The 288358-nt window shown below is 44.2% G+C and overlaps 7 protein-coding genes across 10 annotated transcripts in view; 4 read left to right on the forward strand and 3 right to left on the reverse strand.

The window, feature by feature from the left end:
• The first annotated feature begins 1657 nt into the window (after positions 1–1657).
• On the forward strand, positions 1658–53957 carry kmt2a (lysine (K)-specific methyltransferase 2A). The gene is given in 35 exon segments (XM_038961615.1): positions 1658–1907; positions 13496–13575; positions 15356–18721; positions 19457–19634; positions 19885–20119; positions 20241–20305; positions 20392–20955; positions 21179–21255; positions 23322–23561; positions 24327–24473; positions 25197–25292; positions 25527–25647; positions 26806–26919; positions 27271–27455; positions 29339–29512; positions 29869–29979; positions 31598–31671; positions 36711–36913; positions 37106–37206; positions 37301–37438; positions 40026–40184; positions 40494–40611; positions 41087–41165; positions 41258–41418; positions 41639–41806; positions 41915–45145; positions 45191–46526; positions 46659–46735; positions 46779–46991; positions 47207–47281; positions 47447–47621; positions 48164–48268; positions 48499–48582; positions 48763–48892; positions 49229–53957. Coding segments are annotated over 35 exon segments (12906 nt in total). The 3' UTR covers positions 49505–53957.
• Positions 53958–65965: 12008 nt separating this feature from the next.
• LOC120018830 (complement C1q tumor necrosis factor-related protein 5-like) lies at positions 65966–69694 on the forward strand. The gene is made up of 3 exons (XM_038962045.1): positions 65966–66121; positions 68190–68416; positions 68569–69694. The coding sequence occupies exons 2-3, from the start codon at positions 68197–68199 to the stop codon at positions 69102–69104; spliced, it is 756 nt and encodes a 251-aa protein (XP_038817973.1). The 5' UTR covers positions 65966–66121; positions 68190–68196; the 3' UTR covers positions 69105–69694.
• A 33069-nt stretch (positions 69695–102763) lies between these two features.
• On the reverse strand, positions 102764–103972 carry LOC120018681 (E3 ubiquitin-protein ligase RNF26-like). The gene has a single exon (XM_038961881.1). The coding sequence runs from the start codon at positions 103970–103972 to the stop codon at positions 102764–102766; it is 1209 nt and encodes a 402-aa protein (XP_038817809.1).
• Positions 103973–120106: 16134 nt separating this feature from the next.
• LOC120018424 (cell surface glycoprotein MUC18-like) lies at positions 120107–162454 on the forward strand. 4 transcript variants are annotated; one of them, XM_038961618.1, is made up of 17 exons: positions 120107–120244; positions 147602–147729; positions 148121–148352; positions 148501–148571; positions 148825–148912; positions 149430–149609; positions 149957–150084; positions 150365–150500; positions 150856–150971; positions 156242–156383; positions 156459–156589; positions 156939–157077; positions 157323–157358; positions 158558–158647; positions 159707–159833; positions 160249–160354; positions 160686–162454. In XM_038961618.1, exons 1-17 carry the CDS (start codon positions 120181–120183, stop codon positions 160686–160688), a joined length of 1917 nt encoding a protein of 638 aa, XP_038817546.1. In that variant the 5' UTR covers positions 120107–120180; the 3' UTR covers positions 160689–162454. The 4 variants fall into 4 exon arrangements, with proteins under 4 accessions (XP_038817546.1, XP_038817544.1, XP_038817545.1 ...); XM_038961616.1 differs by having other exon boundaries at positions 160691–162454; XM_038961617.1 differs by having other exon boundaries at positions 147605–147729; positions 160691–162454.
• Positions 162455–167340: 4886 nt separating this feature from the next.
• On the reverse strand, positions 167341–219490 carry LOC120018426 (E3 ubiquitin-protein ligase CBL-like). Its single transcript, XM_038961620.1, has 16 exons — positions 218696–219490; positions 201222–201469; positions 188417–188563; positions 187700–187856; positions 177203–177324; positions 176103–176240; positions 175152–175239; positions 174671–174802; positions 174289–174501; positions 173507–173638; positions 172862–173239; positions 172592–172686; positions 172204–172374; positions 171877–171965; positions 171323–171547; positions 167341–170864 (listed from the first exon to the last, which is right to left on the reverse strand). The coding sequence occupies exons 1-16, from the start codon at positions 218837–218839 to the stop codon at positions 170572–170574; spliced, it is 2772 nt and encodes a 923-aa protein (XP_038817548.1). The 5' UTR covers positions 218840–219490; the 3' UTR covers positions 167341–170571.
• Positions 219491–242819: 23329 nt separating this feature from the next.
• ccdc153 (coiled-coil domain containing 153) lies at positions 242820–249649 on the forward strand. The gene is made up of 7 exons (XM_038961882.1): positions 242820–242911; positions 242962–243083; positions 246393–246461; positions 246930–247049; positions 248280–248372; positions 248599–248729; positions 249096–249649. The coding sequence occupies exons 1-7, from the start codon at positions 242820–242822 to the stop codon at positions 249222–249224; spliced, it is 756 nt and encodes a 251-aa protein (XP_038817810.1). The 3' UTR covers positions 249225–249649.
• A 23468-nt stretch (positions 249650–273117) lies between these two features.
• grik4 (glutamate receptor, ionotropic, kainate 4) overlaps positions 273118–288358 on the reverse strand; it is a 175696-nt gene continuing 160455 nt past the window's right edge. The window contains exons 13-19 of the mRNA XM_038961883.1: positions 282144–282253; positions 280879–281052; positions 277083–277248; positions 276325–276550; positions 275202–275330; positions 274769–274887; positions 273118–273519 (exon numbers count right to left, since the gene is read on the reverse strand). Coding sequence (XP_038817811.1) covers positions 273118–273519; positions 274769–274887; positions 275202–275330; positions 276325–276550; positions 277083–277248; positions 280879–281052; positions 282144–282253 — 1326 coding nt within the window. The remainder of the gene's footprint in view (positions 273520–274768; positions 274888–275201; positions 275331–276324; positions 276551–277082; positions 277249–280878; positions 281053–282143; positions 282254–288358) is intronic.

Raw genomic sequence — 288358 nt, forward strand, 5'->3', positions numbered from 1 at the left:
CTCTATTGCACTCCACACTTCCCTTTCACACCTGGACAAAAGGAACACCAACGTGAGAATGCTATTCATTGACTACAGCTCAGCATTCAACACCATAGTACCCTCAAAGCTCATCACTAAGCTAAGGACCCTGGGAAGAAACACCTCCCTCTGCAACTGGATCCTGGACTTCCTGACGGGCCACCCCCAGGTGGTAAGGGTAGGTAACAACACATCCGCCACGCTGATCCTCAACACGGGGGCCCCTCAGGGGTGTGTGCTCAGTCCTCTCTTGTACTCCCTGTTCACTCATGACTGCACGGCCAGGCAAGACTCCAACACCATTCAGTTTGCTGATGACACAACAGTGGTAGGCCTGATCACCGACAACAATGAGGCAGCCTATAAGGAGGAAGTCAGAGACCTAACCGTGTGGTGCAAGGACAACAACCTCTCTCTCAATGTGATCAAGACAAAGGAGATGATTGTGGACCACAGGAAAAATAGGACCGAGCACGCCCCCATTCTCATTGACGGGGCTGTAGTGGAGCAGGTTGAGAGCTTCAAGTACCTTGGCGTCCACATCACCAACAAACTAACATAGTCCAAGCACACCAAGACAGTCGTGAAGAGGGCACGACAAAACCTATTCCCTAACTGCTATTCCCTAACTGTTATACAAATAAATAATAAATTAACTATCATTAAATTAAGACTGTAAATTAAGTATTTCAGAATGTCGTGTTTCAGGTACAATTGCAGGTGCAATTTTAACACTTCCAATTGTAATTAAAAGTTTAATAGCAGACCAAAAACAGTGTTAGTGACTGTCTTGTACAATTGTGTTGTAGGATTTGTGAAAGTAAGCAATTTATGCTTTGCGTTTTCATGATTTTGGCACCAATCCCGATCGATGTCTGACCCATATATGACCACGTTCCTTCTGCTCATATCAGGTTGTTTATGGCGCAATATAAAAAAATTACTTAGCCTAGCTACTTCCTGATAGAAATTCAACCAAGTGTATGTGTATTCGCAGTTATATTTTTTATTATGTCAAATACCTAGCTAGTTGTTTCAATCATTGTTTAATTAAGAAAACGTATCTATTTTTTTGGCAGTCTACACTTTCGAACTGACGTTACGTTGTAAGACACGGTCTAGCTAGCTAACGTTAGATACTTTAATTTCCAGTCTGCCATTTGGGATTTGTCGACTATCTGTAATTTATGTATCTATTGGCATAGTTGTGAAGATCAACGTTAGCTAGCTATTAGCTGTTCGTTAGCTAGCTACGACTTCTCTGCTCTGTTTGACTGCGAGTTCGTGGCTTTCTAGTTAGCTGGCAGCTACACATCTTTCATGTGGGCTAACGTTGGATGGATCATATAATTAGGAATTTAATCGGATCTCTGAGATGGCTCAAGCATCAGTAGCTAAAGACTGTTAGGTGTTTTTCCGGACACGGCCCTGGAACCTGTTTAGCTAAGCTATGGCTATACTCTTTTTGACTAGGAACATTGAATAAATGCATATTCGGGGCCACTTTATCTCCACCCCGCAACATGGATACGGATGTTTTTCACCGTGGTGAAGGGTGCGGGGGTTATGTGAAACGCTGGTTTAGGGCTACGCCCACTGAGCTCTCTGATCTTAGGGCAGACAGGCAGAGTGTAAAATGGCGCACAGCTGTCGGTGGCGGTTCCCCGCTCGGCCCGGAGGGAGCAGCAACTTAGGCACCGGGAGGAGAGCGGGCCGAATCCGGGTCACTGCCTCCCTTCGAAGTAGCACAGGGACCCACCCGAACACGGCTGGGCTCGGACCCGGCTTTGATGCTGCGTTACAGGTCTCATCTGCTATCGGTTGCAACCTGCAGAAATTTCGGGATGTTTTGGGAGAGTCGAGTGGTTCAAGCAGCGGGGAGGTAAGTGAAAGACCAACTTGATTGTGGTTGGTTGTTAGCTAGCTTGCTAGCGTGAAATAGCTGCAACGAGAAGTGTAACATGAAGTGCCGAACACACGCTAGCAATGGTATAGTACCAAGGAGTTATATGTTGCTGCCTCCGTATTCGGTGTTAGGAGTGTGACTCAACTTGTCATCGCAGAGTAGTTAACTTTTTGTTTGGCCTTGATCTCCACACTGGGTATCAATCTCATCAACATGCTTCAATCCATGTGCTGTTACTAACGTTACGTTATCCCTTTCACAGTGATTCACCACACAAATCACAACAAGGAAGCCCGTTTAGGATCAGTAGCTAGCTGAGTAGCACCAACGGTGCTGATGTTGTGAATAGTTAAAAGTAGCCTGGTGACTTTCTAGACAAAATTTGGCCAAAGTGAATTAATTATTGTCTGTCTAGTTGTCCAACATTGCCACAGAGGCGAAAATAGAGGGATGTGATATAAATCTACAGTATCTGGTTAGCGGCCATTGTTGGCTTAGTTGTGGAGTGGTGACTTGTAGGGATAGAGCCTCATCATATCTCACCATCAACTCCTCTCCAGAGTTCAGGATTAGGTCCTACGAGCCAGTGTGATACAGTAACTAACCAGCGTGCTAACTTTAGCTAACGTTGGCTCAGTTTTTGGTACATTTCTGTGATGCTAGTGTTACATTGATTAACACTGTAGCATGGGACCTCCCGGTTAGCGAGCGAGGTTCCTGTTTGAAAACAAAACATGTCAACTTGGGGAGGACAAGTAACCTGAACTTCATGTTTTTGATTCTTGTTAAAGCATCTAGTTACCTAACGTTAATTATACTCAACTATTTTGAATTGCCATAACCTAGTAACGTTAGACACTTTTTTGCAAACATTGACTAGCTTAGCATTAAACGCCTATAGTATATTGAAGAGTTCAAGAAGCTGTCGTTATCCATAGCTTGCTGCGAGGTGTCAGTTCAATGCTAACCATCGAACGAGGCTATTTACCTTGCCTAAATTATCAGCTAGCTACTATTCGTCTTTCTGCCTTGATCCACGCTTCTTAAGTTGCTAGGTAGACGCTACAATAGTTAGAAACAACATTGTCGAATTAGATATTTGGGTATGGCTAATGGTCGGGGTAGCTTGCTAAGTGATGGATTTAGCTTTGTAGTAAGACTCGCACATTTGGCTAAGTGTTTAGCTCATGAACCTAACGTTACCATGCTACGCACTACGCCACGGTAGCTAGCTATTGCTGATACATAGGAAAATGGGAGGTGGACATGTTTTTCCCCGTCTTCACACAGTGCGTAGTACCAAAATAATGTCGGCATTGTGGACATCTGATGAAGTGCTAGCGAACTACAATTTTTGTTGGGCTGAGAATGGTTCGCCAGTGTCATGTGTGTTTGATGTGTGTTCCTCCGAATTCCATCTTTCTAGTACTGACGGTAGGCTAGCGAGCTACAATAACGAGCCTTTTTTGTCGGACCTTGTGATGTGGGGGTGTGTTCGGGTTTAGCGAACTACCATCTTTATTTTTTCATGACGAGCACGCGTTCAATGCAGTGGGAGTAGACCCTAGTGTTGTAGTAGAATCGGACATGGCGGGTAACTCAACACTTTATCAACGTTGTAAGATGTACTGTTATAGTAGAGTACTTATTGGGGTAATTCAGGTTTGATGTTTAGAAAATATATTTTGAGGGTTCTCCAGTCCCTTACTCCCTCGTGTGTGATTTTCAATAAGCCCCTTACCCCAATAGTTCTTATGATATCTGGAAACACTGATTCTGTCCTGTGTGTGTATACACGTCTCCTACCCATCACTAGTAGATTAGCCGAAAGGTTAATATAATCTACTTTGATGTTGGCCAGTGCTATGGAAATGAGTCCCTCTGTCTGGGCTAACACATTTTTTTAAATAGGAAGGCAGATCAACATGTCCCCCTCTATCCCAAGACACACAAAGAGGGGGAAAACACGCTGGGATGCGGTGGGGACATACGGCCAAAATCCCAGTGTAACTTGCCACTCATGGAAGTTGCAGACACAGCATTGTGATTTCATTCAGTGGCTGTTGCGCCTGGGCAGGATTGTTCTGGCTCATCGCAGCCTGCTGAGCTCACAGAGCAGCCGGACACTGAGCCCCGCCTTCCAAGCAGACCCAAATCCACTTCAGCCACACAGGGGCTGTCTGAGCTCAACTTTTCTTCTGACAGCTGCCACTTTGGAATAGATTAGCAAAGCCTTTTGGGTTCCCCCAAAAGAGGGCTTGTAGACCATTGTTGTTCAAATTGCAGCATTTGTAGGCTATTGAATTGGGTGTTTAAATGTTTATTGATCCAGCCAAATGATGGTTGTCTATTTAAGCGCCCATCTGCCAAAGGTGTCTTTTTGGGGACATTTGTTTGGCCTTTAACAAAAATCAGACTCACTTTTGTTTTGTCTTTAGAATCAAACCCCTCTCTTGCTTGACTCCGATTTAAGACCAATGTCAATCCCTCACACAAGTGCAGCTGAATAGATGTTAGCAGACTGAATGCTTTGCCTCACTGGTCTTTGCTAAGTGTTGTGTTTGGGCGGAAGGGGTCCAGCAGGTGTTTGCCCTATTTATATGACGGAGCTCCCGTCCCTGAGACAGTGTGTGGATCCAAGCAGGAAGCTTTGTCTGCTTTTATTCCAGCTTTCATGAAGTGCAGACGGCTGAAAGAGCACAGGCACGGATATCAAAGGGTGAAGAGCGAAGCTTCCTCCCCCAGGGACAACGCTGGGAGGAGAATTAGTCACACGCCCTCCCATCCACTGCTTTATTCTGCTCTAGCGGTCAAAGGGTTTTCACCTCTGCTTTCAGGGCTGTGAGAAAGCCATCAATTGTGTGTGGGGTTGGTCCCCCATACTTTATGCCCCCTATTACACCTCGCAGGAGGCGTCTTCAGCTTTGTTTTGATTAGGGTGCTGGTTGGAGCTGCCTCTCTCTGCCACTGTGGGTGTGAGGTGTTGGGAACATGAGCCATCAATTCTAGCAGTATCTGTTTTTTTACCCAGTATTTTGGCACCCGAGAGAGACGAATATCAATCTTTAGTGGGACACTTAGAATTCCCTTTTTAAATTTTTATTGAATTCTTCCGAGACTCCCGAATGGCGTAGCGGTCTAAGGCACTGTATCTCAGTGCTAGAGCCATCACTACAGACACCCTGGTTCGAATCCAGGCTGTATCACAACCACAATTGGCCCGAGTTTGGCTGGTGTAGGCAGTCATTGTAAATAAGAATTTGTTCTTAACTGACTTGCCTAGTTAAATAAAATAAAAAAATCAGTCATTGGCCAGAGCAATCTGACCAGAATTCCCCAGTGGCCTTTTATTAGGAATGTGCCACCGGAAGGGCATGTACATACAGTATGATCTCCTCCCCAATTGAAATTCAAAGGCGGTGAGGAGTATCCATAGTAAATCGGAGTGAAGCCTCTAGCTCTCCATTCGGCTGCTCAGAGGTATCAGTGTGGATTTAGAGGGACGGCTGCTCCAAATTACTATCATGAGAATACGATCAGGAGGCCCATTTGTCTGTACCCAGCTCTAGACCTTTTCCGGGTTTTGGTTGGTTTTTATTCTTGTAGCCCACATTGAATAATACAGTTGCGTCGTACAAAATATCATGCCGTTTTATCCTGCCCCTCCATTCATTGCATCAATCGCAATTGTTAAATAAACACAGATTGAGTTCTCCCTGTGCTCGTAATCTTATTCCCTGACCACGTTCAGAATTTTCAAACTGCAAAGCAAGTTTCTTGGCATATGTTTTTTTTTCTTTCTGACACCTCTCGATATTCACTTGGGGTTCAGCGCAGTGATGTACAAGGACTGTCTGAAACTTCGAAAGGCAGATGTCTCGACAGATAATTATACAGTATGAAATTATTTAGAATTCTGGGGGAAGTGTCAAAGTTAACTTTTAACAATGCTAGTAATTAAAGGGGGACTTAAGGTTCTCTAGGCATTTAGATAGCTCCAAACTTCCAAGTTGAATTCTACAGCTTTCAAATATGCCAGGGCTGAGAGTTAATGATCAGTTGCACTACATGATGTGGATATATGGGGTTACAGGGATGGCAGGCAGCCACGTGTGTGTGTGGCGCATCAGCAGTCCTGAAGAGCAGAGCGGAGCAGCCCTCAGTGACTCTTATTTACCTTGCGTTTTAAAGGGAGCTACTGCTGGGACTTTTCTGCCTGGTGTTTAAAATGACAGTAAATGTTGAAAGTAGACGAATACATTTTATAAAGCGTCAGCTGAATATTGCTAACTAGTGTTCTCTTCTGATTAAAGAAGAGTCATTTTGAGCTTCTCACCTCGCCCACATACACCCACTTGCTAGTGATGCAAAACCGAATACCGCAAACCACTTTTACATCCGCTCTGATAGTTATGTGCTCGCAAGGGACAGGCCCAACTAGCAGACCTGAACATGAACATCTCCGCATTGAATTGGACTTGTTGCTCTGTTTGAACTAATCTATGAGGAAAGACTAGGCAATTCATGATGTAGGTTCAAATTAGCATGTTGTGGATGGAGAACAAACACAAGCAGGAGTAAGAAAGTGTGAGGTCTGAGTAGACGACAAAAGCTTTCGTCACCCTCTTCTAACAAGAGCCTTCCGACTAGGCGGTGAGGAGTATCCATAGTAAATCGGAGTTTAGCCTCTAGCTCTTCATTCGGCTGCTCAGAGGTATCAGTGTGGATTTAGAGGGACGGCTGCCTATGCATGCTGCCTTTCATCCCCTTTCTCCCTGACTGTACATTCTACATTTTTATTCATTTAGTAGACACTCTTATCTAGAGAGATTTACAGGAGCAATTATGGCCTTGCTCAAGAGCACAGACAGTTTATTTTTTTTTTTTTTCCCATTTTTTTTTTCTTTCTCTCACCTAGTCGGCTCGGGGATTCGAGCCAGCGACCTTTCGGTTACTGTCACAATGTTCTTAACCGCTAGGCTACCTGCCGTAGCATGTTGCTCCCTGTCCTGCAAGCGAGCCCATAAGCCTTTATGGTTTCGCAGCATGCTGCGCTCCCCGGGTTGCCTGTGGGCGCGGAGTGCGTGTGTGCCTCTCTAGCGCATGGCTGGCTGCACGGGGAGTGGGAGGCTTTTAGTGTGTGGGAGGCTTGTTTAGATTGGGATTTAGCTTGCTTCTGTGCAAGCGTGTTCAACCCCAACCCCTTTTCATCCTCACAGTCCCCCTGGGGACATGCACAGGCTCAGTTGCTGTACCAGGTGGTCAAGATGCTGCCCCCCACCTCCCCCTTTTACTTACACACACACACATCCTTCTCTTCTGCCCATCCCCCTTTCCTCTTCCTCCCCTCGTGTTTTGGCTCTGTTTACATCTTGCGGTGTGGTTCACGCGAAGGGAGGACGAGTGTTTGTGTGAGTGCCAGAGAGGCAGAGCCGTGATGTCATCGAGCTACTCGCGTTTGTCGCTTTCCGGCCCCCTTAGTTCCCTGCAACCAACCAACAGCTATAGCAGGCTGCCTGAGAAGATGCTGAGAAACACTGCCTGTATGAACTGCAGCTCAGTGTCAGAGTTGAAGTGAGAGATGGATCGATGTAAAAATTCAGGTATCAGTGGGCAACATGATTTAAAAATTAATGAATTTAAAAAGGAAAAGCTGGTCATTTGAGGCTGCTATTATATTGTAAATGATCAACACTTGTCGTCATAACCAAAAATTTGGCTATATGCCAAATTAAATTGCAGCTGACCGAATGTGGCCTAATCACTATATTAATAGTAAATGTGATGTTAACAAGTTGGCTGTGCTATTCAGGTTGGAGTTAAAACTGTAGTGTGGACTCCTAGACAGCAGCTGCTCTACAAACTGGGCCGAAGGGACTTAAACTGCAGCCCCACATGCTGCTATAAATAAAGATTATGAAATGACACACCCCCACTCCTCCGACACGGAGTGACACAAAAGACTTCCAAAGGAACTTTGAGATATTAATCTCACCAGCCCTAGGGTTGGATGGCTGGGGATGATCTGTGGACTGTGGCTAGTGGGGGTAAGGCCTAGCTATGGTGGGATGCAAAGATGGGCATCTGAGGCCTTTTGTGTTTTCTGACATGCATGTATGAGTTTTCTTTGGCCTCTCAACTTGCCCAGTTGTCCAAGTCTAATGGTCAGTACTGCTGACTGTCATAAACAACAATACTTGTGATAGTTAAGCTGACCAGATAATATAAGTGTGCTGTTAAATTCACAGGCGTTTTGCAGTTCGTGAGCTGAGTCCCACCTTGGTGTTGGAGGACATTGAGTCCGTCTGTCTCCTGTTTTATCTACTTCATCTATAATTACTGTTACACACTCATCCTGTGGCCCAGACATAATTACAAATGGAGGGTCCTGGAGACTGAGTAATATTCCATTTCTGTCCAATTCCAAGTGAGCGGAGCGGCTCTTTAATTGAATCAATCCAAGGACACACTTCCTGGTGCTGTGATTGTGACTCGTTTTATATCCTGATTATAAAGTATCCCACACTCCGCCGTAGAGACTGCACTGATTAGGTTCACCATCGTCATGTACAGTTGTAGACGAGGGTTGTGTCCCATATGACACCCTATTCCCTGTCTAGCGTGCAACTTTTGACCCCGGGCCCAAAATTAGTGTTCTAAACAGGCATTTGAGACGCAGCCTAGTCAACTGAGAGATCACTATTAGTCATGTGTAACATGCTGTTTGGGTTGCTTTGGAATGATTGCATTCCGGGAACTCCTACAGATGGCCTCGTTCACTGTGCCTTACCTCAACATTTTAGAAGAGAGAAACATTTAAGAGGAAAGTAAAATAAGTACCCCAATAAGTGAATGTGTGTGTTATGTCAGGAGATGAGTTGTCCAATCAGGCCCTCTCAAAGATTACCTGACTGAGTGGGTGACATCACAGCTGATGTTAGGCAGCCTAGCAACCACTGCTGCTATGGATACCCGTTTGCTTTGATGGTACTTCCTGGAAGTGAAGAGAAACAAATGTAATTCTCAACGGTGCAGTAGATATCATTTAAATACATCTGTGTAGCCTGTGACCATCAAATGCTGTATGAAATGTTTCCCCAGAGATTTTAGAACTAAACCAAGGTAGGCTACAGCTTGTCGTTTCAAATGGGAACAAATGAGCCATAGTGGGCAGAGCCAAGGACGAGCTAGATCCGATGGCGCGTTCTAGCATACATTAGCATATTTCTGTTGGGGAATGTCTGCTCTGAAGTGCGCATGTGCAGTAACTCAATTCGCCTTTGCATTCCTGATTAAACAATGCCATTTTTTGCAACTTTGTCAAAGGCTAAGATCTACAAAACCTAGTCCACTCTGTTGGTAACAGATTCTAGTTTTGGGAACAGAACTGTATTGAGATCAAATGTTTCATCGATAAGTACATTTGCAGAATGTCGGCACAAATCCATCTTCTCCCACTGCCGGCCACTGGGATTCCTCTCACTACCATATTTGGTAGTGAGTAGAAACGCCAACCAGATGCTTCACATTTTATACATCTGATGAAATATCTATTTGTAGCTTCTCTATCTAGCTATGCTACTAGGCTTATTCAGCAATTTTCCTTTTGAGGTATAGGCTACTAAAAATCCTTAGTTCACAGGGGTCCTGTTAACGCAGAATTCTGTGTTTTTCACACAGCAAAAAAGTGAATGCCTAAGAAATATCTTGCTGCTTTTGTTAACGCATCTTAAATGCTTCTTATTAGGGATGTAAGATATATCGTAATCGGCCGATATTAGCTAAAAATGCCAACACCGGTATCGGCCCCATGTCTAGTTTTAACGCAGATGATAACCTCTCTTGGTGCATGAACCGCTAGCGGGACACCTATGACAACATCCAGTGAAATTGCAGAGCGTGAAAATCAAATGACAAAAATCGTAATATTAAACATTCATGAAAATACAAGTGTCATACATAGTTTAAAAGCTTAACTTCTTGTTAATCCAACCGCGTTGTCAGATTTCAAAAAGGCTTTACGGCGAAAGCATACCATGCGATTTATCTGAGGATAGCGCCCCCACACCAAAATACTTTTTCAACTAGCACAGGTGTCACAAAATCACAAATGGCGATTAAATAAATCACTTAACTTTGAAGATCTTTCTCTGTGTGCAATCCAAAGGGTCCCAGCTACACAATGAATGGTCGTTTTGTTCGTTAAAGTCCTTCTTTATATCCAAAAAGTCAGTTTAGTTGGCGCAAATGATCTCAGTAATCCACTCGTTCAACATGCATACAAACAAATCCAAAAAGTTACCAGTTAAGTTCGTCCAAACAAGTCAAACAATGTTTCTAATTAATCCTCAGGTACTCTATCTAAATAAATTATAATATTTAAGACGAAGAATAGTATGTTCAATAGGGAAGATAAATAATGAAGAGCGAGCACCTCATTCACGCGCCAACAAGGTTACTTTTCTAATGAGACACCTTGTAGTTCTTCCAACTACTTGCTCATTTTTCGAAAAAACAAGCCTGAAATCATTTTTAAAGACTGACATCTAGTGGAAGCCATAGGAACTGCAATCTGGGTCCTATCTATTTGTATTTCCCTTAGGCTAGCACTGAAATGGCCTGTGACCTCCCCAAAAAATCTGGATGCATTTTCCTCTGGTTTTGCCTGCCATATCAGTTCTGTTATACTCACAGACATTATTTTAACAGTTTTAGAAACTTTAGAGTTTTCTATCCAATGCTACCAAGTATATGCATATCCTAGCTTCTGGGCCTGAGTAACAGGCAGTTTACTTTGGTCACGTCAGTCATCTGAAATTCTGAACAAAAACCAGTCTCCAGAACAGGTTTTATAAACCGATGTGAAAGCTACCGTGCATACCTATATAATGTAGGTACATGACCTAATAACGGCACGTAAATTTGCGCTACACGTGCAACACAGCCCTCCTAACCTAGCCCACAATGTCTGCTGTGTGGATCGAGCAGTCATTTGAAAGAGTAAGACATTTTCAGCGAGACAACTCAGGCGAAATTCATTAAAGCCAAGATAATGGAATTCATTGCCCTTGACAATCAACCGTTCTCGGTCGTGGGTGATGTTGGCTTTCGCCGACTGGTCGAGCACCCGGTACACACTACCAAGTGCGCTATTTTTTTCCAGATGTTGCCCTACCGGAGTTACACAGTAATAGCTTCACAACATACATACTATGGAACGCCGTTTGGGTCTTTGCGTGTCAAAAAAGATAGTAGCACTGTCAAAGCTGTATTGTAAACACTGTGCGTGGCCGGTGTTTACAATACCGCATTGGTAATAAAGCATAATTTGTTTGAATGCAACTGCTGGGGTAGCTAGCTTTAGCTTGGTACCTAGCTAGCACCAAAGTAACCAACCTGAAAACATTCACCAGTAGAACCTGCAGTCATTTTCATTATTCTTAGCAATGATTTAGGGATCCTTGTGAGTAAGTATTAGCTAGGTTGCCACTTGTTGTTCGCCTATTGAAATTGAACTTTAGTTCATGAAAATAAATAGCTAGCCAGCTGCTTAACCCTGTTTCCCAAGCTAACATTATAAGCAGCCAGCTAGCTTCATCTGTCTAGTAATGCTTGACCGGACCGGGTTATGTGTTGTGAATCTAGCCACAATAAGTATTAGGTACAATAGTGGAATTTGCGGTTTGACTTAAAAATAAAAGTATGTAATTGACAGTGATGCAAATGAATAGATATAGTAGCATTATGCCATACTTTTATTTTGAAGGCTAACCGCAGATTCCACTATTTTACCTAATCCTTATTGTGGCTAGCTTCACATAGATGGGTCCGACCACCAAATAAGAACTGTCTTATAAATGAGGGTTATTTTAGATGACGCCTAGCTATGTAGTTAGCTAGCTAACTATAGCTACTGAAACATGTGTTATTTGACACGTCAAATAGTGTTAGTATCTTTTTTGACACACAAAGACCCAACCGGCATTCCATAGAAATCCTAGTTGAGAATGAAACGACTGAACAAATGAACAACAACAACATTACAGCATGTGAGTGAAATAAATACGTTTTGGTTATGTTTTACTAGTAATGGGGACCTACTGGGTAACCTGTGTGACCTTTTATTTAACTAGGCAAGTCAGTTAACACATTCTTATTTACAATGACGGTCCGGATGACGCTGGGCCAATTTGTGCGCCGCCCTATAGGACTCCCAATCACTGCCGGATGTGATACAGCCTGGTTTCGAACCAGGGACTGTAGTGATGCCTCTTGCACTGAGATGCAGTGCCTTAGACCGCTGCGTCCATGTGTGTGTGTGTTAGCTATTTAACTGTACTAGAATGCTTAAAAGGCCGCAAAAATTGTAAATATCGGTTAATGTTTGGACAATATAGGATATCGGTATCGGCCAAAAATATCATATCGGTGCATCACTACTTCTTATTGTAACTTCTGCTCGACATCAGACACATTTTGTGTTTCAGTTGCTCTTCTCCAGGATGGGAATTCAATAACAGGCATTATATCAGCAGACTGCGCTCTGACTGATGTGTAGCTACATTTCTCTGCTACTTTTCTCACTGTAGCCTACTTTTCTCAGGTAAAATGCAAGATTAACTTCAAGCCAAACAGAAAATGTAGCTGGATACATTGTTTCTATGATAGACATTAGAAATATCATGGCCATGGATCGTTTTTGCACAAAGTACCTTGCTTTTTTATTGTAAGCTAATTTACTTGTGTGGCTCCTAGCCAAATAGCGTGGCACTTCTGTTGTCATCTGATGAAAATGAAGATATTTTCTGCTGAATTATGTTTTGCGCTAATGTATTTTCTGTGAAGGGAAAAGTATATTTGCACTCCCCTGATGACCTGAGCACGCCCCTGAATACTTGGCTTTCAGTATAAAACGCAGGTGAAATGGTTGAAAATGCAGATTTATTTTATTTTATGGTCTGCGTTTGAAGATTTCAATTTCTGAACTCTAACGTGACCCCTACTTCAATTGCTCTTCATGGCTTTTTGCCCCTGGCCTCTTTTTCAGATATTTTAGACGGTGAGACTGTTTTTCCTGAGCGTGTCCTAATCAGCTTAGCATTTACCTAAAACAGGAAAATACTCGACTGACTTGTGGTTTTGGAATTACTGTGTTACTCAGCTCCGAGTTGGACATTTTCAAATTGAGAATGTCTAGCGTTCTGACTGAACCTTCTCCAGCGGGTTTAGGCACCTAATCCGGAAAGCATAGGGAAACGGAATGACTGGAACCTGACTAGAGGGAGTCAGCAGCCCGGTGAAAGTGAGATTGTACTACCGTCATTTTTAAGGGGAATAAACTCTATTTTCGTTATGGGTGATTTCAGTACAGGGATGACTGAAGTGCACAGCTAGGCCTGAAATATTGTGGCTTTGATTTCTGAATCAGTTTATTCATTCATCACTTTGACCTTTAAAAAAAACAACAACACATTAATCATGCTGCTATTCTATTGAAGTATTTTGGCAAACGTGTTAACATTTTGGTCAGATTTCATGTTTCTTGTCTTTTCCCGCCATAGGAAGGAGCATTTGGAGGCTTTGGTACAGTCAGTGAACACCGAAGAATGCAGAGTCAGCCAAGGACGTTGGCAGGTGAGGTACTTTTGGTCATGTAGTGTACATAAATAAAAACATGTGGACGCCTGCTCGTCCAACATCTCATTCCAAAATCAATGGAATTAATATGGAGTTGGTCTCCCTTTGCTGCGCCACTCTTCTGGGAAGGCTTTCCGCTAGATGCTGGAACATTGCTGCAAGGACTTGCTTCCATTCAGTCACGAGAGCATTAGTGAGGTCGGGCACTGATGTTGTGCGATTAGGCCTGGCTCACAGTTGACATTCCAATTCATCCCAAAGGTGTTCGATGGAGTTGAGGTCAGGTCAGTCAAGTTCTTCCGCACCGATCTTGACAAACAAATTCTGTATGGACTTCGCTTTGTTTTCGGTGGCATTGTCATGCTGAATCAGGAAAGGGCCTTCCCAAAACTGGTGCCACAAAGTTGGAAGCACAGAATCGTCTAGAATGTCATTGTATGCTGTACCGTTTAGGGGCCTAGCCCAAACCATGGAAAAACAGTCCCAGACCAATATCCCTCCTCCACTAAACTGTACAGTTGGCACTATTTTTTATTTTATTTAAAGTCAGTTAAGAACAAATTCTTATTTACAATGACGACCTACCAAAAGGCTTCCTGCGGGGACGAGGGCTGGGATTAGAATAAAAATAGAGGTCATAACACACATCACGACAAGAGACAACACTACATAAATATACCTAAGATGACAACACAGCATGGCAGCAACACATGACAACAGCACATGGTACAAACATTATTGGGCACGGACAACAGCACAAAGGGCAAGAAGGTAGAGACAACAATATATCATGCAATGCACCCACAACTGTCAGTGTCTACATTAGGGCAGGTAGCGTTCTCCTCGCATCCGCCGAACCCAGATTTGTCCGTTGGACTACCAGATGGTGAAGTGGGATTCATCACTCCAGAGAACGCATTTCCACTGCTCCAGAGTCCAATGGCGGCGAGCTTTACACCACTCCAGCCGACGCTTTGCATTGCACATGGTGATCTAAGGCTTGTGTGTGGCTGCTCGGCCATGGAAAACCATTTCATGAAGCTTTCGACGAACAGTTCTTGTGCAGATGTTGCTTCCAGAAGCAGTTTGTGAGTGTTGCAACCGAAAACAGTTGATTTTTGCACGCTTCAGCACTTGGCAGTCCCATTCTGTAAGCTTGTGTGGCCTACCATTTCGTGGCTGAGCCATTGTTGCCGAATCCACTAATTTGAAGCGGTGTCCACATACTTTTGTGTGTGTATACACAGTGCATTCGGAAAATATAAAGACCCCTTTACTTTTTCAAAATTTTCTTACGTTACAGCCTTATTCTAAAATGTATATATTTTTAAAAAATCCTTGGGAATTTACACAATACCCCATAATGATGAAGCGAAACAGGTTTTTAGACATTTTTGCACATTTCATAAAAATAATAACTGAAATACCACATTTACACATGTATTCAGACCCTTTACTCTGTACTTTGAAGCTCCTTTTGGCAGCGATTACAGCCCCGAGTCTTCTTGGGTATGACGCTACAAACTTGGCACACCTGTATTTGGGGAGTTTCTCCCATTCTTCTCTGCAGATCCTCTCAACCTCTGTCAGGTTGAATAGAGAAATTCGCTGAGCAGAACCTCTTATAATGCCCAAGATATTGGAATCAGATGTTTGACAAGTAGGTGTCCAAATACTTTTAGTTGTGTGTGTGTATATCTATCTCTCTGCTCTCTCAAAAGTAGTAGAAGTAGCCCCACTTATTTGAAACCCATTATTTTTGTTTGTTTTGTACCAGTTACTCCCACGCAGGAGAAGAAGCCCAGAGGCCGACCCCCGCGGGCCATGACTGCACAGAAAGGGCCCGCAGGCGCCGGCCCTTCCCCCTCGCCTGCCTCGGGGAAACCCGAGGGCCAGGAGTGGCCTGTGGAGAAGGCCAAGCGGCTGCCCGGGAGGCCGCCTGGCTCTGGAGAGAAGAGGAGAGGCCGTCCTCCGGCCTCTGGCACCCAGAGGAGTTTGCAGGCCGGCAGCCATACAGACAATGACAGCGGGCAGGTGGGGCAGGAGCACAGCTCCACAACTGCACACCGCAAGGACCGTGACGAGGAGAGGAAAGCCACAAAGAGAACGCCCCTGGGCTCCGTGCAGCAGCACGACACAGAGGCCAAGCCTCCCAAAGCGAGCCGCGAGTCCAAGGTGACCAAACTGAAGCGGCTGCGGGAGGTCAAACTGAGCCCACTCAAGGCCATCGCCAGGAAGTGTGTGCCGGTGCCTGGCGTGCCCCGGCGCAGACGAGGACGGCCTCCCTCTGCCGAGCGCCTCAAAGCCGAGGCTGCTGCTGCCCAGGCCTCTGGTTCAGAGGAAACCAAACAAAAGTCCTTCGGCGTCCGCCGGGACAGAGATACGGACCCCCACACTCCTCAACAGCAGTCTAAGCTCAGGGTGTCCCACTTTACTGAGGAGGACGACAGCCCCGACGTCCACAGCTCCTCAAGCCCGCTCCCCTCGTCCTCTCCCTCCAAGCTGGGCAGGCCACTGAACCTGAGAACCAGCCCTCGCCACATCAAGCCCGTGCGAATCGTTCCCCCCTCCAAACGCACTGACGCCTCAATCGCCAAGCAGCTGCTGCAGCGCGCCAAGAAAGGTGCGCAGAAAAAGAAACTGTTAGAGAAGGAGGTGGTTGCCATAGGAGGCCAAGGGGCGGCAGCCATGGAGGCAGGCATCCGGAGGAGGAGGAGAACGCAGCTGAAGAACATCAGGCAGTTCATCATGCCCGTGGTGAGCACCGTCTCGCTGCGCATCATCAAAACCCCAAAGCGCTTCATCGAGGACGAAGGCACCTTCGGCGCCTCTCACCCCCACATGAAGGTGGCACGGTTAGATGCTGTCCCGCCCCCCGTCGCTGCCCCCCAGCCCGCCTCGGCCTCCTCCCCCATGCGGGCGTCCACAGCTGCAGTCACCGCCGCCGCTGCTAAAGCCGTGACCGCAACTCCGGTCGACACCATCCCTCCCCCGCCTCCCACTGTCACACCCAGCAGGGCCACGGCCGTGGCGGCCAGCCTGCTCAACAACAGCTGCAACAACAGCACCAGCAATGGGCGCTTCAGCAGCAGCGTCGCCTCGTGTGGCTCCAGCGCTGTGTCCCTGCACTCCTCCCAGCTCTCGTCGGGTGAGTCGTCCCGATCCAGCAGCCCCAGCCTGGACGACTCGTCGTGCGACTCCCAGGCTTCGGAGGGCACTCAGGCCCTGTCCGAGCCTGACGACGAGCATGATGACGAGCGAGACCACTCCCCGTCCTCCCAGGGAGAGAGGGAGGGGGACATGCTGCACTCCTCCAGGCATCCGTCAGAGCCCGAGCCGGAGCAGCGGGTTCTGATTGAGCGGGGCCGGAGGGGCCGCAGAGGGCAGGGTGTGGGCAGGGGCAGTCTTGGGGCGAGGGGAAGAGGCAGCCTGGCCACCGGAGGGAAGAAGGCTATCATCAGCCCGGCCACGGGAGTTTTGATGTCCAACTCTCAACAGGCTGCCTCCGCCGCCGCCTCGTCTTCGTCCCCCCCGCCCCCCCCTCTCCTTAGCTCCCCGCAGCAGGCTCAGTCAGGCTCCAACACAGCGGAGCATCACCCCCACTCCCCTTGGATCCTTCCCCACCCGTTTCTCCAGGGCCAGTCATTGGTGCTCTCCAGCCTGCAGGACAAGCGCAGGTCCATCCTGAGAGAGCCCACCTTCCGCTGGACATCTCGGTCTCGCACCGATCAGCAGTACTTCTCCTCCGCTAAGTATGCCAAGGAGGGCCTTATCCGCAAGCCTATCTTCGACAACTTCCGCCCTCCACCTCTCACGGCTCAAGACGTGGGTCTAATGCCCCATGGCGCTGGTGCCGGGGGGGTTGCTCCAGTGGGTTACCCTGCGCCAGGCGGTGGGACCGCGGCGGGCACCCGCCTGTTCTCTCCACTGCATCACCACCACCACCACCAGCAGCAGCACCCCTCGTCCCGCTTCGAGTCGCCACTCCAGAAGCGCAGCCCCCTGCTGCGTGCCCCGCGCTTCACTCCCAGCGAGGCGCACTCGCGCATCTTTGAGTCGGTCACCCTGCAGTCGTCATCGGGGAGCAGCCCGGGATCGCTGTCTCCCCTCCAGTCCTCCCCCAAGTCGGGCCGGTCGGTGAGACGTAAGAAGAGGACGACCCCGGGACCCCTGCGAGGTCAACCCCGGTCCCCCTCACACTCCATGACCACGCGGAGCAGCCAGCCAGGTGCCCCGCCTGGAAAAGGTCCCTCTGAACTGTCTGTGCTGACAGGCTCCATCTCCACTGGTGCCAGCAGCACCAGTAATTCCTCCAGCTCTCTGCCCGCTAGTGCCTTAACGCCTGCCCCTTTCAGCACCTTCTCACCGGGCCCCCTGGGCCTCTCCACACACGGACCTTCCTCCTCCGACGGACATAGAGCAGCCGGGAGCCTTGGTGGTGGTGCGGGTGGAAACTCCGCTTCTTGCTCCTCTTCCCAACTCTTCTCTCTCTTCACTTCCAGCCCCCAGGAGACGGGCCGCGGTGCCGGGAAAGGGGGGAAAGAGAGGAGCGCCTCGGCTTCCCGGGACTCGGCTCCTGTCAAGGAGAAGGAAAGGGAGACCGAGAAAAGCAGAGAGCGTGAGAAAGAGAACAAAAGGGAGGGCAGAAAAGATTGGGAGAGGAGAGGCAAGGCGTCCACTCCAGACACCTCTCCCAATAGGACACCCAGCCTGTTTGCTGGGGAGGGGAGGGAAGGGGAGGAGTCTCTGACCTCCCTCGCTCCTAAAAAGACACCTGGCAGGAAGAAGTCTGTTCCTGTGGACTCGGGTACAGAGGCAGCACCTGTAGACAGGGCTGCAGTCCACTCCTCTATTCCCCTTATCTTGACCAAGGGCCGCCTATCCAAAAAGACCCGTCCTTCGGAGAGGGGGCCAGAGGCTGAGCTTGGGGAGAAGGAGAAAACATGTGCCCCTGCCCAGCAGACAGGCCTTCCCCCAGGGCAGACCGGCAGCAAGAAGCCCCCGGCGGTCCCATCCTTGGGTTCCATGCTGGCGCACGCCGAGAAGCAGCCTGTGGCCGACAAGCGGGTGGCAGGCCTGCTGAAGAAGGCCAAAGCGCAGTTGTTCAAAATCGAGAAGAGCAAGTCGCTGAAATCCCCAGACCATCCTAAAGTTCAGGTTAGTTCCCCTCTTCCTCCCCCGCAGCCTCTTCTCCGCTGACTAGGCTATTTCTGTTGGTGTACTTGATATGTTTCATTGCTATGTCCTCACAACCACAATGAAATCATCTGACATGATTCTGAGAGTGTTTGCTGCCATCAATAGCATTGTGAGTGTTTTGAACACAGACTGAAACCTGATAGCAGGAATGTCCCTGACAGGGTTTTTTTCAAGGGGAATTCTGCCAAACCACTTTGTGCATTATGCAGACAGAAGTGCACAAATATATTCTCCTTTAGAACCCCCCCCCCCCCCCCCCCCCCCCCCAAAATATGTTTATCTTAATAAGAGGACTGTCAACTGGTAAGAGAGCCTTGAGAATGATGGTTTCCAGATTAGAGCTGTCACGATACCAGTATGGTGATGCTTGATTTTCCACCAAACAAAAAGAACTTGAAGCAGACTGAACTCTACGCCCCTTTAAAACTTTGCTGTATGTAAAATATTGTATGGGAGTCTGTAGCTTGGAAAATAAACAAATGTGACTGCGATAACAGGCTGTGTGTCTGCAATATAACTCTTTTCCTCAAGAAATGTAAATCTGCTTCATGCTTTGTTTCCTTTCCACGAATCTGCAGAGTTTCGCGATACTGGTATTGGGACAACCCTATTAGAGTAGCCCCTTCAGAGACTAATTTAACAAATATTTAAACACAGTCCCAGAATTGATTTTTTTGGGCTTTACTCCACCAGAGTCACGAGAGCGACTCTTCGGAGACGTCGGTGCGCGGGCCGCGCATCAAGCACGTGTGTCGGCGCGCCGCTGTGGCCCTGGGCCGCAACCGGGCCGTGTTCCCCGACGACATGCCCACTCTCAGTGCCTTGCCGTGGGAGGAGAGGGAGAAGATCCTGTCGTCCATGGGGAATGATGGTGAGATCCGTGTTAAACGGGCACGCCCCCTTTTGAAAATGTGTAATGAAGTATGACCCGCTCGCACACTCAAATGCTTCTCCAACAAATCAATGAAGTCATGGCGTTTGAGGGTCAGGGCCGTATCTTATTCTGTTTCATATGTTCCTGGCCTGGCACCCTATTACAAGAGTGATTTACCTATTTCCATTTGGGACCTTTTTTGATTCGTCACCATATTATGCTGCGAATGTCCCCGTCCCCACCCCAGACAAATCTTCAGTGGCGGGCTCGGAAGAGGCGGAGCCCCAGTCCCCTCCCATCAAGCCAGTGATGCGGCACACCAAGATCATCCAGGAGGGAGGGGCGGCGCCCAGGAAGGGGCGGCGGTCGCGGCGCTGCAGGCAGTGTCCCGGCTGCCAGGTCCCCGACGACTGCGGAGTCTGCACCAACTGCCTGGACAAGCCCAAGTTCGGAGGCCGCAATATCAAGAAGCAGTGTTGCAAGTGAGTATGAGAAATTGTGAATCTTGTTATGTTGACTTGAGTTGAGCGATTATCCCAGTCACTCATTTCACGCCACAATGTTTGAATATGTGACTGACTGTATGCTTGTATGTTGTTGCAGGGTCCGAAAGTGTCAGAACTTGCAGTGGATGCCTTCCAAGATTTTTCTCAAGAAGCAAGTGAAAGGTCTGTGTCTGCATAAAGCCACAATGTCTTTGTCATTCACAGTTCTCAGTGTAATTGATGGGAATCTATAATTTTTGTATTTTTAGGCAAAAAATACAAGAAGAAGAACAAACTGTCTGAAAAAAAGGAGGCATTACACCCCGTCAAGGGCCCAACAAGCACTGAGCCCAGTCTCAAACAGGTCCCGCCCCCTTTGAAGGAGGAGCCCCCTCGCAAAAAGAGTGTAACCCCTCCCCCGAAGCCAGGTGAGGAGAAGCAAAAACAGTCACCGCCACAGTTGCAGTCCCCTCCAGCCGACAACCCTACCCCCCCAAACGACCAGGCCCCCAGCTGCACCACCGCCCCTGGGCAAGACCAGAAACATCCTGCAACGGCACCCACGGGTGCTGCTAGTAGGAAGGAACGTAAGCCCCAGCAGCCCACCCCTCCCTCCTCCCCTTCCTCCTTCTCTTCCTCATCGTCCTCCTCACTCCAGAGCTCCCCCTCCCCACCAACACCCCAGCCCCAGCAGCCACCACAGCAGCATCAGAGGCCACAGCCCACCCAGGGGACTGCAAAAAAGGAGGGCGCAGGGGCTTCCAAGTCTCCGCCCACAGAAGCCAAGAGGAAGCCCCAGCAGCAGAGCTTAGCCACGCCCATCACAGACACAGGTAGGAGGAGCCATAGCATGAAATCTCCAATTGTAATGGTTATGATTACCCCTTGCTGAAATGGCTAGAATATAGCTGTTTTCCCTTGCACGTTAGTATATGCAACTGTTAATGCTATTAAATAATATAATTAAGTTTCTCTCTTGATGCGGTCTAAAGCACTGATTTGCTCTAAATGGGATAGTAACTTATGTGGGTACTGTTATAACCTGTGTCCCCTCAGCACCCGAAGGGAAACAAATGAAGAAACAGGCATCTCGCTCTGTCCCACCACCTAAACCCACCAAACCAAAAGAGAAGGTATGTTCTGCACTAGGGCTGTTGCGGTGACTGTACACACCGGCAGTCATGAGTCATGACAGCAGTAAAATTCCATGTGAGTCACGGTAATCTCCTCTTATGCACTCAGGACATGCGTTGGTAGTACCCAACTCGCTAACAACCATCAGGTCGCTAATGGCCTGATACTCAGGGCTCTATTGTCCATCGAACCACTTTGACATCAATGCAAATGCATTCAAAAATCACAAACACTTATCATCAAAACAGTATCATGCTTTTAAAACTCACCTCACTGGGGAATATAAATTTGAAGGATGAAGTTCAACAGCCGATTGAAACTGAGTGAAAACACACACACACACACACACACACAGTACCAGTCAAAAGTTTGGACACAACTGCTCATTCTTTATTTTTACTATTTTCTACGTTGTAGAAGAATAATAGTGACGATTTCAAAACTATGAAATAACACATATGGAATCATGTAGTAACCAAAAAAGTGTTAAATGTCTTTTATATTTTGATTTGTTCAAGTCTCTTTTTTTTTTTTTTGGTTACTAGCTGCAGAATACTGTGGTAGCCATGCTGGTTAAGTGTTCCTTGAATTCTAAATAAATGACTGACAGTGTCATCAGCAAAGCCCCCACACACCATCACACCTCCTCCTCCATGCTTCACGGTGGGAACCACACATGCGGAAATCATTCGTTCCCCTACTCTGCATCTCACAAAGACATGGAGGTTGGAAGCAAAAATCTCAAATTTGGACTCCAGACCTAAGGACATATTCCACCGGTCTAATGTCCATTGCTCATGTTTCTTGGCCCAAGCAAGTCTCTTCTTATTGGTATCCTTCAGTAGTGGTTTCTTTTCAGCAATTCAACCATGAAGGCCTGGTTCACGCAGTCTCCTCTGAACAGTTGATGTTGAGATGTAGCTGTTACTTGAACTCTGAAGCATTTATTTGTGCTGCAATTTCTGAGGCTGGCAACTCTAATGAACTTAACTTTTATGGTTACTACATGATTCCATATGTGTTATTTCATAGTTTTGATGTCTTCACTATTATTCTACAATGTAGAAAATAGTAAAAATAATGAAACCCTTGAATGAGTAGGTGTTCTAAAACTTTTGACCAGGTAGGTAGGTATGAGAACCGGCAGAAAAGCGTCCTAAATTTGCTTTTCGAGTACATACGGATGACATGTCTTCCCCTGCTCATTTGATAATGGGTCATTCAAAACCAATTTGACATATTAGTAAAGACAAGATTAAATTGAGAATAGTGTGATTGTTGAAATTGTGATCACTTGACGAGAGAACAGCACGTGCAACCTGTCATTCACAACTAAAGGTGCCAAATAACTCTAAATCTAGCATATAGGACCTGGTTTTTAAGTGATTACTTTTACGCTCAACACAGCCACTTCATATGCACACTTGCTCTGGAGTGGAAAAAATGTCCTTTTTATTTTATTCAGCCAAGTTCAATTAAATAGTTCTTACTATACAATCATATAAAATAATGACACAGGACTTATAAGCATATCTTGTCTGCTAAATGAACAAGCTTACAACCTATGGCATGGTGCGTAGCCAGATAACATACAGTAGGCCAACTCATCTTCTTCTGAAATACATTTTCTTCATATCATAATGGTTCTTTAGACCTGCCTAAAAAAATGTATGGATTCATTGTCATGGTGTACATTTTTAAATAGATTTTATTAGACTTTCTTCAATGTTGATGTTCCAAAGATGTGCATCAGCTGCTTGTATGTGGCTTGTAGCCTATCCGTGGAGCCCTGGAAATGTTAGATGTGTTTCTGTTTGTTAACGGTCAGTTACCGTGAGACCGGCAGTCTTTTGCATGACAAGAACCGGCTGACCAAATTCCATGACCGCCACAGCCCTATTCTGCAGTTCCCTTTTATGACGTGACGTTTTTGTAAGGCGATGCCAAAGGCAAATAAATGTCCATCTTTGGATGGGCAATAAAGTGATATACAAATATATTCCATAAGTCTCATGCATGCCCCTTGGCCTTCATCCCTGACCCCTCTCCTCTACCTCCCCAGCAGCAGAAGCCGTTGGCCACCAAACCTGAGAGCAGTACTTTAAACTTGCTGAGCACTCCCTCGACTGGAGGCACCGCCAAGCAGAAAGTGCCCTGCGACGGAGTGCACAGAATCAGAGTTGATTTTAAGAAGGACCATGACGTGGAGAACGTGTGGGCCATGGGCGGCCTCGGCCTCCTCACCTCCGTGCCAATCACCCCGCGGGTCGTCTGCTTCCTCTGTGCCAGCAGTGGCAACGTCGAGGTGAGTCACGGGTGCCTCTTGCAAGCTCTCTACCCAGGTGAGGACCGGCTGGCCCCACTCTCAAAATGAGGGAAAGGGAGAGCTTCTTTGTATTTCAACAGAAGAATTTAATAAAGTGAGCTACTCATCTAACATAACATGGTGGTACACCCCCTGGACAGGATGCTAGTCTATCACAGGGTTCTACCAGACAGCACCAGCGGGCCCACTATGACATATTAAAGGCTACAAATGGGTTTGGACGGTATCCAGATTTACATACAGTTTCTGTACAGTATACGGTATTACCAAAACAATTTAGGCAACGAGGGGATTGATTGTCTCTGCTGTAACCAAGAAGCTTGATCTTGCCATCTAACCACTTAGCTAGCAAGTTGGCTAACCAAATGCCTACCTGGAGCCCTGAGCTGGATAGAATTTATTTGGCACATCTTAGATAGTTAACTTATTGTTAGTTATAAGCAGTGGTGTAGAACGCCCCCGTGAGGGTATTGATAATCATACCGTCAGAATATCTAAATACCCTAGTATACTGTATAGTATACAGCAACAAACACTCAGCTAGCACACAGATCACATGGTTTAGACCCTTAGTGGTAGTCTTCAGGCAGTTCAAAGTGTCTGAATAATACCTCTCTCACACACAGCCTTTTATATCCACATATCCCACTTTAGTACCCATTTCTATTAATTTGATCCGACTGAAAACTCCCCGCTGACTGTGTACTGCACCGGCACGCCTCCCTCCCTCTCCTTCCCCTCCAGTTTGTCTTCTGCCAGGTGTGCTGCGAGCCCTTCCATCTCTTCTGCTTGGGGGAGACTGAGCGCCCTCTGGAGGAGCAGTGGGAGAACTGGTGTTGCCGCCGCTGCCGCTTCTGCCACACCTGTGGCCTACAGCACCAGAAGACTAAAGTAAGGCTCTCCCTTTCGAATGATTTGAGTGTGTAACGAAGGCTATTTAGTGGTTTGGGACTTTGAGAATGTGTATTTGTTTGTGGTCATTTCTAGAAGTAGACCAGTAGCGTCAGTCGACGTGTCTTCTACTGCTTGTGGAAAGAAACACACGCATGTTAATCCACAAAGTTAAAGCAAAACAAATTCTTTTGAAATCTCATAATGACACACGCCCTCATTTTCCTGAGTTATCAGATTGGAAGGGGATTTTCCAATATGCCACGGGGATTTTTCAGAAAATATTCATTACAGAACCAGTTACTGTATCATGCTGTTTACTCCTCTTTGTCATTCTAATCAGGGTTTTGATCCAGACAAATAACAATGTATGTGTCCCAAATTGTTCCCTGTTTAGTGCACTACTTTTGACCAGACCAGGTCAAAAGGAGTGCTCTAAATGTTGACTACGGTGTCATTTGGGACTCGTACCTTAACAATATCATGATGAAGGCCTTTTGGTATGCACTATTGGGAGGAAAACTTCCCACCGCTTGTCTAGCCTATGCTATATCATTATCCCTGTAATGTCTGGCTCTTTTCAATGTCTTCCACAAAGAGGTAGAGAGAGATTTAAATTTCAATGGTACTTAGAGCTTCAATGTTTGTCTAATTACAAAGTCTGAGGCAAGATGGCAGTTAGGTTGCTAACTTGCTACTCTCCACCTTTTCTTCCCCAAGCAGCAACTTCTGGAGTGTGAGAAGTGCCGAAACAGCTATCACCCCGAGTGCCTGGGACCCAACCATCCCACCAGACCCACCAAGAAGAAACGGGTCTGGGTATGCATCACGCCATTCTTCTCCTACTCCCTCCTCCAAGCAGTACAATGTGTTTTGTTTTGTTAGTGTATATCTGGCCAGCAGACCCAAAGGTTAGGGCTAGGCATAGAGATCGAAGTTGGAGAAGTTTAGGGTAAGGTTTGGACGGGTTAACTGCCTGCCTTTTTTGTTTAACCATTAATTGTCATTGAATGAATTTGTCATGAATTCTCCCTCTGTCCTCGTTGTGTCCAGATCTGCACCAAGTGTGTTCGCTGTAAGAGTTGTGGGGCCACAAAACCCGGGAAGGCCTGGGACGCCCAGTGGTCACATGACTTCTCCCTATGTCATGACTGTGCCAAACTCTTCGCTAAAGGTGAGTCACAAGCAGGACTATAAATAATCATTTTATGTTGGTGACTCTGGTGCTCCCAACTTAAAATTAGGAGGAACACATGGAATTTAGGAGCACCCAGAATCTTTTTTACACAATTGATAGAGATTCAGCCTGTATTGGGCCTATATAAATTCTAGATACTTTTTGAAGCACATATTTTTTTGCCCTAGAAACGAATATGTAACACTCTAAATACACGTTTTGTTTATTATAAAAGCTTAAACGTTGATACGAATACCTGTCATAGAAATTAGTCTTTTGTGGAATATTAGGTTTCCACATTGTGTAAAATAACTATTTTCCTATTGTGATACATTACGTTGAAAATGGTACATAGTCTCTTCAAAACATCAGGTTTGTGATGACGACATGCAAGAGATCTGTCAATCATTGACGTCCTGAAGAAGCCATCCCTTTTCCTTTCTGTGCCACCAACCAGGTTGTTAGCCAGTCAATGAGGTAACATGACTGAACAAAGTGTAAACAAATGGTTAACAACGTCCACCCGTGAGTACTTTTAGAACTGCCCAACACGTAGTTTATGAATGTATAATGCGGTCTCGGCGAGCTGCTATAGGAATATTAAAAATGTTGCACCATTAATATGGGTCAGCTCTTGACCTGGTTGGGCTAGAGGCAAGCCGTTTTCGCTGTAGTAGTGGCGCAACCATGACGCTAACGAATATGCACTCGCTAGTTTCTCTAGGGCACTTGGAAACAACGATACATGGACTATTTTTCTGGGAGATAACAATAAGTCACACAGTACTCCCAAAGTAAAACATGGTCGCACAGCAAATATTTTGTCACACGTGACCAAATTGAGACCTCTGGTCTCAAGTAATGTAGAATGATGTAGCTCTACAGTACTCGGGCTATTGTCTCACTGTCTACATCTGTAATTGACTAAGGAAAATGTCAAAAGCATTCATTAGGGGGCACACCGATATATAAAATGTTTTGCTACAGAAAACAATGTTTCTAGTTGGCAAAGTCCAGGTAGTCCCTTCTGGTTTCAGTCAGTTTTGTCCCTAAAGAACATGACCCTGGCATCTGTCTCCTCAGTACTATGAGAAGGGTTGAGTAGGGTCTGGGGAGAGATTATTTTTCTATGACCCAACGACTTGTGTTTCCCAGGTAACTTCTGCCCCCTTTGCGATAAGTGCTATGACGAAGACGACTACGACAGCAAGATGATGCAGTGTGGGAGGTGCGACCACTGGGTCCACTCCAAGTGTGAGAACCTCACAGGTTAGCGGGCGCTCTTGTTTCACACCTCGACTCACGGGAAACAATGCCATCTTTCAGTCTGTCTGTTTTTCAACACCTCTCCCGTTATGATGTGATACAGATTTGAACTCGGCACCGTTCTCCTTTTGGCTGCTATATGTTCACTACTTAGGGGTATTATATTTAAATGTGTTGATATCAATTTCAACTTCTGTTGATATGCCCAAAAACACTTGTAAAATGCCTTTCCGTAGTCATATACTCGGCATGGATCTGTTGTCAACACTTTTGATACGGAGAATTGACCAACCAACTGATAAATGAGTGTAAAAAGTTAACCTCCCTCTCTGCTCCCTTGTCTCCCACTACCAGACGAGATGTACGAGCTGCTGTCCAATCTGCCAGAGAGCGTGGCCTACACCTGCACAAACTGTACGAAGCGCCAGCCGGCCGAGTGGAGGACGGCCTTGGAGAAGGAGCTGCAGGGCTTGGTGCGCCAGGTCCTCACCGCACTGCTCAACTCCCGCACCTCTACGCACCTGCTCCGCTACAGACAGGTGAGGAGAGAAGGGGATATCGGGTTGCATGTTTTGGGCCAGGAGTTTTTCCTGACCATGTAACTTCACCAGGGAAAGACTTAAAGCTCTGGTTGTGGGGTGTAACCTGGCCAACTTTTTCCTGCTGATGTGACAGGGTCAGGAAAAACTCTGGGCCCTGGATTGTTGGCTATAACTAGGGCCTAGAGTTTGGTCACATGACCAGGAAAAACACCTGGCCCAACAGATTAAACTGTGGCAAAAAGTATGTCAACCCTTTGGAATTACCTGGACTTCTGCATAAATTGGCCATACATTTTCAGTCACCACAATAGACAAATACAGTCTGCTTAAACAATGAACACAAACAATTATACGTTTTCATGTCTTTATTGAACACACCGTGTAAACATTCACAGTGCAGGGTGGAAAAAGTATGTGAACCCTTGGATTTAATAACTGGTTGACCCTCCTTTGGCAGCAATAACCTCAACCAAACGTTTTCTGTAGTTGCGGATCAGACCTGCACAACAGTCAGGAGGTATTTTGGACTATTCCTCTTTACAAAACTGCTTCAGTTCAGAAATATTCTTGGGATGTCTGGTGTGAACCTCTCTCTTGAGGTCATGCCACATCTTCTCAATCAGGTTGAGGTCAGGACTCTGACTGGGCCACTCCAGGAGTCGTATTTTATTCTGTTGTTGATTTACTTCTGTGTTTTGGGTCATTGTCCTGTTGCATCACCCAACTTCTGTTGAGCTTCAATTGGAGGACAGATAGCCTTACATTCTCCTGCAAAATGTCTTGATAAACTTTGGAATTCATTTTTTGTCGATGATGGCAAGGTGAGGCAGCAAAGCAGCCCCAAACCATGATGCACCCTCCACCATAGTTTACAGTTGGGATGAGGTTTTGATGTTGCTGTGCCTTTTTCTCCACACAGTGTGTTTTCCTTCCAAACAACTCAACTTTAGTTTCATCTGTCCACAGAATATTTTGCCAGATTCTCTTTGCGAACTTCAGACGTGCAGCAATGTTTTTTTGGACAGCAGTGGCTTCTTCCGTGGTGTCCTCCCATGAACACCATTCTTGTATAGTGTTTTACGTAACGTAGACTCGTCAACAGAGATTTTAGCATGTTCCAGAGATTTCTGTAAGTCTTTAGCTGACACTCTAGGATTCTTCTTAATCTCATTGAGCATTCTGCGCTGTGCTCTTGCAGTCATCTTTGCAGGATGGCCACTCCTAGGTAGAGTAGCAACAGTGCTGAACTTTCTCCATTTATAGACAATTTGTCTTACCGTGGACTGATGAACATCAAGGCTTTTATAGTAACTTTTGTAACCCTTTCCAGCTTTATGCAAGTCCACAATTCTTAATCTTTGGTCTTCTGAGATCTTTTGTTTGAGACATGGTTCACATCAGGCAATGCTTCTTGTGCATAGCAAACTTAAATGTTGTGTTTTTTTGTTTTTATAGGGCAGGGCAGCTCTAACCAACATCTCCGATCTCGGCTCAAGGATTGGACTCCAGGTTAGCTGACTCCAATCAGCTTTTGGAGATGTCATTAGCCTAGGGGGTTCACATGCTTTTCCCAACCTACACTGTGAATGTTTAAATGATGTAGAATCAATATAGACAAGAAAAATTAAATAATTTGTGTGTTTTTAGTTTAAGCAGACTGTCTATTGTTGTGACTTAGATGACGATCAGATCAAATTTTATGACCCAATTTATGCAGAAATCCAGATCATTGTAAAGGGTTCACATACTTTGTCTTGCCACTGTACATATTTTCTTTGTATGTCTGTGACATGTTAGGAGAGCAAATGGATCAGATGTGTTTTGTAATTTGACTGTCTCCCCCCCCTCCCCGCTATATCTCCATCTCTCGCTCTCTTTAGGCTGTGATGAAGCCGCCTGAGTTGAATCCCGAGACGGAGGAGAGTTTACCCACACGTCGCTCCCCCGAGGGGCCCGACCCCCCGGTCCTGACCGAGGTCAAGCCCCCCAACGACTCCCCCCTCGACCTGGAGTCGGTGGAGAAGAAGTTGGCCACCGGGCGCTACAAGTCTGTGGTGAGTCTAAAATCACATTCCACTCATGTGATCTCACAACCTTGCACTTTGAAAACGCATTCAATCAACTGCCCCGCAAAAGCATTTGTTTTTATATTTGCAGACTGTTGTCTCAGTCCATTTCAATCCTTTCATCCTATCAGCATCCACCCAGCATTGTGTGAGAACAGGAGCTATGTTTGTGTGAGTGCAGAGCCACATCATCCACAGACACCTGAGTAGTGGCATGAATGCTCATCCCCGGGGGAGCTCTCTTCGCTCCGAGTTCAAACGCAGTTCACGGTCAGAGAGAGGGATGAGATGGAGGGCAGTGTGTCACTCACTCAGTGTGGTGTTTTCTCTCTTCTCTCTTTCAGCTTGAGTTCAGTGACGACGTAGTGAAGATCATCCAGATGGCCATCAACTCAGACGGCGGGCAGCCAGAGAACAGGAAAGCCAATAGCATGGTCAAGTCCTTCTTTATCCGGGTGAGGAGATCCAACGGGAATGAACCTACAGAGAGCTCGCTCAGCCTCCGCTTCAGTAGTATGCTGAAGAAATATATAAACGCAACAATTTAAGATTTTACTGAGTTAGTTCATTTTTAGATTTGTGTTTTTATTGAACCTTTATTTAACCCCTAAGGAAATCAGTCAATTTAAATAAATTCATTAGGCCCTAATCTATACATTTCACATAACTGGGAATACAGATATGCATCTGTTGGTCAGAGATACTTAAAAAAAGAAAAGAAAATTAAGTTAGGGCTTGGATCAGAAAACCAGTCAGTATATGGTGTGACCACCATTTGCCTCATGCAGTGCGACACATCTCCTTCACAGAGTTGATCAGGCTGTTGATTGTGGCACGACAATGGGCCACGGTATCTCTGTGCATTCAAATTGCCATCGATAAAACGCAATTGTGTTCGTTGTCCGTAGTTTATGCCTGCTCTTACCATAACCTCACCGCCACCATGAGGCACTCTGTTCACAACGCTGACATCAGCAAACCGCTCGACCACATGACGCCATACACCTGCTCTGCGGTTGTGAGGCCGGTTGGATGTACTGCCAAATTTTCTAAACGACGTTTGAGTCGGTAGAGAAACATTCCATTCTCTGGCAACGGCTCTGGTGGACATTCCTGCAGTTGGCATGCCGATTGCGCACTCCCTCAACTTGAGACATCTGTGGCATTGTGTTGTGACACAATTGCACATTTTAGAATGGCCTTTTTTATTGTCCCCAAGCACAAGGTGCACCTGTGTAATGATCATGCTCTTTAATCAGCTTCTTGATATGCCACACCTGTCAGGTAGATGGATTATCTTGGAAAATTAGATGCTCATTAACAGGGATATAAACAAATTTGTGCACAATTTGAGAGAATTAAGCTTTTTGTGCATATGGAATATTTCTGGGATCTTTTTAATTTCAGCTCATGAAACATGGGACCAACACTTTACATGTTCCATTTATATTTTTGTTCAGTACGCTAGTATTCACCCTGATTTGACTCCACTGGTAGACGGGCTGCTTCTCAAATGGTAGGGTAATACTTTTGACCAGGAGCAATGGGGCTCTCGTCAAAAGTAGTGCACTATTTAGGGCGTCCCAGACTGTACCTTTTTTTTAAGGGCCCAATGTATCTGTTTTTATCTCCATATCAAATCATATCTGTGTAACAATTTAAGTACCTTACTGTGTTTTTCAATTAAAATGGTAAAAAAAAAGAAACAGAAAAAGCTTCTTAGCCAAGGGCAATTTCTTAAGCAAGAATTTGGCTAGGAATGTCAGCGGTCTGAGTGGGGAAGGGAAAACTGAAAATGAGCTGTTATTGGCAGAGAGGTTTGGAACTCTTATTGGTCTATGAACTAATTTACCGCATGGCGACGTCACCATGGAAGGCCAAAACTCCATCCCACCAAAACAGGCTGACATGTCAGGTGGTCTTTTCAAACCGCTCTTACACTAAAAGGGCATTTTCATAATTTTCACAGTATTACTACAACCTCATAGTGTAGAAATGTATATACAACACATGCAACTCAGGTTTTTGACTGCAGTGGGCCTTTAACGTCTATTTTCCCCGTCTCTGTTGCAGCAAATGGAGCGCGTATTCCCTTGGTTCAAAGTCAAGGAGTCCAGATTCTGGGAAACGCACAAATTCTCCCCCAAGTGAGTGTTAACAGCAACATATCAATGAGATTACACAAGAGACTAATAGATTGGTACACATGCTGCCTGTCGCATTAATGATTCATATTGAAATGACAAACTGAATTATTGTTACAGTAGATTATGACTCAAGATATAGCTTATATCTTAAGTGAACTTAACTTTTCAATGTACTCTCTGATCCTCTCATGCGTTGTAGGCCTCTATGTATCTGTGTAAACACTGACAGACCCGCTCGAGGAGCCAAGTCCCATCTGAATGTTTAGATCTCTTCTTGCCATAGATCATGAATTGTGCATGCTCCCGCTTCCATTGTGAGAAGGGGGGCCAGCCCGTGTCCCTTTTGACATAATGAGCTTTGATCACTCCTCTGTGGTCGCCCTGCGGTTTTAGCAGCGCCGATTTTAGTCCTGCCTGTCAACCCCATTTGTTGATTGAAATATTTAAAGTGCGTGTAGCAGCTATTTCTCAATGCCAGAAACGCATATAGTAACTTGGAACACCCCTAAGAGAACATTCCCAAATCAAAAACGTATCTTGATTTTTATAATACTGTAATATTGTTCTAGAAGTTTGGTTTGAGGTTTCCTCCAAATCAGCTCTAACTACGGAAAACAATCCGACAAAGCCCCGTGGTCAGCATTGCACAGTGAGGAATCAAAAAGCCATGCTCACCCTTCATATACGTAAATAATATAAAAATTATTTACGAAACAAGTTGTGGCTTAGTAGTATGGAGCTAGCTAGCAATTGCATAGGAAGTATTGCTGCACCCTACCACACAAAGCTTGGCCATCTTAAATAAAAATCAAGTGCCAGTGTGCCTCTATAGCAACGCAAATTAAACACTTTGGCAAAAGTGCGATACGTTTGTAAGAATGAGGCGTACAAATTGGGCGTCTACTCGTCAATCTGCGGGGCACAACGATGGAAGGGGGGCTTCAGCGAAGCATTGCTTTTGAAAGTGGATGCTGTCCCTACCAACAACGTGGCTTATAAAGTATTACAACAGCCAGCAGAGAGAGCATTATTCAAGGATTCACCGTGTAAGTGAAAGAGCTAGCTTATTACAACCAACTAATTCCAGCATGACCGCAAAAATGGAAGAGCCAAGTGGAAGGGGGAGAAAGTAAGGAACTTGTCTGTCAGCCCTGCATTAAAGGCAAAAATTGGCTAAAGAAAATGGTGATAAATAAAGTGTACCAGTTTCATTTAAGGACCCAAAAATTGACAGCTGCTCCATACAGGTTGCAGAAGCCTTTAAGAGATTTTCGATGTACCGATTCCATGGCACATGGTTTATGAACTGATACACAAAACAATGCTGGATTCAAAACTTAATTTTTCAAATTGAATTATTATACAAAATTCTTGCAGTAATGATAAATGGGATATAACCTTCCCAGATCTGCAGATTTTTCTATGATGAGACTGAATCATTAGGTCATTTGTTTTGGTACTGTCTGTATGTAGCTTCTTTTTGGTCGCAGGTCCAGGAATGGCTGAAGAATTGCAATGTTTACCTGGAACTAACTGCAAAAAGCACTGCTGGGTAATTAAGTCAGTCAATCGATGAATAATACTCTTATCAAAAATGTTGCTTTATTTTACAAAATGTAGAATCTATGAGAATAGAAAGGTTCAGAACTTTTGTGAAACAGCACAGTTGAAAAAAGGATGGGACTAAAATCGAACACAACATAACTATTGTAAATGGTACTGCATCTGTAAAATGTATATAATATGTATAAGCTGGAAGTAGAAGCCTAAGTGTTGTCCATTAGTTTACTCCAATTAGGCGAGGGATCAAATCGAATCAAATTGTATTTTATCTGCGCTGAATACAACAACCTTAGAATGAAATGCTTACTTAACCAACAATGCAGTTTTAAGAAAAAGAAGTTCCGCTAGCGGAACCCCTCGCGAACAGCCAATGAAATAGCAGGGCGCCAAATACAAATCTCATTAATCAAATTTCTCAAACATACAAGTATTAGGCACCATTTTAAAGATTACAATTCTTGTTAATCCAGCCACAGTGTCTGATTTCAAAAATGCTTTACAGCGAAAGCTTCACAAACGATTATGTTAGGTCACCACCAAGTCACAGAAAAACCGAGCCATTTTTCCCGCCAAAGAGAGGAGTCACAAAAAGCACAAATAGAGATAAAATTAATCACTAACTAATCACTAATCACTATCTTCATCAGATGACACTCATAGGACTTAATGTTACACAATACATATATTTATATCCAAAAATCTTATTTTACATTGGCGTGTTACGTTCAGTAGTTGCAAAACATGCAGTGATATTGCAGAGAGCCACATGAATTCACAGAAATACTCATAATAAATGTTGATGAAAATACATGTGTTATACATGGAACTTTAGATACACTTCTCCTTAATGCAACCGCTGTGTCAGATTATGCTTTTTCCGTCTTTTTTTATTTATTTTTTATTTTTTTTAAATCTGAGAACGGCGCTCAGAGCCCAAACCAGCCAGAGAAATATCCGCCATGTTGGGTAGTCAACATTATTCATAAATAGCATTATAAATATTCACTTACCTTTGATGATCTTCATCAGAATGCACTCCCAGGAATCGCAGTTCCACAATAAATGCTTGTTTTGTTTGATAATGTCCATAATTTATGTCCAATAGCTTCTTTTGTTAGGGCGTTTGGTAAACAAATCCAAAAGCGCGATCTGGTCCATTCGGACGAAACGTTCAAAAAGTTATATTACAGGTTGAAGAAACTTGTCAAACTAAGTATAGAATCAATCTTTAGGATGTTTTTATCATAAAAGTTCAATAATGTTCCAACCGGAGAATTCCATTGTCTGTAGAAAACCAATGGAACGAGAGCTACCTCAAGTGAAAGCGCGTGACTGAGAACGAGGCTGTAGAAAGACCCCTTAGTCAAACAGCTCCCATCCGGCCCCCCTTCACATGAGCAGCCTGAAACAACGTTCTAAAGACGGTTGACATCTAGTGGAAGCCTTAGGAAGTGAAAATTAACCCATATCCCACTGTGTATTCGATAGGGGTGAGTTCAAAAACTACAAACCTCAGATTTCCCACTTCCTGTTTGGATTCTTTCTCAGGGTTTTGCCTGCCATATGAGTTCTGTTATACTCAGACATCATTCAAGCAGTTTTAGAAACCTCAGAGTGTTTTCTATCCAATACTAAAAATAATATGCATATATTAGCATCTGGGACTGAGAAGGAGGCAGTTCACTCTGGGCACGCTATTCATCCAAAAGTGAAAATGCTTCCCCCTATCCCAAACAAGTTAAGTAAAAAAGAGTAAAATAACAATAGTGAGGCTATATACAGGGGGTACCGGTACAGAGTCAATGTGCGGGGGCTCAGGTTAGTCGAGGTAATATGTAGGTAGCGAACCAGAGAGTAGCAGCAGTGGTAAAAGAGGCGGCGGGGGGACAATGCAAATAGTCCAGGTAGCCATTTGGTTAGCTGTTCAGGAGTCTTATGGCTTGCGGGTAGAAGTTAAGACTTGACGCTCCGGTACAGCTTGCCGTGCTGTAGCAGAGAGAACAGTCTTTGACTAAGGTGGCTGGAGTCTTTGACCATTTTTAGGGCCTTCCTCTGACACAGCCTGGTATAGAGGTCCTGGATGGCAGGAAGCTTGGCCCCAGTGATGTACTGGGCCTACGTATTACCCTCTGTAGTGCTTTGCGGTCAGAGTCCGAGCAGTTGCCATACCAGGTGGTGATGCAACCAGCCAGGATGCTCTCTGGTGCAGTTGTAGAACTTTTTGAGGCTCTGAGGACCCATGCCAAATCTTTTCAGTCTCCTGAGGGGGAATAGGCTTTGTCGTGCCCTCTTCACGACTGTCTTGGTGTGTTTGGACCATGATAGTTTGTTGGTGATGTGGACACCAAGGAACTTGAAGCTCTCAACCAGCTCCACTACAGCCCTGTTGATGGGAATTGGGGCGTGTCCGGTCCTCCTCCTCCTGTAGTCCACAATCATCTCCTTTGTCTTGATCACTTGGAGGTAGATGTTGCTATCCTGGCACCACACGGCCACGGTCTCTGACCTTCTCCCTATAGGCTGTTTCATCGTTCTCGGGGATCAGGCCTACCGCTGGTTTGTCGTCGGCAAACTTAATTATGGTGTTGGAGTCATGCCTGGCCATGCTGTCATGGGTTAACGGAGTACAGGAGGACTGAGCACACACCCCGGAGGGGCCCCCGTGTTGAGGATCAGCGTGGCAGATGTTGTTGCCTACCCTTACCACCTGGGGGCGGCCCGTCAGGAATTCCAGGATCCAGTTGCAGAGGGAGGTGTTTAGTCCCAGGGTCCTTAGCTTAGTGAGGAGCTTTGAAGGCACTACGGTGTTGAACGCTGAGCTGTTGTCAATAAATAGCGTTCTCACATAAGTGTTCCTTTTGTCCAGGTGGGAAAGGACAGTGTGGAGCGCTACTAAAGGCACTTCAACAAAGTACTGAGTGAAGGGTCTGAATATTTCTGTAATATTTAAGTGTTTTTTTATGGGTTGTTGTGTGTAGACTGAAGGGAAAAAACTATTTTAATCAGTTTTAGAATAAGGCTGTAACTGAATACTTACTGAATGCACTGTATATTAGTTACTAAACAGAACCAACTACATAAATATCTGATGGGGTCCATTATCTGCTACCGTGGCCTTTTTTGTGTTTTTGCTAATTAAAGTTGTAAACCCAATTTAGTGAGTCGTTCAGAAGGTTATAAGCGGTTAGATTATAATTTACATTTTGGTTTGTCTGCGCTCTTGAAAATGTACCAAATGCACTGCTTTGAGGTATAACAGTTTGAGAATTATTGCAATCTGTGTTAGACCCTGTTCATATGTTGTTGCTGTACTTGAACTACTGTGTTCACTGATCTAAATTGACATAATTGGTGAAATCAATGCAGTGGAAAAACTTGCTTTCACCAATTCAATGTTAACACTTCAAGAGTGGAAGGATGCGTTTATAAAGGTTTCAAACCGGGTCTGAGTCTCTACCTGTCTGTTTCTCTTGCAGCAGTGGCCTCCTCCCCAACGCCGTGCTGCCCCCCTCCCTGGACCACAACTACGCCCAGTGGCAGGAGCGCGAGGAGATCGCCCGCGCCGGGCAGCCCCTTAGGAAGAAGATCATCCCGGCCCCTTGCCCCAAGACCCCCGGAGAGCCCTACTCCCCCCCTCCGCCCCGGCCTCTACTTCCTCAAACACCCCCTATGCTCCACGGTGAGTCTGCTCAACACAACTATAGGGCAACACCTAGGAACAAAAGTAGTGCACCTTTTCCTATATACTGTATAGGGAATATGGTGCCATTTAGGTTACACACCTACACTAAGTATTTAATGATACACTTTTTGATACTGTTTCAGTTGCAGGAAATTATGTGTTTGTGGCTTGCTTTCTTCTCTCTCTCAGACCTGAGCTGTGAAGACAGTCCTGAGCTGCTCCCACCCCCTGGCGTCAGCGACAACCGCCAGTGTGTGCTGTGTCTCAAGTACGGAGATGATAACACCAACGTAAGTCAAAGTTGTGCTTAACACCACCTTAGCAGTCGCGATTAGTCGTGGTACAGCTCTTGATCGTGTTCTTTGTGCTTGTGTCTGGTTTCAGGAGGGCGGCAGGCTGCTGTACATCGGGCAGAACGAGTGGACCCACGTGAACTGTGCCCTGTGGTCAGCCGAGGTGTTCGAGGATGATGATGGCTCTCTGAAAAACGTCCACATGGCCGTCATCCGAGGGAAACAGTTGGTAAGACTAATAAACCAAAATACCTATTTGTACGAGATGTACAGTGCTTTCGGAAAATATTCAGACCCCTTGGCTTTTTCCGTATTTCTTTTACTTTACAGCCTGCAATCTACACACAATACCCCATAATGACAAAGCGAAAACAGGTTATTAGAGATTTTTGCTAAATTTATTATAAAATGAACTTATTTAGATAAGTATTCAGACCCTTTGCTATGAGACTCAATTGAGCTAAGGTGCATCCTGTTTGCACCAAGACTCTTCCCAGAGTAGGCCACCTGGCCAAAATCGGGGGAGAAGGGACCAAGAACCCTATGGTCAGTCTGACAGAGTTCCTTTGTGGAGATGGGAGAACCTTCCAGAAGGACAACCATCTCTGTAGCACTCCACTAATCAGGCCTTTATGGTAGAGTGGCCAGACGGAAGCCACTCCTCAGTAAAAGGCACATGACAGCCCACTTGGAGTTTGCCAAAGGGCACCTAAAGGAATCTCAGACCATGAGAAACAAGATTCTCTGGTCTGATGAAACCAAGATTGAGCTCTTTGACCTGAATGCCAAGCGTCACGTCTGGAGGAAACCTGGCCCCATCCCTAAGGGTGACGCATGGTGGTGGCAGTATCGTGCTGTGGGGATGTTTTTCAGCAGCAGGGACTGGGAGACTAGTCAGGATCACAGCGACATGTAGAGATCCTTGATGAAGGATTTTGGGCTCCCGAGTAGCGCAGCGGTCTAAAAAACTGTAACTCTGTGCAAGAGGCATCACTATAGTACCTGGTTCGAATCCAGGCTGTATCACATCCGGCCGTGATTGGGAGTCCCATAGGGCGGCGCACAAATGGCCCAGTGTCGTCCGGGTTTGGATGGAGTAGGCAGTCATTGTATATAAGAATTTGTTCTTAACTGACTTGCCTAGTTTATTTAATAAAGGTTAAATAAAATAAAACATTTAAATGTTTAATGAAAACCTGCTCCAGAGCGCTCAGGACCTCAGACTGGGGCAAAGGTACACCTTCCAACAGGACAATGAGCCTAAGTACACAGCCAAGACAACGCAGGAGTAGCTTCGGTACATGTCTCTGAATGTCCTTGAGTGGCCCAGCCGGAGCCCGGACTTGAACCCGATCAAACATCTCTGGAGAGACCTGAAAATAGCTGTGCTTCAATGCTCCCCATCCAACCTGACAGAGCTTGAGATGATCTGCAGATTAGAATGGTACTAACTCCCCAAATACAGGTGTGCCAAGCTTGTAGCGTCATACTCAAGAAGACTCGAGGCTGGAATCGCTGCCAAAGGTGCTTCAACAAAGTACTGAGTAAGGGTCTTAATACTTTTGTAAATGTGATATTTCTAAACCTATTTTTTCTTTGTCGTAATGGGAGTGTTGTGTGTAGATTGGGGGGGGGGAACATTTTTTTTAATACATTTTAGAATAACGCTTTATCGTACATTTTGGGGGGGGAAAGTCAAGGGGTCTGAATACTTTGCGAAAGCAATGTTTATTCTTAGTAAATGGAGATTCTTACTTTTGTATGTATAGTCTATATTAATTTAGTACACCCCTTAAAATTTGTGGATTCGGCTGTTTCAGCCACGTGTTGCTGACAGGTGTGTAAAATTGAAAGCAAAGCCATGCAATCCCCATAGACAAACATTGGCTGTAGAATGGCCTTACTGAAGAGCTCAGTGACTTTCAACGTGGCACCGTCATAGGATGCCACCTTTCATCAGTTCGTCAGTTGGAGCAGTGGAAATGCGTTCTCTGGAGTGATGAATCGTGCTTCACCATCTGACAGTCCAACGCACAAATCTGGGTTTGGCGGATGCCAGGAGAACGCAACCTTCCCAATGCATAGTGCCAACTGTAAAGTTTGGTGGAGGAATGGTTCATGGTTAGGCCCCTTAGGTCCGGTGAAGGGAGATCTTAACGCTACAGCATACAATGATATTGTAGACGATTCTGTGCTTCCAACTTTTGGGAAGGCCCTTTTCCTGTTTCAACATGACAATGCCCCTGTGCACCAAGCGAGGTCCATACAGAAATGGTTTGTTGAGATCGGTCTGGGAGAACATGACTGGGCTGCACAGAGCCCTGAACTCAACCACATCAAGCACTTTTTGGGATGAATTGGAACACCGGCTGCGAGCCAGGCCTAATCGCCCAACATCAGTGCCCGACCTCACTATTGCTCTTGTGGCTAAATGGAAGCAAGTCCCCGCAGCAATGTTCCAACATTTAGTGGGAAACCTTCCCAGAAGAGTGGAGGCTGGTATAGCAGTGAAGGGGGGACCAACTCCATATTAATGCCCATGATTTTGGAATAAGAGGTTTGACAAGCAGGTGTCCACATACTTTTGGTCATGTAGTGTGTGTTTCACTTGAAAACGCATGTTGCCATTACTTGATTCTGTGCATCATTTGCATTGTGTCTTCTATTATGCAAGCTCTTGATACTAAATATATGAAAGTGTCTTTCTTTAAAAAAAATCGTATTTATTATTACTCAAATGACCTGGAGTCGGTGTTGTTGAGTATCTATCTATGTCTAATGGCAGTGTCCTGTGATGTTTGTTTTCCTCCCGGCAGCGCTGCGAGAACTGCCAACGTCCCGGCGCAACAGTGGGCTGCTGCTTGACCTCCTGCACCAGAAACTACCACTTCATGTGTGCCCGGCAGCGCCACTGTGTCTTCCTGGAGGACAAGAAGGTCTACTGCCAGCGCCACCGGGACCTCATCAAAGGAGAGGTGAGATGCAAAGCAGAACTCCTTCCTTATCTTCTCCAGCCCACCTCCCTTACCCACCTGCAGCATCACACACAAAGAAACATCTAGAACATACCAAAACTTTACAGATAAAAATGTTGATTCAATGTCTTTTTAAAAAAAAATTTTTTTTTAAAGCTCTGGCTTACTGGTAAAAGGTAAAAACAACATGCATGCAATTAGCCCGTATCTATCGAAATCATACTGCAGCATGGGTCAAACTGAGGTCATGGTGAGGAGAAGGGCGCACTTGTAGGTACTTTGTTTGAAATGCATGACTTCCTTGCCCAGGTGGTGTCCGAGTCTGGCTTCGAGGTCACGCGGAGGATCCTGGTGGACCTGGAGGGGATCAGCCTGCGGAGGAAGTTCCTGACCGGTCTTCAGCCGGAGAACATCCACATGATGATAGGTGTGTGTGTTCATATTATCCCCCTCCACAGCCATGTATAGAGACCTCTATGGACTAGTCCCAAACGGCACCCTATTTCCTATTTATGGCATTACTTTTGACCAGGACCCATAGGGCTCTGGTCAAAAGTAGTGTACTATATAGAGGATAGGGTGCCGTTTGGGATACACACTACATATGGCTCTGCTTACTCTGTCTGTAACCTCTCCCTGGGAACCCCAGTCGTTATCTGATCATATTTGATCTATTCCAGAGCTATGCAGCACGCCTGATTTTATCAAATGGTCAACTGATCATCAAGTCCTTGAGTTAGGTGAATAAGCTGTGCTATTTCAGAGCTTTCCCAAAGTAGTGAAACGGCCAGGGGCGTTCGCGGAGTTTTGAGACACTAGCTGGCCCAACAAACATTTTTCTGAATGGCCTCCTTGGATTGGGGGTTCTACCTTTTTTTGTTTTTTGTTTTTTTTCATCGCAGGCTCCATGACCATCGATTGCCTTGGAATACTGACCGAGCTCTCGGATTGCGAGCGCAAACTCTTCCCCATCGGCTACCAGTAAGTACACACAGTGCCGCGGCTGTCTTTTTTAATGTGAAGCGGTCAGTGCAACAGAAGACTGATCAATTTGCTGGTTTCTGTCACCACAGGTGTTCCAGGGTGTACTGGAGCACTCTAGACGCCCGGAAGCGGTGTGTCTACACCTGCAGGATCCTGGTGTGTCGTCCCACCGTGGTGGAGCCGGACCTAAAGAGTGCTCTTCCAGAGGAGAACCGCACCATCTCCCACAGCCCTTTTACGCCCATCTTAGGTGTGTGTGTGAGCCAGAATGCTGCATCGCTACATTATTCATTGCGGCACTGCATTTGGTCTAGTTCGTAGCCGGCGTGTAAACGCATTCAATACGTTTATTTTATCACGTGCACAGGGTACCGCAGGCGCAAACGGTACAGTGAAATGCTTACTTGCAAGCTCTTCCTCCAAAATGCAGCATTCTGAAGAATTGATTGCATTAAACCTTTCGTTGACAGATAAAGTCCTGTCTCCGGTGCCCGGCCCTTTTGACTCTCTGAAGCCCTCCAACCGTCTGTCCCTGCTGCCCTCCAGCCCCAATCCTCCTAAAGTTTACACACGGAACAGGCACCCAAGCTACCCCCCGTGCCAGCGCTCCCCTGGCTCCAGACCACTTCCATCCCCAGGTATCTTCCAACTCTTTACCCCATTTACCTCAAACTGTCATTGTAAACTCCCATTCACACGTGGAGACATGCAGTATGGTGAAATGTGTTTATGTCCATGTTTTGCAGGCGGATCCTTTCAGTCGGCCCATGAGATTGTGACGGTAGGGGACCCCCTTCTGAGTTCCGGCCTAAGGAGCATCGGCTCCCGGCGCCACAGCACCTCTTCCCTCTCCCCCCAGCCCAGACAGAAGGTAGTCTCCCCTCCACGGGCCGGGGTGGCTGCCGCCATGAACCAATTAGCCCTGGTCTCTTCTTCCACCCCACCCCCTGTGGTCTCCTCTGCCTCCAGAGACCTGGGCCTAAGGGATACGGGGAAGCCGCCCGCCAGCGGAGTCCGAACGCAGAGCCGCGAGACTAGCTCACTCAGCCCTGGAGGTCAACACAGACACCACCACAGCATCTCTGAGATGAAGACAGACGGTGGGAAAGAAAGTGCGCCTGGCAAGCAGGCTGTGGGAGAGAACCCCAAACTTTCCCCAATGGCCCCAGGGATGGCAGGAGCGAGCCAGGCCTCCCCACCACCAGGTACAGGTGTCCTGACAGGGCACCAAAGGGCCAGCAACAGCAAATCCCAGGCGGAGAAGGGGAAGCAGGGCGGGAAGGTCCCAGACCTGTCGGCTGGCGTCACGCTCCTCTCCCGCCACTGTGTCACCACGACCCTGTCCAAGGACAGAGGTGGTGGTGGTAGTAGTAGCAACCCGGCCAAGGAGGGAAGTGTGACCTTGGCGCAAGCCTCTAAAGATTCTGGGAAATTGGGGTCTCCCCAGCCCCTGTTTCACAAAAGCGTTGGAAGGAAGTCCCAGGACTATCTGTCGGGGCCAGCCCCTGCCGCCGCCATGAAGCCCCTGTGGTCTTCGGGGGCTGAGGATGATTTCATCAAACGGAGCTCCCAAGCCACCCCGGCTGTTCCCTCCAGCCACTCGGCCGCCACCACCAAAGACAAGCACTCCAAAGTCCGAACAATCGACAGCCGAGAGGCATCTAAAGAGAGGGAGAAGACCCCTCAGAACAGCAACAAGAACCCCACGCTCAACAACAACAATTCTAAGGACACTGGTGGAACCACTAACTCTCCAACCCCGACCTCTCAGAACTGCAACAGCAAGGCTGCAACCCTCAGCAACAACACCAAAGCCATTGGCAAGCAGGAGGTGGAAAAGCTGGAGAATCAGGGAAGAGGACGATCTTCAAAGAGCAGGGAGAGATTCTCCAGTCCTGAGAAGAACAGCTCCAGCCTAGAGGCCATCAAGCAGCCCAGGTTAGCCTCGGAGAGAAGCATGAGGGCTTCACAGGTTCAAGCAAGAGTAACAGCCAACGAAGTCGCGGCTGCTAGAGACAAAAAGCGGGCTATAGTCAAGGCGTCCCTGACGCCGCTGAAGACCGACCCGAACGGGACTAACACCGTGAGCACTTCCTCTGACTCCTGCACCACCACTTCCATCTGTCCAGTGGGCCTGGAGGGACCCCCCCACCGCAGGTCTTCCTGCTCCGTGCTCTTCTCCCCGTCGGCCTGCTCGGAGAGCTCAGAGTCGACCAGCCCGCCACTGCACCCGGAGGACCGCGAGGAGAAGCGCCTCCTGGCTCACTGCACCAAGGACGAGGGGACCAGCGACAGGGATGACCACGCCTTGCTGGAGGAGGAAGGCGGCGACGGGGACAAACGCCACGAGGACGACAGTGACTGCTCGGGCTCGGCCAAGCGACGTTACCCAAGGCGCAGCGCCAGGGCCCGCTCCAACATGTTCTTCGGCCTGACTCCTTTCTACGGGGTGCGCTCCTATGGAGAGGAGGATATCCCTTTCTACAGCAGCAGCGGGGACGGGCCTGGGAAGAGGAAGGCCGGGGGCAGTAGGCGCTCGGCCGAAGGCCAAGTGGACGGGGCAGACGATAGGAGTAACTCCTCCTCAGGGGACAGCGGAGAAGAAGAGGAAGGGGGATTCAGCCAGTGTTCCAACAAGGATCCATACTATTACAACTTCACCCGCACCATCATCAACCCCGGCCCTGTGATGCCCTCAATCGAGGGGATTGACCAGTGCCTGGGGAGGGGCTCTCAGCTGCAGCGCTTCCTGAAGGATGATGAGGAGGAGGAGAGGGTCGTTGCTGCTGTGGATGGAGTTCCCACCCGGAGCCTCCTGAGCCACCAGCAGATTGGCCAGCTGGACGGCATTGATGACAGCTCAGAGAGTGACGCCAGCGCGAGCACCACCAACACCACCACCACGGCCACCGCAGCGTCCTCTTCCCACAAGAGCACAGGAAAGAGGAAGGGCAGAGAGAGGCACATGGAGAAGCTGGAGAACGACTCTGGGAAGGAGGCGGACAACAGCAGCGGAGGGGGTGGGAGCAGCGGTAGCAGTAGCAACAACAGCCGAGAAGGCAGGAAGAGCCAGAAGGACAGCTCTCTCCCTCTGGGTGGGGTGAAGTCGTCCCAGAGACAGGACCCTCTGGAGACCCAGCTCTCACTTAGCACTGACCTGCTCAAGTCAGACTCGGACAACAACAACAGTGACGACTGCGGCAACATCCTGCCATCGGACATCATGGAGTTTGTCCTCAACACGCCCTCCATGCAGGCCCTCGGGCAGCAGCCTGAGGCCTCCTCCTCCGAGCTCCTCTCCCTGGACGAGGGCTATGGGGTGGGCGTCAACCGCCGCAAAGACATCCTCTTCGAGGACTTCCCTCGGCCGCTGGCCAGTGCTGAGCCCGCGGAGAGTGGGGTGAGCACGTCCATCTCGGTCGAAGAGCCATATGGTCTGCCTCTGGAGCTGCCCTCTGACCTCTCTGTCCTGACCACTCGCAGCCCCACGGTCAACAACCAGAACCATGGCGGCCTCATCTCAGAGGGCTCAGAACGCACCATACTGTCCCTGGCAGCCTCTGACGATGCCATCGCAGAGAAAGGAGGCGAGGACAAGCAGCAGAGAGGAGGGGCCGGTGTGTCCCCTGAGAGCCAGCAGGAAGGAAGTGGAGGTAGCCGAGAATCTCAGGTAAGAGAAGGCCACATGACCCCGGAGCAGTTTGAGCATATCACTAGTCCCTCCCTGGGCCAGGTGGTCGAAGCAGATAACCAGGATCTGACCAGGAGCTCTGGGACCCCAGTCCTACCCAGCTCCCCCACCCTGCCTCTCCAGGGACAGAAGTACATCACTGCTGCATCTTCAGTCAGCCCCGGACCCTCCCAGGTGGCCAGCATGGCTGTCCAGACCACCTCTCATTTAAAACCAGGCCCGGAAAAACTCATAGTGGTCAACCAGCATCTGCAACCCCTCTACGTCCTACAGACTCTCCCCAATGGTGTCACTCAGAAGATCCAGATCAGGCCATCGGTCAGCGCAACAGGAGTGATGGATACCATGACTCTAACCACAGGGCTCACCACTGGGATAACCACCTCCCAGCCCATCTTTCCTGCTGGGGGTAAAGTGTTGGGCACCATGTCCCATCACCCTCAGATCCATACTTTCACCGGCACCACCCAGGCGGGCTTCCAGCCTGGCATTCCCAGCACCCCCTCCGGCCTCCTGATCGGGGTGCCCTCCCATGAGCCCCAGATCCTGGTGACCGAGGCCGGACGGAGGCACGACCTGGCCCCCAACGTGACCATCGTGTCCAGCGCTGCCTCCATCTCCACGTCCTCGGCAGTGCTCGCGTCTGGACACGGCAAGAAGCGACCCATTTCCCGTCTCCAGCCGCGGAAGACCAAGAAACTAGCCCGCTCCAGGAGCCAGCCCACCCTGGCCCCGTCTGAGGTGAGACCCAACATGACTCTGATCAACCTGTCCTCGCCACATATAGCCCAGTCCGGACTGGTCGAGCTGGGCACCCTGACCACGGCCGCCACCACTTCTCACCGCAATGTCCCCAACATTATCAAGAGACCCAAATCGGGAGTCATGTACTTTGAGCCCATCCAGCAGAGGAGGCCTCTTCCCAGTGGGCAGCCTGGCATCCTGGGCCACGACTCTTCCACCCACCTGCTGCCCTGCACTATCTCAGGGCTCAACCCCAACCAGTCAGCAGTGCTGAACATGGTGTCCATGGCTCAGCCCAGTGGGCCCGGAGGCCTCATTGCGCCAGGCTCTGTCTCTCTCAGCACCCCGGTGCTCAGCTCCGCTGAAATCACGGGACCCATCAGCAGCCTCCTCTTCAAAGCCACCCCGCACAACCTGGGCCTTCCGGAGCAACAGATGCTCCTCCAGTCTGGAGCACCTTTGATGTCTCAGCTGTGCAGCCCTGCCCAGACCTCCATCGCCAGCAGCATCTGCGTGATTCCCTCCCATCAGACCATCAGCATGTCCGTCAGCCAACAGGTGGACCCGGAAAGCGGCACTTTCCAGCGGCAGCAACACCCGCCAAATGCTAGTGGACAACCTGTGGCTCTGGCCCCCAGCCCGGTCTCACAAGACTCCGGCAAGGGACATCCGGTTGGAGTGTTCTCCCAGAGTTCCCGCTCTCAAAGCTCAAGCGCCATGCCTATATCCAGGCCCTCATCAGAGCAGAAACAAGAGCTGAAGTGTAGCTCTGCAGCAACGGCATTTACGGGCTCTGGGAAAGGGAAGCAGAAAGCCAAGCGGACGAGGCAGAGTCCAGACAAGGCCAGCGGGAAGAAACACAAGGGTTGGCAGACAGAGCCTCCTCGGGAGACGCAGGGAGACCGGGCACCTTCCACTCCTGGGTAAGATTCTCACATAAAAGATAACTCATGAAATAATCAACTAGGACTATACTGAGTTCACTAAACGTGTGTTATGATACTATGGTTTCCACCTGCAACATATCCATATTTGAATTCCCTCTACCACTGCAGCTCTAGAGAGCCAGTCTCTCCCGAGTCCATGGACACAGGCAAGCCCAGAGACAGGGGCACCTGCAAAAGGTAAGTAATGCAAGCTTGTCACCCATTTCCATTTTTCTATACTATTAATATGTCCAATGGGTAATGTTTCTCCTGCTCTAACCAGTAAAACCAGTGAGTTCCCTGAGGAGAAAGGCGAGACCACCGCTGGCTCTCTACTGGTGGCCACCCCTGACCAGGAGGGTTGCCGCAGGGACTCTTCTATGGACAGCAAGCCCAAGAAGGGACTCATCTTTGAGATCTGCAGCGACGATGGCTTCCAGATCCGCTGCGAGAGTATCGAAGGTATCCGAAGTCCTGACCGTATGCTCTGTGTTTCCATGCAGCATGGTTATGACGCTCAATGGTAGAAAATAGCTCTAAAGTTATTGAAGTGAATGTGTAACAGTCAAGGTCTCTAATTTCCAAATCCTCGTACAGATTAAGAACTAAATGTGTACTTTAATACTAACACTGTTATGAGATACTAAGCTGACCTGTCTTCTCCCTCTGACCCACAGAGGCCTGGAAATCCCTGACAGATAAAGTCCAGGAGGCCCGCTCCAACGCCAGACTCAAAGAGCTCTCCTTTGAAGGTAAAGTACCACTTATCAGATTTTATTTTGTTTGTGCCGGTTCATTTCTTTTGAAGAATGAAACGGTCACTCATCAAACTTTTTTTTCCCCTCTGTACCCCTCGACTCCTTCCTTTGTTCTGTCTATCATTCTTTCTCTCAATCTTTTTTTTTTTTTCCTCTCAGGAGTGAACGGTCTGCGGATGCTGGGGGTCCTCCACGATGCTGTGGTGTTCCTGCTGGAGCAGCTGTATGGTTCCAGGCACTGTCGCAGCTACCGCTTCCGCTTCCACAAGCCCGAGGAGGCCGACAAGCCCCCGATCAACCCCCACGGCTCGGCCCGCGCCGAGCTCCACCACAGGTACAGCCCTCTTCCAACACTTAAAGGCATAGGATTGGATTAGTATCCAGACAAATGTACCGTCTTTTCTTCTATGTATTATTATAACGAGGTCCCTTCTCCTGCCTGGACCAGCGTCCATGTGCATCCTGCCGTCATCCTTTCCTTAAAGTCATCACTGAGTCATGACTGGACAGGTGAAGACCATGTGGCAGAGACCTTGCGTTCACCTGATGAATCATGTCGAATCATTGATTAGTTCAGGAAGGATGCACTTCTAAAGTGTATTTTTTATGTAGCTGGACCCAGGTCTCTTAGTTTTCGTTTGATTGTTGAAGAAATTCAGATCTATGCATTCTACTTCAGCAATTAATATGTAGTGAGCCGTTTGTACGCTGGCTCTCTTAACGGATGTTTTGGAGCGGATAACTGCATCTTCCTTAACAGATCTCAAGTCACTATTTGGGAGAGGTCCTTCCTAGGGTTAAGAGAGTCTGCGTCATTGAGTTGTGTTTTCTTGCGCCATCTGACCTGTGTGTCTGCTCCGTCTGCCTTCGCCGCAGGAGGTCTGTGTTTGACATGTTCAACTTCCTGGCCTCCAAGCACCGCCAGCCTCCCGAGTACAACCCCCACGAGGAGGACGAGGAGGTGCAGCTCAAGTCTGCTCGGTGAGTCACGCCGCCCTGTTACACAATTCCTGTTTTTAGTTTATTTTTTACTTCAGAAAATCACGATGGACTATTTCTTCATTGTCCGTATCATCATTACAATGGACTTGTAGTCTGTCGTCTTGGTTTTCTGTTCACGTCCCTGTATCCACCTGTTGGAGCCTCACGGTGGTAGTAGACCATCCTTCCTTCGTTGGAACTCGTAACACACTGCTACTGTTGTTTTTCAGCCGGGCCACCAGCATGGACCTTCCCATGCCCATGAGGTTCCGACACCTGAAGAAAACGTCCAAGGAGGCGGTGGGGGTGTTCAGGTTAGGAAGACGTTTTTTACGTGATACAAATCCAAATTCAGTGGAATGGTTTTAACGAGAAGAGGAACTACTACCGCAGCTTTGCTGTAGCTACGTCCTTGTTCCAGAGAGTGGGGTTTAAAAGCGGGAAACCCTTTGTTGACCCAGTTGTCACTGAGCCCCTGTGTCCTCCCCTCACAGGTCAGCCATACACGGCCGAGGGCTGTTCTGCAAGAGGAGCATCGACGCGGGGGAGATGGTGATCGAGTACTCGGGCAACGTCATCCGCTCTGTCCTCACCGACAAACGGGAGAAGTACTACGACGGCAAGGTGAGAAGAGAAGCCGGGCGTCAATGGGGCACAGTCCTCTGTGCTCATTCGCTTTGAGTCTGAACAAGGGTCACTTTCGTTAGGCAAACGTTGTGGAACGTTGCCGATAGAAATGTCACGAAAAGAACTTCCGTGAGTCCTTATTCTACTTGTCAGAGAGAGACGTTCTGCATAATAAAGGTATTTCTATCTGAATGTTCTATAATGTTGGGCCCTGCTGAATGTGGTTTTCATGTGTCAACAGCATTAACCAGTCAGGATCTTTTAGTCATTTGATAATGCAATCCTCAGCCAATGGCGTCTCACTCTCTTCTCCTCCTGTCCCTCCCTCTGCAGGGCGTTGGTTGTTACATGTTCCGCATCGACGACTACGAAGTGGTGGACGCCACCGTGCACGGAAACGCCGCCCGCTTCATCAACCACTCGTGCGAGCCCAATTGCTACTCGCGTGTCATCAACGTGGACGGGCAGAAGCACATCGTCATATTTGCCACGCGCAAGATCTACCGCAGCGAGGAGCTCACCTACGACTACAAATTCCCCATCGAGGAACCGGGCAATAAGCTTCCATGCAACTGTGGAACCAAGAAGTGCCGCAAGTTCCTCAACTAGCCCCCCACTCTGCCGTGCGATGGTAGTGGCGTTAGCGGTCCTTCTCCCACTCTGCCGAAGCAGTCGCCTCGACTAGCGTGGCGCCATCCCTGCAATGCCAGGTCTTAGAGTGATGCTTCCAGTACTGCCCTCCCTTTTTGCTGTACGGCTTGTGCAGAAAGAGGCGCGTTACAGACCGGGTTAAGTTCGAGACGAGCTCTGTTTTTGAAAGAGAACAAATTATTATTGTGCCTCTGGTTGTTTTTGTTTACTTTTCAGACTCTGAGAAGTCAAAGGAAATGGTAACTGTGTAAGATTAGCAATGTTCAACGTTTTCTGTCTCTGAATGATTCAAAAAGATTTTAAATTGCCCATTTTGTTCTGAATTTTAACATCACCTCACATTATTTTTCTAGAGATGATATCTCAATTCTGTGTGAGCATAGAATCCATTGATTATGTGCACACAGAAAAAATGAAAAAAGAATTGCCACCTTGTAAGTTCCATTTTACACACCAAAGTGCAATTTGTGGAAGGGAATTTTCTCTGCATTTTAGAAATAGAACGAGGACGTATTAGAACTGATCAGACGACGCTTTTCTCTTGGCCTCATCTGTTTATACACATCTGCCTGTCGGAATGTGCGTCCTGTGCAGCCTTCGGAGTAGCCGCAATAACATAAAGCTTTGCTTGGGCTGCTTCGCTGTGTATTCAAAGACACTGTAAATAGTTCTTATGCCTGTCCAGAGCAACAAGTCGCAAGATGTGTTAGGAAGAGAAACACTAGAGGGAGCCGGGGTCGAAACGACAGAGGGAAAGAAAGAAGCCTGTAGATTTATTTATTTTAAATGTGTATATTATTGTTAAGCGCGACTGTACTTGTACAGAGTCATTGTCAGACACGTAGTCGGGTGGCGGTCATTACATTGTCGTGGCCGTGACTAGCAAGCTAGACTGAGATTCTGGTGGACTGACAGTTGAGGGACTAACTTTTATTTCGTTTTTTTTGCTGTAGTAAATGTTATTGTTGGTTTTGTGTAGGAAAAATGATAGACTGAGCCATCTATTTGTATTGCAGGTATGCACTCGTTATGTCTTTATTTGAAATTTGGTTAGAACAGAGTCCGGAATTACAGCGATGAGAACCAAACGTCATCCCCCTAAATCTGATTTCCCCTTAAGCCCATTTGAAGTTTGAAATGATGGCCTATTTCATGAATTACTGTTGCAAAGGAATTGTTTTTTAAATTTTATTTTCGAATCGGGTCATTTGAAGTCTTGTCTCTTCTGGTCCTTTTTTGTTATGGGCAGAAAAATATCATGCTTGCTTTGAGAATGTAAATAATATATATATTTTTCTATACAAACGACTAAAAAGCACTCACTAGTGAATAGCACTTAATGTTATAAATAGTATTTATATTTTTAAGAAATCGTATTTATTTTATTGCCATTTTTGTAGGAAATAGAGGTTTACAAACACTAATGCTTGGTCTCTACATTTTTATTGAGCTGCCTTTTTTCAAAGCTGTTTTTTTGTTGCCGTTTTAATTTTATTTGTAGCCTGAATGTTTCTTTTTGGATTCCAAAGACTGAAGCTGTCGCTCCCCGCTGAGCCCAGTCCACCAGTAGCTCTATTTGTCAATCAAGGACATTTCCATTGACTGCATGTTAGCAGCATGGCATTATTTTATGCCCTTGATGGAGTCTGTTAGTGCTCATCTTTTGGAATAGCTGTCTGATATCTCCTTTTTTCCAGCCTTAATTCCACACACCACGCGGAGGCGCCATTCAGACCTGGGCCGTCTCACCGTGCGCAATTTGTTCACGTTCAGCTTTTTTTTAAAAATTAAATTTAAAAAAAAAAAAAAAATGTCTCTACAAATTTCAACGTCTCCCTTTTGGGATCAAACGCGCTCCAAAATCGGCTAACTGTAAGGACATAACACGGCTTAACGCCCATAGCCACATCAGCGCTCCAAGATTCCCCAAATGGAAGTGTTGCCTTCATGTTAATACTGTCAATGTTTTGTCGTGTTTCTACTCGACTCCCTCGTGAAGTCCGGCGTTTGTTTCGTGGCGTTTACATGAGACAGGCTACACATGGAAAGCTTTTTAGAAGCTCGGTAGAAGCTGATGACGTTAGGAAAGGTTAGAAGAGGCTAACCGTTACCATTGGCCACAATTCAACCTCTGTTAAGAGTTCATCAACTCGATCTCTTGCTTTGCATTTGTTGTAACTGAGCACGCTTCGTTTGGCGAACTCTGTGACTTGTAACAGTAGTAGATTGACAGAAGTAGTCCCGGTTTTGGTGAGAATTGGGACATTGGGTACAGAAAGTGGATAGGTTGATGACAGGCATATATTTCCTCGAACGAAGCTCACCAAATTGCTGCTTTGTGCAACTCTGGCTCCAGTTGTCCTATAGCGAGCCACTTCAGGCCAGTGACTTTTTGTTATGTTTTTGGTTTGTCATCCGTTTTTCCTCGTAGTCTGTTGACTTTATATCTTGTAAGGCCGTCGCAGAATCTCTCCAACCCATACCCTGCCCAGGCTGTGAAGTGAAACCATAACTTTGCCAACACATTGCACTTGTGACAGGCACTGACTTAACATGGGAAATGACTTTCTACTCATTGTAAACACAATGGGTTCCTAATGTTTTTAAAAACCACAAGCACAGGTACTGTTTGTAAGCTCCCTTAGGAATTGTGGCCCCCAGGAAAGTGCACTTCTGCTCGACCTTCTCCCAAGTGTGTAAGGGACGTTCAGAGTGCAGGGACCACTCTGGAGGCCAACAGTGAACACTCCTCCACCTTGCAGCCTGGGTTTTGCCAGCTAATTCAGGGATACAGTTTTGGTTCAGCTCTCGCTGTCCTCCCATCCTGGCTAGCCTTAGGGTGAGGCACAGGGTCATGCTGAATTCTGCTGCTAGGTCTTTAATGAATGTATATACAAAAACTGAATTGTGGTGATTTCTAGTATCAACCACGGTTTGTTTTTGAGTTAAAAAGAACCCACAAAAAGACTGGGAAAATGAGCTCACAGGACAGTTTGTTTGTTTCATTTCAGGGGGAAAAAGATTGAGGGACGGCATTCTAGTTTAACGTCAAAAGGTCACACTGAATAAACGAAGACTTCAAAGATAGCTTTGGTAATCCTTTTACTAATCCCAAAGGCTCCGTCTCTGACTCCTCTACAGATCCATAGCAGTAAAGTGTGATGTTTCAGTACTTGGTGAACAACAACCCATTAGTCAAGTGTTTTTAAATGGCAGATAGATTCCGTTGTTTCTTGGACTTCATAATACCATGCCACACCAGTGGCCCTCTTCCTTCACTTGTAATTATGCTATATATACATAAAAACATATACCGAAATAGTAACATGTACTTCAGTATCTATACAATATACGGAATGAACAGACAAACTTAGTTACAGTAGCAAACAGCAGGTTTATAATGGTTAATAGCAATGTTCAATGTACTCTATAATGGTTTTGTGTTACAGTATCAGTTTAGAATAACTAACGTACATCATCTTCTGTATATTGATGTCCAATACCAGTTTCCCTGTGCCTGTGTATGCTCCATTGGCAGGAGCATTGCAGTTTCTTTCATTTTTTTTTTCCTTCCCGAAAAGAAACAGTATTTATGTAATAAGATGTATAACGTGGTTGTGAACTTCTTGAAGTCGGCCATTTTGTTTTAGTGTTTGGTTGCTGTCGTGAATGTTTTTATTCTTTGTAAATTCTTAACAGGGATTTTAGACTGCTTACTTGATGGTGGTATAATTGAGTTGAGTTTGTGGAGACCAGGAAAAAAAACGAATCCCACCAATGTTATTTTACAGTCTTCCTTGTCTCCCTTACCACCCCTCTCTCTTTGGAAGCTTTGGTTGTACTTATCATGTATTGTTTTATAGAACGTGATGATGATGATGCGTTTTTATTTATTTATTTTGTGTATTGGAACATCCATGAATTTACAGGTCACGGTAGTTGCCGGAACCTGCTTGAAAGAAGTTGGGAAAAATACTTAACTGTATTTGTAATTTTATAATTGTTCCTTGTGTATAGAACGTATCAGCCTGAGATGGGACGTGGCATCAAGGGGAGTTGGCGGTAGGACTTGGAAACGGTTAAACGGCTCTTCTTATGCCTTGAATATACCTTTGTCTTATTAACACTTCCTCCTGAACTCCATGAGAATAATGATGATGATGATGATGATGATGATGATAATAATATTTTTCCCTATTAGTTGTACATCAGTGTTCTCTCATCTGTCACAGAAATGAAGGAAAGTTAAACCACAATAGTAAACCACAAACTACTTAAGGTTGAATGTATAATTAGGAAACACAATTGTACATAACTGTAAAAAGAAAAGTTTCTAATCATGTTTATTTTCTATGCACTTTTTTTATTTAAGTGATAGTTTAAATAATAAACATGTCTCGTTTACTCTTTCTTAAGGCTCCGTCTCCGTTTCTGTAACTTGTTCTCTGTCAACCTAGAATATAGTCCACATATTGGTATGTGTTAGTGATAACATGCAGGGCTAGGTTTCCCGATAGCGATGCAACGTAGGCTTACAAATGTTTTTAACCGTGCATTGTTCCTACAACGGGCGAAGACGTAACACGCGTTTTCCAAAACACCACGCAGAAAGCGCGTTCGCTAAGTGTCGTTTGGAGCATGTAGATACTGATGGGATCGAAAGAAAGGCAGTGCTGCTCTCTGATCAGATTTCGCCATTCAAATCTTAACGTTAACGTTGTAATTATTTTACAATACTGATGACGGATCGGCTCCTAGAGAGATCACCTTATGACTACAACTATTGAGGCGGCTTATTCGAATGCTTACTCTGAGGCACTAAATCGCATTCATTTGGCACATTGCGCACTTTACACATGATGAAAAAAATTCTGGCAAAATATAGACCGAGCACCCTACAAATTACTAAATTGACTGAACATGAAGTTGATTTCTATCTTTGAAATGCACTGTGCAAAACAATAACACCTTCCTAACATTGAGTTTCCCCACCACCTTTTGCCTTCAGAAAATCCTCAATTTGTCAGGGTATAGATTACAAACTGTCAATCGTTCCACAGGGATGCTGGCCCATGTTGACTAATACTTCCCACAGTTGTGTCAAGTTGGCTGGATGTCCTTTGGGTGATGGAACGTTCTTGATACACACGGGAAACTGTTGAGCGTGAAAAACCCAGCAGCGTTGCAGTTCTTGACACAAACCGGTGCACCTGGCACCTACTGCCATACCCCGTTCAAAGGCAGTTAAATATTTTGTCTTGCCATTCACCCTCAATGGTGCGCACACAATCCCGTTCTCAAGGCTTAAAAATCTATCTCCCCTTCATCTACACTGATTGAAGTGGATTTTACAAGTGAGAATAAGGGATCATAGCTTTTACCTAGATTCACCTGGTCACTGTCATGGAAAGAACAGGTGTTCATAATGTTTTGTGTGCTCAGTGCCTATAGGACAATTTTTTTTTAAACATCTTTTTAACCTTCGCTTGTTCAGTTGCAAAGACAATGGCAACTGTATTTGTAGTCAACTTCGTTCTGAAGTTATCGGTCACAGAGAGGCAGATAGAATAGAGCTGTTTATGTTTGGCGGAGATCTGTGTATAAAGTGACGAGATAGGGAAAGAACACATCTAACAATGCACTTAGCCGTTTTATGAGGCAGTCGGTAAATATCGAGAGTTGAAGTGCACTTTTAGTAACTATGGTTTTTGGAAACAGCTCGGAGATCGAACAATGCTCCTACAACGGTTCTAATGATGCATTTAGCCTTAAGATGCGTTTGGGAAACCGTGGCCAGATCTGTGTCACTCCTTGTTCAGTTCTCAATTTCTATGTTTATGAACCCCATAGTACCCTATTGTAAAAAGTGTATCCCACTGATATAAAGTGTGACGTATTAAGTTTATCTAGTTTGTTAACTCAATTTGATTTCCTCAGTTCACATAACCTATTTTGAAGGCAGCAGGGTAACCCAAACTATAACAAAGCCAAAATTAATTTGTCAATTCGGAATACAAATCTAGGTCATAAATACTTCCATTGTAATGCAAGTTCCAAATGTGTAGTAGCAGATAACCATATTTGGTCAACTGAGAAGCAGTTTGTGTTATAGAAATAATAGGCAGTGTTTTGGGTTTAGTGCTCCAGGACACAACAGGTGGCACCTCAGATATATTCCTGCTAGCAGCTCTCTTATTGAGCAGATCACATTTCACTAGATATTCTTCTCCCAGACCTGGGATTCCTCAGATCAGCTAACCAGATCACCCCACTGATACTAGCGTGCCTCTACCTTTAAAGCTTAATTCACATTCTCATTGCTTTTCCAGTCAACTCCTCAGATGGAGCGAGAGAGCTGGAGGAAAGAAATGGAGAGAGAGAGTTAAGGAGAGTGTGGATGCAGAGATGAAAGACTGTAAAAGTTCTCTATGGACTGCTGGAGAAAATCCAGGAGGGAGAGAAGATCGAAATACAAGAGGTGTTGGAGGAAATTAAGAGGGAAGGGGAGATTGAGAGGAAAGAGGAGGCAATGCAGAGAAGGACAAACAGAGGGTGAGGAAGGAGGACAATGAAGTGGAGAAGAAGCGGGAGGAGGTCGTTATGAAAGACAAGGGTCTGGATAGACAGAAAGAGGAACTGGAGAAAAGTTGGAGTCGGACAGGGAGAAAGAGAAGTTGAAGAGGAATAAAATAGTGGAAAGGTTGACTGTGGATGAGAGATGGAGGAAAATGACAAGAACAGGAGAAATTATTAAAAAGAAAGAAAAGGAGATGGTCAGAATGAAAACCGCTGTGGAAGAGAAGGTGGAGGTGAAGAAAGGAGTTGGAGGGATAGAAGATGAGAGGCAAAAGAGAGGGAGAAAAGAAGAGAGAACAAAGTGGAGATACGGAGTAGTTTGAGAAATGGAATGACGAGGTGGAGTGTGTGAAGCTGGATATGGAGGAGAAGATGTAAGTAGAGAGGGTGAGGATAAGAAAGAGAAAGAATTGGAGCTTTTTAAACTGGAGGTTGAGAGAGAGGAGGGAAATGAAGGAGAAGGAGGTGAAGCGGATAAAGGTGGGGTTGAAAGAGAAGTGGAAGATGAATCGGTTCAGCCACTGGGTCTTCTCCATGCATCGCGCCGACAGAGATAAACACCTCTCTGGGAAAAGGAAGGGCGGAGGTGTATGCTTTATGATTAACGACTCATAGTGTAATCATAACAGCATACAGGAACTCAAGTCCTTCTGCTCACCCGATCTAGAATTCCTTACAATCAAGTGCCGGCCATTTTACCAACCAAGAGAATTCACCTCAGTTATAGTCACAGCTGTGTACATTCCCCCTCAAGCAGACACCAAGACGGCCATCAAGGAACTTCACTGGACTATATGCAAACTGGAAACCATACATCCTGCGGTTGCATTTATTGTAGCTGGGGATTTTAACAAAGCAAATTTGAGAACAAGTGTACCTAAATTCTTCCAGCATATTGTTTGCGCTACGCGCATGTGCAAAACCCTCGACCACTGCTACTCTAACTTCCATGATGCATACAAAGCCCTCCCCGCCCTCCCAAATCCGACCACGATGCCATCTTGCTCCTTCCGTCTTATAGGCAAAAACTCAAACAGGATGTACCAGTGACGAGAACCATTCAACGCTGGTCCGACCAATTGGAAGCCACGCTTTAAGATTGTTTTGAACACGCGGACTGGAATATGTTTCCGGTCAGCCTCCGAGAACAACATCAACCTATACGCTGACTCGGTGAGTGCGTTTATAAAGAAGAGCATTGGAGATGTTGTACCCACTGTGACTATTAAAACCTACCCTAACAAGAAACCGTGGATGGATGACGGCATTCGCGCAAAACTGAAAGCGCGATCCACCGCATTTAACCATGGAAAGAGGTCTGGGAATATGTCTGAATATAAACAGTGTAGTTATTCCCTCCGCAAGGTAATCAAACAAGCGAATGCCAGTACAGGGACAAGGTGGAGTCGCAATTCAATGGCTCAGACACGAGACGTATGCAGGCAGGGTCTACAGGAAATCACGGACTACAAAAAGAAATCCAGCCACGTCACGAATACTGACGTCACGCTTCCAGACAAACTAAACACCTTCTTTGCCCGCTTTGAGGATAATACAGTGCCACCGTCGCGGCCCGCTAACATTGCCTGCGCCCCCCCCCCTCTCCTTCTCCATGGCTGACGTGAGTAAAACATTTAAACGTGTTAACCCTTGCAAGGCTGCTGGCCCAGACGGCATCCTTAGCCGCGTCCTCAGAGCATGTGCAGACCAGCTGGCTGGTGTGTTTACGGAAATATTCAATCGCTCCCTATCCCAGTCTGTTGTCCCCACATGCTTCAAGATGGCTACCATTGTTCCTGTACCCAAGAAGGAAAAGATAACTGAACTAAATGACTACTGTACCCTAGCACTCACTTCTGACATCATGAAGTGCTTCGAGAGACTAGTCAAGGATCATATCACCTCCACCTTACCGGCCATCCACTTCAGTTTGCATACCGCCCCAACAGGTCCACAGACGACGCAATCGCCATCACACTGCACACTGCCCTATCCCATCTGGATTAAAGGAATACCTATGCAAGAATGCTGTTCATTGACTACAGCTCCGCATTCAACACCATAGTACCCTCCAAGCTCATCATCAAGCTGGAGGCCGGGTCTCGACCCCGCCCTAGGCAATTGGGTCCTGGACTTTCTGACGGGCCTCCCCAGGTGGTGAAGGTAGGAAGCAACATCTCCACTTCGCTGACCCTCAACATTGGGGCCCCACAAGGGTGTGTACTCAGCCCCCTCCTGTTCTCCCTGTTCATCCATGATTGCGTGGCCATGCACGCCTCCAACTCAATCATCAAGTTTGCAGACGACACAACAATAATGGGCTTGATTACCAACAACAATGAGACAGCCTACAGGGAGGAGGTGAGGGCACTCGGAGTGTGGTGTCAGGAAAACAACATCTCACTCAAAGTCAACAAAACAAAGGAGATGATCGTTGACTTCAGGAAACAGCAGAGGGAGCACCCCCCTATCCACATCGAAGGGACAGCAGTGGAGAAGGTGGAAAGTATTAAGTTCCTCGGCGTACACATCACAGACAAACTGAAATGGTCCACTCACACAGACAGTGTGGTGAAGAAGGCGCAACTTCGCCTCTTCAACCTCAGGAGGCTGAAGAAATTTGGCTTGTCACCCAAAACCCTGACAAACATTTACAGATTCACAAATGAGAGCATCCTCTCAGGCTGTATTACAGCCTGGCACGGCAACTGCACCGCCCTCAACCGCAAGGCACTCCAGAGGGTGGTGCAGTCTGAACAACGCATCACCAGGAGCAAACTACCTGCCCTCCATGACATCTACAGTACCCGATTTCACAGGAAGGCCAAAAAGATCATCAACGACATCAACCACCCGAACGACTGCCTGTTCACACCGCTACCATCCAGAAGGCGAGGTCAGTACAGGGGCATCAAAGCTGGGACCGAGAGACTGAAAAACAGCTTCTGTCTCAAGGCCATCAGACTGCTAAACAGCAATCACTAACTCAGAGAGGCTGCTGCCTACATTGAGACCCAATCACTGGCCACTTTAATAAATGGATCACTAGTCACTTTATACATTGCACTCTAAATAATGGCACTTTAATAATGTTTACATATCTTACATTACTCATATCAAATGTACAGTTGAAGTTGGAAGTTTACATACACTTAGGTTGGAGTCATTAAAACTCATTTTTCAACCACTCCACAAATTTCTTGTTAACAAACTATAGTTTTTGTAAGTCGGTTAGGACATCTACTTTGTGCATGACACAAGTAATTTTTCCAACAATTGTTTACAGACAGATTATTTCACTTATAATTCACTGTATCACAATTCCAGTGGGTCAAAAGTTTACATACACTAAGTTGACTGTGCCTTTAAACAGCTTGAAAAATTCCATAAAATTATGTAATGGCTTTAGAAGCTTCTGATAGGCTAATTGACATCATTTGAGTCAATTGGAGGTGTACCTGGGGATGTATTTCAAGGCCTACCTTCAAACTCAGTGCCTCTTTGCTTGACATCATGGGAAAATATAAAGAAATCAGCCAAGACCTCTACAAGTCTGGTTCATCCTTGGGAGCAATTTCCAAACGCCTGAAGGTATCACGTTCATCTGTACAAACAATAGTATGCAAGTATAAACACCATGGGACCACACAACCGTCATACAGCTCAGGAAGGAGGCTCGTTCTGTCTCCTAGAGATGAACGTACTTTGGTGCGAAAAGTGCAAATCAATCCCAGAACAACAGCAAAGGACCTCGTGAAGATGCTGGAGGAAACAGGTACAAAATTATCTATATCCACAGTAAAACGAGTCCTATATTGACATAACCTGAAAGGCCACTCAGCAAGGAAGAAGCAACTGCTCCAAAACCGCCATTAAAAAAGCCAGACTACAGTTTGCAACTGCACATGGGGACAAAGATTGTACTTTTTGGAGAAATGTCCTCTGGTCTGATGAAACAAAAATAGAACTGTTGGCCATAATGAACATTGTTATGTTTGGAGGAAAAAGAGGGAGGCTTGCAAGCCGAAGAACACCATCCCAACCGTGAAGCGTGGGGGTGCTTTGCTGCAGGAGGGACTGGTGCACTCACAAAATAGATGGCATCATGAGGTAGGAAAATTATGTGGATATATTGAAGCAACATCTCAGATATCAGTCAGGAAGTTAAAACTTGGTCGCAAATGGGTCTTCCAAATGAACAATGACCCCAAGCATACTTCCAAAGTTGTGACAAAATGGCTTAAGGACAACAAAGTCAAGGAATTGGAGTGGCCATCACAAAGCCCTAACCTCAATCCTATAGAAAATTTGTGGGCAGAACTGAAAAAGTGTGTGCGAGCAAGGAGGCCTACAAACCTGACTCAGTTACACCAGCTCTGTCAGGAGGAATGGGCCAAAATTCACCCAATTTATAGTGGGAAGCTTGTGGAAGGCTACCCGAAACGTTTGACCCAAGTTAAACAATTTAAAGGCAATGCTACCAAATACTAATTGAGTGTATGTAAACTTCTGACCCACTGGGAATGTGATGAAAGAAATAAAATAATTCTCTCTACTATTATTCTGACATTTCACATTCTAAAAATAAAGTGGTGATCCTAAGTGACCTAAAACAGGGAACTTTTACCTGGATTAAATGTCAGGAATTGTGAAAAACTGAGTTTAAATGTATTTGGCTAAGTGTATGTAAACCAACATCAACTCCGGCCATCCTACAATCTAAGCTTGATGCCCTCAATCTCACACAAATTATCAATGAACCTACCAGGTACAACTCCAAATCCGTAAACACGGGCACCCTCATAGATGTCATCCTAACTAACTCGCCCTCCAAATACACCTCTGCTGTTTTCAATCAAGATCTCAGCGATCACTGCCTCATTACCTGCATCCGTAATGGGTCTGCGACCAAACGACCACCCCTCATCACTGTCAAACGCTCCATAAAACACTTCAGCGAGCAGGCCTTTCTAATCGACCTGGCCGGGGTATCCTGGAATGACATTGACCTCATCCCGTCAGTAGATGATGCCTGGCTATTCTTTAAAAGTGCCTTCCTCACCATCTTAAATAAGCATGCCCCATTCAAAAAATGTAGAACTAGGAATAGATATAGTCCTTGGTTCACTCCAGACCTGACTGCCCTTGACCAGCACAAAAACATCCTGTGGCGTTCTGCATTAGCATCGAATAGCCCCCGTGATATGCAACTTTTCAGGGAAGTTAGGAACAAATATACACAGGCAGTTAGAAAAGCTAAGGCTAGCTTTTTCAAACAGAAATTTGCATCCTGTAGTACAAACTCAAAAATGTTCTGGGACACTGTAAAGTCAATGGAGAATAAGAGCATCTCCTCCCAGCTGCCCACTGCTCTGAGGCTAGATTGAGAATTTCAATAAGCATTTCTCTACGGCTGGCCATGCTTTCCACCTGGCTACCCCTTCCCCGGTCAACTGCCCGGCACCCTCCACAGCAACCCGCCAAAGCCCCCACCATTTCTCCTTCACCCAAATCCAGATAGCTGATGTTCTGAAAGAGCTGCAAAATCTGGACCCCTACAAATCAGCCGGGCTAGACAATCTGGACCCTCTCTTTCTAAAATTATCTGCCGAAATTGTTGCAACCCCTATTACTAGCCTGTTCAACCTCTCTTTCATATCGTCTGAGATTCCCAAAGATTGGAAAGCTGCCGCGGTCATCCCCTCTTCAAAGGGGGTGACACTCTAGACCCAAACTGCTACAGACCTATATCTATCCTACCCTGTCTTTCTAAGGTCTTCGAAAGCCAAGTTAACAAACAGATTACCAACCATTTCGAATCCCACCGTACCTTCTCCGCTATGCAATCTGGTTTCAGAGCTCGTCATGAGCTCAGCCATGCTCAAGGTCCTAAACGACATCATAACCGCCATCGATAAGAGACATTACTGTGCAGCCGTATTCATCGACCTGGCCAAGGCTTTCGACTCTGTCAATCACCACATTCTTACTGGCAGACTCGACAGCCTTGGTTTCTCAAAAGATTGCCTTGCCTGGTTCACCAACTACTTCTCTGATAGAGTTCAGTGTGTCAAATCGGAGGGCCTGTTGTCCGGACCTCTGGCAGTCTCTATGGGGTGCCACAGGGTTCAATCCTCGGGCCGACTCTCTTCTCTGTATACATCAATGATGTTGCTCTTGCTGCTGGTGATACTCTGATACACCTCTATGCAGACGACACCATTCTGTATACTTCTGGCCCCTCTTTGGACACTGTGTTAACTAACCTCCAGACGAGCTTCAATGCCATACAACTCTCCCTCCGTGGCCTCCAACTGCTCTTAAACACAAGTAAAACTAAATGCATGCTATTCAACCGATCACTGCCCGCACCTGCTCGCCCGTCCAGCATCACTACTCTGGACGGCTCTGACTAAGAATACGTGGACAACTACAAATACCTAGGGGTCTGGTTAGACTGTAAACTCTCCTTCCAGACTCACATTAAGCATCTCCAATCCAAAATTAAATCCTATATCGCAACAAAGCATCCTTCACTCATGCTGCCTAACATACCCTTGTAAAACTGACCATCCTATCGATCCTCGACTTCGGTGACGTCATCTATAAAATAGCCTCCAACACTCTACTCAACAAATTGCATGCAGTCTATCACAGTGCCATCCGTTTAGTCACCAAAGTCCCATACACTACCCACCATTGCGACCTGTACGCTCTCGTTGGTTGGCCCTCGCTTCATACTCGTCGCCAAACCCACTGGCTACAGGTTATCTACAAGTCTCTGCTAGGTAAAGTCCCGCCTTATCTCAGCTCGCTGGTCACCATAGCAGCACCCACCTGTAGCACGCGCTCCAGCAGGTATATCTCACTGGTCACCCCCAAAGCCAATTCCTCCTTTGGTCGTCTTTCCTTGCAGTTCTCTGCTCCCAATGACTGGAACGAACTGCAAAAATCTCTGAAGCTGGAAACACTTATCTCCCTCACTAGCTTTAAGCACCAGCTGTCAGAGCAGCTCACAGATTACTGCACCTGTACATAGCCCATCTATAATTTAGCCCAAACAACTACCTCTTCCCCTACTGTATTTATTTATTTATTTTGCTCCTTTGCACCCCATTATTTCTATCTCTACTTCGCACATTCTTCCACTGCAAATCTACCATTCCAGTGTTTTACTTGCTATATTGTATTTACTTCGCCACCATGGCCTTTTTTGCCTTTTTCCCTTATCTCACCTCATTTCCTCACATTGTATATAGACTTATTATTCTACTGTATTATTGACTGTATGTTTTGTTTATTCTATGTGTAACTCTGTGTTGTTGTATGTGTCGAATTTCTTCTCAAATGAATTTCTTCTCAAATGATAAATAAAGGCAAAGTGGTTATTTATTGGTCCTTGGTGTACTAGAACCCTATGAAATGACAATTGAACAGCAAGACATCTTACCTGACCTTGGCCTTTAACACGCTCAAGAGCATGGTTTATTTTATTACCGGCAAGTGCCAATATGTTGGTATGGTGATTGACTAGAGAGAATGAGAGACGGGTTGATTCAAATACTTGATCTGTACGCTATTTAATTTGCCTGGTAGTACAATGGAAACATTGGAATTGTCACAAATAGCAAACTAAGAGGAATCAAGCACACTATAATGAACAAAAATATAAATGCAACATGCAACAATGTCTAAGATTTGACTGAGTTACAGTCCCCATATGAGGAAATCAGTCAACTGACAAATTCATTAGGCCCTAATCTATGGATTTCACATGACAGGGAATACAGATATGCATCTGTTGGTCAGAAATATTTTTTATAAAATGGTTTTATTGTCCCCAGCACAAGGTGCACCTGTGTAATGATCATACTGTTTAATCAGCTTCTTGATATGCCACACCTGTCAAGTGGATGGATTATCTTGGCAAAGGAGATATGCTCACTAACAGGGATGTAAACACATTTGTGCTCAAAATATGAGCTTAATAAGCTTTTTGTGTGTATGGACAATTTCTGGGCCATTTATTTCAGCTCATGAAACTATTTGTGTTCAGTATACCTTCATTTGACATGTATTATACCCAGGTGGTCTTGTGAAATAATGACAGCATAAAACAGTTGCGCTATTGACAAAGGGCAAAATATATTCAGTGCAGAATTGACAACATTGAAATGTTATAGTTCCATGACATTTGCGAGTCTTTCATGCCACTCGCTTAGGGCCTCTGAAAGGCTGCGGTCAGCCCTGGTTCAGTTTGTCATGATTACTTTAATTATTACTTTTGCTGTAGAAATGAAAGGAACATCTAGGGCAGGGATCATCAACTAGTTTCAGCCGCCGGAATATTTTTTATTGAGCAGATCAGGAGGGGGGCCTGAAGATAATTACAAATCATTGGTAGACTGCAAATTGACTCTAAGAAGCCCAAACAGATGTACTATTTGACCAAAACATTTCAAACCTTGCTTACATTTGTAAACGATCACATACTGTAAATCTCTCTATTATGCGTGGGAATACTTTGGAACAGATTCACAAAATTAAAATCCGTTTCTTCTGTTCTTTATTTGCAATAAAAAAATGAAAATACAATTATGTGGCTCGAGGGCCAGTTGGGGAACCTTTAGGAACCTAGGGACATAAAAAAAAGAAGACTTGTTGGAACTTACAAAATCATTGCTGTATCTGAAAGTGCCTCTGTAATAGTTTGCCATTTTAACAGGCCGTTATTGAGCAGGGGGCAAAATATGCTTATATTTCTAATGGTAATTGAAACCATGTATAAATCTGCTCCACCTCAGTGCAGTTATGGCTACTGAGCTCAACATGAGGCTTGTGAAGTCCTCTGTGAAACAGTTTAATTGCCTAAAGAGTGAAAAGGAAAAGTCAAGGTTTCGGATTTCAAAGAGCCATTGCCAACCCCTTCTTGGCCAATGTCCCATAAAACAGTGCTGTAATGTAAAATACCAAACCAAACCTATGTGTAGAAACATGGAGGTTCCACCCTAAATGTGACCAAGCCTCAACAGTCCCGACAATGTAGTCTGTACCTGTAGCAGTGTCATCAGTGACATACTACTAACTTAAGGTGGTGTCTTGGTAAATGCTGGAGCAGAATGTAGGGATACATGCATGGAGAGACAGCAATCAAAGTGAGTGTTAGTTCAGTAAAATAGGTCACATCCTCTTTAAGAGTGGCTGCAAATGGTTAAGTGAGATGTGGGATGTTTATTTCACATTCAATCAGCTCAAAACTGACACGAGGAGACGATTCCAGCCCGAAGTCTCTATTGTTTCAATTTCGGGAGAAAATCGGAAGAAATAAAAACATAGCATAACTTCACGTGTCTCCCTGTATCGTTACTCTCACGAAACGGATCAACTGTCTCAGCGTTGAGGCTAATAATGAAGAATCCTCCGACTCGAAGGCCTTACGGCTTTTTTGAGGAGTTCACAATACGACGCGTAGGCTGTAACAGCAGTCAACAGTATTGCTCGAGTTTTCCAGGACTTTGACTCAGTGTATCGTGGATACATATCCCTGACCAGTGACCACAACCCCTTGATCTTCTCCCACTGTTTATGTTTGGGAAAGAAATTCCTCCAGCCTCAGATCTTTCAATCGTATGTAATCTGCCAACCTTTGTTATCCTCACTGCACCGCCTTTTCCCCACTCCCTCGCTTTCCTGATTTCTCAACATCTCTCTTGTTTTGATCCTGATCTTGTGGTTTGACTTATTGAAGACTAATTTTCCTCTTTATTATTTGTGCTGGGGAGACTTCAAATATTTCCCTCCTACTCTCACTATATTTTCCTCTCTGTCTCCCTCCCTCTCTCCCACCCTCCCTCTTTCTAATTTGCTTTCATTACCATTTCCTTTCAAGGCTGAGAGTTCTCCTCTTTTCCCAGGCTCTTTGGCTGAAGCAGCAAAGATAACTTTGACTTCAGCACAAGGCAACGACTGCTGCTCCTAAGGACTTTTGGACGTTGACTGGTAAACTTTCTTTTCATATAATACCTGATTGAAAATTGTTGTATATGTTTGCTGTCTGTTGTGAGTTCAACATGATCTACAATAAGGAAAATAATCTATTTTACATTGAGAATCTTTTGCTGCCACGCAAACAGTCAGCAAAGGAATGGAGGAGTGTATGTTTCATAGGCAACTCATTTTGTTTTGCAAATGTGTTGATGAATTCCTATATAATTGGAATATAAATGTCTTATTGAAGTAACAAATAACGTAGCCTATTCGTCACACTGGCTATCATATTCAAATAGCATACATTTTTTCTAACCAGTGATAAAACTGCTGCTATCCTTATCAGAAACGTGTTATACTGGGATTCTTTGTGATACTGCTAACATCCCCTGTATATTATTGGATGGTTAGTTGCTCAGAAAGTTGCAACAATACATACCGACGTATTACTGTACGTTGCATATCGTACTCCCACACAAAAAAAGTGTGTTTGTGGTCATTATAGGGGATAGGGATACAGAGGTCTGCAGCTTCTCAGATTCCAGTGTTTATCCTGTCTGTCTGTTCTTCCTCAGAATGCTGACACAGGTTTTGGCTAGTTTCTCCACAGGCCAGCCCTCTCTGCTCTGCACAGGTCTTTAAATGCTGCCATAAAGAATACAGCAGCTGAGGCTGAAAAATATAACATGACTCATGATGGTGGCAGTGAGCTGAAAATAACCTGGAAGACAGTGCATTGAGGATTTCATTTTTTATCAAAGGTCTTAAAGTAATATTTGCTCGTAGTGAGCACACTACACGCTGGAAGTCCTTATTCGACGATTGTTCTATGGTATGTCTAAAACGGATGTTTGAATATGGGCATATCCTGTGGTAGTGATTTAAAATGTTCAACGTGAGCATAATGTTGTGTGATCAAGTTGCACAGCTCTCTACCACAGGGTCCACTCTTGCTATCAGCAAATTGATTGGGAGGTTCTCTGGAGACATGCCCTGTCGTTCCCAGTGTCTGTATGTTCAGGCCTTGTGAGGCTTGTCCTGTTCTGCAGTCCCATGGTAGCCAACAGTGTTAGTCTGTAGACATGCTGTCAATCAGTCTCTCACAGCTGGCTCCTCTCTTTCCCAGCACTGCTAAAGGAGGGAGACACTCTCTTCCTCAATTCAACACGCTCAGGCTTACACACGCACGCACGCACGCACGCACGGGACGGGACGGACGAGATGATCCTGAACTCGCGCCAAAGGAAAACAGGGATTAACACTGAGCTTTTGTTTTGAACTGTGTAAATAATGATTGCTTCCATTCTGGCACTGCTGCTCTCTTTAACATTTAATGTGAAACAGCTGTTTTAAAAACGGAGAAAACAAGTATACTGAAGTGCAGGTTACTGATGCCAACAGCTACAAGCAGATATAGGGTATGGTCATAATCCGATTGCCCTCATAGCCTTTTAAAGGTGTAATGCCTGTTGGCCATAGGTGTACGCTCTCATTAAATGTACTGGGGCCCTATACTCCCAATGCTTTGGCTCCGTGGTATGAGGCGTCTTCTGTTATTTTTTTAGATGGTTACTCCCTCTCTCCAGTTGCATGCTTTCCCCCGATCATCTGACCCCTCCTCTTAGACGTGTCCAGCTGAGTGAGAGTCCAAGACCTGTGACCAACGGGAAAGGAGTTGGACGTCTGTATTCACAATACATGAATCTGTCAACGAGAAAAGCTGATTCAATCTCTACTATATGACAGCTGTTACACTGTTATTACATGTTCTTTTTCTGCTCTCGTTTCATATCATCCTTCTTTGAAGGATATTTCCACTGATTTCAGCACATAGCATTTACGGGTTCAAGTGTTTGTGTTCTTAGATTTCCTTGTGATTTATGTAACCTTTTGCAGTATGGTGCTTCTGATATCATCTGCAGAACAAATCAATGAACTCCATATCTATTTATAAACTCACGGATGGAACACTATGTGGATCCCCTTGAGAAGTCAGTTCTAGAGAAAAGAGTATCAAGTAGAACATGTATTTTCCATTCCATTATGTTGACAGAGAATGTTTCTCTCCTCTACATCGTAGCATTGAAATGAAATCACTCCAGATTCTACTCCTCCCCGTTCTACTGGTCAACTTCTCCAACCAATTAGAAGACAACAAGATACCGCCCAGTCTGTGTACGGGACACCCAGGTATCCCAGGCACCCCTGGGTTGCACGGAGGTGCTGGCCAACCAGGAAGAGATGGGAGGGACGGGCGTGATTCTGCCCCAGGGGAGAAGGGAGAGAAGGGAGTCGGGGGAGAGCCAGGTACAGTCACATCAGGGCACCATACTTTCTACAACATACTGTGGACTATAATGATCCATGAGTCTTCCCTTGGTTCAATTGGTTTACTGTTGGTTCAAGTGTTATTGAATGAACAGTAGTAACAGCATTGTGTCTTTGCCCTATTCTTAAAGGTGACGCAGGCTTTAGGGGCCTCACTGGAGACCAGGGGAACCCTGGAGATAAAGGAGACATGGGGCAGTCGGGGGAATGCGCCATCGCTCCCAAATCAGCCTTCAGCGCCAAGTTGTCCGAGGGTCGCACCAAGCCCGTGGCGGCGGAAGACGCTGTGCGCTTTGACAAGGTAATACTCAACGAGCAGGGCGACTACGACATGGAAACAGGACGTTTCACCTGCAAAGTGCCCGGCGTCTACTACTTTGCGGTCCACGCCACCGTCTACCGGGCCAGCCTGCAGTTTGACCTGATGAAAAACGGTCACACGATGGCGTCGTATTTCCAGTTCTATGGGAACTGGCCCAAGCCAGCGTCTTTGTCCGGGGGCTCGCTGCTGCACCTCATCCCGGGCGACCAGGTGTGGGTACAGATGGCGTTGGGAGAGTACAGTGGCTTCTACTCCAGCTCTAAGACTGACAGCACCTTCACTGGCTTCTTGGTGTACTCGGACTGGAAAAACTCTGCTGTCTTCGCCAAGGGCGAAGGGGTGTAGACATGTGGGGGACCAAGTTTAGTGTGGGGGCTGGGGGGACCTCCCTCAGAAAATATTTGAAAATTTTAAACAAATTTACTGCCATTCTACATGACTCGTGGCTTCTTTAGGAGGTTATTCGAAAACTCTGGTCTTTGCATAAACACATTAAGCAGTAGGCTATGGCACATACCATACTGATGAGTTATGATGAGGAATCAGGTGAACTGTCGTGCTTTCAGCTGTGCTTCAGGTTAGCCTTTCGACTGCCGCTGTGTGATGGTGAATCGTTTTAACGGACGACCTGACGGTGGCCCTGTACAGTTTTTGATCTACATGCATCAGTTGGTAGGAATTAGCAACATCAGAAGGTTATATATCCAGTTTAGTGGTGGAGAGGTAAAGAGGATTCAAGAAGGCGTCATACAGGTATGTGAGCTGTTTAGGGCTTCCAACTGTGACATCACTGACTGATGTCATGGTACTTAGTATTTTGTTCCAAAAAAATGAGTTGGAAAGTATTCAAACGAAAGCCCTAAAATAGGCTTTTCACAATCGTTTAACTTATCTGTCTGTGCAACCCTCAGTTATGTCACCAATAAAATTGTCAACTTTCATGACTGGCTTTAATACCTAAGACTGTGGCCAGGTAAGTACATCTATGGCAACACAACAAACAAGACCCACAAGAGAGAGGACATCAGGTACTATGTGCTCAACAAGGACAATATGCCTGGTTCCATGTTACATATTAATGATTATGATTTAATGACAAGCTGACCGCTTGCCTGCCAGTGTAATGGCGCTGTATTCTTTTCTCTTTCTAAGATTATAATGTTTGTTATCCAAGAAGACCCCAAAAACGTGAAAAGAGAGTATCAGCGTGGATTTCTTTTCCACTGAGGCCCCTGTTTACTTCAGTCTAATGACGTCACCAAACATGGGCTCCTCTCTCTTGAAGCAGAACTCACAGTAGGCGGAACTAGTGCCACAGCCGCCCCACCAGCATTGTTATTGTCGTTGTTTTCAAGGTGAGGAGATGTCGCACAGCATGATGAAAAAAATGGCATCATATATTGTGCTCTTCTATTGTGCGCGCAATGATGTCTGAGGGGGGAAAACAGTGTGCTTTGATTTCAGTAACTTCTTTGTTGTACTATTGCACATGGAGGTGGCTGTTTCACCATTGGGGATCTAAAGTTTAAAGTACATTGACAGACTCTTAGCTACAGGCAGACACTGTTTACCTTGCGCTGCCAAAACCAGTGGAATGCTTCTCTGACTGTTAAATGTTCTCACTTTGAGACAATGAACTCATATTTTCCCCTTTGCCTCAAACTCTTGGGCAAAATGATGTTCCCAAAATACACTTTAATAGTTTTTGCCCTGAAAAAACGAGGGAACGGAGAGTTAATCAATCTTCCTCTCACTATTCACGTCACTCTTTTCCATTAGTTCAGGCCCTGTAAATCTCTCCCTCTCTCTGTCTGACAACAAGACTGCCAAAGAGTGGTGAATGAGACAGTGATGTCATTCATTGACATAGCAAGCATGGGTGAGTGACTAGAGGAGGAAAGTCAGAGAACAAGATAAAAAATACAACGATACTGTATCACAACACATTCAGATCTTGTGTCTTAAAAACCTTTATGAAGCTGAATCTATTGCCTGCCTGGAGTTACTGATATAGAGTGGTAAGAGTAACTTGCTCATTGTTCCTATGGTGAGAAGGAGAGCCACTTTGTCCACATGATGGCAGAGTTGTATCACCACAGCACAGCAGTGCCTCATTCAAAACGATTTTTTCCCATTGGTTACTGGAGGGAACATGGAGGGAACATCTGTTACCAAGTGCCTCAAATATAAGAATTCACAAGTAATTTGTGAGCCAATTTGTCTTGGTAGAATATGTAAGATAACAGTCTTTAGGGGTTGAAGTGCCCTGCTGGTTATAACAACAGTAGCTAAATGTTTAAATGACATTTACAAAGACATGAACTTATGGCCCACTTCCATTTTCCTCATCCGGCCCAGCTCCAGCCCATAAACTCTCCTCTCATCGCCTTATTCATGAACAAATGTTTATGCAATGCATCCTTTCCTAGATCCTTACTCTACTTTTAATCCATCACAAAGTGAAGGGTGATCTTGGAGTTTGAAGCAGTCCATGGCCCTACTGTGTGGGCGTGAGCATTGAGAGAGCTTTTTAAATAGTTCCCATTGGCTCAGGAACTATGGAATGTGTGTGCTGCATAACGGTAAGATAAACTGAAGCAGAGATAGGCCTACACTTCCTTTTAGAACTAGGCCCCGGGCCAACTGTGAATGCCTGTCTCCGGTGTGATTAAGATGAACACTTAGGACAGGTCATGTCCATTGATGCTGCACTCAGAAACGGGAATGAGAAGGGAACTATTCTATGAGATTGAAATATTTATATATAAAATTGTGTGCACCCGCCTTAAAATTCTCTATCACTTAGTCTGTCGCTGAACTCTGGACATTGTATGTCATTGCCAAATAGCACCATCCCATTGATGATAACTACGATTTGTTTGCCATTATGATCGACGAATCTTGTTCTCAGATATGCCTTTGCTCTTTGCTGGCAGTATCTATGCATATCCCTCTGTCAAGAAACAGTGGAATTAGTATGTTTCCTTTGGTGATGTGATGGTGCCTTCTATAGATTGTCACTGGAGTCAAAAACCTACCCTCGCCAAAGACTTGGCCGATGTCTTCAACACTGAACACTGGTCCGATGTGGTCCTACAATCATCAAAACATCATTGATTATTCCACACACATCAAAATCTATCTCGTAACGTGCTCATCTTTGATAATATTTTGTTTTACAGAATTGACAGTATAGCACTTCTACTGGTATGTACTATTAAAGGAATAGTAGAACTCACGTCTGAGGCGTAAAATCAGCATAAAACACGCTCTTCTTCCAGTCCTGGTCATTGAGGAGGAAGATGTCTAGAATGGTAGCTGGCAGGCTAAAGATCCAAGGCCACCGAGCCTTCAGGTAGGACGTCCACTTCCTCTGTAGGGTCCTCTGGCCACCCATGTCCCCATACACACCAACCAACCAACCACATAGAGGTAGACATGCTTGGTGTCAGTGGAGCCAACACATTTATATCAGATGATGACGTTAGAGCATATTATACAACTGTACCTTGCAGACCTGTGCCACTCGAGAAACCTGGAGCTGGTTTGGCAGGTCAAACTCCATGGCCTCCTCGCTAAAAAAACAGACTTCATTGTCATCCCCGCTAAGGCTGTTAATGCTCTCGGGGACAACGTCCAAGTGTACCAAGGAGGGTTCTGAAATAAGACACAGTTCAGTTTTCTCAAGGAGATTGAAAACACAGAAATAATGCCACTTGGGTTTCATTATTTAAGGCATATTGAATAAAGAAAACATTCAATTCAAAACGGCAATATTTCTCTGTGGAGGTGTCTTTTAGCTATACAATAAGGGCAGGATTCAATCTGATCGTGCATTGTCGACAACGCGCCTTTTAAAGGGAATGTTCCCACGCTGGAGATCATATTCACAGCAAATGCTGCGTATGTCGGCTGAATAGAAAATGACCTCTATATATCAAGCACGCCACAACGCATGATCGGATTGAATCCTGGCCTAAGACATGTTTGGACACACTGTCATAGTATCCTGTAGTACTGAGTTAATAGAGGCGGTAGAGCTAACTCTTAAAGGGTAATTCCAGAAGTGTTTCAACTTCACATTCATCATCTCCGGCATCACCCCAACATCAACACAGTGAAAATGGCGTGTGTTTCTGTTTTGTAGTAAAAAAGATAGAGGAAGATAAGTGTGTCCAATGACATCATCCCTGCGTATCATGTGATTTTAACCAATTATGAGTAGGCATTGTCTACTAGCTGGTTGATGATGTTATTGGAAACACTTATCTTCCTCTATCTTTTTCCCCACATAATGTTGATGTTGGGGTGGTGCTGGAGATTATGAATATGTAGTTGAAAATGTTGGACATTTCTCTTCAAGCCAGGACTGTCTGTATTCAGTCCTGATAGCCGGGGAGGAGTGAAATTGGAACACCTGCTCAGTGCCCAGGAAGATGACTGCTGTGGCTGAATAAAAGGTCTGTCCCTGATAGATGAGGAACAATAACAATCATCAGAACTAGAAACGACGAATCTCAAAAGAATGTAAAGAAGTCTATCAGTGATGTATTTTAGATCACAAGCACAACTTTCGGTGTCGGTGCACTAGTCTAACACTCTGTCCCTGTGTGGAGGTACTGTAGAGATCATAACGTAACAGTACTCACCAACCATGACGAGGTTGATCTCGGGGAAGGAGTCAAATTCAACTTTCCCTCTTCCCTTCTAGGGTCAACTTTTCGTTTGAGTAGGCATGTTGGAGATCACAATCCATGTTTGGTTGCGATGTAGAGGTGTACATTATTGCTGTTATCTTGAACCACTTTGAAAGGTAGTGGAGCCCCTCACAGACAAACAGAGGGAAGGTGTGTGATGTGTGTGTGTGCAGTTAGTTCAGTGTTAATATCCAGAGTATGACAACTGCTTGAAGTCACATGACAGTGTCAAACAAGAATAGAGATGTTCTGTCCTGGCTAGGTTATATATGTGATATTGTAGGCGTGGGTCCCACAAACAAACATCCAAATTGTCCAGAGTCTTAAGGGTCTTGATATAGTTTCAGCATTCCAACTGGAATAGGATAAGGCTTGTATAACTTTGTGGTTTGTTTCTGAAACATCTATCAGTATATTGCTTCAGAGTTGTCTGTGAGGAGAGATGCTGCATCATAGAATCCACTTGCTTCTGATTTTTCCCCCCCTTGGTCTTGCATTCCTTTTACTGCCGCTCTGAGACCTGCCAGTAGACCTGCAGCAACAGACAGCTTCACATCTACACACAGTAGGAGCGCTCTGGAGAGCAGAAAATACCATGTACAGGTAACTGCCAAAAATACAAGAAACACCAACATAAAGAGTCTTAATAGGGCGTTGGGACTGCACGAGCCGCCAGAACAGCTTCAATATGCCTTGGCCTAAATTCAACAAATGTCTGGAACTCTATTGGAGGGATGCGACACCATCATTTGGTGTTTTGTTGATGGTGGTGGAAAACTCTATCTCAGGCGCCACTCCAGAATCTCCCATAAGTTCTCAATTGGCTTGGAATCTGATGACATAGACAGCCATAGCATATGGTTTACATCCTTTTCATGCTCATCAAACCATTCAGTGACCACTCGTGCCCTGTGGATTGGGGGCATTGTCATCCTGGAGGAGACCACTCCGATCAGGATAGAAATGATTCCCCATGCAGTGTAGTTTGGTGAGGTCAATATCCTTCCAGGATACCCCGGCCAGGTCGATTAGAAAGGCCTGCTCGCTGAAGTGTTTTAGGGAGCGTTTGACAGTGATGAGGGGTGGTCATTTGACCGCAGACCCATTACGGATGCAGGCAATGAGGCAGTGATCGCTGAGATCTTGGTTGAAAACAGCAGAGGTGTATTTGGAGGGCAAGTTGGTTAGGATGATATCTATGAGGGTGCCCGTGTTTACGGATTTGGGGTTGTACCTGGTAGGTTCATTGATAATTTGTGTGAGATTGAGGGCATCAAGCTTATATTGTAGGATGGCCGGGGTGTTAAGCATGTCCCAGTTTAGGTCACCTAGCAGCACGAGCTCTGAAGATAGATCGGGGGCAATCAATTCACATATGGTGTCCAGGGCACAGCTGGGGGCCGAGTGTGGTCTATAGCAAGCATTAACGGTGAGAGACTTGTTTCTGGAAAGGTGGATTTTTAAAAGTAGAAGCTCGAATTGTTTGGGTACAGACCTGGATAGTAAGACAGAACTCTGCAGGCTATCTCTGCAGTAGATTGCAACACCGCCCCCTTTGACAGTCTGCGGCTGTCAATGCTCAATACAACACAGTGCACTTCAAAGCAACTTGCTGGTTCCAAAATCAAAACACTTATCCAAGATGGTGTCACTCGTGTGGGGGAAATTCTAACCAAGTGAGAGAGACTTTGTCATTTCTTCAAACAATCATCTTTATGTAACATTGATTAATTATTGCAATAATGATACCATCGACCCCACACTCCGAAGTATGTGTTGCCGAGAGCTTAACTGATAATGGAAAAACTGAGATCTTATATAGGAGACCTAAAAATGCTTAGTCTGGGCTGGTTCCACCCTTCGCATGCTGATCGGGGGGCATCATAAAGCCACCTTGGTTCATGTCCTTGTTATCTACACAGGATGTTGTTTTACCAACCCGGCTTAGTTTCCCAGATGCCAGGATGATGAGACAGTGAGGGATTGTTCTAAACTCTTCCAGGCTATCTCTATCTCGGGTCACACACACCATATCTTATCTATGGAATGCTGGCTGTAGGTTTTTTATCACAAAGTCATTGTCAGCTCAAGCTATCTCTAGCAAAACCCCTTTCCTTGACCATCTGCCCCGACTAACTGCAGGAAGCTAGAGTGGAAACTATCCCTTTACAGGAACACAGCATTTAACAGAACAGAAATGTCTTACTATTTGTTAAGTATATAATCGTTAACTATTAATATCAAACAAATCAGGAATATACGTAATTTTCTCTCATACTCGTGATCACAAGAAATGGATCCAACGGTATCTCCAGTGTCTCTACACAGCAGCCACTTGTGTTAGACTGCGGTTTATATAGGTTTGATGCCATAATACGGATCATGACATGCTGTTTATGACATCAAACTGTACACTGTAGTGGATGATGCAATGGAAACAGTTAGAGCATTAAAAAACTGTACTGGGATCGCACTGTTTTCCTTTTTTATTGTCTCAACTAGATCATGCTCATAAACACAAAATTGTGAAATGTGCCGAACTGGGCACAGATGTCAATTCAACATGTAGTTTTGATTTACATTTGGTTGAGTTGTCAACTAATGTGAATTCAACGTAAAAATTTTAAAATTCAAAAAGTTGGGTGAAAATAAATGACTAAATGCCAGTACGTTGATGACTTTGTTGATTCAACGCCTTCGCATAGATTTTGGGGGGCTTGAAATGACGTGGAAACAAGGTTGAATCAACCAGTTTTTAACCAGTAGGGCTGGTCAGATTGACCAAAGCTTTTGGATTCTATTGAAATGATAAAGGTGCGATAGAATTTCCAGGAGTTGAGTTGGATCACACATTCTAATTCTGGTAACAACACAACAAAAGCCGCTCTACATGTCAAGCCAATGCTAGTGAAGTGTCATCGTCCTTGAACCATTGTGAGACTACTTGCGCTCTCTGTGATCTTGTCCCTTAATTACCTCGCTGTTTTCCCTACATGGAAGCCAGCCCCTAAATCAGGCACTATTTCTGACACAGGAGCCCTGACAACATTGTGCTCCGTGAAAATGAAACATGTAATGCTTATGTATGCGGTCATCAGGCCTTTCCTGGAGTTCACTTGTTTGGCGGTTCTGTTTGGGCGGTTCTCCCCCCAAGGACTTGGGGGTGCTGCGGTATCATGGAGGCTCTAACGACAGTTATGTGGCAAAAGCCTGATCATAAAAACCTAATGCCATGTGTAACAAAGGTGGTTTGGAACTACACTGGTGTCATGAGTAACATTGGCTTATGCCTTCAATTGCTTTAGTTTAGTCTCCTGATGAACAATACCACTATGACAGATGTAATGTTTAATCAATGTCTGTACTCTCTATTCATTGGTACCATGAACTGTGTTACTCTGTTCTCACACTGAACAAAAATATAACTGCAAAATGCAACAATTTCAAAGATTTTACTGAGTTACAGTTCATATAAGGAAAACAGTCCATTGAAATAAATGAATTAGGACCTAATCGATGGATTTCACATGACGGGGAATACAGATATGCATCTGTTGGTCATACCTTAAAAAAGAGTAGGGGCGTGGATCAGAAAACTACTCAGTATCTGGTGTGACCACCATTTGCCTCATGCAGCGCAACACATCTCCTTTGCATAGAGTTGATCAGGCTGTTGATTGTGGCCTGTGGAATGATGTCCCACTTCTCTTCAATGGCTGTGTAAAGTTGCTGGATATTGGCGGGAACTGGAACACGCTGTCGTACACGTCAATCCAGAGCATCCCAAACATGCTCAATGGGTGACATGTGTGGTGAGTATGCAGGCCATGGAAGAACTGGAACATTTTCAGCTTCCAGGAATTGTGTCCAGATCCTTGAGACATCCTTGGGGCGTGCATTATCATGCTGAAACATGGGGCGGATGAATGTCACGATAATGAGCCTGCATTTAACACATTTACCAACATCGTTGTTTCTTTTTCCTCGCTCAACTTTTTCACCCTGGATGCTTTATCTGGACATGGTTCTACAGGACCTACACCAGACAAAAGTTAAGTAGTAACATTAACATTATGCCATCTAACTGCAGTCGCTGTACTCATAATATACAGGAGAACTCTCACCTTATGGTGAGGATAGCGATGTTGCAAGCCCAGCTTCAGATGCAATCGTTAGGCAAGGGCAATTTAAGTGAAGGAAAGGATGAAACAGCATCTGTGCCAGCAGTAAGTACAGATAATAGTATACATCCCCCCTGTACAGTCCCCGTAGCCAGACAACTTTCTTAAGACTTCTGGAAAGAAATGCTGTCAGCATGCGCAACCAGTGTCGCTCATTCAGCCGACAGAAACTTTCAACCGGTTCTCTCCATTAAGCAACCAGTCGGAGCCTTCTCAGATCTCTCCTCCACCCGTCACGGGGTCTAAGCCGAATAGCCACCGAAGCCTCCCTAGCTCTGACAAATTAAAAACTGTAGTCATTGGCGACTCCATTACTCGCAATATTAGACTTAAAAATAATCATCCAGTGATCATACACGGTTTACCAGAGGGCAGGGCTACCGACGTAAAGGCTAATCTGAAGAGGTTGTTGGCTACAACTGACGAGTATAGAGATATTGTTATTCACCAACAATGTTAGGATGAAACAGTCATAGGTCACCTACCGCAACAAAGCTTCAGTGTGTAAATTAGCTAGAAAGATGTGTCGGCATTGAGTAATTGTCTCTGGCCCCCTCCCAGTTAGGGGGAGTGATGAGCTCTACAACAGTCTCACAACTAAATCTTTGGTTGAAAATGGTTTTCTGCCCCTCCCAAAAGATAGCATTTGTGGATAATTGTCCCTTTTTCTGGGACAAACAGGACCAAGCCATGCCTGCTGAGGAGTGACGGACTCCATCCTAGCTGGAGAGGTGTCCTCATCTTATCTATCAACTCCTCTAGCTCCACAATGAGATAGGGTGCAGGCCAGGCAGCAGGCTCAGCTATCCCCATTTAGGCTGTGTCTGTGCCTCGATCTAGGTTGGGCAAAACTTAACATGGCGGTGTTCGTCTTTGCAATCTCGCTGGAATAAAGATCTCCTCCAGTCCTGTCATTATTGAAAAAGATTGTGATATCTCACATCTCAAAATAGGGCTACTTAATGTTAGATCCCTCACTTCCAAGGCAGTCATAGTCAATGAACTAATCACTGATCATAATCTTGATGTGATTGGCCTGACTGAAACATTGTTCAAGCCTGATCAATTTACTGTGTTAAATGAGGCCTCTCCTCCTGGTTACACTAGTGACCATATCCCCCAAGCATCCCACAAAGGCGGAGGTGTTGCAAACATTTATGACAGCAAATGTCAATTTACACATAAAAAATTACTGCATTTTCGTTGTTTGAGCTTCTAGTCATGAAATCTATGCAGCCTACTCAATCACTTTTTATAGCTACTGTTTACAGGCCTCCTGGGTCATATACAGCGTTATTCACTGAGTTCCCTGAATTCCTATTGGACCTTGTAGTCATGGGAGATAATATTCACATTTTTGGTGACTTCAATATTCACATGGAAAAGTCCACAGACTTGGCTTCAACTCAGTGTGTTTTGTCCAACATGTCTCCAGACCTACTCATTGCCAGAGTCATACCGTGGATCTAGTTTAACCTTGTGTAATACCCTAGATGCAGTTGCACCCCTAAAAACCAAAAACAAGAAATTTGCTCCCTGGTATACAGAAAATACCCGAGCCCCGAAGCAAGCTCTCAGACAATTGGAAAGGAAATGGCGCTCCACCAAACTGGAAGTCTTCTGACAAGCTTGGAAAGACAGTACCTTGCAATATCGAAGAGCCCTCAATGCTGCTCGATCATCCTATTTTTCCAACCTAATTGAGGAGAATCTTGTTGCAAAGCTAACTAAAAAGCAGCATTCCTCAAGAGAGGATGGCTTTCACTTCATCAGTGACAAATTCATGAACTTCTTAGACGAAAAGCAAATTACGGACTCCTCTGAATCTGCGTATTTCTCCAAAGCCCAGTTGTTCCGGGTCTGCACAGAACTGCTAGGACCTAGGATCAGTGGATACGAACACGTTTTTGAATCCTTTATCTCTTGACACATTCATGAAAATAGTCGTGGCCTCTAAACCTTGAGGCTGCATACTGCACCCTATTTCAACTAAACTACTGAAAGAGCTACTTCCTGTGCTTGGCCCTCCTATGTTGAACATAATAAATGGCTCCCTATCATCCAGATGTGTAACAGACTCACTAAAAGTGGCAGTAATAAAGCCTCTCTTGAAAAAGCCAAACCTTGACCCGGAAAATGTAAAAAACTATCGGCCTATATCGAATCCCCCTCCCCCCCAGAAAAAGCTGTTGCGCAACTACTCACTGCCTTTCTGAAGACAAATAATGTATATGAAATGCTTCAGTCTGGTTTTAGACCCCATCATAGCACTAAGACTGCACTCGTGAAGGTAGTAAATTACATGTTAATGGCGTCAGACCAAGGCTCTGCATCTGTCCTTGTGCTCCTAGAACCGTGGTCGGCAAACCTTTTGGCTCAGGGGCCACATTGAGTTTTTGAAACCAAGTGAAGGGACACATACTATATGTGTGAAGCCTTTATTCATTTTCACATTGACACGCAACTACTAGTGTACTGTAGGTGTACATATCCTTGCAGAACAATTCTACCCTTGTGCCAACCCTACCCTTATTTTTTGTGAACATTCTTTTCACAAAATGTATATAATTTAGAACACAGTCACAGACACAGTCAAACACACACACAGATCCTGCATCTCTATCCTTGTAAAGTACAATCAAACTTACAGTCACAATATGCAAACTTAAAAATAGATAAATATTATATGACTGGAGACATGCAAAATGATGTGTAAAAAAAACAAATCAAAAATTTGAGTGAAACATATGAATGGTCTGTTTTTGAAAGCATATTAAGGAACAATTATCATCTCCATTGTGGGCCATATTTACAGTTATCCAATCACCTTAGCCCAAATCGGACTGAATACGTGTTCATAGTCAGATGCATGGGGACAAATTACCTGTATCCAAGTGCATTGCTCACTGCATAACCATCACCATGAAAAAGCATAATCCTTGCCTACTCCAGTCACGGTTATTCGAGTCTTAATGTGAACAATGGGTCTGCTCACCTCTCTTGGCAAGGGCATCGAAGTCTGGTGTCATCTTTGATGTAGAGATTCTCAGAACAGCTGACAAGTGGTAATTTGTTAAATTTGACCTGTGACAGGATTTGTTGTAATTCATGACTGAGAACGTTTGTTCACGCACATATGTGGACCCGAATAATACAAACATCCTTTGTGTGTGCTTTTTAATGTTTGGAAACTTTGTTTCATTCAGTGAGCCATAGAACTGTTCTATTGTTGCTGTTTTGTACTTCTCCTTCAAAGCACTGTCACATTGGATGTCGATGAGCTCCAATTGTGTGTCTGGTGGTGCTTTCTCACTGTCGAAAGACAGGGGGCATGATACAAGCTCCAGCTCGGTCTCAATCTTGGTGAAGTCTGAGAAGCGGTGGGAAAACTCAGCATACAGGTCGATCAAAGTGCTACTGTATGCGATGTGGGCGCATTCAGTGTAGCCAGTGTCAGAATATGAGCGAGAGACTGGCTGCTCATTTCTCTGGAGAACAACATAAGTTTGACCTTGAATCCTTTCAAGTTGGAATACAGTTCATGCGCAAAAACACCATTTGCCTGCAGTTTCACATTTAGATCCTTCAGATGCCCCAATATGTCCACACCGAGTGCAAAGTTGCCCAGCCAGTTTGTGTCTTTCAACTCTGAGAAGTTCTCAGCTTTACCAACCGTATCAAGGAACATACCTCCTCTCTCAGTTCCCACACATGGCGAAATACTTTCCCCAGGCTTAGCCAGCACACATTTGAATGGTACAACAAGTCCTGGTGTTCTGCCTCTGTGTCATTGAGCAGCTGAATGAACTAAGCCCCCTTGCCTGTATAAAGTTGACAACCACTTTTACAACATTTTCCAGCTTTAACACACTTTTACAAAGGGCTTCCTGATGAATAATACGGTGAAGAAATAAATTCTTCCGAGTTAGGGCTTTCTTCTTTTACTTTGTCTTGTAATCTTTTTAGTAGGCCAATGTTTTTACCGGTTAGATATGGTGATCCATCTGTTGTGACGTTTGTCAGTTTGCTCCGTGGTAGATTCATTTTTTTCCAAGCAGGCAGACACCCTGTCATATAAGTCAGAGCCCCTGGTTGTTCCCATCATTGATTAAATCAGAAGAAGTTCCTATGGTATTTCAAAGTAATTTTAGGCCAAAAATCGTAACTCAAATATAATCATATTTAACACATTAAAAAAATGTCTCGCGGGACGGATTTAAGTGCCAGGGGGTGGTACTTTGCCCCCCCTTGTCCTAGACCTTAGTGCTGCTTTTGACACCATTAATCATCACATTCTTTTGGAGAGATTGGAAACCCTAATTGGTCTACACAGACAAGTTCTTGCCTGGTTTAGGTCTTATCTGTCGGGAAATATATCAGTTAGTCTCTGTGGATGGTTTGTCCACTGACAAATCAATTGTAAGTTTCGTTGTTCCTCAAGGTTCCGTTTTAGGACCACTATTGTTTTCACTATATATTCTACCTCTTGATGATGTCATTCAGAAACACAATGTCAACTTTCACAGCTATGCTAAGTTTCCCAGAAAAGATGGCGGACTGAGCATAGCAGTGTAGATCACCTCAAGATAAAAACGTAATATTCAATATCGGTAAGTTAGACTAAATATTAGCACTTCACAAACTGGTGAGCTATAACCTTCAATCTGGATAACAACACAAAACAAATAAGGCTAGAGAAATGTATCGACAAATACAAAAACAAGCAACCCCCAAACATGATGATCTTTTCACCACCGGGAACGGTAAAGGTGGAAACTGATCTTTTAAAATCAATGGGCATACTTGAATTAGGCAGTAAGGATATACAGGAGTTGAAGGCGAGCCTCGAGATGAGTGACGAAAAAGCTGCGACATTGGAGAAAGAAACAAACAAGCTAAAAGGGACATTCAATAAGATTGAAACCGATGTTAATGAATTTAAAAAGGAGAACATCTTTCTGAGAGAAGCCTTACTTGACATACAGACTAGATCCATGAAAGAAAATCTGGTACTTACTGGTATCCAAGAGAAAGAAGGAGAAGTTCCTGAGGGTGTAGTTGGGAGTTCCTACAAGAAGCTGTCGACAAAATCCAACTCGAACGTGTACACCGTTTCGGACAGAGAGGGCAGAGGTATAAACGTCCAATCATTGCCAAATGTGCTTTCTTTAAAGATAAAATAATGGTTAAAAGCCTGGGGAAAAGACTTGCTGGCACGAAAATAGGCATGAATGATCAGTTCCCGAAGGAAATTGCAGAACGGTGCAAAGTTCTGTATCCAATCTTCAAGGAAAATAGATTGAAAGGGAAACGCGTAGCTCTCATAGTCGATAAACTGTATATTGATAACCAAATTTTCAGAGACACAAAGACTACTCCATGGCTATTCTAAGTATTGCAAAGTTCCCAAAGAGTCGTTGAATATTGGAACACACACTACTAGACATTGTAGGGATTGTAATAAAAAATATATATTGAAAAGCAATAAAATACAACAATTGTTAAAGAAATAAACTACAACTACACTATACCATTCTAGATAGGGAATGTTGGAAAATAATTTGTTTAAGACATTCCATTTACACTATTTCATAAATTGACAAGACAGCATTAGAAGAAAGGATAATTAGCGAAATAATACATCTTCAAATATAAGGAACTGGAACACAAAAGTACTCGATCAACATGGTAGAGATAAAACACAGAGGACATAGAAGGCACAGTATGTGGGTATGTGTGCATGTATTGTGATGGAAGGTAGGGTGTGAGTTTTTGTGTTTGGAAAAGTATGGAGTTGAGTGAGTGAAAAAGGATACGGGTTGCAAATCTCAGAGCCCATGTGTATTTGTGAGCAGGGGTTATGAGAGAGAGCATTCAATTTTGTGCAGATATGGGATATACATTTTAAAATAAATGATTGTTTATTTATTTACTGTCCTATCATGATAACCCTATACCCTAGACACCCACCTGAGAGACCCATACACTAAGGAGAAGTCCTTATCTGTTTAATGGGCCTACTGTAAGTAGCCTATACGCAGCCAAATCAGAAAGATGAATGTGGTCAGAGACCTAATAAAGCAGCACCGCTCCCTCAAGATTCTGAGCCTGCCTGGCAGGGTTGGTCCTACAAAGCCAGAGCCCCCTGATGGGAGAGCATAATATACAAGGAAATTCTCAAAGCTGCTAATGAGAACCTTGATGTCCTTGTACCTAGTCGGTGGGGATTCCGGTGGGGTGCCCCCCACCCAGGCAGTGGCAGTGCTGGCTAACACTAACTGCAGTAACCCATGGGGAGGGGGTCACATTCAGACATTCAGAGAGGGGGCATATTATTGTGGCCCTTGTGGCATAAAATCATCAAAGGTCTGACTGCACAGAGATGCTTTGGAATATGGTCACAGCGGGGGATTGCTTGTGGGTGTTTCAGGTGAAGGGGGTATATCTGATCTCCATCAACTAGGATGTGACACCATTAATCAAATCTCCACATTTTTGCCAATTTTTGCTAAAATTTGCATGCCTTCTCATATGACTGCAAATGTATATGCATTCGTAAATCAAGGCCTTTCTTGAGTTGGGCTCTGGGATGGAACAACTGTTGAGCATCTGAGTATATGGTTGTTTGTGGGGAAAGGGTGTGTATGAGTGTTTGTGTGTGTGTATGTGTGTGTATTTATCCTGTTGCTAGGGAGTAAAGATGTTAGGGACAATATAGGATGAATCACAAGAATTGTTTGCTAAAATAATAATTGCTTGCCAAAATGTAATTTTTGTAATGGCAAAACTGGTAAGAGGTAACAATCCTACATTATTACAAATATTAATTGTTAATTATGGAAATTAAGATAAGCAGGATTTTTTTGGGCGCCTGATCTGCTTCTGTTCTGTGGGTGGAATAGTGGGGGCCAATTGGAGGTTTACTTAGTAGCAATGCAAATATCATGGTATAGTTATATGGACACTTTTTAATGGTGAGTTGTCGTGGAAATTCAGAACTGAGAGAGATTGTCATTTCTTCAAACAATCATCTTTATTTAATATCGATTAATTATTGCAATAATGAGGCTGGTCGACCCCCCCACTCTTGAGTGTTGGACCGAGTAACCTGACCTTTACACAGATGCAGAGTACTATATATAGCTGACACTAACAATGCTCAGTCATGGTTGGTTCAGCCCCTCCCATGCAGAACAAGGACCATCATAAGTCACTCTGGGTTCATCCTGTCGTTATCTGCACGTGGGTGTTGTCTTAACCTCTCCGTTATGTCTAGTGTGCATTGGGTTTTGTACCCATTTATTGATTGTTCTGTTTTCCGGTGGGTTTTTATTATTAAACTGCGCCATTGGAAACACAGTTTTTGCTCTCCTGCGTCTGACTCTGCCGCCCGTACGCACCCCTTACACATGTGTTGGGTTCTGAGAATATAAAATATAGTTATTCATGTCACTGATGGAGTGCTGAGGTTTAGAGGGTCTGCAGCAGAAGTTAATGGTTATAGGAGGAAGGTATATAGTGTGTGCAATTCAGCTTGGAATGTGTTGAGTGCAGGGAAGTGATTACATGTGGCAGGCCTTGATAAGGGGAGAAAGCCATGGATTGGTGATGGAGTGGGGTTGAGGTCAGGTCAGGTCACCTTACGAGAGAAACAAAAGTTTATTGCCCGTATCACTAGTGTCCTGCCTAGCAGTTAAGAACAATGTTTGTGCAGATGGGTAGGTCGAGACTCAGCCTATGAGGAACGGTTAAATATCAGTGCTTGTGTGACAATGTTTTTGTCTGAATGCAGCTGTATTGACCCTCTGGGAAGAATTAAACTTGGTTAAGCTTTCATAAATGTCCATTGAGTTTTTTACTCTGAGAATTAGAACCTAACAGATGGCGCTGCGAGCAGTGTTCACCACGATTTGCAGTCTAACTAGAGATTCCAAATCAGTGACACAGGAGCCGGCACCAGAAACAAGGTAGGCACAGTTCCTACACCTGTTATCACTAATTCTGACATCTTGGGGAGATGAGAGTCGTAGGCTGAACCAATTTTAAGATATGGACCTCGAAAGCCTGAGTTTATTCAGTAAGCCCATTGTGTTACGACCGGTCGTAGCTTTGTGGTATATGCTAGTACCATAAAGCTTAGAGTAAGTCCTGAGCAGAATAGATCTGTGGAGGGTAAATCTCCTAAGTCCCGAGCAGGATAGCTCCTGTGGAGGGTAACATTTCATAGAGTAAGTCCCGAGCAGAATAGATCTGTGGAGGGTAAATTTCATAAAGTCCCGAGCAGAATAGATCTGTGGAGGGTAAATCTGATAAAGTCCTGAGCAGAAAGCCTGTGGAGGGTGAATTCTAATAGAGAGAGGGGAAGTCCTGAACAGGGTGGTCCTGTGGAGGGTAAACCCTAGTGTAGTAGTGTAGTGGCCAGACCCGTAAGAAGGGTGGAATCCCAGTCGCAGTGGCCGTGAGAGCGTAGGGTGTGTGTGTGGGTGTGTATGAAGGTTTGAACAAGCTCTATTATAGGGGTTCGGTTCCGCTATTAAAAGGTTTGAGGCCTCTGTTTTTGTGCTAGAAGAGGTTTGAGTCCTCAAAAGGGGTTAGCAGTAAAGAGAGGTTGGTTTTATGCCCTGTTGGGGTGGAAATAGGAAGACAAGTGTGAATAATTTTGGTGATGTGGGTTATCAACAACAGTGATATTTGAGGCGCCATACTGGAATAAGACATTAAGTCATCCGTATTCTCCAATAATACATTTGCAGACGCTATAGTATAGGTTCTAATACAAGGTATTAAGTGCCGTAACCAATTAATAGGTACAAATACTATAACTATTATCCGGGGAATTGGGTAGCGCTACCTTGGAAAATAGTTAATACAAGGTGTATATTATAGACGGGAGTGAAGAAATCTAAAATACCCTGAACATAAAAGGAGTTCCCAGATAAGTAAGGCCTGTTGATGTGTGTTTTTGACCTACGGTTTACCACATACACACCAGCACGTACACACAACTTACCGGTTATGAATATGGGTTAGTGGTGTTGATACCAGAGGATTTATTTACTGGGGTCTTTCCAATTTGGTTTTAAATTGGGTATTCAGAAGGATGGAAATGTTTGAAATGTTTAAAGGGTTTCTGAAGGACAGGGAAAGAAAAGGGAGAGGAAATATTTAATGGTGTCGAATGCCCTGTATGATGACTTTCTGGTGAGGCCTGATCAATCTCACTAGAAATGATCGAAACAGGTGGGATTTAATTATAAAATGAATGAGAAACATCAGACTCTATTCTATTTCACCATTACTTTATGAGATACTATTATTTTCTTATGGAGTTATCAAGAGTTGTAACTCTAAGTTGATTGGTTATTTGAATTAGTTTATTTTTGATTTAACATGTTGTTTTTGAAACACGATGTGAATCATGTGTTCGAAGGGAAAATGACCAGTTCCCTGGGGTCCTGGTCCTTGGGTAAATATACAAGTATATTTTGTTCAGTCAGAAAAAATAAATGTTAAAAAGGGATGACAGTTACTCCAAATGGATGGTTATATGTGCATTGCTGATTTCATTTTTGTTTTTGTTTCAATACAAATTTCACCAGATTGGGTCTACTGGATTGTGAGATTCCCCAATGGGTTAGGGGGCTAACTTCCTAATCTGGTAACTCTTCCAAGAGGTCGCCAGTAAAATACGGGAGTATGAATTACATTTTAAAATGGTTTCAACAGTAACAGTAAGTTGTTATGCTCTTTGACGTTTGTCATAGAGATAATGTTATTAAGGAAATTGGGAATGTAATAATTGGTCATATAGTCAATACTTGTCTAGATTTCCTGAAACAGAAATTAGTTGAACTAAACTGTTGTTCTGATCTGTCCTCTCTTGAGGTTATCATGGAAGGTGAAGGCAGATGATGTCTTAATGCATGGTATGAATAATTTCACCACAAACAATGTGTGTGAACCTCAAAACCCTCCCTAACCGGCTGAAGAAAGAGCGACAAAGGCGTTCAATGCGACTGTGACTTTTAACTTCTTAGTGATCCTGTTAACGGGTTTGTGTCAGATTTCAAAAAGGCTTTACGACGAAAGCAGACCATGCGATTATCTGAGGACAGCGCCCCGCATAGAATCACATGAAAATCAGATTTCAACCAGGCAGGTGCGTGACAAAAGTCAGAAATAGCGATATAATTAATGCCTTACCTTTGAAGATCTTCTTCTGTTGGCACTCCAAAATGTCCCAGAAACATCACAAATGGTCCTTTTGTACGATAATGTCCTTCTTTATGTCCCAAGAATGTCCATTTATTTGGCGCGTTTGATTCAGAAATACACCGGTTCCAACTCGCCCAACATGCCTACAAAGTATCTAATAAATTACCTGTAAACTTGGTCCAAACATTTCAAACAACATTCCTAATCCAACCTTACGTATCCTAAAACGTAAATAATCGATAAAATTTAAGACGGAATATACTGTGTTCAATACCGGATAAATACAAGGTGAAGCGCGTTTCAGTTCACGCGCCACAAACAGAAGAGTCCACTTGGCTTGACACTCACAAAGAACAGCCCTACTTCCTCATTTCTCAAAAGAAAAACATCAACCAATTTCTAAAGACTGTTGACATCTAGTGGAAGCCATAGGAACTGCAACCAGGTTCCTATTAAATAGAGCCTCCCATAGAAAACCAATTGAAAACACAGTGAGCTCAAATTCTTTTCCCCTGGATGGTTTGTCCTCGGGGTTTCGCCTGCCAAATCAGTTCTGTTATACTCACAGACATTATTTTAACAGTTTTAGAAACTTTAGAGTGTTTTCTATCTAAGCATATTCTAAGCATATCCTAGCTTCTGGGCCTGAGTAACAGGCAGTTTACTTTGGGCACGCTTTTCATCCGGATGTGAAAATAATGCCCCCTATCCCTAAGAAGTTTTAAACACTCCAATCTGAGTCTGAGTCAAACCTGGGTACAGGCGGCAGGAATGCTGAGACTCCACATGTGGAGTGAGCACGGAGAGATATAACGTTAACATTTCTCTCATGTTCCTGGGGTGCTGGTGGGAGAAACGAACCAGACATAACTGCTTGGTAGCGGATCAGGTGGGAGACTCGTGTACGTGGGAAAAACGGATGTATCTATTTGGATATTGAAATCGGGACATTATCAAGGGCCATCAAATGTGACAGGCGAGAGTTACATGTGCCGTTGGGAAGGTGAATTGTAACGCTATCTGAAGACACTCTAGAATGATAAGTGCCGGGAGGGGGGGGGGGGGGGGGGGGCGTGTTATTGAGGAAGGTCTACACACACTGCGAACACCAGGCCACTCGCGTCAGGAAAACAGGGACAAAGGGGGGCTGTAATGAGAAGAGTTATCACCGGCAATAAAAGGTCCCGTTTATAAATGTTCTATCCGTGATGATGTGTGCTAGGTTGAGAAGCTTGAATTCGAGTCATAGACTCAAAGTAAAGACCTTAGGACGGTCATTCTATATTTGGGTTGGATAATGTTTAATTTATGTTAAATGTTTTAGTTATGATTCGGATACAGCGAGAGAGAGTTGCTTTCAAACTGGAGGGGTGGGGGCACTGCTCAAATGTATTAGGCCTAGGGAGGCTCTAGAAACCTTAGCAACCATGAAGGTTATTTTTCTTCTTTTGTCTTACCATGTCATCAGAATTTTAATGTTGAATCGCATCAATACATATAGATTGCTGGATGATAAAGACCAGCATCACATGGGCATAGAACGTAACAGATGGGCGGTTCTGTCCCCAGTTTTAGTCACATCAAGGGTGGTGTGAAATTATTAAACGTGCACTTGTTCTCTTTCCTTTTTAAGTCAATATGTTTTAAGGTGCCATGGAACATAAGAGTGATCATTGTTCCAGAGGAGGGACTGATGTTTATTGACTAATTGATTTAGGAATGTTTTAGTATGTTTTATAACTGTAGAAGTGCATTAGGAGTAGTGACTAGTGTGTTATGGGTTAGATGGAAAGATATATGTGCACATGTATCTGTAGCAGGAGGCGAGGTACACATGAGGCCTGTGTGAGATAGAATGTTTACATCCGACTGTTAAGTGGGATGGAATGTGATCGGGGTGATAGAGGGGTATCATCCCCAGAGACTATGGATATTGTTACAGGAGATCGTATAGAGACATGAGGGTTGCCATAATTAAGCTTCGGGGGGGCTGAGTGCAGGGAAAGCAACACATGTAGCAGTATTGATAAGGGGAGGAACCATTCAAGGCCCATATCACTCAGCTCCCTTCCTAGCAATAATGATACAATGTTTAGTGATAAGGAGGAGATTCCACCCAAAGTGGGGTCTGTATACTACCACGGGGGAAACCATGTTTTTGTCTAATGTAGCTGTATTGATCCTCTGGGAAGAATAAACTTGGTTAAGCTTTCATAGTGTCCGAAGAGTTTTTTACTCTGAGAATTAGAACCTAACACTCCTTACTAGAAGACAATGTTTACATGTTTACAATATTACTCTATATTTTAATACCAACCTCTGCTTCACTCTCATTAAACATCTGTTATTTTAAGATGAACTTGTAATGCCCAAATGTATAAAATACCTCAGCCAATTCTTAAGGAAAAAACACATTCGGGTGTGCACAATACTACAGCCTCTTACCATCCAAAACTTCAATCCATTGCTGTTGTAGCCTTGTTTCATCATGATCATGGTCACAGCTTTATCGCAATTGCATATCCTCTATTATTAGAATTAATTAGATTTAGGCAACTGTCTCTTCTGAGTAGGCTACAAGTAAGAAAACAAACACTTGCAATTGTTTACAAGCATATATTCAGTGATTTAAATACGACTCCATTCTCACTAGGTTATTCCAGCAGAGCATTTAGACCACACAGCGTTTTAACCTGGAAATCGCCTCGCTATTTATGTTGAATAAATTAGCCTTTCTATTGGAACTAAGCAAGCTTTTAAAATGTTCAGTTTGCATCTTAAAACAAACACTGGCTGCTATATCTAAGAACAAACATGGCAATAGTTTTAAATTATAGTCAAAACAAACATAACTTCTGTTCACGGGTTTTACGCCAATAATAGATTCACTACATAGTGTATCAACACAGAACCCTCAAATCTACACCCTTTAGCGATTGTTTAAATGCGGCGTGAAGCAAAGTTTGACTATTCGTAACATCATTCGTGCTCTTGCCCATATGTACTGCTCATTTTAATATGTTACCTAATATCCACTGTCCTTGATTCTCACACGGATTATTCAACCCCAAAATCTGCCAAGGAGCAGGGTTGATCCAAGCTCTCTGACCTCACAAAATATAATACGTTTCTTGCCCCACACCCAAGCTAACTGGCTAAAGTTGGCTAGCTTGCTAGCCAACGCTACTTCAAGAAATAAGCAAGATAATACATCGTCACTCTCCATTCTACTTGCCTAGCAGAGCTGGTTAGGCTTTTTCATGTTTATTCAAAAGTTGGTGACAAACTGTGCTGCTGGCAATAGTTCCAATTATGTTATTTCCCTAATGTTTACTGACACCGGATATATTCAACCCGGCGTTGAGCATCTGTGTACATTCAAACCAGTGCTCTGAAATTCGAATGAAATAGCCAGAGCGAATTTCCAGCACCCAATTTAACAATGTCCATTGAGAACGCACAACAGCTATACCATTTAGCTAAGCATGACGTGAATAGTCAATATACTAGCAAGTTCGATGCAATGACATGCTATGCGGTTCATATTGATAGCGCAACCAACAAATTTCTCATAATTAGTTAAAACAAAGAATTTGTATCTTAAGACCAATAAGCATACTACATACTCAAATTACTTCACAAAAAGTACAATTACGCAAATAGAACGCTAACATCAATACGCTGGTGTATTGAACTAATGATTCTTCTTTTATGTCATTGTGCCAAGTCACAATTACATCCCTGAATTCTCTAAGATTGGAATTTTCCTTTCAGCAGGGCCGAATTTTATCCATGATTAGATTTTATTCCCATATTTCAGCCGAATTGGTAGAATGCTCACGCGCTTCTTTTAGTATCTTTATGGCTTTGCTTTAGTGTACCTCTTCTATGATGTTTATTTCTGCTCCTCTCTCCTCGCGGTTTTAATATATTGATGAAAAACCCTAAATTACGCTTTGTACTACAGTGGCTTGCGAAAGTATTCACCCCCTTGGCATTTTTCCTATTTTGTTGCCTTACATCGTGGAATTAAAATGGATTTTTGGGGGGTTTGTATCATTTGTATCATTTGATTTACACAACATGTCTACCACTTTGAAGATGCAAAATATTTTTTTATTGTGAAACAAGCAAGAAATAAGACAAAAAACTGAAAACTTGAGCGTGCATAACTATTCACCCCCCTAAAGTCAATACCTTTTGCAGCAATTACAGCTGCAAGTCTATTGGGGTATGTCTCTATAAGCTTGGCACATCTAGCCACTGGGATTTTTGCCTCTTCTTCAAGGCAAAAATGCACCTGCTCCTTCAAGTTGGATGGGTTCCGCTGGTGTACAGCAATCTTTAAATCATACCACAGATTCTCAATTGGATTGAGGTCTGGGCTTTGACTAGGCCATTCCAAGACATTACATTTTCCCCCTTAAACCACTAGAGTGTTGATTTAGCAGTATGCTTAGGGTCATTGTCCTGCTGGAAGGTGAACCTCCGTCCTAGTCTCAAATCTCTGGAAGACTGAAACAGGTTTCCCTCAAGAATTTCCCTGTATTTAGCACCATCCATCATTCCTTCAATTCTGACCAGTTTCAGAGGTCCCTGCTGATGAAAAACATCCCCACAGCATAATGCTACCACCACCATGCTTCACTGTGGGGGTGGTGTTCTCGGTGTGATGAGAGGTGTTGGGTTTGCGCCAGACATAGCGTTTTCCTTGATGGCCAAAATGCTAAATATTTGTTTCATCTGACCAGAGTACCTTCTTCCATATGTTTGTGGAGTCTCCCACATGCCTTTTGGCAAACACCAAATGTGTTTGCTTAATTCTTTCTTGAAGCAATGGCTTTTTTCTGTCCACTCTTCCGTAAAGCCCAGTTCTGTGGAGTGTACGGCTTAAAGTGGTCCTATGGACAGATACTCCACTGTGGAGCTTTGCAGCTCCTTCAGGCTTATCTCTGGTCTCTTTGTTGCCTCTCTGATTAATGCCCTCCTTGCCTGGTCCGTGAGTTTTGGTGGGCAGCCCTCACTTGGCAGGTTTGTTGTGGTGCCATATTCTTTCCATTTTTTTATTATGTATTTAATGGTGCTCCGTGGGATGTTCAAAGTTTCTGATATTTCTTTATAACCCAACCCTGATATGTACTTCTCCACAACTTTGTCCCTGACCTGTTTGGAGAGATCCTTGGTCTTCATGGTGCCGCTTGCTTGGTGGTGCCCCTTGCTTAGTGGTGTTGCAGACTCTGGGGCCTTTCAGAATAGGTGTATACATACTGAGATCATGTGACAGATCATGTGAGACTTAGATTGCACACAGGTGGACTTTATTTAACTAATTATGTGACTTCTGAAGGTAATTGGTTGCACCAGATCTTATTTAGGGGCTTCATATCACACACCACTTTTCCGTTTTGAATTTTTTTGAATTTATTGAAACAAGTAATTTTTTTCATTTCACTTCACCAATTTGGACTATTTTGTGTATGTCCATTACATGAAATCCAAATAAAAATCCATGCAAATTACAGGTTGTAATGCAATAAAAGAGGAAAAATGCCAAGGGGATAAATACTTTTGCAAGGCACTGTACGTTATAAGTTACGTCAAAATTCCACCATATTTCGCTCTAACTCATCTCTTACTGCGAAAAACTAATTTTCAGGCCTTTCAGTTTTCTCTAAATGTATTACCCTGACAGAAAAAATCACTGTCATATGACTGTCTAAAAAGTATTTAGACAGTCATATGATGCTTTTACACCTGCATTGCTTGCTGTTTGGGGTTTTAGGCTGGGTTTCTGTACAGCACTTCTAGATATTAGCTGAGGTACGAAGGGCTATATAAAATAAACTTGATTGATTGATGCTTTTAACCTTATCTCTATCAAATGATCCATAAAGAGACCACTCTGAACCTACGTCTACGTATGGGTTGTTTAAGTTGCATCGAGAGCATCCTGACTGGTTGCATCACTGCCTAGTATGGCAACGGCTTGGCCTCCGACCACGAGGCACTATAGAGGGTAGTGCGAACAGCCCAGTACATTACTGGGGCCAAGCTTCCTGCCATCCAGGACCTCTATACCAGGCGGTGTCAGAGGAAGGCCCTAAAAATTGACAAAGACTCCAGCCACCCTAGTAATAGACTGTTCTCTCTGCTACCACACGGCAAGCGGTACCGGAGCGCCAAGTCTAGGTCCAAGAGGCTTCTAAACAGCTTCTACCCCCAAGCCATAAGACTCCTGAACATCTAGTCAAATGGCTACCCAGACTATTCACATTGCCCCCACCCTCCCGTCTCCACACCACTGCCACTCTCTGTTGTCATCTATGCATAGTCACTTTAATTAACTCTACCTACATGTACATACTACCTCAACTAACCGGTGCTCCCGCACATTGACTCTGTACCGGCACCCACCTGTATATACTGTTATTTTTTTACTGCTCCTCTTTAATGACTTGTTACTTTTACTTCTTATTCTTATCCGTATTTTTTGAAACTGCACTGTCGGTTAGGGGCTTGTTCTATTTGGCGCATGTGACTAAAATGTTTAGATTTGATTTGACCTCATTATATTCCCAGTATAACTTCATCAAATCTCTAGTAAACGATTATACACACGTACAATTTCTCATTCATTTCCCCCCCCATATCTTCACAGAATCAATACATAAACGTAGGAAATCTTAGGTACTCATGAATGAATCACCCTGTTTCCAACTACTCTTCATCCATACACTCACAGAGGAACCCAAAAGCGTTAGTTTCTCAACGGTTCTCTAGTCTTAAAGAAATTATAGACTAACATCTAGCACTTAATAATACCTCTCCGTGACATTCTATGATAGGCAGGGTTGAACGGAACCCCAAGATAACGCTACATATCTTATTCTCCAAATGTAAGATTAACACTTATTTCTACCCTCACACACACTCTCATTCACATTCCCACAGTACTGTTCCCAAAACATACTTCCCTCACACACTCTCATTCACATAAAATACAAACAAAAAACACAGAGGGGAATGAGACAGACAAGGAAAACTGGTTAGCTCTGTTTTTAGATTTCAAAACCCTGTCTATATAAACAGGGAAACCCATACCATTATTAAAATATTGCCTAATTAGTGGTCCCACAACAGGTGTTGTATCCACACTGGGATATTGCCTACTGCGATTACTATGGTATAGATTATCTTACATCTATCCAAATGTCCTATCTAAGTTTGTAACACAGTCCCAAAAATCTAATTTTACCTCAAATGTTCTAAGTATCAGGAACATCAAAACACGCACAATAACACCTAACCATAGTAACACAGGGCATGATCAATTACATACATGTTAAAATTGGAACTTCCAGTCAGATGGCCTCGCAAGGCGTCACCTGCACTATAGTCCCTCATTCAATGAGCTTCACCAAGCTGAGTTTTCTCGCAATATTACCCATGCTCTAGTCCTTCACTCTACATTAACCTCACCAATCCTACTGTGATCAACTCAGTACCACGGATCTGGACATTTGGTTGCCCGCAACTGGCTAATGAACAATTATGCCCAAGGATACCTCACTTAAGAACACTCTAATCAACTCATCTCAGTGCTGCTAGTTACCTCAGCTGTGACCCTCTTAAGGAAGACCGCTCTCAGTGTACCCTCAACAGGGGCTTTTATGTTTTTACTGTTTTCATTTTTTATTATCTTTTAAAAAACACATATTAAGAGATTGTCCAAGCCTACCTCTCACAGTACTACAGTTGAAGTCGGAAGTTTCCATACACCTTAGCCAAATACATTTAAACTCTGTTTTTCACAATTCCTGACATTTAATCCTAGTAAAAATTCCCTGTTTTAGGTCAGTTAGGATCACCACTTTATTTTAAGATGTGAAATGTCAGAATAATAGTAGAGAGAATGATTTATTTCAGCTTTTATTTCTTTCACCACATTCCCAGTGGGTCAGAAGTGTACATACACTCAATTAGTATTTGGTAACATTGCCTTTAACTTGGGTCAAACATGTCAGGTAGCCTTCCACTGTAACGCTCGTCATCAGTGGAAGGAAGAGTGGACCAAAGCGCAGCGTGGAAAGTGTTCATGATATTTATTTACAAGAAACACCCAAACAAAAATAACAAATCCAAAAACGAAAGCGAACAGTTCCGTCAGGCACAGACACTAAACAGAAAATAACACCCCACAAAACCCAAACGGAAAATCACAACTTATAAATGATTGGGAACCACACTCAGCAAAACAACAAAGAAATAGAAAACATAGATTTTCCCACCCGAGTCACACCCTGACCCAACCAAACATAGAGAATAAAAAGGATCTCTAAGGTCAGGGCGTGACATCCACAAGCTTGGGTGAACAATAAGTTGGGTGAATTTTGGCCCATTCCTCCTGACAGTGTTGGGTGATTTTTGGCCCATTCCTTCTCAGTGTAACTGAGTCAGGTTTGTAGGCCTCCTTGCTCGCACACGCTTTTTCAGTTCTGCCCACAAATTTTCTACAGGATTGACGTCAGGGCTTTGTGATGGCCACTCCAATACATTGACTTTGTTGTCCTTAAGCCATTTTGTCACATTTTTGGAAGTATACTTGAGGTCATTGTCCATTTGGAAGACCCATTTGCGACCAAGCTTTAACTTCCTGACTGATGTCTTGAGATGTTTGTTCAATATATCGACATAATTTTCCTGCCTCATGATGCCATCCATTTTGTGAAGTGCACCAGTCCCTCCTGCAGCAAAGCATCCCCACAACATGATGCTGCCACCCCCGTGCTTCACGGTTGGGATGGTGTTCTTCGGCTTGCAAGCCTCCCCCTTTTTCCTCCAAACAAAACTATGGTCATTATGGCCAAACAGTTCTATTTTTGTTTCATCAGAGCAGAGGACTTTTCTCAAAAAAGTACGATCTTTGTCCCAATGTGCAGTTGCAAACCGTAGTCTGGCTTTTTTATAGCGGTTTTGGAGCAGTGGCTTCTTCCTTGCTGAGCGGCCTTTCAGGTTATGTCGAAATAGGACTCGTTTTACTGTGGATACAGATACTTTTGTACCTGTTTCCTCCAGCATCTTCACAAGGTCCTTTGCTGTTGTTCTGGGATTGATTTGCACTTATCGCACAAAAGTACGTTCATCTCTAGGAGACAGAACGTGTCTCCTTCCTGAGCGGTATGACGGCTGCGTGGTCCCATGGTGTTTATACTTGCGTACTATTGTTTGTACAGATGAACGTGGTTCCTTCAGGCATTTGGAAATTGCTCCCAAGGATGAACCAGACTTTTGGAGGTCTACAATTTTTTTTCTGAGGTCTTTTTCTGAGGTCTGATTTCTTTTGATTTTCCCATGATGTCAAGCAAAGAGGCAGTGAGTTTGAGGGTAGGCCTTGAAATACATCCACAGGTACACCTCCAATTGACTCAAAGGATGTCAATTAGCCTATCAGAAGCTTCTAAAGCCATGACATCATTTTCTGGAATTTTCCAAGCTGTTTAAAGGCACAGTCAAGTTAGTGTATGCAAACTTCTGACCCACTGGAATTGTGATACAGTGAAATATAAGTGAAATAATCTGTCTGTAAACAATTGTTGGAAAAAATACTTGTGTCATGCACAAAGTAGATGTCCTAACTGACTTGCCAAAACAATAGTTTGTTAACAAGAAATTTGTGGAGTGGTTGAAAAACGAGTTTTAATGACTCCAACCTAAGCGTATGTAAACTTCCGACTTCAACTGTACATGCTGTCTGCCATCTGCCCAGGACAGTTGAAACCGGGATTCATTTGTAAAGAGCACACTTGTACAGTGTGCCAGTGGCCTTTGAAGGTGAGCTTTTGCCCACAGGGTCTTAACCTGCAGTTAAGTCAAGACCCTGGTGAGGACGACGAGCACTCAGATGAGCTTCCGTGAGACAGTTTCTGACAGTTTGTGCAGAAATTATTTTGTTGTGCAAACCCACAGTTTCATCAGCTGGTGTGATTACACATGGTCTGCGGTTGTGAGGCTGGTTGGAAGTTCTGCCAAATTCTCCAAAATGATGTTGGAGGTGGCTTATGGTCGAGAAATTAACATAAAATTATCTGGCAACAGCTCTGGTGGACATTCCTGCCGTCAGCATGCCAATTGTACGCTCCCTCAAAACTTGAGAAATCTACGGCAGACGATCTCTTTCGTATCGTCTGAGATCCCCAAAGATTGGAAAGCTGCCACGATCATCCCCCACTTCAAAGGGAGACACTCTAGACACAAACTGTTATAGACCTATATCCATCTTGCCCTGCCTTTCTAAAATTTTCGAAAGCCAAGTTAATAAATCACCAACCATTTTGAATCCCACCGTACCTTCTCCGCTATGCAGTCTGGTTTCCGTCATAGGTGCACCTCAGCCACGCTCAAGGTCCTAAACGATATCATAACCGCTGATAAAAGACAGTACTGTGCAGCCGTCTTCATCGACCTGGCCAAGGCTTTCGACTGTCAATCACCGCATTCTTATCGGCAGACTCAATAGCCGTGGCTTCTCAAATGACTGCCTTGCCTGGTTCACCAACTACTTCTCAGAGAGAGTTCAGTGTGTCAAATCGGAGGGCCTGTTGTTCGGACCTCTGGCAGTCTCTATGGGGGTGCCACAGGGTTCAATTCTCGGGCCGACTCTTTTCTCTGTATACATCAATGATGTCGCTCTTGCTGCTGGTGATTCTCTGATCCACCTCTACGCAGACGACATCATTCTGTATACATCTGGCCCTTCTTTGGACACTGTGCTAACAAACCTCCAAACAAGCTTCAATGCCATACAACACTCCTTCCGTGGCCTCCAACTGATTTTTAATGCTAGTAAAACTAAGTGCACGCTTTTCAACCGATTGCTGCCCACACCCTCCCGCCCGACTAGCATCACTACTCTGGACGGTTCGGACTTAGAATATGTGGACAACTACAAATACCTAGGTGTCTGGTTAGACTGTAAACTCTCCTTCCAGACTCACATTAAGCATCTCCAATCCAAAATTAAATCTAGAATCGGCTTCCTATTTCGCAACATTGCCTCTTTCACTCATGCCGCAAAACATACCCTCGTAAAACTGACTATCCTATCGATCCTTGACTTCGGCGATGTCATTTACAAAATAGCCCCCAACACTCTACTCAGCAAACTGGATGTAGTCTATCACAGTGCCATCCGTTTTTATCACCAAAGCCCCATATACTACCCACCACTGCGACCTGTATGCTCTTGTTGGCTGGCCCTCACTACATACACGTCGCCAAACCCATTGGCTACAGGTCAGCTATAAGTCTTTGCTAGGTAAAGCCCTGCCTTATCTCAGTTCACTGGTCACCATAGCAACACCCACCCGTAGCACGCGCTCCAGCAGGTATATTGCACTGGTCATCCCCAAAGCCAACACTTTCTTTGGCCGCCTTTCCTTCCAGTTCTCTGCTGCCAATCTCTGAAGCTGGAGTCTTATATCTCCCTCTCTAACTTTAAGCATCAGCTGTCAGAGCAGCTTACCGATCACTGTAGCTTACAGATCACTGCCAATCTGTAAATAGCACACCCGACTACCTCATGCCCATATTATTACTTACCCTCTAGCTCTTTTGTACATCTCTACTTCCACATCATCATCTGCACATTTATCACTCCAGTATTAATGCTAATTTGTAATTATTTCCGCCTCTATGGCCTATTTATTGCCTACCTCCCTACTCTTCTACATTTGCACACACTGTACATAGATTTTTCTTTTCTTTTGTGTTATTGACTGTACGTTTGTTTATGTGTAACTGTGTTGTTGTTTTTGTCGTACTGCTTTGCTTTATCTTGGCCAGGTCGCAGTTGAATATGAGAACTTGTTTTTAACTGGCCTACCTGGTTAAATAAAGGTGAAAAACACAAGGTGCACGTGTATAATGATCATGCTGTTTAATCACCTTCTTGATATGTCACACCGTTTAGGCGGATGGATTATCTTGGCAAAGGAGGAATGCTCACTAACAGGGATGTAAACAAATGTAAGCATACACATTTTTTTAAATAAGATTTTTGTGCTTATTTTTCTGGGATCTTTATTTCAGCTCATGAAACATGGAACCAACACTTTACATGTCACAGATGGGATATATTTTAAGGGACTTTGGGAATTAAGTCCCAGAAGTTATAAACCACAAAACTCTAGTGAATAACTAGTTCCTGGAGGAAGTGGTCCCCGATGTCCAGTAGAGCCCCCTTTCCTGACCCCTTCCTACACCCATCACCCCCAGCTGCTGCTCTTCACTGGTTCCCTCTCTTCACAGCTGGGGAAGTCTGGTGCAGGGGATGGCTACTTTCTCACATTCAGAGATACTAGCATCAGGGTTAGCATAATGGCTACATTTATATGGAATCTTCAACATCACCATCCTACTTGGTTTTCAAGAAAATCAGCAGTTTTAGTGAACTTCAGAGTGTTGGATCAAAATAGAAATCTTGGCAATGGTGGCACAGCAATGATAGGAAATATGGGTTTTAACTAATCCAAGTTCAAAATGTATGTTGGAAACATTGCCCTATCATTTCGGAGTTTGACTCAAGACATTACCAATGTCTGGTGCGTGTAATGTGAAACACTTATTTGGGGATTCATTGGTCAAGAGGACCGGAATCAATTATACATTAAACATTGTTTTATCAACAAGGAAATAATAGCCTTGATTATCTCAAAGATGCTGATGCATCTAGTGCTGATATGATCTATTATGATGAGCAAAGCATCCTGTGAAACAGAACTGGCTGTGGTGCTGTTCTCTTTCTGATGGATTGTATCAAACCTAGGTTTGCTCACACAAGTTGGTAAACCCAATCTGTAACAAAAACCCAGTCTATTGACTGCTCTGAACAGGGATGCGAAGTAAATAGTGAAAGTGCATCAAATACATTTTTTTCACAACAGAAAAACAGTACCGAAAGATTGTTCGTTTATTGTCTCACAGACATTTGTCATTCTCATTCGTGAGCATGTCCACATTCATAAACCTTTATAAAACAAAATAAATGTGTACATAAGTCATATAGCAGACACTCTTAACCAGAGACCTATAGGATAAATTAGGGTTAAGATTTTTCAACTAGTCAGGGATTCAAACCAGCAACCTTTCAGTTACTGGCCCAACACTCTTAACCACTAGGCTACCTGCTACCCCATTCATGGCTTATTGCAACGTCCATAACTTTGTGCCATGGCTCCCGGATACACAGGTCAGTCTTCCTAGACAAAATAAGCCATGTGAATGGCAACATGTGTGGTCTGTGATAAGAGTCCACTGTATATGTAGACAGGAATGTCACACAACAATTAAAGGGCTTTGGGGAAAAGAGGTAAACTCAGAATATAACCTAGGATTTACTCTGGACATCAAAAATATAATATGCCTAATCTTTTTTCATACATTTGTATCAATATAATGTCAAGTCAGATAATTCATGGGCCTAACCTTTTCTCTCCAGATTTTTAGCAATATGTCACATCATAGACCATTGTTGGTTTCATAGTTATTATATTTTTTACATGGGGTGTTAAGAAAATGGTAGGCCTTTGGAAAATGTTGGTTTGGCACTAGATAAAAGGGATAAAGGGCAAAGTATTGAATGAGTGATTACAGCATCTGTTGAAATACCTGACAAATGTTAAGACTTCTGATTGGAACAAAGACAGTGGGAAATGATTATAGGCTACACAATGTCAATGAGACTAAGACAACCATAGGACATCAGTGACACTGTGGTTCACATTCTGGCTCCTCTGTCACAATATTGAAGTCACTCCATCGTGTTTGACCCCAAAATATATTACAGGCAAAGCCTATCCAACATTTATGAAACATTGGCCCAAAAAAGGCATATCAAATATGACTCACCAGCCTTTTGCTTTTATTGTCACTTAACAGGCCTTTCTCCAACACTTTCAATCTAATTCAATAACCATTGCAGTTTGTGCTGTAAATCTTCAACATGGCATTTCCCAGAGCTTTGATCAATACTTATTTTGAGCAAAGAGACAAAATTGAAACAAGGAATTATGAACCCATTACTGACTAATGGTGGTCACTGTGAACATGTCAATGTTTGATCACAAGATAAAAACATTTGAATAACTATAAAGATGAATAAACCTTGTGTGAAGCATACATTAGGTAGTGTTCATATATCAGCATAGTGGAAAGAATTGGCTATAGTGATACAAGTGATGGAATAACAATTTGAACAAAACCCCCAAAAAATTGGTTCATATGACAAGACAGATCTGGTTAATAATTTCTGACACTGATATTTTTAGACAACCATAGCTTATGAAATTAACCTTTTCTCACAATACAAAACCATTTCACACTTTTTACAGGTCTCTGGATGTGAACTGCTTGGAACAATATTGGCTATTGGCAAATTGCATTTGAGAGGTTGTCACCATTTAAACCTATACATAAGCTACAAAATGTGTTTTTACGACAGCATTTAGTACGGTATTGTCTCCAGTGTTTTAAACTGCCAATGGAATGCTTTCAAACTGAACCTATGCTGAATAAAGTCAATTAACTGCTACACAGCAAACATTCCTTATTAGGTTCACACACCACATACAGTTTGGAACGACATGAAGTGTACAGCACATGAAGTGAAGTGTTCAGTAATATGAACAAACAAGTATAAACATTTTGGCAAGCACTGTCATGGTGGTCTGAACAAAATACAGGCATAATTTATGACATCAGCCACGGACGACAAGCAATTTCAGCAGTGCACTGGACTTGGATAGCGTGCGTCTGAGCTGCAATGTACTGCAGGTGTAGATGTAGCCTATAGTCTCTGCACATCCTAAACCTGAGATTCAACATGTTAACAAGGCAGCACTCTGGGTAACGCCCCTCAGAGATACACATCCATGGTATTAAGGATCATATGGCGGCAGAGCGGACAGTTCTGCTGGTAGACGGGCTGGCGCAGCAGTATGTGAGTACAGTCCCGACACAGACACAGGTGGCGGCAGGGCAGCAGCACCACTGTCTTGGTGCTGTCCTGGCAGATGACGCACTTCTTCCTCTCCTCCTGCTCCTTGAGCAGAGTCAGTAGGCTGTCGGCCGGGGGACCCTTGGAGCTGCAGCACTCCTCCCCCGAGGAGAGTTTCTGTAAAGGCCTGTCTGTGCTGCTGGAGCTGGGGAACGCTAGGTCCCACAGGTCATCCATTAGCTGGCCGGGCCGGGCAGCATGTTCAGCGGGTGGTGCTGCGTCTCCTTCCCTACTGTCCGTAAGAGATCCCTGCTCTCTGTCACTGGGCTCAGATTGCCTGGCGTGGCCGTCACCCCTCACTCTGATGTTCCTGTAGACTGGTGTTATCGTTTGGTGTAGGCGGCTGGCCTGCCGCTGAAGCCTCTGCCACACGCCCCTCTCCAGCACGTAGAGGCGATGGAGCGCCCTCTGTATGAGATGCAGGGTGGGGACAGAGTTGACAAAACCGAAGGCGCGCCGGACTCCAAGACTGGTCAGCTCAGGGTTCATGTAGACTGTAGCGGTGACAACAATGGTCGCTGTGAGAATGAGGCCATAGATGTTCAGGAGGAAGACGCTGACAAAGATGTGTCCGAGCGAGCCCAGGAACTCCAGGGCCAGCCTGATGGGAGTCCAGAGAACGACTGAGGTGCCAACCAGGCTGCTGTACAGAAAGGTGAAGAGTGTGAGGGTGAGCTCCACAGCCTTCTGCAGGGGGCAGGAGACCGCCTCCCACATGCTGACTACAACAGAGTAGACGTTCTGTGTCCCGATGAGCAGCAGGTTGACCACCGTGTTGACCAGGTAGAACACCAGGCTGACCACAATGCCACAGCCCTCCCATACCTGCTGCAGCAAGCAGTGGCCACACAGCAGCCCACGGTGGAACAGATCCCTGACACGCAGGAGAACATGTGAGGACAAGTAGCACACCATTTTGAAACTCTCCAGAACACCTCCCAAAAGGTGCACCCAGCGCCCTAACATGTTGACTGTGCCCTGGGCCAAAAGTGTTATGCTGTCCATCATGGCGACCATGCAGAACACAGTGAAGTTCCAGCACTTCACAATTGAGTTGGTCAGTAACATGGGTAGGTTATTCACAAAGGTGATACATGCCGCCAGGAGACGTATCACTGAATGGACTATTAAGAAATGTAGGTCCAGGAGTAAAGATATGAAATTGAAACATTTCCCAATGGTGCAAAAGACAAGGTTCACCAGACCCATGACAAAGCTCTTACTCGAGTTGCTTCACTGTCTTGATAAAATCACTTTTTTTGTCTGGCCAGCAAAGGTTACATATAGCTAGCTAGATAAGGTTGGCAGATGCGTTGTCCACTTCTCGTTCGGTACAATTAGCCAGCTAGCTAAACTAGTTAGCGATCTAGCATAACAATGCTAGCTCTATTAACTAGCTAGCATAGCTACCTGCCAAACCCTTCGGTAGGGCACATTCCACTTGCAATTTCAAACAAACAGCTGTGCAACCGCGTTTGTTTTGGCTAAAGTGCAAACTTATGCACGCACTGTAATCAGCGGACGTTAACTTCCAAACTCGAGCTGGCTAGTACCAGTAACGAGCTAGCTCGTCGGTTAGCCGACTAACTAGCATAAACTTTTCTTGCTAAATACATTTCCGTCTTAGGCTCACACAATGTTACATTTACTCATGACCCGTCGTCAATAACGTATCTCTCAACTCCCTGTTAAAAGTCCACCATAATCATAACCATATTTACACGCTGGCCACCATAACGGTTTCGGTTTGGTCACATGATCTTCTCCTCCAATGAATCACGTCGGCGAGCTTTTTGCGCATGTCCGCATCACATACGTATGTATGTAAATTCGACCGGTTTAAAATTAATTTCCTTAATTGAAGTCGATGCAGTTGGAAAAAATCTTTGATGAAACTACATTCAATACATTTAATTTACAGTTACATTTTCATCAGAACTTTATATTTCATTTATTAAATTAAAGTACATTTAGTGGGCTATGTCTTTGACTAGGCAACTTATCTGTAGTTTTCTTTTTTCACTGGGCTTTAATCATACACTTCAGCCATCGTTTCATTCACGCTGTAAGGGTGACTCAAATTCCCTTACCACTCTGTGTGTTGAGCTTCCCATTACCTCAGCTGATATAGGATGACAATAAAAACTCTGTTTTTCTGAACAATAACTTCAACCAAGTTTCCTTCCTTGTCTGATGATCATCCTCTCCAGCTGGGGGTATGGAAGTGTGGAAGGAGAGCAGATGCCAAAAAGGAACTGATATGATCATGGGAAACAGATTGAATCATTGGAACCAACAAAGACACCATTTGTTTAAGTAATTCATGTTACAGTATGGAGGAAGAGCAGTTGCATGAGTTCAGTTACTTGTTTAGCCTATTAAGAGTCCGGTGTGTTTCTTTGTACTCTATGCCTTTTATGGTAACAGTTTGTCTGGGGGCAGGACTCAGCTTCCCATGTTTGTTTTACTGCTGGACCAAATGCTTCATTTGCAGTGCCATCAGTAACATTAAATTGTATAACTGTTGAGAGGCAGTGGGATATCGAATCATAATTTTGCGGGGGTGCATGTGCATACTATAGGATACCTGGCGAGATTTGATTCTGGGTTGCCGAGATTACAATGCGACCACCAAACTATGTCAGATGAAGATTAGGCCTACATGTCATGCAATTTTGCCTAACTTTGATCATTATTTCCACAAAATTCTAAGTAATAAACCAGTAATAAACCAGTAAAAACCCATCAACGAGGTGATAAAAAAAAAAAGAGCTGAATTTTATGATGGCCTCAGCACACTTATAAATTAATCTCTAAAATTATTGTTTAGATTTTACACAGTAGATACACCCCTCCAGCAAGCTCACATCTGGGATTCATTCCACTAGGGATAATAAGTGTGACACTCAATCACAACCCCAAGGCACAGGGCTACTTACTTCAGCTCCAAAGGGGCATTCCCAATAAGGAGGAGTGTATGGTTCTAGATATTCATTTTAACCAAGAAAAATATGTTTTCTTTTTCATACAAACCCCCCCCCCCCCCCCCCCCCACACACACACACACACACACATTGAACATTTGTCAGTGACGACAGGCCCACAATCTACAACCTCATGCTCCAGGGCAGGGATGGCCAACTTTGATGGAGGTGGGGGCCACAAAAAAACACAACTTATCATGCAGGGCCGTAGTGGCACATGGGTCTGCGTACCTACATCCGGGCCGCCAGTTGCCCATCCCTGCTCTTGGGCCAAAATGGAAACGGTCTCGTCAGAGGCCCTGGGTAAAATAAACAAACAATATTGACATGTGTCCCAGATTGGAGAACAACAGAAGCCAGCAGGATGGGTCCCAGGGTATAATAAGCAAACCGCTTGACACGTTTCCTACAAGGCGAGGGGACACGCCAAGGACGCATTTTCTACAATTGATTTTCCCGCCCCCCGGGTCATTTCCATGCTATAGAGAATGTGACCGGCTGACCCGCCCTTGCATCCTTGTACATGATCGGAAGGCCTAATTGTAGTGTGGGTGTAACGGATGTGAAATGGCTAGCTAGTTAGCGGGTACGCGCTACTAGCATTTCAATCAGTTACGTCACTTGCTCTGAAACCTAGAAGTAGTGTTGCACCTTGCTCTGCAAGGGCCGTGGCCTTTGTGGAGCGATGGGTAACGATGCTTCGTGGGCGACCGTTGTTGATGTGTGCAGAGGGTCCCTGGTTCGCGCCCGTGTCGGGGCGAGGGGACGTACTAAAGTTATACTGTTACATTGGTGCCGTGACCCGGATCACTGGTTGCTGCGGAAAAGGAGGAGGTTGAAAGGGGGGTGAGTGTAACGGATGTGAAATGGCTAGCTACTTAGCGGGTACGCGCTACTAGCATTTCAATCAGTTACGTCACTTGCTCTGAAACCTAGAAGTAGTGTTGCACCTTGCTCTGCAAGGGCCGTGGCCTTTGTGGAGCGATGGGTAACGATGCTTCGTGGGCGACCGTTGTTGATGTGTGCAGAGGGTCCCTGGTTCACGCCCGTGTCGGGGCGAGGGGACGTACTAAAGTTATACTGTTACATGGGCTGTAAAAAAAGAGGGTCACCCCTTTTAACACAGGAAGTGATCTGATGGGTGGCGTCCCCTGGTCTGCGTTAAATGGCTGTTTAACAACTGGGTGTTGTGATGATCTTGTCAACTCTTTGTTTCTCCAAGCAGGGAAAAGATAACTAGAATGAATAGTAATTTATTCATATTTCACTGTCCACTGTCTGCAATCCACTGTCTGCAAAGCTTGAACTATTTTCAATAACTCATAAGAATTAAGTAATATATCACTTTTATATTTCTCATGTGGCAAACCACTATAGTTTCATGACATAATGTGAAAGGAAAGGAAATCAGTTAAACCCCAAATACTTTATTTAACTTTCCTCTTTTGACCTTTAGGCATCTCTATCTCTGAGATGTGTGGCAGGATTTTTTTCATTTAGGACTTTATGGTTAGTTTTCGGGTAGCTTTGTATTGCGACCATCTAATCCTCTGTTGACTTTGGCAGCCTGCCAGTGTAACTGGAGGAGAGTACTATTAATATTCACAGACTGGGAGAGGGTGTGACAGCAAGCAGGGGGTAATCAGCAGACCAGAAGCTTCTATGGGAAAACACAAACTCCAAACAGAAGAAATCACTGGCGAGCAGACTGGTCACAACCCAGGCTAAGACCCTGCATACCACAGCAGCCCACAGGGGTAAGAAAGAGCCATACATGTGCAGAGAGAGAGAGAGCGAGAGAGAGAGAGAGAGAGAGAGAGAGAGAGAGAGAGAGAGAAACAGAGTGGGGGGGGGGGGGGGGGGTGGACTGAGGCACTGACTGACTGAGAAAGAGGAAGATCAGAAAAAGTAAGACTACTGTTGAATGTGGAAGTCCCCCAGGACGACATTCTTGGTCTGTGAAAGTTCTCCTTCCCAGGACCATTGGGATGGCTCTACTTGGTCGACATGGTCTTCACTTGTTAGCTCAATTTAATTTATAATGTTAGAATGCTCAATGTTATGCTTCTTTTAACATTTTAGGAATGAGTCCAGAGATGTGCAAATTTTGACATTCCAAAAATAGGCATCACACATGTGATAAACTGAAACTGGATGGACTTTGGATAAAGAACAGCCTAAATCACTCTCTCACTCTTCAAGGCGTTGGGTAGGACTGGACATACCCTGAAACACTGTTCGTGGGATGTTTAATGGTTAATAGCCTATAATTACATGTAATCACCATGGAGACAGGGATTTGCAAAAGCTTGCATCTCTTATCAAAGTGTCCCTTTGTCACAATCCAAGTTATAGTGACAGAGTTTAGCAGAAAAAAAGGACTCCTGCGCACACTCCGTGCTCCCACCCTTGTGCGCATTGGACAATGACCCTCTCTCATTCGAGCAGATAACCACAAAACAACTTGCTCTTGGGCCTGGCCTGGAAAGAATGACTTCTTTCCCTCTTTCCTTCCTCTAGGCTCTCCTTAGATCATGAGCTATAGAGTCTCTTTCCACCACAGAGAGCGAGCGCGATAACAAACAGTTCTGTCCAATCATCAATCACACTCATGCAGGGACCAGGGTACTCTGGGTTATATGCTAAGGGTGCTAGGCTAGAGAATACGCCAAAGGGGAAATGACAGTGCAACCGGATTCAAGGACAACATTTAAGTGTGTTTATTCCCAACAGATGTAGATTGCGATTGTCATGGGTCTAAAGTTTAATGTAAAGGGACACAAAGACAACCATCAAGAAAACACTTCCAAAACATCACCTAAAATACTCAAAGTAAATAAGATATGCAGATCTCAAGTTGTGAGGATCCTGAATGAAAAAGCAGGACGTTTGTTTGGAACACCCTATGTTTTGTTTTTCTGTGTCCCCTCACAAAATTCGAGAATACCCTGACTTTCTGTCCCTCTCTGTCAGCCAGGTCAAAAGGTTACTCTCTTGGGTCTCCTAGGGTCTTCGCAGTCCCTGGGAACTGCAAGGGGGAGAGGCATCCAGGCACTTTTTTTTGCGTTGTCTTTTCCTTACTCAGTCCCAGTCCATTTTATTTTCCAAACTGAATGCTCCCAATCTTCCCAAACCCTCTGCCTAGAACGTACCATATTACAGGTAAAGAGCACTCATAAGATTTATCTTGATGAAAAAGATAACACCGGCATCTTCTCTGTTTATACTGTACATCACAAATATACAGCAAATCTTCTGACTATTTTACTTGTAATCATTTGCATTTTTACATCATTTTAAAATGAATGGTCAAGGGAAGAGCTGATGACAGCTATAATGCAAGCATAAACTGACTTACCATCAATAACCTCGGAGGAATAAGGCTAACTCAACCTATCATAACAAAGTGGTAGAGACGGTAAGACTATTGTTCCAAAACCCACAACATGGCAGTCATTTACTATATCGCAGCAACGCTGGTCTTAACTGCATTCATCATGACTTCCATGTGCTAAATGAGTATGCTTATCAAGGCACAAGGCGAGACCCAAATGCAGACACAGGAGGCAGAGTGTTTATTAATAATCCAAAGGGACAGGCAAAAGGTCAAAACCAGATCAGAGTCCAGGAGGTACAGTGGCAGACAGGCTCTTAGTCAAGGCAGGCAGAATGGTCAGGCAGGCGGGTACAAAGTCCAGAAACAGGCAAAGGTCAAAACCGGGAGGACTAGAAAAAGGAGAATGCAAAAAGCAGGAGAATGGAAAAACCGCTGGTTGACTTGGAAACATACAAGACGAACTGTCACAGAGAGACAGGAAACACAGGGATAAATACACTGGGGAAAATAAGCGACACCTGGAGGGGGTGGAGACAATAATGAGGACAGGTGAAACTGATCAGGGTGTGACAATGCTATGACATATCGTTTCAATATAAGTCTCTTCTCTTCTAGGTATTTCAGGAATGGTCACATGTACAGTAAACATATGTCACATGACCTAGTAGTAAAACAATGAGTGATTGGCGGAAACGTTTGGATGTTTTTCCATTTTCTTCTCTACATGTCAACTATAAAACTCCACCCTTCCTCATGTGCGCAAGCTCTGACACAATGATGAGAATTGTCCATCCACCCACTGACTGTGAAACCTAACCTACCATAGCCTACACACCACAGCTAGACTAGTCTGTGCTGGGCTGAAAGAAGTGCAGGAACAAATCCCCAGGCTAATCACATTATTGACAGCTGTGTCTTAGGTTGGCCTCTCACCTCACTACTACCAGACTGTCCATTGACCATACGGCTCAACTGTATTTAGATCAATTCATTTGTCTCACAAGAATACTGCACATTGTATTCTATCATGTGAAAGCCAACGAGGCAAGGCATGGTCCACTGTTGCTTCACTCTGTCGTAGCAAAATAAGTACCCATATTCAGGGGTTGAAAAGGAGAACAAAATCTGTCTGGGGATACACCCATGTAAAATCCACAGAATCAGTTTTACAAAATACAAGCTCCGTTTTACAAAAGATGACAATTTATTTCACATCCCCCCCTGCCTGTATTCATGGCTGTTGTTTGCATACATTACATTGTGGATACAATGGATACATTCATAACAGAACAATCTAATATGATACATTCGGTTGACATCAGAATTGTTACTTTGCCTAAACTGAATGTGTGTTACATTTCACTGGTTCGTCTGGAAACAGGGGCCCCTTCATCTGCTAACCTATCACTACACAGTGTAAGGATTCTGCCAAGCCATACAGGAAGTGGAAGCATCAACAGCCTCTTTGTTTACGTCCCCTTTTCATCCAGAGGTGTCGTGATCTCCCTGTTTGACTTCTGGTAAACTTCTGAAGGTCATCCACACACCAGCCACCACTCCGTTGGCCTCTGTCTTACCTAAGGTCGCAGCACTATTATTCCTATAATAAAGTATACATTTTCACACACAAAAACTGAACAAAGATACTCTAGAATCTACATTAAAGTTTCACCTGCAACATGAAGAAATATGTTGTATGCAGCCTTTTCAAATAATGTCAAACATATTTATGTATTGTGTGGTGATTAGCATTGCTCAGAGACAGACGTGTATTCCCTCCCTAGGAGTACTCTATGAGTGAGTGTTGTGGATTGGAGCTTTAACCAAACCAGAGAAAATGGATTTGCTGTAAACACAGATGGAGGGAGGAGGAGGAGGAGGAAGAGGAGGAGGCAGTTGTCGTCATTTATCTGCGTTTAACGTATGTTTCCATCAAAACAGAGCAACGTCTCCACAAACAGATCGTCGTCTGATATCATGGGGAAAGAAAAACAGAGAGCAATGAAGTCTACTGAGCATAAAAGGAGTTGTCTGGTCTGTTGAATGGCCTTCATTACGGTTTTAGAAAGCTTGATCCCCCAGATGGCAACACACCTGCCCTGCACAGGACTACACAGAAGATAATGGGAAGCAACGATGAAAGACTAAAAGCCTTTGTCTCAAAGGAAGCGTGAACACCTCTTCCACCTTTAATCATGGCATTATTATTGATGCCCCCTGCATGTACTGTACCTCACCTCAAGGGCTTTTAAGTTCACAGTATTCTGATCTGGGGAGGCTTGGCAGCTAACTGAGAAAGTGCAGCTAGCTGAGAAAATAGCTCCACAGAGGCCTCTCCCACAGCCTCCAGTAGGTCACTACAACATAAATAAATAAAATACATATCTTAAAGAACACAGGCTTGAAATAGAGCCTATGAACGGCAGACTAAGGAATATTAAAAACAAAGCCATAAATCTATACAAACTAAAATGATGAAATATTGAAATCTTAACAATGATAGTTCCTCATAAAATATCATATCCCAATTACATTTTTACTTAGTCATTGTATAACTTATTATAATATATAAAGAGTTTCATTCCAAAATCCTATACACTGAGTGTACAAAACCTTAGGAACACCTTCCTAATAGTTGCACCCCCTTTTTCCCTCAGAACAGCCTCAATTCATCGGGGCATTGACTCTACAAGGTTTATAACGCGTTCTACAGGGATGCTGGCCCATGTTATCTCCCATGCTTCCCACAGTTGTGTCAAGTTGGCTGGATGTTCTTTGGTTGGTGGACCATTCTCGATACACATGGGAAACTGTTGAGTGTGAAAAACCCAGCAGCGTTGCAGTTCTTCACACATTCAAATAGGTGCACCTGGCACCTACTACCATACCCCGTTCAAAGGCACTTCAATATTTTGTCTTGCCCATTCACCCTCTGAATGGCACACATACACAACCCATGTCTCAATTGTGCCAAGGCTTTAAAGTCCTTCTTTAAAATGTCTCCTCCCATTCATCTACACTGATTGAAGTGGATTTAACATCAATAAGGGATCATAGCTTTCACCTGGATTCACCTGGTGAGTCTATGTCATGGTAAGAGCAGGTGTTCCTAATGTTTTGTACACTCCGCGTACTACATTTTCAGAAATCTTGGCAAATAGTTTTTATTGTTTAAAGAAATTATAAAAGAGGTTGGTGTGTTTTTCATTATCTAATCATGGCATGGTTGTTGAATGACAGACATGCATTTGTTTAAAATCTGTCACTTGATGGTTTTATTTCAGAGACAAATAATCATGGTAATGTTTTTTGTTGTTGCTAAATGCTATATATCCGCCTCACTCGCAGATAAATTAGTACTGCTAGGTTTAACACAGTCAAATGTAACAAATAACTACATTTTTAATAAAGAACTGTACAAATTGCCTCCCAAATGGCACAGTGGTCCAAGGCAGTGTTTGAGGGGTCACTACAGACCCGGGTTTGATCCCAGGCTGTGTCACAACCGGCTGTGACCGGGAGTCCCATTGGACGGTGCACAATTGGCCCAGCATTGTTTACTTGGCTCCTGGCGCTCTAGTGTCTTCTTGTGGTGGGCCCGGGGCCTGCAGGCTGACTTCAGTCGTCAGTTGAACAGTGTTTCCTCCGACACATTGGTGCGGCTGGCTTCTGGGTTAAGTGGGTAGGTGTAAAGGACCGCGGTTTGGCGGGTCATGTTTCAGAGGACGCATTACTCAACCTTCATTTGTGACATGAATATTTAGTGAATGAAATGACATTTAAGTCAATTATCAGATGCTCTTATCCAGAGCGACTTATAATAGCTAGGTGAGACAACCACATATCACAGCCACACATACTGTGTACGAACACGCCATTCCAGCTGAACAATGGATATATAGCGTTTAGCAAAAAAAATACATTTTCATACACATCTAAAAATCTATGAATAAAAATCAGAGAACAGTAATATTTTACCCATTAAGCAAATCATTTCTCATGAAAAAACACACATCTGAAAAATTGGTGTATATTGCATTTTGGAAATAAACTCTTCATATCTCATTGAAACCTCAGTGCTACTATGTCCATTCAATTCCCCTGACACAGAAAGAGAAAGCAGGAGGAGGAGAGAGAGGGGGGGGGAGTAGACAGACAGACAGATAGACAAAGAGCAATCTGATCAAATAAATCAAATCTTAGTTCATAACAATCCACTTCCCTTCAAAGGAGTAGTTCAGTTCGACTCAAAGTCCCACAAATGCAGAGGAGCCAAAATGCCTGTCTATTGCATGTTCCTACTGCTGCCAGTGCCTAATGGTCAGAAGGAACCTTTTATTACTCGACAGCAGTGACGTGTGTGTGCTCTCCCACAGGTGTACAAACAGTCAGCGGCTTTGTATGCAAACACAGTGTATATTGAGACTGTCGACTCGGATACACTTGGTCTCACACCACAGGAGGAGCTCCAATGCCGACGATAAAACTCCTGGCTCGAGTGCAGCGAGCACACTGTGCTTTTTGTACTGGAGCTAGCCTGTTTTTTTCAGACTACCTAAAAAGACTTCTGTCTACCTGTACCAGATGTTTTCTTTCAGCACAGAGTAGTATTTCCTTCTTCTTGATTTTTCAAGTTCTTTATCATGTGGCAAATGTATTGGGGCTTGTAGTTGAATCCATGATTTCCGAAGGCCCAGATATAGTACAGTTTGAGTACAGAGGAATAAGCAGAGCAATCTAAGCTTTCTAATAGGCTTTGATTTATCAATTAGAACAGCTGTTGGTCAAGCAATTGAATGCTCGGGAATGCTCTGGAACCAAATGAAATGTAATTCAATGCCATGTATGCTTTACGAATCCGGCAAGAGAACAGGCCCATGTATCATTTCAACACAATTACAATTTTAAGGGACCCTCAGTCCGATCATACACTATATATACAAAAGTATGTGGACACCCATTCAAATGAGTGGATTCAGCTATTTCAGCCCCACTCGTTACTGACAGGTGTATAAAATCGAGCACACAGCTATGCAATCTCTATAAACAAATATTGGCAGAAGAATGGCCTTACTGAAGAGCTCAGTAGTGAATTTCAACGTGTCACTGTCATAGGATGCCACCTTTCCAACAAGTCAGTTCGTCAAAATTCTGCCCTGCTAAAGCTGCAAGTGTAAGTGTAAGTGTTGTTATTGTGAAGTGGAAACGTTTAGGAGCAGCAACGGCTCAGCCGCTCACAGAACAGGACCGCCGAGTGCTGAAGCGTGTAACGCGTAAAAATCGTCTGTCCTCAGTTGCAACACTCACTACCTAGTTCCAAACTGCCTCTGGAAGCAACGTCAGCACAATAACTGTTGGGAGCTTCATGAAATGGGTTTCCATGGCTGAGCAGCCGCACAAAAGCCTAAGACCACCTTGCGCAATGCCAAGCGCCGGTTGGAGTGGTGTAAAGCTCACCACCATTGGGCTCTGGAGCAGTGGAAACGCGTTCTCTGGAGTGATGAATCCCACTTCACCATCCGACAGTCCGACGGACAAATCTGGGTTTGGCGGATGCAAGGTGAACGCTACCTGCCCGAATGCATAGTGCCAATTGTAAAGTTTATTGGAGGAGGAATAATGGTCTGGGGCTGTTTTTAATGGTTTGGGCTAGGCCCCTTAGTTCCAGTAAAGGGAAATCTTAACGCTACAGCATGCAATGACGTTCTAGACGATTCTGTGCTTCCATCTTTGTGGCAACAGTTTGGGGAAGGCCCTTTCCTGTTTCAGCATGACAATGCCACCGAGCACAAAGTGAGGTCCATCAGAATTCGTTTGTCAAGATCGGTGCGGAAGAACTTGACTGGCCTGCACAGAGCCCTGACCTCAACCCGATCGAACACCTTTGGGATGAATTGGAGCGCAGACTGCAAGCCAGGCCTAATCGCCCAACATCAGTGCCCGATCTCACTAATGCTCTTGTGGCTGAATGGAAGCAAGTCCCCGCAGCAATGTTCCAACATCTAGTGGAAAGCCTTCCCAGAAGAGGCTGTTATAGCAGCAAAGGGGGACCAACTCCATATTAACGCCCATGATTTTGGAATGAGATGTTCGACGAGCGGGTGTCCACATACTTTTGGTAATGTAGCGTATTTTTCACTCATACACGTCAAATGGTTTTTCCCACTATTTAAATGTTATGTAAGTCCTGAGATCTGATAGGACAGCCATGACTGCAGAGGCCCCTGGAGGCTCCTAGGGCCCCACAAACCAAGAGCTGCTGGCAAGGCTGAAAAATGCAGATCAATAAATAACTCCATTGGTGATTGTCTTCTCACAGCTTTCCAATATTTATGTAATGCTTTTCATAAAGCACATACCATGTCCATGTGTCTATGCTTATCCTACAAGAGCTAATATTCAATGTACAGCTACATTTTCAGTCATCAGTCATGGTTAGAAAATAAATAGTTGATTTCAAACACAAACCATCAATGAGCCTACATAGCAAGAGGCCTTATAGCAAGATGTGATTCGCATAATTGGCAATTACTCAAATAATTCACATTTCAGACGAAGACAATGAAGATATTTAGGGGTTCACAGTGAAGCTATGAAACCTATTGTTATTTTCTGAATTTGTATTAGTATTATTTTTCCTTGACTTGGTCAAATAACTCAAGCACTGAGTAACTTGATAAAAAAGAATGGCACCGATTGGACTATTATAAGCAGTTATAAGCAGTCTCAGTTATAAGCAGCCTAGAGACTTGAAACTTTGTATGTAGGTATCTTTCCTCCTGCTGAACACATTTGCCTCAAGGGTCCACCAGGATAGATTTTCCTCCATCTTGGACATTTTTTTAAACTTTAGAAAAATATATTTTTCATGAACCATAAATCAAAATAACAAAATTGGATTAAGAGATGGCTGAATTATTGATAAATAAGGAAATCTGATTTTACGTGTCCATTTAAATCCCTTGTAAATCCACTCCACAATGGCCTATCAACTTTAGGGTCATCAAATACATTACCATGATGAACCATATTAAGTTTGGCATATCTTTAAAAAATAATGAAACTATTAACAATTCACTTTCTTGACTATGTAACGCTAATACTTAAAATAATAATAACATTCAGATTCACTCCAAATTTGGTCTTTGAACTAATCACAATAATCCATAAAGAGTTTGAGAAAATAAAGTTGATGCATTCAAAGATGGCCACCAGTAGAATCATGTCAGCACATATTATGCTAAATTATGCTAAAATTGCTTTAAAAATATTTTTATCTTGAACCATAGGACCAAATGACACCACATTTGGAATGTAGGCCCATGGTACATGTCTTAACTAGAAAAAAGCTTAAAAGCTAAGGCATTGGTCAAAAGATGGCTGAGTTATTGACAAATAAAAAAATTGCTTTTACGTGTCCATTTAAACCACAGTGGCCTATCAATTTGAAACTTGTCATTGCTATCATGGACGTCCCAAAGATGACCCACATTGAATTTGGTATTGAAACAAAGAAACTATTAACAACGCATTATTTGCATATGCAATGTTTATGCTCAAAATCATCTGCTATCATCTTCTCATCATGAACCATACTTCAGATTCACTACAGATTTGGTATTTTGACTCATTACATCATTCTTTAATGGTTTTGAGAAAAGATTGTTGCTGCGTTCAAATATGGCTGTACTGTACCTATAGATGCACATGAGCACATATGCTACTGTTGAAAATACTTGAAAAATCTTCTTCTCGTGAACCATAAATCAGATTGACTCCAGATTTGGCATATAGACTCAATGAATTTGCCTCTGATGAATTTGAGAATGATTAGTTGCTGCATTCAAATTCAGTCATGCTACACCACTAGACGGCACCACGAGGAGCTCGCGATTGGCGCAGCGGTCTAAGGCACTGCTTCTCAGTGCAAGAGGAGACACTACAGATGCTGGTTTGATTCCAGACTGTATCACAACCGGCCGTGATTGGGAGTCCCATAGGGCGGCGCACAACTGGCCCAGCATCATCCGGGTTAGGGTTTGGCTGGGGTAGGCCGTCATTGTAAATAAGGATTTGTTTTTAACTGTCTTGCCTAGTTAAATATAGGTTCAATAAAACATCACACCAGGGCTATAAGAATTGAACCGATGGCCATGACATGTGTAAATGTAAACCATATGTACTATCTAGAACCTAAAAGGGTTCTACCTGAGACAGCCGAAGAACCCTTTTTTCTAAGAGTGTATACGTCCTTAGAAGCTGTGTGAATATAAAGTCACCGCAACATCAGATGGATGCACCAGACTAGTTGTGAAAGTATTTCTGCATAAATTGGTCATCAAATGTGATCGGATCTTCATCTAAGTCACAACAATAGACAAACATAGGGTGCTTAAACTAATAACACACAAATTATTGTATTTTTCTTGTCTATATTGAATAAATCATTTAAACATTCACAGTGTAGGTAGGACAAAGTATGTGAACCCCTAGGCTAATGACTTCTCCAAAAGATAATTGGAGTCAGGAGTCAGCTAACCTGGAGTCCAATCAATGAGATGTTGGTTAGAGCTGCCTTGCCCTATAAAAAACACTCACAAAATTTGAGTTTGCTATTCACAAGAAGCATTGTCTGATGTGAACCACGCCTCGAACAAAAGAGATCTCAGAAGACCTAAGATTAAGAAATGTTGACTTGCATAAAGCTGGAAAGGGTTACAAAAGTATCTCTAAAAGCCTTGATGTTCATCAGTCCTCAGAAAGACAAATTGTCTATAAATGGATAAAGTTCAGCACTGTTGCTACTCTCCCTAGGAGTGGCCGTCCTGCAAAGATGACTGCAAGAGCACAGTGCAGAATGCTCAATGAGGTTAAGAAGAATCCTAGAGTGTCAGCTAAAGACTTACAGAAATCTCTGGAACATGCTAACATCTCTGTTGACGAGTCTACGTTACGTAAAACACTATACAAGAATGGTGTTCATGGGAGGACACCACGGAAGAAGCCACTGCATTGCTACACGTCTGAAGTTCACAAAAGAACTAAGAGCTGCTTTGCTGCCTCACCTTGCCATCATCGACAAAAAATGAATTCCAAAGTTTATCAAGACATTTTGCAGGAGAATGTAAGGTTATCTGTCCTCCAATTGAAGCTCAACAGAAGTTGGGTGATGCAACAGGACAATGACCCAAAACACAGAAGTAAATCAACAACAGAATAAAATACGACTTCTGGAGTGGCCCAGTCAGAGTCCTGACCTCAACCTGATTGAGAAGATGTCGCATGACCTCAAGAGATAGGTTCACACCAGACATCCCAATAATATTTCTGAACTGAAGCAGTTTTGTAAAGAGGAATAGTCCAAAATACCTCCTGACTGTTGTGCAGGTCTGATCCGCAACTACAGAAAACGTTTGGTTGAGGTTATTGCTGCCAAAGGGGGGTCAACCGGTTATTAAATCCAAGGGTTCACATACTTTCCCCACCATGCACTGTGAATGTTTACACAGTGTGTTCAATAAAGACATGAAAATGTGTAATTGTTTGTGTTATTAGTTTAAATAGATTGTGTTTGTCTATTGTTGTGACCCAGATGACGGTCAGATCAAATTTCATGACCAATTTATGCAGAAATCCAGGTATTTCCAAAGGGTTCACATACCTTTTCTTGCCACTGTAGATATAATTGGCACCAGTGGCACCATAAGATACTAAAGCATTAACTATTGAACAAGTGGACTTTGTCTCTTGCAAATGAATGTCAGATTTAAATTGTGCAGACGAATAATGTGAAAAATTGTGATTATTATATCTGTATATTCACATATTTTTGCCCTACTATGTGGTCTGAATGTAGTGAAAAGTGGATCTTTTAGAAACCGGAAGTCCTGCCGCTTGCGCAGTCAGCGTATTACAGCTGTGAGAGTGTATTGAAGTACTTTGGAATGCTAAAATGGCGTGTACTTAGTGGGATTTAAATCATTTACACAAACAGATTTCAACAAAATAAAGTCCCAGATTACAAAGATGACGGCAATATACAAATAAACTAACGCTGAAAATATTTCAGAAATCTTAACATTAGTCAAATTGACCCGAGAATTGGTATATAAATTCAACAGTGTTGGGGAGAAGTGAACTACACGTAGTTCAACTTGTTATTTAACTACATTTTGCAGTAGCTTGGTCATAGTTTAACTAACTATAAATCTAGGTATTGTTTTCAGTAGTTAATTAACTTTTTGCCATTTAGTGGTCTAGCTAACTACTGAAACTACACAAACCTTTTTTGCAAACAGAAAATAAAATTCCTAATTCTCACTTGAAACATAGTTTTTGTGTTGAATATGCTAAATTACACATTCTGTTGACATCTTATTTCAGAGTGATTTGTTCTTGCAATTTCAAGTCTATGACATTTTATATTTAGATATGATAATTTATGAAGTAGTTTGGATGTAGTGAACTACTTTTTCAAAGTAACTTTAGTTAAGTAACTATATTTATCTTAAGGCTAACTTTAGTTTAGCTTAACTTCTTCCAGTGTGAAGTAATTGGTACCTTGGTAAACTAGATTTCTAGAGTAGCTTCCCCATCACTGAAACTCAATGCATTAAGTAATGAGTGCTTGCTTTGTTATCCAACTGATCTTGCGTACCCCGTTCATTGCTGCTCGCAGCTATATTTTATATTCTATTATATTCCATTCTAAACTAACAAGGAACCCTTGTACCAAACCATGTTATCATTAAGGCTGCCTGTTCAGAAAGATTAGGCTACTGACTGTACTGAGCTCTCTCCCCTACAAGTTCCTCCCACCAACTGCACTGTCCCTCTCGACCATATCTGCACCCAGATCTCTTGCCTCTCTCGCACCCTGCGTCTGTCTCGCAGTTTTCCAGCATCGTCCAGCCGTCACACTCACTCTCAGGACGACACTGGGCAGAAGCAACAACATGGCTTTACGAATGAAGGCTTCCATGTTCGTGGGACTTTTCCTGCTTTCTCTGGCCTGGAAAGGTATGTGACCTAATACAGATCAGTTTTGTGACTACTGTACTGTACATTGGAAACTTTGCGGGGTTGCTTGTCAACTGAAGTCTGGCTTCTTGATGGAACGCTTCTCTGCTCCGCTCCGAATAAGGCTGCGTAGACCCAGCAAACTGCAAATATGTGATGTTGCTACCTTTATTCGGTCGTTTTTCTGGTCAATTGTTTAAGAAAGCTGAAAAGCAAATGGAAGCTTATTTTCACAAATGATGAATATAGCTGCCTAGGATGTTTAAAGCATATCACTTTTCTACTATCAGTTAAAGATAAATGATACTGTAGGTTACCTAGTTACAATAATTCAAGTAATAGAAGTATTTGAGATTTACACATGTGCATGTCTAATGTGTATAAAGTAGTTATTTATTTGTCATCATATAAATAGGAGTAGTAAGTGGACAGAGTAAGTGGATTGAATTAGTCACCCCTATACAGCAAATTCTGTCTTGAAAGATGGTCATTAGATTGTGTCACTTAGCCTATGCATATGAACAAAAAGGTAAGCTCTTCTTTCATGTTGTATGCATGCCCTCACTATTACTGTATATGAGTCATTATTTTGTTTTGACTGAATACCCAAATACTGTAATTTTAGGTATGTATGACTCTTGAGGAATGCAATCTGTAACTGGCTATGAAAAATATGAAAGTTGTCGCAAAGAGACCACTTTTCTAGTCTGTTCTATAGCTTACTTTTTTTTAGATCAAAAACGATTTATTCACATAACTGCAATTGTGAAAAGCATTCCACTGATGCGATTGTATTTTTGTCCATAATGAAATAGCTCAATTACTTCTGATTTTATGGAGCCTACTCTAAGGTCTATGAATGTTTGTGCAGTAAGCCCATCGAATACAGCTATGTTTTTGTTATATGCTTCGCAGATACTGGTTGTTACAAATGTTTTTTTTGGTCATTTGGTCGAATATGTTGTTGAGAAGGGAAAAGGAGCTGCCTAGCTGCTTACTGTCAGGTCATGTCTTCCTACCAGGGTTAATCTTGGTCAGTCATGTTCTGACGCCATTTAGCAGACATTCTTATCCAGAGCGACATCCAGTACAGTAGTAAGTGCATACATTTTCATACTAAGTCAAATATGATCACCGTATGATGGATGCAGTATGCATGCTCTTACCAAATCTACACAGAACTCAATCTGTGATACACAAGGAGCACCAGTGTCATTAAAACCTCTACGGGATTGGTGTCCCCGCCATGGGACGGTTGAGCTAACGTGCGCTAATGTGATTAGCATGATGTTTTAAGTAACAAGAACATTTCCTAGGACATAGACATATCTGATATGGGCAGAAAGCTTAAATTGTTGTTAATCTAACAGCAATGTCCAATTTACAGTAGCTACTTGAAAATGTATTAATAAACCAATTAGGCACATTTGGGCAGTCTTGACACAACATTGTGAACAGAAATGCAATGGTTCATTGGATCAGTCTAAACCTTTGCACATACACTGCTGCCATCTAGTGGCCAAAATCTAAATTGCGCCTAAGCTGAAATAATACATTGTGGCCTTTCTCTTGCATTTCAAAGATGATGGAACAAAATAAATACAAAAAAACTCATGTTTTTTCCTTGTATTATCTTTTACCAGATCTAATGTGTTATATTCTCCTACATTAATTTCACATTTACACAAACGTCAAAGTGTTTCCTTTCAAATGGTATCAAGAATATGCATATCCTTGCATCAGGTCTTGAGATACAGGCAGTTAGATTTGGGTATGTCATTTAAGGCGAAGATTGAAAAAAATGGAATGTGAAATGATGGCTTATAAGTATTTTAGGGTGTGCTGCCTGGGTGGGGTGGGAGGATGAGGGGAGGAGCATGTTGTAGGAAGCGTGCTGCAGCCTGGTGGTGGGTATAATATCCTATTTTACAGCTCAGTCATTTCAAAGCATTTTTTCAGCATATTTGTCTGTTTCTGTTTATTTAGACAGATGTCTCCAGTCTTTCCCTTATAACCCGTCCTTTGCGTATCTGACTTCCCTTCCCTCTTACCCCTTTACATCCCTGGTCGCCTTCTCTCCCCTCCTGTTTGGACCCTCGTCTCGCTAACTCCCTCTCTTTATTGTACTTGTCCCCTGTTTTAGCTCACGCTCGGCTATTGTTCCTAATATCATCCTTTCCTTGACCTCCCTGCTTCCGGTGAGCTTACTTCCTAAACCCCTGCCTTACTTCTTGGCCTCGGAGGACCAATTGTGGTGTTTTCCCACCGCCCCTCTTATCCCACACTCCTTGTTTCTCAGGAAGTAGATGCTAGTTTTGGACTACGGTGGGAATGCCATAGCTATCATGTTGAACATACATATAGCAGAGGTCGATAGAGCAGGTTACATCATATGACTTTATAGGCTACGTCCTCAGTCTTTACTGTTGGTCATGTTCTTGATTTCTTACTATGGGTTTGTCTGATGTTCATATGTTGTCTATCTGGTCTGTTCTTTGATGGGCATCCTTCACCTTCACATTTGACAGCCACATAAAACTTTTTTTCATTCTGAAAAAAAAACAGGTCAAGTCTGGTCTTGCTGTGTTGGATTTCATATTAGCCTCAATTGATTACTATGCCAGAGTGATCAGAAGGGTTTGCCTTCATCTGGTTGCTATCGAGGCCAGGTGTCATATTGGACACAGCCTTCAAAGATATCTTTGTGCCAGAATGCCAGCATGCCAGCTTGTTATTGACCACAAGGCCCCAGCAAATACATTTACCCTCAAAGGAGCAACCTCACTTTAATAACTTATCTAAATACATGAATCAAGCTGCTTACAGTAATACCTAAATAAACCTTCACAATAGTGAAGGCATCAAAAGAGTGATGGCATCATCAGGGATTCCATAACGACCCTTTGATAATGAGAGAATGTACTTCCTGTAACACCGGCCAAAAGCAGGGGAAAACAGCATGCTCATCACAAAGACATCTCCCATTAAAAGGACATCTTTTCTTTTCTTTTTTTGTTGTTGGGGAATGCTGGTGATGGGCTGGGTGTTGAGAGGGGCTGCCAGTCAATGTACACAATAAAAGTCCTTGTGCACCATCTCAGAGCTTCGATAAAATGAAGTGTAGATCTGGGCAGCAAATCAGCAGAGAGCTGTGATTGAAACGGAAGTCCCTAAATTCGGGCCTCTGGCAAAGGGGATAGAGTGCCGGAATGCCACTGTTTCACTTCCAAGCCCCACTTAAATTTTCACGGTGACAGAGTTCTTACATTGCAAAGCCTTGTTCATCTTAGCCTTCTGATAAGAGCAACCAGTTACAGCCAGTGGCACACATTCTCCATCCTCATCCTGTTAATGTAACAATTAAGTTTTTAGGTAGAATCCTCCTACAGTCAAATGTATCCAGGAATTCAAAGTAGTAGCCTGGGACGTGATCCTGAATAGTTCATATCTTTCTTCACACTGGTTGGAATCCTTGTGAATGAAGCCTCACCACAGACACTTGCTTGATGCCTTTAATTACCACCGTACTGTCAGATATCGTGGTTGGGGAGCGTAAACTGTATGTAGCTAGGTGGAATAATTAACATTTAGTGATAGATCAGTGGACGCCATCATAAATGTTTCATAAAATCTCAATATTCCACATATTTATCGTTACCTCTTTTATAAATCATTAATGCATGTGTAATGACAACATGTACGTCGTCAATCAAATGTGTGATGTAACAAATGTAACCGATCTCATTACATCATTTGGAAGACGTTAGGAATGTGTCATATTATGTTTATGTTATGCAGGTCTAACCCTATACAAATGCTTTATCATTTTACATTTGAAAGCAAGCCATAACCAATGCTTTTGAGAACAGTGTGGTAGGTTTATGTGTTTGATGAATAGCAGCTGGTTAGCCACCCTGCTCAGAAATGTAGCTGTGTTTTTTTATTTTTTATGCCGTAATGTCCTGTGCTGTACACAGATTAGGCCACATTGCCCCTTATCATCATAGTCCAGAAATAAACTTTAGCTCAGCTCTCCAAACATTGTTTACATATTCCCATTCAACACAAAGTCCTTGTGACAAAGTCAAGAAACAAGCCACCTCCGCTTTTTGATATTGTTCGGTCGTTACTGTGAACCATCCATCAGAAATGCTTGCGTAATGTAAATTCATTCTTCACACAATGGTCATTCATCGGTTTTAGACCTGTGTGAAAATGTCCAGATCTCTGTGCGGAATCAACAGGAAAAGTTATAAACTCAAAGGATAAGCCTTTCCGATGTGTGCCTGAAGAGGAAGTTAGTATCACACCCCAGGCAATGCTATACATTTAAATCAAATTGGCAAATACAAGGTCCTGTGAAATTGTTTTTATAGAAATATAAAAAATAAACACACATTCCTCGTAAACTGCATACATCTTGTAAAGCAAAATAATTTCTAAGAATTAGCAGGCTGGTACAGGAAGATGGAAGGAGGTCAGGAACAGAAACATGAATGATCTTCTTTTTCAGCATTTAGCATCTTGCACCATCTTGGATCCTACTTGGAATCTCAAAAAGAGGACAGTGAGGCTGAGTTGTGACGATGTTGCTTGGTTACTGGTATGGTGCTCTGAAGTCTGAAGACACATCAAAGCTAACTGGGAAACTACCTGATTGATCAGATAGTCACAATGTTGTAAAAACATGCTGTCCTCAGCTCTAAACGGCTAGAGGCCGTTGTCAGGGGTCTGGTTTTGAGGGAAGTTATGGGTCGTTAAGGAAACTTTGGGGCTTTTCCAAATCAACCCTATGATTGAATTAGGTTAGAACAACAACCAGAGACAGTTAAGGATCTGCTAGCGTAATATTAGTTTAATTGAACCCCAAAGGATCTCTCCTGCAACTGGATTTCTGCTGTATCTGGCAAGCTAGAAAGGAGCACACTTTCTTTATCTCTATAAAAGCTATTGAACAAAGCCAGGCTTCCTGAATGAAGTACCCTCTCTCAGTAGTCTGCAGCCACACTGGTGTACGGATTCAGGAAAGTTTCACAAGCTTAGTGATTATAAATAGAATTTGAAAAAGAATCAATCTTCCAAACCATTAACTTTTATTGTCGCTCGCTCTTACTCTCTCCATTAAGTTGTAGAGGACACCATCTGAAGTGCGAAACAAGTTAGAGAGTATAGCAGTGGCTACCAGGGCATTATGTTTGCTGTGTTGTCAGGATGAAATGGCCTAATGGTTTTAGGCTGTAGGGAATGACTTTCAATACTAGAGATGGCACGAGTAGAGACAACAATGGACAGAAGCCAGGAAGGGAAATGTCCTGTGTAAAGTACAGATCGGAGGGTATGAATCTGCCCCCACAGACAGGCATTACCACAATCAATACATGGTGTGCTGGATCAGACTGGAGAAATGAAAGGAGCAGTCCATTGAGTTGTTTGTTTGTGTGGAGGCTCCCTCCCAGGCCCCTCCACTGTTGACGTCAGGGCATTGTTGACACGTTGTTAGCACTGGCTATCTCGCTTAAGCTAATTGGTAGCACACAACCACTGCTCGATCAATTAAGCAGCCAGGCTCTTGGAATGAAATCTCTGTCGTCAACTAATGTTTTAAACAGCCATACAAATGTTTTATGATAAAGAAAGACAATTCTTGTGTCTTTTTTGTATTATTTCCAGGTGTAAAGGATCTGGTTCCGATCTGGTTTTGATTTTGATTGGATCAATGCTGCGTTCAGTAGTGCATTTACAGATTGGCTTGATGTGAAATTGCCATTACAGTCTTTCAATGTCTCCAGATTGAGGCAGGCCGTATGTAAGACACCTGCCACATGTTGCATTAATATGTGTTCTCCATCGGGGCTGTCGCACAGTCCACTGAGCCATGAATGTTTAGTGTGTTTGAAATCACTTCAGGTGTTGCTAGAAATGCCACCACTATCTTGCCATCAGTTCAACGGAAATCAAAAGCCACTATCTTGCCCTTATACCTTAGCTCTTTTGATTCCCGTGGAACTGATCTCTAGACAGATGCACACACAGCTGCATACACCAGGCGCCAAAACTGTCTGAGAGAACCCAGGCGGAGGTTCAGGTTACTGAAGTCTTCATTATCCAGTAGCCTGTCTGTCCGCGTCCCCCTGGGGTCATGTCTCAAGCACTGCTGCTACTTGATTCCTCTGAAGTCCTGCAGCCTCTGGAATCCTCCTTTATTGGCCACCCACTCTCACACCTCCTTCTACCTCATTTCACTACACTCGCAATAACATCTGCCAACCATGTGTATGCGACCAATACGATTTGATTTGATCTCTTGTCGTTTGCTTCGATTACAGACCAAGTGTTCTGTCATTGTAGCCCGAATAAGTGTCAGACTGGTGTCATTGACATAATGCTTGACCGCATTGGATGTAATTACCTGCCAATTACCTACCTTACATTTATCTAGCCCAGAGGAGGCTGGTGGGAGGAGCTATAGGAGGACGGGCTCATTGTAATGGATGGAATGGAATTAATAGAACAGAGTCAAACATGTGGTTTCCATATGTGTGATGTGTTTCATACCGTTCCATTCATTCAATAGCAGCCATTACAATGAGCCCATCCTCCTACAGCTCCTCCCAACGGCCTCCTCTGATCTAGCCTAACAATTTAGCGGAAAATGCAAAATATATTACTGCGAGAATTGCTGCGCTGCCCACACATGTTACAGACTTGGGCCTTCTTGGTTCTGTCTATTGTGCCTGTTGATGCTGTGATCTCGCCATCACAACAACAGTCATGTAAAGCCCCCTTCATCAAACTCTCAGAACAAGAGATTACAGAGACATTTGATTCACTGTTTCAAATCACTGAACGTTGTGTCGTCTTGGAGGTTTTAACTGTAGGAATAACAAATAGCTAGCCTGCTTCGTAAGAGAGGGGGGAAATCTATCAGGGTACAAATCCTTTGATTGGTTATTAGTAGCTTTTCACACATAATACACGTTTACCCTGAGAAATTGTCTGGGTGGTCCGCATCACGTTTAAATTCATCATCAACACTCTGATTGCCTGTTGCTGCAGTGCTCTTGAACAGTGTAAACAAAGCCGTCTCCATTCAACTCCTCCCCAGCTTTACCAGAGCACTTTCGCATTGTGTTTATCTCAATGGAGACTGCCCCCACTGAGGCACCGTAGGGCTTCCCATGGAGGAGCTAATATGGACATTAAGGGACTAACCACCTCTTCACCTCTTGCTGTTCTTCTCCTGTCGCTGTGGGGCGTTGGCTAGTTGATCTCAATCATTCGCTTTCCCTCCACACACAAAAAAAATAACCCCTCAGTGACTTGCTGCCGTGTCATCAACACTTTAATATGAGTCTTCTCCTGAGATCCTGAGAAGAAACCTAGTTCTTAGGAAGTGTTCCTTTTGGTGGCTGTGGTAGCTAGGTGTTTCTGTTATGAGGTCAGAAAAAGTGTTATCGCAGTAGAGTCATTTTACTCTCCTGAATAGCTTGTGTGATTGCTAAGCCAGTCTTGGGGGTTAAAGCAACAAACCAAACCAAGTGAAACTCTGTAGGAAAAGTCATTTTTCTTTGACAAATCGAGAGCTCTCTTCCTGGCCAAAAACATCAGCGGTCACTTAAAATGTTGCTCTGCTCTTGCAAAATACGTAATATTGGTGAACTGAAGTTGGTCATTATTAAACAGGAGTTTGATCAAGGTCTGAAATAAAAATCGGAGAACTGAATTTCTGTTCAATTTCTTTCATATCAGTTAAACTTAGCTCTACAGTTGTGGCAGTAAGTATCCAAAGTTGGTTTTGGATTGTTGGTGTTGTCCTCTAGTAAACCTTGATTCTCAAAACGAGTAATTAGTGAGAATGTTTGACTATGCAAAACATTTTTTCACTTTTATGGGCCTTGTGAAAAACTAGTGCCCATATTTAAGCAATAAGTCAGGAGGGGGTGTGGTATATGTCCAATATACAATGACTAAGGGATGTTCAAATGCATGACGCAACGTGGAGTGCCTGGATATAGCCCTTAGCCGTGATATTTTGGAAATATACCACAAACCCCAGAGGTGTCTTATTGCTATTATAAACTGGTTACCAATGTAATTAGAGCAGTAAAAATACATGTTTTGTCATACCCGGGGTAACTGTAAAGTTTGGTGGTGGAGGAATAATGGTCCGGGGCTGTTTTCCATGGTTCGGACTAGACCCTTAGTTCCAGTGAAGGGAAATCTTAATGCGACAGCATACAATGACATTCTAGACGATTCTGTCCTTCCAACATTGTGGCAACAGTTTGAGGAAGGCCCTTTCCTGTTTCAGCAACCCTGTGCACAAAGCGAGGTCCATACAGAAATGGTTTGTTGAGATCGGTGTGGAAGAACTTGACTGGCCTGCACAGAGCCCTGACCTCAACCCCATCGAACATCTTTGGGATGAATTGGAATGCAGACTGCGAGCCAGGCCTAATCGCACAACAGCAGTGCCCGACCCCACTAATGCTCTTGTGGCTGAATGGAAGCAAGAACCCGCAGCAATGTTCCAACATCTGGTGGAAAGCCTTCCCAGAAGAGTGGAGGCTGTTATGGAAGCAGACGGTGGACCAACTCCATATTAATCCTCATGAATATGGAACGAGATTTTCATGCAGGTGTCCACATACTTTTGGTCATGTAGTGTACCACGGCTAAGGGCAGGAACCCGGGTACTCCGCTTTGTGTCATTGGCCATATACCACACCCCCACTGGCATCCAGGACTACCCTGTTTATAATTAAGCAATAAGGCCCGAGGAAGTGTGGTATATGGCCAATAACCACGGCTAAGGGCTGTTTCACACGACACAATGCGGAGTGCTTGGATACAGCCCTTAGCCGTGGTATATTGGCCATATATCACAAACCCCAGAGGTGCCTTATTGCTATTATAAACTGTTTATCAACATAATTAGAGCAGTAAAAATAAGTTTTGTCATACCCGTAGTATACGGTATGATATACCATGGCTGTCAGCCAATCAGCATTCAGGGATCTAACCACCCAGTTTATAATTACAAATATGACACACTAGCCTGTTATGACTGCACCTTCATCAGACTCTCTACCTGTATCAGTCTGATTTTATTTCCCACTTACACAATTAGCTGTGACTCTCAGTTTGTTTTGCTGTCTGGCGTTTTCTCAGAGGACAAGGCATGATACCATAGAAGGACATTATTTAATGCTTGAATGCTTTTGGATACAATAACCAAAACAAATGTTTCGGGACAAAGCCCAGTCGGCATGTAAACAGTTGCTTTAACACTCGACTCATCACCTGGTTGTGAAAGATTATTGTTGTTTTCTCCAGATTTCTCATTTATTAAGTTGTTATACGTGCCAATTCTTGCTGTCTCTGCCTATTTTAGGAATAAAATGTTGGGAGACAAAATGCTGAGAGCTAAATTAAATCAGGCTAGCTTTTATTTCCTCTTTGCCCCTCAGGAGCAGTTGAGGTCATTTGTTTCAGCAATTGGCATATTTTGTGGCTAAGCACCTCTCAATGTGTTCATGTGGTTATTAGATAACATAGCTCTACTCGTTACAGTAGTGTGATAATAACGGATCGGACAGAGTCAGGCATGACAGCTGTGCTGTGTGAGTCTGTGTGAACCAAAGGAGTGACATTTGTTTCAACCTTTCACCCCCTGACAACACACAGACAGACACACGTGCAGACAGAAGCAGAAAGGCGAGCATGCACACACACTTTGATCTTATAGACAACTAAATTGCATTTGTAAACATTCCACGCAACTGTCCAAACCTATGAACTAGTTTGTGCACCTTTTTGATCGTAGATAGAGAGACAGCAAGCCTTATATCAAGTGCTAACATACCTGAGGTAGCTCTAACAGCCTGCTTGTGCCATGAATGAAAGAGGCCTGTTCTGCTCTGTGTTCTTCGCTGCCCAGTGTCCACTGTCACATGAATTGTCACACTGCCACTTCTAAAGCCCGGAGCTCATTACGCGATTTGCTGGAATCTGAGGCCACTCAACGGCTTTGTGTTTGGTTAAATGGTCCTTCTGCACCGTCTCTGTCTAAGCATTAAGCTCCTGGTGCCAGGTCAAATAGAATGATGCTCTTACATAAAACTGGACACATGAATGTTCTTGCAACATCCCATGAACATTAATGCTGTATACTCTGAGAACATTGTAACCACATTCTAGATAAGTGCTGCTTGACATTACGGGAACGTTCTCCTAACTTTAACACCAAAAGGTTCTCAGAAGGTTTGCTAACGTAGATAGAATGTTTCCCTAAAAAAAGGCATTGTGCTTCTGATTTGCGAGGTAAAACAAACCACAGCATCTCAATGTTTGAGGCAGAAAATGACTTTAGACCATGTGAGTTTTGTAACGCTCTGGGTGTCGGGGGGGTGTGAAGTCAGACGCAGGAACAACAGAGCTTCAATACGGTGCTTTCTTTTTAATGCACCACCGGCAAATCAATGTCCAATACGGACTTACTGGGTGTCATAAACAAACGTCCCAACACGGAAGACAAAACCCAGTCCACAATACATACATCCACTCCCGAATCCAAAAGTACAACTGAACAATCCCGCACAAGGAAGCGTACGGGCTGGCTGACTAATAAAGCCACACTAATTAACAATCACCTAAACACAGGTGTAACAAATAAACACATAAGGAGGGGGAGGAAAAAGAGTCAGTGGCAGCTAGTAGGCCGGTGACGACGACCGCCGAGCGCCACCCGAACGGGAAGGAGAGCCTGCCTCGGTTGAAGTCGTGACAGTACCCCCCCTCTGACGCGCGGCTCCCGCAGCGCGCCGACACCGGCCTCGAGGTCGACCCGGAGGACGAGGCGCAGGGCGATCCGGATGGAGGCGATGGAAATCCCTTAACATAGATGGATCCAAAATGTCCTCCACCGGTACCCAGCACCTCTCCTCCGGACCGTACCCCTCCCAGTCCACGAGGTACTGCAGGCCCCTCACCCGGCGTCTCGAGTCCAGAATGGCCCGTATCGTGTACGCCGGGGACCCCTCGATGTCCAGAGGGGGAGGAGGGACCTCCGGCACCTCACCGTCCTGCAGGGGACCAGCTACCACCGGCCTGACGAGAGACACATGAAACGAGGGGTTAATACGATAATAGGAAGGGAGTTTTAATCGATAACACACCTCGTTTATTCTCCTCAGGACTTTGAAGGGCCCTACACACTGCGGCCCCAGCTTCCGGCAGGGCAAGCGGAGGGGCAGGTTTCGGGTCGAGAGCCAGACCCTTTCCCCCGGTACAAACACGGGGGCCTCACTGCGGTGGCGGTCAGCGCTCCTCTTCTGCCTTCTAGTAGCTTGTTGTAGGGACTCCTGGACGGCCCTCCAGGTCTCCTTGGAGCGCTGTACCCACTCCTCCACCGCAGGAGCCTCGGTCTGGCTCGGATGCCATGGTGCCAGGACCGGCTGGTACCCCAACACACACTGAAAGGGGGACACATTAGTAGAGGAGTGGCGTAGTGAGTTCTGGGCCATCTCGGCCCAGGGAATGTATCTCGCCCACTCCCCTGGCCGGTCCTGGCAATACGACCGCAGAAACCTACCCACCTCCTGGTTCACTCTTTCCACCTGCCCATTACTTTCGGGGTGATAACCGGAAGTCAGGCTGACCGTGACCCCCAGACGCTCCATGAACGCCCTCCATACTCGGGACGTGAACTGGGGGCCCCGATCAGAAACGATGTCCTCCGGCACCCCGTAGTGCCGGAAGACGTGGGTGAATAAGGCCTCCGCAGTCTGTAGGGCAGTAGGGATACCGGGCAACGGGAGGAGACGGCAGGACTTAGAAAACCGATCCACAATTACCAGAACCGTAGTGTTTCCCTGAGACGGGGGAAGATCGGTCAGGAAGTCTACGGACAGATGAGACCATGGCCGTTGTGGAACGGGGAGGGGTTGCAACTTCCCTCTAGGAAGGTGCCTAGGAGCCTTACTCTGAGCGCATACCGAACAGGAGGAGACATAAACCCTAACGTCCCGAGCTAAGGTAGGCCACCAATACCTCCCCCGAAGGCTCCCCACTGTCCTCGTCACCCCAGGGTGACCCGAGGAGGGTAGGACATGAGCCCACCGAATCAGTTGGTCCCGAACACCAAGCGGCACGTACTTACGCCCCGCCGGACACTGAGGAGGCGCGGGTTCCGCCCGTAGCGCCCGCTCGATGTCCGAGTCTACCTCCCATACCACTGGCGCTATCAGCCTCGAGGCGGGGAGGATGGGAGTGGGTTCGGTGGACCTATCCTCCGTGTCGTAAAGGCGGGACAGTGCGTCAGCCTTTACGTTTTGGGAGCCTGGTCTATAGGATAACGTGAACCGAAACCGGGTGAAAAACATGGCCCACCTTGCCTGACGTGGGTTCAGTCTCCGAGCTGCCCGAATATACTCCAGATTCTGGTGGTCGGTCCAGATGAGAAAGGGGTGCTTAGCCCCCTCAAGCCAGTGTCTCCACACCTTCAGAGCCCTGACCACCGCTAACAACTCCCGGTCCCCCACATCATAGTTACGCTCCGCTGGGCTGAGCTTCCTAGAGAAGAAAGCGCAGGGGCGGAGTTTTGGTGGCGTACCCGAGCGCTGTGATAGCACGGCACCCACCCCAGCCTCGGACGCGTCCACCTCCACTATGAATGCTAAAGAGGGGTCCGGATGCGCCAACACGGGCGCATCCGTGAACAGAGCCTTCAACCTGTTGAAAGCTCCGTCCGCCGCTGCTGACCACCGCAACCGCACCGGGCCCCCCTTTAGCAGTGAGGTAATGGGAGCCGCTACCTGACCAAAACCCCGGATAAATCTCCGGTAGTAGTTGGCAAAACCCAAAAACCGCTGCACCTCTTTTACCGTGGTTGGAGTCGGCCAATTACGCACGGCCTTAATGCGGTCACTCTCCACCACCACCCCCGAGGTGGAAATGCGATAACCCAGGAAGGAGACGGCTTGTTTGGAGAACACACACTTCTCAGCCTTGACGTATAGGTCATGCTCCAGCAGTCTGCCAAGCACTTTGCGTACCAGAGATACATGCGCGGCGTGAGTAGCTGAGTAGATCAGAATGTCATCGATATACACAACCACCCCCTGCACGTGCAGGTCCCTGAGAATCTCGTCTACAAAGGATTGGAAAACGGCTGGAGCATTCTTTAACCCATACGGCATGACGCAGTACTCATAGTGGCCCGATGTGGTACTAAATACGGTTTTCCACTCGTCTCCTTTCCGAATACGCACCAGACTGTACGCGCTCCTGAGGTCCAGTTTTGTAAAGAACTGCGCTCCGTGAAATGATTCCACCGCCGAAGCGATGAGAGGTAGTGGGTAACTAAACCCCACTGTGATGGCATTTAGACCTCTATAATCAATACACGGACGCAAACCTCCCTCCTTTTTCTTCACAAAAAAGAAACTCGAGGAGACGGGTGAGATGGAGGGCCGAATGTACCCCTGTCCCAGAGACTCCGCGACATATGTCTCCATAGCCAACGTCTCCTCTTGGGACAAAGGGTACATGTGACTCTTGGGAAGCGCAGCGTTAACCTGGAGATCTATCGCACAATCCCTTCCCGGTCGATGGGGTGGTAATTTCGTCGCTTTCTTTTTACAGAAAGCGATTGCCAAATCGGCATACTCGGGGGGAATGCGCACCGTGGAACCCTGGTCTGGACTCTCCACCGACGTGGCACCAATGGAAACTCCCAGACACCTTCCAGAACACTCCTCTGACCACCCCTGGAGAACCCCCTGTCTCCACGAAATATTGGGATTGTGCCGGGCCAACCAGGGAATTCCCAGCACCACTGGAAACGCAGGCGAATCAATAATATAGAGACTGATACGTTCCCTATGATTCCCCTGCGTCACCATGTCCAGGGGAACTGTGGCCTCCCTGACCACCCCTGACCCTAATGGCCGGCTATCTAGGGAGTGCACGGGAAAGGGAGAATCTATCGGCACAAGCGGAACGCCCAACTTACGGGCGAGTCCGCGATCCATAAAGTTCCCAGCTGCACCTGAATCGACTAGTGCCCTATGCTGGGAAGAGGGGAAAAAATAAAGGAAAAAAATTGAGACAAACATGTGACCAACAGGGGGTTCTGAGTGAGTTTGGTGCTGACTCACCTGGGGTGATCGCCTGCCATCTCGACTCCCAGACAGACCCCCCCAGCACCGATCGGCCGTGTGTCCTCTCCGACCACAGCTGGTGCAGGGGGGGCCTCCTCCTCCGATACCCCTAGGTGCGGCCCCTCCCAACTCCATCGGAATGGGAGCCGGGGTGCTGGGTGGTGGAACGCACAGGACCCTCTCCGAACGCCCGCGGGCAGCCAGCAGATTATCCAGTCGGATGGACATGTCAATAAGCTCATCAAGAGAAAGAGCGGTGTCCCGACACGCTAGCTCCCTGCGGACGTCCTCCCGGAGACTACACCGGTAGTGGTCAATAAGGGCCCTGTCGTTCCACCCTGATCCCGCGGCCAAGGTCCGGAACTCCAGCGCGTAATCCTGTGCGCTCCTCTTCTCCTGCCTGAGATGGAATAGTCTCTCACCCGCCGCTCGGCCCTCTGGGGGGTGGTCAAACACGGCACGAAAACGACGGGTAAACTCTGGGTAGTGCTCCTTCGCTGAGTCTGGGCCATTCCAGACTGCGTTGGCCCACTCCAGAGCACGACCCGTTAGGCAGGAGACGAGGACACTCACCCTCTCCGCTCCCGAGGGAGTGGGGCGAACGGTGGCCAGGTATAGCTCCAGCTGGAGTAAGAACCCCTGACACCCCGCCGCCGCTCCATCATAATCCCTCGGGAGCGTAAGACGGAGCGCGCTGGAGCCGGGGGATGGAGAGTCCTGAGGGGGGGGAGCCGAAGGTGGAGAGAGGAGCCCACTCCTCTCCCATCGCTCCATTCTCTCCATCATTTGGTCCATGGCTGATCCGATCCGATGGAGGACGGTGGTGTGGTGGAGAACCCGTTCCTCCATCGATGGGAGAGGGTTGGCTGCTGCTCCTGCTGACTCCATTTCGTAGGTGCGGGATTCTGTAACGCTCTGGGTGTCGGGGGGGTGTGAAGTCAGACGCAGGAACAACAGAGCTTCAATACGGTGCTTTCTTTTTAATGCACAACCGGCAAATCAATGTCCAATACGGACTTACTGGGTGTCATAAACAAACGTCCCAACACGGAAGACAAAACCCAGTCCACAATACATACATCCACTCCCGAATCCAAAAGTACAACTGAACAATCCCGCACAAGGAAGCGTACGGGCTGGCTGACTAATAAAGCCACACTAATTAACAATCACCTAAACACAGGTGTAACAAATAAACACATAAGGAGGGGGAGGAAAAAGAGTCAGTGGCAGCTAGTAGGCCGGTGACGACGACCGCCGAGCGCCACCCGAACGGGAAGGAGAGCCTGCCTCGGTTGAAGTCGTGACAAGTTTAGAAGGCTGTTTTGTTTCTAGAACATATATTCTAGTGAAGATGTTCTTTTCCAGGAAGAAGCTAAGATATACTCTTTGTGTGGATTTTCATCATTGTGTGGAGAATCTGTTGAATCTTCTATGTGGAGAATATTGTAGATCGGTAATATGAAGTATATCATGAACTTACTGTGTACTACAGAAAGCTACCAGAAAGCTAACTGTTACTACTCTTATTGAACTGTGGTTTTTCATGTCATGCCATTGGTCATTGCTATAGCGTTCTCGCTCTAGCTAGGCCGATTGTGATTGTGGTTCTCAACCCCTTGACTTCTGCCCTGGGGTCAAACGCACACTGCTCTCTGTTCCTGTGGTGAGGGTTAATGACCTGAGAGAAAACACTCAACACCAGCCAGTCACCATCGAGCAGTAGAGGAGGAGTAGGATAAGGAAGAGGAGGCCCTTCCTGGTACTACCACTCCTTATGCTTTCTCCTTGACTCCTATAGACACGGTGGCCAATCGCTGTGGAGTGCTCGCCCATGTCTCACTGTCAAGTAGCTAGACACTTCTGGACAGTGGTCCGTTAACTGGGTTCGGTACTGTGAGTTTTCTGAGAGAGTGTTTGTGTGCGTGCGTGCATGTGTGTGTGCACATGTGGTTGGGCCCTTCCAATAACCAAGGCAGCCATGATGGACTGAGATGCCGAGCATTCCTCAGACATTTCTCCCCCTGCCTGCCTGCTTCTCTCTTCTCTTCTGTTCCCCCGCCAGGTTCAGGGGCAGAGGGCCTCCGATCCCTCAGACCAGCCCTGGATTCCTGCCATGGTTCTCAATTCAAGCCAATCAGAATGAGTTTTCCCCCACAAAAGGGCTTTATTACAGATATATATTGTAAATACTCCTCGGTTTCATCAGCTGTCAAGGTGGCTGGTCTCAGACGATCCCTCAAGTGAAGAAGCCAGATGCAGAGGTCATGGGTTGGCATGGTTACATGACCCGGTTGGACGTACTGCCAAATTCTCTAAAACGACATTGGAGGCGGCTTATGGTAGAGAAATGAACATTCAATTCTGTGGTAACAGCTCTGGTGGATATTCCTGCAGTCAGCATCCCAATTGCACGCTCCCTCAAACCATGAGACATCTGTGGCATTGTGTTGTGTGACAAAACGGCCCATATTAGAGTGGCCTTTTATTGTACCCAGCACAAGGTGCACCTGTGTAATGATCATGTTGTTTAATCAACTTCTCGATATGCCACACCTGTCAGGTGGATTAATTATTTTGGCAAAGGAGAACTGCTCACTAATGTAAACAAGTTTGTGCACAAAATTTGAGAGAAATAAGCTTTTTGTGCATATGGAAAATTTCGGGGATCTTTTATTTCAGTTCATGAAACTTGGTGCCAACACTTTACATGTTGCGTTTATATTTTTGTTTGGTATATTTGATTCAGCAGATGTGATTGAATGCCGCTATAGATCAACCACAGAGCCAGACTAGCCAGACAAGGAGAGAAGTTCAATTTCTGTAGTTGCTGGTGAACATGACACACATTGAATTTGACAGTTACACCAAGTTCCATATTTAGACATAAGAGGGCTACATTTGAGATAAATCAGATGTACAGTAGTTACTGTATTATATCAAACAACCGTATATGTTTTCTCTCTCTGGGAGATAAGACTCATATGGTAGGCCTGCTAAACTGGCGCTGGCTGTGAGAGATGTAAAGGGCTGATGGGACAGCAGTGTCAAATATGGTGTTTGGCCTCAGCCACGTCCGTTTGCATCTCGGATCTCGGATCAAAAGTGAGGGAACACCGGAGTCCCTCTTGCAGAGCCTCAAAGAGCCCTGCTTTTAGCTGACGGCCTGTATAGGTATTGGAGAGTACTGGAGTGGCCCTCGGGGGTGCTCATTTGATTGGTTGAAATGTGGGAGCGGGGGAGATCGCTCAGCCCGTGTCAGAAGCAGTGTCTCATCCACTGCCATCAGTACACACTGCTGCTTAATAATGAATGCTGTTTTCTGAAACATCAAACGTCTCTCAGCTCATCTAAAGCACATTAGGCATTTTAACCCTAATGCAGAACACACTACTGACTCCCTTACTGTGTTTGTGCGTGCACGTGTGCGTGCATGTGCGCGTGTGTTTGTGCTGTTTCATGGAACATACAGTAGAGCACTCTGGTAGTGTCTGTTTACATTCCAGACAATGTTCTTCTCGCTGGCCTTACTGTACAGTAGCCATTAGCTACTGTACAAGATCCTATCGCCATTATATGTTGTATGGCTCCTCCATATAGAGTTGTATTATTGGGTGAGGTAATTTACATCTTAACATCTTTCATGAAGAAGCACATGAAATAATACGCAGTGGACACTACATTATTTTATTCTATCTAAGACACTTTCAAGTGTAAAATGTTGAATCTTTCCGAGTCTGTTGTTGAACCCATGCGTCAATCAAAGCAACATAATACCAAAAATCCCCATCAAAATCCGTCAGCTTAAGCTTGCATGGGCTGCATCTCAATCCACCGCATCCGTCTATGTGGGCCTTCCGCATCTGCGGTGGAAGGTGGCCGAGCTACAGCCGTTTTTGTCAGACCATGAGACCCCCACTAATGTCAGACTAATGGAAGTATGGAGGTAGTTTTGTGCCAACAAAATATAGGGTTAAATATGTGTAAAAATATATATACACTGCTCAAAAAAATAAAGGGAACACTTAAACAACACAATGTAACTCCAAGTCAATCACACTTCTGTGAAATCAAACTGTCCACTTAGGAAGCAACACTGATTGACTATAAATTTCACATGCTGTTGTGCAAATGGAATAGACAAAAGGTGGAAATTATAGGCAATTAGCAAGACACCCCCAATAAAGGAGTGATTCTGCAGGTGGTGACCACAGACCACTTCTCAGTTCCTATGCTTCCTGGCTGATGTTTTGGTCACTTTTGAATGCTGGCGGTGCTCTCACTCTAGTGGTAGCATGAGACGGAGTCTACAACCCACACAAGTGGCTCAGGTAGTGCAGCTCATCCAGGATGGCACATCAATGCGAGCTGTGGCAAGAAGGTTTGCTGTGTCTGTCAGCGTAGTGTCCAGAGCATGGAGGCGCTACCAGGAGACAGGCCAGTACATCAAGAGACGTGGAGGAGGCCGTAGGAGGGCAACAACCCAGCAGCAGGACCGCTACCTCCGCCTTTGAGCAGGAGGAGCACTGCCAGAGCCCTGCAAAATGACCTCCAGCAGGCCACAAATGTGCATCAAAATTAAAATCACTTGGAGCTGATTTCCCTGTGTTTTTACAATCTTTTATGACCAACAATGTAATATATTAATAAAGTTGGGGGGAGAATAAAACCACCCACTGGCCACCTGTTGGGAAAACCTGCTTTAAAATTTTCTGTGTCTCAAAGGGTGAATGGCTGCTTCTCTGGCACACTCAACCCCTTGTATAGTACTTTGTACTACCTGGCATTGATTCATGCCACTTTTAGGGTACACCAAAAAAGGAGAGAGCCGCTCTCGAATACTTCCAAAGGTGGCTATCTTTAGAATTGCCACTGAGAGAGAGACAATGCGAGAGAGAGAGAGTTCCAGCATACATCTCATATTTCTGAAGGCATGTCATGCGGTTTGCTCTGTCGTCACAGTCAATGCGGCACGAAAATAATATTGTCCCTAATGGCCTTTCCCATACTTTTGTGCTTCAGTGTTATTTTTGCCTTTTCCTGAGTACACAAATCCTTTTGAAGGCCACTTTTTCTCTGAAATGTGGGAAAGAGGATGGAAGGGGAAATTTTTACCACCATGGGATACGGCAAAAGGCGGGAACCCTCTGAGTCTGCAGTTAAAATGCAGCTGTGAGATAGTGTCCATTTTGTTATGATTTCACTTGTATTTTTTGGGGGTGGGAGTCAGAGCTGGACATGGGAAGCTGACCGCATCCCACATAATGTCAGAAGTCATGTGCAACACATACTTCTATGCAGAGGTTATCCAAACAGTGAGTGTTGGAGAGCGTGTGTGGAAGAGAGCAATATGTTGCCAAGTTATCAAAGCAGGAGAACACAGTGAACTCTCTTTTGGTGTTCATCTTTTGAGACAATGCCAAACAAATAACAAATATTTCAAGAGCGATGAGCCAGTGAACCTGCTGAATCTGCAGGAGTAGTCTTCAGTCTCTTCATAGTGGGAGCCGGAGAATGTTCTAGACTGGGTCGTGTTCATTAGGGTACATCGTATAAAAACAGTGCAACAGAAAACCAAAAACCTGTAACCTCATTGGACAGGTTCAGGTAGTACCTCCCTGTTTCACAACCTTTTCTCCCTATGGGAACATGTAATTCAAGACAACATCCAGATGGACCAATAGAAGAGGAGTGTTAAGTCTTTAAAAAATCCGCCCCTGAGGTGATTTTAGGAACAGGTGTGCTGCTGAAAGAGTAAGAAGGGATCGGATTCACTGAGAAAAAAATTGGATGACATTCTTTTCTGTTGCGTGTGTGGTCCCATTTATCCATCTTATGTTTACTTTCTGCTCATCCTCCTACTCCTCTCTCTTATACATCATTGGACTGTAACGGTATGTTGACTGGCCCCCAGAGTAGGCATTAGACGACGGCCCAGGGGAAAGCATTTGGGTCATGGTGACCAAACAGCACACCTGTTCCTAAAATCACCTCTTCTATTGGTCCATCTGGATGTTGTCTTGAATTTTGGCACGGAAATGTGCCTATTGTAGCTGCCCATGTCAGTACTATCTCTCAGCATGTAACGTATCAGCTGAGTCACAGCTTCTTGCAGCGCAAGATAGCTACTGTAGCTAACTCAGCGCAGTGAAGTTGGAGTTAGCCTTACTAATGCTAACTGGCTAGCAGCTAACTCAGCACAGTGAAGTTGGAGTTAGCCTTTCTAATGCTAACTGGCTAGCAGCTAACTCAGCACAGTGAAGTTGGAGTTAGCCTTTCTAATGCTAACTGGCTAGCAGCTAACTCAGCACAGTGAAGTTGGAGTTAGCCTTTCTAAAGCTTAATGGCTAGCAGCTAACCACAGCACAGTGAAGTTGGAACCATAGCAGGTGTGGTGAGTTGAAGCTCCGCCATAACACCAGCTCTATCCCAAGGTTACGCCACTACCGTAGCTAGCACAGTGTCATTAAATGATGGCTGGAATTGGGACCAGTACACATTGTTATTAGGTCTCGAGAGATTTCAGAATATACCCAATGTTACTGTGATGGCATAGAAAAACAGTTCTGTGATCTCTGTGTCTCTCTGTAATGTTTTTATTCCTTAAAGGTTTCTGCCGGTGTTTATTCTGTAGACACTGTGTATCAAATACCAAGTTTGGTGAGAAAACATGTCTTATTCATGGTCCTTTATATTGAGTGCATTACGCCCAAGGCCAAGGGCTTTGCCTGTTCGCCATTCCTATTCAGACAGGGGCTACTCTATTGTTGAACACATCATTTAACACTTTTGTTCTAAGTTGTTCGGAATTTAATGCAAAGGACAGACATTTACAGAACTACTGCCATGACAATAATTGTTCACGTGGTAGTTCAGTTTTGATATGTCACAATCTACAGTAACGTAATGTGAACGTGCATTTCGTGCACCGGTGCTGATTTATTTTGTTTGTTTTTTTTACAATAAAAGTAGCATGTTATACGGTACTGCATATGTATCAAAGGGAGCCCATGCAGTCATCCCACCAGTGAAATGTGGGTTGTTGTTCTTCGCCCCAGTGCCAACGATATACAGTATGTGTGTGTTTTTAAGTTCCCGATAGCAGGGTTTTCCAAACTCGGTCCTGCCCAAGGATCAGCTACCCCTCCCCCAATCCTACCTAATCTTACCAATTAGTGGGAAAAATCCCAAATTGACTCAAGACCGGTGTCTAGGGGGCAACTTCACTCTGCGCCTAATAAAACATACTCCCAAAAGAGGATATTGAAAGTTAATGAGCCAGGCAATAATTAGGGGACGGCCAGAGTCCTAGTGTCTGATGCTTCATAAGGGGGCCTCTTCTCATTCGCTCTGAAGTATGCACACCTGTGATCACTTTTCCATTCTCTTTGAAGGTCTAGTCCCAAAGCATATTTGATGATTTGACTTTTAACATGTTCTGTGTATGCAGACATGCTTGACTGATTGCGAATTGTACGCCTGCGCAGCGTAACCTGTGAGGATCAGTGTTTTTGACAGATAAAAGAGCATTTGATGGTTCTGATGATTAAAGGGGAGCTCTTTCTTTGGTGCCTGTTAGAACAGACAGAGGGTACAGCAGCAGAACTAATTTTATTGACGAGCTCTTGACAAGGTCCTCATATTTGCATCTTTGGGAATGCCTCTGAGAGAGACCTACTCTCTTAAGGATTTTAAGACCTCTAGGTAACAAGGGAAACTAGTGGTACAAGAAGGCAGTTCTGTGTTGGGTTGACACGGTCTTGAACTTTGTTGCCCTCTCAGGAGGTTACTCCACCGCTTGCCATCCAGTATATTTCTCCTGTTGAAGGATTACCCCTAAATGTAAGAATCTAGGCTACAGCACCACTCTGTGCCAACTCTCAATGCCAAGTCCAGTGCCAACTCTCTCCTAGTCTAGAGCCAGACAGGCCAAACAAACCCAGCCATGTTGTTCCTAGGTTCTCACGAACACTGGCACGGCACTAAAGTAGGGGGTCTATTTATGACGCTTAGGGGGTCAACGCATTGTACAGTGTCTACCGTATCGTGTAAGCAAACACACATGATATGGTATTGTTATTCTTAGAGGTGACAGAGATGTCATTGAACTGTCATTATGAACAATGAGTGGAGTATATGAGTATGTATGGAAACATATACAGTGCATTCGGAAAGTATTCAGACCCCTTCACTTTTCCACATTCTGTTATGTTACAGCCTTATCCTAAAAATGGATTAAATAAATAAAAATCCTCATCAATCGACACACAATACCCCATAATGACAAAGCAAAATCAGTTTTTTAGAAATGATTGAAATATATTTTTTAAAATGCCTTATTTACTTAAGTATTCAGACCCTTTGCTATGAGACTCGAAATTGAGCTTAGGTGCATCCTGTTTCTGTTTAAGGCTGTAAAGTAACAAAATGTGGACAAAGTGAAGAGGTCTGAAGACTTTCCAAATGCACTGTATCGTGCAGTGATCAAATTCTATAACAAACATCTATGGGGAAAATGATGAGAAAGCATGGAATAGCTGCTTTCTGTCCTCCTGGTTCCTAAACTGTACTGTTCATCCTAACTAATCTTTTTAGCTTTGTGAAATTTCAGTTTACCGAAGACCAGGGTAAAGTCCACTATAAATAAAGAATGGATTTATTTTTAGTGGGGAGAATCCACAGCTTATATCTAAATATTATAAAGAATATTTAGATGTAGCCCTAGTCTTGTTTAGAATAGATTCATCTAGCGTGCCAGACTTTACAGCTACACAGAGACACACTCACCTGACTGGAAGATCAATCAGAGTAGATGAAATACATTGTAGGCATTATATATATAAAAAAATTGTGGTACTATATGCAGTTTATATGAAGAGTTTTCAAATACAAATGATTCTCTTCACAACTGCCTCGAGAGAGTAATACTCAATCACTTATTGAAACATAAACAGACGTAAAGTCATGGGAAGAATGACTCTCCAATGGATGTGCAGAAAGATTCCTTACCGTGTATATATGTACTATAATGTGGTGTGTGTGTGTAGATGTGTGTCGATCTCAAATGCTGTAAATCTGGCAGGTTGCCTTTAACGTGTGTAGTCTGTTTACTGGTGGAATCATGTCTTCAGGTCAAGTTCACGGGCCCCCAGAGCATAAACTTGCTTAAGTTGAATGTTTCACGTTCGATTGGTAAGGTGAAGCTTTATTTAGGGGTGGAGGGTGGTTGTTTGGGGAGTCTCAGTGTAACAGTATAGCTTCCGTCCCTCTCGCCCAGACCCGGGCGCGAACCAGGGACCCTCTGCACACATCAACCACAGTCACTCACGAAGCATCGTTACCCTTCGCGCCACAAAAGCCGCGGACCTTGCAGAGCAAGGGGAACAACTACTTCTAGGTCTCAGAGCGAGTGACGTCGCCGATTGAAACACTATTAGCGCGCACCACCGCTAACTAGCTAGCCATTTCACATCGGCCACATCAGCACAGATCTGAATCCACCGCCACACCCTCCTCCTCACAGGGATTTGTACCACTCCATAGCCCCCCCCAAGACAGATGATAGGGATGAGCAGTCTCGTCAGATGACAGGTCTCTCAGTTAGGAAATCACAAGGACATCCTCCATAATAATTGATTTAAAATCAGCATTAACCTCAGTGGCAACATTAATTGAATCCCAAAGATGACTGCTGAGACTCTGATGGTATGTAATTAACAATGCAGGTCTTTGGCTAGTGTGGTTGAAACCCAGATATCCTGTCAAGGTCCAATGCTAGTTGAAAGGTGAGACCTTGAAGCGGATTAGATGGGGAGATACAGTATATGAAGAGATAAGAGGTGGTGTGAGTGCCCCATACCTGCTCCCCTAAAGCCAGGCTAGCTAGACAGACAGACAGAGGGAGGGAGGCGGGTAGGGCGTGTCTCTCCATGCATACCTTTGAGTCAAACACATTCCAGGCTTTGAAAAGCCAGTGCTGTGTCTCATCAACCTGTCTGTGGCTTCTGCTTTTTTGCACTTGCAGGTTAGGGGAAGAAAAAAAAAGAAAGCTTTATAGTATGTGAAATCTCGAAAATATTACTCCGAATGCATGATCTAGTGCGTGATTGCGTTGACTCCCGCCATAGTTCATTTAAGTACAGCGCGTCAATTATCAGCTGTTGTCAAACACGTGACTTGGAAAAGACGAGTGAACGCCGAAATGAGTATGCCGTTTGTACGTAGTACGCTAGAATGGGTATTCGGACATGACCGTGCGCACGAGCGTGCGTGCGTATTGTTTGTGGGGATGTGTGGGTGCTTGCATATGCGTATGTGGGTGCTTTCGTGTGTGTGTGTGCTTTCGTGTGTGTTTGAGTGTGTATGTGTAGAGCAGCTGGTGGGCTGATTGGGTTCAGCTGGGCCAGAGAGAGAGAGAGAGAGAGAAAGAGGGGAACATTGTCATGGTGTAAACATTAAACGCACAACAAATAATACAACAATTAATACAAGTCCCATGATGGTAGTGACTACCCATTACAGCTTATTACTTATTAACCCTCATTTATTCACTTTACTTTATTAAACATTTCAGTTGTGTATCTTTGTTTTATGTTTTATTTTAATTATCTGTTATTTTACCAGGTAAGTTGACTGAGAACACGTTCTCATTTACAGCAACGACCTGGGGAATAGTTACAGGGGAGAGGAGGGGGATGAATGAGCCAATTGTAAACTGGGGATTCTTAGGTTTGATGACTATTGTTTCATTCCAAGTCATCATCTCATCTCTATAGAGCTGATGCCTATGCTGTCTGACAAAATCACACCCAAAAAAGATATATACACAGACCGACAAATGATGCGCAATGGATTATGGTCATTGTTGTTAATTGCCACGTTTTATGCGCTAAACTATGTAGAATATTGGCATGTTGGAAACTACAACTCCGGACTATAGGTTGGATGTGATTTATCTCTAGAGAAACTGTACGATGTGCGCATTGCGGTTACAGAAAAAACCCGAGCCAACTGGAATTCAAATAATTGAACTTATGTCATCAATTAGTTGTTTAAAAACCGAGAAATAACCTACATTTCAGATAATCGCCCAGCACTAGGTGTTTGCAGGCAGGAGTTACGTCTACAAATACATCAAAGTCCGGTGTGCAGATATGCAAAATATTTGATATAATATGGCCTGAAAAAGAGGGCTCCGCCTTTACATGTCTTTGAAAGCAGTAACAATAATGAAGAGTTAACCTGAAAATGCTTGTTTCTGTTACCTGGTGTAATTATGCCACGCTTTGTTGGCAAGCCCACTGATTGAGCATGGACAGCTGGAACACTTCCGGTTCCTCACTTGAACTATCAACAGTGACTCCATTGCTAGTGCACTGTAATGACAACTCTTTTAATCTCTCGTCTTCTGTCAGAGAGCATGTCAACACCTAGAAATGACCAGAGTTGTCAGCCCGCTCCAGACGTGTCTGAAGACTCGTTTGTCGTAATTAGACTCAATTATGATGTTCAAGGTGGTTGATTCTTAGGTATGCAGACAACTGCCTCCAGCTAGAGTCTGACTGCAGGGAACAATGCTGTGTTTGAAGCCACGTATTTTCACTGAAACCCTTTTTAAGACATTCTTAATGTGTCCAGTCTAGTCTACTAGGTTATCACATTTAAAAAACCTGCAAAGCATTTCATGTCATAATGATGAAAGGATGTTTTCAACTGCTGGTATCAAGCATTTTGTTTCTTTGCAAGATAATGCTATACCATGTGGTAATTTTTTTGGTTACTACATATGTTTTATTTCATAGTTTTGATGTCTTCACTATTATTCTACAATGTAGAAAATAGTAGAAATAAAGAAAAACCCTGGGATGAGTAGGAGCGTCCAAACTTTTGAATGGTACTGTAGATCTTGTAAATACGGAGGCCAATGTGTAGACCTCCTCCCCCCCCCCCCCTGCGCCTTAATATAAAATGAGTACCAGCACCTATTTCAGTCCAACACAAGCCTGTTCAGAGTGAGTCAGCATTGGCCTGTTGTTACGTTGCTAATGCACAGGAAATGTTTTTGTGGGGATACCTAATTGAATCACTGTAATAAGACAACATCCTTCTTCCTCCATTAGCCTCTGGTGTGTGTGTGTTGTGGGTTTACTGCTGGTGCAGGACATGGCGGAGAGATAATAACCTGGCTGTCACTGTGTTGTTGAGGTCAAACTTGCTCAGTGAGTATTAATGTGCCCTCCGTGTGAACGGTCTCACCTGTTCAAGTGAAAAGGAAGACACGCACACGTACATACAGTACATGTACGTAGACCATGCATCCAATGACACACTGTCCCCCCCCCCCCCCCCCCCCCACACACACACACACACACACAATGTCCACATCAACAAACCACACGTGATTGAGTTGCCATCTTTCTTAACTCTTAACTCACAGCATGCTACTGAAAGTGGCTAATTAACGCTGGATCTGGCCAGAAAAGTCTATAGGCACAGCAAGTGGTCATTGCCAACCTAGAGGCTATAGGAAGGAGTCTGCTTTCATATTGTGTGTAAAGTGCACAATGGCCCTTATGGCCTGTGTGTCGTCCTAGACACGCTTGGAGGGAAAAACCACTCATTCCTCTGTGAGAGAGCCGAACACTGGCTCACTATGCTGTCTGTAAATTGAGTCTTTCTTCCCTCCTAAACGGTGACACACTGGAATGCAGAACATTAATATGGACATGGGTGGGCTTCCAGAATTCCTGTCATTGCTTCTTTTTTCTTTGACCATCATGAGCTTTTTGTTGCTTTTTTTCAGGCCAGGCAGATGTGTGTGTGTGTGATTGTGCAATGCGTGTCTGTGTGTGTGTGTGTGTGTGTGTGTGTGTGTGTGTGTGTGTGTGTGTGTGTGTGTGTGTTAATGGTGAAATAGCAATGTCCGTTTGTGATATTGCAACAACAAAGAAGTTACTGCAAACAACAAACACCGTTTTTTCATTGATAGAAGGCGGTGGTGGGGCGGCCATCGGTGCTGTTTCCCCCTACTGCGGATTCCATCTTTAATGTTGGTACAGAAATGATTACTAAATATGATCAAAACTACAAACCTTCACATCATCGTGAAAAGGGTCTTTAAACGTGACTGATTCTGCACACTCTGCCTGCTGTAAATGATCTCAAACATGTGGCTTGTTTCTCTGTGTCTCTACAGCAGCCTGGGCCAAGGTGCAGGTGAACATGGAGGACAGAGTGGAGGTGTTTCTGGGGGACACGGCCCAGATCACATGCATGTTCACGGTCTCAGACAGCCCCGACAACGTCATTATCCAGTGGTACATGGTGAGTAGTCCCACACACAAACACATGAACATGGACACACGTGTGCACACACACGCACATTAGCCTGGTTGCAAAATTTGTTAGTGCTTTAGCTAACTCTGTTAGCAGTTGGCTAAAGGACCAACAGATCTGACAACCAGGCTAACACATCCCTTCCATCTCAGATCCCTGTTTCACAAATTAACACATGCTCTCTTAGCTCTCTGGGCTGATTCCTAACCTACATCTGTACATTTATTCATCAGCTAACATTGATGTAAATGGGAGATTTACATGGGCACAAGTATTTACTTGTGCCCATGTAAACACCCATGGATCTCAAGGATTCATCCCTCTGTCTCTGCCCTGTTTTCCAATTGACTTTGACAATGATCTTCGACTTGGATCGTAGATCACAAAGACCAATGTCCGCTTGAGGATCTACTACGGAAACAGCACCATGCAGGTAGTCGACCGGGGCGGGCAGTTCACAGACAAGATCAGTGTGAACGGGATGGGGAATAGCAGCGAGGTGGTGCTGACCATCAGGGACGTGAAGCTGGAGGATGAGCTAGAGTTCATCTGCCACGTCAACGGGATGTCAGTCGGTAGCAAAGAGGGACGCACTATGCTCAGGGTGTTCGGTAAGAGTGTGATGCACCCATTCCTAGGGCCAGTTTCCTGGACCCAGATTTAGCCTAGTCCTGGACTAAAAAGCATGTGGCATGCTTATAAATCCTCAGTATTCTAGCTATTGCTCTCTATTTGATGTCATCCATTGTTCCTCTCTAGCGTCACCTGATCGTCCAATCATCACAGGGGAGGAATCTGGGATCTCTGTCAGCAATGAGAACCCATCAAAGGTAAAAACGAACAAACAATAACCACATTGTTAGCGATAGACAGTGAGGACTTCAGGTTATAGCATGGGGATAAGGTAAGGGCCTGTAAACTTTTGAGGGCTTGTAACACTGACATTTAGCAAAATGCAAAGTATGTCGGTTTTATGGTAAAAAAAACAAAAAAAACATTGAGCTTTTTATCCCCGAAATCGAGCACATGGTTTTCAGGAGAAAAGGGTTTACACTGACCGTGTAACGTCATTTTTCTCCACAGATGGGGAGCTGTGAGGCTAAGAACGGCTACCCCAGGCCCAACATCACTTGGTACCGTGACCAGAGCTCACTGCAGAACACGCCAGGCGGTGAGTACTACTAAGGCTTGGACCACAGTGTCCATAGACACATTAGTATCTACGCTATGTGAAACAGAGTTGATGATAACAGCTATCAATTCCACATCTGCTTCATGCTCTTCCTGCTTTTTGTGCTGGCAACGTGACAATACTAAACACGTTTAGAATGTTGTAAACATGCCTCGGATCTCACAAGGAATAACAAGCATATTTTTTGGGGTTATCAAAGATGAAAAGCAGATTGACGCCAGTCAGGAATTTGACAGTGAAATTGAAGAACAATGATCAGTGATTAGCATGACACAGATCATGCCTGTTGGAAAAATAGGTGTCTGTTTCATGTGCCTGAATATGAGATGTGGCTGTGGAAAATAGAAAAAATAGAAAACAAAAGTAAATGATAGTAAACCACCCCGTGTATTCTCTCCCCAACCTGGCCATTGGGGATACATCAACATGTGCAAGCAGCTACACTTCTACAGTAACTCATGTTCTCTGTTTTCCATATGTGCTGCATGTCTCACAGAGGTCAGTGTGGTGACCCTGGTCACCAAGGTGTCCAGTGGTCTGTACACTGTCCAGAGTGACCTTCACCTGAATGTGGTCAAGGAAGACAAGGATTCGTTCTTCTACTGCGAAGTCAGCTACCTCGTCCCTGGTGGAACCAAGATGACTGAAAGCAACAAGATCAACATTACTGTCTACTGTGAGTCTACTGTGCACCCTCTTAATGTGTCCCCCCTCATATGGAGACAGTAGAAAACTATACACATGCACAGTCACAGATGTACACAAGTACAGTGCCATCTCAAATCGTGTTCAGTCTCAACGAGAAGCATGAATCATAAATACAAGTAACTATGCTACAGTGCAACGTTTTTATTTTCTGATTGTTTGTGCTGTCGCCACATGTTTCTGTCTAGTTTCTCTTGTCCTGTACTTTACGTGGCCATACTTGCCACTTTCCAGGTCATATTTGTGAACGAGAATTAGAATCTTGTTGACTTGCCTGGATAAAGGAAGGTTAAATCAAAGGATGTAACATCTCTGCAGATCCAACCACTTCTCTTGATGTGTGGGTGGAGTCACCAAAGGGTAGTGTCAAAGAAGGAGACACAGTTGAGGTTCATTGCCGTGCCGATGGGAATCCTCAACCACCCTTTACATTCATGCACAATATGGTAAGAAACCCTTGCCTATCTCCTAGTCCCTTGTAAAAATGTTAAATAAAATGTGTCCTGTGTCTCCAACTATAATCAGAACCATATACATTCGTGTGTGTGTGTGTGTGTGTGTGTGTGTGTGTGTGTGTGTGTGTGTGTGTGTGTGTGTGTGTGTGTGTGTGTGTGTGTGTGTGTGTGTGTGTGTGTGTGTGTGTGTGTGTGTGTGTGTGTGTGTGTGTGTCTTTGGTCATACACAACACTGTTGATGTATGTTATAAATGCCACTGTCTCTCTTTAGGAGGAGCTGAAATCTGAGCCGAACGTATTGGTCCTGAAAGACGTGACGCGGCAAAGCAACGGCAACATCACGTGTACAGCACTGGACCTGGACACGTATGAAGAAACCCTAGGGCAAACAGAGCTCTTCGTCGACTGTGAGTGAGACATTACTCTGGTGCAACTGTCCTGTACTTCCCGGACATTTCTGGGACGTTAGTCATTGTTAGTAGCACCAGGAGTTGTGACATGACCGGGAAAAACTTAGGGCCCTCTTTGTGGTCTTATTAGTAGCACCAGGAATTATTCCCTGGCTCCGGAAAAACTCCTGGCCTAATTATTGCAGTAGTAGTGAAATGTAGTGTAATGTAGTGCACTGGTCCTCAAACTGTGGGTCGCGAATGTGAAACTGAATGTGAACAATGTATACCATTGCCCCTTTGATCTGGTTACTAACATTGGCCTACTGTATATGTAGCAGTGTTCATAACATTGGATGTTGTGTGTCCATAGATCTGGACCCGGCTGTGTTGATTCCCAAAGACACCCATGTCATGGCCCAGGGAGAGGAGCTGATGGCCACATGCAATGCTCTGTCCTCCCTGCCCACACACACTGTATGGTTCAAGGTAAATTACAGTAGCCCACTGAGTCAAACGCTATACTCCTACACAGTTATATTAGACTATGTTACTGTATATTTCATCTTTAGAGGCGATCGAGCTATGCTGATATTTAGTAATTATTAGGATCCCCATACTCTTCCTAGGGTCAACACAGGATTAAATCAATTACCTTACAACAAAACACAACAACAGCCTACATCTTCAATTAAACAGTAAATCATCCAATATATTATTACATTATTACTCTCTTAATACAAATGTACAATATAAAATACACAATACCTCAACATTAAAATGTGTGTTTGTGTGTAGAGTGTGTTTTAGAGTGTGTGTGTGTGTGTATGCGTGTGTGCGTCTGTTTGTGTGTGTGTCTCTTCACATTCCATGTTGTGCCATGAGGTGTTGTTTTATACATTTTTTAAATCAGATTTTACTGCTTGCTTGAGTTACTTGATGTGGAAGAGAGTTCCATGTAGTCATGGCTATATGTAGTACTGTGCGTTTCCCATAGTCTGTTCTGGACTTTGGGACTGTGAAGAGACCCCTGGTGGCATGTCTTGTGGGGAATGTATGGGTGTCAGAGCGGTGTATTAGCTACTTTCAACATGGCAATACCTCTCACAAAGACAAGTAGTGATGCAGTCAATTAGCCTATGTTCTTCTTTGTGGCATTGACTATATAACTGTGCAGTAGTTCATCTGTGATAAAAACTAAGGCCTGTAGGACTTGTTTTGTTGATTGTGATGTCAAGAAATCAGACCGATGCTTTATCACGGACAGACCTCTTCCCATCTTAGCTACCGTTGCATCAATATGTTGTGACCATGTCAGTTTACAATCTAGGGTTACACCAAGCAGATCCTTAACTTGCTCAATTGCCACATTATTCATTACAATATTAGGTTTAGGCTAATGTTTGGTCACAAATACAAAGCTTTTAGTTTTTGATATATTTAGGACTAGCTTATTACTTGCCACCCATTCTAGAACTGACTGCAGCTCTTGGTTCAGTGTTGCAGTGATTTCACTTGCTGTGGTAGCTGATGTGTATAATGTTGAGTCATCAACATACATAGACACACAGGCTTTACTCAATACTGGTGGTAGGTCAAAAGACAGCTATCTAGACGTATACCAAACTCTAGCTGGTTTATGATAGAGGGGCTTCCATTAAATAACTCCCGTTGTGTTCTGTTAGATAGGTAACTCAATCCACGATATGGCAGAGAAAGGAAAGCCATGTTTTTTTCAGCAGACGACAATGATCGATAATGTCTAACTAAACAGCTCCCACAACCCCCTGATATCTGTCTCAAGTATGTCTTTCGAATCTCCCTGGGTCTTTCGAATCTCCCTGTGTCTTTCGAATCTCCCTGTGTCATTCGAATCTCTGTGTGTCTTTCGAATCTCCCTGTGTCATTCGAATCTCCCTGTGTCTTTCGAATCTCCCTGTGTCTTTCGACTCTCCTAAAAGAGGTGTAGCTGTGCTTGATTGGCGCCGGAGGGGATGGCTGCCGTTTTACGGGCTCCTAACCAACTGTGCTATTTTGTTCATTTTTTCGCATTAATTGTAACTTGTTTTTTTAAACTTATTTTGTACATAATGTTGCTGCTACCGTCTCTTATGACCGAAAATAACTTCTGGACATCAGAAAAGCGATTACTCACCTCGAACTGGACAAAGATTTTTTCTTTAACGAGTCCGACGCGAAGGATGTACTGCTTTCTTCACGCAAATTCCCGTAATTTGCGTGAAGAAGACAGAGAAAAAGGGGGCGGCGATCGGGCTGCCTTCTGAGAATTTGAGTGAGTAAACCTCCACTACCATCCGTTCAATTGGCTAACGTGCAATCATAGGAAAACAAAACGGATGATATAAGATCAAGACTATCCTACCAACGGGACATTAAAAACTGTAATATCTTATGTTTCACTGAGTTGTGGCTGAACGACGACACAGATAATATAGAGCTGGTGGGATTTTCCATGCATCGGCAGGACAGAGAAGCTACGTCTGGTAAGACGAGGGGCTGGGGTGTGTGTCTATTTGTCAATAGCAGCTGGTGCGCAATGTCTAATATCAAAGAAGTCTCAAGGTATTGCTCGCCTGAGGTAGAGTACCTTATGATAAGCTGTAGACCACACTATCTACCAAGAGAGTTCTCATCTATATTATTTGTAACCGTCTATTTATCACCAGAAACCGATACTGGCACTATGACCGCACTCAACCAGCTGTATAAGGCCATAAGCAAACAAGAAAATACTCATCCAGAAGCAGCACTCCTAGTGGCTGGGGACTTTAATGCAGGCAAACTTAAATCCGTTTTACCTCATTTCTACCAGCATGTCACATGTGCAACCAGAGGGAAAAAAACTCTAGACCACCTTTACTCCACACACAGAGACACATACAAAGCTCTCCCTTACCCTCCATTTGGCAAATCTGACCACAATTCTATCCTCCTGATTCCTGTTTACAAGCAAAAACTAAAGCAGGAAGTACCAGGGACTTGCTCAACACGGAAGTGGTCAGATGACGCAGATGCTATGCTACAGGACAGTTTTGCTAGCACAGACTGGAATATGTTCCGTGCTTCATCCAATGGCATTGAGGAGTATACCACCTCAGTCATCGGCTTCATCAATAAGTGCATTGACGACGTCGCCCAACCGTGACCGTACGTACATATCCCAACCAGAAGCCATGGATTACAGGCAACATCCGCATCGAGCTAAAGGCTAGAGCTGCCGCTTTCAAGGAGTGGGACACTAATTCGGACGCTTATAAGAAATCCCGCTACGAACCATCAAACAGGCAAAGAGTCAATACAGGATTAAGATTGAATCCTACTACACCGACTCTGACGCTCGTCAGATGTGGCAGGACTTGAAAACTATTACGGACTACAAAGGCAAATCCAGCTGCGACCTGCCCAGTGACGTGAGCGTACCAGATGATCTAAATGTCTTTTATGCTCGCTTCGAGGCAAGCAACACTGAAGCATGCAGGAGAGCACCAGCTGTTCCGGACGACTGTGTGATAACGCCCTTAGTAGCCGATGTGAGCAAGCCCTTTAAACAGGTCAACAGTCACAAAGCCGCGTAGGCCAGACCGATTACCAGGACATGTACTCAGAGCATGCGCGGACCAACTGGCAAGTTTCTTCACTGACATTTTCAACCTCTCCCTGACCGAGTTTGTAATACCTACATGTTTCAAGCAGCACCATAGTCCCTGTGCCCAAGGAAGCGAAGGTAACCTGCCTAAATTATTACTGCCCTGTAGCACTCACGTCGGTAACCATGAAGTGCTTTGAAAGGCTGGTCATGGCTCACATCAACAGCATCATCCCGGATATCGTAGACCCACTCCAATTTGCATACCGCCCCAACAGATCCATAGATGACGCAATCTCAATCGCACTCCACACTGCCCTTTCCCACCTAGTCCCCTCCTGTACTCCCTGTTCACCCACGACTGCGTGGCCAAACACGACTCCAACACCATCATTAAGTTTGCTGACGACACAACAGTGGTAGGCCTGATTACCGACAACGATGAGACAGCCTATAGGGAGGAGGTCAGAGACCTGGCAGTGTGGTGCCAGGACAACAACCTCTCCCTCAATGTGCGCAAGACAAAAGAGCAGATTGTGGTGGGCCGAACAGGCCCCCATTAACATCGACGGGGCTGTTGTGGAGCGGGTCGAGAGTTTCAAGTTCCTTGGTGTCCACATCACCAACGAGCTACCATGGTCCAAACACACCAAGACAGCCGTGAAGAGGGCACGACAACACCTATTCCCCCCCAGGAGACTGAAATGATTTGGCATGGGTCCCCAGATCCTCAGAAAGTTCTACAGCTGCACCATCGAGAACATCCTGACCGGTTGCATCAACGCCTGGAATGGCAACTGCTCGGCATCTGACCATAAGGCGCTACAGAGGGTAGTGCGTACGGCCCAGTACATCACTGGGACCAAGCTTCCTGACATGAAGGACCTATATACCAGGCGGTGTCAGAGGAATGCCCAAAAAATTGTCATAGACTCCAGTCACCCAAGTCATAGACTGTTCTCTCTGCTAGACCACGATTTGCAACTGCACATTGGGACAAAGATCGTACTTTTTGGAGAAAAGTCCTCTGGTCTGATGAAACAAAAATAGAACTGTTTGGCCATAATGACCATTGTTTTGTTTGGAGGAAAAATGGGGATGCTTGCAAGCCGAAGAACACCATCCCAACCGTGAAGCACGGGGTGGCAACATCATGTTGTGGGGGTGCTTTGCTGCAGGAGGGACTGGTGCAATTCACAAAATAGATGGCATCATGAGGCAGGAAAATTATGTGGATATATTGAAGATATCAGTCAGGAAGTTAAAGCTTGGTAGCAAATGGGTCTTCCAAATGGACAATGACCCCAAGCATACTTCCAAAGTTGTGGCAAATGGCTTAAGGACAACAAAGTCAAGGTATTGGAGTGGCCATCACAAAGTCCTGACCTCAATCCTATAGAAAATCTGTGGGCAGAACGGAAAAAGTGTGTGCGAGCAAGGAGGACTACAAACCTGACTCAGTTACACCAGCTCTGTCAGGAGGAATGGGCCAAAATTCACCCAACTTATTGTGGGAAGCTTGTGGAAGGCTACCCGACATGTTTGACCCAAGTGAAACAATTTAAAGGCAATGCTACCAAATACTAATTGCGAGTATGTAAACTTCTGACCTACTGGGAATGTGATGAAAGTAATAAAAGCTGAAATAAATCATTCTCTCTACTATTATTCTGACATTTCACATTCTTAAAATAAAGTGGTGATCCTAACTGACCTAGGACAGGACATTTTTACTCTGATTAAATGTCAGGAATTGTGAAAAACTGAGTTTAAATGTCTTTGGCTAAGTTCTATGTAAACTTCCGACTTCAATTGTACATTGACCCCCCCATTTGTTTTTACACTGCTGGTACTCGCTATTTTTTATATATGCATAGTCACGTTACCCCTACCTACATGTACAAATTACCTCGACTAACCCGTACCCCCGCACATTGACTCGGTACCGGTACCCCCTGTATATAGCCTCGTTATTGTTATTTTATTGTGTTACTTTTTATTTTTATTTACTTCAGTTTATTTCTTGAGCTAAATTGTTGGTTAAGGGCTTGTAAGTAATTATTTCATTGCGCATGTGACAAATAAAGTTTGATTTTATTTAGACGTGTCTGTGTGTGTGTGTGTGTGTGTGTGTGTGTGTGTGTGTGTCTAGAAAGGAAAAAAAGTTGCAGAGGGCCACACACTGACCCTGAAGGACGCTGTGTTTGACATGGCGGGGACGTACGTGTGTGTGGTGAAGGTGCCTTCACTGGAAGGACTGGAGACCACTGGCTCTTTACGTGTCTTCGTACAGGGTGAGCCCACAAACACAAACACACACACACATATACACACACACACACAACTAACCCTCCTCCTCTCCCATGCAGGACGGCCAGAGATCAAGAAGTCAGCAGACCCAGTCCAGGAGGTGAGCCCAGAGAAGACCCAGAAGCTGAGCTGCCACGCTAGAGGATACCCAACCCCTGTTATCACCTGGAGCTCCTCTGACAAATCACAGGTAGACAGACAGACAGACAGACCAGCAGGAAAAGAGGGCTTCTCTGGGTCAGCTCATACAGACAATGTTTGACTAGCTTTTGATCTATGTATGCACAGATCTGTTCCAATCCTGGCTACCTGGGTCATTTCCTGTAACAATGTTAATAGACAAAGCAACTCACGTTCAACATTCCTTTCTTAACTGACATCTCTACATTTGTCAATAATGTTTATTGTTCGTCCCAAATGACCGTCTTTTCCCATTGTAGTGCACTACTTTTGACCCGGGGCCCATAGGATGACATTTGGGACACACCCGCTGTTCGGTTTCTGGTCTTATCTGTGCTTTATTTCCCTGTTTGTGCTAGGTCCTGAAGTTGTCCCAAAGAGAGACAGAGGACGAGGTTCTCAGTGTGGTGAGCGTCAAGGTGACCTCTGACATCACAGCCTACTGCAACGCCTCCAACGAGCATGGCACAGTCTCCGTCTCCTTCAGCCTCAAAGCCAGTAAGTTTTGTCTGTCCACTTTCTTATTTGTCATATCGTGTATATTTTATGTCAACATGTCCGGTTTGACTGTTAAGAGAAAATCAACAGGCAGAATATACTAACGACCGAAGGATTTAATTCATGGAAACATAACAGAAAACTTGAACCTGAGCTTCAAATCATCTTTAGTAAAGCGTCTCTTAGTTTCCCTCAAACTCAGTGTGCTAACAGTAGTGTCACTCTCCCTTTTTGCCTGTTTTCAGTTGTCCAAACGACCTCGTCAGCTCTCAGTACTACAGGTAAGCGTACCACTCTTTTAGTAGATAACACTCACTGTCATCACTGCTGTGGCATTGGTTGAGTTCCACGTTTTCTTTATTGCGGTCGGGCTGCACCTTCCAGAAGATCACTATACTATATCACATCAATGGGGTGTTTAACATTTGCCAAGCGTTGTGAGATCTGATCACCTGTGCAGCGTGAATGTAATAAAAATGACCGTGGTGTTGGAACAAGCAACTTCATTTATCAATCAAGCGCACAGCCTGTGCTCAATCATATTTCCCCAATATTGTGTTTGAGCGGTCTATGGTCTAGTTTAGCTTTCTATGTGAGTCAGGCAGAATTCTTTTTAAATAAAAGAAAAAAACGCGACAGGTGCTTTTAGAAATGACCAAAATCTGAAATAAAACTCATAATTAAATGGTCTCATGGTCGAGAAACCTTTTATGGACTAGTTGGTGTGCGAGAGCTGTTTATTTTCCATATGTTGCTCCGTCATCTAATACGAACATATCCGGATCTGTTCTTTGATAACTATCATAATTAGATGTTCGATTAAATTAAATCTTTATGGCCCGGCTTCCCAGACACGGATAGATTAAGCCTTGTCCTGAGCTGGACTAAAAATCTATTTCATTGGAGATTCTGGGCTATCATTGAGCATGCTTTTTAGTCCAGGATTAGGCTAAATCTGGGTCCAGGAAACCAGCCATAGAACTCTTACTACGCTGTCATCCTATTTTGGCTATGTTCACTAACTGGCTGCGTATCGCCCTATTGCATAAAGATAGCCTATAGCTGTCTTGTTTGCACACAGATCAGGATCGAGGCTGAAACTGTAGCCGTGCACTGATGGTAAAGGGCCCTCAACACAGTCTCCTGACTCCCATTACCTCAGCGGACCGCTCACGTCATGCCAGGAAATCTTTGCCTACGTCCCTCTGAGGGAAAATCCTGTTGTTTTATTTGCAGACAAAATTGGATTAAATAGCCAGCGCTGCTGCTCATGGAAATGATTAGGACATTTTTGGGGGGAGTGCAGACTGCAGAGCCTTTCCTGGTTCATGTCTCCTGCCTATCTGTGTTTGTAACACGGAGCTAAGTGATTAGGGCCATGCTAAGTAGACAAGGCGGTTGTTGCACAATGGTTAACAGTGTTAGGTTGCCATAGAGCTGCTGTATTATCATGATAACTGTGTCCATGTGGTTTGTCCAGTAACGACTCCATTAGTTCCAGTAACAGTGGTAGCTCCAGTGACAGTAACAACAGTAACCCCAGTAACTCCTCCGAAGAGAGTCAAGAAAGGTTTGTGACTTCTGGTACTGGGTGTTGATGCTGCCACCCACCTAACACGCTTAGAAGGCTGCCCTGCCCACCCCTCGCTCCACCCAGCTCACACTGCCTAGACTGAACCCCCCACCACCATCACCCTCCACAACCTGCACACTCTCACTTTCTCAACACAGGACCCTCGTTCTCTATGCAGGGGAGGGCTTTGTACTCACTACTCAGGAGGCAACACCTGTGACATATGGAATAATTCATAATTGAATAGGATCTCTCTGTTTGTGACTTTGTAATACTGTATGAAAATGTACCGTATTTATCTATGTGGAGAGATACTTATAAATGATAAAGTGGAATATTATGAAATCTAGATAAAAAAAACAACATTTTTTATCATCATACATTGTTAGTTACAATGTTATCATTTGTATATTTTCTCTGTATGATGCTTCATGAATCATCGGAAACATAATCAGAAAAAACTAAGTTAAACCAGGCTGAAAAGTTCAATTTGCACATTGAGCATTTTGAGTACAACCCCCCTCCTGAGAGAATGGAGTGGTATCACCCATTCTCTCCCTTGATGGAAATGGATCCATCCATCTACATCTGCATTCTTCCTCCAGGGGAGGTCCATCCCCAAGTGCACCCATCCGCCTCTTTACCTTCCTTCACTCTTTCTCTCTCCCTTTGTCATGCTACCTCCTACTGTAGTTCTGGTTGGTATTCTCTGACAGAGAAACCAAGCAGCCCAACTCTGGAAAGTGTTCCTTCAGACTGATCTTTAGTTCTCAATGAAGAACTTCTTCCATGATGAACAACCTGGTTCAGAGACTGTACACCTGTTCATCACCATCACCACCTGTTCATGCTGTTGTCTCTGAATGATGCGCGCGCGCGCGCACACACACACACACACACACACACACACACACACACACACACACACACACACACACACACACACACACACACACACACACACACACACACACACACAGAGGACGATGTTATCATAAAGCAATTACCGGACAGGAAATGACCCATGGTTCTGCCTCCTCTTCTTTGTCCCACAAGAGGGCAGCGGTGTGGTCATAGCTGTCATCATCATCTGTATTCTCCTGCTGGCTATCCTTGGCAGTGTGCTGTACTTCCTGTACAAGAAGGGCAAGCTCCCATGTGGGCGTTCGGGCAAGCAGGATCTGTAAGTGTGTTTTCCATTTTTTATTTTTTATTTAAGGTTTGCAAAATTCCAGAAGCATTCTCAAAATTCCCAGGTTTTCCAGGAATCCTCCAACCAGGATTGCTGGAAGAGCTGTGCATTTTGGAGAAAGTTTTTTTTATCAGAGCGCTTAATTTGTTGGATATGCCTCAGACGATATCTCTACAATAGCTCATTGTTTTTTTCTCTCCATGATTTAACCTGATGTGTCATTATAGTTGCTATCAGATACCCTTTTCACACTATCGCGCTAACCCGAACTGTACTGTGCTGGCTGGGATAGTTTCTTGTCCTTTTTAGTATCGCAACTATGGTGGAGGCATAAACAGGCCAGCTCGTAGTAGTGTGAAAAGGGTACTATATTGGTCATGCTGGTGATTACGAGCTGTCCTTCTAGTACCAAACCGAATAAGGGCGGCATAGTGGTGGAGATGAAGAGTGACAACACAGAGGAGGCCGTGCTTTTAAGTGTCAACGGAGACAAGAAACCTCCTAGTGACCAGGTAACTATGGACACTGGCTATTTTTTACCATCCTTATAAATTGTACAACTACTCATCAAAATGATATTTAAAATGGTATTTTTTAGTATCTGAACTTTAGTGGTTAATACAATGCAATGTTGTGTTGGTGTTGAATGTTCCTTACCAGCTGTCCTATGATACAGTCCATTAGCACATTTACACATTGTGTGTGTGTGTGTGTGTGTGTGTGTGTGTGTGTGTGTGTGTGTGTGTGTGTGTGTGTGTGTGTGTGTGTGTGTGTGTGTGTGTGTGTGTGTGTGTGTGTGTGTGTGTGTGTGTGTGTGTGTGTCCCCTCGTGTCCCCTCTGGAGTAAAGGGTGATAAGTATATGTACGTGCAGAAGTGAGCGTAGGTGTGTGAGGGGGCGACTGCTGCAGCTGCTCCCAGTCCAGTTCACTCTCTCAGGGTGGGATGGATCCTTTGATGCCTCATAGCCTACAACTCCCAGGAGAACTCATCTGATATGTGCTGCAGTTCTCTAACCTGATCCCAGATTCGTAGTTCTTTAGCACGGCAGTGGCTAACAAAGGTCGTGGCTATGTTCTCTTATTAAGTCATGCTATTTCATACTTTATCATGTTTTTCCTATGCATAACGAAGAACATGACAGAGATGCTGGCCTAAGCACATACAGATCTGGGATCAGCCTAGCAATTTTTATGAATGTGGTTATTCTTTGCACCCATAAAATCCAGTTAGAGCATAAAATAAGAGGGACTGTTTGTTATATATTTTCCTTAATCCAAATGCCAACTCGGGGCAACCAATCACTGAAGAACAGCCTGGAACTGCTCTTCATGAAGAGTATTATATTCTGTATATATTTCTTTATTTAAAACACCCTGAGACAAACCTTTTAAAAAGACATGGCTAGGAGTTGTTTTGGGTTTGTTGCTTTTTGATGGAGGGACGTCTGTGTAGGCTTTGCGCTAGCTCTTGTCCAGGGTGTTAGTGCGCGTTCCTCGGCAGCATAGTGGAGGAACGTGAACTAACGCCCTGGACCAGAGCTAGCTTTACTCTTAGAGGTCCACCTGCTGTTGCTCTGCGTGTGATTGGCTGCATTCCCTTCCTACTTTGCTAAAGTCCGTACACTGAAACCATGGGTGCATAATGACGGTCTTACCAACCATGTCTACATGTATACAGCCTGCTTCATCTACCCATGTAAACCAACATCCAACCTTTAGAGCTATGTTCTCAAAATGGACTCCAGTATGGGTCATGATTCCGTTTTAGTTTAGTCTGTATATTTTTTGTTGTTGTAGCTTTTACTTACCACTGAAACTAATCTTAGACGTGTTTCCCCTTTGTGAATGGCTTTGTGAATGAACATGTAAGGCCTTGTCTCATCCTTTTGTTATCTTATGAGAGACGGGCCCTGTTTGAATATGTTGGAATACATCCTTGCTTCTTTCCTTCATTGGAGTAATCAACGAGCTGACATGACTCGGATAGGTGAAGGCCTATCCAATCAGGTCAAATCAGTGATTTCTTCATGGAAGGAAGGATATGTGGTGAAATATCCATGGATTAGAGGTCCCCATTCCTATCTGTTCAGGATTGGGTTATTTTGTACGACAATAGCCAATAGCAGAGCTCCGATGAAGCCAAAGTGTCATTGGTTACTTTTTCTTCTTCCACAGTTCTTGTATTCTTTGTAAATAAGAGGTTAGAATCACGCTGATATGTTTCCAGTTTCTGTCCGTAAACTTCTGTCTGCCTTATACATTCAGCCTCTTATTCTACAAATCACAGCTAGCAGTATAGCTTACTTTCTTTCACACTTGTTTTATTGTTATTCGTGAGAATGTCCAGTGCACTGATTTTGTTTTGTTTGTTAGGATTTTTTTGTCATGTTTGGTCTGTGAATCTCTGGTTTAAGTTGGGTGAAGGAGTGTTTGCGCGTGTAATGTGAGTGAAATGTCAGCTAGTTTTTTATGAAAGTGAAGGTAAAATGGCTCTTTGATGTGGGGAGAGGGGAAAGTTGAGCCACCCTTGTTTCTAGGAAACCCTTCACAAAATTAATAATTTGACCAAATATTTAGGAAGAGGTCATCATTTCATGAAGTCTGTGAAGGAAGAAACCACATGGAAAAAGTGGTAAGCAAGTTAGGTCCAAAAAACAGATTTTCACCAAGTCAAATTAATTTATTGTGTTAAAGGTTTCATGATGCTTGTATCTAAACCAAAGTAGATCATTGTAAGCTTGTTCTATACATTGGTTGGGGTCTCTATAAGCTTCAATAGGAATTCCTAAACACACCATGAAAGTGCATCCTTGTAGCTGTGTGGGCTAATAAAGTCAAAATGTTGGCCATGGGGTAAGTTGAGGAAATGCCAAGTTAAGTGTTTTCTTCCCAGGCATAATGCAAGGCATTATCACTGGGATATGAGGTAACAACAGGATAAAGATAGATATGGTTTTTAAAAAGGTAGTGGTCATATTTAATTCAGTAAAGAAATTTGTAGGTGGCTCAACTTGTAAGTTGTGTCAAGACACCACTTTTTTTTGGACAAGCTATGTTTTCAAAACTAACATTTTATATGAATTCTGATTATTTCCAGGGATACACAACATCCTGACATATGTAGATATCTTTGTTCGAAAGAATACTATATTTCCCTTGATGGCGTGATGCTGAAAGTAAAACATCTCAAATGTACTCTACTCTCCCCTATGGCAAATATAAACTATATGAAAGTCATCTGAACAGGGACTAAAATGTTAATCTCTGATAGTGTTTTACACAGAACTCCTCTGCTAATGCTTATATGTGTATACTGTATATATGTATATACACATACCTAGTGGTTTTCATTCTACAAACAAAATGGCAAGAATTCATTTGATCTGTTGGTCAGACTGCCTACCATTTCTACAGGAGAGAATGACTTTAACAATACACTCCTTAGTTTGAGCTTCCTTAATTTAATCACAAGTAAGATCCGAAGAGCTCATGGCCATATTAAAACACAAACCCCAGAATGTCCTCTCATTACACTACAGGTTAAAAGCTGGTTTGCTTAAGTGAGCGCCAAACTTAAGTCTGCATCAATCATTAGGGCCACCAGTTGATTTTTTTATTCATTTTTACTCATGGTCCTCCCAATCATATGTTACGGTCAGAGGAGAAAAGAATGACAATCATCAATCAATCTTTGATAGTATGAGGTAAAATGTATGTTTGGTTATTTTTTTACTTACACCCTTCAATATCTCCCCCTAAAGAATGTTTTGTTAATATTTTGGACAAGAACTATCAGTGTTAATTTTGATTATTTAAAAAAAAAATGTAATATCTATGAGTTGCAAAGACAGATTAACAGATTCCTTTTGTTTGCAATTTATTTTTATTAAGTAAAATGCCAAATAAAAATGACTGTTCAATGAAAAACGTGTCTTTAAGCCTGAAAAAGATTGTACATCATCTTGACGACCTTCCACTTTCCGTTTTTTGACAGGACTAGCCATCCATTGATATAAAGAATACTGTATAGTATATAATCCAAATATAAACACCGGTGGAAGAGAAGACCACTTTTGGCTTGTGAAGACAGCGTTTGTCATCTACCATGTTTCCCACGTTGCTTCCCAAGAGTACTAAAATATATTTCGATAATTATCCCATTTTTAATTGATACCAAGATGAGGGGAACAGGAGTGAGTTGGTTGTACTGGGTCTATATTCATAAAGGATCTTAGACCTTCCTTAAGAACACTAAAATGGTGATAACAATTCTTACCAAGGAGTTTACCTTAAGACTCAGACAAAGGCACAAACGACAAGTAAGCAAATAAGACCTCGATCGTCCCCTAGTGATCACTGCAGAGATGATTGTTGTAGTTGGACAGGAAGGCGGACTGGCAGAGCATCCGCTTATTACTGGGAGATTAACTGGAGGACAAGCGCACCCCAATGTGGATAATTGAATCATGTTCAAGTTCACTGGAGAAGCTAAAGTCCAAGGTTCCGATTTTCCAACTTTCTCCCAAAGCGTGCATGTGCACAGTGCACACTACCCATCATGGATTTAAATGCATTGAGTGTAAGCGTTTGAGGTCGTTTCCACCATTGTTAAATCCACGACTGCATGTTTCTGGACTCGGGAGAAGGGTGGAGAATCAGGACATAACCCTAGTTGGGCTTTCTGGGTCTTTTCTTTGTGATTCAAGTGACAAGACAGGATTGCATCAAATTGATGAATGTCTATGATAATGGATAAATAGCAGAAATAAACAAACAGGATTAATGATCATGGACAAAATAAATGCAGCATAGCAATGTATATATATGTTTTTTTCAAGACATGAAAAATGCTTCAAATTCCAGAAAAACATGATTTTATGAAGTTCTGGAGGAGCAGTAAAGCATTAAATGACTAAATATGTTTATAATGGAACATGCATAACGAAGAACAATGGACTCTGAAAGGCCCCCGTTATCAGCCCATCCACATGCATCGACTTACAGACAGATGTTTTAAACCAAAGTGGACGTGGCGGCACTGATGGCAGTTCACACTTGGTAGTGAGAAAAGCTGAAGCAGTAAGGCAACGAGAGAGAGGGGTGGACACTTCCCCAATCCCAAATCCACCCATAACCCCTATGCACTTACGGAGGTCTCAGGACCAATTACCATATTACTTCTAAAGGTGCATAGGGTCAAGGGCTTGATTTGGGATTGGACATTTACTCCTGAGGTGCCGACTTGCTGCACCCCCGACAACTACTGTGATTATTATTATTTGACCATGCTGGTCATTTATGAACATCTTGGCCATGTTCTGTTATAATCTCCACCCGACACAGCCGCCACCCCTCATAGCCTGGTTCCTCTCTAGGTTTCTTCCTAGGTTTTGGCCTTTCTAAGGAGTTTTTCCTAGCCATCGTGCTTCTAGACCTGCATTGCTTGCTGTTTGGGGTTTTAGGCTGGGTTTCTGTACAGCACTTTGAGATATCAGCTGATGTACGAAGGGCTATATAAATACATTTGATTTGATAAGCGTCTTCCAAAAGCCCAAGCCTGGGGCACAATCAGCAGTCAATAACACGTTATGTATAAAACATGGGTTTTTAAAAACTAGATGAAGAAAATATTCTGCTGTGGCACAGGTGTGAACCAGAGTAGAGAGCTGAACACAGCCCTTGAGCATTGCATAAGTACCGCTAAACAGAGACCGAGACAAGACATCTTACTATTCATTTAATAAACAGCACTGTGCATACTTCCAAAGTGATATGAGCATTAAAAAACATCAAAAAGTTAAAACGCCTTGACTGTTGAAAGAAACATGGCAATGTGGACAGACAGCTCCCTCTTCTGGTAAAAAGTTGAACAATTCCAACTGAGAAAAGGAGTTTGGTGTGTAACGTGGTGACGCCATCCAATAGGCAGAGAGGGCATATAGGTACTGTAAGGAGAACACTGGACTATCCGAGACCAAAGGGTTGAAACCATGTTCTCCTGTCAGACGATGCCTTAGTCAGCAGTAGGACATTACCGACACTTCTAAACATATGGCACTGCTCACAGAATTATTCACAAAAGTCAACAACAAAAAAATTGGGGGGAAAAATACAAAATAGAATTCTGACATATACAGGAATGCTGAATAAAATACAACATAGCAATTTCCGCACATTATTTTAAATCAGTCAGTATACACTTCATTTTTTAAGTGACAGTATCGTAGCACAAATTGGTATAGTATGCAGAAAAAGTCAATATACACTTACAGTACCTTCAGAAAGTTCACACCATTTGACTTTATCCACATATTGTTGCTGTGTTACAGCCTGAAGCTCATGTCGATTGTCACTGGCCTACATACAATACCCCATAATGTCAAAGTGGAAAATATTTTTTCTACATTTTTACAAATTCATAAAACATGAAAAGTTGAAATGTCTTGAGTCAATAAGTATTCGACCCTTTTGTTATGGCAAGACTAAATAAGTTCAGGAGTAAAAATGTACTTAACAAATCAAGTCAAATTCTGTGTGCAATAAGTGTTTAACATGATTTCTGAATGACTACCTCATCTCTGTACCCCAGACATACAATTATCTGCAAGGTCCCTAAGTTGAGCAGTGAATTTCAAAAGACAGATTCAACCACAAAGACCAGGAAGGTTTTCCAATGAAGGGCACCTATTGGTAGATGGGTAAAAATAAAAGCTGACATTGAACTTCCCTTTGAGCATGGTGAAGTTATAAATTACATTTTGGATGGTGTATCCATACACCCAGTCATTACAAAGATACAGGTGTCCTTCCTAACTCAGTTGACGGAGAGGAAGGAACCCGCTCAGTGATTTCACCGTGAGGCCAATGGTGACTTTAAAACAGTTTGAGAGTTTAATGGCTGTGATAGGAGAAACTGAGGATGGATCAACAACATTGTAGTTACTCCACAATACTAAGTGTTATATTTGGGGCAAATCCTGTACAACACATTACTGAGTACAACTCTCCATATTTTCAAGCATAGTGGTGGCTGCATCATGTTAATGGTATGCTTGTATTCATTGGGGAGTTTTCAGGATAAAAAAAATAAATGTAACGGAGCTAAGCACAGGCAAAATCCTAGAGGAAAACCTGGTTTAGTTTGCTTTCCGCCAGACACCGGGAGATTAATTCACTTTTCAGCAGAACCATAACCTAAAACACAAGGCCAAATCTACAACTGGAGTTGCTTACCAAGAAGACAGTGAATGTTCCTGAGTAGCCGAGTTACAGTTTTGACTTAAATCTGCTTGAAAATCTATGGCAAGACCTGAAAATGGTTGTCTAGTAATGATTTAACAGAGCTTGAAGAATAAAAACGGGGAAAAAAGAATGTGCAAATATTGTACAATCCAGGAATGCAAAGCTCTTAGAGACTTACCCAGAAAGACTCACAGCTGTAATCACTGCCAAAGGCAATTCTAACATGTATTGACTCAGGGGTGTGAATTCTTATGTAAATTAGATATTTCTGCATTTCATTTTCAATACATTTGCAAACATTTTTAAGCACTTTCACTTTGCCATTATGGGGTATAGTGTGTAGATGGGTGAGAAACAAATATGTAATCCATTTAGAATTCAGGCTGCAACAAGTCAAGGGGTATGAATACTTTCTGAAGGCACTGTACATACATGTTCATACATAGACAAGAATCAGTACAGTAAATCAAGATGAAAGGATAAGTGATTCCATTCTGAAACCTCACAATCCCTATTGAACGTGGTGCATTCGGAAGTTACTTCACCCTTTCCCTCAAGGCAACTAGGAACAGAAGAAAAAGAAACAAAAAGACACCACACAAACCTCTTCCAGTCCGGAGACCGTGAGATACAGTTGAGAAGCTAGCCTACACGGTGATTCTACAGCCCATGGCGGCAATCCCATTAACAGAGCTTCTCCACCTTTAGGGGTGAAGCCAATGTACCTCAATAGTACCGGTCCTGGAGAGAAAACATCTAGGAATGTGAGTCAGTGAGATTTTTTACATTTTAACCAACAATGTCATAGAAGTCAGCACAAAATGATGACAATTAGTAATAGGCTTCTTTTGTAAATTCAATACGTGTGGATATTCGGATATTCATCGGTATGGACTCCCTAAAAATAGGGGTTTGTGGATTGCGTTCAAACTCCGAAGGCCCTATAACCACTGAATCTGAAAACGCAGGAAAACTCAAAGTGAATGAAGACCTACCATGTAGACATACAGGAACAAGATGCACCCTACTGTAATTCAATGAGTGCATTGGTTAGTTTAACAATTCGTTGCCAACTCAGAGTCAAGCCGAGTCGGAACAGTCCATGTGAAGTCACTTGTCTGGCTAGGGTACATACGGTATTCTTGAGTTACAGATAGGATTGCAACATTTTTCCTGGAATCGGGAGGTAAAAGCAGGGAATCCTCCAACTGGGAATTCTGGGAAATTTGGGAACGTTTCAGTAACTTTGCAACCCTAGTTACAGAGGAAGATGTGTTAGTCCTCCTTCAACCAGGGAGTGTTTAACAATCGAAAACAGAGATAAAAAATGGCCACATTCCCAACTGGTCCACAAACCCTGCTGTTGCGTTGACCCAAACACTGGTTGTAATATCTCTATAGGAAAAAGTCATACTCTTTAGAACCCCGTCATTGTGTGACCGAAAAGGTTTACGAAAATAAATAAAGAGTTTTATAGAATGTGCAACTTTCCCCCCCACCCCCCTTTTCCTTTTTTTGGGGCTGCAACTCGTCAATGTTTTGGGTGTGCGTCTCAACATGTTCTTGTTCACTAAGCTACTGGGCTTTTTGCAGCTGTGCAATTAAGTCGATCCTTAAATGACAAAGCTCGCACAATTGTAATCTAGATTAGATTAGACTCCCCTTGAAAAGTGGGAGGCATCTACCATACAGATTCCTGAATGAGTTATGACACGGTTACTTTTCGTCAATCACATTGTTTGTTTTGCTGGTGCTACCACGTAGGTCAATATGCTGACAGCGCCGTTTACGACGTCATCGTAATTCCTCTAAACGCTATCCAGTCAAACACTATCCTAAAAATGGGAAAACAACTGAAGTCAGCTTGAATTGCACAACCCAAGCTGCTTGCATTTTCAAGTATGCTACATCACCAAATAAAGAATACAAATGAGATACTGTCACTTTAAAAAAAAAAAAAAAAAGACAGGTTAAACAATATTCACAAATGTACATTTAAGGCTTAATTGTATAGCACTAACAATAGTAGCAGCAGTAAAGCACTTCTGAATTAATAATAACAATAATGATCATAATAATAATATATTATTAAAGTAATCGATGACACATTATTTTGTTTCACAACGCTGAACAGCTTCGGTGTACATCTCTGACGAAGCTCTCCTCATGTCTGAGCGGTTTTCAATGTATCATAGAATCTTGGCCCGGGTACTGGGCCTTTATTAGAATCCATCAATCCTTTTTCTCTCACCATTAAGTTTCAGTACACTTTGCCTCTCCCATTCAGACTCTCCCATTCAGACTCTTGTTAAGAGAGCACTACATTTGAGGAAGAACAAAAAACGTCTGAGCAATATATTAATTCCACATTCATTTTGCACACGAATAGAAGAGGGATTGGGACATGGGCCAACCGGAACCTCGCAGATGGCTTCGATTGATTAGCTCTGACAGCAGAGCCAGGACTGCCTCTTAAAAAACGTCTTACTGAAAAAAAAAAAAAAACACAGGCTTCCCAGTCTGGTCATGGAAATCACTGACGAGATGATTAGGGGTGGTTAGACGTAGGAAACAATGCCACCCACAGTAGAAAATGATGCACATAGATAACAACATAGTCAAACACAGCTTTGCTTTTCACCGGGGTTTTAAGTCATATGGTCAACCAGTGAGCTAGGTCAGCCATCACATGTCCCAACCCTACTAGCCAAGTCATTGGCCCGACACACACACACACACACACACACACACACACACACACCCTCAGCTGAAGACAACAGTCTAGACATCTCACACTAACATCATGCTACTTTGAGGCAAACCACACACACACATTCATTTCCCCCCCAAAGAAGTACCGAAGCAATATTAATAAAGGCCATATTTGACATGTTGCCAAATGTTCTGCTGTGAGTCTAGGAAACGCCTGCTTCTGAATACTAAACGAAGACCGCCGCTCTCTTCAAAGTGAGGGCTGGGGACTATAGAAGGGTGCTCTCTCCCAAAGAATCACCATCTTTGTCCTCTGCAATCTATCCTTAACATGAAGAAAAAAACAGACCTTCGAAGCGGAACTCATTGGAAATATATATGTATACATTATACACATTTAATATATATTTAGTTATATATTAAATTCTTAGATAGACACACATACATGTTTTTTGGGGGGGAGGTGTCGATTACATTTCGGTAGAGGCCTGGAGAGGACGTGAAAACGACCGTCGAAGCGCCGGTTGTGCGATGAGCCACCATCATCATCATCATCATCATCACTTCACCCCATGGGATCTGGAGAGTGGCCCTGCAGCACATTACAAAAGGCGTCCGGACACTCTTAAAAAAGCGAGTGAAGCGCAGGGCTCGGAGTGAGCTAGTTTTGAGAGGGCGCCGGACAGGAGACTGCAGGGGCTCCAGTTAGCACTGAAGCGCTAGTACTGCAGGCGATGGGCTTTGGGCTGAGCTGGGCAGGGCTGGAGCAGAGGTACTATGTAAGAATGTGAGCTGTGGAGGGAATGGAGACAAACTCGCGCAAGATATTCTTGGCCATCTCCATATTGTTCTGTGCAATCATCAAGGCTTTCTGGATGTCCTGGTAGGTGTAGCCTTGCCTCATGAGATGCTCGATCTCACTGGTGATCTGGGGGTTGGCTACTCCTCCACCTCCTCCTCCACCACCGCCTAATCCAGGAGGTATGGGGCTGGGCCGGGGCTCGGAGTTGATGCGGCGGGGGAGGGGCTTGGGCGGCCGCTCTGGGGCGTCGCTGGAATCTGAGAAGGCTAGAAGGACAGGGAGGAAAATAAAACGGCATTCACATCCCAAACCACAGAACAAGCAGCATCCACATTTACAATCCAGTACTGCTGCCCAAATATGTAAATCGCAATCGGAAGTCTTGAAGACGCCGTAAGGGTGCTCTGAGATTAAATAGTATAAATATAGGAATACAACACTAGGGACTACCTTGTTAAATAAACAGGGTTGTTTAACCGTTCGAGACACATAGGGCCAGAAGTTTCTCCTCAACATGACTGGGCTGGAAAAACTCTGGGCTCTAGTAACAGAATTTGTTATTTATTTAACTCAAATCTGGTGCACCGTTTTGTCGTACATGGTCTCTATCAAATAAACTACCTAGGGCCCAGTGTTCCCTGGTCAGATCAGGTCAGGAAAAACTCCCTGCCCTACAAATTAACTATAGGGGTCCGAAACAGGTGGCTCTGAAGCGGACCCTTACAGGCGGATGCTCCGGGCTCGCTGTCCATGGAGAGACGGCTGATGGCGGCGCTGGAAGTGGCCCCCAGCTCGGACAGGGTGCGTCGGGCAGGGGCCATGGGCAACACTGGTTTGGGGATGTCGTAGCCGTTTTCCTCCACTACCTCCTCAGGGGGCTCCCGGACCGGGCAGGGGATCTCCCAGATGGGACAATTGGTACTGGCCAAGGGGGGCAGCTCAGAGTAATCTGGGGAACGGAGGGATTCACAGTGGGGTCAGAGGGGTGAAATGAAACAATGGCATTTTAATCTCTTTGAATAGAATGGAATTGAATACAGTGGGATAGAATAGAATACAGTGGGATGGAATACAGTGGGATAGATCAGTGGGCTAAAATGAGAATAGAGCTGGAGTGCTGAACTAGCAAAGATGGGGTATACTGCATGTGTGTTTATAATAAGCAGAAGTAGATGGGGTTTAGTAACAGAGAGTTGCCAAAAAGTACTGGTCAATAGTGAACTATGTAGTGAAAATGGTGCCATTTGGCACACAGACAGTGTTGCGGTAGGGCAGTACCCGAGTCTCTGGCCAGGTGAGCCTGGGCCTGGACGTTATACGTGGCTTCATACATTTGAGGTCCTTCATCCAGGTCATTCAGCATGGGCCTACCAAACACAGGAAGGGGAGGGAGACTAATAGGACATGACATCATATGGCCAAATAAGTTAAAAAAATAAAAAATAATAATAATTGTGTTTTTCGCTATTGACGTGCAATCAAATGTCAGAATAAGAATATACATAACAGAAGATGTACACAGTACCCCTACAATATCATCAACGAACTTACAGTGAAGTGTTTTTCAATGAGAGGATATGCTGACTTAGAGCAGAGGGTGCTTACCATGAGTTGAGAGAGGTAGGCTGGGGAGGTTTGGGGACTGGGGTCTCTGCCACCACAAGGGGAGCTGCCATGGGGGCCAGGACGGGCCGAGAGGTGGGGATCATGTAGTCGGACTCCTCGTCACTCTCGTAGGCCTCCTCCCCAGCCACTGGCTTCAGACCTGGATGGGATCTGACAACGCACAGAGAGAGAGAGGGGGACACTTCATATAACCAAGGCCAGGAGATTTTGGGACCTGATCAGGGAAAACTCTAGGTTCCGAGTATAGGCAAAACCTAGGACAGAGTTTTTCATGGGTAAAGTCACTTGGCCAGGAAAAACTCCTGGCCCTATACATCATACAACACATTCACACAGCAGGGAGAGGAGTGTGTGTCCTTCACTGCACCTTGTTGACAGAGCATAGATGGCATTGGCCGAGACTGACGGCTTCACTTTGGGGTTGTCATACGCCTGACTGCCAGACGCCGTGCCTCCAAAACTCTGGGGAGGAACAGAGAAGACAGACAAGACACACAGTCAGACACAGCTAAAGTCCTATTTCTGTAAATACCAATTTGTGATCCCCATACAAATTGTACACAGTCTTGGTATAGGTTAAATCCATGTCTGTGAAACCACATTTAACCAACTGCTCTAACAGAAGCTAGTATTATACCTGGGCTCCCTTCTCCAGCTGATGGTCCAGACTGAGCGAGCTGTTGTTCCGCTGTCCGTCTGTGCATCCGTCTAGCGCTGAGGGTAGGGCCAGGGGGAGCGAGTGTCTGTTGGAGAGCTCCCGGACCCCCCGCGTGTCTCCCACAGCGGGTGGCTGTCCGGGGGCCTTGGGCACTGGCCTGGGGTTCCAGTCAGCCAGGTTGCGGTTGGGCGGGGCCGGGGGCAGCTTGGGCTCCCCCAGGGGGGTGCAGGGTAGGGGACGTCTGCCGAGCCACCCGTCAGGCCCGGCAGAGAGAGGTCTGTCTGGGGGAGGAGGGGGTGGCAGGTCCCTCAGGGCTGGGGGCAGGGGGAGAGGCTTGTCCTTGTGGTGGGAGGACGCCTAGGGGAAAGGAGAGCACAATTACAGACCGTGAGGACAATCAATTGAATCTGTTTTCAAAGGAGGAAGTAGCCTTTGTCAACTTATTTGTCAACTTATTATTATTAACAGCTGTCATGCCTTTGTTTTTTTTAAGAAAGTTGTTTGAGGTTTTTGGTTTAATTATTATTTTGTCCTCAAACAGTGGCTAAATAGGCCCCTCTCTCACACATTTCAACTTGTGACATTCCCATTTGTCTATTGCTGTTTGATGAGCAGAGAGCTTGCCTTGGATGTGGCCCCTGGGCTGGATGCTCCTGGGGGGTTAGGTGGTCGGTGCTGCAGGAGGTCAAGGCGGGGGGGCACGGGGGGCAGGGAGGACTGGGGCGCCAGGGACATGGGCGAGGGGGGACGCTCCACCTGCAACGCACCAACATCACCACCCCACAGCTCAGGAAGAGAGTTATGGATACTTTTCACTGCACTTACTCTTCAAAACCAGGGGGAAACTTTCCCCATCACGTCAAAGCTGTGTGTGTAGTCTCACTCTCAAAGTATTCGTCTATTCAAGCTTACTCCACTGGCTGAGTTCTGACGTGTTACAGACAGACAGCTGAGAGATGCCGGCTCACAAGAGGAGAAAAAGAAAGGGCCCTCCACATCAAATACCTGGAAGAAGCAAAGCTAACCCTGACCTTAGAAGTCAAAGATGAAAGCGATGTGATCTTACACTCTGAAGGTGCGAGAAAGAGAGAGGGGAAGAGTTTCTCAGAACAGTTCAGTTCACAGCAGGGGTGCTCAACTATAGTCCCCAAGGATTACAGTAGGCTATATGCCCAGATTCAGCAAGCAAACTTTGAGAAAGAAACGTATTATTTGTGACTGAATTTATCTGAACGTTCCACAGTGTTGCACCTTGCTGAACGTGGCCCAGGGATAGAGGAAGAGTCATGTATTAAGATTGGGGGGGCAGGGAAGATGATCCTAGACCTGTCACCTAGAGAAAACTTCACTCCGGAGCTATAGAGGGCTCCATAATCAGCTTTAGGCCCCAGCTAGACCGCGCTCACCTTGGAACAGGCCAGCTTGCTCATCATGAGGTGGGGGTCGTCCAGCCGGTCGTCGTCGTCATCATCGTAGCTGGGCGAGGGGGCGCCCTCTGCCCCGAACAGGCCCCTACAGGAGCCACCTATGGGGTCCTTGGGGTCAAAGGGGTCAACCACGATGGGCTCCGTGCCCTTGATCTCACAGCGGCAGAATGGGCAGCCCTGACCCTCCGACTCCTAAAGGAGAAGAAAAGAAGAGAGAGAGAGAGGGAGGAGGGATTAGGGAAATTCATGTCGATATGAGGACGCACATGCATGCACCCACATACACACTTCCGCCCACTGACCCACTGATCCACCCACCCGCCCAACTCAGCAAGTGTGAAAGAGACTAGGGGTACAGTACCTGCCAGGCGGTGAGACAGGAGGTACACATGAGGTGACCGCAGGGCTCGATCTTCACGTCCTTGTCGTTCTCCGCACAGATCTTACACAGCTGGAAGGTGGAGCCCATCTCACAGTAGAGCTCATATTGCTCCTGAGGACATACACACAGAGATACACACAGAGATACACAGACAGCCATGGGATTTCAGCAAACCTCCCTGAGCACAGGGTAACACATTCATACAAATAGAGCACATTAAAGCACCCTTAGTTGAGTTTGGTTCGTACCGTATACGGCAACTAAAAAGAGCCAGGGTCATGTTCAGGAGGACACAGCGCGGCAAAACATTTTGAAACAGAAAACTAATGAGAATTTTCGACTGGACACGTTCATATGCGTTTCACTCAGTTTCAAAAACTTTTCCCCTACTAAACAGGACCCAAGATTCAGGAAGTGCAGTATGTACTGAGAGAGAATGAGAGAGCGAGAGGAGACCCACCTGTGTGACTTTGATATGGTCTTGTGGCGAGGGCTCACACAGTCCTGTGAGGTCTGGGTTCTGGGTGCGCCCGTCGGGGAACAGGTAGCTGGGCAGAGGAGGTGGAACTCTGGTCACTCACAAGGGTAAAGCAACACACATAGGTTGTCTCAAATGACACCCTATTCCCCTTATGAAGTACACTACTACGGACTAGAGCCACACAGGGCTGCCACATAGGATCAAAAGCATGGCACACTATGGGGAATAGGGTGCAATTTGAGTCGCAGCCATACTGCGTGCTTCTGACTATATCTTTCATGTAGAGGCCTAAGTGATACTTTCATAGTGGCTTTATAGACTAGGGGTATGCATCAGGCTCTTTGCAAAGCAAACCTTTCCACAGACTAATTCAGCATTTGATTACAGGTTTATACCACAGCGTTTATGAAAACAAAACAGAAGTTTGAACACCGGCATACTCGAGGACAGTGGTTCCCAACTCCGGTCCTCGAGTACCCCCCCCAATAGCACACCTTTCTGTTGAAACCCCAGACAAACACACCTCAATTCAACTTGTCAAGGGGTTGATGATTAGTTGACGAGTAGAATCAGGTGTGCTTGTCCGGGGCCACAACAGAAAGGTGTACTGTTGGGGTTTACTCGAGGACCAGAGTCCGGAACCACTGCTGTAGGAGACGATATCATATCCACTATCCCCCCCTAACTACTGCACATTGCAAATCAAACTCTCCTGCTGCTTATGAAAACAGAAGAGGCAGACGCAACATGAGACGTGTTGGTTTGAGTTCAGTGGCATAGGGACTTTGAGACGTAGCCACATTGTTTATATGGGCGGGGGGGGGGGGGGGGGGGGGGGGGAAACACAGGCGAGACAGAAAGACCGACAGTGAGACAGGCGAGAGAAGGAGAGAGAGACCGACACACAGAGAGAGAGGTTAGGGAACTCACAATCCTTCCCGGAAGCCGTCGATGAGAGCCTGGAAGAGGGGCTTGTTGTGGGGGATGGTCTGCAGGATGTTCCCATCTGCAGTGACGTAGCCGATGGCCCACTGGCCCAGCCGCGTGCAGCTCAGCCTGAAGATATAGCTGTGGAACACACACATCAAGGACTAATGACAACAAAATAAAATGCCCAATCCCAGCTCATCCCCACCCTAAACAAACTCCTGGTGAGCTTCCCTGTCCTGAGTTCAATACTAAAAGGACATATTTTCCTTAACAAGCCTTTTATAAAGCAATCGTGGGCATTACAAGCTTAGTAAACAATATACGGTACGCTTATAAATTGTACTGCTTATAGTGTGAGTGTGTGCGCACACACCCACCCACCGCTTACAATGCAGTATATATGCTTACAATGCTTGTAAATGTTTGTACATCACAGAAACCTCAAGTATTATTAGTATGAATATACACTATCCATAAATAGCTAAGCAAAGCTTATGCTTTAAAATCATTAGAAATTTGTCAACTAGGCCTAAGAGGTGAATGAAGGCTAAATACTTGCTGCGTTGTGTCACACACTTGCTCTCTGTTGGAGCGAGTATTGACATCAGCCCAGTCTCTACAATACGTCCTATTGATGCTAGGTACCACGCCGTTCCATGTGCCACAGGGGGCACGTGAGACCGGGGGGTGGGGCGGACTGGCGCCTTCTGTGTCTTTCTGTAAGTGTGTGTTAGGTTGGTGGTGCAAGGTTGGGTTTGTTAGTGGTGTGTAAGCTCATGTCAGACAGACTGTGTATGAACGCAGTGTGCTTAACAGTTGTCTAAGTAGCTGTATTGGAGCGTGAGAGTCAGTGAGTTGATTATTTATAGATTTTTTTGAATATGCAGAGTAATGGTTATAATGAGTTTGTAACGTGAATGAAAGTGCATAATAAACAGCAGCATCTGTCACTGTGTTTGTGCTTTGACATTAGCGGAGAAAGTGTATTTAGCTGAGGTGTGTGTGTGTGCTCCGGTCAGTGTGCATACGCTATGTGTGTGTGTTGACGTGCGCGTGTCAGTGTTGCATGCGTCTGTGTACGTATGTAGTCTCACACTGACCTGCCAGGTTTGTGGATGAACTTCTGCAGCCGGGCCTTGACCTCATCGTAGGTGAGGAAGGCCATGTAGCCCGAATGAGTCACCGCCAGGCTGTTCCAGTTCCTCAGCAGAGATGACCAAGGCTGTACACACACACACGCGCGCACACAGAGCGGAGGGTGAATCCCGTCGTCTCAGAGTGGTACAACACGTTGAGTAAAGCAAGAAATCATGACTGACTCTTAAAAGCTCCCTTTACTTTCTCCAGAGATGCAACCCTATCTTCATATCAGATCTGCCCCCCGGGGAATGGTAATGTGGTAACGATAGTGAGAAGCTACGAAGGTACTGTACTAAGAGTCAATCACCCTGCGCTGCACGACGCCTGCCTGCTTGACTCAAATTAGAGTGTTACTCCACCGGGAAGAGGAGGAGGAGGGACGGACGAATTCACAGAGTACACTGACACACCGTGAGGAACCATTTTTCAGCTGGCTGGTCTTAAAAATGTATGCGAGGTGACAAGAGGAACGAGGAAATAGAGTTAGGCCAGTGATTGTGAAAGTTATACTGCTAGCGATGGATGCTAATGCGCTATAAACCTCTTTAAAAATGTACTTAGCAATTAGCTAGCTTACATAGCGGCACAAAGGGGGATCCACACCAGTGAGTTTATGAGGTCCTTGGACACGTCAAAAACTGTGAAAGAAATTGTGAAGTGAATTCATGCTGATGGTTTAGAGGAAACACAACACGTAAAAAATAAAGTGGAAACACAATGGCCAAAGACCTAGCCTTGTTCAACACAGTTAACCAATGGGTTATGCATGTATGGTGACCCAACAGACCCCAAATGGCATCCTGTCACTTCAGATGTCATAAAAAAAAAATTGTGGCTGTAACTGTGAAAGCATTTATATTAGGGCACTTTTCTAAGCCCAATGTACACAACCCTAGGACACAGTCCTAGATTCAAGGCTATATCAGTCAGTTGTTTCAGCTTTGACTTCAGCTTCAGTCACTATATGACCAGAAAGAAAGCTACGTGTTCATCTTTACCTCAACCACTACCAGGTGCTAAGTGTCATGCACGCAGCATCACCAATATGAGCCATTAGCAAACCTACTACTTGTCATGACTCTCCTGGTCGAGGATCCAAGACTAGAGGTCGACCGATTCATCGGAATGGCCGCTTAATTAGGGCCGATTTCAAGTTTTCATAACAGTCGGTAATCGGCATTTTTGGACGCCGATCATGGCCGATTACATTGCACTCCACGAGGAGACTGCGTGGCAGGCTGACCACATGTTACGCGAGTGCAGCAAGGAGCCAATGTAAGGTGCTAGCTAGCATTAAACATATTTTATAAAAAACTATCAATCTTAACATAATCACTAGTTAACTACACATGGTTGATGATATTAATAGGTTAACTAGCTTGTCCTGCGTTGCATATAATCGATGCGGTGCCTGTTAATTTATCATTGAACCACGGCCTACTTCGCCAAACGGGTGATTTAACAAGCGCATTCGCGAAAAAAGCACTGTCGTTGCACCAATGTGTACCTAACCATAAACATCAACGCCTTTCTTAAAATCAATAAACAAGTATATATTTATAAACCTGCATATTTCGTTAATATTGCCGCCTACTAACATTAATTTCTTTTAACTAGGGAAATTGCGTCACTTCTCTTGCGTTCTGTGCAACAGAGTCAGGGTATATGCAGCAGTTTGGGCCGCCTGGCTCGTTGCGAACTGTGTGAAGACTATTTCTTCCTAACAAAGACAGCCAACTTCGCCAAACGGGGGATGATGTAACAAAAGCGCATTTGCGAAAAAAGCATAATCATTGCACGAATGTACCTAACCATAAACAGCAATGCCTTTCTTAAAATCAATACACAGAAGTATATTTTTTTTTAAACCTGCATATTTAGTTAAGAAATTCATGTTTGCAGGCAATATTAAACTAGGGAAATTGTGTCACTTCTCTTGCGTTCATTGCACGCATTCAGGGTATATGCAACAGTTGGGCAGCCTGGCTCGTTGCGAACTAATTTGCCAGAATGTTATGTAATTATGACATAACATTGAAGGTTGTGCAATGTAACAGCAATATTTAGACTTAGGGATGCCACCCGCTAGATAAAATACGGAACGGTTCCGTATTTCACTGAAAGAATAAACATTTTGTTTTTGAAATGATAGTTTCCGAATTTGACCATATTAATGACCTAATGCTCGTATTTCTGTGTGTTATTATGTTATAATTAAGTCTATGATTTGATAGAGCAGTCTGACTGAGCGGTGGTAGGCAGCAGCAGGCTCGTAAGCATTCATTCAAACAGCACTTTACTGCTCTTCGCAATGTTTCAAGCGTGGCGCTGTTTATGACTTCAAGCCTATCAACTCCCGAGATTAGGCTGGCAATACTAAAGTACCTATTAGAACATCCAATAGTCAAAGGTATGTGAAATACAAATGGTATGGAGAGAAATAGTGCTATAATAACTACAACCTAAAACTTCTTACCTGGGAATATTGAAGACTCGTGTTAAATGAACCACCAGCTTTCATATGTTCTCATGTTCTGAGCAAGGAACTTAAACGTTAGCTTTTTTACATGGCGCATATTGCACTTTTACTTTCTTCTCCAACACTTTGTTTTTGCATTATTTAAACCAAATTGAACATGTTTCATTATTTATTTGAGACCAAATAGATTTTATTGATGTATTATATTAAGTTAAAATAAAAGTGTTCATTGTTCATTCAGTATTGTTGTAATTGTCATTATTACAAATATATATATAAATAAAATAAATCGGCCGACTAATCGGTATCGGCTTTTTTTGGTCCTCCAATAATCGGTATCGGCGTTGAAAAATCAAAATCGGTCGACCTCTATGCAAGACCTCAGATCAGCTTGGCAAAAGGCTGACAGATAGCCATTTTAACCTGGGCAGGTTTTATGACACCTCACACCAATCGTAAATCTTATGCAGCAGAGAACCCTCTCTTGCTCTTTAGTATTACTAAAGGAATGCCTTTGTCCCCAATGAAGACTTTTGCAGCCAAAACTATAACACCCAAAGAGTGAACTTTGGAACAATATTTCTAAGATAGGAATGTTAAGATTGGTCAGTGGGGATCTAATAAATAATCATGTCATATTGCTTTTCATTTTGTGTTATTAACTGTATGAACCAAATACTGTAACTTATGAAGGAAACCAACTTTAGCTGTTAAGTTTCCATCCAATATGATGTTAATACAATACAAAGAAACTATTTTTGTTAACTTCTCTGGGATAGGTGGCAGTATTTTCATGTTCGGATGAAAAGCGTGTCTAAAGTAAACTGCCTGCTACTCAGGCCCAGAAGCTAAGATATGCATATTATTAGTAGATTTGGATAGAAAACACTCTGAAGTTTCTAAAACTGTTTGAATCATGTCTGTGTATAACAGAACTTATTTGGCAGGCGAAACCCCGGGAACAAACCACTCAGAATTCTTTTTTTTTTGAGGTCACTCTCTTTTCAATGGGTTTTCATTGGGAATCCAGATTTCTAAGGGACCTTCTTTCAGTTCCTATCGCTTCCACTGGATGTCAACAGTCTTTAGAAATTGGTTGAGGTTTTTCCTTTGAGAAATTAAGAAGTAGCATTGTTCAGAATGAGGCTCGAGGGAAGTGTACTCTTTGTTAGAGGCGCGTGACCTGAAAGCTAGCTACACTTTGTTTTCCTCCGGTATTGAAAACAGATCATCCCGTCTTAACTTTGATCGATTATTCACGTTAAAAAATACCTAAAGTTGTATTACAAAAGTAGTTTGAAATGTTTGGACAAAGCTTACGGGTAACTTATGAGATATTTTTTAGTCACGTTGCGCAAGTTGGAACCAGTGTTTTTCTGGATCAAACGCGCCAAATAAATGGACATTTTAGATATATATCGACAGAATTAATCGAACAAAAGGACCATTTGTGATGTTTATGGGACATATTGGAGTGCCAACAGAAGAAGCTTGTCAAAGGTAAGGCATGAATTATATCTCTATTTCTGCGTTTTGTGTCGCGCCTGGAGGGTTGAAATAGGATTGTCTGTGTTTGTCTACTGGGGTGCTGTCCTCAGATAATAGCATCGTTTGCTTTCACCGTAAAGCCTTTTTGAAATCTGACATGTTGGCTGGATTCACAACAAGTGTAGCTTTAATTTGGTGTATTGCATGTGTGATTTCATGAAGGTAAATTGTTTATAGTCATTTATTTGAATTTGGCGCTCTCCATTTTCACTGGATGTTGGCCGGTGGGATGCTAGCGTCCCACATATCCCAGAGAGGTTAAGATAGGAATGTGATTTTAGTTTTCAAACGAGATCGTAGTTTTCATGTCCCTTGCACATTAACTAAGCCATGCCCCAAATGAGGTCAGAAGAGCATGTCAGTGAGACGGAACCGCCCTTTTCGACCAGAGTGCTTAAAAGGACTCGCTAAGAATTAACTCCCAGACCAGCAAACGTGAAACGTGAGCTAAAAGTTACAAATGGTTGAAACTCTGAAACTCAACACGAGGTGAAGAAGGTAACCTCGACCCAAACATTGACAGTCTGCAGCTGTGCATGTAAAGGGGTCTAGAACTTTGACTATCTACCCGAGTAAGAAGTGTCGAGAAGCTCACCTCTGAAAATCACTGGTGAATCATTGAGAAGCCACATACAACTAAGGACATTGTGACCTCTGGTGGACAACCAGAGCCTTACACCCATCGAGACATTCCCCATAGAAGGATCGATTGGTTTCAACAGAGAGACGAAGAACAAAGACATCTACAAATAAATACAGTTGAAGTCGGAAGTTTCCATACACTTAGGTTGGAGTCATTAAAACTCGTTTTTCAACCACTCTACAAATTTCTTCATAGCAAACTATAGTTTTGGCAAGTTGGTTAGGACATCTACTTTGTGCATGACAAGTAATTTTCCAACAATTGTTTACAAAAAGATGAATTCACTTATAATTCACTGTATCACAATTCCAGTGGGTTAGAAGTTTACATACACTAAGTTGACTGTGCCTTTAAACAGCTTGGAAAATTACCGAAAATTATGTCATGGCTTTAGAAGCTTCTGATAGGCTAATTGACATCATTTGAGTCAATTGGAGGTGTACCTGTGGATACATTTCGAGGCCTACCTTCAAACTCAGTGCCTCTTTGCTTGACATCATGGGAAAATCAAAAGAAAATCAGCCAAGACCTCAAAAAATAAGTTGTAGACCTCCACAAGTCTGGTTCATCCTTGGGAGCAATTTCCAAACGCCTGAAGTTACCAAGTTCATCTGTACAAACAATAGTACGCAAGTGTAAACACCATGGGACCACGCAGCCGTCATACCGCTCAGGAAGGAGACACGGTCTGTCTCCTAGAGATGAACGTACTTTGGTGCATAAAGTGCAAATCATTCCCAGAACAACAGCAAAGGACCTAGTGAAGATGCTGGAGGAAACCGGTACAAAAGTATCTATATCCACAGTAAAATGAGTCCTATATCGACATAACCTGAAAGGCCGCTCGGCAAGGAAGAAGCCACTGCTCCAAAACCGCCATAAAAAAGCCAGACTACGGTTTGCAACTGCACATTGGGACAAAGATCGTACTTTTTGGAGAAATGTCCTCTGGTCTTTTGAAACAAAAATAGAACAGTTTGGCCATAATGACCATTGTTATATTTGGAGGAAAAAAGGGGAGGCTTGCAAGCCGAAGAACACCATCCCAACCGTGAAGCACGGGGGTGGCAGCATCATGTTGTGGGGGTGCTTTGCTGCAGGAGGGACTGGTGCACTCACAAAATAGATGGCATCATGAGGAGAGTAAATGTTGTGGATATATTGAAGCAACATCTCAAGACATCAGTCAGGAAGTTAAAGCTTGGTTGAAATGGGTCTTCCAAATGGACAATGACACCAAGCATATTTCCTAAGTTGTGGCAAAATGGGTTAAGGACAACAAAATCAAGGTATTGGAGTGGCCATCACAAAGCTACCTCAATCCTATAGAAAATTTGTGGACAGCCTACAAACCTGACTCAGTTACACCAGCTCTGTCAGGAGGAATGGGACAAAATTCACCCAACTTATTGTGGGAAGCTTGTGGAAGGCTACCCGAAACATTTGACCCAAGTTAAACAATTTAAAGGCAATGCTACCAAATACTAATTGAGAGTATGCAAACTTCTGACCCACTGGGAATATGATGAAAGAAATAAAAGCTGAAATAAATCATTCTCTCTACCATTATTCTGACATTTCACATTCTTAAAATAAAGTGGTGATCCTAACTGACCCAAAACAGGGAATTTTTACTTGGATTAAATGTCAGGAATTGTGAAAAACTGAGTTTAAATGTATTTGGCTAAGGTGTATGTACACTTCCGACTTCAACTGTACATTGCATTTCTTACCCAGACGGACGGTGGTTCATGTGCAAGGTTTATGATTAATGTGAGAATAGTTATAGAAACGTATCCACGATAAACGTCCCTTTATCTCTCGCTTTCCCCACCCCCTCGCCACTGTGTAACAAGCCGTCATATCTTGTCAGTCCACAAGGGACTTTTGTCTCATGTAAGTGTGTATGTGTATTCTGTGTTGTTATTTAGTAAATAAATACTTACATCAATTTGTGTAGAACTGAATAATCAGAAAAGGCTGGGGTTCTTGCGGATTCAAGAAGTCTGCGACGTTCAGAATGAGACTGATATGAGGTAATGATTACTAAATGACAGTTATCGATATATCTTATATTAGTGATGCACCGATATTACATTTTTGGCCTATACCGTTATCCAAAATTTTCCTTGAGAAAAAAACGATACCCGATATTTACAATTGTAGTGACCTTTTACGCATTCTAGTATAGTTAACACACACACGGACACAGTGGTCTAAGGCACTCCATCTCAGTGCAAGAGGCGTCACTACAGTCCCTGGTTTGAATCTAGGCTGTATCACATCCGGCCGTGATTGGGAGTCCCATAGTGCGGCGCACAATTGGCCCAGTGTCATCTGGGCCATGATTGTAAATAACAATTTGTTCTTAACTGACTTGCCTAGTTAAATAAAGGTTACACACACACACATTATTTTGTTGGCATTTACACATGTCCCCATTACTAGTAAAACAATCAAAACCTATTTCTTTCACTTACTTGCTGTGCTGTTTTGTTATTAATTTGTTCAGTCGTTTCATTCTCAACCAGGATTTCTATGGAATGCCGTTTGGGTCTTTATGTGTCAAAAAAGATACATGTCAAATAACACATCTGTTTCAGTAGCTATAGTTAGCTATCTAACTATATAGCTAGGTGTCATCATCTAAAATAACCCTAATTTATAAGACAGTTCCTATTTGATTAATGGTGGTCGGACCCATCTATGTGAAGCTAGCCACAATAAGGATTAGCCACAAGTGGACTTTCGGTTAGCCTTTAAAATAAAACTATGGCATAATTCTACTATTTGTATTCATTTGCATTACTGTCAATGACATACTTTTATTTTGAAGGCAAACCGTAAATTACATTATTGTGCATAATTCTTATTGTGGCTAGCTTCACAACACATAACCTTGTGCGGTCAAGCCTCACTAGCCAGATTAAGCTAGCTGGCTGCTTATAATGTTAGCTTGGGAAACAGGGTTAAGTTGCTGACTAGCTATTTATTTTCATGAACTGAAGTTCAATTTCAATAGGCGAACAACAAGTGGCAGCCTAGCTAATACTTACACACAAGGATTCCTAAATCATTGATAAGAATAATGAAAATGACTGTAGGTTCTACTGGTCATTGTTTTCAGGCTGGTTGTATTGGTGCTAGCTAGGTACCAAGCTAAAGCTAGCTACCCCAGAAGTTGCGGTCGACCAAATTATGCTTTATTACCAACGCGGTATTGTAAACACATCGTTTGTGGCCGGTGTTTGCTAGTTTGCAGACTTTTTTTGTACAGCTTTGACAGCGATACTGTATATTTTTTGACATGCAAAGACCCAAACGGCGTTCCCTAGTATGTATGTTGTGAAGCTACACAAGCTAACTCCGGTAGGGAAACATCTGAAAAATAGCGCACTTGCTAGTGCGTACTGGTGCGCGACCAGTCGGCAAAAGCCAACATCACCCACGACAGAGAACGGTTGATTGTCAAGGGCAATGAATTCCATTATCTTGGCGTTAATGGATTTCACCTTTGAGTTGTCTCGCTGAAATTTTGTTACTCTTTCAAATGACTGCTCGATCCACACAACAGACATTGGTGGGCTAGTTTAGGAATGAGTTGAATTCGGGAGATGGTAACTCGTTAAATAACAACTTCCGTGGTGCCCGAAATTCCAAATGAGTTAGTTGTTACGTGATTAATTAAATCTGGTAACAATTAAACATAAGTTAGTTGATTCTATAAATAACAGTCATCACATTAATCAAAGTCACGTCACACTGCACTGAACCTAACCATCAGATATCTATAACTATGGCTCCTGTGCTAAGACATCCATGGCAGACAGCAGTCCTAATTATACATTTACTACTACCAGTATTTTTATCGTCAGTTGGCTATTGTATAAAGGGAGCTAGTAGCAAACGGACACGTCACAAATGGCACCCTATTCCATATAGTGCACTACTTCTAAACAGACCACCCTGTCTTGTTACTAACTGGAAATGATGCTTCCATCCTACTGCAGTGTCTCCTTTATCCATCTATCCATCATACAGGTTGATTCACATGCTGATGAGAAGCATGACCTTGATGTCCAGGGGCTTCAAAAGAACATGAGCGCTGTCGGCAAACACGCCGCGGCTATTTCTAGGGCGCTTCTAAAAGCCAAAATAAAGAGGTTGATTCAGCTGTTCAGCACGACTCGCAGCCAGCCAGCCATCTAGTTTGCACCGCATCCAATCCACTCACTGTCACACAAGCCAGGGAGCTAGCTACGGCCTAATGAAATGAAGAAACCATCAAATCAAATATTAGTTGTCCCTTAGAAACAAATTGGGAACATTTATATAAACCTTCGCTTTTAGGTTTTGAAATTGCCATGTAAGTGGCGTGGGTCATATTCATTAGGCACCAGACAGAAGAAAATGGACTGAAACAAGGAGCAACTACTTGGACTTGTCCAATAAGAAACACCTCATTTCCATTTTCCGTCGCAAAAAGTTTTACAATATTTTCCCGGTGCGTGCCCTAATGAATACAACCCTGTGCTTTGTGCATCATAGAGGTAACTATAATGAGACAATAACCTAGTTGGTTGTTGGTCTTTTAGCATTTAGCAACAGCATTAAACATGACGTGTGTGAAGAAGAGCAGCGGGGGGGGGTGTCCCCGGATAGAGGTTCATCTAAATTGAAACCAATCCAAGACTAGGCTTAAACTTAATCTTCAATGCAACTAGAATAGAATCGGAAGTGTCAGATTCCGAGGTCCTTTGTGACAGGACGGATATATTGTGGTACAGTTTGTGCCTCACAGCTGACCAGCAGGCCCAGTAAGCGCTCTCTGTTCTCTGTCCAGTGGCAACTTAACGACTTGATAGAATTAGCCCAAAAACACCACTCCTCTCCAAGGCACTTCATTTCATCCAGTCTCCTGACTCCCTGTAAAGCAGCGATTCCCAACTGGTGGGTCGCGACCCAGGTTTGAATGGGTTGTGAGTGTTTTTTAAATATATACTCCAGTCTGAATTGAAATGACTTAGACCAGGTAGAAAGTGTGTAGAAATAATAATGAACCTTTACATTGAAATAATTTTACCTCCAAATTACTTTTCTTCAAATCGTAGTATTTTCAATGTAGAATTATTCATTTAGAGTATTTGGTTGATTTTATAGTCTCAAGCCAGAATATGGGCAAATTTGTATTATTGAAAATGAAAAAGATGGGACTGTTGTTCCCTTGTCATATAATTGGCCCATTTACTATCAATATAGAATAAAACAGTTCTCCAGATTGCATTTTGGCAAAAAATAAATAAATTCACGATGCGAATATTAGATCGCGACTTAGACAACCTGGTTCAATATGGGTCCCGAAGCAAAACCAGTTGAGAACCACTGCTGTAAAGTGGGTTCTTTAAGAGTTGGAGCCTGCATTATGCCAACAACAAGGGGCAGCAAGAGGCCTCTATTCAGCCTGGACACACGTGAAGCAGCCACTCAACTCAAAACACTGGCTCCCTGTCTCTCTCTCAGCAGGCAGCCAGGGATGCAGACAACTGCCACCTAATAACACATAGCAGCGAAACACACACGGCCACAATAGTCTTGCTTTGGAAAACCCATGGGTAGTTAGAAAGTGTTGCTATGGTAATGAGCATTGTTAGACCCTTTTTCTCAACTTATCTCTCAAGAGAAAGTGTGTACGTTGTCGCAGTGGGAAGTAGTACAAAGGGGGAAGTGTGTGATTGTGTGCGTTTGCGTGCGTCCATGTGTGTGTGTGCATGTGAGTGTAGGCCCGACCTGGAAGAGCCTGGTGAAGATGTCAAACTCGAAGACGGAGATGTAGTCGTTGCAGGCGAGGTCGATGGTGGACTTGAGGGCCATGGCTTCCAGGCCCGAGCTGATGGGGTGGAACTCGTGCAGTGCCTGCCGGAACACCTTCCAAGGCACTATAGTCCTGAGAACACATCAGGACAACATGTTTACGATACTATACCCATTGAGACGAACAAGCAACATCGATGCAGTGTATTAAAACTTCCCTGTTATTGCACTTACAATGTCCGATCCCACTTCTGATTTGACCCTTAATATGGACGTTCCACACAATGTTATTTGCTACAGTGCAATAATAGAGTTTAGGTCAGGGGTCAGCAATGACATTAAGCCACGGCCGATTCTGTTCTTTTTATGGACCCATTTTCGTCACGCCATATGAAATCACGTGGGCTTAATTTGACCAATTCCTTTTCCTGGGTGTTTACAGGCAAATGACAAAAAAATAATAAAACAAGGATAGTAAACAAAAAAATCGACTCAAGTAACTACTTTCTATCTGCTTATCTAGGCTACCTCACATAGCTTGAAAAGGTCAAAGCCATTTCCTTCTTCCTGTTTCCATCATGTGGTGCATAAATATATCCAGTCTTACCACTTAGATGTAAATACATCCACCGTGACTAGCTAGCTTGCAGCAAATGTCTACTTTTTTTTTGCAGAGAGCAGAGGTGGACTCACTTGTCCCCAAACGATCTTCTCCAGAACTCGGCGGCGTCAGCCTTGGTGATTCGGAAGTTATCCCCCTGGAACAGGCCGTTGGGGAAGATGGCTTTGAGCTCGGCCAGCATGTGACTGAAGATCAGCGACAACTTGGTCAGGTTCCGTCTACAGAAGAGGAACAGAGAGAGAGAGAGAGAGAGAGAGAGAGTATTGTACAACTTCATGTTAGATGGTTCCTCACCCTGAAAGTACTCTTATGGGCCAGGAGAAAACTAACCCATGGGTTTGTTTTCTTTAAAACAGCCACTACACATATCAGCTAACTTTAGCCACCGATAGCTAACATGTCATGTTAACATGGCTTTGTAATTTCCACGCCACAACATAGATAGAGGCCAGGGGCTGAGCTTCATGGTGGAAGCTGAGAGAGAGAGAACGCCAGGAGGGACCAGACCCCCATCACGCTACACATGCTAGCCTGGGCCCTGGATGTGCAAGCTGGGGTTTGACGGGCAGAAGGGAGGGGTGGTTGGAGGGAGGTGAGGCCACGACATGCCTGGTACATTTATCTGATTCCAGCCACCCCTGGGCACATGAGCAGCGAGGTGGGGCAGGAGGGCGAGCGCAGTGGCGGCAGGGGGGAGGGGAAGCGCGTGATTTACGGGATAGCACAGTGAGGGATTGTGCGAGGCTCTTGGAGCCGGGACAATTGACATGCACAAGAGAGCGCGAGTGTGGCGGCAGCGTCGTCGCAGCTGCTTCCAACCAGATTCTCCCTCTCCTCTCACTCCACAATGCCAGCACAGGGGAAGGGAGGGGAGAGAGAGGAGGACAGACTTAAGATGAGCTCGAAAAAACAGAGTGAGGATACAGACACCCTGACAAATTGTGTGAGTTGAGTGTGTGTGTGTGTGTGTGTGTGTGTGTGTGTGTGTCTGTGTGAGTTGAGTGTGTGTGTGGGTGTGAGTTGAGTGCGTGTGTGTGTGTGAGTTGAGTGTGTGCGTGTGTGTGTGTGAGTTGAGTGTGTGTGTGTGTGTGTGTGTGTGTGTGAGTTGAGTGTGTGTGTGTGTGTGTGTGTGTGTGAGTTGAGTGTGTGTGTGTGGGTGTGTGTGTGTGTGAGATTTACACAGGGTGTCCACCTCATTTAGCTATTTTTTTGCCATGAACTTCCCCAGGCTTCCAGTTTTAGGGAAGCCTGGTTCTTGACGAGGCTAGTGTGGGCATTGCTCTGTAGATGGCAGTGCCCTCGGTGAAGCACACCTGTGCTCAGTCACTGTGTGTGTGTGAGAGACTAGTGTATGTGTGTGTGTGTGTAGTCACCATTAAGTGAAACTTTCTAGAAAACAATGAGTTACTGTCAATCTGAGAGTGATATTGTAGCTTATGAGTTTACAGTGTGCGTGTGATTCCTTTCCTCATATCTCTGACTAGGGTAGGACTCTTGCTATGTATTTCTCTGTGCGACTGGGCATGGCACCAATGCTACAAGGAGAGGCAAGGGGGCCCTAACCCTTAAATGCATCTCATGTATGTTGATTGATACAGAGACCAGCCTAGTGGACAGTGGAGTTGACACTCTGCTTAGTCCACACACTCCTAACAGAGGGCAAGGTGGTGCTATTAAAAACATTGTTTAGAATCCTCTCGGATCCTCACAAGTGCATACGGGCTCCCGAGTGGCGCAGCGGTCTAAGGCACTGCATCTCAGTGCAAGGGCCGTCACTGCAGTCCCTGGTTCGAATCCAGGCTGCATCACATCCGGCCGTGAATGGGAGCCCCATAGGGCGGCGCACAATTGGCCCAGCGTCGTCCGGGTTTGGCCGGGGTAGGCCGTCATTGTAAATAAGAATTTGTTCTTAACGGACTTGTCTAGTTAAATCAAATTAAAATATATAGGCTAGTCCTATACGCGTCTGTATGTGTCATCTGCTTTAACTCAAAACCAAAACAGATACAAACAGCAGCACCCAACAAAAGTTAAAGTTAGAATTTTCGAAAAACTACACCAACTCACAAATACGTCCATTTATTATTTATGTCCATTCCTTTTCCGCTGAAAAACCAAAGGACATCATTAGCCGGAGAGAGGGAGAGAAAGAGAGTGTGTTTCTAAGTAAATGCAACCTCAGTGAGTGGGCTGCTGGGTGTTTTGCTAACCCCGGCATGGCATTTCTCTCTGCGTTCAAAATGGCACACTATTCCCCATATAGTGCACTACTTTCACCAAAAGTAGTGCCCTATATAGGCAAAATGGTGCCACTTGGGATGCAGTCCTGTTCTTATTCTGCATGCGCTAGTTAACCCGCAGATACATATGCCCCCTCAATCCAGCGCTGCCTCGACAATTAAGCATAGATCCTCGCCGTTACCGCGGGGATGGGCCAAGCTCTCCCTGGATACGGTGCTGACCTTTGACCTGCAGCTGGCTGCTCCCTTCCCGTTTACGGTTTTCTGAGATAGAAAGCGAGAAAGTTAAAGCCGCGGACCACTTGAAGCCAATTACTGGACGGACGGACGGACGGTCTGGGGGACTAAATGACAGTGGCTGGGGCACTGCACACATTAGGCCTACATGACATTCGGGGGGGGGGGGGGGGGGGGGAGATTGACATCGTGCAAGCCTGGTGGTAGGCCTTCTTTCAACGCAATACAATGTACCATCAGTCTGTGAACTAGGATCCTCAACACCCAGCGTGCAGCAGCAACAAAAGCACGCCACAATACTCATATTGACACTTCAACAGAAAAAAAAAAGAAACACCGCTGCCACAAGATGGAAAAACTGGGTTCCCCTTTCATCACAGTCTTCACATTATAACATTGAACTCTCCGGAAGTGGCTTCGCACCAGATCTCTGATAGGAAACAGCAGTGACAGCAGACGTACGCATCCACCCTGATCAAGACTCGGAAAGACACAAGTCACTGCCTCACCCCTGAAAAATGTTCACTCAGTGCTATTACGTGCTAACAGTGTGAGATATCAACCAATGCTAATCTTACCATTTCCTGTCTAAATAGCCTTTACCACACTTGCATAGCCTATTTGCTGTGTCACCAGGCCAAATAGGAAACTGTTAATAGCCTAATGTTGCTCGTAATCTAGTGTGAGGAGTAGATTATCTGTATTATTTTGAAACTGACAGCAGAACGCCATAAATAAACATGATGCAGTGTTGCCTCCGTGTGCGTTTGTGTTCGCGTGCATATATGTGTACGTGCCTGTGTGCGTGCGTCTGTGTGTGTGTCTGTGTGTGTGTGTCTTTCTCTTATCTACTGATGCGAGTATGTGTTCAGTCTTCGTTCTGTTGCGTGTAGAATATCCTAGCCGCAAGACACTAAGCCAAGAAATTGTGAGATACAGCTTTTGATCGCCGATGGATAGGCCTAGTACACAGTTCTGACTCGGTCTGCCTGGTGGCCGACCTTCCTATACTGTGCCCCTCCCCTCTCTCTCCATCCCCCGCTAGCTTGCTATGAAAGTTGCAAATGTTCTTGGAAGTACGGCAACTAAACAGTTTCCTCCGTTCCAAAAACACTGAATCTTAGGAATCGATTCCTAGCAGAATCTAATCTTGACACTCAGAAATGAGAGTCGACACCGGGCAAGAAGTCGAGGAATCAACGTCATCGTTGTTAACAGTTGGAAAATTGGCAGAGAAAGGAAAGCGACAGAAGCGAAGTCCTGTACGTAAGGCTGTCCCAGACTAAAAATAAAATAGTGGTCGACCTAGATTCGTCTGTTTCAATGGATTGGTAGACATTTTTAAACGTGTATTTTTCCCTATTTAGACACACCCTATGTGTTTTAATAAAACCAACTATATGTAGGCTACTGAGCTTGTCTGATGCTTTAAGCACACTGTGTTTAAATAATTAAGACACAAATGACTCGAGGGTGCCAGAGATCAAGAAAACCAGGTTGCAGTGATGCAACCAACCAGGATGCTCTCGATGGTGCAGCTGTAGAACTTTGAGGCTCTGAGGACCCATGCCAAATCTTTTCAATCTCCTGAGGGGCTTTGTTGTGCCCTCTTCACAACTGTCTTGGTGTGTTTGGACCATGATAGTTTGTTGGTGATGTGGACACCAAGGAACTTGAAGCTCTCAACCTGCTCCACTACAGCCCTGTCGATGAGAATGGGAGCATGCTTGGCCCTCCTTTTCCTGTAGTCCACGATTATCTCCTTTGTCTTGTTCACGTTGAGGGAGAGGTTGTTATCCTGGCACCACACTGCCAGGTCTCTGACCTCCTCCCTATAGGCTGTCTCATCATTGTGTCGTCAGCAAAGTTAATGATGTTGTTGGAGTGGTGCTTGGCCATGCAGTCATGGGTGAACAAGGAGTACAGGAGGGGGCTGAGCACGCACCCGAGGGGTCCCCGTGTTGAGGTCCAGCGTGGCAGATGTGTTACCTACCCTTACCACCTGGGGGCGACCCATCAGGAAGTCCAGGATCCAGTTGCAGAAAGAGGTGTTTAGTCCCAGGGTCCTTAGCTTAGTGATGAGCATTGAGAGCACTATGGTGTTGAACGCTGAGCTGTAGTCAATGAATAGCATTCTCACGTAGGTGTTCCTTTTGTCCAGGTGGGAAAGGGTAGTGTGGAGTGCAACAGAGACTGCATAACTTGTGGATCTGTTGGGGTGGTATGCAAATTGGAGTGGGTCTTGGGTTTCTGGTATAATGGTGTTGATGTGAGCCATGACCAGCCTTTCAAAGCACTTCATAGCTACAGGCGTGAATGCTACGGGTCGGTAGTCATTTAGGCAGGTTGCCTTCGTGTTCTTGGGCACAGGGACGATGGTGGTCTGCTTGAAACATGTTGGTATTACAGACTCAGTCAGGGACAGGTTGAAAATGTCAGTGAAGACACTTGCCAGTTGGTCAGCGCAAGCACGGGGTACAGATCCCGGTAATCCGTCTGGCCCTGCGGCCTTGTGAATGTTGACCTGTTTAAAGGTCTTAAATCACATCAGCTACGGAGAGCGTGATCACACAGTCGTCCGTAACAGCTGGTGCTCTCATGCACGCTTCAGTGTTGCTTGCCTCGATGCGCGCATAGAAGTAATTTAGCTGTCTGGTAGGCTCGTGTCACCGGGCAGCTCGCAGCTGTGCTTCGCTTTGTTGTCCGTAATAGTTTGAATGCCCTGCCACATCTGATGAGCGTCGGAGCCGGTGTAGTAGGATTCAATCGTAGTCCTGTATGGATGCTTTGCCTGTTTGATGGTTCGTCGGAAGTCATAGCAGGATTTCTTATAAGCGTCCGGGTTAGAGTCCCGCTCCTTGAAAGCAGCATCTCTACCCTTTAGCTCAGTGCGGATGTTGCCTGTAATGCATGGCTTTTGGATGCGGATGTACGTATGGTCACTGTGGGGGCAACGTCATCGATGCACTTATTGATGAAGTCAGTGACTGATGTGGTATACTCCTCAATGCCATCGGAAGAATCCCGGAACATATTCCAGTCTCTGCTAGCAAAACAGTCCTGTAGCTTAGCATCTGCGTCGTCTGACCATTTTGGTATTGAGCAAGTCACTGGTAGTTTTTGCTTGTAAGCAGGAATCAGGAGGATAGAGTTATGGTCAGATTTGCCAAATGGAGGGCGAGCGAGAGCTTTGTACGCGTCTCTGTGTGTGGAGTAAAGGTGGTCAAAGTTTTTTTCCCCTCTTGTTGCACATGCTGGTAGAAATGAGGTAAACCTGATTTCAGTTTCTCTGCATTAAAGTCCCTGGCCACTAGGAGTGCCAACTCTGGATGAGCATTTTCTTGTTTGCATATGGCCTTATACAGCTCGTTGAGTGCGGTCTTAGTGCCAGCATTGGTTTGTGTTGGTAAATAGACAGCTACGAAAAATATAGATGAAATCTCTAGGTAAATATAGTGTGGTCTACAGCTTATCATGAGATACTCTACCTCAGGTGAGCAAAACCTCAAGACTTCCTTGTTCCATCTTGCCGATGCACAGAAAACTCAGGCTACTCCAGGGGTCAGCAACCTTTTCCACTTGGAGTGCCAACTTATCTTACCATTTCTACCGATCTGCATGCCAGTTATGATTTTTATATGCACATTTTTAATTTAAACAGTTTCATTTAATTTATATACTGAAAAAAATATCTAAATTGTAATATGCAAAAATGTCAAAGATTTTACTGAGTTCATAAGGAAATCAGTCAATTGAAATAAATAAATTAGGCCCTAATCTATGGATTTCACATGGTAAGGGCGCAGCCAATCAGAATGAGTTTTCCCCCACAAAAGGGCTTTATTGCAGACAGAAATACACCTTAGCACCCACTCAGACAATCCCGCAGGTGAGAAATGAACATTAAATTCTTTGGCAAAAGCTGTGGTGGACATTCCTGCAGTCAGCATGTCAATTGCACGCTCACTCAAAACTTGGGCCATCTGTGGCATTGTGTTGTATGACAAAACTGCACATTTTAGAGTAGCCTTTTATTGTCCCCAGCACAAGGTGCACCTGTGTAATGATAATGCTGTTTAATCAAATTCTTAACATGCCACACCTGTCAGACGAATGGATTATCTTGGCAAAGGAGAAATGCTCACTAACAGGGATGTAAACAAATTTGTTGTCAATATTTGAGAGAAATAAGCTTTTTGTGCATTTGGAACATTTCTGGGATCTTTTATTTCAGCTGTTAAAACATGGGACCAACACCTTACATATTGCATTTATATATTTTTTTCAGTATAATAAAGTCTTCGAATCTCAAAATAAATGATCATGTGGTTAATCTATTTTTTTATAAAAAATACTTATATAGCCATTGCCAACTATGTAAAAAAATAGCATATATAAAGCCAACAAATAAAAACATTGCAGCCTGCAGGTAGAAAATATCCGGATAAAAATAAATATTCTAGAAATCACATTGGCTAGGCATGGCCTGTCTGCAACGAACATGAAACATTGCATCAACTATTAACTTGGGTCTGACCTAGCTACTGAAGCTCGAGCACATTTGCAACCATTTCCTCCCCCCCCCCCCACGCTGAGTGGTTACGGAAAGAGAGCTGGAAAGATGTTTAAAATAGGCTACATTGAGGGACTATTCTTAATGGCTGTAAAAAGACTTTGGTCACTTGCTGTTTGAGGTGAAGTAAAAAATTACTTTGAGAAGTTCCACACTGGTGGTGAGTTAAGACAATCAGAAATACTATCAGATCCTCAAATGGGCACATTTGGAGGCCTACATTTGCACACAGGCCAGGCAGGCATACGTCTATGTATAATCTGGTGCGCGTCTTTACTCAACATTGACAGGATCGCTTGAAACAAACGACAATGACAACTATTTATATAGTATGTATTAGCTGGAAGCAGAAGAGTTGTTGTTCAGTAGTTTACTCCAATTATAGGAGGGGGTGGTAGAGTTAGAAAGTAAAGGAAAATATATAAGTGTGTATTTGTGTATGTATATGCACGCATGTATATATATATATATATATATATTTGCAAAAAAAATATATGGGGGATTGGAAGTGATAAGACAATTACATTGATGGAAGCTACAATCTACGCCCTAAAAGAATATATATATATATATTTATATATAAAAATGTCAATGAATAAATTAACAACTCCTAAATGGAATGAAATGAACTAAAACTAGTGTAGCCTAGGTTGTGCGGTCTGCAAACGTGTCCACTCAGACAATGAAAACTGTAAAAGACTAATCAAAATATATGTAATGCATTAACAGAAATGACCGTAACCAAACAAGCATTGTAGATGAGAAATGATGGGAATTAATGGTAAATGTACTACTGGTGATACTGGTGTGCCATACACGTGGCTTCCGCAATGGATTAGTCCACCGAGACAGGCGTGAATGAGACAGGTGTCTCATGCGCAATAAAATATATATATATTTTGGACTGCTCTACAATTTTTTTCCCCCCATCTTGGTCGACCAACAGCCTATCCACCAAACAATCGACCAGTCGACTAAAAGGGTCAGCACTCCCTGTATGGCAATACTTTGAGAAGTTAAATGAGAAGGATATGCAAACTTTGCGAGGTGGAATTGAGGTACAGGTGCAATGCTTAACTATCTGAAAGGGACTCAGACCCAAACCATTGCTGGAAGCAGCACAGCTGTATTGTGAATTCACATGTAAATTTTAAGATTATTTTCTTATTGAATTTTTTTTTTATGGCTGTTTAAACGTTAAATGTTTTCCCATTTGTCACACCACTAGTCAGAAACCAACCACAAATCGTCTGTCTGATCTTACAGAACCCATTAAGAAATAGCCTAACATTTCAGACAGAGCAGTTATATAAAAGTATGAATGGTGTATGAATGAATGAATGAAGTGGCAAAGAATATGTAAAATTCAGCAGCCTAAAACACAGATAAGCAGACAGTGAGTGACGCTGCAGTATGCATTATGCAAATGTGGGCCACATTCTCTGCATGCACCACAAAAATGTACACATCCTTTCTTTGCATGATATTGTTATCCCACAGTGCATTTCCCTATTGCTAGAACTGATCCGTTCACATAGACCTTTGCCAGCAGATAAGATGGGATAGTCAAAGCCAATAGCCTGCTCCTGAGAGAGAAACTATTGTTTCACCAGCAGGCTGTCTGCCCGTCTAGTCAGGCACATTTATAGAAAATAGGAAGTCATACTTTATCTTAGGCCAGAGCTTTGAGGGACAAATTTAGCAACTGGCACAAGTGCCCTTTGCAAATACAGTGACGTCATGGTACTAATGCTGAACTTGGCATGATACCACAGAGTCCCGGCAGCATAGATAAGAGGCAGAGAAGCCCCTTCAGATAGCAACTACATACTGTAATGACAACCGTTTTGTCAGCATTCTCAAAATAAACCATTTGCAATCATGTCTTTGTCTTATTTAGAGAAGAGATTGAATACGTCAGAGTAAGGTGGAAGAGATGGATACAGGGGGGGGGTTGTGTGAGCCACCGAGGCACTTTCAGGGACGTGCAGACTGGCTTGAGACTGCCAGGTGCAAGAAGATATGAGAGGCTAGCTCTTCCCCTGTCTGCAGAGAGAAAGGATGGCATAGAGACAGTGGGTGTCGGCAGTAGTGAGGAAGATGAAGTAGGAGGCCCAGGGCCAACCATGCAGATCCTTCTCGCAACGTCACTGGGGTCCCACCATCTGCAATACCCCCAGCTGTAGCCAGCGGAGGCTACGACAGGCAGCAGGAGGCTGTAACGGGGATGCATGAATGTAGAGGGCGTGTCCTTCCTCTTATGTTGATCTGAACACGTTCAAATCCAACAAGGCCAGGATCATGGGCATGCGGTGGAGTGAAACAAGGATGAGAGAGCCAGCCCGCTAAAAAGGAGAGCCGGACTGTTGTTCTGGTTTCCTGCCCCGTGGATATGAAAACGGCGTTAGGAGTTGAAATGACAGCCTTGCCTCGCGCCTCGGACTACAGACCCGGGACTACATCCCAAATGGCACCCCGTTCCCTACATAGTGCAATACTTTTGACTAAAGCCGCATAGGCCCTGGTTAAAAGTAGTGCACTATATAGTGAACAGGGTGCCATTTGTGGTCCTTCCTCTCCCCTCAGGATATATTAACTACCAGCAGTCAGGATGGCTCGCTCGTCATAGGCTTAGTCAAGGAAGCCAGATCAAACAGCAAAGCTCAGGGAGGTCAGAACAATATCTGGATATAGGGGAGGTTGGAAGTGCCTATTTTCTGCCCACATTGACTCCATACTCAGCCTGGACTTTGCGGTTATAGACAGGCTAGCGTTAGCTGTGCACCCTCCCCCTCTCTCTTTGAGCAGGGTAGAAAATGGAACTAGCTGGCCTGTGAGAAACAGGAAAAGGAAGCTCGTAGGCTACCGGGAAGTAACTGTGGCGCACACAGTTTGTGACTGTGTGTCACTGTTAATCATTAGGTCCCTTCTCGCAGACACCACCTCGCCCCCTCACACAGCAGCGCTGCAGCTAGACTCCCATGTCAGACCACCGCCGCACAAAAAGCGGAACTCAAAATAGCAAGTCTACCGTGGTTGTGGTAATCAACCAGCAATACAGTCAGAACACTGAATGCACAGTTCACACTCCTAAGAATAAAAAAAAGATATACAGTATAATAATTGAACCTTTATTTAACTAGGCAAGTCAGTTAAGAACAAATTCTTATTTACAATGACAGCCTACCCGGCCAAACCCGGACGGGGTCGAACCAGGGTCTGTAGTGATGCCTCTAGCACTGAGATGCTTAGACTTAGACCACTGCGCCACTCGCGAGCCTATGGGGGCTGTGTGTCTGTATGTCTGTGTACAAGAGAAGCAAAAACGATTTGTACTGCTCAAACCTAAATATGGAGGGGCGGACGCCAAAATTAAAATAAATAGAAGTGAATTTAGCGGGGGTACTATTGTGGCGAAATCTGCATATGCATCTCAGCACCACATCCACCCACTCTATCGCTCTTTGTACTGCAATGGTCTGAGGAGAAACGGCCATTGTAATCATCACGTATCATTCATAACTACCATCCATCATTTTTCACTAAATGGTGCTCAATCTTTAACAACCAGAGGAAAGGGAATAGCGAACATTATGTCGATACAGGAAACTAATTTCAGTCGAGTCTGAAGCTAACAGTGTATCAAATTGTTTTAACCATCTCCATCCTATCCAGAAGGAAAGAGAGTGGTAAGTAGGGCTCTACAGTGCGACCGTTTTAAAGTCGCATACGCCCCTAAATATTTAGGGCGACATGGAATTATAATTTAGGAGCTTTAGCAACTCAAATATTTTTCATTGTGCTCCTAAATTTGTGTGTCCGCCTACATTTTTTCAACTTAAGCAAACACGTGCTCCTTGTAAAAAAAGGTAACGTAGAGCTGGGAGGAGTGTCACTCAGCTAAAGCCAATGTCTAACGGTAACACACTAACCACACTACCGGGCAATAGCCTACTCATTTGAGCCCTTCCCTAGGCACAATAGCGCTCTTTGTCTCTGGTCCGTGTGGGAGAGCTTCATCGGTTATTACCAGCTCCGGCTCTAGAACCCACTCCCTCTGTAACGAAGTGATGAAATTGTATTTCACAAAGGAGTGGTTAAGACAGTTTAAAAAATGGGCCCATTACTTAACGCTAATTCAATTAGGGGGAAGACAGAAGAGGAATGAACTTGTGAGCGGAGCCTCCTCTCCCTTAGTTTCAGCACAAGGAGACTCATTGTCCGGAAAAACAGAAGCCGTGGAAAAACTACAGGCAGACAGAGTCATCGCTACTCTGATTCATCGCATTAAAAGAAGGAAATTAACTGCAGTTTTCATAAGTTGTTTTTTTTATTTTTTTTTATAAAATAAAAAGGGTAGTGTTTTGAGTAGATTGGAGATTGAATGAGCTCAGGGGTCTAATTTGTCTATCAGTTCATGGACAAAAGATATGCTATTGATACTTAACTCAAGCCATCATAATCATGCTCCCCCTGCGTGTAACCGATTGGGCTGGGAGAGGCCAGCAATAAGATAGATATGTGCAAATCAAGCTTAGCCTATCGTCCTATTTAACTGTATAACCTGGGGCCGTAGTTATCAGGCATCTCAGAGGAGGAATGATAAGGGGTGCCGTTGGCAAAGTTGAATGACAGCCTGTCATAGCCCCGCCCAGCCCAGCCCCCCAGCCCCCCCCAGATTTAGGCCAAATCCTGCATTTCTGACGGGATTTATAAAGGGCGGTCAAGAATGTTTCAACTTTGCTAATGGCTTCGCATACAAGTCCTTCTCTGGGATGCTTGATTACTCAGACCCCTGACCTACAAATGCATGGACAGCAAGGTCTGCGGCAAAAAAATGAGCTCAGTCATCTAAAAAGACGTTATGAAATTGTTAAACAAAATGTATTATTTAAAAAAAGTGTTAGTTAAATTGATTCAATTTAAGGCCTAGTGGCGAACAATAATGCAGGCACTAGGGACGGGGGTGTGAGATGTAGTCATTGTTTGTGTGCATCCGTAAGTTGTTTTGTATGTATACCTTTGCATAGAGAGTGACTTTTGTTGTAGTTGATGTTATTAAGAAAATAAAATGTGTTAGACTACATTTTGCGGTTTCTTTAGCTCCTTATAGCCTGCAGGTCTGGGGGCTACTGCCGACAAAAAAGGCTGTGAACACAGAGACAGAGTCACAGGCAAGTAGATCGGCGTCATCCTGACCACAAACGTTCACTTGTGCAAACCACAGCACCCTTCTCTTAGGCTGTTACTCAGTACAAGCCTAAATTGCTCCATTTTAAGATCGGTGAAGAAACGTACCCACGGATGAGAGCTAACCCCTACACCTGCATGCTATGACTGGGAAGGGTTCAACAAAAAGGACACCCCACTTCACTTCAGACATAGTCTGAAAAGGTTCTGAATATGTTGATCCTACTATTGTGCCATCCCAAACCGTACTGGCTCAGATACTTGCTGTTCACCATGTTCCTTCAATTACGGTTCCTGGACCCATGGTGGATGTGTAACCAAAGCCAGTACCGCACAGCTCGGCTTAGCTCTGGGCTCATGAAAGGGATAATATTCTGGTAGTGAATGAACGGAGTATCCCTCAACACAGGTCAGGGTGCAGACCTACCTCACAAGAGAATTTCAGGAGGATGACGAAACCCAATTCTCGCTCGATGTACAAAAACAGAGGCAATTCTCTTGCTGTCTCGTAAAAATCAGGATACGGCAATTTTAAGATTTGAGAAAAGTACCTAGGTATTACAGGAAAAGTAGCTATATTTCGTCAACAACAAGTTCCATTTCCACCTCAATCTCCAAAAAACGTAATCCTCTCACCTGGGCTGCGAGTTCTCCTCGTACATGCGCTCCTTGCCCTCCTTGAACAGGCTGATGGTCTGCTTGGTCTTCTTGGTCAGGTTCTCCATGAAGACGCGGAAATACTCGTTGTCGCCGAGCGTCTCCATCTTGCCCTCGTAGCGGGACAATATGGTGCGGAGGTGCTGGTAGGTGTCTGGCAGCAGGTCCAGGATGTAAGGTGGGCTGTTCTTCAGGGCCAGCTTGGGGTTCTGGCACAGTCTCACCACCTGGATGGAGAGAGAGAATAGGACACATTAGGGGAGATGATGAATCCGCTTACTGAGACAAATAAGAAGCCAGCAACCGTGGAGGAAGAGACTGAGTAGCACGCTAATGCATACCAGAGCTGGGATCCATTTTTCTGTTTTAATACAATTCAGGAAGTGAATAAAAATGCTAGTTCTTGAATTGAAAGTTGCACATTGGTTTCCTATGAATATCTTTTCAAATCAGGAAGTGAATTGACCACAACCCTGACAAGTACCCTATCATTAACTGAACTAACTTCAAGAGTGTACCGTGTTTAAACTAGCCTACATACACAAGCAGAACTTCTGCACATAAAATGGTCAGTGAAAAGGAACCATCAATATCACTAATGAAACTACCACTGAACACCATTTGACAAATACATGGGTATTGTGACGACGTGGATTATATTGATCATACCACTTTTCGCGTGAATGTTATATACTCCAGCTCTTTCTGACAAATAATAATTTGTGCAGCAGTGGGTTGCCAGAGCATCAAGGCAAGTAAGGACTAGGTTCAAAGGGGAAGAGAGAAAAGCCTCTCGGAGGAGAAGTGGGAGATCTAGTAAAAGAGCATGGGAGAGCGATTGAAAGATCAGTGCGGAGGTCATAACATTCAGGGTTTGCTAAGTGAGTCTATTTTAAAGCCTTCAACACAGTGAAGAAAATGAAACACACTCATCTCAGGCTTACGGCTTCCTGTTGGTCTGGTAATAGAGGACACACACACGTGCATGTGCTCTCTCACACACACACACACACACACACACACACACACACACACACACGAGTGAAGACCTGTGTTTTCTTATAAATCATCATGTTATGGCTTGTACAGTGCATTTGGAAAGTATTCAGACCCCTTGACTTTTTCCACATTTTGTTACGTTACAGCCGTATTCTAAAATGGATTAAATTGTTTTCATAAATCTACACACAACACCCCATAATGACAAAGCAAAAACGTGTTTTTAGAAATGTTTGCAAATGTATTAAAAAAACTGAAATATCACATTTACATAAGTATTCAGACCCTTTATTCAGTACTATATGTTGATGTGCCTTTGGAATTGATTACAACCTTGAGTCTATTTGGGTATGGAAGGTGAACCTTCGCCCCAGTCTGAGGTCCTGAGCACTCTGGCGCAGGTTTTCATTAAGGATCTCTCCATACCTTGCTCCGTTCATCTTTCCCTCGATCCTGACTATTCTCCCAGTCCCTGCTGCTGAAAAACATCCCCACAGCATGACGATGCAACCACCATACTTCACTGTAGGGATGGTATTGTCCAGGTGATAAGCAGTGCCTGGCTTCCTCCAGGCTTGGCATTCAGGCCAAAGAGTTCAATCTTGGTTTCATCAGACCAGAGAATCTTGTTTCTCATGGTTTGAGAGTTTTTTAGGTGCCTTCTGGCAAACTCCACTTGGCTTCCGTCTGGCCACTATACCATAAAGGCCTGACTGGTGGAGCGCCCCAGAGATAGTTGTCCTTCTGGAAAGTTCTCCCATGTCCACAGAGGAACTCTGTGGAGTTCTGTGAGAGTGACCATCGGGTTCTTGGTCACCTCCCTGACCAAGACCCTTCTCCCCCGATTGGGGTCTGAATACTTATTTAATTAAAAAATACAAATTTGACATATGCAAACATTTCAAAAAAACTATTTTCGCATTGTCATTGAGGTATTATGTGTAGATTGATGAAAACAAAACATGTATTTAATATGGCTAGGCTAGCGGAACCCCTCGACAACATTCCTCTGAAAAGGCAGCGCACGAAATTCAAAAATATTTTGGGGAAATATGTAACTTTCATACATTCACAAGTGCAATACACCAAATTAAAGCTTAACTTCTTGTTAATCTACCCATCTTGTCCGATTTCAAAAAGACTTTACAGCGAAAGCACACCATATGATTATGTTAGGTCAGAGCCTAGTCACAAAAACACACAGTCATTTTCCAGCCAAAGAGAGGAGTCACAAAAAGCAGAAAGAGATAAAATTAATCACTAATCTTTGATGATCTTCATCAGATGACACTCAAAGGACTTCATGTTACACAATACATGTATGTTTTGTTTGATAAAGTTCATACTTATACCCAAAACCTCAGTTTACATTGGCACTTTATGGTCAGTAATGTTGTGCCTCGAAAATATCTGACGAATTTTCAGAGAGCCACATCAATTTACAGAAATACTCATAATAAACTTTGATAAAAGTATTATGCAGAGAATTATAGATATACTTCTCCTTAATGCAACCGCTGTGTCAGATTTCAAAAAAGCTTTACGGAAAAAGCAAACCATGCAATAATCTGAGTACGGCGCTCAGACAAAAACAAGCAATGCAGACACCCGCAATATTGTGGAGTTAACAGAAGTCAGAAATAGCGTTATAAATATTCACTTACCTTTGATGATCTTCATCAGAATGCACTCCCAGGAATCCCAGTTCCACAATAAATGTTTGATTTGTTCGATAAAGTCCATCATTTATGTCCAAATACCTCCTTTTGTTTGCGCGTTCAGTTCACAATCCAAACTCACGAGGCACGGGCAAGTCCAGGCGAGAGTTCCCACGAAAAGTTCCAAAAATTATATTACAGTTCGTAGAAACATGTCAAACGATGTATAGAATCAATCTTTAGGATGTTTTTAACATAAATCTCCAATAATGTTCCAACCGGAGAATTCCTTTGTCTTTAGAATTGCAATGGAACGCAGGTTGCTCTCACATGAGTGCGCATGACCAGCTCATGCCACTCTGGCAGACCCCTGACTCAATCAGCTCTCCCTCCCCCCTCCTGCACAGTAGCTAGCATCAAACAAGGTTCTAAAGACTGTTGACATCTAGTGGAAGCCTTAGGAAGTGCAATATGACCCCATAGACACTGTATATTCGATAGGCAATGAGTTGAAAAACTACAAACCTCAGATTTCCCACTTCCGGGTTGGATTTTTCTCAGGTTTTCGCCTGCCATATGAGTTCTGTTATACTCACAGACATCGTTCAAACAGTTTTAGAAACTTCAGAGTGTTTTCTATCCAATACTACGAATAATATTCATATATTAGCTTCTAGGCCAGAGTAGCAGGAAGTTTACTCTGGGCACGCTTTTCATCCGAATGTGAAAATGCTGCCCCCTTATCCCAAACAGGTTAATACATTTTTAGAATAAGGCTTTTACATAACAAAATGTGGAAAAAGTGAAGGTGTCTGAATACTTTCTGAATGCACTGTACAGCAGATGTTGATGCAAGGGGCTGACAGTACTTTTTTTTTTTTTTACAAGTATATATATATATTTTTTTACAAGTATTTGTCGGAGGCTGGCATCTTGGCTGTGTGTGGGTTTGCACTTCCCATTGTCAATCCCCTCAAGCTACTAACACATCTGGTGATAAATAATATAGCGAAGCATGGCATGCAGCTGAGACACAACCATAAACACAATCAATAAACACAAACACGCATGCCATGGCATTCTGCGATGAATGAGTAACGTTATCAGAATGAAACAAGGAAGATGATTTATTATTGTCGGGAAATTATGCCCAACTACACTTTGTCATCTACTTTTTCGTCAGCTTCTTCTTTGTTTATAGTATAAAGGCTAGATCAAAAAACAGAGACAATCTGTGTCTACCTTAGACTTACAGGCTACATTCACGTTCAACTTGCAGACAGTCAAAAGCAAATCAAATTTTATTGGTCACAAACATATTTAGCAGATGTTATCGCGGGTGTAGTGAAATGCTTGTGTTCCAAGCTCCAACAGTGCAGTAGTATCTAAAAATGATTCACAGCAAAACACACACATTTAAAAGTAAAATAATGATATTAAGAAATATGAAATATTAGATTGAGCATTGTCGGCGTGGCATTGACTAAAATACAGTAGAATATAATACAGTATATACAGTTGAAGTCGGAAGTTTACATACACCTTAGCCAAATACATTTAAACTCAGTTTTCACAATTCCTGACATTTAATCCTAGTAAAAATTCCCTGTCTTAGGTCAGTTAGGATCACCACTTTATATTAAGAATGTGAAATGTCAGAATAATAGTAGAGAGAATGACTTATTTCAGCTTTTATTACTTTCATCACATTCCCAGTGGGTCAGAAGTTTACATACACTCAATTAGTATTTGGTAGCATTGCCTTTAAATTGTTTCACTTGGTTCAAATGTTTCAGGTAGCCTTCCACAAGCTTCCCACAATAAGTTGGGTGAATTTGGCCCATTCCTCCTGACAGAGCTGGTGTAACTGAGTCAGGTTTGTAGGCCTCCTTGCTCGCACACGCTTTTTCAGTTCTGCCCACAATTGTTCTACAGGATGAGGTCTGGGCATTGTGATGGCCACTGTAATACCTTGACTTTGTTGTCCTTACGCCATTTTCCACAACTGTGGAAGAATGCTTGGGGTCATTGTCCATTTGGAAGACCCATTTGCGACCAAGCAATGGTTCCTGATTGATGTCTTGAAATGTTGCTTCAATATATCCAGAATTTTCCTCCCTCATGATGCCATCTATTTTGTGAATTGCACCAGTCCCTCCTGCAGCAAAGCACCCCCACAACATGCTGCTGCCACCCCTGTGCTTCACAGTTGGGATGGTGTTCTTCGGCTTGCAAGCCTCCCCCTTTTCCTCCAAACACAACAATGGTCATTATGGCCAAACAATTCTATTTTGTTAGACCAGAGGACATTTCTCCAAAAAGTACAATCTTTATGCCCATGTGCAGTTGCAAGCCAAGTCTGGCTTTTTTAAATGGCTGTTTTGGAGCAGTGGCTTCTTCCTTGTTGAGCGGCCTTTTAAAAAGGTTGTCGATATAGGCCTCGTTTTACTGTGGATATAGACACTTTTGTACCCGTTTCATCCAGCATCTTCACAAGGTCCTGCTGTTGTTCTGGGATTGATTTGCACTTTTCGCACCAAAGTACGTTCATCTCTAGGAGACAGAACGCGTCTCCTTCCTGAGCGGTATGACGGCTGCGTGGTCCCATGGTGTTTATTCTTGCGTGCCATTGTTTGTACAGATGAACGTGGTACCTTCAGGCATTTGGAAATTGCTCCCAAGGATGAAGCAGACTTGTGGAGGTCTACAATTTTTGTCTGAGGTCTTGGCTGATTTCTTTTGATTTTCCCATGATGTCAAGCAAAGAGGCACTAAGTTTGAAGGTAGGCCTTGAAATACATCCACAGGTACACCTTCAATTGACTCAGATGATGTCAATTAGCCTATCAGAAGCTTCTAAAGCCATGACATCATTTTCTGGAATTTCCCAAGCTGTTTAAAAGGCACAGTCAACTTAGTGTATGTAAACTTCTGACCCACTGGAATTGTGATACAGTGAATTATAAGTGGAAAAAGTATGTGTCATGCACAAAGTAGCTGTCCTAACCGACTTGGCAAAACTATAGTTTGTTAACAAGAAATTTCTGGAGTGGTTGAAAAACGAGTTTTAATGACTCCAACCTAAGTGTATGTAAACTTCCGACTTCAACTGTATATAAGAGTTGAGTAAAGCAGTATGTAAACATTATTTAAACATTAAAGTGGGCAGTGATTTCAAGTCACTGTATATAGGGCAGCAGCCACTAAGGTGCAGGGTTGCGTAACCTGGTGGAAGCTGGCTAGTGATGGCTGTTTAACAGTCTGATGGCCTTAAGATTGAAAAACAGCTTCTGTCTCCCGGCCCCAGCTTTGATGCACCTGTACTGACCTCGCCTTTTGGATGATAGCGCAGTGAACAGGCCATGGCTCTAGTGGTTGATGTCCTTAACCATCTTTTTGGCCTTCCAGAGACATCTGGTGCTGTAGGTGTCCTGGAGGGCAGGTAGTTTGCTGACGTTGAGTGAGAGGTTATTTTCCTTGCACCACTCTCACCAGGGCCCTCACCTCCTCCCTGTAGGCTGTCTCGCCATTGTTAGTAATCAGGCCTACTACTGTTGTGTCGTCTGTAAACTTGATGATTGAGTTGGAGACGTGCGTGGCCATGCAGTCATGGGTGAACGAGGTACAGAAGGGGGCTGAGCACGGACCCTTGTGGGGCCCCTGTGTTGAGGATCAGCGAAGTGAATGTGTTGTTTCCTACCTTCACCAGCTGGGAGCAGCCTGTCAGGAATTACAGGACCCAGTTACACAAGGCAGGGTTCAGACCCAAGGCCCAGAGCTTAAATGATGAGATGGGAAGGCGTATCGTTGCAGAAGGCTGTGGTAGCCATGCTGGTTAAGTGTGCCTTGAATTCTAAATAAATCACAGACAGTGTCACCAGCAAAGCACCATAACACCACCACCTCCATGCTTTACGGTGGGAAATAAACTTGCAGAGATTATCCGTTCACCCACACCGCATGTCACAAAGACACGGCAGTTGGATCCAAAAAGCAGAAATTTGACCCATGAAGGCTTGATTCCTACAGTCTCCTCTGAATAGTTGATATGTCTTTTACTTGACTACTTAATGAAGCTGGTTGAGAGAGTGCCATGAGTGTGCAAAGCTGTCATCAAGGCAAAGTGTGGCTATTTGAAGAATCTCAAATATAAAATATATTTTGACACTTGTTTGGTTACTACATGATTCCATTCGTGTTATTTCATGGTTTTGATGTCTTCACTATTATTCTACAAATGTAGAATAGTGAATATAAAGAAAAATCCTTGAATGAGTAGGTGTTCTAAAGCTTTTGACCTGTCTTGCACATGTTATTCAATCATTGCAACCACACTGCTCACGAGCGTCTGCGTAGCCAGGCGCTAAAATAGAACTTGGTTCTATTTGTGATGCTTGATGCGCTGCAAATCCCACTTCTCCCTTCTCCTCAATGTTTTTTAGGAGCATAAACCCACGTGGATGATTGAAAGATGGTCCAAACTCCAGTCTACTTGGTCGTTGTAATGCACCTTAAAATTCGTTGCCATCCGCCATATAAAGTCCAAAGAAGAAGCCAGAAGGAGAGATTACTAGAAACCTTTACCCTTTTATCTGTGGATTAATTGTCAGAGTAGAGGACCTTGGGTTGTTATTATACCTGAATATGCGTGGACAAATTAGCTAGCAACAGCAAGCTAGCTAGCTAAATTGCCTTAAATGTTTAATGCTTTTTGACCTGTCCCCAAATTAATATTAGTTGGTTCAGAGCTCGCCATATTCCCAGTCACCTTGCCATGGTTAAATGTGGTGGTTCGCACTTTCAGTTTTGCGCGAATGCTGCCATCTGTCCACGGTTTCTGGTTTGGGTAGGTTTTAATAGGTCACAGTGGGTACAACATCTCCTATACACTTACTGATGAACTCAGTCACCGTATCAGTGTATTCGTCAATGTTATTCTTAGAGGCTATCCGGAACATGTCCCAGTCCGCGTGATCAAAACAATCTTGAAGCATGGATTTCGATTGGTCAGAACAGCATTGAATAAATCTTAGCACGGGTACTTCCTGTTTGAGTTTCTGCCTATAGGAAAGGAGGAGCAAAATGGAGTCGTGATCAGATTTGCCGAAGAGAGGGTGGGGGAGGGCCTTGTAGGCATTTCGAAAAATTGAGTAGCAGTGGTCCAACGTTTTACCAGCGCGAGTACTAAAGCCAATGTGTTGGTAGAACTTCGATAGCATTTATCAAATTTGCTTTGTTAAAACCCCAGCTACAATAAATGCGGCCTCAGAATATGTGGTTTCTAGTTTGCCTAAAGTCCAGTGTAGTTCCTTGAGGGCCGCCGTGGTATCGGCTTGAGGGGGATAATATACACAGCTGTGACTATAACCAAAGATAATTCTCTTGGGAGGTAATACGGTCAGCATTTGAATGTGAGGTATTCTAGGTCAGGTGAACAAAAGGACTTGAGTTTTTGTATGTTATCACAATCACACCATGAGTGGTTAATCATGAAACATACACTCCCGTCTTTTTTCTTCCCAGAGATGTATTTATTCCTGTCTGTGCGATGTACTGAGAACCCAAAATGGCTGATTGGACGGGGACAGTATATCCCGAGAGAGCCATGTTTCCATGAAACAGAGTATGTTACAATCCCTGATGTCTCTATGGAAGGAGATCCTCGCCCTGAGCTCGTCTAATTTATTATCCAGAGACTGAACATTAGCGAGTAATATACTCGGAAGCGGTGGATGGTGTGCACGTCTCCTGAGTAGGACTAGAAATCCACTCTGAATACCTCTTCTCCACCGACGGTGTTTTGGAGCAGCCTCTGGAATAAGTTCAATTGCCCTTGGGTGTACGAACAAAGGATCCAATTCAGGAAATTCGTATTCCTGGTCGTAATGCTGGTGAGTTACCGCTGCACTGATATCCAAAAGTTATTTCCAGCTGTATGTAACAACACCAAAAAATGTGGCCTGTTGTAAGGCAGGTCCTCCCCAGACATCACCGGCAACAACGTCGCCTATGGGCACAAACCCACCGTTGCTTGACCAGACAGGACTGGCAAAAAGTGCTCTACTCTGATGAGTCGCGGTTTTGTCTCACCAGGGGTGATGGTCGGATTCGCGTTTATCGTCGAAGGAATGAGCGTTACACCGAGGCCTGTACTCTGGAGAGGGATCGATTTGGAGGTGGAGGGTCCGTTATGGTCTGGGGCGGTGTGTCACAGCATCATCGGACTAAGCTTGTTGTCATTGCGGGCAATCTCAATGCTGTGCGTTACAGGGAAGACATCCTCCTCCCTCATGTGGTACCCTTCTTGCAGGCTCATCCTGACATGACCCTCCAGCATGACAATGCCACCGGCCATACTGCTCGTTCTGTGCGTGATTTCCTGCAAGACAGGAATGTCAGTGTTCTGCCATGGCCAGCGAAGAGCCCGGTTCGCAATCCCATTGAGCAAGTCTGGGACCTGTTGGATCCGAGGGTGAGGGCTTGGGCCATTCCCCCCAGAAATGTCTGGGAACTTGCAGGTGCCTTGGTGGAAGAGTGGGGTAACATCTCACAGCAAGAACTGACAAATCTGGTGCAGTCCATGAGGAGGAGATGCACTGCAGTACTTAGTATCTGGTGTGGCCACGAGCTGCATTGACTGTTACTTTTGATTTTGACACCCCCTTTACTCAGGGACACATTATTCCATTTCTGTTAGTCACATGTCTGTGGAACTTGTCTCAGTTATTGAATATTATGTTCATACAAATATTTACACATGTTAAGTTTGCTGAAAATAAACGCAGTTGACAGTGAGAGGACGTTTCTTTTTTTGATGACTTTATAAAGAAATACAGGAGCAAACTGTCATGTAATACGACCCAACCAAGCAGCACTGCTTCTTGACACAATGCCCTCTTAACCTGGAAGCCAGCCACACCAATGTGTCGAAAGAAACACCATACACCTAGCTACCGTGACAGCGTGGACGCGCCCGGCCCGCCACAGGATTTGCTGGAGTGCAATGGGACAAAGACATCCCTGCTGGCCAAACCCTCCTCTAACCCGGACGACGCTGGGCCAATTGTGCACCGCCCCATGGGTCTCCCGGTCGCGGCCGGCTGCGACAGAGCCTGGACTCGAACCAGGATCTCTAGTGGCACAGGTTGCACTGTGATTCAGTGCCCTAGACCACCGCGCCCCTCAGGAGGCCCCAGATCAGCTTTTTGTAAGCTGACCAGAGCAACACATATCAAACAGTCAACTTATACAATAATGGAACTGTATTGATACAAGGCAATGATTCAAGTCTCCAGGCTTTTGAGAATGTGTTTGCTACCGCTTCTACTTTTAGGGAACTCATCTCAGAAACTTCTCCACCAGCTTGGTACAAAACAGGCAGAACCTGAGACCAGCACAACCAGCATGGGCTCCACCACATAGCCTGATGACACTGCATCAGCTTCCCAGTCTGCTCCAGCCCAGGTCAGCCAACCAGCTTCCCAGTCTGCTCTAGCCCATGTCAGCCAACCAGCCTCCCAGTCTGCTCTAGCCCATGTCAGCCAACCAGCCTCCCAGTCTGCTCTAGCCCATGTCAGCCAACCAGCCTCCCAGTTTGCTCCAGCCCAGGTCAGAATACCAGCCTCCCAGTCTGCTCCAGCTCAGGTCAGAATACCAGCCTCCCAGTCTGCTCCAGCTCAGGTCAGAATACCAGCCTCCCAGTCTGCTCATAGCTCAGGTCGGAATACCAGCCTCCATCCAGACAATCACCCACAACTGCAATCCTTATCGATTCAAATGGGAAGTTCTTAGTCCAGGAAATAGTATTCCCTAGACACCAGAAGTATACGTTTTGGTGTCCTACAACTGAGAGTGCGCAATGCAGCTACTCAGTCAGACCAGGATTGACACCCCTGACAACATCATCCTCCACACTGGCAAAGGTGAAAAAGTATCTGGGGCAGTGAGAAGAGTGGCAGAACAGGCTATGTTCACAAAAAACATTATAGTTGGGTCTTACCAAGAAAAGACGTCCCAGGAAAGTTGATCAACAAAATAAATCAACAGATCACCGTGGACTGTGCCTTACTGCTCAATGTCAGAATGGCTCACCATCCCACTCTGACATCTGAACACTTACACGATAATGTACATCTTGATCAGGACAGTGTCAGAAGCTTTGCTAAGGACCTAAAGGATGCAACACTTGGCAAGGACCCACACCCTTCACCACAGCAGCAGTGCCCCCCCCCCCCCCGATCCACTTTCTGAAACAACAGTACCCCCACCGTCCCTAGGAGAGAAGAGCCAGACATGGCCCAACACAGCACAGATTTACCAGACTAGACCCATCACAACACAGCTCTACTAGACCCGGCCCATCACAACACAGCTCTGACCACTACTCTAGGGTCAGGCAGAACACAGTCCTTCAGAGAAGTACACCACATGATGCAGTCCACACCATGTGTCATTCAGCTCATCAGCCTACATATGCTGAGGTAACCTCTGGCAAAAGACACCTAAAACTATCAGAGATTGGAGAAGTGCACCAACTACTGCATCTAATATGCAGACTACTTGGCTGGAAACCCCCTTTAATTCACACACACACATACAGTTCTAAAGTTTGGGGTCACTTAGAAATGTCCTTGTTTTTGAAAGAAAAGCACATTTTTTGTCCATTAAAATAACATCAAATTGATCAGAAACACTGTAGAAATCGATAATCTTGTAAATGACTATTGTAGCTGGAAATGGCAAATGTTTAGTGGAATATCTCCATAGGTGTACAGAGGCCCATTATCAGCAACCATCACTTCTGTGATGCACGTTGTGTTAGTTAATCGAAGTTCATCATTTTTAAAAGGCTAATTGATCATGAGAAAACCCTTTTGCAATTATGTTAGCACAGCTGAAAACTGTTGTCCTGATTAAAGAAGCAATAAAACTGTCCTTCTTTAGACTAGTTGAGTATCTGGAGCATCCGCATTTGTGGGTTCGATTACAGGCTCAAAATGGCCAGAAACAAAGAACTTTCTTCTGAAACTCAGTCTATTCTTGTTCTGAGAAATGAAGGCTATTCCATGCAAGAAATTGCCATGAAACTGAAGATCTCGTACAACGCTGTGTACTACTCCCTTCACAGAACAGCGTAAACTGGCTCTAACCAGAATAGAAAAAGGAGTGGGAGTTCCTCTGTCCAGTGTCGGTGTTCTTTTGCCCATCTTAATCTTCTCTTTTTATTGGCCAGTCTGAGATATGGCTTTTCTTTGCAACTCTGCCTAGAAGGCCAGCATCCCGGAGTCGCCTCTTCACTGTTAACGTTGAGACTGGTGTTTGCAGGTACAATTCAAATTGGCTTTTTACCAAATTACCGTACGACAGACCATGAATTTCACCCTGCACACCCTAATTGACAAACAAACATACCAAAACAAATGCAAAGTCTTCTCATGCTTTGTTGATTTCAAAAAAGCCTGACACTCAATTTGGCATGAGGGTCTGCTATACAAATTGATGGAAAGGGGTGTTGGGGGAAAAACATACGTTATGAAATCCATGTACACAAACAAGTGTGAGGTTAAAAATTGGCAAACATTTCTTTCCACAGGGCCATGGGGTGAGACAGGGATGCACCTTAAGCCCCACCCTCTTCAACATACATATACATATATATATATATATATATCAAGGAATTGGCGAGGGCACTAGAACAGTCTGCAGCACCCTACTAGAATCTGCAGTCAAATGTCTACTGTTTGCTGATGATCTGGTGCTTCTGTCACCAACCATGGAGGGCCTACAGAAGCACCTAGATCTTCTGCACAGATTCTGCCAGACCTGGGCCCTGACAGTAAATCTCAGTAAGACAAAAATAATGGTGTTCTAAAAAAGATCCAGTCGCCAGGACCACGAATACAAATTCCATCTAGACACCATTGCCCTAGAGCACACAAAAAACTATACATAGCTTGTCTTAAACATCAACGCCAGAGGTAACGTCCACAAAGCTGTGAATGAGCTGGGATACAAGGCAAGAAGGGCCTTCTATGCCATCAAAAGGAACATAACATTTGACATACCAATTAGGATCTGTCTAAAAAAATACTTGAATCAGTTATAGAATCCATTGCCGTTTATGGTTGTGAGGTCTGGTGTCTGCTCACCAACCAAGAATTCACAAAATGGGACAAACACCAAATTGAGACTGCATGCAGAATTCTGCAAAAATATCCTCAGTGTACAACGTAAAACACCAAATAATGCATGCAAAGTAAAATTAGGCTGATACACGATAGTTACCAGAATCTAGAAAAGAGCAGTTAAATTCAACCACCTAAAAGGAAGCAATTCCCAAACCTTCCATAACAAAGCCATCACCTACAGACAGATGAACCTGGAGAAGAGTCCCCTAAGCAAGCTATTCCTCTCTTCACAAACACAAATCAGACCCCACAGAGCCCCAAGACAGCAACACAGTTAGACCCAACCAAATCATGAGAAAACAAAAAGATAATTTTTTCCAATGTGTCAACTAACAAAAAACAGAGCGAACTAGAATGCTATTTGGCCCTAAACAGAGAGTACACAGTGGCAGAATACCTGACCACTGTGACTGACCCAAACTTAAGGAAAGCTTTGACTATGTACAGACTGAGTGAGCATAGCCTTGCTATTGAGAAAGGCCGCAATAAGCAGACCTGGCTCTCAAGAGAAGACAGGCTATGTGCACACAGCCCACAAAATGAGGTGGAAACTGAGCTGCACTTGCTAATCTCCTGCCAAATGTATGACCAGATGTCATACCGCTACTGGCATTTCAATGGCATTTGAGAACATGTTTGAAACATGAACACACTAGCTAGCTCCATTCGAACAACTGACTCGAGAAATAAGCGTATCAACTGTGCCTGCAACAGACGTGATACCCTCGGTCATGGCATTGAAACGCCTGCTCAACAAAGCGATTCGGTGGCATTCTCTCTTTACTGTGTCGCCACCATGCTCGATGCTATGTACAAAGACCGCTACCTCGAGGCAGACAAGAAACAGGGTTTGTGTGAAATGTTACATACACAGCTGTTCAAGATGGAAACGGACACAGTGACAGTGTACACCGAGGAAGAGAAGCCACGGACAGAGAGCTGAAACTTCACTGCTTGACATGTATGATGAAATCCTGGTTGAGAATGAAACGACTGAACAAATGAACAACGAAACAGCACAGCAAGTAAGTGAAGGAAGAATATGATTGTTTTACTGGTAATGGGGACATACATAAAATGCCCAAAAAATGTATTTTTGGTCAGTGTGTGTGTGTGTGCGTAACCTTTATTTAACCTCTCTGGGATATGTGGGACGGTAGCGTCACACCTGGCCAACATCCAGTGAAAATGCAGAGCGCCAAATTCAAATAAATGACTATAAAAATTAAACTTTCATGAAATCACACATTCAATATACCAAATTAAAGCTACACTTGTTGTGAATCCAACCAACGTGTCAGATTTCAAAAATGCTTTACGGTGAAAGCAAACAATGCTATTATCTGAGGATAGCACCCCAGCTAACAATCACAGACCATCATATTTCAACCCTCCCGGTGCGACACAAAACGCAGAAATAAAGATATAATTCATGCCTTACCTTTGACGAGCTTCTTCTGTTGGCACTCCAATATGTCCCATAAATATCACAAATGGTCCTTTTGTTCGATTAATTCTGTCGATATATATCCAAAATATCCATTTATTTGGCACGTTTGATCCAGAAAAACACCGGTTCCAACTTGCACAACGTGACTACAAAATATCTCAAAAGTTACCTGTAAGCTTTGTCCAAACATTTCAAACTACTTTTGTAATACAACTTTAGGTATTTTTTTATGTAAATAATCGATAAAATTGAAGACGGGATGATCTGTGTTCAATACCGGAGGAAAACAATGTGTAGCATGCTTTCTGGTCACGCGCCTCTGACAAACAGTACACTTCACTGGAGCCTCATTCTGAACATGGCTATTTCTTCATTTCTCAAAGGAAAAACCTCAACCAATTTCTAAAGACTGTTGACATCCAGTGGAAGCGATAGGAACTACAAGAAGGTCCCTTAGAAAACTGAATTCCCAATGAAAGCCCATTGAAAAGAGAGTGACCTCAAAAAGAAAATCTGAATGGTTTGTCCTCGGGGTTTTGCCTGCCAAATAAGTTCTGTTATAGTCACAGACATGATTCAAACAGTTTTATAAACTTCAGAGTGTTTTCTATCCAATACTAATAATACTATGCATATATTAGCATCTGGGACTGAATAGGAGGCAGTTTACTCTAAGCACGCTTTTCATCCAAACGTGAAAATGCTGCCCCCTATCCTAGAGAAGTTAACTAGGCAAGTCAGTTAAGAACAAATTCATATTTACATTAACGGCCTACCCCGGACGCCGCTGGGCCAATTGTGCGACGCCCTATAGGACACCCAATCACGGCTGGATGTGATACGGCCTGGATTCGAACCAGGGACTGTAGTGACGCCTCTTGCACTGAGATGCAGTGCCTTAGACCGCTGCGTCCATGTGTGTGTGTTAACTATTTAACTGTACTAGAATGCTTAAAAGGCTGCATACAGAGAGACGCATGGATACAGAGAGACGCATGCCATGTGTTGAGCAGCAGCACTGCTGACGTCAGACAGAGGGGGTCACAGTAAACCCTAATGCGCTTCCAACCCAAGAATATGAGTCCTGTCAGAGAGCAGATAAGCCCTTGGCTAAACGTGCACACACGCACACACATCCAGTCGTGGTGGCCTGGACCGAACCAAAAACAAAGAGAAGATTGCCTCTCAGCTGTGGGAAACATGGGAAACAGTCAATATTTTAGTGGTTTTATCATAGCAGAAACCTGCAGTAATGGGTTACATCCCAAATGGCACCCTATTCTCTATATAGCCCACTACTTTTGATCAGCACCACATACGGAATAGGATTCCATTTGGGACGTAACCCATGACTGCAGGTTCCTGCTATGATAAAACCACTAAAATATTGACTGTTTCCCATGCCAATAATGCCCCTTAAATTGACATTTAATTGAGAGAGAGAGAGACACCCAATCAACATGAGAAGAGTAATAAGCCTATAATAACCCTATAGGACACTTATATTCCATTCAAACACTTTTACTGAACTTTGACCTTCTTAGGCCGATCTATGACAAGCATGCACTGTTGTTTGGGTTGTCCTCATGATATTTGAATGAGCAGATAGGCTAACTTGTGCATGGAGCATAACCGTCTGAAGACAAGCTTTTATTATTGGTTAAACCTGATGCAGAAAGGTCAGTGTAATGATTGTTAACCCGTTTTGAAAGAGGGGAGGAACATTCATACTGTACAAATTCTATGAAGAACACTTGATAGGGTACCAGTTTCCGCAGTAACAAACAAAGTCTCCACAGGGGTCATTTGTAAAGTTGTATCCTGCCTTGAAGCACTCACACTACTTGACAGAGACCTGTTGATACAGGGTAACAGTCTGCTAAAATCAGCAGGCAAAAGAACACGTATCGCAGGTTCCACAGTGGTTTTCCTCTCAACAAAACCTCCATCGTGGACAAACTCTTCTATTTCAAAGGTCTTGCGGGAAACACACACACACCTCTTTCTCAACTCTGCCTCAGACAGACTAGACATTGTGCCACTGATTGGGAAGCCCAGGCTACTTTCTGAAACAGAAAAGGAGAACTGACATTGCAGTGTCACTTCTGTTTTTCTGTTTGTGTGAAGTGACCTCTTCATCATAAAGAGTCAATGCAGATGTGCTTGTCTGGTGGAAAGAAATGCAAATTGGCCCCAAAAAAGTGCCATTATGACAATCTTCAGGGGCTTGGGTTCTTACGGATAAGAGAAAAGAATAACATGTGTAGACTACTCCTAGAGAAACAAACATAAAAGGCTGTCTTGTCCTCTGAATCACTGTGATAATTCAGTGTGAATCACACAGGAAACTAGGGGTCAGCCAGCTACATTTACCAAGAAGTGATGCTGTAAATGTAGCTAATTCTTTATTATGCTCACATGTATTAATTTCATTGCTGCACATTACTCTGGATTTCAGATGCCACGGCTAAGTGTTGGACTCGAGCAGTTAGATTGTTGGCACATTGTTAGACAATGATTGTGTTTAATATCTGATCATACAAATTACAGATTAAAATCACATTTAGCTAGCTAAATCTCACATTTTACAACCTTATTGAACAACTTTGTCAATGGGAAGGATCTTGTTCTAAACAGTCAAATATAGCTCGGTGGTTATGATCAAAACCCAAGCCTAATTTTGCTCAGCTAACTAGCTACTATTTTCATGACCCTAATCTGGGATGAGTATTAGGTCACCATCCCCATGTACACGAGATTATATTGGTCAATGTTGCTAACTAATGTTAATTGGCTAGCTAGATGCCTAGGTAGCTGGCTAACGTAGCTAGCAATCCAGACACCAGCATTAAGCTAACTAGTTACAACCATATAGCCAGTTCTAGCTAACTTCACCTAGCTACATATTCTGCAGATGAATAGAATATATTATAGATCATTAACGTTAGCTAGCTACCACCTTCTCTACTATTCGGTGTAGCCTAGCTGGTCAGTGTACCCCTAGCTAACTAATGTTATCTAGCTAGCTAGAAACTGTCTCGTTAGCTAGGAAGCTAGCCAGCAAATTAGCTAAAGTTAGCTAAGCTACTTTCCTGGGCCACTGATCATCAGCTGGGTACTGTAGCTAGATAGATAGTTCTCCGACTGCTAGTCACCCACCTTGTCCATTAGTTTCCAGCATTTCTCCACCGTCTTTTTGTCCACGGCCCCAGGTTGGTGATGGGAATGGAGGTGGTGATGAGGCTGAAACGCGTCCTTCATCATCCCGATCAGTCCTCCGCCTTTCTTCAGATTTCCTGCCATATTAGGCTCCACTAGGGTCGGCCAGAGCGACAGTCAATGCTGGGGGGGGGGGGCCGCCCTCCTTCCCCAGTCAGACTGAGCAAAAACCGGCACCCCCCGGGGAAGACAGCGCCCGAGTCGGATTCGAGCGAAGGTCCGTCGGGGGGTGGGAGAAGGGAGTTCTATTGAAACAAGGATCCCATTAAACCCCCCACCAGTGGTTGTCTCGAGCCTCGACGACAGTGGGGCAAACTGCAGCTGGGTGCTCAGCAAGGAATACAACGCAGGTTGGTAAGCAAGCCAGTCCAGACCCGTCTAGTCGACTAAAAGACAATGATATCGATTTGTCTATCCGTCTGGTCTCCGTGTAGATTGAACTGTATTCTCATTGACAACCCCTATGTTTCCTATTCAGCTGCTCGATCTTTCCGTCTGCGTTCTTCTCAGTGACGGGAAGTTCAGTGGCAGGCTGGATACAGTCAAGATAGCTTGATAATACGCTTACTGTTGAGGTAGAAGGGAGAGCTGACGGTGGCGCCAATAAACTAAAGGGACATTTACATATCTAACACAAATCATTAACATAGGCGGAAGAGAGACGAGGTGCATAAATACATTTAGAAAAATCCACACAGCCTGCAGTTTCCCCCCCTCTGTGTGCACGGCCCGTGCTCTTCCTGTTCATCCCCTTCCGTTTGCAGAACCTCTCCCTGCCCTCCGTCTTGCACAAATGTTGCCCCCAACACCTCCTCTAACTACGCCCTCTTCATGCGCGATCTCGAGGTGAAAATACAGGCACGCGCGTCTGTTGTAACAGTAGACTGCATGTTCAAGAACATCATCAATTATGGTCGGAAATTCCTTTCTACCAAAAACATTTGGCTGTGTAAATTCAGACACAAGTTTTTGTTGTAAATTCCTAACAACAACTGAGGTGACATTGACCTGTGCCCGCTCCTGTGGCTTGAATCATTACATTATACTTAATGATGTAGCCTACCTAGATGGGTACTACTTCTTCCGAAGGTAACTGCCCGTTCTGCTCCCCTGGAAACCTTTCCCCAGACCTAAACATTTCTCACTGTCAATCGTGAATAAAAATTCTTCAAGTTTTACCAGTGAAACATTTGAACTAAAATCAGTTTCATATCAGTTTTCATTCCTATGTGGGAATGTGCAGGGACGCAATTTTCGTTTTCGAAGTGGGGGGGCATTATTATTATTTAATCCTGTCGAAGAAACACTCCAAACAGCCAACCCGACGCTTGGAGGCGTCCGCATGGTCCTAAAGCACACAGTTCCCCTGTTTTGTATGACATTCCAATGATAACACTGGGGGGTGCATTTTCAGAATGTGTCTGAAAAAAAGTTGTGACCCTGGGAATATGCATTTAGATCTTCTTGAGTTATGTACAGTGTTGTTTAAAAGTAGCCTACAGTGTTGTTTCGAATTATGTACAGTGAGCGAATTGTAAAGCAGATGGTCTTAAACTATAGCATAGGCCTATCTGTGTTATGTTTCAATCAATGCACATATTTTGCATATAGAGCCCCACAGTGGTGTCGTAATACCCATAAAACCTAGTGGTCAAACAGGGTAATGATACCATACATTTTTCCCATAGGGGATTTTAGAAACACTTAAAATAAGGGCTGTGTATTGTGTAGGCTTACCCTGGTGTGACGTTCTGATAGCCATGTAAAGGTCTCTCAGCTACTTCTCAGAGAGTTTTGAATTGACATGAGCAGTTAAAACTTCTTGTCAATAGGGGGAGCTGTTAGCACTATGTTTTCTTGACGTTCCCAAATTAAACTGCCTCGTACTCAATTCTTGCTCGTACAATATGCATATTATTATTACTATTGGATAGAAAACACTCTCTAGTTTCTAAAACCGTTTGAATTATGTCTGTGCGTGAAACAGAACTGGACTTAGAGCAATTTCCCTATGTGGAGTTGAGAATGCAGAATTTTCCAACCTGTTCTCAGACCTGTGTATAACTCTGCCTGTCTTCTATTGGTTGAGATGCACTGCATACGCCTTCCCCTGGGTGTCAGCGAATAGAGGGCCTTGAAATGGAGTCTCTAGGCAGATCCGAAAGTCTATAAATTGATTGGAATCAAAGTGTCCTCTCTTTTGATTCTTCGCTCTGACGCAGGGAGGATCTTGGCATGTCGTTTTAGAAGCTCCCGTTTTAGCTCCTAGATATATCCGGCTCTGTTTTTATTCGATATAGGCTTTAAAGACATCATAATCTTGTTATTTTAAACCGAGTTATATCAGTTTATGTCAGTATATTGCGATTTTCGGGTATTTCATTTTCTGGCATTGTAGGAAGTTGGGTATCTCTCTCTCGCATGCTATTGTTTACTGCTAATTGCAACGTGGAAGATGACTTTCTCCAACCCAGCAACGATTCTTTTGGACAAAGGACACCTATCCCAAGATTCTGATGAGAGGTCATCAAAAAGTAAGAACTATTTATGCTGATAATTCATTGTTCTGTTGAAAAAAGTCAAATGCATAAGACGCCATTACTTGCAGTGTAGCCTTGCTTTATCGCACGTTTAAAAATGTAATTCAGCGATTGCATTAAGAACTAATTTGTCTTTCAATTGCTGTCCAACCTGTATTTTTTTAGTCAAGTTTATGAATAGTTTTCGATTAGAATATGTGCCTCTCCAAGATGGCGCCGGACAGATTGCTTGAGGATTTGGACACTATTCTCATTGTATAAGCACGATTTGTACCGCTAAATATGCAAATTTTCGAACAAACTCTATATGCATTGTGTAATATGATGTTACAGGACTGTCATCTGAAGAATTCTGAGAAGGTTAGTGAAAAAATTAATATATTTTGGTGGTTTATACGTTATCGCTATTTTTGCCTTGAATCAATGCTGGTGTGATGTTTGCTATTGTGGTAAGCTAATATAACGCTATATTGTGTTTTCGCTGTAAAACACTTAGAAAATCTGAAATATTGTCTGGATTCACAAGATCTGTGTCTTTCAATTGCTGTACGCTGTGTATTTTTAAGAAATGTTTTATGATGAGTAATTAGGTAATACACGTTGCTCTCTGTAGTTATTCTAGTCGCTTTGGTGAGATTTGTGATGGTGGCTGCAATGGTAAACTATGATTTATACCTGAAATATGCACATTTTTCTAACAAAACATATGCTATACAATAAATATGTTATCAGACTGTCATCTGATGAAGTTGTTTCTTGGTTAGTGGCTATTTATATCTTTATTTGGTCGAATTTGTGATAGCTACTGATGGAGTAAAAAACTGGTGGAGTAAAAAAAGTGGTGTCTTTTGCTAACGTGGTTAGCTAATAGATTTACATATTGTGTCTTCCCTGTAAAACATTTTAAAAATCAGAAATTATGTCTGGATTCACAAGATGTGTATCTTTCATCTGGTGTCTTGGACTTGTGATTTAATGATATTTAGATGCTAGTATTTACTTGTGACGCTATGCTAGGCTATGCTAGTAGCTTTTCTACTGATGGGGGTGCTCCCGGATCCGGGTTTGGGAGGTGTTAGAGGTTAAACAAGGGTGTCCGCTGTCACCATATTTATCTATTCGTTATGGTCATCGAAATGCTAGCTATTAAAATCAGATCAAGTAAGAACATCAGAACATTTTATTTTCTCTGTATATTTCAATGATGTCGCTCTTGCTGCTGGTGATTCTCTGATCCACCTCTACGCAGACGACACGGTTCTGTATACATCTGGCCCTTCTTTGGACACTGTGTTAACAAACCTCCAAACGAGCTTCAATGCCATATACATTCTATATATATATACTGTATATACATTCAATGCCATATATATACTCCTTCCGTGGCCTCCAACTGCTTTTAAATGCCAGTAAAACTAAATGCATGCTCTTCAACCGATTGCTGCCCGCACCCGCCCACCCGACTAGCATCACTACTTTGGACGGTTCTGACTTAGAATATATGGACAATTACAAGTACCTAGGTGTCTGGTTAGACTGTAAACTCTCCTTCCAGACTCACATTATGCATCTCCAATCCAAAACTAAATCTAGAATCGGCTTCCTATTTCACAACAAAGCCTCCTTCACTCATGCTGCCAAACATACCCTCGTAAACCTGACCATGCTGCCGATCCTTGACTTCGGCGATGTCATTTACAAAATAGCATCCAACATTCTACTCAGCAAACTGGATGTAGTCTATCACAGTGCCATCCATTTTGTCACCAAAGCCCCATATACTACCCACCACTGCGACCTGTATGCTCTCGTTGGCTGGCCCTCGCTACATATTCGTCGCCAAACCCACTGGCTCCAGGTCATCTATAAGTCTTTGCTAGGTAAAGCCCAGCCCGCCTTATCTCAGCTCACTGGTCACCATAGCAACACCCACCCGTAGCACGCGCTCCAGCAGGTATATTTCACTGGTCATCCCCAAAACCAACACTTCCTTTGGCCGCCTTTCCTTCCAGTTCTCTGCTGCCAGTGACTGGAATGAATTGCAAAAATCACTGAAGCTGGAGTCTTATATCTCCCTCTCTAACTTTAAGCATCAGCTGTCAGAGCAGTTTACCAATCATTGTACCTGTACACAGCCAATCTGTAAATAGCACACCCAACTACCTCATCCCCATATTGTTATTTATCTTCTTGCTCTTTTGCACCCCAGTATCTCTACTTGCACATCATCATCTGCACATCTATCACTCCAGTGTTAATGCTAAATTGTAATTATTTTGCTTCTATGGCCTATTTATTGCCTTACCTCCCTACTCTTCTACATTTGCACACACTGTACATAGATTTTTCTATTGTGTTATTGACTGTACGTTTGTATATGTGTAGCACTGCTTTGCTTTATCTTGGCCAGTGTCACACTCTGGCCTTTGTTATATTGATTTTCTTTATTAGTTTAGTAAGGTCAGGGTGTGACATGGGATGTTTGTGTGTTTTTTTCTAGTTTAGGGTGTGTGTATTGTTTAGGGGGTTTTGTAGTATGTATGGGGTTGTGTTCAGTGTAGGTGTTTAGGAAAGTCTATGGTTGCCTGATTTGGTTCTCAATCAGAGACAGCTGTTTATTGTTGTCTCTGATTGGGAGCCATATTTAAGGCAGCCATAGGCTTTAGGTGTTTGTGGGTAATTGTCTATGTTGAACGTTTGTAGCTTGTGTGTGCACTAACGTTTGTAGCTTCACGGTCGTTTGTTGTTTTGTTTTGTAAAAGTGTTCGTTTCGTGTTTCGTCATCTCTAATAAAAGAAGATGTCCTCATATCCCGCTGCGCCTTGGTCCGCTTATTATGACGATCGTGACAGAATTACCCACCAAACCAGGACCAAGCAGCGTGGTAAAAAGCAGCAGCAGCGATGTCAAGACTCCTGGACATGGGAGGAAATCCTAGACGGGAGAGGACCCTGGGCACAGCCAGGGGAATATCACCGCCCCAAGGCAGAGATGGAGGCAGCACGGCGACACGGTAGGAAGCCCGAGAAACAGCCCCAAAAAATTATTGGGGGGGGGGGGCACTTGGAGCAGTCGGCGAAGTTCAGGGGTGAGTCTGAGATTGTCGAGGAGTTATTGGACAGATTGGAGGAGAGTGAACGAAGGGGAGATTATGAGACATTTGAGGAGTTGTTGACGAAATTGGAGGAGAGTGAAGAGAGAGAGCTGTTGGTTTGGCAGAGTATGCATGGCATTCTCCCTGAGGAGCGTGTTAGCTGTCCGATGCCACCTGTGTCAGTTCCTCGTACTCAGCCTGAAACTTGTGTTAAAGTTCCGGAAGATTTGATGCCGGCTATACACACCAGGTCTCCAATACACCTTCACAACCCGGTGTGTCCTGTTCCTTCTCCACGCACTAGCCCTGTGGTGCGTGTCTCCAGCCCATTACCACCAGTGCCTACACCACGCACCAGGCTTCCAGTGTGTTTCCAGAGCCCTGTTCCTCCTCCACGCACTCGCCCTATGGTGTGGGTCTCCAGCCCGGTACCACCAGTTCCGGCACCACGCACTAGGTCTAATGTGCGTCTCCAGAGCCCTGTACGCACTGTTCCTGCTCCCCGCACTAGCCTTGAGGTGCGTGTCTCCAGCCCATTACCACCAGTGCCTACACCACGCACCAAGCCTCCTGTGCGCCTCCAGAGTCCTGTGCGTCCTGTTGCTGTTCCCCGCACTAGCCCTGAGATGCGTGTCCCCAGCCCGGTACCACCAGTGCCGGCACCACGCACTAGGCCTAATGTGCGTCTCCAGGGTCCAGTATGCCCTGTTCCTTCTCCCCGCACTAGCCTTCAGGTGCGTGTCCCCAGCCCGGTACCACCAGTTCCGGCACCACGCACCAAGCCTCATGTCCAAGCCTCCAGAGCCCTGTACGCACTGATCCTTCTCCCCGCACTCGCCCTGAGGTGCGTGCCCTCAACCCGGTACCACCAGTCCTGGTACCACGCACCAGGCCTATAGTGCGCCTCGAGAACTCAGTGTGCCCTGTTCCTGCTCCCCGCACTAGCCTTCAGGTGCGTGTCTCCAGTCCGGTACCACCAGTTCCGGCACCACGCACCAGGCCTACTGTGCGCCTCAGCAGGTCAGAGTCGGCCGTCTGCCCAACGCCGCCTGCACTGCCCGTCTGCCCAACGCCATCTGAGCCATCCGTCTGCCCAACGCCATCTGAGCCATCCGTCTGCCCAGCGCCATCTGAGCCATCCATCTGCCCAGCGCCATCTGAGCCATCCGTCTGCCCAGCGCCATCTGAGCCATCCGTCTGCCCAGCGCCATCTGAGCCATCCGTCTGCCCAGCGCCATCTGAGCCATCCGTCTGTCCCGAGCCGTCAGAGCCAGTGTGTCCCGAGCCGTTAGAGCCGTTCGTCAGTCAGGAGCCGCTAGAGCCGCCAGTCAGCCAGGATCCTCCAGAGCCACCAGTCAGCCAGGATCTTCCAGAGCCGCCAGTCAGCCAGGATCTTCCAGAGCCGCCAGTCAGCCAGGATCTTCCAGAGCCGCCAGTCAGCCAGGATCTTCCAGAGCCGCCAGTCAGCCAGGATCTTCCAGAGCCGCCAGTCAGCCAGGATCTTCCAGAGCCGCCAGTCAGCCAGGATCTGCCAGAGCCGCCAGTCAGCCATGACCAACCAGAGCCGCCAGCCAGCCATGACCAGCCAGAGCCGCCAGCCAGCCATGAGCAGCCAGAGCCGCCAGCCAGCCATGAGCAGCCAGAGCCGCCAGCCAGCCATGAGCAGCCAGAGCCGCCAGCCAGCCATGAGCAGCCAGAGCCGTCAGCCAGCCATGAGCAGCCAGAGCCGTCAGCCAGCCATGAGCAGCCAGAGCCGTCAGCCAGCCATGAGCAGCCAGAGCCGTCAGCCAGCCATGAGCAGCCAGAGCCGTCAGCCAGCCATGAGCAGCCAGAGCCGTCAGCCAGCCATGAGCAGCCAGAGCCGTCAGCCAGCCATGAGCAGCCAGAGCCGTCAGCCAGCCATGAGCAGCCAGAGCCGTCAGCCAGCCATGAGCAGCCAGAGCCGTCAGCCAGCCATGAGCAGCCAGAGCCTTCCGCCAGCCATGACCAGCCAGAGCCTTCCGCCAGCCATGACCAGCCAGAGCCGTCCGCCAGCCATGACCAGCCAGAGCCGTCAGCCAGCCATGACCAGCCAGAGCCGTCAGCCAGCCATGACCAGCCAGATCCGTCAGCCAGCCATGACCAGCCAGATCCGTCAGCCAGCCAGGATCCGCCAGAGCCTTCAGCCAGCCAGGATCCGCCAGAGCCGTCAGCCAGCCAGGATCCGCCAGAGCCGTCAGCCCTCAGTCCGGAGCTGCCCCTCAGTCCAGTGGCGCCCTCTGGGATGGTATTCAGTCCGGGACTCGCCGTTCCAGAGGCGCCACCAAAGCGGGTAGTGACTATGGTGGAGGGGGGTCCACGTCCCGCACCCGAGCCGCCGCCATAGGAAGGCCCACCCGGACCCTCCCCTTCTGTGTCAGGTTTTGCGGTCGGAGTCCGCACCTTTGGGGGGGGGGTACTGTCACACTCTGGCCTTTGTTATATTGATTTTCTTTATTAGTTTAGTTAGGTCAGGGTGTGACATGGGATGTTTGTGTGTTTTTTTCTAGTTTAGGGTGTGTGTATTGTTTAGGGGGTTTTGTAGTATGTATGGGGTTGTGTTCAGTGTAGGTGTTTAGGAAAGTCTATGGTTGCCTGATTTGGTTCTCAATCAGAGACAGCTGTTTATTGTTGTCTCTGATTGGGAGCCATATTTAAGGCAGCCATAGGCTTTAGGTGTTTGTGGGTAATTGTCTATGTTGAACGTTTGTAGCTTGTGTGTGCACTAACGTTTGTAGCTTCACGGTCGTTTGTTGTTTTGTTTTGTAAAAGTGTTCGTTTCGTGTTTCGTCATCTCTAATAAAAGAAGATGTCCTCATATCCCGCTGCGCCTTGGTCCGCTTATTATGACGATCGTGACAGCCAGGTCGCAGTTGTAAATGAGAACTTGTTCTCAACTGATCTACCTGGTTAAATAAAGGTGAAATACATAACAAGAAATAAAAAATTAAAGCATGAGAAATTAAAGCGTTAAAAACAAAGGTGTCCATGCATTCCGATGACTCAAGTTTTATATTAAGTCTGCAAGCTAGATCCCTGCAATGTCTCATTGAAGACCTAGATAACTTTTCTGCACTCTGGATTAAAACCTATTCATGAAACCTGACGTTGAAGTAGAACAACTTAGTATTCATATCACAAATTATATAAATGAGCTCTCCACAATGAATTTCAATAGAAAACTAGTAAAAATAGACAATATCCTGCAACCATGGAGAGGTAAATACCTGTCAATTTACAGTTGAAGTCGGAAGTTTACATACACCTCAGCCAAATACATTTAAACTCAGTTTTAAACAATTCCTGACATGTAATCCTAGTAAAAAGTCCCTGTCTTAGGTCAGTTAGGATCACCACTTATTTTAAGAATGTGAAATATCACAATAAAAGCAGAGAGAATGATTTATATATTGAAGCAAGATATCAGTCACAAAGTTAAAGCTTGGTCGCAAATGGGTCTTCCAAATAGACAATGACCCCAAGCATTCTTCCAAAGTTGTGGCAAAATGGCTAAAGAACAACAAAGTCAAGGTATTGGAGTGGCCATCACAAAGCCCTGACCTCAATCCTATGGAACAGGCAGAACTGAAAAAGTGTGTGCGAGCAAGGACGCCTACCAACTTGACTCAGTTACACCAGCTCTGTCAGGAGGAATGGGCCAAAATTCACCCAACTTAGTGTGGGATGCTTGTGGAAGGCTACCCGAAACGTTTGACCCAAGTTAAACAATTTAAAGGCAATGCTACAAAATACTAATTGAGTGTATGTAAACTTCTGACCCACTGGAATTGTGATACAGTGAATCATAAGTGAAATAATCTGTCTGTAAACAATTGTTGGAAAAATTGCTTGTGTCATGCACACATTAGATGTCCTAACCGACTTGCCAAAACTATAGTTTGTTAACAAGAAATTTGTGGAGTGGTTGAAAAACGAGTTTTAATGACGAAGTGTATGTAAACTTCCGACTTCAACTGTATGTAAAAATTGCACTGATTAACTCCTTAGTCATATCTCAGTTTATTCACTTACAGTGCCTTCGGAAAGTGTGAGCGCTGCGTTATTCAAATCCGGTACCAGGATAAATAAAAAGCAAGGTCTGCTAACTTTCTTTAATTATGTTTAATTAACGCAAACAATAAATGGCAAATGCAATTTTCGTATATACGGGTTCGCTGTATCTCCGCGCAGGGTAGAACAGGGAACTGGCAGGAAGTACGTAAACAGCTGTTCTTATACCGTGATGACGTAGTTCCAACGCGTCTGTTGGCCTATCACAGTAGAGGCTGAGCGCGGTTTAAACTTTGCTCAGCCTGTCCCCTTCTCTCAGATGTCCGCATCTGGTCGTTGCGTAGATTAGATCCGTCTTGTGTCTCCCCCGATGCTACACACAGTCCCTTATTTGGTATTGTCCAGTGTCCTAACCTTCCTGGTTGGCTTAGAGATATGCACCCCTCCCCTCTCCAGATTGACCACAGCTTTTATGGCCTTTCACTCAATGTTGGTCAGTCTTTACACACATACATCTGTATTGTTTGTGTGTGTGTGTAACAAAACAATATTCATCTTCATACAATATGGTAGCAGGCTATAGTGCATAAACATAAATCCTAACAAAAGTATTCAGACCCCTTCACTTTTTCCACATTTTGTTACCTTAAAGCCTTATTCTAAAATTAATTAAATAAATACAAATTCTCAGCAATTTACACACAATACCCCATATTAACAACAGGACAATGACCCTAAGCAGACAGCCATGACAATGCAGGAGTGGCTTCTGGACAAGTCTCTGAATGCGCTTGAGTGGCCCAGCCAGAGCCTGGACTTAAACCTGATCAAACATCTCTGGAGAGACCTGAAAATAGCCATGCAGCAACGCTCCCCATCCAACCTGACAGAGTTTGAGAGGATCTGCAGAGAAGAATGGGAGAAACTCCCCAAATACTGGTGTGCCAAGCTTGTAGAGTTATATGCAAGAAGACTGTAAGAAGGCTGTAATCGCTGCCAAAGGTGCTTCAACAAAGTACTAAGTAAATGGTCTAAATACTTATGTAAATGTCATATTTCAAATTTTGCCTTGTCATTATGGGGTATTGTGTCTAGATTGATGAGGGAAAAAAACAATTTAATAAATTTTAGAATAAGGCTATAACCTAACAAAATGTGGAAAAAGTCAAAGGGTCTGAAAACTTTCTGAAGGCATTTTACTTATGGAGCTGCCTACTCCTGATTAATTTTTTCAAATCATGAGTAAAAAAATAATAATCTTTGTCTGGGATCCTTTTTTGACAAGATAAACCGTGCCTATCTGAATATTAACTTCACTTAGAGAAAAGTTTTACTTGTTCCTTAAATGGTTCTCAAGTAGATTACTAACAAAAGCCCATCCATTGTTTAAAAATTGCCTTTTTTCTTTGTGCAGATTTCCATGTCTAATTTTTTGTTAATTGAAAATGAAACCTTTTTCAAGTATCTCTCTTTTTCAAACAACCATTGCAGAGGTGGTTACAATTTCAATCTCCTCCCCCTGAGAAGATAGAACAAATATTAACACAAATATTATGGTTGAACTCAAATGTGCTATTTGATAAAAGACCTGTATTTATGGAAAATATGTTTGAAAAAGGTATTTTGTTTTATATGATATTGTAAATTGGAATGGTAGTTATTTCTTTCATCATTCATTTCATTTTATCAGAATTGTATCGAAAGGTCTGCCCAATCCAAGATTACAACCAACTGATTACAGCATTACCCCAAAAATAGAAGAGGGAGTTGGCAGTGGGAGGCGCTAGTGAACTGGTCTGTTTGCCTAATATAAAGGGTCAAAACTGGCGGAGGAATAAAAATAGCATAAATAGGAAAGTATACCAGTTTCATTTGAGGACCAGGATGTTGCCAGCTGTGCCATACAGATTGCAAAATATTTGGGAAGAGATTTTTTGGTGTACCAATTCCATGGTACAGCGTGTATGGGTTGATATATAAAACGATGCAAGATTCAAGACTTCGTGCTTTTTAGCTAAAATTATTGTACAGAATTCTTGCCACCAACAAAATGTTGAATATTTGGGGCATACAATCACCGCAGCTCTGAAGATTTTGTTGTGAGGATACAGAATCAATAGACCACTTGTTTTGGTATTGCCCTCAGGTAGCCTGTTTCTGGTCTCTGGTTCAGGAATGGCTGAAAAAGCATAACATTAATCTGAAATTCACCCTAGAAATAGCATTGTTAGGAGATCTGGAGAGACCTGGTCAGTCAATTACCAATATACTAATACTCTTAGTAAAAGTATTTATCTTCAACTCGCAATCTGTGGATACTATTCGATTAGAAAGATTCAAAAAGATTCAACAGAATCGGCGGAATGAATACACCCCTGATCACTTGTAAACAGAGTTCACTCTCATAACAGCCATGTTGTGTTCCTTCTCTTCCGTTTGCTTGTAGACTTCAATGCACAACACATCAGCTGTATGTGGCCAGGCGAAGAAAAAAGAATCCAGGCCAAACCGCTACACACAGCCTACATCGTTGTCACCATATTAGCTAAAGTAATGTCATAGTCAGCATAGCTAATAGAACTAACGCGTTAGTAAACCCGCTGCAATCATGCCATAACGTTAGTGTACAGTCAGTAAGCAGTTACACCTGCGGGCCCCGGTGGCAATAAATTAGTATTAACAAAAGCTTACCTAGACTTGAAAGAGTTCCAGTGTTGTGTTGGAAAGTCATAGCCAGCTAGCTAACATAGCATCCATCTGTTTGAGCAGAGTGTTTCAGTAGGCTAAACTAGATATAGTAACTGCATTTGTTACCTAAGTAAGTGAAACTGGAAAAAACTGACTCTCTTTCTCTCTTGCTTCTCCTTCGTTTTGGAATAAATTAATTTGTTCAAAACTATTCAATTATTTTTCTCTCACTCTTTGAGTCAACTACTCACCATATTTTATACACTGCAATGCTAGCAAGCTGTAGTTTATTCTTTCTGTAATAGATTCATTCTCTGATCCTTTGATTGGGTGGACAACATGTCAGTTCATGCTGCAAAAGCTCTGACAGGCTGGAGGACGTCCTCCGGAAGTTGTCATAATTACTGTGTAAGTCTATGGAAGGGGGTGAGAACCATGATCCTCCTAGGTTTTGTATTGAAGTCAATGTACCCAGAGGAGGACGGAAGTTAACTTTCCTCTGGCTTCACCATGGTGCTACCCTACAGAGTGCTGGTGAGGCTTCTGTATACCTTCTTTGCAAAATAGTGTGTTTTAATCAATTATTTGGTGACGTGATTATATTTAGTTTGATCTAGGCTGAGGCATGACGTGGGATGGGAGCCTGCCGAGCCAACCGAGGCAAGAAAACCTCTCGAGCCGGCTAAGGCATGGAAGCCCGACGAGCCAGCTGAGGCATCCCCGGTTCCTTCGACAGCGGCACTGGGACCCGACGTCACCAACCCCAACAAAAAAACTCCCTGATGCTTCCAATTTTGATGTCTGCATTCTGTAAGGACAGACGCTGGGAGACGAGAAGCAAGTACTGGGAGTGAACGTTTAATAAATAACGGACATGAAACAAACCACGGACCTCATCTGGACAGGGGAAACAAAACAACATTAATGACAGAGGAAGTGACAGATATAGGGGAGGCAATCAATAAAGTAATAGAGTCCAGGTGAGTCCCATGAAGCACTGATGCGCGTAACGATGGTGACAGGTGTGCGTAATGATGGGCCGCCTGTATATTTCCACACCATGAGGTTGGAATAATGCTGCGAAATTGTGAAAATGTTAGTGGCCTTTTAGTGTAAGAGCTGTTTGACAAGACCACTTGAAATTCCAGCCTGTTTTGGTTGGATGGAGTTTTGGCCTCGCCGGTGACATGACCAGGCGGGAAATTAGTTCATAGAACAATAAGAAACAGAGTTCCAAACCTCTCTGCCAATAACAGCTAGTTTTCAGTTTCTCTCCCCACTCCCAGACAGCCCTAGCAAAATTCTTGCTTGAGAAATCACTCTTTGACAAGTTTCTTTTTGAGCATTTTAATTAAAAGCAATACTTTTAAGGTACTTAATTGTTACCCAGAAATGATGATATTGAGATAAAAACGGCTGCATTGGACCTTTAACAGAATATTAACTTTTCAAAGGGAGATTTTCACGGGACAGTTATTGTAATTTATATTTTTCCATCAACACAATCTTTACCTGTTTGTTTGAATGAAGAATGAGTGAAATGTCCCTTTAATTGTCAAACGGCTGTTTGCAATCCTGCTCATTAGCTGATTGCTGGCACCTGCTGCCTCAAGCACTTCAGTTTGGTTGCATTCCACTGCTTAGACGTTGCATGCATCCAATGGTTGCGTGCGACAACATTGACTGTGTCATCGAATGACAGATTGCGTTTGGTGATTTCAAGACAACTGGGAACTCATAAACAAACGAGGTCAAATCATGACGTCAGTGATCTTCAGGTCGGAAAGTCGGAGGTTTAGAAAGATGCCAGAGTTTCCGACTTGGAATTCCGAGTTGGATGACCTTTCAAAAATATTTTTTGTAAGATCTAGCAACGTCTAAGCAGATGGAACGTGACCTTTGTTAAATTACTGCTGGTCTGTCATTCATGTTTTTTTTGTATTGTATGCCTGGCAGAGTACCTCATGCCTATATTTTGGCTCATTACATCTCTAGTTGTATTCCCCTCACACAGGGCAGGAATCTACTGAAGCTGCCGTGAAAGCCATTATCAATGAGCCTGTAGCCTTTTGGGAGCGTCAGGTAGACCGAGTCCCCCTGCTCCATCTTTAGAATTGCTCCACTGGATACATACTCCTGCCCTCCATGACTATTGCTCTGTTGCAATAACATTATGGGTCAGCGATTATGCATCAATCATGCGCCCATGTACAGAGGTTTGCAGTTGTCCAAGCCAGTGAATCTGAAGTAGTAGACTCCTCTAACTGGTGCTGTGAAGGTACCTGCATCAGAGGAATTGCATGGAGGGATCAACAATATCACTGGCATTCTCTCATAGACAGCCTGTTAGTGACATTGGACTCAGTGCTTGTCGCTGGTCTCTTTGGATATGATGTGTACATACATGTGTTAATAGTACCTGTAACTGAGCTGTAAGCATTGTTGATGTTTGTGATGACTTTGGTGAAGACCGTAGTGGTATCATCAGTGAAAGGTCCTACCTTCTCAAATGAAATCCTCAGATTGTCTGTGAACTCCACAGTATTTCAACTACACTGTACCTCAGTACAGTACCATCAAGCATACAATACACTGTGTTACTGTAATGTGATCCATGTCTGTCACGGCGTACCTGAGATTCCAACCAGTGCTCCCAACAACACAGCATTCATATTGTTGATCTAAAGAGCCTAAGGCAATGATATGCTACACTTTGAAAGATACATTCACAGAATGTTCCGACTTCTATAAGAAAAATGGAAACATCAAATGTAGCACACAGTATCATGTGACTCTCAGATGATAATAGATGAGGAGATAAATAGATTGTTGTCACCAACAACTTCTGGAAATGATATAGATGCACAGTTTGTGAAAATGTGTCTGTTTCTGGTAGAATTAGTTGGCAATCAACACTGTGACCAAGGTATCACACTATAAAAGCCTCTTACCTGCATTCTCTCTCTTCAAGTCCTCCATCTCTTTCTCGCTAGCTGTCCCTTGGTCCCGGTGGCGGGAATTACAGAGAGAACATATTTGGAGCTCTTGATCTGATACAGACGACCAAATCATAAACAATTTCTTTTAGGGATAAATTCAAATAATATCCACACATTTAGCTGCATTCTCTTTCTTCATCTCCTCCACCTCTTTCTCCCTGTCTGTGACTACCGACTGGGCAAAAACTGGTTGAATCAATGTTGTTTCCACGTCATTTCAACCCCCCAAAATCTATGTGATGACATTGAATCAACATGGAAAACTAATTGGATTTGCGAAAAGTAATCAACGTAAGGGCATTTAGTCTTTTTTTCACACAACTTTGAACCTAAATACAATGACATGGTGAAATGTTTTGTTTATTTCACGTTGAATTCACATTAGTTGACAACTCAACCAAATGTAAATCAAAACTAGACATTGAACTGAAGTCTGTGCCCAGTGGGTATTGCCCCGATAGTTCTGCTGCTTGGGCTGGAACTATACAAATAAAACATACTAACTCAGGGCATTGTTAAAGAGTGTCCCCAGGAGGCCTTACATTGAATTTCAGCTTCCTGCAAATACACAATTACAGGAAGTGACTTAATTGGGGGTAATAGGGGCGGTTTTGGAGGGTTAATTGACCCAAAATAATTTTTGACCTCCATTGGACACAATGGTCTTGCAGTTCTAGAAACTAAGATCCTTGTTAGAATGAATTCTGAAGAGGATATTGGTCACATTTATTTAGATTGAAACTGTCAGTTTGTCTGCGTCTACTTGTCTGTCTGTCTGTGTGTCTGCCTAACCTTCTGCCTGTCTGTCTTTCACCAATTTACCCATTGCAGCTTTATCGCCAACGTTTTTGCATTGAATGTCCTTTTTGACTTACTATGTGTCACATATTTATGCGTCAATATCCTGTTTGTGAAGGTGAGAGAGGAGAGGGAAGAGAAGAAAGATGAGTAGAGGGGTAGGGAAGGAAAGAAGAAGGTAAAGAGAATGGGGTGGAGGAGGGAGAGAGAGACAGGGGGAGAGAGGAGAGAAACAAACACCATTGTAAATACAACCCAAATGTATGTTTATTAATTTTCCCTTTTGTAATTTGCACATTGCTACAACACTGTATATAGGCATAATATGACATTTGAATTGTCTTTATTCCAGTGGCGAACCGTGACTATTGGAGCTAGGCCCTCAGTTGCGGAAACAGATCTGACGTCATAGATATAGATAGAGAACTCGGATGCCTGTGTATACAGAGCATGACTAGAGACCTTTCTTTTAGAGACCTATGTAAGAGAAGCAATTCTTTGATGACAGAGTCAAACGGTCCTAAGCCATGCCTCGGCTGTGGCTCACAGAAGCAGCACACGTACACAACGGTCGCAAATATCGCCAGAAGAAAATACGGTTGCGTCGTTTCAAAGAAACATTTACCAAAACAAAGAGTCACTCAAATAGTGGCGGAATAAATTCAACCACACAACTAGTCACATTGTTTTAAGACCACGGACAGTATATGCTGTCAGAGAGAACAAAGTTGTATTCAATGTTCGATCTCCAGCGTTCAACAATAAAAAAATAAAAAAATGCACCATAACACGAAATGTCATGTACCCAGTACTTCCAATTGCAACGTCGGTACCTTTGTTTTTACCACACAACCAGTGATCTAAAGTTGAAATAATATTTTACACATTGTATTCAAAATGATATGAACGAGATATCAACAAAAAAACAAGCTGTAGATGAAAACAAAAAGTCCACTCACCATTATGATTATCATTTAAAAACTAAGTCCATTCACCTGTCCTTCTTTATGAAATGGGAAAAGGCAGGTTCATATAGCTTGCTTTTTGATTTTAAAACCGAAATAAGTTATTTTTCGATTGAGAAAATGGGCTGACAGTCGGATCTGTCCAGTGGTGTTCCTGGAATATGTCTTGATCCTATTTAATGCAGAAAATATTATTTCTACTGATGCAGTGGACACTGGAATATTCAAAACTAGACAGGTAAGTAGATACAATTGGTGCATACTATCAATTAGTCTCTTCTGCTGGAGAAAGTGAAGCAGATCAGCCGGGCTCTTACCCTCAAAGTCAGACATTGAGTACATAATGGTGAGTTCTGTTTTAAGCCGTGGCAAATCAAAATTAGGGCCATAGCTGTCCTCGAGACTTGAGAACGCAGCGTTTGGAAAGTTTGGCGTTTCCCTTTTGGGGTCAAGGAGGGCAAGGAACATGAGCCTTTCATGGTCATTGAACCTGTTTCTTAGCTGAGTGATGTTGTCGATGATCGCAATGTGCAGCTGTTGGTGCTGCCCGCGAACGTCTCCTTGCATATGTGTCCCTTGGAACTCCGGTCTCACACAGTGTCCTCGTAGATGGAATCAAATTTTCCTTTCCCCCCTCTCTGTGGTGTTGTAGAAGTCGTCCACCCTGGACAAGCAGAACTGCATGTCAAACTCCCTGTTCTACAATATTCCAAACAGCACGTCGGAGTATGCAAATATGGATTAGAACGCGGATAGCAGGAAGCCGAACTCGAAGCTTGTCAGGTGCATCATGTATCCATCTGCGTTGTGAACGGTGTCTTCATCAGAGTCATCGCGATGGTCCGCTATGTATTGAAAAAGTTCAATGAGTTCCGCCTTTTTTTTCATACACAGTTCCATCGTGTTGGCGCCACTCTGGGTAGTCTTCCCTGGCATATTTCATCCAGTAGTTTTGTTCGTTTTGACAGATCTCGAGAAAAACGATGCTAGGCCACCAAGGTAAGGAAAACAATTCTTGCATTCTTTAAGTTTACCAGCACCTTGTGACATCACCAGATTAAGAGTGTGCGCATAGCAATGAATGAACAGAGCTTGCGGGATAGTTTCTTTCACCTTGGCTTGTACTCTGTTTATACCAGAGGCCATGACTGCGGCCCCATCGTAACAATGTGCCACAACTTTGGCCTGCATTCAGACTTGAAACCATTGGCCACTTTAATAAATGGATCACTAGTCACTTTAATAACGCCACTTTAATAATGTTTACATATCTTGCATTACTCACTATGTATATACTGTATTTTATACCATCTATTGCATCTTGCCTATGTAGCTCCGTCATTGCTCATCCATGTATTTATATGTATATATTCTTATTCCATTCCTTTACTTAGATTTACTTAGCCTTGCGAGGATTAACATGTTTAAATATCTTACTCACGTTGGCCACGGAGAAGGATTAACCCACAGTCCTTGGTAGCGGGCTGCGTTGGTGGCACTGTATTATCCTCAAAGCGGGCAAAGAAGGTGTTTAGTTTGTCTGGAAGCAAGACAGCGGTGTCCGTGATGTGGATGGTTTTATTTTTGTAGTCCATGATTGTCTGTAGATCCTGCCACATACGACTCGTGTCTGAGCCGTTGAATTTCGTCTCCACATTGTCTCTATACTGACATTTCGCTTGTTTGATTGCCTTGCGGAGGGAATAACTACACTGTTTGTATTCGGCCATATTCCCAGTCAACTTTCCATGGTTAAATGCAGTGGTTCACGCTTTCAGTTTTGCCTGAATGCCGCAATCTATCCACGGTTTCTGGTTAGGGTAGGCTTTAATAGTCACAGTGGGTACAACATCTCCTATGCACTTCCTTATAAACTCACTCACCGAATCAGCGTATACATTTATATTATTCTGTGAGGCTACCCGGAACATGTCCCAGTCTGCGTGATCAAAACAATCTTGAAGCGTGGATTCCGTTTGGTCAGACCAGCGTTGAATAGTCCTTGTGACGGGTACATCCTGTTTGAGTTTCTGCCTATAGGAGGGGAGAAGCAAAATGGAGTCGTGGTCAGATTTGCCAAAGGGAGGGCGGGCCAGGTTGGGGAAGGGCCTTGTACGCATCGCGGAAGTTAGAGTAGCAGTGATTCAGAGTTTTGCCAGCACAAGCGCTACAATTAACTTCTTGAGCCTATGGGGGGTGCTATTTCGATCTTGGAAAAATTGGTCCCCAAATTAAACTGCCTCGTACTCAATTCTTGCTCGTACAATATGCATATTATTATTACTATTGGATAGAAAACACTCTCTAGTTTCTAAAACCGTTTGAATTATGTCTCTGAGTGAAACAGAACTCATTCTGCAGCACTTTTCCTGCCAGGGAGTGAGATTTCTGAAATCGTGGTCCCTGTTCCCAGGTCAGTTTATAAGTCCCTGTGAACGCTGTGGGGCTAGCTTCGCTTTAGCGCACCCTGTATTGCCCAGTAAGGTTATTTTTAAAAATGTAATTCAGCGATTGCATTAAGAACTAATTTGTCTTTCAATTGCTGTCCAACCTGTATTTTTTTAGTCAAGTTTATGAATAGTTTTCGATAAAAATAGGTGTCTTTCCAAGATGGCGCCGGACAGATTGCTTGAGTAGTTGGACACTATTTTCATTGTATAAGCACGATTTGTGCCGCTAAATATGCACATTTTCGAACAAACTCTATATGTATTGTGTAATATGATGTTACAGGACTGTCATCTGAAGAATTCTGAGAAGGTTAGTGAAAAAATTAATATATTTTGGTGGTGATAACGTTATCGCTCTTTTTGCCTTGAATCAATGCTGGGGTGATGTTTGCACATGTGGTAAGCTAATATAACGATATATTGTGTTTTCGCTGTAAAACACTTAGAAAATCTGAAATATTGTCTGGATTCACAAGATCTGTGTCTTTGAATTGCTGTACGCTGTGTATTTTTAAGAAATGTTTTATGATGAGTAATTAGGTAATACACGTTGCTCTCTGTAGTTATTCTAGTCGAGTTGTGATGGTGGCTGCAATGGTAAACTATGATTTATACCTGAAATATGCACATTTTTCTAACAAAACATATGCTATACAATAAATATGTTATCAGACTGTCATCTGATGAAGTTTTTTCTTGGTTAGTGGCTATTTATATCTTTATTTGGTCGAATTGGTGATAGCTACTGATGGAGTGAAAAAATGGTGGAGTAAGAAAAACGGTGTCTTTTGCTAACGTGGTTAGCTAATAGATTTACATATTGTGTCTTCCCTGTAAAACATTTTAAAAATCTGAAATGGTGGCTGGATTCACAAGAAGTGTATCTTTCATCTGGTGTCTTGGACTTGTGATTTAATGATATTTAGATGCTAGTATTTACTTGTGACGCTATGCTAGGCTATGCTAGTAGCTTTTCTACTGATGGGGGTGCTCCCGGATCCGGGTTTGGGAGGTGTTAGAGGTTAATATGCTGATAGAATTTAGGTAGCCTTGTTCTCAAATTTGCTTTGTTAATATCCCCAGCTACAAGAAATGCAGCCTCGGGATATATGGTTTCCAGTTTGCATAAAGTCCAGTGAAGTTCCTTGAGGGCCGTCGTGGTGTTGGCTTGAGGGGGGATATGCACGGCTGTGACAATAACCGATGAGAATTCTCTTGGGAGGTAATACGGTCGGCATTTGATTGTGAGGAATTCTAGGTCAGGTGAACAAAAGGACTTGAGTTCCTGTATGTTGTTACAATTACACCATGAGTCGTTAATCATGAAACATACACCCCTGCCCTTCTTCTTCCCAGTGGGATGTTTATTTCTTTCTGCGAGCCGTACAAAGAATCCTGGTGACTGTACCGACTCCGACAGCATATCCAGAGAGAGCCATGTTTCCGTGAAACAGAGTATGTTACAATCCCTGATGTCTCTCTGGAAAGCAACTCTTGCCATAATTTTGTCTACCTTGTTATCTAGAGACTGGACATCAGTGAGTAATATACTTGGAAGCGGTGAGGGGTGTGCGAGCCTCCGAAGTCTGACCAGAAGGCTGCTCCATCTACGTCTTCTGTGGCAACGTTGTTTTGGGTCAGCCTCTGGAATCAGTTCAGATGTCCTGGGTGGTTCCGACAAAGGATCCGCTTTGGGAAAGTCGTATTCCTGGTCGTAGTGCTGGTAAGTTGACATCTCTCTGATATCCAATAGTTCTTAGATAGATTTTCTGGGCTAACAATGTAAGAAATAATACATAAAAAAATCGAAATACTGCAAAGTTTCCTAAGGACAAGAAGCGAGGCGGTCCTCTCTGTCAGCTCCATCTTGTTCGAGGCACAGCTCCCGGTGCCTGAGAGAGATTATATGGAAGCTGAATGACATAATAATACTAAAATATGAATACAATACTATTCACTCTAACCAAGTAAACACAATGCTATTAATTAAAGATGGAATAAAAACACTTTGAGTTGGGTGACAAGCTGTATAAACTACTGATGTGCCAGCTGAGAGGTATACAGGCCAATAGAATTATTCATAAAATTAAATCTAGTACAGAAGCTGTTACTACGGACCCCAAATAAATGAATGCATGTTTCACAAAGTTTTATCAAGACCTTTACACTTCAAAGACTACTGTAGATAGTGGAAATTTCTAATTTCCTCTATTCTTTAGAGGAATCATGATCAACGCATCTCGCTCTATTGGTATAGAGTTTTACAAAGTGTATTCAGAAAAGGTTAATCCTCTTATGTTGAGGATGTTTAAACACTCTATTGAAACTCGCAGACTCCCAGAGTGTTTATACTCGGCCAATATGTCCCTAATATTATAGAAAGATGAAACAGATCCATCTTCATATCATCCCATTGCCTTCCTCGGATGCAACCTTAAGGTGTTTACTAAAATAATTGCAAAAAGACTAAATAAATATATTTCAGGTGGTGGAGTGAGAGCCCACTGAGTGGAGTTAGCTTCTGGGTTAAATACTATCTCAGGATAGGTGCCACTTCGGAAATGTCATACAATGGTTCCAAACACTAACGCCACACATCCTGTGGCAGACCTTGGGCCCCAAATACAAATAACTTGTTGTTTTGTTCAGTACTAAGAACTTAGGACATTTGTTGTTACTTTGTTCTCTCCCCTAGTTCAAGGTGGAAACGATCTCCCCCTAGGAGGAGGTGACTAACACAAGTGATTGGTTCCCCATTACTCACGCCATCCCTTCACATGGTTTGCAATAAAGACACCACAGTTCACATAAGGAAACAATGTTTCCTTCTGACCTCCTTTGCCATACTCCTTGCTGATATTTTACATATCAACAGGAACATGTGATAGATAAGGCTGACTTCTCCCCTCTCTGGACCCAAGGTGACTGAGGCCCATTTGAGGGAGGAAGTGCAGCTGCCAACACCAGAATCCGAAAGGAGACATTCTAATAACAAGAGTTTCAACAGTTCAATCATATAAGCGTATTCTGCAGATAAGACATCTTAATTATCTGTGTTACTTAGCTAATTCTGATTTCTCCACCACAATCTTTCCCCAGAAACAGGCTCCAAAACAGAACAATAGCTCTGTTACTGGTGTGCAGGATATAATCTTTACTCTGTCTAGGATCAAGAGGAACCAGTCAGTTTCTGTCATATTCTTGGCTGAGTGCCTGAACATCATGGGTTCATTCTACACACACAGAACAGTTAGAACTATATCAAAACGCACACACACTTTTCTATGTTATAGGAGTTCATGTCTTTAACAATCTCAAGCCCAATGTCTAGGCTTAAAGAAGGATATCTTAGTACACAAGCATTAGTAAGGTTTAACAGAAGTTGCCCTCACACACCTCTTTTGGTCATGCCCCAAACTACACACATTCTGGCAGGATATTTTTAAGTGTTACTCAGAAGTATACAGCTGTAACCTCATACCAGCTCCAGACACTGCTGTTTTAGGCAGGTCACAGCACCTAACGACTCTAACCTACTGGGAACAGACGACTGTACAATATGGCATGTTAAGCCTTTGGAATAAGGAAACTGTACCTGTTTTTAAAACCTAGTTAGCTGAAGTCACCAGTTTACTACATATACCAAGAATTTACCATGATATCTCTGGCAGATCTAATACATTCGTTGAGATATGGTAGCCCTTTATAGCGTATCTATCGCGTGATGATGCGCAACACAACCTGCAACCCACCCTGATCTACAGTAATTATTTTTAATGCTGAGTGTAACAGTTTAACTTTCGTCCGTCCCCTCGCCGGGCTCGAACCAGGGACCCTCTGCACACATTGACAACAGTCACCCACGAAGCATCGTTACCCATCGCGCCACAAAACCCACGGCCCTTGCAGAGCAAGGGGAACAACTACTTCAAGGCTTCAGAGCGAGTGACGTCACCGATTGAAACGCTATTAGAGCGCACCACAGCTAACTAGCTAGCCATTTCACATCGGTTACATGAGCATAATTCTGATACTGTACAGTATGTCAAATATCAATGAAGCAAGGTGCCAATTCCTTAAGAGCAATGTTGTTGTCATGCCTACTCCTGCTCCTCCCTCCAGTGCTCGATGTTGCTGGTCTACTAACCATCGGTCCTGGCAAACCACATTGCGCACACCTGCAAACCATCATTGCACACACCTGTTACACCCATTGAACTACAATAATCACGTAGAGAAAGAATCCTTCTTAAGTGTTCAATGCCAAGATTCAGAGACAGCACAGGGCCAGATATGATGGGTCTTTTATTAGTGTCTAGCAGAGAGTCAGTCAGCTCTTTAAAATCAAGTTTTAACTGCTCAGAGCTGCCCTTCATAATGTCATTAAAACCCACATGGACTACGATATAATTCATTTCCATGTCCTGACGTAGTACATTCGGGAGCAGCTTAGTAACATAATTTACTAGTTTTTGCACCAGGAATGGTCACATTTCTTACCATGGAGCTGCCCAAAATCACGGTTGGCGAGAAGGACGAGGAAATCCGCCCACTCCCACGCTTCACAGGATTCGGAGAAACCTTTATGGACGGGCGAGAGGCAGGATAACTTGATAACCCATTACTCCCTGTGCCTGGAGCAGGCCTCCAACAGATGGAGAAGCCCCGCTCAATCCAGAGCAGGGACGGAAGGTTGCCGGCGTCGACTTTGAAATCATAGGATTACGCACTGCGGCCGCAGACACAGGTACCCCCAGCGACGAAGGTGCAGGAAGATCAAATCCAAATTGTATTAATCATATGCACCGAATACAACCGGTGTAGACCTTACAGTGAAATGCTTACTTACGAGCCCCTAACCAACAGTGCAGTTTCAAAAAATACAGATAAGAATAAGACGAAAGTAACAAGTAATTAGAGGAGCAGTAAAAAACTAACAATATATACAGGGGGGTGCCGGTACAGAATCAGTGTGCGGGGGCACCGGTTAGTTGAGGTAGTATGTACATGTAGGTAGAGTTATTTAAAGTGACTATGCATAGATGACAACTGAGAGTGGTAGTGGTGTGTGTGGGGGGGAGGGGGGGGGGCGACAATGTGTATAGTCTGGGTAGCCATTTGACTAGATGTTCAGTCTTATGGCTTGGGGGTAGAAGCTGTTTAGAAGCCTCTTGGACCTAGACTTGGCGCTCCGGTACCACTTGCCGTGTGGTAGCAGAGAGAACCGTCTATGAATAGGGTGGTCAGGCTCCAGGACGGCCAAACAGTTGGTTGTTTGTATCTGCTCCGGGCCACTCGTTGGGAGTGTTGACTGCTTTGCGAAAAGCCGCTGTCTTCGGCTTCCACGGCTCATGACATGCGACCATCTTTAATTGCCATGCTCCTCTTGCTGTACTCCTTCGACTCCACTATCAGATGGGGGAGCCCCAGGCAACACCGGCCAGTTGGATAATGACAAACGATAAGGCGGAGATGCATCCAACAAGTGCGATCGCCATCCAGCCACCGGCGTAGAAAAGGTAAACATTCCACTCTGCATTTTCCCGTTTCTTACGTAGGCTGGCTACCTGTGTGATCAATGAAGCCACCTCAAGCCTATAATCCTCGGCAAGTAAACAATTGCCGTATTGGAACTCTGAGTGATCCGGTTTGTCAAACAAAGTGTAGTAGATACAGCTACTACAGCGCTGGAACCGTTAATGTATTTCCTCAGACAAAGAGGGCTCCATTGCAAAACTCATCTGGTACTAACTTCGTTAACTTGATGGCTAGCAGCTTAGCGGCTCTGTCAAGCAGACTTCAACCTGTCTTAAGCGGGATTCTGGGACAAGAAATAGCGGTCCTAGCTGTTAAAGCTAACCGCGTCGCGGAATCCATACAAAAAACAAGTTTGGTATTTATATTTAACAAATATTGGTTATGTTTTAGTCAAATAACAAACCAAGTGTTTCTAGCATACAGTGTTCAGCTGCACACTGATGACGTCCTCCTTTATGGAGCAGCTGGGGGCCAGTCTAACGGGCAGGTGGAGAGGACTAAGCAGGAGCTGGGGAGGTTCCTAAGAAGTCACTGCCAGGTCCGGCAAGGGGAGCGGTCCCGGTTCCTTCCCTGGGCGGAATACACCCAGAACTCACTTCGTCACTCCTCCATGGGGCTGACTCCATTCCAATAGCCACCCTTTGCCTTGATGACAGCTTTGCACACTCTTGGCATTCTCTCAACCAGCTTCATGAGGAATGCTTTTCCAACGGTCTTGAAGGAGTTCCCACATATGCTGAGCACCTGTTGGCTGCTTTTCCTTCACTCTGCGGTCCGACTCATCGCAAACCATCTCAATTGGGTTGAGGTCAGGGGATTGTGGAGGCCAGGTCATCTGATGCAGCACTCCATCACTCTCCTCCTTGGTAAAATAGCCCTTACACAGCCTGGAGGTATGTTGGGTCATTGTCCTGTTGAAAAACAAATGGTGGCTATTTGAAGAATCAAATATAAAATATATTTTGATTTGTTTAACACTTTTTTGGTTACTACATGATTCCATATGTGTTATTTTATAGTTTTGATGTCTTCACTAGAACATAGTACAAATAAAGAAAAACCCTTGAATAAGTAGGTGTTCTAAAACTATTGACTGATACTGTACATTAGTGATAAATGGTAGAAACCTCCACTGTGCAGTTAATCATCTCTAAAATGAAGGCCACCACTTGCTCCCTTGACTACATCCCTACTCAAAACCGGTTCATCTAGCTTGCTTATGTTTGTTCAGCCAGCGTCACCACCCTGATCAACAAGTTCCTGCTGACCTGAGAGGTACCACTGATCTTCAAAACAGCTGCAGTCACCCCCTTACTGAAGAAATACAGACAAGCTTTATGTAACGGTTGTGAGGAGGAGTAGGGATTGGACCAAAGCGCAGCGTTGTTATGACATACTGAAGTTTATTAAAGTAAGACGAAACACTTTAACAAACTACAAAACAAATAAACGATGTAGACAGACCTGACTTGAGAACTTACAAACTACGAAGAACGCACGAACAGGAACAGACTACATACACGAACGACAAACGAAACAGTCCCGTGTGGTAGACATACGGACACGGAAGACAACCACCCACCACAAACAATGTGAAACAACCTACCTATATATGGTTCTCAATCAGAGGAAAACGTAAACCACCTGCCTCTGATTGAGAGCCATACAAGGTCAATTAACACTGACACTAAACATAGAACAAACAACACAGACTGCCCACCCAGCTCACGTCCTGACCCACTAAACACAACTAAACAAAAGGAAAAACAAGGTCAGGAACGTGACACTTTAAAAAAAAATATATAATATATAGCCTGTCTATTTATGGGTTGACATATGCTTGACTTGCTCAGTTTCCCACCACAAAACACCAAAAATAGTAAAACCAGCTCACCTGCTTTTAATCTCTGACTGGACTATGATATATTTAAATAAATAAAACGTGTATGCCCCTACACCGAATATTCGAATAAACAAATCCTATAAAATAATTGTATCTCACATTTCTCTATACACTACACGAACTTAGTTCGTCAGTTGACCAAATACATGCTTCTCTGCTATTTCATATTTGTTAATGAAATGTATGAATAAATCCAACCGAATAGAACATATGGTATTATTGGCTACTAACTTGAAAAACTCCCCCGTGCACGTTATTTGAGCGTTCAACCTACAAAGCATTCCTGAATAAGGATTCCATGAATGTGACGCGTTGTCACCACAGCAACAACGGGACGCCAAGCAATGCGCATTTGCTTGTAGGCATATCGGTTGAAGAGGAATTTTGCAGCAGAATAATGCCTCCAAAGAAGAAGAAAGGGAAAAGTAATATCAATAAGTCAAAGACCAAAAATAAGAAAACAAATGAGGGTATGTTTTTTTCTTTTCTCAGGGCTGCTTACTGTTACATTTTCGATGTAATATGTTTAATTTTCGTACTTTTTGAAACCTTATTTTGCCTGTTAGAAAGAGCGCACAATTTTAGCTGGGCTCTGCATATCTGAGTATTGTCTAATTCACTGTGTTCATGCAGGGGGAAATGAATTGGCGGAGAAGTACAGGCGAAGTGCATTGGATGTAACAGTTCTGAGGGACCATCTTGGTGAGAACACTAGACTGCGGCCACTTCTCTAGAGCTCCTAAAATGCGTTCATTAAAAGCAGAGCAGCGACTCTAAAATGAAAGCTATTCAAGGGGAACCTTGGTATGTTTTTGCTCCAATCATCAAATAAGTCAGTTCAATCAGTTCAACTCAAAATATATATATTTTTTTATAAATTCATGATAATCTGGAGATTAGAACAAATGAACTAGCCTGGGTGCGGGCCTGTTTCTGCTCTCTTGTCAACTTCTTATGGAATGACAGTGGAAAACGCAAGAGCACGAACCGATCTTTTGACTAGGCTACCTATTAGGAGGTTAAAACACTAACTCAAATAATTACACTGGGATCCCACAGCACTTCTGAGATGTACTGATTTCAATATGAACAACTACGAATTGATTGAACAATAACTACAAAGGTATTTTACACACTGATCAAATGCATACTCCATGTGTGACACGACAGCTCTGCGAGGGGATGTGGCACTGCAGGCCCAGTCCATCAGTCATGACCTGAGATCTCGTATGCGGGACATGGAGCAGGAGCTCCACCATGAGAGATTGGACCGCAAAGATGTCAGTGCAGGTTGGTGGAAGGGAACAATCTCAAACAGACACACGTGCATACGTACACGCACACAGTAACGCACTACACACACACACACACACACACACACACACACACACACACACACACACACACACACACACACACACACACACACACACACACACACACACACTCAATATGCATACTATCGTGCTCCACACTGTCATGCTCAGAGTGCATTCTCCGACCACGTTCTCTTGAGTACATTCTTGTGAGGACTAGAGTGTGGAGAATGCATAAAACAATACACTTGAGAAGGACTCCCACTCCCCCTACTGTATTACCTCACACTTCACCTCCCCATTCACTGAACCTTCTTCCAAGATATACACAAAGCAAACGTTTTACTTCCTAATTATCAGCTAGATATGTGAATCGTAATAATCTAGCTAGCCAGCTAGTTAAAACAGGCAAAAATGACCTAAAACTACTGTTATGGAAGGTAGATGTACATTTTCCCTGGGTAGCTACCAATACTTCATGGCTAGTTAGCCAGTTAGCCCTATTGACTTACTATGGATTTACCCATTCACTGAACCGTCTTCCAGCCAGGACAACAATGGCAATAGAGACGAAACAAGATATACACAAAGTAACCGTTTTACTTCATAACTATCAGCTAGCTATATGTGAATCGTAATAATGTAGCTAACCAGAAAGTTTAACAGACAAAAATATCCTAAAACGAATATTATGCAAGAGAGTAAATTCTTAGACCTATTGACTTATTATGGGCTTGCAATCTACAGTACATAGGCAGGTAAACATGCCAAAAGGAACACAGCATGTATTTATTATAGTATCAAGATAAAATATTGTAGTCAGGCAACATATGAGATGTGAATAGGCAACATTTCATTTCTGAAGTTGTAGAGTATTTCCTCTCGCGTCAGCTCAAATAATGGATTAATTTCAAGAAATGTTTCTTAATTTTTTTATGTGGTTGCGTCATATTTCTTTGCATACTTTCCGTTGAAACTTGCATCGATATGTACAAACAGAATACTCATTCGAGAAGTGTCCGTTTTCGCACACTTTGATTTGGACTCATACTCCGACCCTCCCGTGCTCCAATTTGCGAGCACGGTAGTATGCATTTTGAGAAACACCCTAGGTGTCTTGAAAAGTGCTTAAAATAAAATGTATTATTCTTTATTATTAGTAGGGTGCTCTTTAGGTAATATGTAATACTGGCATACCTTGCAGATCTCACCCGTCAGTATAAGACCATGCAAACAGACATGACGGTCAAAGTGAAAAAGCTGGGGGATGAGGCCATTTTGCTGCGAGAACAGCTTGGTGAGCTATTGAACACACAGTATATCCAGTTCATTCAAGCTGCAACAATTGTTGTTTTAGTAAGAATCAGATACATTGTAAGTGATGTCTGTCTGTCTGTCTGTCTGTCTGTCTGTCTGTCTGTCTGTCTGTCTGTCTGTCTGTCTGTCTGTCTGTCTGTCTGTCTGTCTGTCTGTCTGTCTGTCTGTCTGTCTGTCTGTCTGTGTCTCTGTCTGAGTGTGCTCAGCTCAGTGTCAGGAGGAGTTGAGGGCAGAAAGGAAAGCGCATGAGCAGTTGCAGCAGGAGAAGGATACCACAATAGCTGACTTACAAAACAAACTGGACAACATGGAGACCGACTATGAGAAGATTCTGCATGTGAGTGAACTCATTTCAGCTTATCAAAGAGGGCTTATGTTGTAACATAATCACAGGGAACGAGTATGAAAGGAATGCAAACACATTTGTTAGTTGCCTGAAGAAAATGAATATCGGGCAATGATATTGATGCTTTTGCTACCACTGATTATATCTTTGATAACAACGTATGCTATAGATGTGATAACGTTTGAGATATTATATGTATGTCTTGTTTTGCTCTTCATGAGAATGATTCCCAGTGGGTTTCCCAAATGACACTATTTTCCCTATATGGTGCACTACTTGGCAATAGTTGGCAATAGAGTGCTTTTTGGGACACACTCCCTCTCTCCGATATAACAATTCTTGATTGACCCCTACCAGGACACTTTGGACAGTTTGACCTCCCAACTGGCTGAGGCTCGACTGCGGTGGGAGCATGAGAGTACTGTTGTCCATCAGGAATACAAAGAGCTGCTCTCTGACTTTGGCTTGAACTCACTGGACATCTGAAAGGCTCTAATTATGTAACCAGGGCCCGTATGCATAAAATGTCTCCTGGTAAGAGTGCAGATCTCGGATCCATGTCCCCCCTTTTACCCCCCCTGTCCATGTACATTTCATTATAATCTAAAAGGCTAAATAGATCCTAGATCAGCACTCCTACTCTGATAATCTTTATGAATACTGGCCCTGATCACCACCACATAGTGCCATTGCTAGTATAAGAGCAGGCACACCAGGCGCTCGTATGTGTCAAGCGTCTCAGAGTTGGAGTGTTGATCTAGGATCAGTTTTCTTTTTTAGATAAGAATGAATAACATTACATGGACAGTGAGGACCTGATCCACATCAGCACTCCTACTCTGAGACGCTTGACACACATTATGGCAAAGGAAATAGATAGATTCCGTGTTGATTTGAAGTCATTCATTAACGAGAAGGAAAACTTAATGACAATAATGTAACAACCAGTGTTTGATTCATTTTGTTACTGTGTCTTTCATGATGTATAATACTTCTTAAAATACTTCTTAAATACATGCCGTTTGATTTTCTTCCTATAGTTATTGTGCTATTGATGGTCATTCACAAATATTACGTTTTTGAATCTTTGGGTGACACAAATTGTCGTTTGAAATGATCCACAGTAACTTACATACTAACTCTCAAACGAATGGCTATTGTTTGAGAGGGAAACAACTACTGTGCATTGATTGGCTTTTTTACACTTACAACACATATTTATGGAAGTAAGTTAGTTTATGTATCGTACATTTCTACCAGGGTGCATCTCCCATCTTTCCTGATAGTCATTCAGGTATTTTATTGAACACTACCTTTTCATGTCCACTAGATGTGGCTGATCATGGCACAATTAAGCCTAGCTTTAGGCTCTTCCTGGTGAAAGATATGAATGCAGATTTGCTTCATAACTATTGCATTTGTGGCAACGCTATTTAAAGTGTTTGCTTGTCAACCGTGTTAAGACAAAACTATTTTCAAATTTGTCGAGGCTCTGGTATGACTTGGAATCTAACCTCCAACACAAGGCCACTGAGTTGGTGTCAGTAGTTAGCCATACCCACTTAAAATGTACTTGTATAGGTTTGTAATGTTGTTTAGAATATATTAATGCCATGACTTAAGCAGAGATCCAGTGAAGATGATGGTCGTGTGAAGTATGGACTTACTTACTGGCCATATGCTGTGTGGGCTAAAGGCCAACTGGGACACAAGCAGGACAGCCGGAGGCCACAAAGGGAAATAAACAAGATGCAAAAATACAGTAGATGCACATTATCTCTCTCGTACTTTTCCATCACAGTTAAGAGGACACTGTGTATATATGTATACATACTACCGTTCAAAAGTTTGGGGTCATTTAGACATGTCCTTGCTTTTGAAAGAAAATAAAAAAAATTGTACATTTAAAATAACTGTCACGCTCGTGAAAATGGACAGACTAAGGCGCAGTGTGATCGGAGTTCCACATCTTTATTAAAAGTGAAACTTCTCAACAATAAACAAGCACCGAAACGTGAAGTAACATAGTGCAACAAGCACATATAGAAACAATATCCCACAAATGCAGGTGGGAACAGGGACACCTTAAGTATGATCCCCAATTAGAGACAACGATAATCAGCTGCCTCTAATTGGGAACCATACTCAATCCCAAACATAGAAACAAATCGACTAGAACACCCCCTAGTCACGCCCTGACCTACAACACCATGGAGAACCAAGGGCTCTCTATCGTCAGTGCGTGACAATAACATCAAATTGATCAGAAATACAGTGTAGACATTGTTAATGTTGTAAATGACTATTGTAGCTGGAAATGGCTGATTTTTAATGGAATATCTACATAGGCGTACAGAGGCATTATCAGCAAGTTTATCATTTCAACGTCAACAGTGAAGAGGCGACTCCGGGATGCTGGCCTTCTAGGCAGAGTTCCTCTGTCCAGTGTCTGTGTTCTTTTGCCCATATTAATCTTTTATTTTTATTGGCCAGTCTGAGATATGGCTTTTTCTTTGCAACTCTGCCTAGAAGGCCAGCATCCCGGAGTCGCCTCTTCACTGTTGACGTTGAGACTGGTGTTTTGCGGGTACTTTTTAATGAAGCTGCCAGTTGAGGACTTGTGAGGCATCTGTTTCTCAAACTAGACACTCGAATGTACTTGTCCTCTTGCTTAGTTGTGCACCGGGGCCTCCCACTCCTCTTTTTATTCTGGTTAGAGCCAGTTTGCTCTGTTCTTTGAAGGGAGTAGTACACAGCGGTGTACGAGATCTTCAGTTTCTTGGCAATTTCTCACTTGGAGTAGCCTTCATTTTCTCAGAACAAGAATAGACTGACAAGTTTCAGAAGAAATTATTTGTTTCTAGACATTTTGAGCCTGTAATCGAACCCACAAATGCTGATTCTCCAGATACTCAACTAGTCTAAAGAAAGCCAGTTTTATTGCTTCTTTAATCAGGACAACATTTTTCAGCTGTGCTAACATAATTGCAACCAGAAGAAGCACTTTCTCCACTGGGGCCTCTAGGTGTCTCTGCTGCTTTATGCTTTTTGTCTTGTGCTTCCACAGCAGCTAATGATCAAACTTCCCTTAAATTCACTCCAATAAGAAGTATGAACCCAACTTCATTTTAGTAATGTGTGTGTACACTCATTGCAATTAGTTTGTCGCTTTAGTGGTATAAATCATACACAACTGAGACATGTTTCTTAAGTGAATAGCAACTCCACAAGTAGACAGAAATCACCAGACTCTATCCTTGGTCACATTCGTGGGAAGGTTACATGAGCCCTATGACTTCACTGATTCAAACAGTCTATGGTCTGATTGTTGCAATACAGGATGGCATTCGTGTCAATTAAGTGGCAGCCGTATCTGCTGCAGATGCATAAAAAGAGCTGTTTGCGTCTGATGTAAACCTATGATGCAAACTGGAGCAAATAATACTGTGTACTCTATATACTGTGTACTCTATACTCCCATGATTATTTACTCCAATGGCTGTCCAACAGCATGGCGTACAGGTTGCTATCCCTCTCACTATCACAAATCTGAGATTGTCTCCAGCTGATGAATCATCAGACACTCCTGCTGCGATTGCCCATGAAAACATCTGTGTGTGTGTGTGTGTGTGTGTGTGTGTGTGTGTGTGTGTGTGTGTGTGTGTGTGTGTGTGTGTGTGTGCGTGTGCAAGTGTGCATATGTGTGTGTTTATGTGTGTGTGTACATGTTTACACACATGCATGTGCCCATGTGTATGTCTCCCTGCTGAAATGTGTTATATTATTTCTTCAGAGTAACACTTATGTGCAGGCTGATGTGTCTCTCTGCCTCACACACAATCTGGCTGCTAGGCAATCAATGTTTCCCCATTCGAGGGCCATCGATTAAGGCAGGAATAAAGCGCAAGGGGACGCAACAAAGTAAATGAACCTCCATTTTATTTCTCTGAAAGACAAACAATGTCAAGATGTTTTGGTCAATATGTCCAACAACGAGCGTCTGGCGATGCAGACCCTGACAGCGTCTCACCTTGGTTAGAAACACTCTTGAATACCATTCTTTATACACCACAATGGGTCATTCCGTAGAATTGCCAGCAAATCAATAAACACTAAAATTTGTGTCGTATTTTGTGTCCTGCTAACCGGTTGCCAATGTTCTTTTACTGTGGTACTTGCATCAATGAAAAAAGAACCTAATCAGTGTCAATTATATCTGTTTTCATGTATTTTTTTACCTTAATGTACATAATAGAGATACATTGCTATACAATAAGATTATAACATGTGTGTAGCTGGAGGATGGGACTTGATGGTCCTGATATTGTCTGCAATCAGAGAATTGAAACTCAATTTATTTCGTAATAATCATTGGCCTTATAGTGTTGCTACAATTGTGTAGCCTACTACGTTCTAAGCTTCGAACAGTCCTTTAATTGGTTTCAAAATATATACTTACCATACCCATACCATACTGTAATGACCCTCCATTACTACCCTATCATCACACTCCATAGCCTCTCTTTTCTGATTCTCCCCTACCCCAAAACTACCAGACTGGGCATTTCACTGGTGCCTCCTATCTAACCTTGTCATTGATAAATACCCTGAAACCCAAGGCCGGCCTGCTCATTAGGCAGGATTAGGCAGCTGCCTATGCCGGCAGATTGAAGAGGGCGGCATTTTCTAAACTAAACTGACCAAGACGCACCTCCGACAACACATAAAACGTCAAATAATTCTGCCCCCAAACATTGACAATTTCTCTCAACCAGTGACAAATTGGCTTTTTATTTGAGCTCTGATGACGCCGTGTGATAAGCAGTGCCCACTCTGTCAAAGGCTGGGGCGCAAAATATATAGCTTGTCCATTCTCAGCGCCTCTCCAGGGTGCTGTTGGAGAGACGCATCTCTGCCACGCTCCACCAACGTTTCGTCAAAAAAATGATGTCACATAAATCATGTAGCAGATATATACTGAACAAAAATATAAACGCAACATCTAAAGTATTTGTCCCATGTTTCATGAGCTGAAATAAAAGATCCCAGAAATGTTTCATAACCTCAAAAAGCTTATTTCTCTCAAATTTTGGGCACAATTGAGCTTACATCCCTGATAGTGAGCATTTCTCCTTTGCCAAGATAATCCATCCACCTGACAAGTGTGGCATATCAAGAAGCTGATTAAATAGCATGATCATTACACAGGTGCATCTTGTGCTGGGGACAATAAAAGGTCACTCTAAAATGTGCAGTTTTGTCACACAATACAATCCCACAGATGTCTCAAGTTTTTAGGGAGTGTGCAATTGGCATGTCCACCAGAGCTGTTGCCAGATCATGTCATGTTCATTTCTCTACCATAAGCCAACTCCAACGTCGTTTCAGAGAATTTGGCAGTACGTCCAACCGGCCTCACAACCGCAGACCACGTGTAACCACGCCAGGTCAGGACCTCTACATCCGGTTTCTTCACCTGCGGGATCATCTGAGACCAGCCACCTGGACAGCTGTGCAGAATGTCTGCACAAATTGTCAGAAACCATCTCAGGGAAGCTCATCTGCGTGCTTGACCTGACTGCAGTTTGGCGTCGTAGCTGACTTCAGTGGGGAAATGCTCACCTTCGATTGCCATTGGCACGCTGGAGAAGTGTGCTCTTCACGGATGAATCCCGGTTTCAACTGTACTGGGCAGATGAAAGTTGTATGGGCGAGCGGTTTGCTGATGTCAACAGTATGAACAGAGTGCCCCATGGTGGCGGTAGGGTTATGGTATGGGCAGGCATAGGCTACGGACAACAAACACAATTGCATTTTATCGTTGGCAAATTGAATGCAAAGTGATACCGTGACGAGATCCTGAGGCCCATTGTCGTGCCATTCATCCACCGCCATCACGTCATGTTTCAGCATGCTAATGCACGGCCCCATGTCACAAGGATCTGTATGCAATTTCTGGAAGCTGAAAATGTCCCAGTTCTTCCATGATCTGCATACTCACCAGACATACTCAACCATTGAGAATGTTTTGGATGCTCTGGATCGACATGTACGACAGCATGTTCCAGTTCCCGCCAATATCCAGCAACTTCGCACCGCCATTGAAGAGGAGTGGGACAACATTCCACAGGCCACAATCCACAGCCTGATCAACTCTATGTGAAGGAGATGTGTTGTGCTGCATGAGGCAAATGGTGGTGACACCAGATACTGACTAGTTTTCTGATCCACTCCCCTACCTTTTGTTTTAAGGTACCTGTGACCAACAGATGCATGTCTGTATTCCCAGTCATGTGAAATCCATAGATTAGGGCCTCATTTATTTATTTCAATTGTCTGATTTCCTTATATGAACTGTAACTCAGTAAAATCTTTGAAATTGTTGCATGTTTCGTTTATATTTTTATTCAGTGTCGTATATGGTAGAAAGAGTGTGTGACCTTTTCTGTAGCCTACAGGCTGGAGATAAAATGTATGACAATGTAATGAGACAGACACTTTTTACATCATGCAGGTTCCTCCGATCAAATAGGCTAACCTAAATGGCGCCCAATCAAATAAAAAATATGCTGACATATCCTAAAATATCCTAAAAACAAGTTAGGGTAAAATGGAAAATATGGAATGGACAATCAGGCTACTCACAACTGCTGTCCAGGAGTTTCACCTCGTTGGCTAAATTGTCGTGATCAGAGGAGTCAAGTTTGTATCCGTAAATTTTTGACGAGCTGATCATAGCGAAAATTAAAATTCTTCTGCATTTTCTGCTGTGTAAACACATTGCAGAAAGGCTCAGGATAACTCCTTGTGAAGTTGGGAGGCTGATATTCAGAACTTAAATAGCCAAATTGAGTAGTCACAGTAATGTGGACCAATAAAGCGGTGGGCCTAACACATGGATGGGTATTCATAAAATGCCATTGCAGGCGGACTTGGTAGTCTACACCCCAGTAAGGACGGACCGACGCCAACATCTTTTGGACGTATTTTTTTGGTACTGTCTGGACCAGCCATAATTTTTGGAGCAGTCCAGACCGGCCTTGATTTCCACATCCACGAACATTGGTTTTAGGTCCTGTCTGGACCAGCCTTGATTTGGCCCAAACATACACGTGCGGTACGGACCAACCTTGACTCTGGCTGCTCCGGACAGGAGGGAGACTCTGGCTGCTCCGGACAGGATGGAGACTCTGGCTGCTCCGGACAGGATGGAGACTCTGGCTGCTCCGGACAGGAGGGAGACTCTGGCTGCTCCGGACTGGAGAGCGTCGCTGGAGGCTCCTGACTAGAGGGCGTCGCTGGAGGCTCCGGACTAGAGGGCGACGCTGGAGGCTCCGGACTAGAGGCCGTCGCTGGAAGGCTCCTGACTAGAGGACGACGCTGGAGGCTCCGGACTAGAGGGCTTCGCTGGAGGCTCCGGACTGAAGGGAGTCGCTGGAGGCCTCGTGCCATAACTCCTCACTGGAGGCTTCGTACCATGGATCATCACTGGAGGCTTCGTGCCATGGATCATCACTGGAGGCTTCGTGCCATGGATCATCACTGGAGGCTTCGTGCCATGGATCATCGCTGGAGGCTTCTTGCCATGGATCATCACTGGAGGCTTCGTGCCATGGATCATCACTGGAGGCTTCTTGCCATGGATCATCACTGGAGGCTTCGTGCCATGGATCATCACTGGAGGCTTCGTGCCATGGATCATCACTGGAGGCTTCGTGCCATGGATCACCACTGGAGGCTTCTTGCCATGGATCATCACTAGAGGCTTCGTGCCATGGATCACCACTGGAAGCTTCTTGCCATGGATCATCACTGGGGTGGAGAGACACACAGGAGGCCTGGCTCTGGCAGCAGGCACAGGACTCACCAGGCTGGGGAGACATGCAGGAGGGTTAGGGCTTAGCACAGGCACAGGACTCACCAGGCTGGGGAGACATGCAGGAGGCCTTGTCCTTGGCCGAGGCACCGGATACACTGGGCCGTGGAGGCGCACTGGCGGTCTCGAGCGCAGATCTGGCCCCACCCGTTCTGGCTGGATGCCAGCTTCCACCCGGCAAATGCGGGACGCTGGCACTGAGCACACTGGCCTGTGGATGCTCGGCCGAGACACAGTGCGCATCACCCCATAGCACGGGGCCTGACCAATCCCATGCTCGCCACGGTAAGCACGGGGAGTGGGCTCAGGTCTCCAACCTGACTCCGCCACACTCCCTGTGTGCCCCCCCAAAACATTTTTGGGGGCTGCCTCTCGGGTTTCCTTGCCAGCCGTGTTCCCTCATACCGCTGGTTCTCAGCTCTCGCCGCCTCCAGTTCTGATTTCGGGCGGCGATACTCCCCCATTTTTGCCCAGGGTCCCTTGCCGTTCAAGATTTCCTCCCATGTCCAGGAGTCCATTCTCCAACGCTGCTTGGTCCTTTGGTGGTGGGTGGTTCTGTAACGAATGTCGTCGGGAGAAGGAGAAGAGGACCAAGGTGCAGCGTGGTAAGTATTCATAATACTTTTAATAAATACGAACACTTGAACAAAAACAACAAAGCGACAAACGAACAGTTCTGCAAGGTGCAATACACAAAACAGAAAACAACTACCCACAAACACAGGTGGGAACAGGCTACCTAAGTATGGTTCTCATTCAGAGACAACGATAGACAGCTGCCTCTGATTGAGAACCACACACGGCCAAACACAAAGAAATAGACAACATAGAACAACAGACACAGAATGCCCAACCCAACTCACGCCCTGACCAAACCAAAATAGAGACATAAAAAAGGAACTAAGGTCAGGGCGTGACACACAGACATAAATTTTGGGTCTGGTCCAAATCTGAACCAATCATAGACCTCTATGTTTGGTTCAGATTGGCGTTGATTTGTCTATAAATGACGTCTTTTTAACTGTCATTCAGAACCGAAAATGAACCTGATTTCAACACACGGAAAATACGTCTTTTCACCTTTCATTCAGAATTGAACCAATATTTTGGTCTCACCTAGGGTGGCAGAACAGCCAGGACTGGCCTTACTGAAACTCTTATATTCATAAATTCATCCAGATTCTATACAGTTCTCTAGATTAAGACTTAAATCCAAGATGGTGTAGCAGTCAGACGTCTGTTGTCTTGTCCCGCTCCATGTATATATCTTTTTCTTCGTATATATTTCGTATATATTTTTTATTATTTTTTAAATCTCAATTCCCATCTATGGACTGAACATACTCTCCTGCAACCCGCCTCACCGAATGTGGTACAGATCTGCAATTATTTTTACACTTTAGAACCAGAACCCCCATCAGGAGCTAACCAGCTAACTAGCTACTAGCTAGTAGTCAGTTAGCCACTGCTGGTGGTCATCACCGTTAACTCGGACATCAGCCAGCCTCAGCCCGGTCAATTCCTGCCAGTCTGCACAGCGCGATATCAACCCAGAGCATATCGGACTGCTTTTTGTCTACCACATCTCCGGATTCCTACCGCAAGCTCTGAACCTTTACACTGGATCATCGCAGCTAGCTAGCTGCTATCTGAGTGGCTACTCCTGGCTAACGTCTCTGTCCCGAAGCAAGCACCAGTTACCCTTTAGCTAGCCTCGAGCTAGGCCCATCTCCCGGCTAGCTGAAGAGGTCCATCAGCCAATTTCTTGGGCTACAATACCTATTTTTCCAATTGGCCTGGACCCTTTTACTGCCGACACAGAGCCCCGCCAATCCATCACGACTGGTCTACCGATGTAACCGTCCGAGGGGGTTTCAACAGGCTCTTCCGTCGCGACGTCCCCCGAAGGCCCTTCTGCTAGCCTGCTAGCTCCAGCCCTCTAGCTGTCTAGAGAATATCAGACTGCTTTTTCTCCACCACATCTCCACATCTCTGGATTCCTACCGCAAGCTCTGAACCTTCACACTGGATCATCGCAGCTAGCAAGCTGCTATCCGAGTGGCTACTCCTGGCTAACGTCTCTGTCCTGAAGCAAGCACCATTTACCCTTTAGCTAGCCTCGAGCTAGGCCCATCTCCCGGCTAGCTGAAGAGGTCCATCAGCCAATTTCTTGGGCTACAATACCTATTTTGCCAATTGGCCTGGACCCTTTTACTGCCGACACAGAGCACCACCGATCCATCACGACTGGTCTGCCGACGTAACCGTCCGAGGGGGTTTCAACAGGCTCTTCCTTCGCGATGTCCCCCGAAGGCCCTTCTGCTAGCCTGCTAGCCCCGGCCCACTAGCTGTCTGAATCGCCGTGTCTCCAGCTCGCCTAGCTACTCACTGGACCCTATGATCACTCGGCTACGCATGCCTCTCCCTAATGTCAATATGCCTTGTCCATTGCTGTTCTGGTTAGTGATTATTGTTTTATTTCAGTGTAGAGCCTCCAGCCGTGCTCAATATGCCTTAGCTAGCCCTTTTGTTCCACCCCCCACAGATGCGGTGACCTCACCTGGCATAAATGGTGCCTCTAGAGACAAAATCTCTCTCATCGTCACTCAATGCCTAGGTTTACCTCCACTGTATTCACATCCTACCATACCCTTGTCTGTACATTATGCCTTGAATCTATTCTTCCGCGCACAGAAATCTGCTCCTTTTACACTCTGTTCCGAGCAGACTAGACGAGCAGTTCTTATAGCCTTTAGCCGTACCCTTATCCTACTCCTCCTCAATTCCTCTGGTGATGTAGAGGTTAACCCAGGCCCTGCAGCGCCTAGCTCCACTCCCATTTCCCAGGCACTCTCATTTTTTTACTTCTGCAAGCGTAAAAGCCTTGGATTCATGCATGATAACATTAGAAGCCTCCTCCCTAAGTTTGTTTTATTCCCTGCTTTAGCACACTCCGCCAACCCGGATGTCCTAGCCGTGTCTCAATCCTGGCTCAGGACGGCCACAAAAAATCCTGAAATTTCCATCCTTAACTTTAACATTTTCCAACAAGATAGAACTGCCAAAGGCGGCGGAGTTGCAATCTACTGCAGAGATAGCCTGCAGAGTTCTGTTATACTATCCAGGTCTGTGCCCAAACAATTCGAGCTTCTACTTTAAAAATTCACCTTTCCAGAAACAAGTCTCTCACCGTTGCCGCTTGTTATAGACCCCCTTCAGCCCCCAGCCTTGCCCTGGACACCATATGTGAATTGATTGCCCCACATCTATCTTCAGAGTTTGTACTGTTAGGTAACCTACACTGGGAAATGCTTAACACCCCGGCCGTCCTACAATCTAAGCTAGATGCCCTCAATCTCACACAAATTATCAAGGAACCTACCAGGTACATCTCTAAATCCGTAACCATGGGCACCCTCTTAGATATCATCCTGTCCAACTTGCGCTCTAAATACACCTCTGCTGTCTTCAACCAGGATCTCAGCGACCATTGCCTCATTGCCTGCGTGCATAACGACCACCCCTCATCACTGTCAAACGCTCCCTAAAACACTTCTGCGAGCAGGCCTTTCTAACCCACCTGGCCCGGGTATCCTGGAAGGATATTGACCTCATCCCGTCAGTAGAGGATACCTGGTTGTTCTTTAAAAGTGCTTCCTCACCATCTTAAATAAGCATGCCCCATTCCAAAAATGTAGAACTAAGAACAGATATAGCCCTTGGTTTACCCCAGACTTGACTGCCCTTGACCAGCACAAAAACATCCTGTGGCGTTCTGCATTAGCATCGAATAGCCCCCGCGATATGTAACTTTTCAGGGAAGTCAGGAACCAATATACTCAGTCAGTTAGGAAAGCTAAGGCTAGCTTTTTAAAACAAATTTGCATCCTGTAGCACTAATTCCAAAAAGTTTTGGTACACCGTAAAGTCCATGGAGAATAAGAGAACCTCCTCCCAGCTGCCCACTGCCCTGAGGATAGGAAACATTGTCACCACCGATAAATCTACAATAATCGATAATATCAATAAGCATTTTTCTATGGCTGGCCATGCTTTCCACCTGGCTACCCCTACCCCGGCCAACATCTCAGGACCCCCTGCAGCAACTTGCTCAAACCCTCCCCCCGCTTCTCCTTCACCCAAATCCAGACAGACTGGATCCCTACAAATCAGCTGGGCTAGACAATCTGGACCCTCTTTTTCTAAAATGATCAGCCGAAATTGTTGCAACCCCTATTACTAGCCTGTTCAACATATCTTTTGTATCGTCTGAGATCCCCAAAGATTTGAAAGCTGCCGCGGTCATCCCCCTCTTTAAAGGGGGAGACACTCTAGACCCAAACTGTTATAAACCTATCTCCATCCTGCCCTGCCTTTCTAAAATCTTCGAAAGCCAAGTTAACAAACAGATCACCAACCATTTCAAATCCCACCGTACCTTCTCCACTATGCAATCTGGTTTCCGAGCTGGTCATGGGTGCACCTCAGCCACGCTCAAGGTCCATAACCGCCATCGATAAAAGACAGTACTGTGCAGCCGTCTTCATCGACCTGGCCAAGGCTTTCGACTCTGTCAATCACCACATTCTCAATCACCGCAGACTCAACAGCCTTGGCTTCTCAAATGACTGCCTCGCCTGGTTCACCAACTACTTCTCAGATAGAGTTCAGTGTGTCAAATCGGAGGGCCTGTTGTCTGGACCTCTGGCAGTCTCTATGGGGGTGCCACAGGGGTCAATTCTTGGCCGACTCTTTTCTCTGTATATATCAATGATGTCACTCTTGCTGCTGGTGATTCTCTGATCCACCTCTACGCAGACGACACCATTCTGTATACATCTGGATTTTCTTTGGGCACCATGCTAACAAACCTTCAAACGAGCTTCAATTCCATACAACACTTCTTCCGAGGCCTCCAACTGCTTTTAAATGCAAGTAAAACTAAGTGCATGCTCTTCAACCGATTGCTGCCCACACCCTCCCGCCCGACTAGAATCACTACTCTGGACGGTTCTGTGAGAATATGTGGACAACTACAAATACTTAGGTGTCTGGTTAGACTGTAAACTCTCCTTCCAGACTCACATTAACTTATTGAGCCTATGGGGGCGCCATTTCGACTTTGTAAAAATGAGTTCCCAAATTAAACTGCCTCGTACTCAATTCTTGCTCGTACAATATGCATATTATTATTACTATTGGATAGAAAACACTCTCTAGTTTCTAAAACCGTTTGAATTATTTCTCTGAGTGAAACAGAACTCATTCTGCAGCACATTTCCTGTCAGGGAGTGAGATTTCAGAAATCGAGGTCCCTGTTCTGAGGTCAGTTTATAAGTCCCCATGTAAGCCATCGGGCTACATGCACTGCATACGCCTTCCTCTAGATGTCAGTAAGCGGTGAGAATTTGAATGGAGTCGATTGCGCAATCTGGGACCCTATATAAGACCGTGGAACGGAAGTACCGTCCTTTTCAACGGTGCGCCTGGCGCATCAGGGACATCACTATGGCCTCCTGCAAAGCTTTCGTTTTAGCAGTTCTGTATCTCCGGTCATGTTTTTATTCGTTATAGTTGTTAAAGACATCATAAGGTAGTTAATTTAAACCGACTTATAGCAGTTTATAGCAGTTTATTGCGATTTTCTGGGATTTCTTTGTCATGCGCTTTCACGAGTTGGACACCACTCCAGTGGTTGGCTAACGTTAGCGGCTATTTCGACAGGACAAGAGGACATCTTTCAACCCAAAGACGATTGTTCTGGAGAAAGGACACCTTGCCCAAGATTCTGATGGAAGCTCAGCTAATAGTAAGCAGTCTTTATGCTGTTAATTCGTACTTATGTTGACAAATGTCAAATAATAATTCCGCCATGAATTATGGTGCGGTCTCGCTTTAGCGCACGCTGTATTGCGCAGTAACGTTAATTTTAAAAATGTAACCCAGCGATTGCATTAAGAACTAATTTGTCTTTCAATTGCTGTCCAACCTGTATTTTTTAGTCAAGTTTTGGAATAGTTACTGATTAGAATAGGTGCCTCTTCAAAGATTTCTCCTGACATTTTCTGGGCAGCTTTGCTACTTTTCTCATTGTATAACCACGATTTGTGGCGCTAAATATGCACATTTTCGAACAAACTCTATATGCATTGTGTAATATGATGTTATAGGACTGTCATCTGAAGAATTCTGAGAAGGTTAGTGAAAAAATTAATATATTTTGGTGGTTTATACGTTATCGCTATTTTTGCCTTGAATCAATGCTGTTGTGATGTTTGCTATTGTGGTAAGCTAATATAACGCTATATTGTGTTTTCGCTGTAAAACACAAAATCTGAAATATTGTCTGGATTCACAAGATCTGTGTCTTTCATCTGCTGAACGCTGTGTATTTTTAAGAAATGTTTTATGATGAGTAATTAGGTAATACACGATGGTCTCTGTAGTTATTCTAGTCGCTTTGGTGAGAGTTGTGATGGTGGCTGCAATGGTAAACTATGATTTATACCTGAAATATGCACATTTTTCTAACAAAACATATGCTATACAATAAATATGTTATCAGACTGTCATCTGATGAAGTTGTTTCTTGGTTAGTGGCTATTTATATCTTTATTTGGTCGAATTTGTGATAGCTACTGATGCAGTAAAAAAATGGTGGAGTAAGAAAAGTGGTGTCTTTTGCTAACGTGGTTAGCTAATAGATTTACATATTGTGTCTTCCCTGTAAAACATTTTAAAAATCAGAAATGATGGCTGGATTCACAAGATGTGTATCTTTCATTTGGTGTCTTGGACTTGTGATTTCATGAACATTTTATTATATGATATCCCTGTGGCTTTAGGCTAGGCTATGCTAGTCAGCTTTTTTGATGGGGGGGATCCCGGATCCGGGTTTGGGAGGTCTCCAATCCAAAATTAAATCTAGAATCGGCTTCCTATTTCGCAACAAAGCCTCCTTCACTCATGCTGCCAAACATACCCTCATAAAACTGACTATCCTACCGATCCTTGACTTTGGCGATGTCATTTACAAAATAGCCTCCAACACTCTACTCAGCAAATTGGATGTAGTCTATCACAGTGCCATCCGTTTTGTCACCAAAGCCCCATATACTACCCACCACTACGACCTGTATGCTCTCGTTGGCTGGCCCTCACTACATATTCGTTGCCAAACCCACTGGCTCCAGGTCATCTATAAGTCTATGTTAGGTAAAGCCCCACCTTATCTCAGCTCACTGGTCACCATAGCAACACCCACACGTAGCACGAGCTCCAGCAGGTATATTTCACTGGTCACCCCCAAAGCCAACACTTGCTTTGGCCGCCTTTCCTTCCAGTTCTCTGCTGCCAATGACTGGAACGAATTGCAAAAATCCCTGAAGCTGGAGTCTTATATCTGCCTCTCTAACTTTAAGCATCAGCTGTCAGAGCAGCTCACCGATCACTGTACCTGTACACAACCAATCTGTAAATAGCACACCCAACTACCTCATCCCCATATTGTTACTTATCCTCGTGCTCTTTTGCACCCCAGTATCTCTACTTGCACATCATCATCTGCACATCTATCAGTCCAGTGTTAATGCTAAATTGTAATTATTTATTATTACTATTTATTGCCTTACCTCCCTACTCTTCTACATTTGCACACACTGTACATAGATTCTTCTATTGTGTTATTGACTGCACATTTATTTATGTGTAACTCTGTGCTGTTGTTTTTGTCGCACTGCTTTGCTTTATCTTGGCCAGGTCGCAGATGTAAATGAGAACTTGTTCTCAATTGGCCTACCTGGTTAAATAAAGGTGAAATAAATAAAAATTTAAAAAAGACTAAGAGCCGTAGAATCTTCATTACAGGAAACAGTATTGAGTTTTTGGGCAAAACCCAGTATCATCCCCATCCTATCTAGAGAGAATTCTCTTGCCTCATTCAAATCAGAATGGGTTCCAACTTCCATGGCGATGCCAGGGGAGTCACACACGGACTGCAGGCCTTAAGTTTGCATCCATTTGATAAATTCCTGCATCTCCGAGGCTGCTGGATGGGGATCTGCTTTATTTATGTTGAGCTAGCAGCAGAGATCGCAGGGGATGAGAAGTCTCTCTCACAACAAGCAGAGTTCATCACGGCACACAGGTGGTGACGTTTTGCTAGGCTATGCAATGCCAACTTTAGTGCAAATGGGGATTTGAGCCAGTCTTCATACACTGTATCGGAGTATGGGTGCTGATCTAGGATCATATTTGCCTTTTAGATCATAATAAATAAGACTACACGGAGAGGGGGGCCCTGATCCTAGACCAGCACTCCTACTCTGAGACGTCTTATGAATACAGGCCCTTGTCTAGAGAGGCATCTGCACGAAGAGAGAAAAGGAGAGGGAGAACTGGGGTTGGGTAACAATATAAATAAGTTGGAACCAGGTCTGAGGTGTCAGCTCTGCAGTCATGGATAGAGATAGAGATAGAGATAGAGAAAACCCCATTGAGGAAATGCAGACAGATTGAGTTGTGAATAGGGTTGCAAATCTTTAGTAATTTGGGTAATTAACAGAAAATGTATGGCACTATATCGTAACTTTGGTCATTTACACTTGAATAACTTGAATCCATATATAGTATTATTTATATATCTGTATCCATAATGTCCATGAGTTCTAGTAGATAGACCATATGGTTCAAGAGAAAATAGCCTAATTAATGAAAAAAGCTTCTAATCAACAATGGCATTGTTTTCAATTACCTCTGCAACTCATCCAACTATTGACTTTTTTCGCAACTGCCACCGGTTTGACGCCAAAAAATGTACAACAAATTCATATTGACATACAGTACCAGTCAAAAGATTGGACACACCTAGTGATTGAAGGATTTTTCTTTATTTTCACTATTTTCTATTGTAGAATAATAGTGAAGACATCAACACTATGAAATAACACAAATGGAATCATGTACAGTCGTGGCCAAAAGTTTTGAGAATGACACAAATATACATTTTCACAAAGTCTGCTGCCTCCGTTTGTATGATGGCAATTTGCATATACTCCAGAATGTTATGAAGAGTGATCAGATGAATTGCAATTAATTGCAAAGTCCCTCTTTGCCACGCAAATGAACGGAATCCCCAAAAAGCATTTCCACTGCATTTCAACCCTGCCACAAAAGGACCAGCTGACATCATGTCAGTGATTGAGTTCGAATAACAGACTGGAAGCTTCAAAAGGAGGCTGGTGCTTGGAATCATTGTTCCTCCTCTGTCAACCATGGTTACCTGCAAGAATACACGTGCCGCCAGCATTGCTTTGCACAAAAAGGGCTTCACAGGCAAGGATATTGCTGCCAGTAAGATTGCACCTAAATCAACCATTTATCGGATCATCAAGAACTTCAAGGAAAGCGGTTCAATTGTTGTGAAGAAGGCTTCAGGGCGCCCAAGAAAGTCCAGCAAGCGCCAGGACCGTCTCCTAAAGTTGATTCAGCTGCAGGATCGGGCACCACCAGTACAGAGCTTGCTCAGGAATGGCAGCAGGCAGGTGTGAGTGCATCTGCACGCACAGTGAGGCGAAGACTTTTGGAGGATGGCCTGGTGTCAAGAAGGGCAGCAAAGAAACCACTTCTCTCCAGGAAAAACATCAGGGACAGACTGATATTCTGGAAAAGGTACAGGGATTGGACTGCTGAGGACTGGAGTAAAGTCCTTTTCTCTGATGAATCCCATTTCCGATTGTTTGGGGCATCCGGAAAAAAGCTTGTCCCGAGAAGACAAGGTGAGCGCTACCATCAGTCATGTGTCATGCCAACAGTAAAGCATCCTGAGACCATTAATGTGTGGGGTTGCTTCTCAGCCAAGGGAGTGGGCTCACTCACAATTTTGCCTAAGAACACAGCCATGAATAAAGAATGGTACCAACACATCCTCCGAGAGCAACTACTCCCAACCATCCAGGAACAGTTTGGTGACGAACAATGCCTTTTCCAGCATGATGGAGCACCTTGCCATAAGGCAAAAGTGATAACTAAGTGGCTCGGGGAACAAAACAATATTTTGGGTCCATGGCCAGGAAACTCCCCAGACCTTAATCCCATTGAGAACTTGTGGTCAATCCTCAAGAGGCGGGTGGACAAACAAAACCCCACAAATTCTGACCACCTCCAAGCATTGATTATGCAAGAATGGGCTGCCATCAGTCAGGATGTGGCCCAGAAGTTAATTGACAGCATGCCAGGGCAGATTGCAGAGGTCTTGAAAAAGAAGGGTCAACACTGCAAATATTGACTCTTTGCATCAACTTCATGTAATTGTCAATAAAAGCCTTTGACACTTATGAAATGCTTGTAATTATACTTCCGTATTCCACAGTAACATCTGACAAAAATATCTAAAGACACTGAAGCAGCAAACTTTGTGTAAATTAATATTTGTGTCATTCTCAAAACGTTTGGCCATGACTGTAGTAATCCAAAAAGTGTTAAACAAATCAACATGTATTTTATATTTGAGATTCTTCAAAGTAGCCTTAAGAAGGAAAGAAATTCCACAAATTTACTTCTAACAAGGCACAGCTATTAATTACCTCATGAAGCTGGTTGAGAGAATGCCAAGAGTGTGGAAAGCTGTCATCAGGGCAAAGGGTGGCTACTCTGAAGAATCTCAAATATATTTTGATTTGTTGTAACACTTTTTTGGTTACTACATGATTCCATGTGTTATTTCATAGTTTTGATGTCTTCACTATTATTCAACAATATAGAAAATAGTAAAAAATAAAGATAAACCCTTGAATTTTTTAAAATTTTACCTTTATTTAACTAGGCAAGTCAGTTAAGAACAAATTCTTATTTTGAGTGGGTGTGTCCAAACTTTCGACTGGTACTGTATTTATTTATGCTGAAACTCTCATATTAAATAAACACCAAAAGTATTCAGTAAATTTATGGTTTATATTTAGGATAATGCTTTACAGCTACATCATTCTATGTTTAATTTTAAAATCATCTTATTGAATTATTTCATATATTTTACATGTGATAAAGCCAGAGAGAGGGCCAGAGATAATTACAGACAACTGTGATAATCTCAAGTACCCAAAAGGCACACTAAATGTTTTGTGATAGATTACATACAATTCTTGAATGATACCAAAATTCTGGTAGTTTACTGGAAAACTTTGAACGTTTCCAGTAATATTTCCTCCCTTTGCAACCCTAGTTGTGAACCTCATTTCATTAGCTTTAAGGAAGAGATCTGTATATCCCCCACACTATTTAGTGTAGGCTTGTACTTGAGAAGCTTGAGTTTATTTAGTTATTTTTGTTGAACCTTTATTTAACTAGGCAAGTCAAGTAAGAAGCAACGTGTCCCTTTTGTTGTAACATTTCATTTGTAGAATCTTTCCTTTGCCTTTTAGATCATAATTAACAAGATTATATCTGATGCTAGATTAGAACTACTATTCGCTTTGTGAGTAGGGGCCCAGGTTTTACTTTGTCAGCCTTGGAAAATGCAATTAAGATCAAGATCTTAAAATCACTTTATTGGTGAAGTGCACACAACAAACTTAAATTTGACTTCCGCTTTTAACCCAACCCCTCTGAAAGACATACATATATACATGTACAGGTTTCGAAGAGGTGCGGGAGCTGCCACACTGTGTTATGGTGGGTTAAGTGCCTTGCTCAAAGGCACAGAGGCAGGCAAGGGCATCTATGATTTGATACCAGCAACCCTTCAGTTGCCAGCTCACTTCCCGCCAGATTTTTCCTGTCGGACCCGGGATTTGATCTCGCAACCCTCCGGCTGCTGGCTCGCCCCTCTAACAGCTGGGATTACCTGCCTATTTAACTGTGAATATTGTTCACCATACGTGTTAAAATTTTGCATGGCCTTACAACGTTGAATAAAGACAACAGGACAAACAGGAAACCCTCAGATCGGCGGTTTATGTTTTAAGAAATGTATTTATATTGGAATAAAAAGGACAACATAAGAAAATAAAGCATATAAAATATAGCAACCAAATCCTGCCATCCTACTCAGGGTCTCCCAGTGAAAGTCTCAGAGTGCTACTTCTACGTGACGATTCCTCTTCATTCCAATTCAACTCCCTTCAGCCTTCAAGGTAATTGGCAATCTTATTCCAACTACGCTTGATTGAAAGTCTGTGAATGTTTTCGATGCATAAAAGTTGGGAGCACAGAATCCCACTATGCATTCCCTAAACTCGGGAGCTCATCCAGCTGACCCCACGCTGTCTCAGTGTTTGTCCCAAACGGCACCCTATTCCCTATATAGTGCACACTTCTTTTGTCCAGAGCAGGAAATAGCAAAAGGGTACCATTTTGTATGCAGCCTCTGTGACCTAGCAGCTACATACAATCTCCTTATAGAAAACCTGCAGATTGAATGTTTGAATGTGTCATTGTTCATCATGCCTGTAGACGTGTGTGCAGTATGTGTGTGCTTGTGTGTGTGTGTGTGTGTGTTCACACAAGTTCAATTTGATGTGGATACTGGTTAATTAAGGTAAGGGCTTGTAGAAATAAAGAGCCCCTGGAACCTCCACTGGGAAACCCTTGTTGAGCATTCTGTATTCACACACCTATGACAATAAAGTTCCATAAGAGGATTGACACTATAGCCTCTATATGATAAAACAATGAGCGCTGTACAGCTTATTCTTTACCCCCTCTCTCTGTATCCTTAGGAGCTCAAAAACAAACACACTGTACAGCAAACACCTCTCAGAGAATAGTCACACAGCAAAACCAGGACGACTTCACTCACAGGGTAAAACCTCTCGTAGAGCATCAAACTAAATGTATTTACGGGTATTCACATTGTATGGAAACATGTCGGACTGGTCTCCAGTGGTATAATGAACAGACATGAGAAGAAATCGAATCCTTTGAAAACAGATGATGATCCCAAGTCTATTTGTAAAATCAAACTAAGGAAAAGTATGGCTGTGCATACCACAAGTAAAGGAAGTGTTAAGTCGCAACACCATATTTGGTGTAATTGAGGGACTTTTAAATGGGGAATATGAACGTCATATTTGTTGAATGTGTTGGCATTGGCTACTAAAGGAATTCACTAGCGATCTTCTAGTATTGAAGCAAGAGAACGTTCTTAAAAAGTGGTATTCAAAGCTAGGCTGCAGTGGGGTCGACAAAACAAAACATAATATATATATATATATGTCTATTGTATATATATATATACACACTGAGTGTACACACCTTCCTAATATTGAGCTGCACTCCCTTTCGCCCTTAAAACAGCCTCAATTCGTCAGGACATGGACTCTACAAGGTGTCGAAAGCGTTCCACAGGGATGCTGGCCCATGTTGACTTGTATACTTCCCACAGTTGTGTTAAGTTGGCTGGATGTTCTTTGGCTGGTGGACCATTCTAGATCCACACAGGAAACTGTTGAGCGCCAAAAACCCAGCAGCATTGCAGTTCTTAAAACACTAACCGGTGCGCCTGGCACCTACTACCGTACCCCATTTAAAGGCACTTAAATAGGGCATGGTAGTCTTGCCCATTCCTTCTCTGAATGTCACACATACACAATCCATGTCTCAATTGTCTCAATGTACACTGACTGAAGTGGATTTAACAAGTGACATCAATAAGGGGTCATAGCTTTCACCTTGATTCACCTGGTCAGTCTATGTCATGGAAAGAGCAGGTGTTCCTAATATTTTTTACACTCAATCAGTGTATAGATGTATATTAGGAACAAAACATTATGAGTACAGATTATTGTATGGAATATATATTAAAATGTTTCTGAGAAAGATAATTAGAAAATAGAATTTGATTGAGTACATGTATTTATTGGTTTCTTAAAAAAATGTATATGAGGAAAATGCAATGAATTTATGGTTTATTGTTGATGTAAAAAAACAAAATGATTTTAAGGTTGTGCCATTATATTTGAGGTGGGGGTCGCAAGAAATTCTTCGGAAGAAAATGGTGTCCCCAGAAATTCTGGTGGAAAAAATGTATGCCCCGCTGAAAAAGTTTGAATACCACTGTTCTTAAGGGATCTTTTGCATTTGTGGCCTGCTGGCGCAATGGATGTAGATTAAGGCATTATGAAAATAGACAACAGTTCCTTCTACAGTCTCAGACCCTCATTGACCCAAACTAAGCTGTCTGCTCAGCCGTTTCATTAACATCATTGTAAAAATGCATGGCCTAGGTCATACACCTTCAACCAAGTACACTAAGGCAGGAGAATGCATATCCTGTGCGGAAATCCGGTGTTTGACTGGCACTTTGTATAGATGCCTTGAAAAGCAATTTTAGAGATGAATGAAATCAACTTAATAGTGGATTTAATTCAAATGCTGAAAGAGTCCCTTCAGATTTAAGGTCCAGGTTTTAGATTGGATGTGACAAATACAAATGAACCTGGCATACCTCCAATCGAATACTTTGTCAAGATGGCCTGGTTTCAGGCACTCTTGACATATGAGTGGCACACCCCTTGGGCATCGTCAAGGAGGCGGATCCATCAAAGCCTAATGTTGACAGACAGACCACAGTTGTTCACTTTCGCCCACTCATTTTAGTCAATTTAGTAGAAAAGCACAGACAAAACAATGAATCCCAAGGACACCACCAGCAACATATAAAACATCCAACTTCCTAAAGGAAAATGAGTAACATTACATGCTACATCAATGAATTTGCGATATGGTACATTGACTAAATCAACTTGAATGAACACATGGAGAAAGTACAGCTTTGCTCCACAAATCCAATCTGGACGGGGATGGCCTTCATTTCATTACAAGGATTGTATTCATTAAGGCATGTGATGGAAAACGCTTTTTTTTTTAAATGGCAAAAGAGAATTAAAATGATTGTTTCTTATTGGACAAGGTTTGTTGTCATTGGGAAATCTGCAGACCTATATCCTAAATTAATGGGAATAATTGGCACCATATCCTTTCTCGAAATTATATTGCGGAATTTACAAAATGGGGATCCAGGAATAAATGTCCCATAAAAGACTTCAAACACCTCGAAAACGTCAGACAATGTTTCATTTTGGGTGGAGTCTTTAATAAATCAAATAAAAATTCCTGTAAAAAACATTTACTGGGAGTTTTAATTTCTTCTGGAATGTGTTGAATTCTTCCCCAATGCCACCATCTCAGTATGACTACCTCTGCAGTGTAACTATCTGCATTGCTTGTGTGTATTGTGTGTGTGTGCACATGCCTGTGTGCCTACATGTGTGAGTGTGTAGTGCATGCCGCAGAGATTGTGTCTGAGTCATGTCGAGGCAATGGTGCAGCACGATGACAAAGGGAGTGAGTTGAACAGAGGGAATGGAGAGCACAAATTGGAAATAGCGAACCAATACCAATTTCTTACAGTATATGGGATTCATATGATACTGTATACCACAGTGGACAATGGAAAGAAACTCAAAATGGTGGGATGTTGTGGTTCCTAGTATTGTTTATGACTTGTGATCCGGGGGCAATATCAAGAGACAGGGCCCACACATGCGCAAAGGGAATGAATGAGGACTATTTCTGATTACATTGGGGTTCTTTGTGTCTCTGGGCAAATTGTTTGAACGGGAAACTCATTCTCCCCTCCAATCATCAGCATCACACCTGCTGACATGCGTCGCTGTCTTTCAGAAACATGTTGAAAACACATTTTCATATAGGATACAGTCACTAATATAAAACGATTGTGTTTGTGTTTGTTTTGTGTTCGTTGTGTTTGTTTTCATGTTCAGTTCTCGTCGTCGTCGTCGTCGTCTCAAGGCCGTGGTGCTTTCCCATCGCTCAATATCCTCTTTTTTTGTCGGCACTTTCAAAGAATGATGCTGAATTGGAAGTATTTTTCTACGTGTTCTCTGTTTTTAGCTCTGAAAAGGCAATAATGTCCACAGCTCTCGAGAAAATAAAAAATGGTACCCTCTCAGAGAACAATAGAATAGTAACAATATGATCAATATCAAGAACACAACAAAAGGACAAATAATTTATAAACAAATCAACAATTAGCACGAGTGACAGAAAATACTGCATAGTACAAATGCCCCGTAACCTGTGTCCTTCACATCCTAGACAGGGCATAGGGCCTTCGAGACAGACAGCCCATACAGAGAGGTCGTGTCCCCTCTCACGGACTTCCTCTGGTAGTCTCTATTGACATGTACAACGGGAGTTCCATCACTAAGCCCAGGGCATCATTCCAGAGCTCTACTCAACTCAAAGATCCCTTCCAGGGGGGACGTGCCCAAAATTTCCACAGCCAAAGCCAACGCCCCAGCCACCGTCCTCCCAAATCAAATACACCAGGAACTAGGCAGCTCCTGTCACAGTACCACATGACCTTCCCATGATGCCCCCTGTTGCCCTTGTGGAGACGTGCCTACTGGGTACAGTAGTACAGTGGGTGTGTGGTGGTCTAGGTAGGTAAAAGGGTTGTCCAACAAGGGGGGGGGGGGGTCATTGTTATTCGGGTTCGCTGCTGTTGGTCGTTTTCTCCCACTCTATGCTCTCCTCACTGTGGGTGGGCGAGGCGCCGTGGCCGGGGCCTCCCCCGGGACGCATGGCGCGCAGCCCCTGGAAGCGCCTGCACTCGGGGCAGATACGGATGTGGCTGCAGCCACGCGCCACCAAAGCCGCCTCCTGCGCCAGTCTGTGGGAGAGGGGCTCGGAGAGGGGCAGGCCGGCGGCAGCGCCACACAACTTGCCATTGCTCAGGCTGACGGCGGCGGCCCTCGCCCGGCGCTCTTCCAGGGGCAGGGAGCGAGGACGGAGCATGGTCGTCCCCCGCCGACGCCTCAGCTGTAGGCTGTCCCGGCACAGGACGATGCCCTGGAGCTCTCGTAACATCTCCTCACACACCGACAGCTGCAACACACACAGGGAGAGAGAGGGAAGAGAGAGAGAGAGGCCGGGTGATCTCACTGACACACTGCAAGATCAGAGACTGACGGACAGACAACAGCTACACAAATAAGATAGAATGGGATGCACTGGACATTTAAACGTGACAATATCTAACGAAAAGGAACTGAAGACGTAGTTTGTTGAGAAAATATAACGACAACCTAGGGTCTTCAAAGAAAAACAGACAACTGTACAACATTGTATACCGTACTTGATGGTTAAATATTGATATATTTCCTCTAGGTTGTTTAACATTCGTATATATTATATGAAATGATTGCAAAATATTGGTTACATTGTACATTTAGCCATTGTCATCTCTATGACATAAGACTAATTGCCCATATTGCCCAAACTGCATTACATGGGTGTTGCTGTATCTGTGTGTGCTAGTGTGCCTGTCTCCTCTCTGTGAGGAGAGAACAGAGATGTAGTCACACAGTACATCTTTCTAACTGTGTTGGCCCATGGCATCTCCCTTTGTACCATGTAATAGAAGGGAAACGCTTACAGAGGCACTGTGTGGGCTATGAGCCATGCCAACTGACAAAAATCAAATAAGTCAATCCAAATAAGCAATTAGATCGATAGACAGCTTGTACGCACACACACACACTTGATTGTTTCCTAGTCCCCCTACCAAAATAAGTCAGGTGGCATAGGCTTTTCTGTAAACATGCTGGTTTATTTAGATATTATTAGAATTTTTGTATCACGGTGTTGTATCGGGAACAAATCCAATTGAAAACACAATCCTATTTCGTGAAGAAAAACATGACAGAAAATGACTGCCGAAACGGAAATAAAATAAATGTCAAACCACGAAACTACGTCTCATTCAAATGTTCATTCGAAGGGGGCTGATTTTAGGCTGCTCAAGAACAAAAGCACAGCGTGTGAAGCCACATTCACTACCAGTGGAGACAGCTGAAGTCTATTACCTAAAGGCCTGTAGATTGATAGTTAGATACTGTATGTCAGGTATTATCTTTGGCTTTGTGCTGTAAGGTCTCGGAGGCAAATAAAGGCCATGGCGCCCACTCGGCAAGGGGTGGCAGGGATAGGAAGCTGTGTGTTCCCCCATGTGTGAGGCAGCATAGTGGGCTTGTGGGGATTGCTGCTCCTGGAGTTGAGCTGGGTCTGGGAGAAGAGAGCATCAGGGCGGGGAGAGGGAGACAAAGCAGATGCAGGTAAAATAGCCCTCTCTCACCTCTGTTCCGGGCGTCTGCCGCAGAAACCACATAAACTCCAGCACAGCCATGAATATGGCCACCAGGAGACCACACACCAGCACCACGAAGATACCGCCTATGTTTTCCATGCCGAGCCCTGAGAGGGAGGGAGAGAGGGAGAGAGAGAAATAGAGAGAGTCACAAACGCACACACACACACACACACACACACACACACACACACACACACACACACACACACACACACACACACACACACACACACACACACACACACACACACACACACACACACACACACACACACACACACACCACAGTCAGCATCACAGTGACCCTGATACTATACCTGTCTAAATAGGGTGAGTAAGATGAGAGGGGGCGGACAAGGGGGAAGGATAGATGGATGGATGGATAGAGAGAGAATGACAGATGGAGGGGTAATGGCACCTTTGGCACGGTGATCCTCCTCCTTTGGACACTTGCCACCATCCCACCATTTCCTCTTCAAGATCTCTAGACGGTTGTCTTCTTGCAGCTTGAGGATGGCAAGGTCAAACTCATCCCGGTACACTGACCCTGAGGAGGGAGGAGATGTACAGAGGGTCACAGCCCTGCAAAGACCGTCTCGTCAATGAGTGAGCATATAGATACATTCCCGGTGTCACGTTCCTGACCTTATTTCCTTTGTTCAGTCTTGTTTAGTTGGTCAGGACGTGAGCTGGGTGGGCATTCTATGTTATGTGTTTCTATGTTGGGTTTATTGTTTGGCCTAGTATGGTTCTCAATCAGAGGCAGGTGTTTGTCATTGTCTCTGATTGGGAAGCATATTAAGGATGACTGTTTTCACTGTTTGTTTGTGGGTGATTGTTGCCGTGTCTGTGTTTGTTCGCCACACGGTACTGTTTTCGTTCGTTTGTTCACGTCGTTTATTGTTTTGTATTTTGTCAAGTATTTTTCGTCTTCGTTTAAATAATTAAAGTATGTATTCAAACCACGCTGCGCTTTGGTCCAATCCTTGCTCCTCCTCAGACGAGGAGGATTACGACGAGCGTTACACCCGGGAGGTTTCCTGTAGCATGTGTTTTTATGCATTATGATGAATGCAGTTTTTCAATAAGTGCTAGTCTATATGTGTGTGCGTAAACGTAACCTTCCTATGACCTATGATTTGCATATCCCACACTGTACACTAAGGCAGTGTTTTCCAAATTGAACAAATACTGGTATGTGGTATGGCTGGGGGTTTCCGAGGACCGGTTTGGGAAACACTTTTCAAAGACAAAAACCAATGCATTTGTTGGTTTCACTTTGAACAAGATTTTTCAAGCAAACTCCAGTCCATACCAAGAGTCGATTAAAATAATTTCACTCATTCCAGTTCGCTTCCACTGTTCATGGACTTTGAAAGTGATGTAGTGACAGCATTTCCTTTTCATAAACACGAGAGTGAGCAGAGAAAACCCATAAACTTGCCCCAAAAAATGCACGCTCCATTTGGAGTTGTGTAAATTGGTACTCTCTCCTTCTCCTCCATGCCCTTCTCTCCTCCCCATCTTCCCTCCACACTTACCCACTGGCATGCCTATGCCGTAGCCCTTGGTGTCCAGCAGACCTCCTATCTGGGTGAGGTTACAGTTACGCTGCCGGTAGTACTCGTTCATGGTGCTCTCTAGCAGGTAGGCATAGTTGGAGTTGACCACGCGGGCGATGCCCTCCTCCGTGCTCTTCACAAACACACTGGGCTGCTTGGAGTGCATGAAGTTCCACATGCGCTGGTACGTCTGGTAGCGCGAGTTCTGTGATATAGGGGGGGGGGGGTCATGTGACAAGAAGAGGGAGAAGCACGGTCAGATCTGGTCTGATCTGAGGGCTGAGGGCATGCTTTGGGCTCTGGAGCACAAAGGAGGCCCCATAGGAATCTAAAGGAGAGAGAGAGGAGCTCCCTCTCTCTCTGACTGTTTCCCTTTCGGTCTTTGTCTTTCTCTCTCTGTCTCCGCCCTTTCTCTTTCTCTTTGACAGATGAAAGCGTGCTTTGAGGCCAGCTACATAGGCTGAAAGGGAAAGTCAGCGGCTGACCCAGACTGCCTATCTCTCCAGGTGCAGCACTGAGCTTTCCTTCAGGGGGAAGAGGATATTGACAATCAGACAGGAAATAGATAAGTCATGGTCGGTGGAGGTGGAGGTGGAGCAGGGGACAGACAAGGGACAGACAGGGTCTAAGAGAAGATCAGTGACAGGTCATCTATTATAGTGGAGGGGGCCATGTTTGAGGTATGCGTGCGTGCGTGCGTGCGTGTGTGTCTGCATGTGTGTGTGCATGCCCTTCACCTGGAAGAAGGTCATGGTGGAGCCCCCGTGCATGGTGCCGTACTCGATGGCCGTCTGGTCAGCCAGGTCGTCCACTGACTCGATGGGCACCTCCATCCTCTGGACAGTGAGGAAGGCAGCCAGGTTGGCCGTGTAGGACGAGATGATGATCAGGGTGAACGCCCACCTGGAGGGACAGAGGGAGCAGCAGTCAGACGTACCGACTGGGACTACCTCAGAGGTACAGTATCATCTATAGACTCACACAGACTACCTCCGTGGTACAGTATCATCTATAGACTCACACAGACTACCTCAGAGGTACAGTATCATCTATAGACTCACACAGACTACCTCTGTGGTACAGTATCATCTATAGACTCACACAGACTACCTCAGAGGTACAGTATCAGCTATAGACTCACACAGACTACCTCAGAGGTACAGTATCAGCTATAGACTCACACAGACTACCTCAGAGGTACAAGTATCATCTATAGACTCACACAGACTACCTCAGAGGTACAGTATCATCTATAGACTCACACAGACTACCTCAGTGGTACAGTATCATCTATAGACTCACACAGACTACCTCAGAGGTACAGTATCATCTATAGACTCACACAGACTACCTCAGAGGTACAGTATCAGCTATAGACTCACACAGACTACCTCAGAGGTACAGTATCAGCTATAGACTCACACAGACTACCTCAGAGGTACAGTATCATCTATAGACTCACACAGACTACCTCAGAGGTACAGTATCATCTATAGACTCACACAGACTACCTCCGTGGTACAGTATCATCTATAGACTCACACAGACTACCTCCGTGGTACAGCATCAGCTATAGACTCACACAGACTACCTCAGAGAAACAGTATCATCTATAGACTCACACAGACTACCTCCATGGTACAGTATCATCTACAGACTCACACAGACTACCTCAGAGGTACAGTATCATCTATAGACTCACACAGACTACCTCCGTGGTACAGTATCATCTATAGACTCACACAGACTACCTCCGTGGTACAGCATCAGCTATAGACTCACACAGACTACCTCAGAGAAACAGTATCATCTATAGACTCACACAGACTACCTCCGTGGTACAGTATCATCTATAGACTCACACAGACTACCTCAGAGGTACAGTATCAGCTATAGACTCACACAGACTACCTCAGAGGTACAGTATCATCTATAGACTCACACAGACTACCTCAGAGGTACAGCATCAGCTATAGACTCACACAGACTACCTCAGAGGCACAGTATCATCTATAGACTCACACAGACTACCTCAGAGGTACAGTATCAGCTATAGACTGACACAGACTACCTCAGAGGTACAGTATCATCTATAGACTGACACAGACTACCTCAGAGGTACAGTATCATCTATAGACTCACACAGACTACCTCAGAGGTACAGCATCAGCTATAGACTCACACAGACTACCTCAGAGGTACAGTATCATCTATAGACTCACACAGACTACCTCAGAGGTACAGCATCAGCTATAGACTCACACAGACTACCTCAGAGAAACAGTATCATCTATAGACTCACACAGACTACCTCCGTGGTACAGTATCATCTATAGACTCACACAGACTACCTCAGAGGTACAGTATCAGCTATAGACTCACACAGACTACCTCAGAGGTACAGTATCATCTATAGATTCACACAGACTACCTCAGTGGTACAGTATCATCTATAGACTCACACAGACTACCTCAGAGGTACAGTATCATCTATAGACTCACACAGACTACCTCAGAGGTACAGTATCAGCTATAGACTCACACAGACTACCTCAGAGGTAGAGTATCATCTATAGACTCACACAGACTACCTCAGAGGTACAGTATCATCTATAGACTCACACAGACTACATCAGAGGTACAGTTGAGGTTTATGGTTCTCAGGCAAGACTAATGAGTTATGGCATTCCGCAGGGGAGCGTGCTTGGGCCTCTACGGTTTTAACTGTATATAAAGAATATGAAAGATGCTTGTTCTTGCCGTATTTTCCTTTATGCGGATGGTGTCTCATCAAAAGTAAAACTATGTTGGAGAGCATTCTTAGCACAGAGCTTGCTAACATTAGCAAATGGCTTGGAGATAATAAGCTATCTCTGCACTTAGGTAAAACTGAGGCAATTACTTTTGTGTCCAGACCTAAATTGTGTAGGTCCTCTGAAATCAAAGTGGAGTTAGGGGGTGAGGTGCTGCCTACTAAAACATCTGTTAGCTACCTGGGATGCATCCTTGATGGAAGCTTGGGAGATGTGAGCATGGCCAGTAAAGTGCTACGGAAGGTTAATGTCAGGACTACATTTTTGGCTAGAAAGTCCAAGCTGCTTGATAAGGACTCCATGAGTGTGCTAGCCACTGCCTTCATTCAATGCCATTTTGACTACGCTAGTACTTCCTGGTTTGGGGGCTTATCTAAGCTTCTGAAGGGGAAGCTCCAGATAGCCCAGAATAAGCTGATCAGGGTTTTGAAGGTGAGTCCACGTACTCACATAGGCAGGAGCTGCTTTCAGGAACTAAACTGGCTGCCTGTTGAGGCTAGGGTGTCCCAGATTAGACTGGGTTTGGTTTACAGGAGTATTTATGGTTCTGCGCCCAGATATCTAACTAAGTACTTTCCCCATGTTAGGGATGCACACAATCCCAGCACCAGATCAAGTGTTGCTAATGTGTGCTTATACAGGTTCAGGAGTAATGCTGGGAAAGGTACTGTCTAGTATACTGGAGCCTCAGAGTGGAATGAATTGCCTCTGCACATAAAAATGACGTCTTCTCTGGGCAGCTGTAAAAATAAAGTAAAAAACGGTTTGATGTCTTCTGTGCCCATATGAATGACCCTTATGATGTAACTGCAACGATGAGATAGATGTTCTTCTTCTTTGTTTTTATGTTTTGGTATCTCGCTGTCGTACTGTGTTCAACCGTGTTCGATCTTGCCTAGCCATCTTGTTTCAAGAGGACCACAATGGAAATAAGTCCCAGACTTCATTGTGTGTTATCCTCCATGATTATATTCATTTGCATGTATGGCTTTTTCAAGTTTTATGTGCGCTTGTTTTTTTTAAATGGTCGAATTAATAAAGGAAATTAAGTATAATTTAAAGACTCACACAGACTACCTCAGAGGTACAGTATCCGCTATAGACTCAAGCACATATGCTACCTCAGTGACTACCAGGTATGGACTCAGACATACAGACTACCTCAGCGGTACAGTATCAAGTATAGTATCAGACTCTTAATTGGATAGGAAATAGGAAATATTCAGGGCCCAGATGGTAGGCTAATTGGAGCAGGGGCACATACATGATATGATCATAGCGTCGTCTTAAGGGTTTATAAGTGGTTGCTAATTAGAGGTTCACCTTTTGCCTGTGGCCTTGACCTCTCTACTGCAGCTTCAGGAACTTCAAAGTAACATTTCCCCATGTTTCCCTTATCACACTACTGAACCGAGCGGAGCTTACCTGCGATAGCCTGTCTGGTTAACCATCCACCATAGTGGCTGGAACCATGGTGGAAATGACATATCTGAGCAACATTACGGTTCAGGTCTGCATCGAGACAGATGTTGTAAAGCCAAGGTGTCTAAGTCAAGCAGTATGATTTATCAAGTACACTATTACCGTTTTCACACTACTGAGCCAAACCAAGCTGTGCTAAGCCAAAGGTGTACTGGATGGGCCTGGTTACGCATCCACCATAGTTGCTGGAACTTTGCTGGAAAGGACCATGCGAGAAAAAAAACACATTTGTACTCACCATACTCCACTGACGCAGCGCGTGGAGAGGGCGCGGGGCGCAATGGTGGACCCCTGCTGCATGAACCCCCCCACGGGGAACCAGAAGCTGTTGCCTAGCGAGTATTGGTTGATGAGGAGGTTACAGCGCCCCTTCAGGCAGGGGTGGGGATTGTACCACTCGTAGGGGGTGAGTCTAAACAGACACAGGCACACAGGTGAGAGAAATTAGAGGGGAAATGCAACAACTTAAACAGTCAGCGGAGCACAAAGTCACCTTGAGTCCTATGAGGTGGTGTGACGTGTTTTTCAGTCCCCCTGGGTCAGGTAATGTACACTCCCATACACCTGATGAACACTCCCATACACCTGATGTACACTCCCATACACCTGATGTACACTCCCATACACCTGATGTGCACTCCCATACACCTGATGTACACCCATACACCTGATGTGCACTCCCATACACCTGATGTACACCCATACACCTGATGTACACTCCCATACACCTGATGTACACTCCCATACACCTGCTGCTGTCTGCTGTGAGTGAAAGCGGTCTAATAAGCTACTAAATATACTGTATGGAGCAGAAGATTGAGCTGCCATGACAGCTTCCGGTATATTATCGTGTTTGTAGAATGATACAAGTTCTAAAAACCTGTAATTTATTGAATGCATGCTTCGACTACTCAGGCAAATCTCCAAGGGTAATACTTAACACAGAGCGTAACACATTGTATTTAGATCATTGTCAGCACACCTTTGGCAACCCCTGCTCTCAGAATGTCTCGTTACAGTCGTCGTCACTTCTCAGGGGTAGGTTGTTTTCTTGTATTGTTGCTTTTTTAAATGTATCTGATTTGTCTTTCAGGCACACGACATCAACATTTAATCAAGATGGTTCCACTTCCATCAACTTTCAAAATCATCACCTTTCAAAATGACAAAGGTGTCCCCCGCCCCGTTTTTCACCTCACCAAAATAAAATAACTTTTTACACAATAAATACATACATTATTATATCAAGGGGTTGCTGCCTGCTACTAAATCATCTCTCCTTCCTATTGAAGTGTGCACTCGTTCACTACTCCATGGGCTATAGGGAATTTACAAATACCAGTCATTTCCTATCAAATCCATGAACAACTGCACAATTGGGGAAAAGGAGAGATTATTGGGACACAAGACGTGTCTACTGTAGTTGTGCTGCATATGACGTGTCAGTTCCTCCAAAGCACCAGTAGATGTCAATGTGGAGCTGAGAGGAGTTGGAGGACTCACCTGGCGACCAGAAAGAGCACACAGCTGACTGCCAGGTAGGCTAGCAGCATGAAGAGCCACACCCCGGGAGAGAAAGGGTCTAGGAAGGAGAAGTAGCCAGGTCTGCGGCCCTACAACACACACACACACACACACGGAGAGAGAGAGAGAGAGAGAGAGAGAGAGAGAGAGAGAGAGAGAGAGAGAGAGGTGGTTAGCTACATTACATACACACAGATACACCCTATGCCAGTACATCTGCTACAGATGTATCCCTATGACTGAACGTTCCTGTGTTTACTACGACTGGAGACTCCAAGACATGGAGCCATATGCCTCAGGTCTAGATTTACTACTGGGAGATTATCAGCCTGAGTTCTATATGGAGTTAATTCATATTGCTGAATTATTTAGCACCGATTGCCATTGTCCACAAAATGAAACCAATTACATCTGAAATAGAGCTCTGGAAAATGCATGGTTGAAAGTGACTGCAGAAGGCCAGTGCACCAGCTAGGGGCAATTACATTATCTTCAATGGACATGGAGAAACCCAAACCAGCACAGTCCATCAAAGACAAGAACTGCAAGGACGGACGTGGTGTTGTTAGGGGCAACAGCACAGCTATGTAGGTTATCTGACATCAAATGTGGCCTCACTGTGTTAAGAATATGTCATGAGAATAGGTCTAATCCTACAATAAGCTGTTTGACCACTTACAGTAAATGTCACATGTACCATCAATTCACCAAAACGACAACCCCTGTGATAATAAGCAATACAACATGCATGCAATTCAAATGCCCCCTCCCCCCAAAATATATTGCATGTGCGGCGAAGGGAAAGGATTTAAGGGCATCTGAAAAATGTTCATGATGAATTAATCCATAATAAGGCCTGGTTGAGGTCGGACATTCATTCATGTGCCTGTAATCACTCCTGTATTAGTGTAACTGAGAAACATAGGAGTGGAGCTGGAGATTTCTAGTTACAGTAGAGAGAATTAGGAATGACCTGTCCTGAGGAGCCTGGTGCTACCAGCTGATGGGGGCCTGCCTTGTGAAAATGATCCATTTATGGTACCAGCGTCACCGTACTCTCTGATAGGGGGACTCTGTAACGCTACTCAAACTGGTCAGGGGCCATTCTAGTGTCGGAGAGAGTCTTGAAACGAGAAAGGGTAGTGTGTGTGTGTGTGTGTGTGCGTGTATCTTTTTTGAGGATGTGATCGCCGGGTTCAAACCCGGGTCTCCTGCATGCCACAAGACTGTCTTAGCCCACTAAGTTAAAAGGCATTCCAAACCACCTCGGTTACAAAGGCAGGGCGTACATTAAAAGGTCATGCCAATGGCGGTGCAATGCAGTGACAACTCCTGCAGGAATATATCGGCGAAACGTAACTAGGTGAAGGTTGTGCTGACACGAGGTGTCCTGTGGTCATCCAATCTGGTGCCAAGTGAAGCGAGCATTTTGTTTACAGAGCTACTCTATTTAATTCCCTGTTTAGCTTCCACTAAGGGACCATTAAGGAAGGGCAGAGCTGTTGAGGAGATAAGCACAACAGTAGCAGATGGAAAAGATCAGAGAGAGAGAGAGAGAGAGAGAGAGAGAAATAGAAAGAGAGGGATGGAAGGAGGGGGAGAGAGACATACCGCACAATAACACTATGAAGTGAGCTCAACTTTCCAGAAGTAACGTTAGTACATAGAACAAAGACGTAGGCACACCTGATGTAATGTAAACAGTTGCCTAGGAGAATCAAAAATGCAAGTACAGAGTGAAAGGGACTGACAAAGGGAAGGTCTGTGTGACCAGACTGTATTTTTTGAGGTTAGACCTTGAAAGTGTCACAGTAGTATGTTTGTATTCTCTAGGCATTTCTATCAAGTATGGCTCAGCCAACCATTCTATTTGCTTGTGTAAAGCCACGGAGCATATTTTTACTCTTGTCCTGTATTCAACAGTAGCTCATTCCCTGTGGCCCTCCAGACATCTCAGCACAGCAGTGTTAAAACCCTTTAACATGCAGCTCAACTGGGCGTTGGAGCTCATTTTGACAACCAATTTGAAATGAAATTAAACATATGAATTTTGTTTGGCATATTTTATCATCTCAACCAATGACATTTAGTAAAATGATCATGTGGTTTTCATTTTAACACCCATTCAAAGATGGCTGAAAACCTCATTTACTACACATTTTTTTTGTATAAAATGTATAAAATGGGAAATTACAAGGTTGTAAAATGTTGTTGGCCTTTAAACCACCGTTTAAGAATGATTCAATTACTAATCTGTTTACAATTTTAAGAACTCTTGAGAAGTATGCTCTATCCGGTGGTTGAGTTGCTATTAAGTCAAAGTCAGTGATAATGGACAATAGAGAAATATTATTCTGATATTTCTTTGTCTGTGCAAATAGAAAAATCCTTTCAAATCCATATAATTATTTACTGCCTGCACATTAATTTACATGCATTTGCATATTCATATTATGACACACAAACGTATCACACTTTATTCTTATTTGATATCAGTCCTCATTTAACTAGGCCTATCTTCCATTATAAGTAAATGAAGCAGATATAATTTAAACGAAAAAGTATATGCAAATTCCAATACAAAATGTATTTACTCTAATTGGGCAACTCAACCGGGCTGGTTGAGATGTTTGCGATGCATTATTTATCAAAGTTTATGTCACGCAAACAAATATTCTCCATAAATAGCCTATATTGAGGCTATATACGCATATTTTGCAGAACAATACTTTTTCTTACATTTTTTTCTTCATGTGCCAGTTAAAGGGTTAAGTTGGTAAAATGTTATTCTGTGTGTGTGTGTGTGTGTGTGTGTGTGTGTGTGTGTGTGTGTGTGTGTGTACTGGGCGATGGAGGGAGGGAGGTAGGTAGGGATGGCAAGCTGTGATGGTACGTTTGTTTCTTCTCAAATAGGAGAGAGAGCCCCCTCAGCCTGTCAGGAAGCCCTTTGAGGTGCCAGTCATCTGCACTGATCTGTAGTCAAGGTGGGCATCCCGACTGGCAAAGGCAGCTACGATCACAACATGTCATTTTTTTGGTAACACTTTACTTGAAGCCTGCAGATATAATGGTTTATAACTTGTTATATACAAATATGCACCTATGACTTATTATACAGTTTATAATATGTAATGGCTCTTTCTTTTACAATTTAGACATTGCGGGAAAGCGGGAATTGAACCCTGGTCTCTCTGATCATGTGCCAAAAGTCAGGACTGTTACCACTCAACCACGGGCTCTGCACTGTACAACAGGTCTCTCTGACTGTACTCATGACTGTATCCAGGCATGTATGGCGCTTTGACTGAATAGGAAGGTCTTTATTGGACATGGGCTTTACAGAGTGCAATAATCATCATCATCCCATCAAATGGAGAACCGGGGGAGAGGAAGAGAGGAGACGGGAGGCGCCGGTTGTGACAACTGCCTCATTGCCCATGCTGATTTTACAAGCCAATCCAAACAATCGGAAATGAAGCGTTATACAAACCCCTCTCCCCATAGGCTCTACTCTGTGTTAAGTGGCGGGATATAAGACCTTTAGCACAGAGTTTCTAAACCCAGAGGCGCAACATCGCGAGACTTCCGGGAACGCTTGCGAAGCAGACCAAGCAGACCAGGCTGGGGTTTGGGGTTTGAGAAGTCAACGAGAGAAGCGAAACGTCTTCCTTGGCACAAACTCGATTCGAGCCATTGTCTTAAGTAGTTGAACTTGTTATTACTCCAACCTCGTGAAAGTGACAAACTGATAGGTTTTCATTTTTGTCAAAAACAACTTTTATCAAAGGGTTGCCTTCAATTTGACTGCCTGCACATGCACAGTTCGGAATGAGACGACCGCTAGACCCGATGACGTGTTTCTGTGCATGCGCTTAGCTAGCCAGCGTCGCCATGACATTTCCTCTGGGATTTCTATTGGGGAAGCTATTTCTATCTTCATACTGTGCTGTCTGTACCTTTAGTGAGTTCAAGGATTTCACCAGCATATCATAGCCCTCTTCCCTCCCTTTATTGTCATTCCACACGTATTCAACCTAGGAGGGAGGCGGGACTGCACTACAGAAACACACCGAGTGAAGGAGAGTAACACGTCTTTTTTTCAAACGCCAGCCACCTTCAGAGATGCGTCCCTATTTGTGGTCCGCCACTCGCATCCCTGCCATTATGGTCTCCGTGAACACGGAGGCGGAGGAGTTCTGTTTACGTGGCGAGAGGTCGGGGGGCTGCTGATTTGCCGCCGTCCCAGATTCCCTCAGTGCTCTCTCCCGCAGGAGAGGGGAAGCGGGGAAGGTGGAGGTTGGGGCGAGGTTGGAGGAGGGCAGGCACACTCAATCAGGATCCCAGTGCCACACTCCCACAAGGCAGCTCGTGAATGTGACACCGTTCCCCTCTCTACCAACCCCTAATTAACGTGTGGGTCTAATTAGGTTTTTAATATCCATATGCACCCTCAATAGTCTCTCTTTCTCTCTCTTCTCCATTCTCTCTCTGTCTCTTTCTGTCTTTACTACTCCTACTAGGTGGGAGGGATTGGTGGAAAGACGTCCTCAGAACATAGAAGTGGAGGATGATGAGAGAAAGGGGGTTTGATGAAACAAGTGGACAGATTGGGGGAATGGTAAAGCCTCGGAGTATACTCCAAGATGGAGAGATGAAGGATGTAGGGTAATCAAAAGAGGACTGTCGCGCTCTCCCAAAACACTTTATAAAACAAACCAGTTAATCAAGATAATCAAAAAGAGATTAAGAACACAGACACACTATTGGGGTGCACCGTGGACAGAAAGAGATTAAACTGTAGTAGGCAGGGCCAGACTAACGCATTTGGGGGCCCCAGTGCATCTACTTCCAGGGGCACATGCCCTGCATGCCTGTTCGGTAATTAGGCCCTGGTAGCAAGCTTATTCTACGACCACGCAGCAGGTCATAAAAAAAATCGACAGGCATCTCTATTTTAATCCATTCTCCCCATTGTTATTGATCAGGCTGAGAATTTCAATTAAAGTCTGACATAAGCAGCAGGGTCCCTTGTAGAAATCCCTGCGTCAGAGATCAATAGCTAGTAGATTAAACCCAAACAAGTGCAGTCACAGAAATTCTAATATTGAATGGTGGAGCTGGAGCCTTGTAGCTCTGTGTGAGACCTAAGAGATTGCCAAGGGGCGCTGGGAGGGAGGGAGTACTGGGTAGAGAGATGAAGAGAGAAGAAGAAGGAGACACCGGGGACAGGTACTGTGTAAAGACTCCAGACAGACAGATAGACAGAGAGATCAGTGCAGCAGACCCTCACACTTTGTAGTTAGTCTCTTCCGCCCGTCACTCCTGATCTTAAGCAGTGGAGGCTCCGCATCTCTCTCTGCCAGTTACCTTACGCATGGTCTTCATCCCTCTATCCTTCCCCCTCTCTGTCTGTCTGTGCCTGCATTGTTAGGGCAGTAGGAGTGTGTGTGTGTGTGTGTGTGTCAATCTTGCACTGCAGTGTGTGTGGGCTTCCCCTCTCCTCCTCCACGCCGCGTCAGCTCGCAGGAACACGCCGGTGAGCATGTTCCAACACGTCAGCAGTAGCAGCAGCCCGCCATAGAGGTGATACGGCAGCCCACTTACTGTGCACCTGCTGCTATCGATTCATTTGACCAACTGTTGGCCCAATGGAGCCTCTCTCCTGGCAGCTACACCTATTAGCACCAAGGAAAAGGGGAGGGACGCAGATGGGGGGACAGGGGCGGCTGTGAGTAAATACCCTACTGGGACGCCATATTAATGTTTTTACACGCCACCGCTCGGTCCAAAGCGGCTCCATCCGGCCGGTGGCCAAAGGAGATACCAGCGTGTCACCTTGGATATTGGGGGAAGGGCTTTGATTAATGGTTGGCTGGTGTTAAAACATAGAGACAGCCGTATTGGATTTCCACAACTGTTGCCTGGGTCTTGTTCTATACGCAGGGCTCAGGGCTGTTATTGGTGCGAATTAGATCCCATTCAAAATAAGAGGAGAAGTGAGATTGGGAATGAAAGGTCGATTCACACCAGCATATCACGGAGCAGAGCACACCATCTGTTACTCTGGCGGAGGTAGAGAGAGGAGAGGGATGTAGTGAGAGGAGGAGAGGGGCTGAACCGGCTCCCAGACCGAGGCTGATGATTGGCCGCTAGGTCATTAGCCACGGTCCACTGACTCCCGTGGTGCCTGGGGT

This window comes from Salvelinus namaycush, chromosome 23 (assembly GCF_016432855.1).
Source record: "Salvelinus namaycush isolate Seneca chromosome 23, SaNama_1.0, whole genome shotgun sequence".
Classification (NCBI taxonomy): Eukaryota; Metazoa; Chordata; class Actinopteri; order Salmoniformes; family Salmonidae; genus Salvelinus; species Salvelinus namaycush.

What these genes read in the sequence shown, in the direction of transcription:
- LOC120018830 (XM_038962045.1), top strand. Translation starts at nt 68,197, where the DNA reads ATGAAATCACTCCAGATTCTACTCCTCCCCGTTCTACTGGTCAACTTC. An exon ending in GGGAGTCGGGGGAGAGCCAG is followed by an intron (nt 68,417 to 68,568) that starts GTACAGTCACAT and finishes CTATTCTTAAAG; the next exon opens with GTGACGCAGGCTTTAGGGGC.
- LOC120018681 (XM_038961881.1), bottom strand. Translation starts at nt 103,972, where the DNA reads ATGTTACTGACCAACTCAATTGTGAAGTGCTGGAACTTCACTGTGTTC.
- LOC120018424 (XM_038961616.1), top strand. Translation starts at nt 120,181, where the DNA reads ATGGCTTTACGAATGAAGGCTTCCATGTTCGTGGGACTTTTCCTGCTT. An exon ending in TCATTATCCAGTGGTACATG is followed by an intron (nt 147,730 to 148,120) that starts GTGAGTAGTCCC and finishes CTTGGATCGTAG; the next exon opens with ATCACAAAGACCAATGTCCG. An exon ending in GCAATGAGAACCCATCAAAG is followed by an intron (nt 148,572 to 148,824) that starts GTAAAAACGAAC and finishes TTTTCTCCACAG; the next exon opens with ATGGGGAGCTGTGAGGCTAA.
- LOC120018426 (XM_038961620.1), bottom strand. Translation starts at nt 218,839, where the DNA reads ATGGCAGGAAATCTGAAGAAAGGCGGAGGACTGATCGGGATGATGAAG. An exon ending in AGAAGATCGTTTGGGGACAA is followed by an intron (nt 187,857 to 188,416) that starts GTGAGTCCACCT and finishes ATGTGTTCTCAG; the next exon opens with GACTATAGTGCCTTGGAAGG. An exon ending in TCTTCACCAGGCTCTTCCAG is followed by an intron (nt 177,325 to 187,699) that starts GTCGGGCCTACA and finishes GTGTGTGTACAG; the next exon opens with CCTTGGTCATCTCTGCTGAG.
- ccdc153 (XM_038961882.1), top strand. Translation starts at nt 242,820, where the DNA reads ATGGAGCTGCCCAAAATCACGGTTGGCGAGAAGGACGAGGAAATCCGC. An exon ending in AGTTCTGAGGGACCATCTTG is followed by an intron (nt 246,462 to 246,929) that starts GTGAGAACACTA and finishes GTGACACGACAG; the next exon opens with CTCTGCGAGGGGATGTGGCA. An exon ending in TTTGCTGCGAGAACAGCTTG is followed by an intron (nt 248,373 to 248,598) that starts GTGAGCTATTGA and finishes GAGTGTGCTCAG; the next exon opens with CTCAGTGTCAGGAGGAGTTG.